Source organism: Schistocerca piceifrons, chromosome 3 (assembly GCF_021461385.2).
Source record: "Schistocerca piceifrons isolate TAMUIC-IGC-003096 chromosome 3, iqSchPice1.1, whole genome shotgun sequence".
NCBI classification, from domain to species: Eukaryota; Metazoa; Arthropoda; class Insecta; order Orthoptera; family Acrididae; genus Schistocerca; species Schistocerca piceifrons.
The window spans coordinates 908,415,105-908,703,462 of NC_060140.1; positions in this window are offsets into that span (position 1 = coordinate 908,415,105).

Here is a 288,358-nt window from a genome sequence, read left to right on the forward strand (position 1 = left end):
CTGGAGTTTAACACCTCGACGATACTGGTTTCACTAAAACGTAGTTGTGGCTCAGCTGGAGAAGCACAGGGAAAACTAGACTTTGGTGATGTTTAGGAAACAACATGGGGAATTGCACAAAGTGGTTTAGGGCAAAGGTCTGGATCGCTGGATGGAAATACGAAACGCGCTCCTTCTCATCAGGTACCAAGACTTAACTTGATAGTGCGTCGCTTCACCTAGGTTTCAGTCTCTCTCTCTCTCTCTCTCTCTCTCTCTCGCTCTCTCTCTCTCTCTCTCTCTCTCTCTCTCTCTCTCTCTGTGTGTGTGTGTGTGTGTGTGTGTGTGTGTGTGTGTGTCTATGTAGGTATGTGTGTTTTTTATCTAAACGTATTTGCACTACATACCTTCAGAAGTTTAGCAGTTTCATTTAGGGTTAAGTACTTGAGTATGTAATTTGTCTAAAAGTGCCGGTCGGTGTGGCCGAGAGGTTCTAGGCGCTACAGTCTGGAACCGCGCCACCACTACGGTCGCAGTTTCGAATCCTGCCTCGGGCATGGATGTTTGTGATGTCCTTAGGTTAGTTAGGTTTAAGTAGTTCTAAGTCCTAGGGGACTGATGGCCTCAGACGTTAAGTCCCATATTGCTCAGAATCATTTGACCCATTTTCTTGTCTAAACGTGTTTGCACCACTTAACTTCAGAAGTATAGCAGTTTTATTTCCCTGTTTTCATTTTTATTTATTTTAATTGTGTACAGTTCATACCAGAAGAGATCAGAAGTTTTTCAAGTGTGGTGCTAAATAAGAACGTTGAAGAGTAGGTAGAAGTTTGGAATAACTAATCGGGAGGTAATCAGCTGGGGAGATGAGCAGCTGATGACACAATTCTGTAAGCCTGTCTCCTCCGATGAGTGTATGTTTTCTTTTGGTGATCTGCTCTGGGAATGGACAACGATTTGGTCAAGTTGATGAAATACGGATTTAAAACAAACAATATTTATTAATGAGGAATGCATTCCATTATTAAACATTTAAAAATGCATCCTAAGTATTCGTGTGTGGTTTAGTCACACTCTGAAATTACTAAAATAAAGAGAAGCTGCATTTCCCTCCTAACAAGGTCGTGGTACATGCAGACGTGGCACATTTGGCCTTTTCACTGTGGTTTCTGAAAGGCTCTACTTAATCTAACTTAAACTAACTTACGCTAAGGACAACACACACATCCTTGGCCAAGGGAGGACTCGAACCGCGGCAAGGAGCCCCGACCGCACGGCTATCCGTGCGGCTTTTGTACCATAGGATATTTTCCATATCCTGTACAATGATCAGTTCATGTATGGGACTGTGCTCTGACTACCACAATAAGCAAAAGGGCCGGTTGATAGGGATCGTCCACCTGCTAGTGGAAGGAAATGTGTAAGGTGCCAGAATACATGAAGGTGGTAATGAGCAGATTTGCCTATAAGTATGTAATGCAAAAGGGATGACACTCAACTGACGGTATTAATACACCTCTCCGATACAATGCATGTCAATGAGCAGAAGGTGAAACAAGCAGCGAGAGGAAACGTTTTGTGTGGAAGCAGGTGTGGGCAGAAGCAGAGGCCGCTCCATGGAAGGCACCACGAAAACCTCTTAGGGGGCATCCCAGTCAGCGACCAGACAGGTGACGCATACTGGAGAGCAAGTACCAGGCTACCAGAAGTAGCACAGAAAGAAGCTTTAGAATACTGTGTTTTTGGATTCCAAATGGATACAAACAAAACCGGTGACACTGTTGATCACGTGAAGAGCGAATGGTACACGTGTGATGTACACATGTAACTTTTAGGCGCCTGGAGCAGGCACAAAACGTCCGACTGGCGGAAACGAACTATGAAGGAGTAAAGTGCCGAGACTTCAATGCAGTTTAATGGTAGGGCCCTTGCGATTGGCAGAGAGAGTTTCCACAAAATAAGAGGAACGCTCCTATTGGTCGAAAAAGCCGTGACATGGAGAACAAAAGAACCCAGGTGGGGAGACAGTTCAACTACGAGAAAGACAAGACCGAAATTTTCGGGGACTCTTCTCTGAACTGGCGTCAAGTGCAGAACAGACTGCCTCGTGATGACTGGGTGTTGTGTGATGTCCTTAGGTTTGTTAGGTTTAAGTAGTTCTAAGTTCTAGGGGACTGATGACCATAGATGTTAGGTCCCATAGTGCTCAGAGCCATTTGCTTTTTTTTTTGCAGAACAGGGCGCATAATGTTCTGTACGATGCAGAGGAGAAATTTGTGTGAACACTGCATTCACTGTGCCTGACATTTAGCTAGATATTAGCTGTAGCGTCGTTAAGCTCCAACAACAAGAAACAAACCAGCCAGTTAGTTAATAGTTCTTGTGAGAACTGAGAGGGCATTTAAATGTGCACGCTGCTCCAGCCATGTGCGTGCATATGGCCATATTCCAAGACTAGGGATGAGTACATGTTTTCTCGCATAACGAGAAACATGGGGAGAGTTTCCGCTGGAAAAATCAGCAAAGGCTTAATTAGTTTTTATAGGACTTTTGAGAGGACGAGAGCAGCCATGCAGATGACAGCTCATTGCAGCTAAAATAAATACCGTGAGCAGATGCATAAACTTGTTGGTTCACCAGATTGCATCCACTGTAAACTTGGTAATCTTTTGCTCAACTTGTCACAAAACTAACCATCCTCCGTAGACTTGATTGTCATCCTAAATAGTACCGAACTTTGAACCGGTATTGGATGATTTATCGTAGTACAGGCCAATATCATGACGTAGTTGTAAGAATAATTTTGCAAAGTAACTGAGACACACCCACATGCCTTGCTCATACTGTGGCATCATGCAGTCAGGCCTGCAAGATGAGTGGTCTGCCAAGCAAGTGGATTCATTCTTATTTATCGAGTAACATAAACTCTCGTACTCACAATTAAGTCACTAATCAACCTCCTGTATGAATAATACGCAACGGAAACGCACATCTGACTATCAGTAATTTACAGAACTCTGATTGTTCACTACGCACTGGCAATACCACATTTTCTTTTTTTTTTTATTTAACGGCTTTTATCAATACGTGGCCATCGCACTGAATATGAATGGCGCACACATTATAAATTCTGGATATCATGACAACATACAATTTGAAGGAAAAGGCCACCAATCTTTTTCTTTTCACTATCTTATTTATTCCGATAAATTCTATAACATGATGTTAGAAATGTGACGAAGCCCAGACGATTGTTTTCCCTTGATCGTCTCAATTGTGACAATGATTGTCCTGTCGTGAACGCAATGACTGCCTATCCTCTCTTCGCCCATCATTTTGATTTTCCCTTCTTCTTCCATCTCTGTCCCATCTTCTATTTTCCCGGTTTGACGGTCGATATTCCCATGAATTCTGCCCCCTATTTCCTCACCATCTTCCATTCCCGTCATTCCTCTGATTCCATGCTCTCATGCCATTCTGATAGTTTCTGCCGTTCCTATCCTCGACTCTGTCTGACCTATGACTCGTGTCTCCGTTCACAATGTTCCTCTCATTACCCAGTTCCTGTAACAAGTGCTGAAATGACGCAGAATCGTCTAAGCCTCTGCCTGCTATCGCTATATCTCTGCGCAATCTCACTAGCAACTTCGTTATACAGATCCTAATGAGCTCCCCAGCTTGGTATGGCACATCCAAATATCTATTTCGTCTCAGCATATCCTGATAGCACGCCACTGGATCTCTTATACTACCTTCGTTACAATTTGGCATCATCAATGCGCTTTGCTTAACCTGGTCCTACTTACTTTTCGGCCAGAAGTCATTTAAAAACTTGTCACAAAATATCTTGTAGCTACTACAGTCTTTAATAACTTCCTGCATTTTTGCTCTAGCCTCGTCCCTCAAATGGTTACACACAAACTTCATTTTGAGGAGCGGTCCCCACGATGCAGGTAATGAATCTTGAAATGGAGACAGCCACAGACATGGATGTTGGTAGTTATCAGGATCCGGAAAACAAGTGAACTTTTGTACCGACACGAAGTGCCTCCTACATTCTTCTTCCGCATTTATGTTTTCCAACCTTGGGCTATACCCAGTTGGGTTTGCCACCTGTTTTATCTGACACAACCGTTCTTCTAACTCTCTGAGTTCGTCTTCCTCTTTCTGCCTATTTTCTTTTTTTTGAATTTATCTCACTCTCCCTCTGCAATCTACCTGGTGGTGTGTCACCTCCGCTACTGCATGCTAATTGCAACTATGCTAGTTCTTCCCTATGTTTCCTATTTATTTCTAATTGCGCCTCTTTAAACTGTAATAGTGATTGTATCTCTTCCAGCTCGGCATAAACCTCTCGCTGCGTACTGTCAGAGCCTGTCTCGCCACTTATACTGACCTTTTCTACATCTGCACTAATTGTATTCGTTCTGACCACTACCTCCGCAACTTCATCCCTGTATTTATTTAGCGCCACTTCCTGCCGGATGACTTGAGCTTCCACGCTGTCTAATGCCCCTTGTTTATCTGCAAGTAAGTCCTCCACTACCTCTTTGATTCGCTCATCTGGCAACACGTCCCTACGTTCTGTGATATCCCTCTCTATTGCAATTATTCGTACCTCCAAATTATTGGCTTTTCTTTCACAGCGTCACATACTTGCTTCAACGCACCCAGATTCTTCTCCCCCTCGTCTAACTAATTATTAACTGCGGACAGACGCTCATCGATAACTGAGAGTAACATCCTCATTGCCTCTTTATTTCCCTTATCCATTGCCTCCAATCTTTTCTTACTATCTTTATCCATCGCCGCCAACCTTTCCTTATTATCTTTATCCATCGCTTCCAATCTTTCATTATTATCCCTACCCATCACTTCCAATCTTTCCTTATTCTCCCTATCAAAATGGTTCAAATGGCTCTGAGCACTATGGGACTTAATTGCTAAGGTCATCAGTCCCCTAGAACTTAGAACTACTTAAACCTAACTAACCTAAGGACATCACACACATCCATGCCCGAGGCAGGATTCGAACCTGCGACCGTAGCGGCAGCGCGGTTCCAGACTGTAGCGCCTTTAACCGCTTGGTCACCACGGCCGGCTTCTCCCTATCTCTCTCCTTATTATCTCTATCCATCTACTGTAAAAACTGCAGTAGCACATTGTCATTTGCTACTCTCGGTGCGCTCACCTCGTTCGCCTGAGAAACCGTAGCTTCGCCAAGGGTAGCTTCACTTTCACTGCATACCAGACCTAGTCCCAGCTCGCCCGTGTCGTCGGGAAAAGCCCCCATTTGTGGACAAAGCCTGCCGCATAAAGCATCACCTAGCCGCGGTCCACTGAACAATTCAGCCCCTTCCGAGTGTTTGCTGTTCTCGCTCATTAACCCAAGGTCGACACCTACTTCCTGCTGCACTGTTACGTTCACCCCAGAATCACTATTCTCCATGGTGACTACACTTTTCGACTGCGACCTAGTTACTACGAACATGCAACGATCATCCAGCCTTGGACGATATAGCAATTAGTAACATAAAAAAAATAAAAGATCCTCACCAATCCAGAAAGAAATTGCAAACAAAAAAAATTTTACTTCTTAGCGCTATCACAATATATTCCATCAAATAAAGAAAATCTTAACAGCAAACCCTAACAGCAAAAAATATCCTGGCAAAATATCCTGGCAGGGTCGAAATTATGAGAGGCACCCACATGCCTTGCTCATACTGTGGCATCAAGCAGTCAGGCCTGCAAGATGAGTGGTCTGCCAAGCGGATGGATTCATTCTTATTTATCGAGTAACATGAACTCTCGTACTCACAATTAAGTCACTAATCAACCTCCTGTATGAATAATACGCAACGGAAACGCACTTCTGACTATCAGTAATTTACAGAAATCTGACTGTTCACTACGCACTGGCAATACCACATTTTCTTTTTTTTTTATTTAACGTCTTTTATCAATATGTGGCCATCGCACTGAATATGAATGGCGCACACATTATAAATTCTGGATATCATGACAACATACAATTTGAAGGAAAAGGCCACCAATCTTTTTCTTTTCACTATCTTATTTATTCCGATAAATTCTATAACCTAAACACACAAATTCTATAACCTACAACAATAACACATGAGAAATTCCGCCCAGTGGGCATGGCTTTACATTGGTGATTCTCTATCTTATGGTCTCATAATTATTTAACGCTACAGTGCACTTTCTGGATAGGATGGTGGATCTTTTGCTATATCTCACACTTCGACTCTCACAACCATCATCACGAAACTTTCCTCCAGACAGAGCGGTACAAAAGGAACATGCATACCCACTACCTCTGAAACTACCTTGCTACTCTCCCATGCAAACCACACATACTTAAATTACGTGACATACACCACACTGCAACATGAAATACAAGACAGGGAATAGTCACAACATTATTACTTTCAGCTTTCCCACTTCAATTAATATTTATCCCAGTTTCACACGACACTGCCCCACTTCGTAATTCTACTTTCCTACTATGAACTCTAGAGCTATATGCATGTCTTCCTGTGCAATGCAAGCCAAGTGGCGTTGCTGGATAGACGGCTGACTCACCTTGTTTCTCTCTCAGAGTGTTATAGTTTGAATCAAGCGTCACACGGAAACATATCTCGCAAAGTAATATTAAGAACATATTCATCACACATACGAGTCCTCAACTGATACCATGGACGAGTACTTCTCTTTATCCTTTGTCTCATACACAGATTGAAACTCACACAGTACTCACCACGTGGAAGTACTCGCCTCTAATTTCAAGTCCTGCACACGCTATTTCTTAAATATTTCAACTTATAGTACACACGCTAGTAATTCAGCTTAACTTAAGCACACGGAAGTATTTCAACTTATTGCTACACGTGGTTTCATTGTGACCATTGGTCACTTCCGAAGATTACTACGATCCCATTAATATTATCTGCCTGACATTTGATTCTCCCCACAAAAGTTCCTGAAATAGAGAAATTATTATTTCAAACTCCTCTTAAATATTCCACATGCATACCATGTCTCCACTCTTTTGTCTTTATGGAGCACACCCAAGACAGGTCTTAACAGCACAAGATCCAGCGGCAGAGTGCTGAAACATGGCCATTCTTCAGGTCATCTCGCACCTCTGTCGAAGTGCGGGAGCACCTAGCTACCGTATTGGTCAGCCACATTTCAGGCGCTCAAAGCTCAGGTAAATTTCATCTCTTTGGTCCCACCAAAGGTGGCCAAAGGATTGTCTCAAAGATGATCATATATTCACATTCACTATCTGCGGTTGGCAGACGACTATACATTCATTCATTTCACAGATCTCACCAAACTGGATGTAGGGATTTATTTTGTGGGAGTGCACATGTGATCAATTAAATGAATAAATTGCCATTCTTTCCCACACTGGTATCCGGCTTCGCTGTATTAATTGAAATTGAGTTATTTTACAAAAAGTGTGTTGTTCTGACAAAAATAATGAAGTATGTTGTACCTATTTTCAATGTCGGGCGGTACTGTACCCTTTCAAAGCTTCAAGTTAAAATTACCATTGTTGTGTTCAGGATTATTTCACTCTCTGAGGACGAGATGGTTCAAAAATGGTTCAAATGGCTCTGAGCACTATGGGACTTAACGTCTGAGGTCATCAGTCCCCTAGAACTTAGAACTACTTAAACCTAACTAACCTAATGACATCACACACATCCATACCCGAGGCAGGATTCCAACCTGCGACCGTAGCGTTCGCGCGGTTCCAGACTGAAGCGCCTAGAACCGCTAGGCCACTTCGGCCGGCTAGGACGAGATGAGTTCGTGTGACAACTGGCGTAACGTTGTCACATTGTAAACTGTGTAAATGCGTGTATTTCTGTGATAAGATTGCAACATTAAACCAAAAATATTTACAGCTTACACAGTTGCTGTTCTGTCACCAAAACCTTACAAATGTAGGCCGCAAAAGTTGTAGAGGGAAACCAAGGCTTGGCTAGAGTAAGCAGGATCAAATGGATGTAGGTTGCAATAGTTATGGCGAATCAGAGAGGTTTGCTCAGGATAGACTAGCGTGGCGAGCTGTCTCAGACCAAGACCGCAACAAAAATACTTCAGTTTAAGTGGTGACATCAGCAGGTTGTTCCTTCAGTGTCTGACAGCCAGCCACTTTGTGAAGTATGATGAATTGTACGGATGACTGGAAAGAGAAACAACGAGGAACTTGTTGAACTGAAGGATTGTCAGTGTCTGTATGGTCGGCCCCAGGTAGCTGAGTGGTTGCCGGCACGGTAACTCAGAGTGTTCGGTCAGAGGGTTAGCTGCCCTCTGTAATAAAAAAAGCTGAGTTAATGGAGCAACGACGAACTGAAACGGGTGTCTTACGACGTCCGCCCCGAGCAGATACAACGAATGAAATAAATTGTTCGGTCAGAGAGCTGGCTGGCCTCCGTAATAAAAAAACTTAGTGAAAGGATCAACAACGAACTTAAACGGATGTCACATGACGCCCGCAAAGACCAAACACAACGATAAAAAAAAGAGTGGTCAGCGTGACGGACTGTCAATCCTAAGGACCCGGGTTCGATTCCCGGCTGGGTCGGAAATTTTCTCCGGTCAGGAACTGGTTGTTGTGTTGCCCTAATCATCATCATTTCATCCCCATCGACGCGCAAGTCGCCGAAGTGGCGTCAGATCGAAAGACTTGCACCAGGCGAGCGGTCTACCCGACGGGAGGCCCTCGTCACACGCCATTGTTATTATTAGTGTCTGTCCAGCAATATCCATCAGTTTTCACTGCATGCAAGTCTACTGCGTGATAAGGCTGTCGTGGATGTGCATGTACAGTATGGAGCTATGGACAGCAACATTTATGTAGTTTTCTAGAAAAGTTAAGTGGTGCAAACACTTTTAGACAAATGGCAAAGTGCAATACACATCCACATCCCTGTTATAAGTGACAGTCTAATGAAAATTACACAGACTGAAAAAAATAAGTAAGTTGTTATTACTCCAAAAGAATCGCCATAACTGTTAATACAGTTATCGAACTGAGAGGCAACATGGTCAGTGCCAGCATGGAAAACTTTTTGCGGTTCCCTACGGGAACCTGATTGTTTCCAGACGTACACATCTTCGTCCAAAGCAAATCGACGCCTACAACTATCTTTTTTCAGGGCTCTAAAAATGTGGAAATCGTATGAGGAGAGATGGGGACTGCACCAGGCGAATAACAATGGGGAATGTGTAAAGGCTTCCCAGCGAAACCTCTGCAGCCTTGCAACACGTTCTTCGTAAAATACCTATCCATTCTCATGTGAGATTTCCAAATTTTTGGTTCCCTGAAGAAAGACATTTGTGGCCGTTGATTCGCTTCAGACGCAGAGGTAGATGCCTGCGTACAATCATGGTTCCGTGGACAACCGCAAAAATTTTTCCATGAAGGCATTGACTGTCTTTTCTCACAGCGACTTAGATGTATTAACAGTTACTCACGAAATATTAAAAAATTTATTTGCTTTTTCCATATTTCCAAATATCTCGATTGCATTTCCCTGTTCCTTAAACTTTGAGAAATATCTTCGGACGGCCATTCTTTGTGTTACAATTCACGTACCCCGCACCACAGAGTTTCGTAAGCGTCATACCCACAGACCAATACCTAGAAATTCTCTACAACCGTCGTACTGGGTGTTACTGACTTACCTTATGACGGAAATAAGAGTGAATTCATATTTATTAGCATTTTAAAGTCACATACACGAGGTGACAAAAGCCATGGGCTAGAAATACGCGCACGTACAGACTGCGTTAGTACCGCACACGCAAGGTATAAGGAACAGTGCTGTGGCTGAGTTGTTATTCGTAGTCAGGTGATTCAGGCGAAACGGCGCCTGACATGATTGTGGCCGCAGCACGGGAATTAACAGATTATGAACGCGGAATGGTAGTTGGAGGTAGACGCAAAGAATATTCCAATTCGGTGATCAAAAGGAATTCACTATTCCGAGATCCACAGTGTCAAGAATACTAAATTTCAGGCATTACCTCTCACAACGGACAGCACAGTTACCGATGTCCTTCACTTAACGACAGTGGAAATTTTGGAAATTTGTGACCAAACTGCTGATGTCGTTGTTCCCTGGGCTAAAACACTACTTAATCTAACGTAAACTAACTTACACTAAGGACAGCACACATGTAATGAGTCACTAGGATAATCAATTGGTAATATTGATATTTGATGGCGGCCGTTGTGGCCGAGCGGTTCTAGGCCCTACAGTCTGGAACCGCGCGACCTCTACGGCCGCAGGTTCGAATCCTGCCTCGGGCATGGATGTGTGTGATGTCCTTAGGTTAGTTAGGTTTAAGTAGTTCCAAGTTCTAGGGGACTGATGACCTCAGAAGTTCAGTCCCATAGTGCTCAGAGCCATTTGAACCAATTTTTTTTTTTTTGCTTTTAATTTCACCGAAGGTTACTTTGACTTTTCTATGTACTGAATCGACCCTACCAATAACCATATATTTTTCAGTTTTTTACATTTTTCATGCATCCATTTCGCCTCTGTTTATTTCATCCCTAAGTGACTTGTATTTATGTATCCCGCACTTTCCCCGAACACTTTCGCTGATCAATATAGTCTGTTACCCACGGTTTCTTTGCGTTACCTTCTTTGTTCCTACGTCTTTCTTTCTAACTTCTGTGATTGCCCTTTTCGCGATGCCCATTCCTCTTCACTTGAGCTGCCTACTTAGCTGTTCATTAATGCTGCATGTGTCGCCTCAGATAACTTCAAGCGTGTCTCTTCATTTCTTAGTGCTTCCGCATGAATTGTACTTCACTTGTCTCTCAAACTTCAACCTGCTCTTCATCAGTGATAAATTGTGATCTGAGTCTATATCTCCTCTTACGCATACCCTACAATCGATTATATCAATTCGGAATCTCTGCCTGACTATGACATGATCAAACTGCAATCTTCCCGTATCTCCCGGCTTCTTCCAACTATACCTCATCCTTTTGTGATTTTGAACAAGGTATTCTCTATTATGGGCTGAAATTTACTGCAGAACACAAATAGTCTTTCTCCTCTCTCATTCCTGCTGCAATCCCAAATTCTCCCATAGCTCTTACTCCTTTCCCCTACAACGATATTCTAGTACTACTACATTTTCATCTCCATTTACGTACTGAAATACCACTCAACATCCCTGTATACTTTCTTTATTTCTTTCTCTTCTGCTTGCAACGTCTCATTGTTTATCTGTACTATAGTTGGCGTTGTTGTTTTAATGTCGACTGTGCTTAGAACGATCCCAACACTGAATTGTTCACAATAACTGCCTCTCTACTCTACCTTCCTATTCATAACGAATCCTATTCTTGTTATATCATTTTCTGCTGCTGTTGACAGTACTCTGCACTCGTCTGATCAGAAATCTTTGTCCTCTTTCCATTTCACGTCACTGATCTGCACTATATCTAGACTGAGCTTCCCTTTTCAGATTTTCTAGTTTCCGTACCGCGTTCAAATTTCTGACGTTCCAGGCCACGACTCGTAGAACTTTACCCTTTTGTTGATTATTCAATCTTTTCTCATGCTCGCCTCCCTCTTGGTAATCCCCTCTCGGAGATCCGAATACGGGGGATCGTCGGGGATTTTTGTCACTGGAGAGATCATCACAACACTTTTTAAATTACAAGCCACATGTCCAGGGGATATACATTATGTGCCTTTAAGGCAGTAGCTTCCACTGCCTTCTGTATTCTCATGCCGCTGATCATTGCTGATTCTTCCGCCTTTTTAGGGGTGTTTCCCACAACAAGAGCAAGAGAGTGCCCTGAACCACTATCCACTCCTCCGTCCTCTTTCACAAGGCTGTTTGCAGAACGAAAGTGACTTCTTATGCCGGAAGTCTTCGGGAGCCGTTGCCGATGACTATTCAGAATTTAAGCAGTGGCGAGCTTCTAACCCGGGCGCAGGGCGTTTTGATTAGTTGTCAGAGACGCTACCCTTAACTGGAATTAATCAGCAGAGAAGACAGTGGGATTCACTTAACAGTATGTTATTCGATTGAAGTTACGATCAAAAAAATGTAACGTTACTCCTAGATACGTCAAATACTGCCGGGAAATGGTTAAAGAGCTAAACTCACGAAGTGCAGAAATTAAGCTCCATGTTCGGTGACGTTCTGGACTTTCTGTCACAGTCGCTGCTCCCGACATCGTGAATAGCGCTGGTAACGTTATTCATGCAGTCGACGCATTACAACTAGACAGTTGCCTCTATACCTATCGTTGAGTACTGGATGTGCGTACATAATTGACTCTGAGACTGTCGGATAATTCCACGAATGATCGCAAGGGACAGCAAGATTTTGAAGGATCACCATTTCCTCTTTTAGGGCAGGGCTTCGCAACATACGTGCTCGCGGAGCAAGCTGTGAGCAGCAAGGCGCGAGCACGGAGCAGCGAGAGCACGCTACCCCTACTACCGGAGCAGAGCGGGGAGTGGGGAGAGTCACGTGGGGCACACAACAGCTGCCGCCAGTCAATGTAAATCCGCGGCCACCTGCAGGGATATCACTAACGAATTATTACTGCGACAAATGAAACAAATGAAGGAGAATGTACACATGCCACATAATTTTATTAGCTTAGTGTATGCCTCTACATTCGCATTAATTTGTGAACTGTTACACAATAAAAGGTGTCACTGAAGTGCGGGATTCTCGGTTGTCTTGTACTTTTTGCCCTTTACAATTGCGTCTATGTTCGGAGTAGTTGTTCTTGTGCATTTTAGGCGCAGCGTGCAGTTTAAATTTCGATCAGACAATGCGTTTCTCAGGCGCGTCTTGTTGCATTTCATTGCAGGGAACAGTTGTTCACAAACATACGTAGAACCCAACATTGATATTATTGTAGCCGCCAGTTTGTGCAAACGAGGAACTCTATGCTGAGGGAAGCTCAGGACGAATCTCTTAAATATTCGCTGAATATGGAGATAACAGATCAAAATCACTGTCTAGTGCTGTCAGATCTTGAAAGCGCTGATCACCTAAACTACGTGAAAAACGTTCACAGTCTTTGTGAACATCTTGCATGGATGATAATTTAGGAAAATGAGCTAGGTTTCCTGTTTCCAGCTGACTCGCCCAAAGTGTCAATTTCATTTTAAAAGCTCGTATTCGATCTATGAAATGAGTAATTAGCAGATCTTTACCTTGTAGTAAAATGTTCAAAGCATTCAGATGGCTAGTTAAATCTGCTAAGAACGCGAGATCACATTCGAACGTGCGCGCGCATTTCCCCTCCCTCCCCTCCCTCCCTACTCAGCGACCTTGCACCTGCTCGCGAGCACGTGCCTGAGCAGACGCGAGTACTTGCGCTCAAAACCGGCCAGTTGTTAAGCCCTGTTTTAGGGCAATGGAGAGTGAGCCGTGGCGACTGGCGCTAGTTACGCTTCACTTGCGTCGCTGATATCGACACTCGTCTGCTGTTGTATCTCTGACTGTTCCGCTTTGCTTTTCCGGCTTGGAGTGTAGCCGGGGTCTCTCTCCGGTCGCCGTTCATCGAGGCAACGTGTTTTGAAGGCAGGCCCTCGCCTGTATCCTAGGTGCGTGGGCCTCACCGACCTGGACGTAATTGCCGTTTTGCCGCGCGCCATGTGTACGGTGCTGATTAGTCGAGACGTTTGCGTGCGAAACGGTGGCGGGTTGTCATCTCATGCTGGACATCTTCTCATCGCGTAACTGGAAGCATTAAGTTACGTATGATTCATATTCTGCTGTTAACCTGTGAAGATTTGTGAAACTTATGGTGGCATGTTGTATCTGCCGGAGATCAGTTGTTATACTGAACTTCCGAAGTCTAGAGTTTTACTGCTTGTTTTAAAGGTTCCTTACAGTGTTAATTTGATATAGTATGTTTTGGTTTTAGACCTTCTTTTAATATGTAGGCCAGAGCTTTTGTCAAGTCAGCGTAATTTTAATTGTTCTTTTATTCGGTAAATGTCTCAGTTTGGTTTTCAGTCATGTTACAGGTAGTCACGTAGTAAGTAAACCTTGCATGGTCTTGAAAAAGGTGAATCCCGAGTTTCATTTGTCTGCCGCGTGAATTATTTGCTGTTACAGAAACGGTCTGATATGTGGGGCAGCTGGGGTTTGTCGCCTTGGCGGGCAGGCTGAGATCGTGTGTGTGTTCGGCGTGTTTTCTGCCGTGGTTTGCAGCCTGATCAACTTCGAAATTGCTTGACGGTTGCTTAGTACTCGTTTGTTCCGAGTACCTCCGTGCATAAGCCGCGCTTCCCTCCTTTAGTTAAGTGTCCGTCCTGTCCGTCGGGACGGACGAAATCTTTTCTTAAGTAGCTCAAGCTGAATCAGTAGTGTTGTGTAAATTTTGGTTACGAAAGCAATGAACCTAATAGTCTGCTTATGGTGGTGACAGTCTGTGATACTTTCGCAATAAGATCTTATTATTACTTTTAAAATACTGTTTGTTATGTTAATTCATGATCCAATCACATAGTTTTTCTGGTTAATGTCAGCTGTATATTTTCTTAAGAGGACAAAGGTCCGAATTACAATTTTCATATTGTTATTCTGATTTGTAATTTTGTAATAATCAAATTTGTCCTGTAGTTGAAATTAAAATTGTGTATCAACCACGAGTTTATCCATCAGCAAAGATCCCTAGCTTCCTATCTCCTTTGAGTAGCTGCGGGTAAATTGCAATTTGGTTTCTATAGCACGTATTTTGAGCAGTAACACAGCTCCGAGAGGACTTGATTCTTCTCTTATAGATCATTGTAGGGGACGATACCTGGAAGCATCACTTTGAATCAGGAACACAAAGGCAGTCACTGGAGTGACACGTCCCGCAATCACAAGGAAAAAGAAAATTAGGTCTGCTCTCTCTGCTGGCGATGTCATAATTACCGTCTTTTGGGGTAGTGATGATGTCATTCTCGTGGTTGCGTTGCCGATGGCGACAACCATTATTTCAAAAGCATGTGTAAAGATTCTGAAGAAATTCAAGAATCGTTTCCGGCGTGCTCTCTTTGACAAGAATCGAAAAGGTATATGACTCCAAGAAGACAATGACGCCCACTTACAATTCTCAGAACCCGGGAACTTATCGTCCAGTGTACTTCGTATACACTATAAACCAGACGTGGCTTCCTCTCTTTGAGAGGGTTAAAGATTACGTGGGACCCACTTTGAAGATGATGAGAGCGTAATTTGCGCAGTGAAAACTTCGATGCGAGAACAAGACAAGAGCGTTTACCAACGAGGATTACGTGCTCTTACGCAATGATGGCGTAAGGTCAAAGAAGTGATGGACACAATGTACAAATGTAACTCATGGAAAAAAATGTTGACTGGCATATTGTCACCTAGGAAAAAATTTGTTGGGGCAATATTTACTGAACAACTTCCGTAGTTTATGCAAGTCGGGTGGGCAGCAAGGTAGGTGACCGAAAGTTTAAAGAAATTAGAAAGGAGGGGTAATATTTAGGAGTCGCAGGATGAAACCAGAGAGAGGGGCAAACTCAAGTTATAAGGGAGACAGAGGCAGGTTAAGAGCTGAGTAACAAGAGAGCCTGGGACATACGACCCAAGCCCCCTGCCCTGAAGTAGAACTAAACACAAGAGAAAGTGGTAGGAAGCTTAACAAAGCCGTGCGCCCTCGAGCAGAAATAATACACGAGAGAGTGTAACTCAGAAACGTCTCACTGCAGGCAGATGGGAGAGGCAGCCACATGGCCTCTCTCGCACACCTCCTATTCCGTTGTTAAAAGAATGATGAGTTTCCTTTAATTTATGTCTATGGTCACAAACTTTTTGTTAACAGATTACCGGTTTCGGTCTATACGCGGCCCTACACTGGGCTAAAGAAACGCATAACAAGTAGCAGGCATACCCACACCCAGACACAAAATAGAACCGGTAAAGATAGAATGAAAACCATTCGTATGAAATTTAACGGCAAAATGCCCCTGCAGATAGAAAAATGTTTTAAAAAGTCTGATGTCAAATGTGGCTTTCAGGTTAACAACACACTAAAACTGCGAATAAAACATTAACTGAAAGGGAAGTATGACAAATTTGATGGTTCTGGAGTATACAGGATTGACTGCAGTAAGTGTGACCAATATTATATCTGTCAAAAAGGCCGCTCTTTTAAATTAAGTTTTAAAGAACACTCACAGCAAAGGAACAAAACTGCTTTATCTGAAACTGGTCATTGCATATGGGTCATTGACAATTGTATGCACTGATTAAGTGCAGCAATATGTTTTCTTTCGTTGTGGCTTCTTCAGCGATTTGTTTTATAGTTTTTTAATATCATTCTGTGCACTATCAAAGGTGTTTATTATTTATGTCATTGTCTATAATATTGGCACGTGAGCATATGTCAACTACTGTCTCTTAAGTCTTCCTCTTCTTAACAATCTGATTTTTGTCGTGTTCAGTTTCACCGCTTTTTATTACTATAATGCCTTTTATACGTTATAAGCTCATTACAGACTTCTACTATTGTATCCCCCTTACGCTGTTCAGTTAATCATTGAAAACTAGTGTATGCCTACATTAGCGACATCTGGTGAACTTACAACACAAATATCTTGTGGCTACTGTACGACGGCTTGTTTTGAACCGTACAGCTACTGACAGCATAATTTGTGCATATGATGTTATTTATATAGTCTATATTTGACGCCGACCGGTTCTAGGCGCTACAGACTGGAACCGCACGACTGCTACGGTCGCAGGTTCGAATCATGCCTCGGGCATGGATATGTGTCATGTCCTTAGGTTAGTTAGGTTCAAGTAGTTCGAAGTTCTGGGGGACTGATGACCTCAGAAGTTAAGTCCCATAGTGCTCAGAGCCATTTGAACCATTTTAGATTTGACGATGCTGGAGCTGATTTTGCATTTAACATTTGACGATGACACTATGACTGCAGTACATTAGGACTCTGTTTATATAAAACAGGTATGCCTCTTATACTTAAAGTGCATATATGCATATATATGTCAGCATATTGTTTTTTAAGTTGTAGACAACCTGCGAGTGCATTTGCATTTTTCCCAATTTTTGCTGCATATCTGACGATGGTCATTATAGACCGAAACCGGTGATCTGTTAACAAGAAGTTTGTGACCATAGACGTAAATTAAAGGAAACTTATTGTATATACGGGTCACTGTTTTATTTGCGACAATGTCGCAATTTGTGAAAATAATGATGAGCTATGCCCTGTACGTCGGCCTTGGTCCAACAGTGCAGCATGTATGTAGTGTTATGTGTAGCACGCTAGAACATATGGATAGTAAACTAAGATTTTCAGATGAAACAAAAAGATAATGAAATACAGAGCTTCTATAAATGACTGATTCATTTTCAAAGTTCTGTATTTTCCAAAGTAGTATACGTACAAATATGACTGATGCATCAATAGAGCCATAAAGTCATCGAGTTTGTATCGTGTATGTTACATGTGCAAAGTCTTGACAAAATAGCTGCAAAGTGGGAAAGAGCTTTTGTGTCTTGCAATAGATGATAATTTCTATGTACCTGGAAAGATTAATAATCGCAGTGTGACTGTGGGCAAAGAAAATCTTCATGAAATTATAGAGCATGAACAAGGTTCGCCGAAGGTTAATGTTTTCTGTGCAGTGTCACAGACGAAGTTGTTTGGGCCTGTTTTCTTCGGTGAGCAAACAGTAACTGGTAAGGCTTACTTCAATATGATGCAGTTGCGGGTTTTTCCACAACTGACTTCTGATTTCAAGAATTTCATCTTCCAAAAGTATTGCTACATCCATGTTTGTCGCTACCTAAACAACGAACTTCGTTGTCGCCGGACTGGACTGGGGATACTGGTGAAGATGATATGCCCCCCCCCCCCCCCCCACCCCTTGCACCCGCACCCCATAACCTGATAACCACTGACAAGATGTTGCTACATGAGGACTGGATCGTACTTGACCAACGCTGTGACATGTATCGTGAGACCAGAGGGACATTCATATTCGTGTATGTAATATTTTGGAAAATATAGAACTCTGAAAACGAATGAACTATTTATAGTATCCCTTATATTATGCTATTTACAATTTGTACATAAACCAGATGGCAGTTATAAGAGTCGAGGGGCATGAAAGGGAAGCAGTGGTTGGGAAGGGAGTGAGACAGGATTGTAGCCTCTCCCCGAGGTTATTCAATCTGTATACTGAGCAAACAGTAAAGGAAACAAAAGAAAATTTCGGATGTAGAATAAATAAAAACTTTGAGGTTCGCCGATGACACTGTAATTCTCTCAGAGACAGCAAAGGATTTGGAAGAGCAATTGAAGGGAATGAACAGTGTCTTGAAAGGAGGATATAAGATGAACATCAACAAAAGCAAAACGAGGATAATGGATTGTAGTCGAATTAAGTCGGGTGGTGCTGAGGGAATTAGATTAGGAAATGAGACAAAGTAGTAAAGGAGTTTTGCTATTTAGGGAGCAAAATAACTGATGATGGTCGAAGTAGAGAAGATATAAAATGTAGACTGGCAATGGCAAATAAAGTGTTTCTGAAGAAGAGGAATTTGTCAACATCGAGTATAGATTTAAATGTCAGGAAGTCGTTTCTGAAAGTATTTGTATGGAGTGTAGCCATGTATGGAAGTGAAACATGGACGATAACTAGTTTGGACAAGAAGAGAATAGAAGCTTAAGAAACGTGGTGCTACAGAAGAATGCTGAAGATTAGATGGGTAGATCACATAACTAATGAGGAGGTATTGAATAGAATTGGGGAGAAGAGAGCTTTGTGTCACAACTTGGCTAGAAGAAGGGATTGGTTGGTAGGACATATTCTGAGGTATATAGGGATCACAAATTTAGCATTGGAGGGCAGCGTGGACGGTAAAAATCGTAGAGGGAGACCAAGAGATGAATACACTAAGCAGATTCAGAAGGATGTAGGTTGCAGTAAGTACTGGGAGATGAAGATGCTTGCACAGGATAGGGTAGCATGGAGAGCTGCATCAAACCAGTCTGAGGACTGAAGATCACAACAACAACAATTATATTATGGCCTACGTCACAACTGATAAATGGAATTGAGGAACGTCCAGTCCACCGTTGCATTGTTGTAGTCTTGATGAATATCAGTAGCAACTACATTGCATCTGCTGAAAATCAGAACGCAAAACGCCTTCTATTCCCGTGTCGTCGCCATATACACTCGACTGTTATTGGGTAATGACGAAGCGAGTGAGTTATCTAACTGCAGTAGAGGGACCCCACCGGCAACCATAGAACCGGCAGCTTAGAAGCAGGCTCAGATAAGCTTTCAGTTGGGATCCAGAATGAGATTTTTACTCTGTAGCGGAGTGTGCGCTGATATGAAACTTCCTGGCAGATTAAAACTGTGTGCCGGACCGAGACTCGAACTCGGGACCTTTGCCTTTGCGGGCACGTGCTCTACCAGCTGAGCTACCCAAGCACGACTCACGCTCCGTCCGCACAGCTTTACTTCTGCCAGTACATCTCCTACTTTCCAAATTTTACAGAATCTCTCCTGCGAACATTGCAGAACTAGCGCTCCTGAAAGAAAGGATATTGCGGAGACATGGCTTAGTCACAGCCTTGGGGATGTTTTCCAGAATGAGATTTTCACACTGCAGTGGATTGTGCGCTGATATGAAAATTCCTGGAGGGTTCGCAGGAGAGCTGCCGTAAAGTTTGGAAAAGTAGGAGACGAGGTACTGGCAGAAGTAAAGCTGTGAGGACGGGGCGTGAGTCGTGCTTGGGTAGCTCAGTTGGTAGTGCACGTCCGCGCGAAAGGTAAAGGTCCCGAGTTTCAGTCCGGCAAACAGTTTTAATCTGCCAGGAATTTTCAGTTGGGATCCTGAAGTTAAAATTCACCACAAGTTTCTATTTTCTCTCACATAGAGGATATAGTCTTGTGAAGTCTGAAAAAAACCTTTTAGAAACACAAACTCTAGACCTGAAATTACAGACCGTAGGGAAAATAAATCGTAATATTCTGTGTCGTGAAAGAAGAAATAAACATCACAACATCTGGTAGTGATTGCGTGTGAGAGGATGATATCAGTACCGCCGGTTTTATAAAGATGTAAATGCGATAATGAATAATTGTGAAATGCAAATGATGAAGTTTATGGGACCATTACACAGTTATTCCTCCCTTAGCAAATAGGTGTAGAAGCACAGCTCAGAGTGTAGGGTTTACAGAGAGGCCGGGTGCGCTGTTGCCAGAGTGAACCTGGCCGCCTGCAGTGTTGTCAACGCTAGCGCGGCACTGAGCGAGGCGTCGGCGTAATTTTCCGCCATTAAAGCGCGACGCCTAGGGTAAACACGGCGCGCAAGAAGCCCAATTCCTGCCTCTTTAAGTAAACCGCGGGCCATCTTGAGCGGATTAGGCGGCTATCAACTTTAATGGCGCGACGCTGGCGCTGCCTCCGGCGCCGGTGGAGTGGGACGCCGAGAGGAGGGGAGGAGGAGGCGTCATTACGCATGCGCCGAGACGCGGCCACCGGATTGGTCGCCCCAGGGCGGATTCCCTCAGCCGCGGAGGGGCGGAAGCGGGGGCGAGCGCCGCGGTCAATGATGCCGACGACGCCTTACTCGGCCGACGGTCACACTTCAGGGAATGGACAGACTTCACAATGAGGTGCCTTAAGTAGTACACTGTCGACGCTTGCCTTCTGACCGTAACGCTGACGGCGGTTTAATAAATCAAGCACTTCGGATAGGTAATGTCTTTATGTTGTTGTTGTGGTCTTCAGCCCGAAGCCTGGTTTCATACAGTTAACCTAGATGTCCAAGTCTCTTCATCTCCAAACAACCTCAGCAATCTCCATCCTTCAGTCTGCTTCTACAATTTTCAACCCCCTCCCATCCCCTGCCACCACTTTGCTCCATTACCAGACCGACGATTCCTTGATTCCTCAAAACAGATCCCTTCTTTTAATCACATAGTGCCACACGTTTCTGTTTTCCATAAATCGATTCGGTACCCCCTCATTAATTATTCGGTCTGCCCATCTAAAATTGAGCATTCTCCTGTAGCGCCACATTTCAAAAGCTTCTGCTCTCTTCATGGTCCACATTTCACATTAGACATATATCTTCTTAAATGACTTTTCCGAGGACATAAACTGATATCAGATGCTATCAAATTTCTCTTTTTCAGAAATGGTATTCTTGCTATTGCTACTCAGCATTTTACTGTTCCACACTTCAGCCTTCATTTGTCACTTTCCTGTCTATTCACTACTGTTAGTGTCTCATTTCCCAATCTAATCCCCTCACCATTGCCTGTTTCAGTTTGACTACTTTCCCTTACTCTTGCTTTACTTACGTTGATGTTCATTTTTTAATCTGTTTTCTCGACTTTATTGCGTTCAGCTACTCTTGCGTCTCCTTTACCATCTCTGACAGAATTACAACGTCATCGGCAAACTTCAAAGAATTTATTTCTTCTTCCTGAGCTTTAATTCCCTTTCCAGCTTTCCCATTGGTTTCCTTTACTGCTTTCTCTGTGTATAGACTAAATGACAATGTGGAGAACTTAATACTCTATCTTACTCCCTTCTCAACCATCCCTTCCTTTCACGTCTTAGGCCCTTACAAATGCGGTCTGCTGTCTACATAAGTTATACATAGGTTTCTCCTTCCTGTATTTGATCCCGGCTACCACCAGATTTCGCCGCACGGAGTGGCCACGTGGTTTGAGACACCATGTCACGGATTGTTCGGCCCCTCCCGCCGGAGGTTCGAGTCCTCCCTTGGGCATGAGTGTGTGTGTGTGTGTGTGTGTGTGTGTGTGTTGTTGTTAGCATAAGTTAGTTTAAGTAGTGTGTAAGTTTAGGGACCGATGATCTCAGCAGTTTGGTCCCTTAGGAATTCACACACATTTGAACAGATTTTTCACCACCATATTTCAAAGAGAGCAGTGCACAAAACATTGCTAAAAGCTTTCCCTGAATCAGAGAGACCTAAACTGTACTCTCAATTAAAAAACGTAAGTTTCACAAGCAAGGATTTGTTACAAGTAAAAGGCTTTTAATGCGTACAGTTCTTGAACGTCACTGGTGAACTGTAAAATTCACAAGTTTTTTACTGGAACGAAGATGTCCTAGCAAACAGAACTCTACACGCCGTTCTCGGTGCAAAAGAATTTGTCATATGTGGTAGAAGCGCTGAGTCTCGCAAGAAAGCGCCACTACTACCGACTTTGTATACGCAACACCATCGGGAACACTGTATTTCTAACCTCGGCCGTGCTTGCTGAGTACGTGAGACCAACGAGTGCAAATTTTTAGACATAACCACCTATCACACCGATCCACTTTAAAATCGTTTCGAGTGAGTAGGTTCCTTCAAAGAAAAGAGATACTTGAAGACCTGAAAAATGCACACCTATGGCTTCCACAAACGGTTCCGTCGCATCGATTTAGATGTGGAAAATCATGGAAACATGATGGTGCCAAATTTGATGAATAGATCGGATGTCACAATGACATTCTTGAAATCCTTCGGTTTTCGCTCTGCCAAAACTGCTTCCTACGTTGGTGCACGAGCCTATGAAATATCAGTCTTTTCTTTTGTAATAAAGACTTCTTCGTATTAATTTTTCACTCAGCTGTCACAAGAGATTTCCTTAGTATTTATTAGTTATTGTTTCATCGTTAAATGGACACATATATGTTAGCATTCACTCCGATAGATTAGCATAAATACCTCACATACATGATTTTCTAGTTTTTCCAGCGTGATCTATGAAGCTGTGATGAATATAAGGTAATTGAAGTAATTAGCACCATCCCACAAGACCTTCCTTTCCAACAAGGTCACGAGCCTCTTACAAATTAAAAGTGCTAGGTGTTAACCATAGGCTTTTCACGGGCATACACCGCACGTGGCGAAGGCACAATAGCTCTCCTGCCCAGTTTCAAACACAGAGAGAGAGCGAAATAAATTATTTATGTGATTTAAGTGTCATAAAGGTGTTGCTTAGTGAGTTATGGGTTTATTGATACTAAACAGGGACCTCATAGTTAATTAATTAAAAATCTGTCAAATTAAATTAATGATTGCATACGCCAAAACAGATTTTCTATAGCAACTGACCCCAGCAATGGCTTGTCTTCATAGAGTACTATAAATTGGAGGGCACACAGTAATTTTCCTTTCTTCAGTCAATTAATCTAATAAATATCCAAGATGGCGCGAATCTTCAAAGTCCGGAACCATTACAGTCGAACATAAGCAGGGCCACACCGACGCATAGGAACACCGACTGTTCGTGCATTCGGTGAATTAGCGCCAAAGCAGGTCTCCCAAAATGAATTTCCAATAGCAGGACCACCCTGTCAGTACGGGGCAATGGCAACCGCTGCTTCCTACATCCACGGTTATCTTGGTTGTGGGAACCTTCTCGTCACCTGTGGATGCACGCTGCGGAGTGGCGCTGCAGTTTGCAAAAGCATGGAGACGACGCACTCCGGCTCCCCATTCGAGCACGGTCGTTGGCAGATATTAGGTTTAGAGCAGAATCGCGCAAGTTACCGCCATCTTGGAATGCTCTTGTTGCTTTCCATAGTTGGGAATAGCCCTGTGTGAAAACCGGCCAATATAGTAGGGCATGCTTCATGGCACGGAGCAAGCAGAAACTGCAGCGGTTTCTACCGTGCAGCCCAGTCGGTTGTACCGCATGCTTTCAGGATCGCGACTCCGCCGGCAGTAATGTGATAAACTTCCACGTGCCAATACTGCTCTTGTGACAGTTTCAGAACGCATGACTTGTACTTATCCATTGCTGTGGTTCATCTCTTACCATCGATTCTCGTTCTTTCACGGACTGGGCTAAATTATTCTTCGTTTTCAGTGTGCATTTCATCTGATTTTCTTATTTAATGGTTCAAATGGCTCTGAGCACTATGGGACTTAACATCTGCGGTCATTAGTCCCCTAGAACTTAAACTACTTAAACCTAACTAACCCAAGGACGTCACACACATCCACGCTCGAGACAGGATTCGAACCTGCGACCATAGCAGTGGCGCGGTTGCGGACTGAAGTACCTAGAACCGCTCTGCCACCGCGGCCGGCTTCTTATTTAATAACTTATCCTACAGCAGTTCGACAGCTTGCCAATCCACTTAAAATCGTGAGTGGAGTAGAGAAAAGGCCTAACTTTGCTACCTCACATACTTTTTTTTAGTTTCAATACATTCAAGTTAATTGTATTTATCGTTTTTCATTGTAGCTTTCCGCCATCCCTTTATATTCATTATTTCATTAATTCCGCGAGAAATATCTGCACTAAATGGAGAAGACGGGTGCCTTCATGGACCAGGAACAGCAAGATTAGCAAGTGAGTGATCCATTCGGCCTGATAAGGAAATAGTGCTACTGCATTCGCTACATAGGAACTTGGGTTTTGTGCGTTGGGTTCTACGTGCGAGGATTAGAGCTGGGTCCACGACGAAGCAGTAACGCTTACACGACACAGCCACGGAGTATATTCTAGGAATTCGCCTTCAGGAGTCCAGAAAATCGGCGCCGATGAGCAACATCGAGCGGTGAGGGCAGTTAATGGTGATCCCGGAGGTGGTTAGTCTTGAGTGAGTGAGGAAAGTGTCCCAGCAAATCAGATAACGTAGTGTCATACACGAACAACTATAATTAAAATTGATATGAGGGAAAGGATGCTGTATACAGAAAGAAAAAGATGACACACATAGGGAAACAAAATTCTAAAATCAAGCAACTGAAGAATAATGTTGAAAGTAGGGGAAATGGCCGCCTTTTAGCTGGTTGCCGCTTCTAAAGAATTTCTTGCCTGTTAGAATGAGCCACCTGCTCATGGTTCACTCTCAATTCCCGTAGAGACAGTGATGTTGTTTTGTGGCGTTCGCTTCTCTTAGAGACTTGGTAAACCGCAGGTGAGAAATATGTGGTGTGGCAAGCCAACTTAGTAAATTGCGTGGTGTTGGAACTCGTCTTGCCCACAAAGTTTTAAACTCCATTTATGTCTCAGCTACAGCAGTGAGCGTGTTTGTGCATAGAATTATTATGAGATGTTAGTGTTGTTACGTATTAACGATATGAAGTTAATAGTACAGTTCTAATGTTATGCTAAAAGCATTAGTAACGTTTCTGATAAATGAAATTAAACACCTATTTTAAGTCTTCATATTCGTTTCAACGTGATATGCATATTCATCTAATAGACGTATTTTGGGTTGGGTTGTTTTGGGGGAGGAGACCAGAGAGCGAGGTCATCGGTCTCATCGGATTAGGGAAGGATGGGGAAGGAAGTCGGCCGCCCTTTGAAAGGAACCATCCTGGCGTTTGCCTGAAGTTATTTAGGGAAATCACGGAAAACCTAAATCACGATGGCCGGACGCGGGATTGAACCGTCGTCCTCCCGAATGCGAGTCCAATGTGCTAACCACCCCGCCACCTCGCTCGGTGACGTGTTTTGAACCATCTTCTTGTCGTTGCGGTTCGAGTGTCGCGTACAGGGGACAATAGAGATATTCACGTAGATTCTCAGTTGGCAGATTTTTGTATCAGGGTAGTGACATTTTATGCCACAACATGTAAAAGAGCGTAGTATGCATAAAGGTACCAAATTTATGAGCAGAAAGTTCCAGTTCCGCGATAAAAGCAATCGTCAATGTTGATATTCGTACATATCGCACTGTCATTCGAAATAGTTCTTAAAACTTAGGAATATATAGGGAGAAGATTATCCTAGCCCACGGAATGCTGTTGTCGTATTTATTCTTGTAATCAAAGATAATGCTCAGGCTCGTAGACCTCAGCATATAGACAACATGTGTAAGTAGGCTGTTTAGGTTTTCTTATTGGTAACGCCACGTAGCGCTCTGTATGAAAATCACTGGCTGTGCTGTGTGCAATCCGTGGCTAGTTTGCATTGTTGTCTGCCATTGTAGTGTTGGGCAGCTGGATGTGAACAGCGCGAAGCGTTGCGCAGTTGGAGGTGAGCCGCCAGCAGTAGTGGATGTGGGGAGAGAAATGGCGGAATTTTGAAATTTGTAAGACTGGATGTCATGAACTGCTATATATATTATGACTATTAAGGTAAATACATTGTTTGTTCTCTATAAAAATCTTTCATTTGCTAACTATGCCTATCAGTAGTTAGTGCCTTCCGTAGTTTGAATCTTTTATTTAGCTGGCAGTAGTGGCGCTCGCTGTATTGCAGTAGTTCAAGAAACGAAGATTTTTGTGAGGTAAGTGATTTGTGAAAGGTATGGGTTAGTGTTAGTCAGGGCCATTCTTTTGTAGGGATTTTTGAAAGTCAGATTGCGTTGCGCTAAAAATATTGTGTGTCAGTTTAAGCACAGTCGTGTATAATTGTTCTAAGGGGACGTTTCACATGGACCCGGCAATGAATCGTACTCAAGATGCTCAGCATTTTCTTGGAAAGCATATCGCACCTAACCCAGCACTTGACACGTTTGTTTGACATCTGCTAATCGCTCTACCTGAGAAGTCATCCAGTATATTATGATAAGCTGAAATTGCAATTGTGTAGCCATAACTGTGGGTTCTTTGGTTGGTCTTTAAGGTGGCTCGCCGGCCAAAGTGGCCGTGCGGTTAAAGGCGCTGCAGTCTGGAACCGCACGACCGCTACGGTCGCAGGTTCGAATCCTGCCTCGGGCATGGATGTTTGTGATGTCCTTAGGTTAGTTAGGTTTAACTAGTTCTAAGTTCTAGGGGACTAATGACCTCAGCAGTTGCGTCCCATAGTGCTCAGAGCCATTTGAACCATTTTTTTTTTTTAAGGTGGCTCACCTTATGAAACAGTAGTTCACTTTATTACATTTACTTAACTTTACACAATACTTTTCCACAGAAGTGCTTCATAATTTAGAACTGTGATTAACTGTTGAAGCATCACTTGATGCACTAATTAACAAATTGTTTCCTCGAAGTAAAATCTTCAACATTTAAAATAGTACATTTTCATGTGAGACTGGAATAACTCTTTATTTCTACTCGATGACGACTGCTTCAGCTGAGCTCACAATCTGGGAAAGAGCGCTTCCCTGCTCGGCTCTGTATTGACCTCCGAGCGAGCCTACTGCTGTGCTGAGAGAGGGTACATGTCTTGTTCAGCCTCTCCCACTCGGCATCACGGATTCCAGTGAGACATCGTTGGCGACTGTGCTGTGGCACCGTGATCTTTGGACGATACCACACAGTAACTCTGCAGGGTTGATGGCAGGCAGTTACGATTGCGTTGAATGTTAGTGGTGACAAAAAAAATCTGGTATGGAACAGTAATTAATGTTCTTTTGCTTACTACTGAGCTATTTCACAGGTGCAAAATTTGTCTGTGCATTGTGTTGAATCAAGATTGATGGAGTACCTAAATCAGTGAGTTCCAGTATAAGTTGTACATCGGTAAGCGTGTCCTGTGCACGATCGTGTCTTCACAGTGAGAGTGTTACATTCGACTGACCTACAGATATTGTCGCCACTGTAGGGAAATAGGAATTTCAGTGTAGGAAGTTAGTATAATTTTGTGCAGAAAAGGTCACTGCAGCCTGGGTTCTTTGAAATTATTTATGTTGTGCGAAATTTTATTTGCTTCTCAGAAAAACTGAAAGCACAACAATGTTTCTTCACAGTAATTGAAGCATTAAGGAAGGAGCTTAATAACATATATGATACAATTTACTTTCAATATATGTGTTTTATTTATTTAGAACGTGTAATGTGTCTTATTATTCAACTCTTAATTATTTATACATGGAATGATTTTTATTGGCTAATAAATCTTATTTAGCACACTTGTTTCAACTGTATGACTTGAGGAATTTGTTTCAATATTTAACAAAGATTTCAGAGTGCATTCGAACCATTAACTCCCGAATTCCTTCAAGATTCAAACTGCTACATTTAAGTAGAACTCTCCATTGCACCCTTTATACCGTGATCCATAGAGAAGGTAACGGGAAATTTGGAATGTGTCTATTTGACTTGATCCGGTGATTTCATAAAAAGAGCTTGTGCTCAATGATCGATTTGTGACTAGTCGACCACTTATATAAAAATCTTGGCATGTTCAACGAACCCTCTGCCAGGCAGTAAAATGTGATTTGCAGAGTATGCATTTACAGGTACAGACGCTGCAGTTGGCCAAGGAGACTTCGCAGGTGCCCAGCCCAGCAGTACCCCGCCTCGAAAGGACTGACACTCTTCATGACGACATAAGGTACGAGAACAGTACCGGGCATTGCACGATACCCAAAACAACCTCACACTTGCATGACCTGTAGCAGATAGCAAGAAACCGCTAATGTTCTTACTACCCGACCACACTATCACTGAGGTTCTTTTCTTCCCTTGGCGCTTGCCTTGGCACTTTCTATCCTCTGCCCTTGAAACCGCTACCTTCGTTTGCTTTTCGTCCACTATCTGTTTCTCGATGCGACCGTATTTGCGGGTAATCCTACCCAGACGCTCGGATAACATCACGGCCCCACATCCCTTGTAGTCCTCGATTAGTAATTAACAAATACGGAGGTGACAGTAGCAGTTTGGTGATGGTCACCATGTCAGTGTGGGCGTGGATGGGCTCCAACCTTTCGGAAAAACAAAATCTTGAGACTCATATTACAAGTTCATGGATTAGACTTCTGTTATAAGAGCTCTCACATACGATCAACGCAGCGTGTTCTCTGCCAAGAGAAAAACTAATTTGCTTCCATCATTTACATATTTAAGTAATATCTGTTATTAACATAACCCTTGTCCTGAGCTGTACATGCTAATTTTTTGCTACAATTTTCCTGTTACGTATTTCTGAATATTCCAGAAGTCTATTATATTATTGTTAGAAATAGTTGCAACCAGTATATTAAGAAACCATAGTTTTGTTTTCATAACTAGTTTCAACTCATTCCAGGCTCTTCTTCAGAGGGCACAACGACGACGAAGACAGTGTTTACATAATTTTCTTAAATCGTCTTGCTGGCCGTTGGAAATTGCTTCATCGTGATGAAGGGTAGAAAAATATTTAGTATAGCAGTTCAAGTACAAACCACTGAGCGATTACTTACTAATGCGATGTAGGCGACATCACTGCGAAATTTCCATTAACTGCTTCCGTTACCATTGCAATTCAGTGTCAGAATCGTACACTACACACTATAAATGAAATAAATATTTACCTCTCCTCAAACCGAATGTCGGTTTGAGCTCCACAATGCTTTACATGGTACGCCGTTGCCTTCTTCCGACCTTTTACGAGTAACTTAACATATTCAACCACCCCGTCGTAGATGGACCTAGAGTTTAATATGGACTCTGGTGCAACTCGGCATTTTCATACTAACAAATATTGCCACTGGTGAAAGAAGCGATAAGTGAGAGATTAGCCCTAGGAGTACAAACCTCTAGAACTATCACACGAACTGTACATCACGGTTACAGTGACGCTGAATTATATGCTGGAGAAATTGCCTTTATACACAATATTTTATAATGAAATTACATTCTGACATACTAACTCTCTTTATTTGACTTCTGTCACGTACTTTTTCAATCAATATGAATATTAATCCATCCAAAATTTGAGACTATGTAAAAACTGACATGGAAGATTTTCAGAGATGAAACTTGTATGCCCGCATCTCGTGGTCTTGCGGTAGCGTTCTCGCTTCCCACGCCCGGGTTCCCGGGTTCGATTCCCGGCGGGGTCAGGGATTTTCTCTGCCTCCTGATGGCTGGGTGTTGTGTGCTGTCCTTAGGTTAGTTAGGTTTAATTAGTTCTAAGTTCTAGGCGACTGATGACCTCAGCAGTTGAGTCGCATAGTGCTCAGAGCCATTTGAACCATTTGAAACTTGTAACTGACCCGGATTTAAATCTGACTTTATTTGCACTTTGAATGGACGAAGATGTTACTCATTTAATAAATTGAACATATTACTTAAATATTTTGAGGTGTTTTCAATTATTCATTTATTGATTTCATAACTTTCACGACTCAATTTTTCTAATAATCCGTTCCGTATAACATCTTCCGTTAGTAAAATGTTATTCCCACGAGCTGTTTTCACATAAATATAGTTCACACTCGGAGATAGAATAGTTACGCGATGTGTACTACAGGGTCACAGTGACCGTTCAAAAAATATTCCTGTCAAATTAATTAACACAACAATCTCTCACAACTTCGAACGTCTGTCCTCTACTAGACTGAAATTACATTGGTGGTCATGGGCTGTGTGTGTGTGCTGTGGCGCATGCGCACTAACAAACAGAAAACTCCAGAGTCAGAGTGACCCTGGTGTACATTCCTAGGATTAAAATCCTAGCAGTGACCGGGCATCGAACCTCTGACATTTTGCTTTGCACTTTACCACTTCGCCACCTTTTTATTGTTTTCTAAGTTACGGCTTTATCGCATTAGGACATCGTGTAGAACAGATCTGAAGATAGTCATTACTGACTGAAACCGGTCATCGTCGAAGGACTTTATATTGTGATCAAAGACTTTAATTAAAAAAAAATTTGATTTTTTCTAAGTGTTTTGTGGCCCTCTGACCTTCCTTCGCAGCCGATCCTTCGTTCTTCTAACTTTAATTCTGTTGCTGTATTTATAATTCGGTTGTGTGAAGTTCTTCCTTCTTTTCAAATGAAGCAGAAACATTCTTAACGTCATCTTTCAGAGATTTAACATTTCTGAGTAATTGAAACTTTACGATACCTTTGCCATGTTCCCGTTATAGATACTATATGAGACGTTTTTTAATCTTTTATTATAGTGAAAAAACAATGTCCCACACAGTGCTTCAAATAACATTCTGTGAACCAGTTACGTGTTTCCTCTGAAGATATTGTTGTTGGTGCAGAGCGTGTCTGAAAACCGAAATGCCCCAGGATCAAATCCCGTTCGTGCCACGAAATATTTCCGTGTGCCTTTAAGGTAACCTTCGTCCCTTCATCTCTCAAGGTTGTGAAGATTCTCATGTATTTGAATACGAAACTGCGGTTGGTGCCCCGTCACGCTCCGGATTTTTATATTTATACTGCTCCGGGTCTAGCGTTTCCTAGAATATTGACTTCCTGCAGAGAGCACGGCGCCGTGATACAGCCAACTCTTATTTTCTGGTCTTTGTACACGTGTTCGGCTCTGGCAGATTGTCCGCGATAAAAACGCGATATAATTTGTTTCCTGCTGTTTAGGACAATACAGACGGTGCCTCTTTGGCGGAGTTTTGCCTCCACGCAGCATACTGTTCCGAATTTCCACCTGCGCTCCTCTTTTCCCTGGTGGTGTTCGTCCTTTGAATAAGGCTACGGTCGCTTTTAACGACCGGATGTCGGCTGTCTATGCTGCTCAGCTGGCCTTTGGTCAACCTGTGCTACTGCCGACTACAATTAGACAGACGTCCAGAAGAAAAATTTAATATGGAAATACAGTAACTGGATGAGACAATCACTGACTATACTTCCGCCCTCATTTACATCTCGAGGTTAATTTAGATTGGCTGGACTTATTGACTTACCGAACTGTACTTATGTTATGTGATAGTTTTGACAAGAACAGTCACGTAACATTAGGGAGAGGAGAGTCGCTGATGACCTGTAGTTGAAGGACATGCGCCAGGTCGTTGAACCATGTGCAATTATTATTCTCTGAAGATGAGCTCAAAATGTTTCGAATATAGTTACACAAATTATTTTTTAAAATTTTATTTACTGCCATTTACGAACGACCTGCCACGTAGTTTCTAAGACAGGTCGTATTTTCACAATGTTAAATTGTACCTGAGAGAATATGAAACTTATCTGATATTTTTATTTGTAGTAAGGACTAATAACATTAAAGCTGTAAATACTTGTAGTCTTAAAAGTAATGAAGGAATAAAAATCTTAAAATTAACGATTTGTAAGTAGAAGATTGGAATTTAGGGAGACAAAAAAGAGGTTACGACATATTATCAATTCGGAAATTTTTTTATAAAATAAGAAGCGTTTTGTCTTTAAGAAGGAAAAATAAAATATGGTGGGAAAATACAGAGATTTGTGTTAGAGGTGGGACCATCTAACTATCTCTGGTGTGACGACAGCAACTCATCGAGCCTGTCACATTGGAGATAGTTTACAGAATATGTCTTTAATATTCATTTGATAAATTTATTATGTACAGGACTGTATTAATTTTACTGTTATACTTCATTTTTGGGAGGTCATATATGCTTTACACAGGGCTTAATCGCAACATTACTTGTGCATGTTTCTCTTCCTTATTTTTACGTGTTCTACGCTTGGCGTTTCTGCTGTCTGTAGGGTTAAACCTTATCTAAGCTTGACTACCAATTCATAATTTTCATTACAGGAATTGCTTTACCTAAGCTTAATAAACAATTATATCATTTAAGTTACACATAGTACTCAAGACGTTTCTACATGTATTAAAATATTTAATGACAGTTGATACATTTCTGTGTTCCTTAATTTAGTCTTATCTTGCATCTAAGTCTGTATATTAATCTCGCTGTTTGTATCTGCTTCAGCATCTGAGTCTGTTTCTGTTTCTGTGTCTGTGTCACTCTAAGTGTCCTGTACTTCCGTTGTTGCTCTTATGTGTGTATACGATTGTTGTTGTTTGTATAATGCGTCTAAGGTACGTGACACATAATCGGTTATGTGATCGGGTATGCACCAATGGTGCGGCAGTCGTAGAATTCGTCCTATGTTGTCATACACAGTTCGGAGTCGTATATGTGTGAGTCTGTCACAGCGCAACGTGACGTGTTCAGAATCTCTTGGTTCTTGGCTACTGGACATGACTGTTCGGTTGAGACCAAACTGATGGTGTTTACTGGATATGGATCATGGCTCGCCAGTAAATAGACTATGCCACGTGCAGGATCTATATGTTTTAGTCTCATTCGTTCCTCGATGTATGGGAAAAATCTGTAGATGCGACGCCCGTTTTCTGTCGAAACCGATTCTCTCTGCCAGGTACCATTTCGCCAGCGGTTTAGTTGGCGCCCTTCTCTGATGTCCTCTCCTATAATTTCAAATGTCTTTTCGCGTCTGCCTTTCTTCAACCAGTACGCTGCTGCTCTTTGACGGATGGTGATGTCAATGGGGCACACTACCATCACCAAGCATAGTACCTCCGCCGATGTCGTGCCGAAGGCATCCGACATCCTGAGCAGAGCACTTCATTGGCAACGTTTCACAACGATTTTCTGTGATGCAAGCCTCACCGATGTTCCCAGGTTCTACGAAAATAAAAAGCTGCTTATAGTTATAATTGAGTTAATATATTGTATTGCATTGTATGTTAACCGGGGACCTAGAAACGAAGGAGAGGCTTCGTCCCCGCCGCAGCCGCAGTGGTCTACAACCCCACGACGACTACCGCAGTCCACTTCACCCCTCCGATGCCCCCCCCCCCCCCACCCCTCGGAACGTCTCACCACACCAGACGAATGTGCAACCCCTATGTTTGCGTGGCAGAATATTGGTGGTGTACGCGTACGTGGAGAAATTGTTTGCGCAGCAATCGCCGACATAGTGTAACTGAGGCGGAATAAATGGAACCAGCCCGCATCCACCGAGACAGATGGAAAACCGCCTAAAAACCATCCACAGACTGGCCCACCCAACGGACCTCGACACAAGTACGTCGGGCTTGACCTCTAAGCAACAAATAATCTTGAGTTAATAACGAGTAACAAAACCGAATCAGGGATTAGTGAACACAAGGTTGTCGTAGCGGGACTGAATATTGTAATCCCTAAATCCTCGAAAAATATGCCAAAAACATACCTATTCAAAAAGCAGATAAAAATTCACTTGACGCCTTCCTGAGAGACACTCTCCACTCATTCCAAGTTAATAACATAAGTGTAGACCAGGTGTGGCTTGAATTCAGAAATATAATATCGGCAGCAATTGAGAGATTTTCACCAAATAAATTAACAAACGACGGAGCTGATCCTCCTAGGCACACAAAACGAGTTAGAATATGCTGTGGGTTGGCAAGAGAGCCAACCCGGTTTACTAGAGGAAGCCAAAAGGCACGCGTTTTAGCTCACGCAGGCTGGCGTGAGGTCTGGAACAGGTCAAGGAAATTAGACTAGCAAAAAAGGACGTAGCTGTGGAATACTTAACTTTAATCCATAAATGGTGAACGTCGCTCTTGACGGTACATGTTTTACAGCATCAATAGTAACTGGTAATGGCGCCTTGCTAGATCGTAGCAAATGACGTAGCTGAAGGCTATGCTAACTATCGTCTCGGCAAATGAGAGCGTATTTTGTCAGTGAACCATCGCTAGCAAAGTCGGCTGTACAACTGGGGCGAGTGCTAGGAAGTCTCTCTAGACCTGCCGTGTGGCGGCGCTCGGTCTGCAATCACTGATAGCGGCGACACGCGGGTCCGACGTACACTAACGGACCGCGGCCGATTTAAAGGCTACCACCTAGCAAGTGTGGTGTCTGGCGGTGACACCACAGAATACTGTTGCAGAAACAACGAAACAAACATACCAAATTTAAACAAACGCAAAATCCCCAAGATTGGCGATCTTCTACAGCAGCTCAAAATTTAGCGCGGACTTCAATGCGAGATGCTGAAACAGTTTCCACAACGAAACTTTGTCTCGAAACTTGGCAGAAAATCCAAAGAGATTCTGGTCATATGTGAAGTATGTTAGCGACAAGAAACAATCACTGCCTTCTCTGCGTGATAGCAATGGGGGCAGTGCTGCCAAAGCAGAGTTACTAAACACAGCCTTCCGAAATGCCTTCACAAAAGAAGACGAAGTAAATATTCCAGAATTCGAATCGAGAACAGCTGCCAACATGAGTAACGTAGAAGTAAATATCCTCGGAGTAGTGAAGCAACTTGAATCAATTAATACAAGCAAGTCTTCTGGTCCAGACTTTACACCAATCAGGTTCCTTTCAGAGAACGCTGATGCATTAGCTCCATACTTAACAATCACATACAACCGTTCGGTCGACGAAAGAGCCGTACCCAAAGACTGGAAAGTTGCACAGGTCACACCAATATTCAGGAAAGGTAGCAGAAGTAGTCCACTTAATTACAGGCACATACCATTAACGCCGATATGCAGCAGGATTCTGGAACATATATTGTGTTCGAACATTATGAATTACCTCGAAGAAAACTGTCTATTAATACACAGTCAACATGGGTTTAGAAAACATCGATCCTGTGAAACACGACTAGCTCTTTATTCACATGAAGTGTTGAGTGCTATTGACAAGGGATTTCAGATCGATTCCGTATTTAAGGATTTTCGGAAGCCCTTTGACACTGTACCACACAAGCTGCTGGTAGTAAAATTACGTGCTTATGGAATATCGTCTCAGTTATGTGACTATATTTGTGATTTCCTGCAAGAGAGGTCATCGAGTAAAACAAAAGTCATCGAGTAAAACAAAATTGATTTCTGGCGTTCCCCAAGGTATTGTTATAGGCCCTTTGCTGCTCCTTACCTATACAAACGATTTGGGAGACCATCTGAGCAACCGACTTCGGTAGTTTGCTGATGACTCTGTCGTTTATCGACTAATAAAGTCATCAGAAGATCAAAACAAACTGCAAAACGATTTAGAAAAGATATCTGAATGGTCCAAAAAGTGGCAGTTGACCCTAAATAGTGAAAAGTGTGAGATCATCCACTTGAGTGCTAAAAGGAACTCGTTAAACCTGGGTTACATGATAAATTAGTCCAATCTAAAAGCCGTAAATTCAACTAAATACCTAGGAATTACAATTACGAACAACTTAAATGGGAAGGAACACACAGAAAATGTTGTGGGGAAGGCCAACCAAAGACTGCGTTTTATTGGTAGGACACTTAGAAAATGTAACAGACCTACAAAGTAGACTGCCTACACTACGCTTGTCCGTTTTCTTTTAGAATACTGCTGCGCAGTGTGGGATCCTTAACAGAGAGGACTGACGGAGTACATTGAAATAGTTCAGAGAAAGGCAGCACGTTTTGTATTATCGCTAAATATGGGAGAGAGTGTCACGGAAATAATACAGGATTTAGGATGGACATCATTAAAAGAAAGGCGTTTTTCGTTGCGACTGAATCTTCTCACGAAATTCCAATCACCAACTTTCTCCTCCGAATGCGAAAATATTTTGTTGACACCGACCTACATAGGGAGGAACGATTTCCAGGATAAAATAAGTGCAATCAGAGCTCATACGGAAAGATATAGGTGTTCATTCTTTCCGCGAGATATGAGATTTGAATAACAGAGAATTGTGAAGGTGGTTCGACGAACCCACTGCCAGGCACTTAAATGTGATTTGCAGAGTATCCATGTAGATGCAGATGTAGATGTGCCAGGGACCAGGCACTCCTTCCCAGTCAAGAAAGCCGTGCGTCAGACCGCACGGCTAACCGGGCGTGCTGAGTTAATATATGGTCACAATATTGAGGTATATCTGTCATTTAAAAATTAAGGCAATTTTTCGTCCTCCCCCCTCCCCGCACCAATTATCTGTAATGTTATAATTCAGTAATATTTTTTAGCAATAAGTTGCATTGTTCTTAAATAAATGTAGGACCATAAGGAATTTTCTAAAGACTGAAGAGCAAGCGGCCGTCTTTCAGAACACATCTCCGAGTCCCCTGTCCACATCGTGCCGTTGCCAGATCTAACCGTTCCTGGAGCTGCCGCCGACTGTACCTCCCCCTCCGCTCTACGCCCCTCCGCCGGGCCAAGTTAGCCGGATATAGATTTTTCCGGTTCGCAGTGGGAGAGGCATAGAATTGCGCCAGCAGAACACAGACCAATAAATCACGACCTCCGCCAGATCGCCAGCCCTACCGATAATTGGCGTCGAGACTGGCGTGGAACTATCAGTCTAATGCTGGTGCGGGAGGCACCGTGAGTGTATGGTGCCAAAAAGGTGGCGCCAGAAATCACTCATCGTCACACCAGCGTCGTCACTCTGGTGAGGAGTCCGGGCATCGATTTGCGCGCACTCGTATCAGGGTTTGCAAGATGTCCTGTTTGGGGCAGGAATGACCCGCTTTTCGTGCTCAAAGCTTGACCCCCAGTTGTACCTGGCCGGGATACAGAAAACAAATTCCGATTCCACTAACGTGGATAATACTTCACATGAATATTCTGTTCATGTTTAAACTGGGTGACAGCTGTGTAAATATGAATGAAATTTAAAAAATCCGCTTTTATTGTGAAGAGAGCTACGTTGGCAAACCCGCACTTTGAACTCAGTCACATTTAGTAGCAAGTCAGAAGGTGATCAAAACAGCTGCCATTATCGTTTCGTTTTACAGTCTGTAAAAACACCGAAACTAATGAAGTGCGGGTGCCGAAGGTAAATTTGTGGTAAAGGTGAACTACCTATTTACGTGCCTGCAGTTTCATCGTTTTCTCGTCGGGAAAAGGCGAAATTCTATTAAGCAGGTTGAAAAGTGAGCAGAATTTCATATGGTAAAATGCAGCGCTTTGCTTCAATTTAAATTTTGTGATATGCGTGACGCTGTACCTCCTTAAGGACAAATTTGATTCAGGAGGGGGGGGGGGGGGGAGGGGAGGCGCCGAAGATAATTTCAACCAGGACGTTAGCAAAAGATTCCTGTTAACTTAATCTTCTATTGAATGACAAATATAAGTAATGCTTTCACATTTCATTATAAAATAACACTTACAAAATTTAATAGCCAAAAAAGATATATTAATGAAATGAATAACAATTAGAGCCTTCAGCTAGTTGAATTCATTAACAAAATTTACCACAAAAATCAATGAAACTGTTAAAGAAAAGTTGCAACAGAAAGAGAGAGTTTCAAGAGGACTCCAAGGCAGGCTCAAAATGGTCCGAGGAGAGAAAAAGGATACATAGTGAAAAGATGAAAGAATACTAGAGGAAAAAGAAAGAACAACAAAGAAGGAAGCATTGAAATTGGTGCATGGTCCTTAGATGACCCAAACGAAGAAAGAAGAAACTTTAAAGAATAAAAACTATAAAAAGCTTTAAATAGCTGTATTAACTGATTACTATTGTTTCAAAACAATAAATGAAGTATACTTCTGGTTCACAGGCGTTGACATAAGCAGCCGGCAGGAGTCTTGGAATGGCAATAACAAATGGACACGGTAATAAATTGCGGACTACTTTAAGAGACAGATAGCAACAGAATTGAAAAAAAGTATTTAGACCGCTAAGAACTGAAATCAAATTTGGCGACTAAAAGTACGGGATTGTTGTTGTTGTTGTGGTCTTCAGTCCTGAGACTGGTTTGATGCAGCTCTCCATGCTACTCTATCCTGTGCCAGCTTCTTCATCTCCCAGTACCTACTACAACCTACATCCTTCTGAATCTGCTTAGTGTATTCATCCCTTGGTCTCCCTCTACGATTTTTACCCTCCACGCTGCCCTCCAATACTAAATTGGTGATCCCTTGATGCCTCAACACATGTCCTACCAACCGATCCCTTCTTCTAGTCAAGTTGTGCCACAAACTTCTCTTCTCCCCAATCCTATTCAATACTTCCTCATTAGTTATGTGATCTACCCATCTAATCTTCAGCATTCTTCTGTACGGGATATGCACAGCATATTGGTGGAAATTTTAAAACACAGAAAATTAAAGCAGAATACAAACAAAGTTAATTATGGTTGAGAGCTGTTTACAATACTCTTCTAACTCCAGAAGTGAACATAGGATAGTAATATTAAAAAGGAGTCCACAGATGAGGTAATAATTTTTAAAAAATTTGAAAAAGAAAAACAGAAATACAATATTCAACTGTTATCAAGCTACTTAGGGGAATATCAGTATACAGGGTTTCCCATTTATCTTGACCACCCTAAATAACTGTTTGTCCAGAAGCAAATTACAAAATGTTTGTAGTAAATGTTGCCTTCGTCGTAGCTTTGTTTTTTACAAAGATATGAACAGTGGTATGACTTTTTTGAATGGAACCTTGTATATATAATTCGGTACTTCATTTCCTCTTCTAAAGACCTATTCAAGTGTACAATTCACTGAAACACAACGTTATTAATTACATAACACAACAATGACGTTGATGCTCCCAGCGCTTAGTGCAGGTATTCGGGGTAATGGAACACATCGATGTGCTGACGTTGACAGAGTACAAATGTAAACGTAAATAGAACGCTCGCCCGTCATTCCGTCAACCATCGTCAGTTGAAGAATTGTGTGAGTAGAATGTACACCAAAGAATAGAAGGTAGAAATGCTGCTCATTTATGGAGAATGTAAGTTAGCAGAACAATAACTGCAATACTGTTTCCTTATGTACGGGTACATTTAGTACAGTAGTTTAGTCCTTTTAAATACTGTAGTGTAGAGTAGCTGTAAAGGCTGTGCTTCCGACAAACTGCATATACATAACGTTTCTTTTATTGTTGTTGTTGTTGTTGAAGGTAGGCGAAATACTACGCAGGCAGCGGAACTGTACAGAGAGCGATATCCTGACAACAACCCACCTTCCCGACGGATGTTTTCTCGTCTTGTTGCGACGCTTCAGGAAACGGGAAGTTTGAACCCACGACAACGCAATAGTCGTAGCACTAGCACAGACGAAGCTGCCGAAGTTACTGTTCTCGCTTCCGTTGCTATGAATACACATGTGAGCACACGACAGCTTGAACACGAGATTGGCATTCCGTAATTTTTACACTTCACCGGTTCCATCCTTACCATGTACACCTACATCAAGAATTGCATGGAAATGATTTCCAGAATCGTGTACAGTTCTGTCAGTGACCACAGCAGAAAATCCTCGCCAAATCTAACTTCTTCTCCAATGTTCTATTTACCGATGAATGTTCCTTCTCAAACAAAGGACAGGTAAATACAGGGAACATGCATTATTTGTCCAGTGACAACCCAAGATGGCTTAGGCGTGTGGAACGTCAGCGTAAATGGAGAGTTAACGTCTGGTGTGGGATGCTCGGTACTACAATTATTGTCCCTTACTTTATCAATGGCAGCTTAAACGGCACAGCGTATGCCAACTTTCTCAGACGAATTCTTCCTCTTCTTCTGGATGAAGTGCCGCTAAGAACCAGAATGCTTATGTGGTATCAACACGATGGATGCTCGGCACATAGTGCCTTGCGTGCATGTCGCGTTCTGAACCGAAAGTATCCTGCCACATGGATTGGTTGAGGAGGAACAGTTACTTCGCCTGCTAGGTCTCCCGATTTAAATCCTCTGGGCGTTTTTGTTCTGGGATGCATTAAAGACGTTATCTATCGCGATATTCCAAAAACTCCAGAGGGCATGCAGGCACGTATCGTTCTTGCTTGTAATTCTCTTCAGTAGGCAACACTGGAAGCAGTAAATAATTCCTTCATTCAACGAGTGCACCAGTGTATCGGTGTCCAGGGTCACCACTATGAGCACCTTTGAATGTTCTACTCCTGGGCAGTGGTACAGGAGAGTCGAAGTCAATTTTGTGTTATGTTTTTAATTGGTTTTCATTTGTTTTCTGACAACTTCAGCAAGTGGACGAGTTTGTGATCCCGAGCTCAAAGTCAGTGTTGTGTTATGTAATTAACAACGTTGTGTTTCAGTGAATGGTACACTGAGATAGATTTTTGAGTCGGTCTTTAGGAGAGGAAATGAATTACCGAATAAAAAATAAAGGGTACCATTTAAAAAAGTGATACCGCTGTTGATATCTTTGTAAAAAAACAAAGATACAACGAAGGCAGTCATGCTTATTGATGTCCCCCTGACGGCTAAAGAACATTTGCTTGAAACATTTTGTAATTTTCATCTGAACAAACAGTTATTTAGGGTGGTCAAAATAAAAGGGACACCCAGTATACAGGGGTTCCCAAAATAATGTATACACTGTTCGAAACTGGATTTCTCTTTAATTAGAGCAGATAGAAATATCTTTCTGTAGGTAATAATTCAGAAGACGTTGAAAAACTTGGCAATGCTTTCATTTGCTGAAGAACTGGAAATAAATGTGGCGTTATCATTTGAAGAACGGAAGGGAGTACTAAAGTGTTGTTCGAAAACAGAGAATGTCGACGAGATTCGACGACGTTGAAGAGACGAATTAAGAACATCAGCAATTTCACCGTTAACAATTAAAAGACTCCGAAACGTTTTTGTAGTCGAGGCTCTGATGTATGTTGTTGAGAAGAGGCGTAGCGGAAGAAAGCGTCGTTCAACAAAACGATTGATGCAGTGTTCAGGCGTACACACAGTCCCCCAAAAAGTGTGTGAGGCATACTCTCATGAGACTGCGATCACAAAACCACTGGTTCACAGGATTTCGCGGAATCAGAAATGGAAACATTATATTCATCTGCTTCTCCTTGCCCTGACGAAGACGATCCCGATAGGCGAACTGATTTTTGTAATTGGTTAATCAACATGTGTGAAGAAGAGAATGTTTCCTAAATCTAATTCTTTGGTCGGATGAAGCGACTTTTAAATTTAATCAAACAATTAACAGCCATAATTGTGTCTACTGGGCTACTGAAAATCCATACGTAACCGAAGAAACATTTATTAATCTGCCAGAAGTATCTGTCTGGTGTACTCTGTCGTCTTGAGAGCTAATGATGTCGTACTTCTTCGAAGGGACTGTCACAGTTGATTCTTACCACAAATATTGCTCTTGACAACTCGAGGCCTCACAGACATTTTTGACGTGAAGATTGTCACTTTCTCAAGATGGGTAGAATTACACTTTCAGCTTGATGTGAGGGAAGTTTTCAGTCGCATTTTCTCTTCGAGATGGGTAGGACGAAGAGGAAGTGTTATGGAGCATCGATCTTAATCACATCATTTGACTTCTATTTTTGGGATACTGTCAACAACACAGTGCACGCTGCAAAACTACAAACATTGTATGGTAAAAAAGAGCAAATTGTGCAAGCCTGCGATGCTGGTCATTTAGAAACTATACAAGTGGTTTATCGCTGTGTTTCAAGTCATTGTCGACGATACGTTGCGATAGAAGATGGTCACTTTAAGCAGACTCCATAAGTTAATGTAGACAACACCAAAAACTTTTTATTTCTATCTGTTTAAATCAAAGAGGTATTCAGCTCAAGAGAGTGAGTACATTACTATGGCTCGCCCTGTATTACCTCAGAACAAACGACTCTGGTGGACACAACACAAAAGTCCATTTTGCCAGACAGTAATCGTTAAAGTTCAATGCCAATCACCGAAGAGATCCGAAAGAAAAATGTTTAACATAAAGTTCTCACCAAAATAATTTTTTCTCTGTGACCGTCCTGGAACAACAGCTTCATAGCCGTCGGTGTCGTGTGTCATTGTTAATGCACTCGGGCTAACTACGTTCTTAAAGTGCTTCAAAAGTAGCTCTGAGCACTATGGGACTTAACTGCTGTGGTCCTCAGTCCCCTAGAACTTAGAACTACTTAAACCTAACTAACCTAAGGACATCACACACATCAATGTCCGAGGCAGGATTCGAACCTGCGACCGCAGCGGTCGCGCGGTTCCAGGCTGTAGCGCCTAGAACCACTCGGCCACTCCGGCGGGCCTAAGGTGCTTCTCTTAACCCTCTAAATTACTTGTATAATATCAGATGTCAGTACAATACAAAGACAGTGCGAGCTAACATCCCAAAGATCTTCGGGCCCAAATGTGGTTCCTCTTCGTCGAAATGTCTTGGCTCAAACTCGTCTAGGGGTTGAACCGCACGTGTCGCGTTACACGCCCAAAATTAGACACTTGTGACCCTTTGGTTAAATTGTCTGGCTGATGCCAAGTTTGCGAAATGCAAAGTTAATATAACATATAATAACAGTAATAATAATATCGGGAACTGAATTAACAACCCATAAATGATGTAAGCCACACAGTTGCAATTTGGGTAGAATAATGTTTATTCAGAAAGCAAACTAATAGCGAAAGTGGTCGTATTTAGAGTTACTGTTATACTCTAGTGCATATCCATTTGACACAGTTCGATCATTCACAATTTCATCGCGAAACACAAGTTCGATACTCCACACGAAAAGTTAAACTTCACACCAGACGCGCGGCTGCTTACCGCTCAGAGATTGTCCCGCGATACCACTTCCTAGCTGCCTAAAGACCTACCGACCACTTTCGCGTCTCAATCCGAACTGTCCCCTTTGGTGTCTCGACCAGAACTGCCCTCTGGCCGTCTCCAACTTTGTTTACCGCTCACCGAACATCTTCGCTCAGCTGACTAGCGCAGTTCCCTTTCCTGAAGCCGTCCATCTGACTGGCGACAGCGTATTCTACATTACTTTACATTTTAACATATTTAAAAAATCAAAGCTTGACCACTTTCACGTTCTAAACAAAGTAACAATAATATCCATTATATAATAAACGATAAATTCTTTAACATAAAACCAATAAAATTTCCTTCTTGACTTTGAATGTCACGTGCAGTAGACTTGCACCAATGTGCTTTCTGATAAATAAATAAATAAAGAACAAAAGTAACTACTATGCACTAAACTTTACAACAAATATTCTATTACCCAATGATTTACTAAGGTGTCATGCTGTCATCGTTCAATATGTTTTGTGTGGGGGAAATGATGATCTGATGCTTAACTTAAAATACTGGTAATTTAAATTTACTATATCTTTTAAACAAATGAAGTTACGGAGTTGATATTTACAACGTTTGTCATTTTAATACTGTGTACTCATGTGAGACAGTTATCAGCACTTGACAGTGGTTGAATGCGGCGTCATTCTGGGTCTTCCTTTGGCTTGATGGTCGAATCGTGATACCCGGGATGACCATTGTCGGCAAGTGTGGCACCGACCGTGGGACTTGAGCTGTTCTTCCAATGTTTTGTAGACGCACAGTGGCGTTCATCCTGGCGTCCAAGTGTCAGTAGCCACGGGCAAGACTTCAGATCATGGCACGGCGTGGTTCAGGGAATTCAGATGGCACAATGGTACGTTACGGACTACGGACATCTTGGGCCGCCCTACCCCCCCCCCCCTCCCCCCACCCCTGGAGGTTCGAGTCGTCCCTCGGGCAAGGGTGTGTGTGTTGTTCTTAGCACTGGTCAGTTTGAGTTAGTTTAAGTAGTGTGTAGGTCTAGGGACCGGCGACTTAAGCAGTTTGGTCCCTTAGGAATTCGCACACATTTGAACATTTGGACATCTTGCGTCTTCATATGTTACTTCTCACGCGACAGTATCGCGGTGTCCCTTATCAGCTGGACAACGTTCATCCGCGTATTACAGGCTTCTCTGTGAACCGTGTGCTAGACGTTGAGGCATTATTTTGGCCAGTAAGAGCCCCAGTTCTGCACATGACAGAACGTCTGGGAGCAGCTCGGACGTCAACCCTGTCACAGTGCCATTATCCTTGATGTCAAGAACCAGGTACACTAGTTGTGGGGTAGCTTGCCTCAGCAGAGGAAAAAACGTATTCTTTGATAACCTTCCCAACTAAATCACTGCATGCATGAGGGGATAATAGCGGGGTTCCTACTGCAAAGTTCTTGTAAATTTTATCCGCTTTTTTAATCGTCGAAATTACGTCATCCTCTCACCTCTGAAGTTCCATTTCCTTCCTCCTCCTTTCTGGTTGCTTGACTTCTACTGTCAGGAAGTGTATGTGGGTGGCCTACCTTCACTTCACTTTGTACATGAATGTCTTCTAAGTAATGTAAGCTGTATAATCATTCTTTGATGGGGACATGGTTTTGTGTGTTGTAGGATATCTGGAAAAACACTATAAGATTAACAAAAGTATTCATCACGAAGGAGTTATCCGAATGGGACGGAATTCGGTAGATATGATATACATGTACAGACAAAGAAATTATTTCAGATTCAGTATAAAAGGATGATTTAGCCACGAGAAAGAGCTTCACAAACTGAGCAAGTCACTAACGCGTTGGTCCACCTTTCGCCATTATGCGAGCACTCACTCGGCTTGGCACTGACAGAGTTGTTTGATGTCCTTCTGATGGATGTCGTGCCAAATTCTGTCCAATCGGTGGATTAGGTTGTCAAAATGCCATGCCAAGCTGGTTGGAGAGCCCTACCCATAAATCTGCTCAAGTTCTCAAATGAGGAGAGAGCCGGCAACATTTCTGGGAACGGTACGGTTTGGGAAGCACGGAGACAAGCGGCAGAAACTCTCGCCCAGCGCGGGCGGGCGTTATCTCGCTTAAATGTAACCTCAGGATGGCTTGACTTGAAGGTCAACAAAACGGGGCGTAGAATATCGCCGACGTACCGCTGAATTTTAAGGGTGCCGCTGTAGACAACCAAAGCGGTCCTTCTATGAAATGAAATGGTAACCGAGATAAAAATGATTCAAATGGCTCTAATCACTATGAGACTTAACATCTGAGGTCATCAGTCCCCTAGACTTAGAACTACTTAAACCTAACTAACCTAAGGACATCACATACATCCATGCCCGAGGCAAGATTCGAGCCTGCGACCGTAGCAGCACCGCAGTTCGGTACTGAAGGGCCTAGAACCGGTCGGTCATAGCGGACGATCAACCGAGATCATCACTCCTGGTTGCCAAGCCGCATGGCACGCTACAGGGTATCTGCAGACATGTCTTAGACCTGGAAGCTCAATGATTGGAATAGAATTGTCTTTACTGTTGAGTCCCACTTCGAACGGAGCCTCTACGACAAGCAAAGACGTGTCTGGTAGATGCCCCAGACAGCAGTGCGATACCAATCCGACTGTCGCCCACCATATGGCCCGACGACAAGGAACCATGGTCTTGGGGTGACTTCTCATTTCGTTGCAGGAGCCCTTTGGTTGTCATCCATGACACCCTTACAGCACAGGGGTACTTTGTTCCTTCTTCTGCTTCTTCTTCTTCTTCTTCTTTTAGCGTTTACAACCTATGTTCTCAATTATTTGCTTGATACATTTCATTCTCTGTATTCCTCAACAGTTTCCACCGTCTACAGCTCCCTCTAGTACCACTGAAGTGGCTTCCTGATGTGTTAACGGATGTCCTATCATCCTGTCCCTAATTCTAGATAATGTTTTCCATACATCCCTTTCCTCGCCCATTCTGCCGAGAACCTCCTCATACCTAACCTTGATGTCCAACTAGTTTCCAACATTCTTCAGTAGCACCACATCTCAAATACTACAATTCTTTTCTGCTTCAGTTTCCCCCAATAAACGTTGCACTACTGTACAATGCTGTCCTCCAAACGCACATTCTCAGAAATTTTCTTCTTCAGGTTTAGGACTATATTTGGTACTAGCAGATGTCTCTTGGCAAGGAAAACCCTTTTTGCCTGTGCTAGTCTCTTTTTATCCGCTCCTTGCTCCGTCCATCATGAGTTGTTTTGCTGCCTGGGAAGCAGAATTATTTAATTTTATATACACTGAAGAGCCAAAGACACTTGTACAGCTGCCTAATATCTTGTAGGGCCCCCGCGAGGACGCAAAAGTGCCGCAACACGACATGACATGGACTTGACTAATGTCTGAGGTGCTGCAGGGAATTGACGCCCTCAATCCTGCAGGGCTGTATATGAAACCGTAAGAGTACGAGAGGGTGGAGATCTCTTCTGAACAGCACGTTGCAAGGCATCCCATATATGCTCAATAACGCTCGTGTCCGAGGAGTTCGGTGCCCAGAGGAAGTGTTCAATCTCAGAAGAGTGTTTCTGGAGTCACTCTGTAGCAGTTCTGGACGTTCGAAGTGCCGCATTGTCCTGCTGGAATTCCCCAAGTCCGTCGGAATGCCAACGGACATAATTCGAAGCAGGTGATCAGACAGCAAGCGTATGTACGTGTCACCTGTCAGAGTCGTATCTAGACGTATCATGGGTCCTATAATACACCAAACGCACACGCCGCACACCATTACAGCGGTTCCACCAGCTTGAGTAGTCCCCTGCTGACATGCGGCGTCCATGGAGTCATGATGTTGTCTCCATACCTGTACACGTCCATCCGCTCAATACAATATGAAACGAGACTCATTGGACCAGGCAACATGTTCCCTGTCATAAACAGTCCAACGTCGGTGTTGACGGGCCCAGGAGAGGCGCAAAGCCTTGTGTCGTGTAGTCATCGAGAGTACACGACTGGGCCTCCGGCTCCGAAACCCCTTTTCGATGACGTTTCCTTGAATAGTTCGCACGCTGACATGCTGTGGGCGTAGCAATGAAATCTGCAGCAATTTGCGGAAGGGTTGGACTTCTGTCACGTTGAACGATTCTCTTTAGTCGTCGTTGGCCCCTTTCTTGCAGGATCTTTTTCCAGCCGCAGCGATTCCTGATATTCACGGTACACTCGTGAAATGGTTGTAGGGGAAAATTCCCACCTCATCGCTACCTCGGAGACGCTGTGTCCCATTGCTCGTGCACCAACTATAACATCACGTACAAGCTCACTTAAATATTGATAGCCTACCATTGTAGCAGCAGTAACCGATCTAACAACACTTGATGTCTTATATAGGCTATGCCGACGGCAGTGCCGTATTCTGCCTGTTTACATATCTCTGTATTTGAATACGCATGTCTACACCAGTTTCTTTGACGCTTCAGTGGACTTCGTGATCACCAAGTCTGATGTTCAGTTTCCCGCTGTTCTCATTTCCGCTACTTCTCGTTACTTTCGTCTTTCTTCGATTTACTCTCAATCCATCCCCTGTAATCATTAGACTGTTCATTCCATTCAGCATGTACTGTAATCCTTTTTCACTTTCTCTGAAGATAGCAATATCATCACCGACTCTTATCGTTGACATCCTTTCACCCACTATTGAACCTTTCTTTTATTTCCATTTTTGCTTCTTAGAAGTATTGATTGAAAGCAACGGCGAAGGACTACGTCTCTGTCTTACACCCTTTTTAATCAGAGCACTCCCTTCTTTGTGTTCCACTCTTATTGATCCCTCTTGAATCTTGTAAACATTTTATATTGCCCATCTTTCCCTATAGTTTACCACTATTTTACTCAGAATTTCGAATATTTTGCAACATTTGACATTCTAGAGCGCTTTTTCTAGATCTAAAAAACTAATGAACCTGTCTTGATTTTTGAAATTCCATTATCAACCGAAACGTGAGAACTGCCTCTCTCTGGTACCTTTACCGTTCCTAAAGCCAATATGATCGTCATCTAACTGATCCTCACTTTTCTTTTCCATTCTTCTGTATTTTATTCTAGTCAGCAACTTGGGTGCATGAGCTGTTAGGCTGAGTGTCCGATACCTCTCCCACTTGTCGCCTCCTGCAGTCTTCGGAATTGTGTGGATGACGTTTTTTCCGAAAATCTTATAGTGCATCGCCACCTTCATGCATCCTGCACACTTCCGTGAGTTTTCGTTTTGTTGCCACTTTCCCTCAATGATTATAGAAATTCTGGTGGAATCTCATCTGTTCCTTCGGCCTTATTTGATTTTAAGTCTTCCAAGGGTTTTTTAAATTCCAAAACTGGATCCGCAATCGTTTCCATACTGAGTCCTTGTTTCTTCTGCTGTCAAGCTATCAGACAAGTCTTTCCTCTCATAGAGACCTTCAGCGTAATTTTTCCACCTTTGCAGTTCACCCTCTGCATTTAACAGTGGAATTACCACTGTACTCTTTGAATTTCATACAGGTTATGCTATATGCTGAGTCAGTTTCTTCCACAAACATTTCTTTTTACATTTATTTAAATTTTTCATACAGACATTTCGCATTAGCTTCCCTCTATTTCCTCCTTATTTAATTCCTAAGTGACTTGTATTTCTGTATTCCTGAATCTCCCGAACATTTTTGGAGTGTCTTTTTTCGTTGAATAGTTGATACATTTCTTATTTTACCCATGGTTTCCTCGAAATCACCTTCCTTGTGCCTGTGCGTTTCCTCTCCAACTTCTGTGATTGCCCTGCTTAGAGATGTCCATTACTCTTCCACTGAACTGCCTACTGAGCTATAGCCTCAGAAAATTTCAAGAGTGTCTTTGCACTCCTTAGTAGCCCGTATCTCACTTCTTTGAGCATTGATTTTTCCTGGCAAGTCTCTCGAACTTCAGCCTACTCTTCATCATTACTAAACTGTGATCTGAGTTCGTATCTGCTCCTGTTTACACCTTACAATCCAGTACTGATTTCGAAATGGCATGATGTAGTCTATCTGAAATCTTACAGCATTTTCCGGCCTTTTCCAAGTTTACCTACTCCTGTAGTGCTTCATGAACAGAGTTTTCACTACTACCATCTGAAATTAATTGTAGAACTTGATTAGTCTTTCTCCTCTCTTATTCCTACTACCAAGCCCATATTCTCCCATAACCCTTTCTTCAACTCCTTACCCTACAACCTCTTTCCAGTCCCTCATGACTATTATATTTTCATCTCCTTTATGTACTGAGTAATCCGTTCAGTATCCTCATATGCTTTCTCTATCCCATCATCTTCTGCTTGCAACGTCGGCATGAATACCTGAACTACTGTTGTCGGTGTTGGTTTACTATCGTTTCTGATGAGAGCAATACTATCAATGAACTGTTCACAGTTTGCAGTCTCTGCCCTACTTCCCAGTTCACAATGAAACCTTCTCCCGTTGTACTATTTTCTGCTGCTTTTGATATTACTTTATAATCATCTGACCACAAATCCTTGTCCTCTTTACGTCATATCAATGACCCCCAACTGTATCTATGTCTAGATTGAGCCTTCGCCTTTTCAGATTTTCTATCTTTCCTACTACGCTCAAAACTCTGACGCCCCGACTCGTAGAAAGTTAATCTGTTGTTTGTTATTCGATCTTTTTCTCACGGTTACCTTCCCCTCGGCAGTCATCTCCTGGAGATGCGAATGGAGATCTAGTCCGAAATCTTTTGCTAATGGAGAGATCTCAGTTTCAGATCATATGCCGCGTTGATACACATTATACTCGAATGTCTTTAATGCAGTGGTTCCAGTTGCTTTATGCATCATCATGCCGTTGATCATTGCTGATGTTTTCACCTTTTAGGAGCAGTTTCCCACCCAAAGAGCAAGAGAGTGCTCTGGATCACTGCCCACTCCTGCGAACTCCTTGACAAGGCTGTTGGTAGAATGAGGGTAACGTCTTATGCCGGAAGTCTTCTGCCGCCATTACTGATAATTTTTATTTACAATTTAAGCGGTGGCAGCGTTCGAACAAGGGATCGACGAGATTTTGATTACTAGCCAAAAACGCTATCTCTACACCACGTGTACGTCCTGTTTTCTTGCCCTTCATGGTAAGGCATCCCGGGTTTCCACTTCGGCCATGTAATATCCGCCTGCACACGCAAGGTTTTCTGCAGCTTGTCTTCGTGCATGCCAAACCCTGTCTTTGCCAGCAACGTCGCCGGATCTCTTCCCAACTGAGAACATTTGGAGCTTTATGGGCAGTGCCCTCCAACGAGCTAGGCATTTTGACCATTTTACGCACCAGATGGGCAGAATTTGGCTCGATATCTCTCATACAACAACCCCACCGGTTAATGAGAAGCCGAATAACTGCTTGCATAAGGGCCATAGGTGGATCAACGCGTAAGTGACTTGCTAAATTTGTGAAGCTCTTTCTCTAGAATAAATCATCCAATTTTTCTGAAACGGTAATAATTTGTCTGTCTATACATGTACAGTATATCTACTGATTGCATTCCCATTTGAATAATTCCTTGGTGTTGCCTGATTTTTTTATTATTTATTTATTCTTTTTTGTGTTAGACTGCATTTTCACAACATTTTATCGTGGCCTAAAGAATGAAGGTGCTTCTGAATAAAGAAAGATGAAGCTACAGACTGATTAAAAAATCAATGGAGCCTATTATTTGACAAGCAACTCGTAATACTGATATTGGATGCGTAATTGTTCTTATCATAAACTGTCTGCTTTACAGATGATCTCTGTGAGTGACGCTAAATAACGAACACACTCAAATTTGGCTAAAATTAGAACCGAGAAAAATCAGGTTACAAGTAAAATCAAAGTCGTAGGTGAATAAGCCGAACCAAACTTGTCAGAAATGAGAGCCATCGCGTAGCACGAGAACAAAAAGGGAATGGCTTGTGAAGTAACTGAAGTCAAATTCAGACTGTATCGTGCTCCATACAGTCAGCGATTCTTCATGGACAAGGAAGAAACATTACCATTTAAAGTGAAGTGGTCATTGCAATGGGAGCACAAGTTCTGGTTGTGGAAGGATAGGTGTGGAAGTCAGCTGTGCCATTTTAAGGGAATTATCCCATCATTGGCCTTAAACAATGTGTGGGAAACGTTGAATATTTAAATCAGCATGGTGGGTCCGGGAATGCAGCCGAGTTCGTCAGAATGAAAAAAATGTCCAAATAGGGAAGCAGAAGACCAAGATGAAGAAGAATTTGCTAAATTTTTAGGGCGATCAAACACGCGCTTAATGAAGTAGCCGATACATTTATGAATTACAACTCGATAACTGTAGGTGTTCCGTACTAACGTTACATTCTGGGATAAGAGACGGTTGAAATAGCTTTCTCCTCAGATGTACGAAACTAATAAACAGAAACAAGAAACGGAGAACGGACGACATCTTTTGTCTGTAGTTGTACTGCAGGTATGACTTTTTCGGATACTATAACGAAAGAGTACTTAAATCAATTATTATACCGTGAAAAACGTTTTACGGGAAACTGAGGGGAATTAATTTTGTACTAAAGGAATTTTGTCTTTAACTAAACGTGAAAAAAAGATGAATTTTAGATCTCGATGAATTTTATTTAAGTACTGTATTTCCAATCCCGTCTGAAATTTACTTTTCTAACTACAAACGAAAACCTTGAAATTATTGGAATTCATGTCCAAGTATTATGGAAGTTTTTCTTCTTTTATTTTATTTTTAACACCAAGACGTGTTTCAACACGTCTCTGCACCTTTTTTCCGTCATCAGTGGCTTCTTTTATTTATTTCTGTGAAAACCGAAGTAATCTACTTTTACATCCACATAGTAGTACGGTAGCCACGTTACGTTGCCTGGCGTAGCGTGCTCTGTACCCCTGTTAATCCTCCGACCGAAATTAAACCAGTTTGTTGGGGACCATGAAGCGGGACAAATCTGATTTGAGCGAGACCCAACCACAGCTCACACTTCTCGGCATTCTCTAGACGTTCCCAGAGATCTTGTCTCTTCACTAGGAGACATCGCCAGCCGCCAACGTAGTCCGATTCTTTACCTTTTAATTTTTACTTTGGTTACACATAAAGGCTCAAGTGTACGAAGTGTACAAACAAGCTAATGTAAAATTGCATAGTATTTGTTGTTCATAAATAAATAGTTTTCTTTGCATTTTTGTTTGTTAGTTTGTAGGTTCTTTTTGAAATACGGGACGCTGAAAGGTCTGTGTTGGATTCCTTTCATGTTAATTTCTTAAAACTGTTGTCATTTACGGCATGCACTCCACTTCTAAATTTACTGTGGTGTTTCTGATTATCTGGGAGGAGACTGAGCTGTGGAACGTGTTACTTTTACACATAAACAAGAACGATCTGTCGCACTACTACACTTTAAAACACAGTTTATATGTAATTCATGTCACACAGTCTCATACGGAACCTACATCTGCTTTCTTTTATATACTGTATATGATAAGATACTGTCATCCCCCTTCCCTTCTGTGTGAGAGGATGAATGAGCAAATGTATTTCTAGTTGCATGCTTGATGGTAGCATACAAGGCTGTCTGCTAGAGAACAGTAGGACCAATGTCGGAACAGGTAGCTACGCTTTCTAAAAGCAAAGAGCTTTCTATTCTTAGTATGGTCCTGTCCATCCCTTGTCATGTTGGTATAGGAAGCTGCCTCTCTGGCCACTTCCGTTTGTATCTGTGAAGCACCCTCGGTAGGGGCCCACGCCAGTCTGTCCACGGCGAGCGTCTGAAGTGGTAAGATCTCCAGCTAAGCATGTCTCTGCTAAGTGCGTAGGACAATGGATTTCTTAAGTTCAGCCTAACTGAAAATTTAATGACCTTTATTTCAGGTTTAGATCTAAAATATGTTATCTTAAATTGCAACGCAGTGTAATTCGAGTGTGAAGTTCAGAATATCCTCCAGTAATTGCTTTGTCACTACTTTGTGAGCAAAGTGGAACCACGTGTTGATGATTCGTAACTCTAATTAAGATCATCAACCTTAAATGCGAATGTGCATGAGATTATAACGTCTCGTCTTGACAATGTTTTTCAATATAGTAACTTTTCTTTGTGTTCAACCCATGTGGAGTGGTCTTTGTGAGACCAGAACCATGTGCTTATATAATTGTTTGACCCATCAGGTTAATCGTATGATGATAGTACCAGTTTGAGGTTTTTCTTTTGTAAATTGCTTTTCGATGTAATTTATTTTAATTATCAAAATTATTGTGGAGTTACACTCTTTGTGTAAACCAAGTTGACCACGTGAAGCATGTGGTGTAATCATCAAAGTAGCCCTCAGCTATTCTTTTCGGGAAGATTTCACAGAGAGTTAGTATGAATTTAGTATACCAGTGTGTGGTAATGAAATGACAGACAGGATTGCGCTATGACCGTAACTTCTTTGGGGGAAAATTGAATCGGTTGGTTGTGGTTAATTTCCTTTTGCATATGTTTCAACGTTCTTCGTGTGTTATTTTATGAATGCAGTGTTGTATGCAGTCTCCAAATCTTGGCTCCATATTTGATGTGTTCCGTAAGATTACAAACTCACATTTTCACAATCCTAAATAAGGCACCAGTTTAGTTATGAATCAAGTTTAATATACTGAAATTTTAACGTTACAATGATCAATGTTAAAATAAATGTCTAAATATAAACTGATTTATTTCTATTTATTTAAATTCTCCTTTTATATATATATATATATATATATATATATATATATATATATATATATATATATATATATATATATCACCGGTTGTCGTAAGATGACTATTAAAAGATTATAATTAATGTTAGTCTAGTTGAGAATTTGATAAACTAGACTGGATACCTGGTGAAACAGTTGGTCAGTAATGCAAGGATAACTTCCCCAGATAGCTCACAGCTTTTAACTCGTTGTTATTATCTTCAGTATCAGCACCGCTTTTAGAACAACTTAATGCATCAACTTTACAAGGTCTTTTTGCCGGACCCTGTATTAGATAGCCATTAATTTCAATGAAGGAAGGTTTGTTGGGCGGTCTGTCATGACAGTCGCTTCGATTTATGGCGTGTACCAAAACACATAAGATTTCTCCCATTTAACGATTGTTTTCGAGCGCCTTTACAACACGTTCGATTTGTCGAGGTTCGAGTTAGTAAGAGTCTACTGTATATTTGTTCGTCCGAGAAGTTATTTTCGTTTCATGTTACACGAAAAAACAAGTATGAAACTAAGCAGTGTTTTATCTGGACTGTATTATTACTTTCTGTTAACTGGATTTTCCGCTTTAAGCGCTTTGCGTTGTTTTGAACAAAACCGAGCAATTAGTCACTTCTGCTGCAGAGGCAGCGCCTTACACGGAGCGACGCCGGGCAGGTATTGCCGGAGAATCAGGAAACACTTTGCGTCACAGGTAATGCGCCCACGGACACTTTACGCCTGGCGCCCCACGACGCTCATTTGTTCAATCAAGGCCCCAATGTAGATGTTTATGGCGGCGCCGGGCCGCTTATTATGCATTCAACAGGGAGATAAGTTGTTTTCCCGGTTGGCTCGTATACACTTATACAAATACACGCACACGCACACGCACACACACAAACAGACACAGACATGCTCGGCCGTGGTGGCTGAATTTACTGCGCGCCGGAAATGATAAATTAGGCAAAGTATCGGGCGCACGCATCTCGCGATCGCCGCCTCCGCCCATTATCACACTAGCGCCGAGGAATATTTAGGCGAGGCTGCGGGCCCGGCGGACAGCTTGTATTTACATAGCCCTCTCCATAATGGTTACGATAAATAAATAACGCACTTTCTCCGCTGCCTAGCCTCCTTTTGTCCACAGACACCTTTTGTTGTTGCTCGGATTTAAAAAAGGACCAACACGTCCCACGTGCAAAGAACAAATCGTTACATAAAACTGAATGGGACCAGTAAATACCTACGTTTTGTCAGGCGCTTGAATGATTCCGACGGGCCTCTTTCATCACACCGTTTGCGTCCCACGGCTTATACGTATTGATGGCTCAGTCTGTCTCGTCTCCATATGTACACTGTATCAAGTACTTAATCGTAAAAGCTCAAGATGTTGGTAATCACAATGTTCATTTAGTTGGGGTGTCCAAAATGGGGTTTACAATGAGGTTTAACAACTCGAACTAAAATAATTAAGACTATGAATTTTTAAGTCACATAGACGGTCACGACATTACTGATGGTTTTTGACAGTCGAAGATGTTCGAAATGTCCGCCTTTGGCAGCAATACAGCATCTGTAACGCTGTGGAAGAGATCGACACACACGTTTTATGATTGCCGTTGGAATGGATTAACTGGCAGTCACAGTCGCATCTCTGATGTCGTGCAGCATACGTGGATTGGGACATAGACGATGTCAGCGAGATTTCCCCACAGAAAGAAGTCTAGCGGCTGAGTGGAAGCTCAACACTTCATCGCTGGCCTATCCACCTCTCAACAATTGAGTCAACCAGGATTTGCCGCACGTCACGACGGTAAGGTGACGGTGTACCTCTTGTTGAAGAAAGCAGTCTTCATCTCGGAAGAGTTGGTGAACAGCTGACACAGTTCGTTGCTGCAGCATGTTAGGGTGCTTTATAACTGTCACTGTTTTCATGAAAGACCAAAAAAATGACCCTACAAGTCCTCTGAAAAACACGCCACACCATCAACTTTTTTTTGTCCTGTCTTCCTTAGTTGCGTGTAACATTACGGTATATTGATAATTTTTACTTATGGACTGTCTGACAGCAACTGAATAAAACACAATTTTAGTGCCATACGCGTTTCGCCTTTGTTTTCTGCACACACACGTATTGACACACACACACACACACACACACACACACACACACACACACATACACACACATACAGCACAAAAAATTATATCACACCAAAACACACCCACACCCACACACACACACAGCAGAAAAAATTATATCACACCAAAACACACACACACACACACACACACACACACACACATACACAAACGTACACAAAAATGCATACACGAACAGATCACAGATACTTCAATAATTACACTCGAAAGTTTGGCAATAACATTCGATCTTTGGCAAAAACATTTACAGTCGGCAACAAAAACCAAAACATTGCATTGAAACAAGCGTTCAGTTCATAGTGCTGTGGAATGTGGGAAAAAACCGCAAATTGGCATTCATAAGAAGAAGAACAACACCAAAAATGCAACAGGAGCGTAATGTGTAAGAAATTGTCCACGCAACCTGTAAGTACAGTTCAAAACATTACTTCTTAATAGGAAATACCAACCACCAGAACTGTTTATAACCTATAGGCACAGTGACAAAAATGTAAATTAAATAGCTAACATATGTACATATTCCAGGCCACTGACGATGCCTTGCAGAAAATAAAGGCGAAACGCGTATGCCACTAAAATTGTGTTTTATTCAGTTGCTGTCAGACGGTCCATAAGTAAAAATTATCAATATACCGTAATACGCCACACGATGCTTGTAGCATAAGAGGTTACCAGCTCGTTCTTCCGTAACATGAGGATTATCTCTTGCCCAGCACACACAGCTACGATGACTGATGGTGCCATCCATTTTAAGCGTCGCCTCATCAGAGCAAACAATGACATCAGTCAGCTCTTTACTATCGTAAATCTGTTCACAAAACTGGAGGCACCTCATGAGAGAGGGTCCTCGTTGATCGCATTAAGCAACCGAGGAATGACGGCTTTCCACTTTGCACGCTATAAAACGTGGCGAACACTTGATTTCCTTACACATCATTCACGCGCAGATTGCTGTATGGATGTCTTGTACCACTGCATCCACCCATCTTTCGTCCGCTACTGATTTCATCCATGCCATCTCTTCTTCAGATCACGCACACCACCATCCCTCACAAATTTCTTTTCGTTACACATGACGGTGGCGTAGTAGCAAACTCTGCCAGCCATCGTCTCTGCACTTTCTTCGTAATTTCATAATTCCAGTAATACTTTGAATTCCACTTTCTTTGCTCCAAGGACAATATTTCCAGCCATCTTGTCATTTACGTGTAGTTACTGCCAACTAGGCAACAGCCTTGCCGCAGTGGATGCACCGGTTCCCGTGAGATCACCGAAGTTAGGCGCTGTCGGGCGTGGTCGGCACTTCAATGGGTGACCATCCTGGCCGCCATGCGCTGTTGCCATTTTTCGGGGTGCACTCAGCCTTGTGATGCCAATTGAGGAGCTACTTGACCGAATAGTAGCCGCTTCGGTCAAGAATACCATCATTACGACCGGGAGAGAGGTGTGCTGACCCCACGCCCCTCCTATCCGCATCCTCCTCTCAGGATGACTCGGCGGTCGGATGGTCTCGATGGACCACTTGTGGCCTGTAGACGGAGTGTTTTTTTTTTTTTTTTACTGCCAACTGAAAATAAACAAAAGAAAAACAAATGAATGGCTACACACAATAGTCATCAGAGCACTATATAGTCACAACTTGATCAAGTTATCGTTTATACCTCCTCAGTTATTGAAGTTCAGACAGTGAAAACCCCTTTGTCGGTCACCCATATAGCGTCTTCACGAGAACGCTCATCAGGTGAAACTTACCAACTTCTACCAGACTCTTACCTGACAGGAGTTCCACTTCGAGCTATTCTCATTCAGATGTCGTGTGGACTTAATAAACCACTTTAGATTCACAAACGTAGCCGATTGTGTCCTCCTCTCCAGTCCAAAACATACTGACAGTAGTGCAAAGTGTTACACCGTAAAGCAGAAATCAGATATCTATTAAACTTTGTGGAGGCGTTTTCCACGTGACGGGCACTCATGCCTTTCAGAACGAAAGTCCATCATCGTCATTAGTAGGGAGACGAGGTGTGACGCCCAAGGGCAAGAATACACTCTTGTATTCGCTGTGCCATGGAAGCGAACAGCCTCAGAATGCCTTGTTGAGGAATTTCTTCCCATGCTTGAAACACATACTGTCTGTTTATGAAGATTGGCGGTTGGAGTCTGGTATGAAAATATGTCTTCATATCACGCCCTAGACTTACTTTATGTGTGATACTCGGCAAACCAGTTAAAGATCCATAATTCCTCAAGTCGTTTATGGCGTGAACTGCAGGGCATACTGGTCATGAAGGATATGAAAACAAATTTATCAATCTTGCCACATATTGCCGAGTATTCAGCGTCCTTTCCGCAGTTACTACCAAATCACTCATGTTGTTATATCCAATAGCTGCTCTCGTCTAGATTCCTGGAGTGGGGCAGGCATGGGACTCTCCAATGGCTGCTTCCAGCGACCGTTCACCAGGTCGTCTACGGACCGTTGGTGTCCGTCTGTTCGCCACAGACAGAAGTGAGACTCATTGCTAAACGAGACAGAACGCCAGCACAGAACGTTCTAGCTAACTCCGGCTCTACACCACGCAGCTCTGTTGTTTGTATGTGGTATCAGCGACAAAATGGGCATAGTAAGTCGACATCTCAACTCAGTTTTCAGTAATCTATTCCCGACTACTCGTGATAACATTATGCCTGTAACCTCTATAAACACACAAAATTTGGCAGTCTTGGCCATGCTTAACTACTTTTTTCATTTTGGTGACGCGTTTTGGCTCATTTCGGTCAGTGGAGGCCTAAAATGGTGTGGGGTGTCTGCTGTTCGAGTGATATGAGCCCCCTGACACGTCTAGATACGAATCTGACAGGTGCCACGTACGTGAGCGTCCTCTATTATCACCTGCATCCATTCATGTCCATTGTGGATTCCGACGGACTTGGGCAATTTCAGCAGGACAACGCGACACCCCACAAGTCCATAATTAGTACAGAGTGGCTGCAGGAACACTCTTATGAGTTTAAACACTTCCCCTTGCCACCAGACTCCCCATACATGAACATTATTGACCATACGTGGGATGCCTTGCAACGTGCTGTTCAGAAGAGATCTCTACCCCTCGTATTCTTATGGATTTATGGACAGTCATCAAGGATTCGTGGCGTCATTTCCCTCCAGCACTATTTCAGACATTATTCGAGTGCACGTCATGTCGTGTTACGGCACTTCTGCGTGCTCGTGCGGTTCCTACATGATATCAGGCAGGTGTATCAGTTTGTTTGGCTCTTCAGTGTAGGAACACGAAATGTCCGTGGCCTTGCCCATAAGGAATACGGAATACTGAGAGAAGCTAAGAATTCTAAGCTGTATTTGGTTATGTTGTCGCAGCCTAAGAAGAAGCAGAAGGGAACACGTGCTCTGCGAAATTATACATTAATATATTCTAGAAAATGACAAATGAAGGAGCAGGAAATCATCTTACAGCTGGGTAAATGAAAGAATTCCAACATCCAGTTTTAACAAGTCAGATGTTATATGAGAATTATAAATGGGCGACAACAGCACAAAAAAAGAAAACTAAAAGAAATCAGTATGGAAAACCAGCGTATTGGAGGATCTTAGCATCAGAAATTTATTTCGGTCACGTACAAGATTACACGTGCGGCAAGGTAACATATGTGTACAAACATCGAATTATAACCATAGAAACTAATTCAACTGATTGAAAGGGTAGCTTTCGAAGCCCCAGAGTAAAAAGAAGTACAAAGCACAAATGGGCCATATTATTTGGAATGGAGAATTAAAATACTCTCAAAGGGAAAAAAGGAGCAATATTCACAGTGGATCATGACGAAAACTCCTCAGACATTCGAGGTCGAAGAAACCAGAGAAAAAAAATGAAGAAATTATTAAGAGTTTCACATAAAGAGAGCTAGAAAAGATATAAGTCTAATATAGAAAGAGACGTACAGGCCGTCAATATACTACATTCAAAAATAATAGTGATACACCTAAAGCAAGAACAAAACCGTAAGGCAACTTTAGATCTTCTAAGTAGAGAAGAGAGGATGAAATTTCGTAAAAATGAGGAAGAAGAGGAGACTGAGGAAACATTAAATGAAATGAAGTATTGTAGAACTTCATAAAATACAATTTAAGGAACATCAAGAGCCCTTAAAAAATTATAAAAATCAAAAGCTCCTGGAACACACAACCTGAGCAGGGAATGTCTTAAATACTTACCATAAGATATGTCTTTAGATTTCTTAAATCAATGCCGGCAGCAACGGAAATAGCAATGGAATGGAAGAAAGTATTAGTAATACCCATTTCTAAATGAGGATCATGGACACTGTGAAATTAATAGAAGTATAAGTTTCTTAAATACGGCATACAAAATATATGCGAAGATCATAATAAATACAAGGAGAAACGTCGTAGACAACACATTACTCGAAGAACAAACAGGTTTACAGGAAGGAAGGTCCTGAAATTCTAGTTAGTCGTTATAGAATATAGTAAGACTTTTAAATATATGCACAGAGGAAAATATGAAATAATATGGAAAAAATGGAAAACCATTACGCCTGACCAAATCTGTCCGAAGTATATATAGAGGGACACAGGTAACTGTTAAGATTGGAAATATACTAATAAAGGGGTCAGAGAAGGGAGTTGCATTTCACCGATAATTTTTAATCTGTATTTACACGCCCTTGTGAAGGGACGGAAGCAACGGATTATGCGGTTTAATATAGAGGATAACCTCAAAGAAGTAAATTTTGTCAATGGTCTTATGTTTGCTGATTACCAAATTATAGATAGCGAAAATAAGTTGCAGTGGGCGCTATATGAAATACTCGTATATAAATAATAAGGCAACATCCAGAATGAGATTTTCAATCTGCAGTGAAAATCTCATTCTGGAAACATCCCCCAGGCTGTGGCTAAGCCATGTCTCCGCGGTATCCTTTCTTTCAGGAGTGCTAGTTCTGCATGGTTCGCAGGAGAGCTTCTGTAAAGTTTGGAAGGTAGGAGACGAGATACTGGCAGAAGTAAAACTGTGAGGACCGGGCGTGAGTCGTGCTCCGGTAGCTCAGATGGTAGAGCACTTGCCCGCGAAAGGCAAAGGTCCCGAGTTCGAGTCTCGGTCGGGCACACAGTTTTAATCTGCCAGGAAGTTTCAATAGGGCAACATAATTCAAGTATGTCGACAGATAAAACCAAGCCCATGGCATTACAAGGCTCACAAACCTTAAAATGTAAATTCCTGTAGTAGCTGGTATTAGAGCGTCACCTCTTACAGGTTTAAGTCAGCTGATAGGTATCCCTGCTTAAAGGAAGCCCGTCTAACAAAGGAGTCACCTTCAGAGGAGGTCAGGTATCCATGTAGTGAAGGAATTAGCATAGTTCATCAAAATATAAGAAGTATTGGAGATAAAGTTAGTGAACTGCTTATAGGTCTTTACTCTGAAATTATTAGTATATCGAAGCACGTTTACATTATTTGACATTTTAGAAGCTTCCTTTACCAGAATACAGATTAGCTGGCTGTTTTTCAAGGAGTTCTTTGCATAACGGGAGAGTGATCATGTACATAAAAAACAGTATTCCATTTGAGTCCGTAGACACATTACGGCACTACACTGAACAGGTATTTGAATGTTGTGCAGGAGCAGTTGAATTTAGTGAAACTAAACTCCTAATTGTTGTTGTTTACAGGTCCCCTAACTCTGATTTCAGAGCATTTCTGCTCAAGCTAGATATGGTTCCTGGTTCACTTTATAGGTAATACCAAAAATTAGTTATATGTGGTAACTTCGGTATTAATTTTGTAACTGATATGCAAGAATAAGGATGTTGGAAGATCTCCTAAATTCATATGATCTGATGCAGACTGTGTATTTTCCAAAGAGGGTGCAGGGGAACAGTAGCACACCCATATATAATATTTTTATTCATTCCTCATCACTAGATGGGCCTTTCAGACCATGATGCACAAATTTTAACACTAAAAATTTCTTGTACTGAAACAAATGTTATATATAATTGCAAACTATGTAGAAAAGCTAATCCAATAGCAATAGAGTGTTTCTTAAACCTCATTAAGGAACAAGAGTGGCAGGATGTTTATAGTGCTGATAACACAGATGACAAATATAATACTTTCCTTAGCATATTTCTCATACTCTTTAAGAGTTGCACTCCATTAGAACGTTCTAAACAGGGTACTAGCAGTAAAAGGAAGCCTGGGTGGCTGACTAGTGGTATAAGGATATCATGGGAATTAAATCAAAATCTTAGAAGTAATCACAATCAAGCTACAGCAGCCCATTACAAACAGTATTTTAAAGTGTTTAAAATGTTATTAGAAAGGCAAAGAGTATGGGGTACGCAAATACAATAGCTAATTCACAGGTTAAAATTAAAACCATTGGGTCAGTCTTGAAGGAAGTGTCTGGTCAGCAGCACAAGGTTGACGACATAAAGTCAGTTTGTAGTAAAAACATTTCTACTACTTATACATACAGTATTTAAAAGTAACTTTCTAAGCATTACTGGTGAATTAAATAATAACTTAGTTCCCACAGGTACTCATATAACTCTCTTGCAAAATTCCTTTCCGAGACTGATGTCTGAAATGCTCCTCTGTGATACTGACAAGGGGAGATTGAGTCGATAATTAAATTACTGAAAACTAAAGACTCTCATCGGATATAATGGAGAGCCTAGCAGAATATTTAAGTACTGTTCCGCACAGGTTAGCCCTGTTCTGAGCCCTATTTGTAACTGTGTTTCCCTTAAGAATGGTCAATTTCCTGAACGATTGACGTACTCAGTAGTACAGCTACTTTATAAAAAGGGACAAAAGGGATAATGCAAACAATCTTAGACCTATTTCTATGCCATCAGTGTTTGCTAAAGTTATTGAAAAGGCTGTGTATATAAGGTTGATTGAGCATTTTGTTTCATATAATTTGCTATCAAATGTACAGTTCGGTTTTAGAAGTGGTTTATGAACTGAAAACTATATATTCTCTTTTCCCTGTGAGGTTCTGGAAGGATTAAACAAAAGGTTTCGAACACTAGGCATGTTTTTTTTATTTAACTAAGGCGTTTAATTTTGTTGACCACAAAATATTTCTCCAGAAGTTGAACCATTATGGAACACAGGGAGTAGCTCGCAATTGGAGCATCTCTCACTTTAACAATACACAGCAAAAGATCATTACCACAGTGTTGAGAATGGCTATGATGTGGGTTCTGGGTGGGGCAGGTCAAATGGGGTGTCCCAGGGGTCAGTGCATGGGCCACTTCTGCTCCTTATTTATATAAATGATATGACCTCTAGTGATACAGAGGATTCTAAAATGTTTCTGTTCTAGATGACACTAGCTTGGTGGTAAAGGTTGTTGTGTGCAAAATTGACGCTAAATCACAGTAAGATTCGTTCTTACAGTTTCTAGCACACGTTTCAGCAAAACCTGACGTTTTAATTTCACAGAATGGGCATATGGTTAGTGAAACTGAACAGTTAAAATTTCTACGTGTTCAGATAAACGTTAAACTTTCGTGGAAAGCCCACGTTCAGGATCTTGCTGAGAGACCTAATGCTGCAATTTTTGCTGTTCGAACGGTGTCTGAATAAGTGATAGTTCGATGCAAAAAGTAGTCTACCTTGCTTATTTTCATTCGCTTATGACATACGGTTTTATATTTTGGGGTAACTCTTCCCATTCTCAAAGGATTTTTTTGACTCAGAAACCGGCAGTTCGGGTAATAAGTGGTGTCAATTCACGAACCTCTTGCCGACTCCTGTTCATTAGTCTGGATATTCTGACATCGTGACACTGGCTTCTCAGTATATATGTTCTTTACTGTCGTTTATTGTTAACAATGTCACCTTATTCCCAAGAATCAGTAGCTTTAACTCAGTTAATACTAGGCAGAAATCCAATCTGCATTTGTATCTCACTTCCTTAACTCTTGTGCAGAAATGTGTGCAGTATATTGCTGCATCCATTTTCAATAAACTACCACAGAATCCAAAAATCTTAGCAATAATCCACGCGCTTTAAAATCGAAATGGAAGAGTTTCCTCATGGGTCACTCCTCCTATTCTGTCGATGAGTTCCTCAAAAAATTAAGCTGTTTCCTGTGTTATATTGTTGACTGCGTTTAAATATACTTATATCTTGTCTTCTTTTGGGTTCATAGACATTTTATTTTATCTGTTATTGCGTTTATATTGTAATTTCATGTGCTGAAGCGTTCAGTGACCTTGGAGATTTGCTCCTCAATTTGGTGAACTAGACGTGTAAATAAATAAATAAAACACATTTTTCAACAACTGAAGATATCACATTCCTTGGGTGTGACATATCACATCTCAGTGAAGCGGATACTCAAAAAGAAGACTGAGAGATTCAATATTATGTACGATACTATCAAAAGCACTCTCAGGGAAAAAGTCCGAGTAAGCAAAGACATCATGCTAAAATTTTACATAGTTCTATCAGTCCCTTGTGGACAATGTAGAAGTTAAAACTGAACTATGAACTCTAGAATACATGGTAGCCTCCAAAGCAGCCGAGATTAAACGTTTTACAACAGTCCTCGAGTAACAAGAAGAGTCGTATTTACAAATTAAACCATCCGGAATAACGCAGAAATTTACAACTTAAATGAAATGATTAAGAAACAGAGAAAAGAATGGAATGGACGTATAGATAGAATTGAAGCTGAGTATTCCAAAACAACTTCTATAGTACATCTCTAGGGGAAGATGGAGCATTGGGAATCTACGGAAAAATGGATGGCTCAAGAAGTTGCAACGGACTAACCGGTCTAATGACTGAGGATGAAGATGAAGAAAAATCTGGATACCGTAAATTAAAGCGGAACATAGTTCTTGGCCATACTATGCGGTGGACGTTCGAAGCTGATTAAAAAAAGGAAGCAAACCAAACACAACAATTATTACCCAGAATGAAGATGAAAAATTTGTAAACAGGATATTCAATTTTTAAGCATCTTTCTACTTTGTTTTCTTTATTTGTTTTTAAAGCTCAAAATGTCAGGAACCCAGAACATAAAATCTCTGACATGTTCACAAATTCTGTGTTATTATTGTGCGCTTCGTTTCCTAAGCGAACGTCGGAAGAGTTCCTCCCTTTTATGAGAGTGTGAAGTGTCGTTAGGATATAATGAAAGTTTACGATTACGTCTGCGCGGCCATCTACGAAATATGACCTGATGTGCCATCAAATTATAATGGGCAGCACAAATGAAGGGTTATAAAAACAGACAGAGGTGTGATTTATGCTAATTATAAGTCAGAAATACATTTTTGCGCAACAGAGTTCTAAGAATTTGTTTTAGTCGATAGACGTACGTTATTTTGGTCTACATTATGCAAGGATACTTTAAACAGCCTGCGACGGCGTTATAAACACACACACACACACACACACACACACAGAACTCTTGTCATAAATCCGAGTACTAACACTTCCACAGCCAATTTTATTCAGATTATTAGTAATGCGGCCGTCTTGCACTGAATCTCGAACGTCGCTCACGGCCCTTCTCCAGCCATTACCCCGCAGTCGTTACGAGAGGAATGGGACTCCGGGACGACATAAATAACAGCTAATGGCACACCGAATAAAAAAAAGGGGCACAAACATATTAGCATGTGGGTACATATCACGCAGCGCAGCTCGTTTAGGAGCAGTGAAGAAACGTGTCTCGGGGGAGGCGTACCTGTCTGCCCGCTGTCGTGACGAATTGTACCAACACTGTCGTACTAATGGCGACAAACTCGAGGGCTACTGCCTTGCGTAGCCTTGTCTGTTGATGGAAGAGTACAGACTGTCTGCAGACGTTTCAGGGGCGATGCTAGTGGATAGATCACACCTGCGTGTGATGACGAAATCTGAAAACTGAAGAGTTGCTCTAAATTAATGTACATGTCCTTTGTGATTCTTGAAGTGCATCGTTAGCTCTTGGAATAACTCCAGACATATTAAAATACATCATTGTTGTACATCCTTAGAATAAAGCTACAGTACTGGCCATTAAAACTGCTTCACCGCGAAGATGGCGTGCTACAGATGCGAAATTTAACCGACAGGAAAAAGATGCTGTGATACGCAAGTGATTAGCTTTTCAGAGCATTCACACAAGCTTGGCGCTAGTGGCAATACATACAACCTGCTGACATGAGGAAAGTTTCCAAACGGTTTCTCATACACAAACAGCAGTTGACCGGCGTTGCCTGGTGAAACGTTGTTGTGATGCCTCGTGTAAGGAGGAGAAATGCGTACCATCACGTTTCTGTCTTTGATAAAGGTCGGATTGTATCCTGTCGCGACTGCGGTTTATCGTATCGCGACATTGCTGCTCGCGTTGGTCGAGATCCAATGACTGTTAGCAGAATATGGAATCGGTGGGTTCAGGAGGGATTTACGGAACGCCGTGCTGGATCCCAACGGCATCGTATCACTAGCAAAAAAATGGCTCTGAGCACTATGGGACTTAACTTCTAACGTCATAAGTCCCCTAGAACTTAGAACTACTTAAACCTAACTAACCTAAGGACATAAAACACATCCATGCCAAAGGCAGGATTCGAACCTGCGCCCATAGCGGTCGCGCGGTTCGTATCATTACCAGTCGAGATGACAGGCATCTTATCCGCATGGCTGTAATGGATCGTGCAGCCACGTCTCGATCCCTCAGTCAACAGATGGGGACGTTTGCAAGACAACAACCATCTGCACGAACAGTTCGATGACGTTTGCAGCAGCATGGACTATCAGCTCTGAGACCATAACTGCGGTTACCCTTGACGCTGCATCACAGACAGGAGCGCCTGCGATGGTGTACTCAACGACGAACCTGGGTGCACGAGTGGCAAAACGTTATTTTTTCGGATGAATCCAGGTTCTGTTTACAGTATCATGATGGTCGCATCCGTGTTTGGCGACATAGCGGTGAACGCACATTGGAAGCGTGTATACGTCTCGCCATACTGGCGTATCACCCGGCGTGATGGTATGGGGTGCCATTGGTTACACGTTTAGGTCACCTCTTGTTCGCACTGACGGCACTTTGAACAGTGGACGTTACATTTCAGATGTGTTACGACCCGTAGCTCTACTCTTCATTCGATTCCTGCGAAACCCTACATTTCAGTAGGATAATGCACGACCGCATGTTACAGGTCCTGTACGGGCCTTTATGGATACAGAAAATATTCGACTCCTGCCCTGGCCAGCCCATTCTCCAGATCTCTCACCAATTGAAAGTCTGGTCAATGGTGGCCGAGCAACTGGCTCGTCACAATACGCCAGTCACTACTCTTGATGAACTGTGGTATCGTGTTGAAGCTGCATGGGCAGCTGTACCTGTAAAGTTTGGAAGGTAGGAGACGAGATACTGGCAGAAGTAAAGCTGTGAGTACCGGGCTTGAATCGTGCTTCGGTAGCTCAGATGGTAGAGCACTTGCTCGCGAAAGGCGCACACTCCGCTGAGAGTGAAAATCTCGTTCTGGAAACATCCTCCAGGCTGTGGCTAAGCCATGTCTTCGCTATATCCTTTCTTTCAGGAGTACTAGTTCTGCAAGGTTCGCAGGAGAGCTTCTGTAAAGTTAGAAAGGTAGGAGACGAGATACTGGCAGAAGTACAGCTGTGAGTACCGGGCGTGAGTCGTGCTTCGGTAGCTCAGATGGTAGAGCACTTGCCCGCGCGAGGCAAAGGTCCCGAGTTCGAGTCTCGGTCGGGCACACAGTTTTAATCTGCCAGGAAGTTTCATATCAGCGCACACTCCGCTGCAGAGTGAAAATCTCATTCTGAATTGTTGTCCAATTTCTTTATTCACATCTTTCCAGAATATTAAGTTCGCAATTATAATAGCAGACGTAGAGATGTTCTTCATACACAAGAGATTAAGAAGGCCCTGTATAGTAAAGGTATGACTTTAAAACTTAAGCCTGCCGCGGTGGCCGTGCTGTTCTAGGCGCTCCAGTCCGGAGCCGCGCTGCTGCTACGGTCGCAGGTTCGAATCCTGCCTCGGGCATGGATGTGTGTGTTGTCCTTAGGTTAGTTAGGTTTAAGTAGTTCTAAGTTCTAGGGGACTAATGACCACAGCAGTTGAGTCCCATAGTGCTCAGAGCCATTTGAACCTTTTTTTTAACTTAAAATAATATTTAGTTCATTGTCTGCATAAACATCGAATATAAAAACTTCTGGTGTGTTTAAGAAATAGTTGGAAAAGATGCTAATTACTATAGCATTGGCAGATAAATAAATAATGCAAACTGAGACAATGTCTGCCATTTTGTTCACTACGCTCTTAATAGAAACAATATTTCTGGTGCAGCTCTGATTGTTTTCATTGTTACAAGCAACTGGGTACCTAGAATGTCGTTGAAGTGAGTTGACGAAAAGTGACAACAACTGCATGAGTGACATTACTTGTATGAAGTGATTTGAATTTGGTGGTGGCAGAGATCAGAGTGTGTATGCGTGCATCCGTGCGTGTGTGTGTATTTTGAATTACAACGTAATATACTCATTGTTTTTCTACATAATTAAGACAATAACATTTCACGCCGAACATGCACGACCACGCGCTTTGAAACTGAACAATTTATTCGCGAAGAGCAACGTCTAAACCCCAGGAAGCGACAGGTATTCATTTCTCTATCACTGGCAGTATAGTCTATATTCAAATGACGACGGAGGAAGCATGTGGCCAGTGTGGCCGTGCGGTTCTGAGCGCTTCAGTTTGGAACCGCGAGACCGCTACGATCGAAGGTTCGAATCCTGCCTCGGGCATGGATGTGTGTGCTGTCCTTAGGTTAGTTAGGTTTAAGTAGTTCTAAGTTCTAGGGAGGGAAAACATAGGTACAAAGAAGGTAGCTGCGAAGAAACCATGGGTAACAGAAGAAATACTTCAGTTGATTGAAGAAAGGAGGAAGTACAAACATGTTCCGGGAAAATCAGGAATACAGAAATACAAGTCGCTGAGGAATGAAATAAATAGGAAGTGCAGGGAAGCTTAGACGAAATGGCTGCAGGAAAAATGTGAAGGCATCGAAAAAGATATGATTGTCGGAAGGACAGATTCAGCATACAGGAAAGTCAAAACAACCTTTGGTGACATTAAAAGCAACGGTGGTAACATTAAGAGTGCAACGGGAATTCCACTGTTAAATGTAGAGGAGAGAGCAGATAGGTGGAAAGAATACATTGAAAACCTCTATGAAGGCGAAGATTTGTCTGATGTGATAGAAGAAGAAACAGGAGTCGATTTAGAAGGGATAGGGGGTCCAGTATTAGAATCGGAATTTAAAAGCGCTTCGGAGGACTTACGGTCAAATAAGGCAGAAGGGATAGATAACATTCCATCAGAATTTCTAAAATCATTGGGGGAAGTGGCAACAAAACGACTATTCACGTTGGTGTGTAGAATATATGAGTCTGGCGATATACCATCTGACTTTCGGAAAAGCATCATCCACACAATTCCGAAGACGGCAAGAGCTGACAAGTGCGAGAATTATCGCACAATCAGCTTAACAGCTCATGCATCGAAGCTACTTACAAGAATAATATACAGAAGAATGGAAAAGAAAATTGAGAATACGCTAGGTGACGATCAGTTTGGCTTTAGGAAAAGTAAAGGGACGAGAGAGGCAATTCTGACGTTACGGCTAATAATGGAAGCAAGGCTCAAGAAAAATCAAGACACTTTCATAGGATTTGTTGACCTGGAACAAGCGTTCGACAATATAAAATGGTGCAAGCTGTTCGAGATTCTGAAAAAAAGTAGGGGTAAGCTATAGGGAGAGACGGGTCATATACAATATGTACAACAACCAAGAGGGAAGAATAAGAGTGGACGATCAAGAACGAAGTGCTCGTATTAAGAAGGGTGTAAGACAAGGCTGTAGCCTTTCGCCCCTACTCTTCAATCTGTACATCGAGGAAGCAATGATGGAAATAAAAGAAAGGTTCAGGAGTGGAATTAAAATACAATGATACGATTCGCTGATGACATTGCTATCCTGAGTGAAAGTGAAGAAGAATTAAATGATCTGCTGAACGGAATGAACAGTCTGATGAGTACACAGTATGGTTTGAGAGTAAATCGGAGAAAGGCGAAGGTAATGAGAAGTAGTAGAAATGAGAACAGCGAGAAACTTAACGTCAGGATTGATGGTCACGAAGTCAATGAAGTTAAGGAATTCCGCTACCTAGGCAGTAAAATAACCAATGACGGACGGAACAAGGAGGACATCAAAAGCAGACTCGCTATGGCAAAAAAGGCATTTCTGGCCAAGAGAAGTCTACTAATATCAAATACCGGCCTTAATTTGAGGAAGAAACTTCTGAGGATGTACGTCTGGAGTACAGCATTGTATGGTAGTGAAACATGGACTGTGGGAAAACCGGAACAGAAGAGAATTGAAGCATTTGAGATGTGGTGCTATAGACGGATGTTGGCTATCCCACGCGAAACCAGCTCCACGCAGGGCACTGATGGGAAAGACTTCAAAACTTGGAAAGCGAGCACCATTGACTTTTGTAACACGGTTTTTTGTGATAGCACTTCGATGGCATTCGCTCCTGTTCGTCAGACGATAATACATTGTACTAAAGTGCAGATCACTCATGCAACGATGCTTGGAAGAGGCCCTTATCAAATCCTGCACCCATGACCATATGCCTCAGGAAATGCCATCGATGTACCACCTCCTCACAGAACGCCGATTTCGTCATCGAGCTCTCATCCACGACCTCATCGATGCGGAAGGACGATGATACACTATGCGATGCGCCATTGGTCATGCTTTCTATTCTCATTTCCGCCGGCTGTATGCTGCCGTCCCACATCCCCTGACCCTAACAGAGGAGTTAGCAGCACAACTGTGAACACCATGCCAGAAGATGTTGCTCAAGAACTTCAGGAACAAGTAACCTCCGATGAAATCCTAGACGCTGTCAAGGTGGGAGCTGCCAAGTCCTCTGGACCTGACCGCCTCCCCCTGGAATTTAAAAGTGTTATAGCTATATTTTGATACCTACTTGGACGTCCATCTGTCTCGAAATGATGTCACCTACAACGACGATCCCAGCCACCTTCCATGATGGGGTCATCATCTTGATCCCTAAGCCACAAGGGCGATCACTGATCCGCGATTACCCTCCCATCACTCTGCTCAACAGTGACATGAAAATTTTTACCCGTTCGTTGGCCTCACGACTCAAGAAGGCAGCAAGATACGTCACCTCCCTTGATCAGACTTCGCTGGGCGGTGACAGCAACATCCATACAGCCCTTTGCCATTACAGGTACATGATCACGCTCGCGTGGTCTCAACATTTACCTGGCGCATTAGCATCGCTTGACTTTAGTCAGACATTCGACTGTGTCGACCATACCTTTCTGTAATCGTTTCTCCAACACCTGGGTTTTCCGGCTCGTATAGTAACAGTGGTAATGTGGCTCTTGAACTGCACCACTTCAAGAATACTCTGTAATGGTCGCCTCACCGCGCCTCTAGCGATCGAGCGCTCTCCCGACAGGGTTGCCCACTTTCCACGATACTGTTTGCTTTGGCATTAGTGCCCCTACTCCGGGAGTTTCGCCAACGCCTGGTGGGCCTGACATTGCATGGGAACCGCGTCTGTTGTACAGCCTATGCTGATGATGTAGATCTCTAACTCTGAATGAAGACGATGTTTTCATGGCTCTGACTTGGGTGGTCACATTTGGGGAGGTATCGGGCAGTTCTCTTAACATTTCCAAATCAAAGTTTCTGCTCGTGGGTGAGGGTCTACCTGAGCATTATGTCGCTCCTCTGTGACCACCAAAGTCCCCTGTTTGGGCATTGATTTTATGAATGACCTCTGTAGTTCAGCAGCAACCACCAGTAGACATCTCCTCCAAACTATCAGGGCTGGCCTTGTGGACCACTGGCCTAGATTCCTTGACACTGTACAGCGTACGCAATACGTGAATGTTTACTACACCTCACGCACAAGTGTTCCTGGTTCCGATTACCCTCGCACATCATATGCTGATGGTGAAGGGATCCTTTGTCTGTACCGGGATGTTATTTAAAGTCCAATATTCCTCCCTTGCCCTCCCACGGGAGCGAGGTGTAGTGGGTTTATTCCATGTGACAGACAGAGTTACGGTGCATTTTGTTCACTCCCAACTGAAAGTCTGGTGTCGCTGCCCAACGAGCCTGACCAGACTGCTTTTGCATGAATACACACCAGTCTCCAAGTCAGCCGCAGTCATGTCATCAGACATTCTACATCTACATCTACATACATACTCCGCAATCCACCATACGGTGCGTAGTGGAGGGTACCTCGTACCACAACTAGCATCTTCTCTCCCTGTTCCACTCCCAAACAGAAAGAGGGAAGAATGACTGCCTATATGCCTCTCTACGAGCCCTCATCTCTCTTATCTTTGTGGTCTTTCTGCGAAATATAAGTTGGCGGCAGTAAAATTGTACTGCAGTCAGCCTCAAATGCTGGTTCTCTAAATTTCCTCAGTAGCGATTCACGAAAAGAACGCCTCCTTTCCTCCAGAGGCTTCCACCCGAGTTCCTGAAGCGTTTCCGTAACACTCGCGTGGTGATCAAACCTACCAGTAACAAATCAGCCCGCCTCTGAATTGCTTCTATGTCCTCTCTCAATCCGACCTGATAGGGATCCCAAACGCTCGAGCAGTACTCAAGAATAGGTCGTATTAGTGTTTTATAAGCGGTCTCCTTTACAGATGAACCACATCTTCCTAAAATTCTACCAATGAACCAAAGACGACTATCCGCCTTCCGCACAACTGCTATTACATGCTTGTCCCACTTCATGTCGCTGTGCAATGTTACGCCCAAATATTTAATCGACGTGACAGTGTCAAGCGCTACACTACTAATGGAGTATTCAAACATTACAGGATTCTTTATCCTATTCATCTGCATTAATTTACATTTATCTACATTTAGAGTTAGCTGCCATTCTTTACACCAATCACAAATCCTGTCCAAGTTATCTTGTATGCTCCTACAGTCACTCAACGACGACACCTCCCTGTACACCACAGCATCATCACCAAACAGCAGCACATTGCTATCCACCCTATCCAAAAGATCATTTATGTAGACAGAAAACAACAGCGGACCTACCACACTCCCCTGGAGCACTCCAGATGATACCCTCACCTCCAATGAACACTCACCATCTAGGACAACGTACTGGGTTCTATTACTTAAGAAGTCTTCGACCCACTCACATATTTGGGAACCAATCCCATATGCTCGTACCTTAGTTAGGAGTCTGCAGTGGGGCACCGAGTCAAACGCTTTCCGGAAGTCAAGGAATATGGCATCTATCTGATACCCTTCATCCATGGTTCGCAAGATATCATATGAAAAAAGGGCGACTCGCGTTTCGCAGGAGCGATGCTTTCTAAAGCCGTGCTGATGCATGGACAGCAACTTCCCTGTCTCAAGGAAATTCATTATGTTCGAACTGAGAATATGTTCGAGAATCCTACAACAAACTGATGTTAAGGATATTGGTCTGTAATTTCGAGGATCCGTCCTTCTACCTTTCTTATATACAGGCGTAACCTGCGCTTTTTTTCCAGTCGCTCGGGACTTTACGTTGGGCAAGAGATTCGCGATAAACGCAAGCTAAGTAACGAGCCAGTGCAGCAGAGTACTCTCTGTAAAACCGAATTGTAATCCTAGGACCTGGCGATTTATTTATTTTCCCCCCATTCAGCTGCTTCACAACCCCAGGGATGTCTATCACTATGTCCTCCATACGGGAATCTGTACGAGACTCAAAGGGCGTTATGTTTGTACGATCCTTCTGCGTGAAAGATTTCTCAAATGCTAAATTTAAAATTTCAGCTTTCATTTTGCTGTCTTCCGCTGCCAGACCAGACTGATCAGTGAGTGACCGGATGGAAGCCTTCGACCCGCCTACCGATTTTACGTAAGACCAGAATTTCCTCGGGTTTTCAGCAAGATCTCTTGCTAAGGTATGACGGTGGCAGTGGTTGTATGTTTCGCGCATTGCTCTTTTTACAGCAGCACGAATCTCTACTAACTTTTGCCTGCCCTCATTCTCCCGATCTTTCTTGTGAGCATTCTCCGAATTGGGCTTTTAAACCACGGTGGGTCTTTTTCGTCCGTAACCCACTTTTTCGGCACATACTTCTCCAATGCGTGATTTACAATGTGTTTACAATTTGTCCATAATTCTTCCACGTCCATCGTACCGGAAGTAAATGTGGTCGATTCATTTACTAAGTGGGATGCTAACAACTGCTTAGCTGCTCTTTCTAGTAAGAATACTCTCCTAGCCTTCTTGACCGACTTTTTAACTTTCATAACCATAGTCGTAATGACAACATCCCTGTCTCAACACTGACACCGTCGATGAGGTCTGGTCTGTTCGTGGCTATTCCCGGGTTCGATTGCCGGCGGGGTCAGGGATTTTCTCTGCCTCGTGATGACTGGGTGTTGTGTGATGTCCTTAGGTTAGTTAGGTTTAAGTAGTTCTAAGTTCTAGGGGACTGATGACCATAGATGTTAAGTCCCATAGTGCTCAGAACCCGTTCGTGGCTACCAGATTTAAAATATTTCCATTATGCGTTGACTGTCGATTTAGCTGCTCAAGACAGTTTTCGGATAGTGTGTTCAAAAGTAATTCACACGACGGCTTGTCTGTACCACCTGTAATGAATCCATAGACATCCCAGTCTATACTAGGTAGGTTGAAGTCGCCTCCGGCTAATATAGCATGATCCGGGTACTTCTGCGGTACAGAGTGTAGACGCCCTTTGAATGATTCTACAACTGTCACGGTGGAACCTGGTGGCCGGTAATAACACCCAACAATTAACTTTATTCCTCCTAGACCTGTTAACCGTGTCCAGATAACTTCACAATCACACTCTACTTCGACCTCAGTAGACACAATATATTCGTCAACTGCAATGAAGACACCACCTCCTACGGTGTCTAATCTGTCTTTCCGATACACGTTCCAACCCTCACTAAATATTTCAGAACTTCCTATCTCAGGGTTCATCCAGGTCCCAGTCCCGAGAATAATTTGCGCACGACACGCTTCCTGGCGGGCAGTAAATTCTGGAACTTTATTCCGAACACTCTGAAAATTTACTGCTGATATCTTGATAGCTGAAGTGTCTTCACACTGAGCGCGTCGTGATTTCCCTGCCTGCACGTCGCTGGTGAGTGTTCATCAGGACACCTCGCACTACTGCCTAGTCTAAAAAAAAACCCATGTGCACGCCACAAGTACTCTGCTACCCAAGTAGCCACTTCCTTTGTGTAGTTCACCCCTGACCTATCTAGGGACGTCCTACAATTCCCCACCCAATAGCGCAAGTCTAGAAATCTGCAGCCAAGACCGTCACAGAGTCGACGAAGCCTCTGGTTGAGACCCTCCACTCGGCTCCAAACCAAAGTACCCCGATCCACTCTGGGAACGATGCTGCAAATAGAGAGCTCTGCTTGCCCCCGTTGAGCGAGGCCAGCGGTCTTCACCAAATCCGCCAGCCGCCGCCACTCCACTTTTATCACTTTCGGCACTTCTTTCTTCAATTAAGTTACATCCTGCACTCCTTCCCCTTTCACGTATATTCCAGACAAAGACTGTACACGACACATTACAAATGTGCCGAACCCCAAACCCCATCGAACACAAATTCCCCAGATCATATGACGTTGTATGTGGAAAGCGGTTATCTCGACACCAGCTTTCAGTCCACCTGACATATCATCGTCTATGGCAAGCAGGTCAACCAGTTTCGTATGTACCATATCCGCTTCGCTGACACACCCCTCTGTGTTCACTGTGGTGTAGAGGACACGGACGCTCATTGATTCTCATGTGGTCCGTTGCCTGACCCCTGGAGGCTCGCGCAGCGTATCTTGGCTTTCTTTACCCGACAGATACTTGCTCAGATCACTTCCCTGACGCTTTTATTTCCAGATGTGATACATTACCCCGCAACAAAAACTAATGCTGTGAACTGAATACGCGGTTATACGGTCCGCTACCTTTTTGGCCCCGACGAGAAATCAGAACTGGGTTATTGGGCGTACCTTAACGATCGACACTGTACTTGTTCGCAACCCGAGTTACAAGCAGTTCTTTTCCAATTTTCTACAGAGCGCCTTTCATGACCCACCTTACAGCTGGAACGTCCAAGCCAGGAAATGATAATACTTTTTTGCCGACTTAATGTTCTGAACGCACTACAAACGGAATCTCCATTAAATTTTCGAGACGACACGTTTGGATGTTCTGCGAATCGGAAAGCGCTAGTGACCCCTCGAGTTCTGGTATATACACTAATTTAATTAAAACAAATTTAATAAAATTAAACAATTAAAAAAGAAATTCGCTGCTTCCTAGACTCGGGTAGGCGCGCCGGCTCCAGATCGAATCCGTCCGGCGGATTAACGACGAAGGTCGGTGTGCTGGCCAGCCTGAATGTGGTTTTTATGCGGTTTTCCACATCCCACTAGGTGAATGCAAGACTGGCCCCCACGTCCCGCTTCAGTTACACGACTCGCAGATATATGAAAATCTTCACACTATTTCATGAGTTACACTAGACACAGGCTTCCTTGAAATGGCAGTGGGATGGTCACGTCGCAAGAAGAAAAGACAACAGATGGACGAAGCTAGTACTGGAGTGGAGTTCAAGAGAGCACCGGAGGCCTAGAGGAAGACCACCAGACAGATGGGACAAAGACATCAAAAAGATCGCTGGTAACACCTGGCAGGGAACTGCCCAAGACCGTCCCACATGGAGAAGACTGCTGAAAGCCTACCTGAATCCACATCATTTAATGATTGAATTGGCTAATGATGAATGATGAACTAGACACAGGCAGCTGGGGTACGCTAATTTCCGACACAGGGGGGGGGGGGGGGGGGGATGGGATGGCGACAGGAAGGGCATCCGGCCACCCTCTGACACTAACATTGCCAAATACATAGTAACAGGCCGACCCTGCGTTAAAGTGGGACAAAGGCCCTAAGAAAATGATGATGATGATGAAAATGGAAACGAGAACTTGGCATAACACTTGGATCTACACCATTAACCAGTTCCGCCAAGAAAACCATAGAGATCAGAAACAATTTACTTAATAGGTCGCAGTTCGTACTGCAGAAGGCTTGTTGTTGTTGTTGTTGTTGTTGTTGTTGTAGTCTTCAGTCCTGAGACTGGTTTGATGCAGCTCTCTGTGCTACTCTATCCTGTGCAAGCTTCTTCATCTCCCAGTACTTACTGCAACCTACATCCTTCTGAATGTGCTTAGTGTATTCCTCTCTTGGTCTCCCTCTACGAATTTTACCCTCCACGCTGCCCTCCAATGCTAAATTTGTGATCCCTTGATGCCTCAGAACATGTCCTACCAACCGGTCCCTTCTTCTTGTCAAGTTGTGCCACAAACTCCTCTTCTCCCCAATTCTATTCAATACCGCCTCATAAGTTATGTGATCTACCCATCTAATATTCAGCATTCTTCTGTAGCACCACATTCCGAAAGCTTCTATTCTCTTCTTGTCCACACTATTTATCGTCCATGTTTCACTTCCATACATGGCTACACTTCATACAAATACTTTCAGAAACGACTTCCTGACACTTAAATCTATACTCGATGTTAACAAATTTCTCTTCTTCAGAAACGCTTTCCTTGCCATTGCCACTCTACATTTTATATCCTCTCTACTTCGACCATCATCAGTTATTTTGCTTCCCATATAGCAAAACTTCTTTACTACTTTAAGTATCTCATTTCCTAATCTAATTCCCTCAGCATCACCCGTCTTAATTCGACTACATTCCATTATCCTCGTTTTGCTTTTGTTGATGTTGATCTTATATCCTCCTTTCAAGACACTGTCCATTCCGTTCAACTGCTCTTCCAAGTCCTTTGCTGTCCTTTTTCTTTTATTTCCTTTACTGCTTGCTCAATATACAGATTGAATAATATTGGGGAGAGGCTACAACCCTGCCTCACTTCCTTCCCAACCGCTGCTTCCCTTTCATGCCCCTCGACTCTTATAACTGCCATCTGGTTTCTGTACAAATTGTAAATAGCCTTTCGCTCCCTGTATTTTACCCCTGTCTCCTTTATAATTTGAAAGAGAATATTCCAGTTAACACTGTCAAGAGCTTTCTCTAAGTCTACAAATGCTAGAAACGTAGGTTTGCCTTTTCTTAATCTATTTTCTATGATAAGTCGTAGGGTCAGTATTGCCTCACGTGTTCCAACATTTCTGCGGAATCTAAACTGATCTTCCCCGAGGTCGGCTTCTACCAGTTTTTCCATTCAGAACGCTTACTCTACTGAAAATGTCATTTATACATATATCAACCCGAGGCCAAATCTATTGTTGTACATATCAATAAAAATTTGAATTGAAAGGAGCATATTACCGAACTGAAGTACTGAATAAACTACGTTCATCAACTTTTAATCTTTGTGTAATTGCTGGTTCCAGAAACAAATCAACGGTTTAACGTATTTTCCGTTACTCCGCTCGTTAATGTTTTATGGAATAGTTTTATGTCGTAGCTTATTACGGAGAAAGAAGCAGTTGACTGCGCAAAAGCGGCCAATGAGAGCAATTTGTACTGCTCACCCACGGTCGTTTGTTGACGCCAACGGAACGAGTTTGACGTTTTAATCGCTTGGTCACAATAAGTACACTACTTTGTCAAAAGTACACGGGCACTCCCAGACAATGCAGAAATGACCTTTTGATGTCACGAGGGGCAGACCCACCAGTATAAAAGGAATCACGGAGTGTCGTGTTGTGTCACCTACCTACATATGGAGAAATGATCATCACGATAAAATAAGAGAAATCAGGGCTTGCACAGAAAAATTTAAGTGCTGGTTTTTTTCTCGCGCGCCGTTCGAGAGTGGAACGGTGTAGACAGATGGAACCGTCCTGACACTTCATTTTGAACAGCAGACTAATCACTTAGATGTAGATGTAGAGCAGCAGAGTGAGTCGGTCAGAAGACCTCAGTGACTTCGAACATGAACTAGTCACTGGATATCATCTGACAAGGGAACCCTCCATACTGTAAAGCATGGATTTTGATGCGCTTCAAATATGTTGTGGAGGCACTTGCCCTGAGTACCTAGCTATCCAGTTTTATAGCGATGGGCCTTGGTTTTTGAGAAAATGGATTTTTAAATTCATTGCGTGCTTTGTATATCCGTAACATTATATATCTGTCGAGCAAGTCAGCGTAGCGCAGCGGTAAAGATTCACAGGTACCGCTGTGGAGGTACCGTGTTCGAATCCTGTTTGTTTACTTTTTTTCAAAATCGACGAAATTTTTCAATTTTATATCAAATAATAACAAGAGACAGTGTAAGATGTGCTAAATTATAAAGATATATTCAGTTATTTCTGTTATTTATTTCTTTTGTGGTTGCAGTTGCAGTTCCAAATGTTCGTACAAGGGTCGCCTCTTGTATTAACTGAAAGCGATCTCCGCCCATTATCGTCCCCTCTCCCGTGAATACCGTTAGCCGTAACGGGAACCCCAGCTCCTAAGCCAATGGGGATGCGAGTTGCATTCCTTTACATTCGCATATAACTACAGCGTCAGTTGCTCACAAAGCGTCTCTAGTGCCGTGTATTAGAAAAATTCTGTAAAGTGGAAGAACCAAGTCTTTCTGCAGTAGTGCAGCCAGAAGAAGATCCGCAAGAATCAAAAGGCGAAATCACAAACGCCATTAAACACGCCGAAAATCCACTCCGCGATTTGAATCTCGTAACGAATACAGCGCCTAACGTGATCTCTGGCAGTTCCGTTGCAATTTGCGATGGGATACGTACCGCAATACACGATCTCTTGGACGAAAGACATCATTATTGATGATGAATTGATAGATTTCAACGAAGAAGATGAATTGGGAGAATATGATGCGAACCACAAGCGGAACGAATATTTAAAAAAAATAATAACTGAATATATCTTTATAATTTCGCACACCTTACACTGTTTGTTGATATTCTTTGAAATAAAATTCGTCGATTTTGAAAAAAAAGGACACGGTACCTCCAACTCGGTAGCCGCGAACCTTTACCGCTTTTTTTTTTTTTTTTTTTTTGTTCTATATAGTTCGTCGTTGCGTTTGGTCGGGGCGGCCGTCACAAGACATTCGTTCAAGTTGATCGTTGATGCCTTGATTCAGTTTATTTGTTACAGAGAGCACTTGGCCTTCTGACCGAACACGCTGAGCTACCGTGCTGGCAAAATGTTCAAACGTGTGTGAAATCTTATGGTACTTAACTGCTAAGGTCAGCAGTCCCTAGGCTTACACACTACTTAACCTAAATTATCCTAAGGACAAACACACACACCAATGCCCGAGGGAGGACTCGAACCTCCGCCGGGACCAGCCGCACAGTCCATGACTACAGCGCCTTAGACCGCTCGTCAAATATCTGTCCGCTGAGCTATGCTGAGGTGCTCGTAATAAATGTAATGTTACGGGTATACAAAGAGGGCGATGAACTTCAAAATCGATTTTCTCAAGAACCAAGGCCCGTCTCTAAAGAACCTGATAGCCAGGGACTCAGGGTGAGTGCCTCTACAACATATTTGAAGTGCATCAAAATCAATGCTTTACCGTATGGAGGGTCCCCTTGTGAGTAACTCAAATCGACTGTTGCTTATGTGAGTGTGGTGTGGAAACCCGAAGGAACAACCACAAACAAACCCAGACTAGGCCGACTTCATGTAAGGGCAGACAGTGAAGGGTAGTTGTAAAAAATTCGCATTAAATAAATGGAAGGAATCACTTGTGAGTTCCAAAGTACTTCCAGGAGTCCAGCTAGAACAACGACTGTGCGTGTGGAGTTAGAAGGAATGGGGTACAGTGTCCGAGCAGCTTCCCATAGGCCACGCATTTCTAAGGTCAGTGCTAAGCGAAGCTCGAGGTGGCGCGACTGGCCAGTGGATGACTGGAAACGAGAGATGTGGAGTGACGAATAGAGCTGTACCTCGAGGAAAGCCGACGGAAGGTTTTGGGTTTGGTGGATGTCTGGAGAACGTCACCTGTCATCATGTGTAGTGAAGTACGTAGGAAATGATGTTACGGCATGGGGGTGTCTTCCATAGGTAGGATGTGGTCCAGTTATTGCGAACAAGAAAAGGCTAAATGCGGAACGCGAAATGTTAAATGGATATGAACGACTTTTATAACACTGTGTTCTGTGTTCAGTAGAGGAGAAGTTAGGAGACAGTGATTGCAGCAGCATGACGATCCCATACTGTCATAAAACAGCGTCTGTGAGGCAGTGGTGTGTGCACAAAAACATTTCTGAAAGGCACTGGCCCGCACATAGTCCCCACCTGAACATAAAGGTAGAGTTAGGACGTCGACTTCTCTCCATACCTTAGCGTGCGAAATCGCTACCTTCCCTGATTCGGCTCTTGAGGAAGAATGGGCGACTATTCCTCCAAACCGCCGAAGCTGAGGCCGTCATAAAGGTGAAGAGTGGAAACACTCATCAAAAGGTGTCCGGATACTTTTGATCAGCTGGTGTATATCTGCCACTGAAATGTTAGAAAATTACTGACGTTCACAGCTAGGAAACTGGAAGAGAAAAACGTCCTTTTGTATTAAAGTTACCACTACCATGGAAGGCATAGTCAAAAAATTGATCATTTGGCCACTAATATAAAATGCCTGAGAAAAAGTAATTTTAAATCTAGCGTGAAATTCTTTGTTATGAACAATTACATCTATTGTATTGCAACGTGTAACGGGCCACCTTTTAAATCTTGATGAGCAAATCATGTATACGCAGCAGTAAAATGACCCACTTCACACGATTTTCACAGAAATCCTGTAACTGATCTATGGAACATGCGACTACCTAACTATGTCTGAGATTCCCCGTTGTTCCGATACACAATATATGCTGACGAATGAGAAATGTATTTCACAAGGGTTGAATCGGTCTATGTCACAGGCGTCCGAAAATTGATGATTGGTTCCGATACTTTACTGTTCTACCTGTGAAATGTATAATATATGTGTCTACAGACATGGAAATCTTACACTATTCAGCAAGAGTGATACGCAACAATAGGAAAAAGAGAAACATCGACTGGAAATTAGTGGATACAAAATGGTGAGGTGATCTCTGAAAGCGAATATTACGGAAAGAGCTGTATGAAAAATAAGTAAACATCAAAAGAATTTGAACTGTAAACGGAACGCATTAATGGCCGTTTGATCACGATTGGTGCGGGTATAAGTGTGTGAGAAACGGCTACTAGGACGAGAGGACAGACAGAAGCGAATGAGATAAATAAATTGAGGAAGGACTGGCCTCCGGATGATAAAAGAATGACAACTGGAGAAATAAGTTCACTGTAACCAGTATTCTGCATATCACGATTAAAAAAGACTAGAGGAAAGTGACAACCAACGAGGGAGATAAGAAGAAAGAAAGTGAGATGATGTGGGGGAGGGAAGAGACAGCAGAAGTTCTGGAGAGAGAAGGAGAAAATTGTGAAATGACCATCTGTCACCCTGTGGAAATCACAAGGAAAGAAGAAGAATTTCACTATGATGATAATTAAAACAAGTTAATGCAAATGAAACTGACAATCATTAGGTTACCTTCAATAACGTACAGGTACGAGACGGTTAGTCTTTCGCTGCAGAGGGCATTTATAGATATTTTTAGCTTCATTCAGAGAATTATAACTGAATATAGCGGTTATTTGAAACGTTGATGAATCACACGATCCGGAAAACCACTTTTCTGTGGTTCATATACGCATCAAAAGACATCGTTCACAATAGGTAAAAACTTGCATTTCGCAAATTATACGTTTTCTTTTGTGACTCATGTATCTCAAATATTATAATATTTCTTCCATGTTGTTTCATTAACCAAACATCCGAAAATTTAATTTGCTTGGTTAGTGAACTGAAAACTTAGAGAAAAGAATACCCTATTTGTACAAACCCATCGTCTTCACTACAACATCTACAAGTACAAAACTACTAATAACGTAAATTTGAAACCTGCTGTTATTTAGAAATCATAAGAGAAGCGAGAGAAACCTAGGAAACTAATGACCAGTTTAAATTGGTTCAAATGGCTCTGAGCACTATGGGACTTAACATCTATGGTCATCAGTCCCCTAGAACTTAGAACTACTTAAACCTAACTAAACTAAGGACATCACACAACACCCAGCCATCACGAGGCAGAGAAAATCCCTGACCCCGCCGGGAATCGAACCCGGGAACGGGAAGCGAGAACGCTACCGCACGACCACGGGATGCGGGCGTTTAAATTGGTTTAGATGATCAGGCGTATGCGTGCTCGATTGCCACGTATGTGTATGTATGTGTGTGTGTGTGTGTGTGTGTGTGTGTGTGTGCGCGCGCGCGTGAGTGTGTGTCTTCGTGGAAGAGGACACGCCTGAAACTACTGACTTTTACGATCTCAGCACCTTCCCATTCTACCAGTTTTATCATAACGCTCATAACTAGTATACTATACTGACACTAATAACCCAGCTCTCTCACGCACTTAAAAAAGAAATGTTTTTACTATCGCGTAGTGGTATTTTATGTATTTGTTACCCGTTACCTTCTCAAGTGCTCGCACCAAATATATACTGTATTTGCAAACTAAACGTATTCACTGACTATTCTATCGAACAGTTTTTTTCTTAGAAAAAGAAGCCTGGAGTCACTTGCGACAACCTGTCAATACATTAGTACTCTTACGTACTTTATTGTGAAGAGCCAGTCACTATTTGAAAATAATAATACCATTCACAAATGTTAACGGATACTGAACGGATACAAAGGAGTGTAGCACGAATGGTCACAAGTTTGTTCGACCAGTGGAAGATGTTAAAAGAACTGAAGTGGCAGAGGCTTGAAGAAGGACGCTAACCACCGTATTCCGTGAAAGCCTACTTTGAAAGTAACTAGAAACAACTTGAAGTGATGAATCTAGGAATTTACAAGGTGCAATCAAACAGTTTTCGTTTGAAGGCCGTACACTCCGGAATCGGCATGCCAATTAAGCAAACTCGCCGTGAGAAGTGAGGCAATCATCCCATCGACGCACCAGGATGAAAATACCCGTTTGGTAAAACACCGTTTCCTGCTGCGTGAAGACGTCCGTCGCTGCCTGTCCGTCGGACAGGAATCTTAGAGCACTGGAGGCCTCATTTAAGGAACCGAAGGCGTGAAACTGGCATGGGAAGAGACCAGGACTATACGGCGGCTGCTTCAGTGTTTCCCTCGTTTGTTGGCGTAACCTCTGCGTTCGTGAAGCAGCACGGAACTTACAGCAATTCATTCTCCGATTGATGTCTACAGGTGTTTGTCCTTTGGCAGCCAAGGAAAGAATAACAACATGTTGGTCCTCTCTGAAAGCATTTGGAAAGAACGTCCCTTAGCTCACGTTGGCGTATTTAACGGAAAATTTTTGATCGCTCCTCATATTGCAACCACCTACGTATCCCTCACATAGGAATCGCCAAGACAATTTTACATACAGCGACCAAAGAGCTATATAGCAATCATTCTTCTCAGACTCCATGGGTGAATGGAACTGGGAAAAGCCCTGATAACTGGTACAAAGGGACGCACCGTCTGCAGTGCGCTTCATAGCGGTTTGAAAAGTACAGATATACATCTACATCTACATGGATACTCTGCAAATCACATATAAGTGTCTGGCAGAGGGTTCATCGAACCACCTTTACAATTCTCTGTTATTCCAATCTCGTATAGCGCGCGGAAAGAACGAATACCTATATCTTTCCGTACGAGTTCTGATTTCCGTTATTTTATCTTGGTGATCGTTTCCCCATATGTAGGTCGGCGTCAACAAAATATTTACGTATTTGGGGGAAAAAAATGGGATTTCATGAGAAGATTGCTCCGCAACGAAAAACGCCTTTGTTTTAATGATGTCCATTCCAAATCCTGTATCATTTCAGTGACACTGTCTCCCTATTTCGTGATAATACAAAACATGTTGCCCTAGTTTAAACTTTTTCGATATATTACGTCAATCCTATCTGGTAACGATCCCACACTGCGCAGCAGTATTCTAAAAGAGGGCGGCCAAATGTAATGTAGGTAGCCTCCTTAGTAGATTTGTTACATCCTGCCAATAAAACGCAGTCTTTGGTTAGTCTTCCCCACAACATTTTCTATGTGTTCTTTCCAATTTAAGTGTTCGTAATTGTAATTCCCAGGTATTTGGTGGAATTTACGACCTTCAGATTTGACTGAATTATTGTGTAACTGAAGTTTAACGGATTCATTTTAGCAGTCATGTGGATGACCTCACATTTCTCGTTATTTAGGATCAATTGTACTTTTTCGCACCATGCAGATATCTTTTCTAAATCTTTTAGTAATTTGTTTTGATCTTATGATGACTTTATTAGTCGATAAACGACAGTGTCATCTGCAAACAACCTAAGACGGCTGCTTAGATTGTCTCCCAAATCGCTTATATAGATAAGGAACAGCAAGTCACTTCTGTCTTTGGCGACGACGTTCCGTCAGTTACTACGAACTGTGACCTCACTGCCAGGAAATCACGAATTCACTCACATAACTGAGACGATATTCCATAAGCAGGCATTTCAATACAAGCCGCTTGTGTAGTATAGTGTCAAAAGCCTTCCGGAAATCCAGAAGTACGTAATCACTTTGAAATCCCTTGTCAATAGCACTCAACACTTCATCCGAGTAAAGAGCTATAATAGTTGTGTTTCAAAAGAACGATGTTCTCTAAATCCGTCTTGGCTGTGTGTCAATAGACCGTTTCCTTCGAGGTAATTCATGATGTTGGAGCACAATGTACGTTCCAAAATTCTGCTGCATATCGACGTTAATGATATGGACCTGTAATTTAGTGGACTGCTCCAACTACTTTTCTTTAATACTGGTGTGACCTGTGCAGCTTTCCTATCTTTGGGTACGGATCTTTCGTAGAGCGAACGCTTGTATATGATTGTTAAGTATGGAGCTATTGCATCAGCATACACTGAAAGGATCCTAATTGGGATAGCAGTCTGTACATCTATAAGTAGGTAAGGAAAACCACAAGGAACACAAATGGGCTTCATCATCTGCTGCCTACGTTTATTCTTCCATAGAATATGCAATACGAATGTTTGACACACTCTTTTGTGAATTAAGGCTCGTGGTACACAACGAAAACAGCTTTTTTTTAATTTAAATATTTTCCACTTGATGACTTCCGTTATTTCGTTGATACATTACTAAATATACTATCGTGCAGCAGAATAATTTTGTTGCACACGTTTACTAGTTTCAAAAGTTCTACCAGGCGGAGAACAGAAAAGGCTGGCTCTGGACGAGTGTGCGAATCGTAATGTCAGCAAGACGTACCGCCAATATGACGGATGACAGGGCTGAAGCTATCACTGCCACACAATAGCTTAGCGAGGAAGGCGGCAACACAGCCGTGGCAGTGCTACATAACAAGGTAGTGCCAAGTAGTACTTCGTAACTTCACCGCCAGAGCGCCACTGTAAAAAATGTAGGCAGAAAGACTCGAGCCCGGCGGTCTAGAAGAAAAAATGTTCAAATGTGTGTGAATTAGCAAGGGACCAAACTGCTGCGGTCACCGGTCCCTAGACTTACTTACACACAACTTAAACTAAATTATGCTAAGAACAGCACACTTACCCAGCCCGAGGGAGGACTTGAACCTCTGGCCGGAGGGGCCGCGCAATCTGTGACATGGCGCCCCAAACCGCGCGGCCACTCCGCGTGGCAACCCAGAACAATTACCGAATTACCATTCGAGGCAAGGAGCGCTGACGGGACCGATAAACGAGGGCAAATGCGTTCACACATCCAAAGCGTCCGCGTCATAGGGCTTTCCAATCCTAAAGACACGTTCAGTCTTGCTGCCGTTGTCTGTACCACTAGAACCATACAGAATGAGGGTCTACTGAGTTTCAGTGAAACCACGACAAGCTGACTGATTATGGTCTGCCTGCCAGCTGCTTGCTGACTTCAACACTAAGACGCAGCCGGCCTGCTGCATAACACAGCCGCGGTCTGCCGTCGCTACCAACTGGGACATCGTGAATGAGAAGACTGTACTGCTTGTCATCGCGGATAAGCGATAACCAGGCTGCCATGTTCGCGCTGCTCCATGGCTGACTCGTGAACGTCTGCTTCACTTTTTATCAAAATATTTGGGAAGGTGGTACCTTTTTGTTCCCTGCCGAACTCCCCCCCCCCCCCCCCCTATGGGCGGGTGATACCTTCTCGCCCCTCCCCCTGCACTGCTGCCAGCACAGCATGCTGCCTTGTCTCACATACCTTCGGGGCGACATCAGGTCTTCCTGATGATGCGTCAGCACTTCTTCCCAGCACATGCCCCATCACCGACTGCCGACAGAAGACACTTTACAAATGTATAAACTCAACAGAAGGAATGAATATTGTTACAAATACTACGAGTACTATGTTACTAACGCCTCTCGGCATCAACTAGAGTAGACCACTGTCCCTCACATAGCGAAACTACGCCCAGCATCCTGCTCACAACGCGACCCCAACTGCCGAGATAATAAGAGTATACTACCTGTGAGTGATTGGGTTATATGTATTAAATTTTAGTGAGGATTATGATGTAATAAGAATTGATGCATCCAATTTTTCGGAGAGAAAATGAATTATCTTTGTAAATATGGTAATATCTTGCACACCATACTGAGGTGTTGTATGTATGACTCAGGAAAGATGCAAATGAATAAGGAACTCATCTGATAAATGATTTATACTAGTGGTGGAAGAGTGAACTAACGACACGTGCTGCAATGAGTAGCACATGTAACTTGTAAATACTTTACGGCACACGAGAAACACTGTATTGTAACATAGAATTTCAGACTCTATATTGTTCTGGTAAATAAAGAGTTGGTGTTAGTCACGTACCAACTTACAGTGACTCACAAAAGTATTCGGCCACCAGTGTTATGTTTCATTTTTTCTTCATTATATACAGGCATCACATATTACAGGAGTAGTCTCGGCACAGAATGGTAGAAGACTATGTAACAGCATTTTCTTCAAAAACTGGTTCAAATGGCTCTGAGCACTATGGGACTTAACTTCTGAGGTCATCAGTCCCCTAGAACTTAGAACTACTTAAACCTAACTAACCTAAGGACATCACACACATCCATACCCGAGGCAGGATTCGAACCTGCGACCGCAGCGGTCGCGCGGTTCCTGACTGTAGCGCCTAGAAGCGCTCGTCCACCCCGTCCGGCAGCATTTTCTTATTTGCAAACTTAACTCATGCAACATAAACAATGACACATAAAGAAACATGCCCACTATCACAGTCACAAAAGTTTTCGGCCGGCAAGTATAATAATCACAACGTTGTACACTTTAATACGTTGTATGCAGTCCTTTTTTGCTTAATCACTTCTTCCAATCGTTTAGACATGCGGTGAACGAGCCATTCTTCCAGTATTCGTTCCTTTAAAGCTTGTTTTGATGTCACTGGCATTTGCAGTACTTTTCGCTTTAATTCAGTCCAAAGATTTTCTATTGGGTTCAAGTCTGGACTCTTAGGAAGGGTATGCAAAACCTTAGGTCAATCATACAGTGGCCATAGTCTCAAAATATCCGCTTTATGCTTCAGACCATTGTCCTCATACTATTTGAACGTCCTTGAAAGGCCGAAACTTGTAGCACTTCGCGGTAAGTTCTCTTTTGCGTTGTTCAGATACTTATGCTTGTCCATTGCACTTTCAATGAAGGGTAATTCGCCTACCCCAGATGACGACATGGAACCCCAAATCATGACATCTCCTCCACCGTGCTTAACTGTGGGTTGCAGATGCTTCCATTGAAATTCTTCAGGTGGTCTTGCCTTTGAGGAGAGCATCTGCACTTGACACTCATCGACAAAAATTACTTTGTTCCACCAACTGACACATTTATTTACGTGCTACTTCGCGAAGTCCAGCCGCTGCTTCCTATTCTTCTCTTTTATCATAGGCTTCTTCCTGCTTACTTGGCCATTGTACCCCTCTCGTCTGATAATTCGTCGTACCGTTTCAGGCTGTACGTTCTTCCCATATTCCTGCTGCACTGCGGCAGCAATTTTCGTTGCCGACAACCTTGAATTTTTTTAAATTTTCTTATTACTCTGGTTTACTCTCTTCTACTCAGCTTCTTTCGTCGCCCTGTTTTTGGTTTACCCTCAGTTCTATCTTCTCTGTTGAATCTTCGTATAATGTCACTTACAGTACTCTTACTTATTTGTAACAATGCGGCAATCTGTCTTTCGGAACGTCCTTTAGCGTGATGGAAAATAAGTTGTCTCGTTTCAAATGGCGTATTATTCCGCCTCATCGTACTGTGCACCATGCGTGTTAACAACATGGAAACGCAGCACAGAATGAGCCTGCTCGGTCTACAGCTAGCACCTACCGCCTGTACGACATGTGCCCGAATAATAAAGTGACTGCATGTTCTGGTGTCTTTTAATGAAAATATGCTTTGCACGTAGTTAATTATTTTATACAGCGACCTGCTTGGGGTACATTGCTTGACAATATTCACACTGCAGAATGGACCGGCAATTGCTTCTTGTGGACCTCAAATGTTCGAAGAAAATTTTACATTTCAAGAACAGTGAGGCTGGTCGAATACTTTTGTCGTACCTTGTATAATCTGAACTACGATATCTCATTCTGTGTGAACATACACGTGTTTTTGAAAACTAATAGGCAATCAATTCCCATCCCTAAACATTAGAACCATTTGCCCGTCATCTGCGTAAAGTTTGTAACACTATAGCTCTAATGCTGTACGGATTTATTTTGCCTTTTGCTTTGGTTTAATGTTATAACATTGAGTATCTGTAAATGTGTTTGAATCGATAACATAAAATTGTATACTCCTTTCTTTGTTAAAACTTTGATATGGTTTGATTCTATGCAATGTAGTATGTCTGTCATTTAAATTCTTTGTCCCATTTGGAGGGAACAAAACTTACTATATATAATTGTAATTTCTGTGTGAATAAGTTTTTGTGGAAACGTCAATATGTGCAAATGTTATGTTTTATTTAATGTGTTTGATTGCTGTTATGTAAAGTGCTGATCCTCAGTTAGGGTTCTTAGTTCTTTAGTATATGTATAAAAGGTGTAGTGGTTCCCCTCGGGAACGGAACTGTGTGGCGCGCGCAAATTGTGGTTGGCCTAGGTAGAAAAGGTGTAACCAAGAGTTCAGTCGGGGACGAGCTACCAAACTGTGCACTGCCATGTAAAAGTTGTTATTGTGCTGGTTCCGAGAAAGGCTTTTTCTGCCACTTTCCAATGCCTCGGATGGATGGATAAATAGCTGGAACGATTCTGGAATTGGTATCCATCATCGCCACCAAGAAGGGACAGAGTCCAGCAATTCTGCCTGCAAATCCACCTACCAACATGCAGTTGCCACCACATTGCGCAATCACTGTAACGGATAATGTACAGTGAAGGATCAGCTTATTGGATGTGTTAGTGTGCTCAAATATAAGGTAACTTATAATTGAATTCATGTACCTTGATTTTTGCCTATCACAACACCTTTCAGGTTCCTCTCCATTTAAACAGTGATTACCGAGTGTCCTAGTTTGTGGAAAAAATGAAAGCCTCAGAACATTAAATAATGTTGTTAGATCTTTGGTAAGAAGAGAGTGTTCAGTTTTACTGTGGATTTAGTGAAATTGTAGGAGGTAGTAAATGTAGTCTTGTGAAAGCCTCCCAGGGATGGAAACAGTCTAATTTAAAGTTTTGTGGAGTTTCAAAGCCTCCTATTTAATCATTTACTTGAAAGTAGAAGACTGTAGTAATAAAGACAATTTGCAGTTTCTTTTAAACATTAAAAGCTCTTAAAACTAAGTCTTCTAAAGTGTTGCTTAGTTAATGATCATAGTGCTGCCTGTAGTATATTTTAAAAGGTGAGTCAGTTCTTGTAAATTTGTCAACATTATGTTTCACTGCAATAAAAGTGGAAAACTGCAATAGTGGACAGTTATATATTCATGTTTGCTAAGTGTTTGTATCTCTTGTGTATTGGAAGTGCATATTAATAGTATAACAGGATCCACAGTTTGCCTATGGTGCTAATGTTAGGTAACAAGTAACTGGAAGACTACTATTTATGAAAACACTAATTTCTTTATTCAAAGATAGTGAGAAACAACCTGTTAGTGGATTCCAATTAAGTTTCATTTTAAATAGTAAAGTATTTAGCTGAGAGAGACTTAACCTAGGTCCAATTTATGATTCTGCAGTGAATGTTAATAGTAACGTTATAAATCTTATTCGGCGCTGTGGTTAGACGCTGGACTCGCATTCGCGAGGACGATGGTTCAATCCCGCGTCCGGCCATCCTGATTTAGGTTTTCCGAGATTTCCCTAAATCGCTCCAGGCAAATGCCGGGAAGGTTCCTTTCAAAGTGCACGGCCGACTTCCTTCCCCGTCCTTCCATAATCATATGAGACCGATGACCTCGCTGTCTGGTCTCCTTCCCCAAAAACAACAACAATAAGCCTTGAAAGTAATAGTGTGTTCCATTATCTGTTATATTTATGCAAATAGTCTGTCCTGCTCTGTCAGCTTCCAATCTTAACGGTGAACATATGCAGGTGTCAGAGTTCATTGCACTCGCGTCTGTTTGTCTGTTGAAGTTACTCATACCTATTTTCTTAAACAAGAATGTTAACCATTCTCTTGCATAATTAGGCTGGCGACCGTTTTCATTATTCTTTAAACGGTGTAACTAGGTTACTGTTACAATAATTACGTAATTCTGATTTTACTTCCGGTAAGCCACCTTTCCGCTATGTACAACGCGGTCAATATAACAAAATTTCTCTCGGAGGATAACACTGCTCTGCTTCTTCAAACTATAATTAATAGAATAAGAATAATTTCTTTATAAGAATTGCCTTAGGCTTTGAGGTTATGGTATAGTAGTAGCATACAGTAGTGTTATACGTGGCTTTTCCGTGACAGGACTATTTTTTCTGTTCGGGCATAGTACTTAATAAACCAAATTTGGTATTTGAGTGCATAAGCTACGTATATCCAGTTGCAGTGTTATACGTTGGCTTACTCACTGATTAGCAGTAAGGATCTTTCAGATAATACTATTGAGGGAATACTCAAACACTCCGCTCTTCTAGAGTAAGACTTGTTCCATGCACTGCTCCATCATGTCTAGCGTTTTGCATCTGGCAGCATTACAATACAGACGGATTTACCTATCCTTGGCTTGCCATTACTCACCTGTACCACGTTTCCACTGGGTGGAAGAGTGAGAGGTCCATGTTGGGGAGAGCGGCGACCATAAACTCAGCGTATGACATCCGTGGTTTTACGGAGCTGTACTTGGGAGACAATAATAACCTAATTCTTTCCTGCTTCGATGAATGATGCAGGCCAAAAGCGGTGTGTCAGAAGAAGGCTTCCCTTAGGAGGTACCATATAGAATGAGGCGACCGTAGAAATTGCACACATGTGATCTATCAGGATAAATTGTGCTTGTGATGTTTGGATGTATCGTGAAATGATATGACATGATATTCTATGTGACGTCACAAGACACCACTCAGTCATGGCAGTTTCAAAAGCCGCGCGAACAGAGTTGCGGCTGCAGCAGGGCGTCTCCATGAAGAGCACCGCGGCGCCAGTGCTGGCGCGAGTCGGCGTGCGAGGCCAGCTGGACAAACTGGGCAGGACTGGGACCACGACCAAGCGAGTAACATAAAAGGCAGCCCGCGCGGTTGGTCGTGCGGTCTTCACACACGGCTTTCCGGTCGGTAAGGAGCGCCGGTCGCCGGCACGAATCCGCCCGGCGGATTAGTGTCGAGGTCCGGTGAGCCGGCCAGTCTGTGGATGGTTTTTAGGCGGTTTTCTATCTGCCGCGGCAAGTGCGGGCTGGTTCCCTTTATTCCGCCTCAGCTACACTATGTCGACAATTGCTGCGCAAACAAGTTCTCCACGTACACGTGCACCACCATTACTGTACCACGCAAACATAGGGGCTACACTCGTCTGGTGTCAGACGTTCCCTGGGGGGTCCACCGAGGGCCGAACCGCACAGTAACTCTGGGTTCGGTGTGAGGCGGCAGAGGGTTGAAGTGGACTGCGATAGTCGTCGTGGGGTTGCGGACCACTGCGGCTGTGGCGGGGACGGAGCCTCTCCGTCGTCTCTAGGTCTCCGGTAAACATAACATAACATAACATAATACGAATGGCAGCCCATGAGTACCACAGAACAGAACGGACACAACTGGATGACTGGATACCCGTGGGCTAGTCGGTGGGTGATACGATCAGTATGCTGTCTGAAGAGTGGAAGCACGGCACTTCTGGTGCAATTTACTATCGAGCAGCTATCTGTTTCTGGCAGTTTCTGGAAAACTCGAATTGTGCATGATATACAACAGGCTCTAGATACCGGCTCCCAGGTTGATGCCATATTTCTCGACTTTTGAAAGGCGTTCGACTCAGTTCCGCACTGTCGCTTGCTGCAAAAAGTGCGCGCTTACGGTCTATCCGATGACATATGCGTTGGTTAGAAAGTTTTCTAACAGACAGAGAGCAGTATGTCGTCCTGAATGGGGAGACTTTAACAGAAACAAGCGTAACATCAGGTGTGCCCCAGGGCAGTCTAATAGGTCAGCTGTTTTTTACGATTTACATAAATGATCTGGTTGATGGTACTGACAGCGGCGTTATACTGTTTGCCGATGATGCTGTAGTCTACAGGAAAGTAGTATCACACGAAAGTTGTGAACAAATCAATGAGGATTTGCAGAAAATAAATGCGTGGTGTCATGACTGGCAGTTATCTCTCAATATTAGTAAGTGTAACCTACTGCATATAACAAGACGAAAAACCCCAGTACAAAATAAAGGCCCAGTCTTTGGAAGCGGTAACATCCGTCAAGTATCTGGATGTGACTATTCGAAATGATCTCAAATGGAACGATCACATTACAGAAGTAACGTGTAAGGCGAACTCTAGATTGCGGTTTATTGGTAGAATCCTGAAGCGATGTAGACCTTCAAAAAAGGAAATTGCTTACATCACTTGACTTCGTCCAGTCTCAAAGTATTGTTGGTCTGTATGGGACCCTTACCAGTTGGATCTGATTCAAGAGATTGAGAAGGTCCAAAGAAGAGAAGCAATATTCGTGACTGGTACAAAATGGTTCAAATGGCTCTGTGCACTATGGGACTTAACATCTGAGGTCATCAGTCCCCTAGAACTTAGAACTACTTAAACCTAACTAACCTAAGGACATCACACACATCCATGCCCGAGGCAGGATTCGAACCTGCGACCGTAGCGGTCGCTCGGTTCCAGACTGTAGCGCCTAGAACCGCACGGCCACTCCGGCCGGCCGTGACTGGTACATTTAGCCATCGCGAGAGCGTTACAGATCTCATAGAAAGTTGGAAATCGGACACACTTGCAGACAGACGATGCGCTAAATGGAAGCCGCTGCTCACTAAACTCCAAAATCCGATCTTGGCCGAGGATGTAGAGCATATATTATTTCCACCAAGTTTCATATCGTGCAATGATCACGATTCAAAGTTAAGGGAAATTAGAGCTCGTACTGAGACGTTCAGACAGTCGTTTTTCCCTCGCCCGATCTGCGAGTAGAACAGAGGAGGAGGGGGGGGGGGAATGTGACTTTGGCGCGAATAGTGCCCTCCGCCACACACCGCTTGGTGGCTAGCGGATAATATATATGTAGATGATGTAGAATCTTAAAGTGTGTGTGTGTCTTTTCTGGTGTAATTTATTGTTAATTCTCTCCCTTACACGAGTGGTATTGTGCATACAGGAAAGACCAATGAGTCTTACTGGTGTGTACATAGGTTTTTAGTCTGGTGAAGGGTGACTATTTATTACTGTGTGGCTCGTAAGCATTTTTGTAGCAGATTGTCACTAATTCTGACTACCTGTACTCTAATCATTTCGGCCGGTAGTGCAGTAACACTCAGTGAATGGCTGGGTCACGTTGTTGTACCTTTTGGCAGGTGACGCAAGCACGTCTAAGTAACACAAACCCTTGGTATATTTTGGTGTCTTTGATCTAATGTTATTGAATTTTCGCACTGGTTCCCTTTCGCAATCAATCAGTTGTTATCCTTGTATTTGCTAGCTATGTTGTTTCCTACAACGCTAGTTCTGAGTACTAAGTCTAAAACCATTTTGGGAAGTTTTTTGGAAACATTCTTTCACGCTATTGTAAATCTGAATTGTAAAGAAAATCACTGTGCTTCATTATACGATTTCTTGTCGCTTTGTTATTTGGCATAGACTGTGGGCACGATTATCCAGAGAAAAGTTTCCTACAAATATTCTCGCTGTTATAGTAATATCATATTTCGTGCTGTGGCTGTGTGCAGTCAGTTCATTTTTGATTCTGCTATGCTTTTTTAAATTGTTCAAATTCGGTGGGTTTTCGGGTGTAATTTTATTGTGTTTGCTTTTGCTCTCATTGTTAATATCTTCGGGGCCTGTTGGCTGGTTTCGGATATTAATTAATTGTAATGTTTCTTTCACTTTCCCCTGATTGAGAGGGCTTTAGTCGATTTCTGCATATTTTTTGCTATCCAGCCACTTGTTGGTGGATTTTAACGCACTGATCTTATAAGTTTTATTTTATTTGATTGTAATACAAAATTTCTTAGATGTTTTAAAGTAACAGTTTTAAAAAGTTTTGTTCACTCAATACTCAACCCAGCCCGACCAGTTACTTTTATGTCGCACTCCAGCAGCGAAGTGTGGTTTCGGCCGTAATGGGCTGTGAGTGATAGAGTTAATTTAGACAATAATTTTGGTGTAACTGTTTGGATCTTGATCATTGCAAATACTCCTCTGCTTGCTACTCTGTTTCATTATGGTCAGAAGGGAAGTGACGTGGGTGGTGGACCTACTCAAGGACGAGCTGAAGTATGACGGCGAGCTCGGGAACGTGGATACCGCGAGAAGCGCAACTGAAGTGGCCGAACATCTTCAGGAGGTGCTTGGCATCTCAGGGGAACCACGGTACCTGCAGCTCGTGGAGGTGAGTGCGGCGACCTCCCATATTCAGCTCCCATTGGCCGAGCTAGCTCCAGTAATAGACGTGTTAGAAGTCAATGAACCTTCACATTCTTAGATTGCTATAATTCTGTCTTGAGTGTCGGATTATATAAGCAGACTCACGGATTTGTGTAGCGTCAAGGAAGAGTGTTGGATTATATAAAGATACTCAGGGATTCGAGTAGGGTCAAGGAAGAAGAAAAATTGGAGAAATCTATCACACTGCTGCAGAATCAAGTGAAATGTTTGCAAGATCCCGTGTAAGCGCCGTTGAGTAAGATTCCGGAATGTTTGGAGAAGGATAGCCAATCTCCGATTAGGGAATATAACAAGAATAAAATAGGCTGTTATGACCGTATCCCTCTGCGTTACTTGGCCAGGAATTGTACTGACAAGGATAAGGGTACGAATGGATGACGCCCGAGGAATCAGGAGCCACAGTCAGCGTCAGTATATAGAAGGGTCCTTGAGGTACCCACTGCTCAGGTTCCTTTTGTGTGCAGGAATTAATGGAGAACTTGTATGCGCATTGCTCGATACGGATAGTTCCTTAATATTGATTAGTCAGGAATTTTATTATCCACATAAGGACACCTGTAAATCTGTATTCCGTCTAGGAAAAGGGAATCGTGTATGGTAGCTAAATTAAGTGAAATATCTTTATTGGAATATCTGTGGGTTTTCCTTTGACTTTGAGCGTCACACCGTTACTGGCATTTGTAAGCATTGTTCACAGGTTGGTGTGCTCACAGTGGTTAGTAATAGAGATTTTAGAACCGTATCTGATGAGTTATTACGAAATGAGTCATTTGAATCCTGAATAACAAGAACAGTTGGAGAAGTTGTGTGAAGAATTTAAGGATGTTTTCACTAACCATTCAGGGCTGGTAAGTGTGAGAAGTATAAAGTACTGTTCCGGTTAGACACCCTCCGTGTCGTCTTCCCCATCGCGCATCAAGCAATTAAAATTCGCTGTGGATGAAATTCTGAGGGAAGGAGTAATTAGACCGCCGAAGTTTCTATACTTGACTCCCATTTTTCAGGTTCTGAGACCTCAAGTTGCTGTTCAACTTGTGTTTGATACTTCGCACTCAATAACGAAACAGTTTTGAAGTTTATTCCATTACCAGATTTTAATTCCTGCTTTCGTCGTTTAAAAGTTGTAAGGGGTTCACAACTTCTGGACGTAACCGGACTTATATCCAACTGCCATTAGTAGAATCGAACAGAAGCGATTTACACCTGGGCACCACAGTTGCCTTCTTCATAGAGATGACGAATTTATTCTGAGATTTTGTCCCCAATTTTGCTCAGATAGCAGCACCACTTAATGGGCTAAGGAGAAAAGGAACAAAAAGTAAGTGTGATCCCCACCAGCAGGGGATGTTTGAAGGTCTGAAAGCGGCTCTGGCAAGGACGCCCATGCTGGCGGTGCCCGACTTCGAAAAGGAGTTTGTTCTCCAGGCGAACATTTCGACATCTGTAGTGACAGCAGTTTTGCTTCAGGAATATCCTAATGGGAGGATGCTGGTGATTTATGGTTCTCGGAGTCTTTCTCCATTGCAGGCTAAGTATTCGGTGTAAGAATTTGAGGATTTGACCATTTTACTAGCCTCAGAGTTGTTTAAAATGTACTTCGAGCACCAAGCCATTCAGCTGGACACTGGTAACCAAGCCCTTTAGTCGGATGCTCAGGTGCTCGAGGTGCACAAGGCCTATATCCAGGTGGGTGGTGAGGATAACTGCATATTTTGAGATTAAACGTATTCGAGAGATGAGGAACATTGTTGCGGATGGCCTGGGCGGCGTGTAGAGCGAAGACAGCAAAGGAGATATGCAGGAGAACGAACAGATGCAGGTGATTGACTTCGAACCGAGAGACGTGCGTGCCCAATTTGGCAGGAATTGCTCTTCTTTTTAAGAACGTTGCCCTGGAACAAGATACGGAGCCTCAGTTGTCTCCCCTTAAAGAACGTCTGAGAAAGGGGCAGACAGCCATGTTATGAGAGGGAACGTCCTGTGTTGTCTAGTTTGGAAACGCCATTGAAATAATATTCTTTTACCTTCGGAACTGGTACCGTGTTTGTTTAAGTGTTATTATCTGTAGGAATGCATTTAGGCAATCGTAAGACCGGAATAAAGATCCTCAACAGTTATGTTCTGGAGACGGAGAAGCAGATCCAGAAGTCTTATTGACTTATTGCCTTAGTAAACCGGCGTTGGACACGCGACGTGGTTGACTGTCCTCCAACACTGTTCAGACTACGGTGCACAAGATTTATATTGATTGTGTAGAACCGTATCCACTGTCAAAAGAAGGGAACCGCTTCGCATTTGTGTGCGTAGAAGCGGGTATGCGGGTAGCTGGTTACTCTGCACGAGGAGCAGTAACGCACCGACGACTAGCAAATGTTTGAAGGTATTTTGTTTTTCCGTATAGGATAATACTACCACTTTTCGTCAGCAGCGTTTAGAAACTTTTGCTTCTAGATGAGAATAGTGCATACTACTACAATAGCTTATTCCCCAAATCCCTCATTTGCGGAGCACGTTATTCGAAATATACGTGCTGCCCTCTTCGATTTCCATCACGATACCACACTAAGTGGTTTCGTATTAGTTGAACTATACCTTTAATGCAGTAAATGAAGCAGGCAAAAAGGAATACAAACGTCTCAAAAATGAGATCGACAGGAAGTGCAAAATGGATAAGCAGGGATGGCTAGAGAACAAATGTAAGGCTGTAGAGGCTTAGCTCACTAGGGGTAGGACAGATACTGCCTACAGGAAAATTAAAGGGACCTTTGGAGAAAAGAGAACCACTTGCATGAATATCAAGAGCTCTAATGGAAACCCAGTTCTAAGCAAAGAAGGGAAACCAGAAAGGTGGAAGGAGTATATAGAGGGTCTATGCAAGGGCGATGTACTTGAGGACAAAATTATGGAAATTGAAGAGGATGTAGATGAAGATGAAATGGGAGATACGATACTGCGTGAAGAGTTTGACAGAGCACTGAAAGATCGGAGTCGAAACAAGGCTCCGCGAGTAGACAACATTCCATTAGAACTACTGACGGCCTTGGGAGAGCCAGTCCTGACAAAACTCAGACTTCAAGAAGAATATAATAATTCCAATCCCAAAGAAAGCAGGTGTTGACAAATGTGAAAATTACCGAACTATCAGTTTAATAAGTCACAGCTGCAAAATACTAACGCGAATTCTTTACAGACGAATGGAAAAACTGGTAGAAGCCGACCTCGGGAAAGATCAGTTTGGATTCCGTAGAAATGTTGGAACACGTGAGGCAATACTGACCCTACGACTTACCTTAGAGGAACGATTAAGGAAAGGCAAACCTACGTTTCTAGCATTTGTAGACTTAGAGAAAGCTTCTGACAATGTTGACTGGAACACTCTCTTTCAAATTCTGAAGGTGGCAGGGGGAAAACACAAGAAGCGAAAGGCTATTTACAAATTGTACAGAAACCAGATTGCAATTATAAGAGTCGAGGGGCATGAAAGGGAAGCAGCGGTTGGGAAGGGAGTGAGGCTGGGTTGTAGCTTCTCCCCGATGTTATTCACTCTGTATATTGAGCAAGCAGTAAAGGAAACAAAAGAAAAATTCGGAGTTGGTATTAAAATCCATGGAGAAGAAATAAAATTTTTGAGGTTCGCCAATGACATTGTAATTCTGTCCGAGACAGCAAAGGACTTGGAAGAGCAGTTGAACGGAATGGACAGTGTCTTAAAAGGAGGATATAAATGAACATCAACAAAAGCAAAACGAGGATAATGGAATGTAGTCGAATTAAGTCGGGTGATGCTGAGGGAATTAGATTAGGAAATGAGACACTTAAAGTAGTAAAGGAGTTTTACTGTTTGGGGAGCAAAATAACTGATGATGGTCGAAGTAGAGAGGATATAAAATGTAGACTAGCAGTGGCAAGGAAAGCGTTTTTGAAGAAGAGAAATTTGTTAACATGAAGTAGATTTAAGTGTCAGGAAGTCGTTTCTGAAAGTATTTGTATGGTGTGTAGCCATGTATGGAAGTGAAACGTGGACGATAGAGGATCACCAATTTAGTGTTGGAGGGCAGCGTGGAGGGTAAAAATCGTAGAGGGAGACCAAGAGATGAATACACTAAACAGATTCAAAAGGATGTAGGTTGCAGTAGGTACTGGGAGATGAAGAAACTTGCACAGGATGGAGTAGCATGGAGAGCTGCATCAAACCAGTCTCAGGACTGAAGACCACAACAACAAGATGCGTTTAACACAGCTATCCATTATGTGCTCAATGAGATCTAACCTGTCTCTTGTTTACATTCAAGCCTAATTCACTCCACTACTATTTATGGTCCTTAAATGATTTTTTGCCAGAGAAAGTTGGTGTTGCAGAAACTTGAGACACGTGCAAACTGGATAGGGAAAGTTTAAGAATGGGTCACGAAAGAATTGCTAAGCACTATAACATGGGGAGACGCCCCATATCATTGAAGCAACAGAATCAAATTTGTGTTAAATGTATTGGTGCAGTGAGTAAAGACACGACAGATAAAATCGTGGGCAAGTATTTGCCACATTTCGAGGTTCCAGTCCAAATTATATGGTCCATCAGTACATTAGTGTTATTTGGACCGTTATTAGGCACGTTAGGGCACAGGCGTATAAGGGACATGAACAGTGTCACATGTTGAGCTATCATTGTGAAGGACACAGACACGCCATGTACAGGCGAGACAAAGCGTTATCAGCACCGGACAGGATTTGAAACGGAGTCTCATTGTGGGCCATCATTCGGCCGGCTGGTCGAATGGAGCCGTATCGAGATTGGTTTAGCATTCGGCCCGATGTTTGACTGCAAGTTGACTTGAGAGCAGGTATATGTGTGTCAGGCTTTCGAACGACTACGTCTGACTCCCACAATGGAGAATCGCTGTACTGTCTACCAAGCAGATCTAACCATTTCACATCTGCGCCTGCCATCCGTGAACACAGACTCCCTACAACATCCTGTGTTATGCCGCACCACTGTTCGGAGACTAACAGCAGGCGGACTAGGGAACTACTCTCCCATGCATAGGCTGCGCCGCGCAGGATAGCCACGCGGTCTAGGGTGTCTTGTCACGGTCCGCGAGGCTCCCCCCGTCGGAGGTTCGAGTCCTCCCTCGGGCATGGGTGTGTGTGACTGTCCTTAGGATAATTTAGGTTAAGTAGTGTGTAAGCTTAGGGACTGATGATCCTAGCAGTTAAGTCCCATAAGATTTCACACACATTTGAACATTTTTTGATTTTCAGACAGTATGTTGACACAGCTACGGGGCGTGTTTCATCAGCCAGTTTAGGTTGAAAAAAAAAAAAAAAAAGAAAATTCAAAATTTGTTGTGGAACATTGTGGAAATTTACGCTTGAACCCTTATATTTCCATGAAGTTCCGAGGGGCTGCCGGCCACTGTGGCCGAGCGGTTCTTGACGCTTATGTCCGGAACCGCGCTGCTGCTACGGCCGCAGGTTCGAATCCTGCTTCGGTCATGAATGTGTGTGATGTCCTTAGGTTAGTTAGGTTTAAGTAGTTCTAAGTTTAGGGTACTGATGACCTCAGATGTTTAGTCCCATAGTGCTCAGAACCATTTGAACCTTCCGATGGGGGGCGGCACTGTACGTAGTCTTCGAAATGGCGTCTGCAACGGAGGAGTGTTCCAAGTAGAGATCTGTCACTCAACCAGAGCGTCGCAGATAGTCATAGGAGATTGTAGAATGCCTGCGGCGGATATGGCAGTGACCAAAAGCACGGTGAGACGTTGGGCCAGTAGATATTCATCTTCGCAACAAGGTCCTGCAAATCTCTCCGTTTCCCGCATACCAGCCGGCCTCCTGCAATTTTGGAACGTGCTGACACTCTCGTTCGAGGTGATCGCCAGGTCACAGACATCTTACTGCTCAGTTGGACGTATCTGTTGGTATTGCTAACATTGTATTGTATGGAACTGGGGACCTAGAAAAGACTGAGAGGCTTCGTCCCCGCCGTAGCCCTCAGTGGTTCACAACCCCACAACAGACTACAGCAATCCACTCACCCCACCGTCGCCCCACACCGAACCCAGGGATATTGTGCGGTTCGGCCCCCAGTGGACACCCCCCCCCCCCCCCCCCCCCCTCGGGAACGTCTCACACGAGACGTGTGTAACCCCACTGTTTGCGTAGTAGAGTAGTTATGGTGTACACGTACGTGGAGATCCGACATACAGTAACTGAGGTGGAATAAGGGCAACCAGCCCGCATTCTCCGAGGCAGATGGAAAACCGTCTTAAAACGGTCCACAGACTGGCCGGCACATCTGACCTAACACTAATCCACCGGGCGGATTCGTGCCGGGGACCAACACGCCTTCCCGCTCGGAAAGCAGTGCTTTAGACCCCACAGCTTGCGAGGTGCCGGGGCTAGCAGTGTATTTAACACTAAGTTCTTCTAGAATCTCCATATGAAAATTATGCTCTAAGCCCCCCCCCCCCCCCCCCCCCCCATTTTCTAACTCCGACTTATAATGTAATTGAATAGAAATTAATTAGATAAAGGAAAGTTACATTAATGTAGTGAGAAATGAAAGGGTTGCTTTACCGATTCACAGAATGAAAGTTCTGTACAAAATAACAATTTGATTTATTATGACTAAACTCAAAATAGTAAACAAAACACATGAAACATTTACAATACATCAAATTGGATACTCAAATAAATGCTGTGAAGGTGAGGTTGTCCATAAACTAGATTGCGACATTTATGACCAAGTGGTATGTGGAGCCAATTCCTTGCAAGTCAGATCTTAAGAGAAACACACAGCCAACCCAACATTAATTGCTGCTACAGAGGAGAGAACTCAGGCAATGAACATCCAAGACAGAACCACGTAAGAAAAGACGCGAACAGGCGCGTTCTGCTGAGCTCTGATTATCACAGAGCAAATTCCCTAATCTGCCGGTGCTGCGGACATATATTACCAAGCTGTCTTCTTAACTGGAAGGACACGATCTGGCGTACCGGAAGCGATGGCTGGTTGCTTCGACGTCCCGTCGTGGTGATGATAATGTCGCGAGTATAGCCCGAAACAAATTGTCCTGGTCTGGTTGTTCCAGACTAAAGACTTCCTATCAATACAAATGCGCCTCTGAGGGAGACGAAGAAGGCTCGCCACACAATCACTGACGGTACAGTGATTGATTTTAAAAAGCGAAGTCACACAGTAACTCCGATACAGTCAACTTTAGCCAAAACTGCTCAAGACGGACAACATAGGCCGCTTGTACGCAGAACGCTCAATTGCCAACTGTACTCGGAAAGTTACGCTAAAGTCGAAACTTCAGCAACTTCGTCAAACAGTTACAATTAAATGAAAGTATATTAGACAGCCAACGGAAGGCAGACTGTCCAGAGCAGCGAGAGCTCAGTCTTGTAACCTACCCCAACTGAAAGGCGGCAGCCGACTACCTCAAGAGCACCCGTACAAACTGAACACAGAACATTCCCGCCCCCACGACAGTGGCCGTGGTTAAACGTCCCAATCAGCAACTCGAAAACCGGCGGAAAATTCCACTCTATTGCCGAATCGCTACCATTCCACCAATGGAGATTCTTGGCACCAATTTCTGCGCCGATTTTGCTGCGTCACGGAGCTATCCCCTGAGCAAGCCACTCACAGTTACGATTTTGCAGAAAATGCGGTAATTTGACCGCCATGACTGCCTGGGAACACAGTCATTCCCACGCCTTGCTGGTAGCCCAACAGAAAGTGTTTTCACTAAGTTTCTGCGAAGTAACGGAATCTCTCGCCCAGCCGCCCCTTCTGGCCCCTCTGGGCGTGTCGCTCCCGCTCTTATGACAATGTAGGCATCTGGAAAGCATCCTCTCGATCCCTCACACCCGTCGGCTTAACCCTTTCGAGCTCAGCAGAACCCGCCTGTCACCGGACCACCCGGGTGATGAGAGACGCTGCGTGGGAAGTCCGCGTGTGAAGGAATAGCAACTTTTCACCACATGCAATTAGAGAGGAAAATCGAATTACTCAGAGTAAGATAGAAATATGAGAGGGGGCTCATGCCACCTCTCAAGCTAACTGGGTGGTTAGTGCTGACATACTCGTCCACCAGCTGTGTTACTGAAAGCTCTGTGCCCGCTGGGTTACTCGCCTCCCGAATTCCATCTTTTGGGTCCAATTAAGGATTCACTCTGCAGGAAGCAGTGTGTTGGTGATCGGGCTGTTATTTATGCAGCAGGGTGTTGGCTCCAAAATCTACCTTTAGAGTGGTGCCTTGGGGGATACGGTCCCTCCCAGTAAAGTGGCGTAAGGCCGACGCATTGAACGGGGACTATGTTGAAAAATATGGTTTGTAGCCAGAAGAGTGGGAAATAATATGGTACGTTGGAATTTTGAATAAAACCAACCTGCTTTTAGAGAAAAATGTATAGCGTCTCCGACGTGTCGTGTAATCAGGAACCGTTAAAACATTTCGAAATGGTTTCTAAATCAATGAGACATGCGATTCGAGGGAAATTATTGCACTGTTAGGAAATTTATTTGCTTGTTTATGTTCAGTGTACCCGAAAACAAACAATGCTTTTAGCCGCCCTCTGGTAACACGTCACATGAGAAGTTACTGGATTCTTTGAAGGCTGTCCGGTGGAATCATCTAGAAGATTTCCAGTCGTAACAGTAGACGTTGTTCTTTGCAGCGTTGATAAACAACGGTAACTTAACAGATACGGCACTTTGTGACGTTACCTGTGCTTGGGGTTGATTAAATAAAGTCGGATCCCTCATCCAGTATGGTATAAGTATTCCGGAAATCCAACTTGTGGAACTCGTCAGTGTAGTGTAGTGTATTTGATGGCTGCAGTCAATTCCAAGTCTCTGGTCTCTGAATTCATTTGTGCTGTGAGCTTTAGTACCTATGTGTCGTGTGTAGCATGAAAGAATGAAGCTGTTGCGTAATATGCAGCTGAATTAAAGAGCTATTTTGAAATGTTACATATATTCATCAGACGCTAGAGGACAAAGAATCACTGGGAACCAAGTGCATCAGTTGACTACTACTGTTAATTAAAATATGTCTCCATAGCTCAATATTTATTTTGTAAAGAAATCATAGAAGTCGCTCGAGCATGACATCCCACAGGTTTATACGCTGTCGCCAACCAACTTTTGGTTGGCATCCACAAAAATAAAGAATTCTTGTGATCTACTACAACATCAACTCACTCTAAAGTGACGACCGGCGGCCACTCAAAATGTATTTAAAGAAATGTCACAAAACGAAATACATAAACGTTTTTAATACCTGAACAAAGCTGCCTGAAAAAAATATTTGAAATTTTTCTGAAATTTAAAATTATTGAGAATTTATGTACAAAATATCTCTTCGTAACGGCATTTTTCTGCTGATTCCTAAACCTTATGTCAATACTTCCAAAGCTGTGTATAATTTAATATTCTGTCTTATATTTAGGTAATATTAAGTCAACTGATGCAATTGGTTCACAGTTGTATGTGTAAATCATGATTCTTTGTCCTCTAGCGTCTGCTGAATACATGTTACTTTTCAAAATAGCTGTTTAATTCAGTCTCAATATTACACAACAGCTTCATTTTTTCGTATGTGACAAAATTTTAGAATTAGCCAAATGAGTTGGTCCCCGTAAAACCAGTTATCATACTATGGTTTTTAGTCACTATTGAGTCTCAGTTCATGGTAATAAAACAACGGATGATGGATGAAACTGACTTCAACATTCAACATACGCTTTTCTTACAGGTGTCCCGAAATACAGTAACTTATCACAGGAGTAGTATGGTATTCATGGAATCAGCAAAATTGCACTGTTGCCATTAACACGTCTTCTGTATAAAATAAATGTAATCGCTTGATATAAACTTTGGTTAGGTCCAAAGTTTGTTGATACGTGTGGTGATAGACTTTTCTTCGATAATCGATTATGAACTTTATGTTACTAAAAAATATATTATTTCTCCTAATATTTCGCTGACAGCAAGCGTCTCTCTGTTACTATTTCTAAAAACTTCAGTCGATACGGGAACTCGTTGGTGCTCGCCTAGATTGTGTGGGCTGGCACTGAGTGCCACGTCACGAGTAGCTTCTGTGCGGCAGACGCGTAGGGCATAGGGCGTAGGGCGGCCGCGCGCCAAGATGGCGGAACTCGTATTGATCCGCGCGCCGGCAGCTCTGCAAATACCCTCTCATCTGCAGTTGCCATGGCAACTAACTCTACGTCACAGCCTGTCACACTCCCTCAGCTCAGCAGCCGCCGTCAAAGAGCGCGCCCAGCGCTACGGCGGACAGTCTTGCATAAACTCGGCGGTTCTCTTACAACATGGAGTCTGCTCTCGCGGTTCTCCCATGTGACGTCCCTGTTAATGCAGAAGTCTTCACTGGAGCCCCACACTGTATTTAAACACACTATGCGTCTATATAGGAGCAGCAGTGCTATCAGATTATTTTCTAACATTGCTACACTCTACAGGAAAATATCATCGTTGGACCGTCGAACAAAAATGAAGAAAGACTTGGACAACATTTCTCCTTGGTGTAATGAATGGCAACTCTTATTCAATCTGAATAATTCCTTCTGCAAAGGTAAAGTACCAGAAAGTATTCGATTGCAAAAGTACTGACGAACATCTTCAACAGTTCATACGGGATACATATTTCAGAGTAACAGTGAATAAGAAATGAACATTTTTAGTGTTATTCCTGCATGTTTAGTTCTAACCACGTGGGCTTGAGTACAGGTATAGAAGTATGGATAAACACGCTGCTAGGATCGTAGAAAATCTATGTAGCATTTATAACATTGTAACAGAGATGCTCTAAGAACGTGAATGGAAATACTTGAAATAAAAGAGATGTAGTTTTGGGAAAACACTCTTGAGTAAATTTAGAGAACCTGTAATTCAAAAACACTGTGCAACCATTCTGGTACATACAGGGCTTATCACTCACAGGTGTCATAGGAATAAGGTATGAGAGATTAGGACCCGTATAGGTGCCTAAAAACAGACATGTTGCCCTCGCTCAATATGTGAATGAAACATTTCAAGTTAACACGCAGAATAAATAGGCTACTTTTTACACAGGCAAAAATTGTGAGAGGTGGAATAGAGATGCATCGGTAACCTGCTCTCATTCCGTTTCAGAGCATGTAAAACAACGCACAGGTAACTTCATAGGATTATCGAATACTCCATTGTTGAACTAAGTTTATAATTTCCAGAACGAATTCACTCTATAGCAATATGTTTGATGATATGAAACGGACCTTTGCCTTTGCTGGCTGTACCGACGAAGCTATAGAAGCGCGATTCACCATCTGCCCTCACAACTTTGTTCCCGACAGTACCTCGTCTCCCCCCTTCCACACTTCGCAGACGTTCTCCTCTAACCTTGCGGGGCTAACATTCCTGAAAATACTTTACTGCTACAGGATATACTCCTTTCTGTTAAATTTCATCTGTTCAGTATTCTTTTCTTCTTTTTAAATGCTCATTTTTCTTTAGTTTTACCCAGCACGAGCACAAATGTTTGTCTCATTTGATATTACTGCTAATGTATAACATTTTTACTATTATTTCATCATCGTTATTACTTTTTTGCGATTAATATTATTGATAACGCAGTGACGGAACTTAGCTTTGTCTTTGATAACATCACGTATTAAGTTATAATAATCTTGTAAAGACATCCTATTGTATAAACAAACAATATAGCGATAAATAAATAAATAGAAAAATAAATTTCCAAATATCACTTAAGGCAAATCATTCTTGAACAATACAAGGATGATATCTTACCTTGTCCTCGTCGAATCGTTTGTGCTCTGCCTCCAATGACTTCGTCATGGTATAATAAACTCCTAATCCTTATTTTCTTTTCTTGAATAATCTGCAACTTCATCGGCACACGATAATCGTATGTTACTTGTTCATACTTCCGACTGAGCACAGAAGTAGGAGCAGAAGTTTCAGTTTCTGGATTTGCCCAGGATCACACACATCATAGCCACAACTATAGCGTCATTCCTCCAAGCAGCATTTGCACCTAGTAATCGTTGTTGTCTAGCTACTGAGTGTTGGCTACCTGGCGTATCGTGGCTCTGTGCTCTTAGTTCTTGTGGGCAACTTATGAGTCTCTTAATATCTACTGTTTGAAATCTTACTGTTTGAAATCTTTTGTGGTGGGTCGCTATCGTCGGTGGGTTACTATTGAGAGATGTTGTTCTCCAGTAGAAGCTCTTATGTGGTGTGAGATGTGGGCCGGTGATGAGATGCTTGTGCGTTTTATGAGCCAAGAGTTCCGTCTTTCTACTGCTTCCAGTAAAATATTTGTGACCTTTTAAGTGACAACTCTAGCAGGTGTTGAAGCAAAACTTACATGTTTCGTTGTTTTTAGGCAGCTGAAAAATCTCCATCCACCACCAAGAGATATATAAAACAAACTTCAAAAAGCGGGTGCTAGAATTGTAAGTAGTTGATATGATCAAATTACTGCTGGCCAATGTCTTTTCGCGCCTTGGAATACCGACAATCGACGGAGAATTTTCGACTGTGCAAATAACACGTTCTCCCGATAAGTTAGGAAAACAATTTATCGGTCATTAATCGAGGATGTCTAGAAGAACGCTTGCTGGTAGAACATCCGGAAGAATTTAGCAGACCTCATTGACTACGTAAATAATAATAAACATGTTGGAAAAGTAGTCAGCGGGTTGAGGGAGTTGTAAGTTACTAGAGCCAGATGGTATAAAGAACTTTAAACAAACAAACTTATTCGCAGCACGAGTCAGTAAGTGGTAAGAAATACAAATTCAGTACAGGTAACGAGTAGGACCTTTGATTATAGGTCGGTTGAGCTAATAATAATTACTTAAAATCAAGCACTGAGAGGAAAACAAGTTAGCAAACTCTTAATCCTTGTATTGACCTGAGTGACAATTCAGAAAATGACAATGCAGTTCAACAAACTTATTAACCTTCAAATGCATTAGTTGAACAAGTAAGATGAAGTACCCAACGTTTAACATCTATATACCCGAAATGACAAAAATGATTACAATTTTTCTGTTTTATAGTTTTAACTCCAACTTGAAAGTACAAAACATCAGAAAAAATCGTGCAAAACGAAAATAAAATGAATAGCTTCCAAAGTAGATTATTTGGATGTACATGTCAACCATAATCCTCAGGTTACGCATTTGCATAATATAAAATGAAATCACTATTAGAAAATCAGTTAAAGTTATCACAGCTACCCATGACGAAATCGAAATACAAAATCTTAATGTCAATAGGGGGCAATCTGAAAGCAAAATTTTAAAAACGCAATGCTATAGAATTTTTAAAAAAGGAAAAAGACACCCATAATAACAAAATTCGTGAAACACTGGTAACAGACTTACACTCCTGGAAATGGAAAAAAGAACACATTGACACCGGTGTGTCAGACCCACCATACTTGCTCCGGACATTGCGAGAGGGCTGTACAAGCAATGATCACACGCACGGCACAGCGGACACACCAGGAACCGCGGTGTTGGCCGTCGAATGGCGCTAGCTGCGCAGCATTTGTGCACCGCCGCCGTCAGTGTCAGCCAGTTTGCCGTGGCATACGGAGCTCCATCGCAGTCTTTAACACTGGTAGCATGCCGCGACAGCGTGGACGTGAACCGTATGTGCAGTTGACGGACTTTGAGCGAGGGCGTATAGTGGGCATGAGGGAGGCCGGGTGGACGTACCGCCGAATTGCTCAACACTTGGGGCGTGAGGTCTCCACAGTACATCGATGTTGTCGCCAGTGGTCGGCGGAAGGTGCACGTGCCCGTCGACCTGGGACCGGACCGCAGCGACGCACGGATGCACGCCAAGACCGTAGGATCCTACGCAGTGCCGTAGGGGACCGCACCGCCACTTCCCAGCAAATTAGGGACACTGTTGCTCCTGGGGTATCGGCGAGGACCATTCGCAACCGTCTCCATGAAGCTGGGCTACGGTCCCGCACACCGTTAGGCCGTCTTCCGCTCACGCCCCAACATCGTGCAGCCCGCCTCCAGTGGTGTCGCGACAGGCGTGAATGGAGGGACGAATGGAGGCGTGTCGTCTTCAGCGATGAGAGTCGCTTCTGCCTTGGTGCCAATGATGGTCGTATGCGTGTTTGGCGCCGTGCAGGTGAGCGCCACAATCAGGACTGCATACGACCGAGGCACACAGGGCCAACACCCGGCATCATGGTGTGGGGAGCGATCTCCTACACTGGCCGTACACCACTGGTGATCGTCGAGGGGACACTGAATAGTGCACGGTACATCCAAACCGTCATCGAACCCATCGTTCTACCATTCCTAGACCGGCAAGGGAACTTGCTGTTCCAACAGGACAATGCACGTCCGCATGTATCCCGTGCCACCCAACGTGCTCTAGAAGGTGTAAGTCAACTACCGTGGCCAGCAAGATCTCCGGATCTGTCCCCCATTGAGCATGTTTGGGACTGGATGAAGCGTCGTCTCACGCGGTCTGCACGTCCAGCACGAACGCTGGTCCAACTGAGGCGCCAGGTGGAAATGGCATGGCAAGCCGTTCCACAGGACTACATCCAGCATCTCTACGATCGTCTCCATGGGAGAATAGCAGCCTGCATTGCTGCGAAAGGTGGATATACACTGTACTAGTGCCGACATTGCGCATGCTCTGTTGCCTGTGTCTATGTGCCTGTGGTTCTGTCAGTGTGATCATGTGATGTATCTGACCCCAGGAATGTGTCAATAAAGTTTCCCCTTCCTGGGACAATGAATTCACGGTGTTCGTATTTCAATTTCCAGGAGTGTAGAAATGATGAAGGTGAAATATTTCATAATAATTTAATAAACGAATTACACGATATTTTCCCACAAGAGCTTCTCGTCAATCGACAAGCAGAACTTAAAAGCTACAGTTTTAACAGCCACAAATGGGAATGTCTAAAAGGTTACACCAAAAACAAACAGAACAGAAAAACATGGCCTATCAACAGCATAAGTAGCAGCTTAATCAAAATGGATAATATGAAATGAGCACTCACGAAATTACAATAAGACATCATTCTTCTCTGCTGGCCATCTACACAAATGAATGAACAAATATATCTAATGATCCAGTGCTTTCACGCACATCAGAATGGCTCGTGAACATGAACAGGCCTAACTGGTCACAGACAGGATGCTTTATCATACGTTTACAAACCACTCATGATAATGACTCTAAGTATTACCCGCATCAAAATAAACTTCTTTAATACAGTTGCGCTCACACAAGCTTCCATATCATGTACGTTAAAGAGCCTAGGGAAAGGATGAAAACCTAATGAAACAAGTTTTACAAGCGAAATGTTAATAAACAAGCACCAGCGATCGACATACCCGACACAGGTCGTAATAAGCTCTGTGGAAGCATTAACCGGAATAGGAGAATATAAACGCATAGCAGGAAGGGAAAATCTAGTGCCTACGTGCAAACGCACGAGTACCAACTTGGCGACGCGCCTACAGGGAAATAACAGCCGCACGCTAGGTAATACTAACAGACAATAAAACCTAAACACGTCATACACGCAAACAGCACAAGCACCAGGCTGGCGGGGTCCCTAGAATGCGAAATGATAGCCGCGCAGTAGGGTTTTACTCGAGGACAATATTATTGCACCTGGGAGTGAGTATACTTGGGTCGTCGTATCCTGAGTTTTTATCGTGCTATTTCACGGGGACACAGTTAACTATCTAGTAGTATATGAGCAACTGTCGTGAAAACTTTCAGAGTGTGATGTGGTTTCCTTAGACATCGCTGTACGTGTTTACTGCAACGTCCCCGCGTGTTTCCGATAATTGCAACGGGAGTCCCAGTGCAGTAATATAGTGGTCGTGTAATACTGGCAAAGGACATTATGATATAAGCACGTACTACGCGCAAATTCTGTAAGTAACAGCTTGGCGGCGACCCTGAAATAGGAAATGACAGCTGCCCACTAGGGTACTGCTGACAGACATTCAACAACAGAACAACGCACTAAGAGAATGAAAGACACGTGCTACACACCAAACAAGACTTACCATAGGATATAACGATCGCGAGCATACTGTACTTGGTGCGAAAAGTGGCAATTGGCACTAAACAAAGAAAAGTGCGAGGTCATCCACAAGGATACTAAAAGAAATCCGAAAAATTTTGGGTATACGATGAATCACACAAATCTATGGACTGTCAATTCGACTAAATAGCCAGGAACTACAATTACGAGCAACTTAAACTGGAAAGATCTCATAGATAATATTGTGGGGAGGGCGAAACAAAGACTGCGCTTTGTTGGCAGAACACTTAGAAGATACGACAAACCCACTAAAGAGACAGCCTACATTACACTTGTCCGTCCTCTGCTGGAATATTGCTGCACGGCATGGGACCCTTACCAGGTAAGATTGACGAAGGACATCGAAAAAGTGCAAAGAAGGGCAGCTCGTTTCGTGTTATCGTGCAATAGGGGTGAGAGTGTCACTGATATGATACGCGAGTTGGGGTGGCAGTCACTGAAACAAAGTCGGTTTTCTTTGCGGCGAGATCTATTTATGAAATTTCAATCACCAACTTTCTCTTCCGAATGTGAAAATATTTTGTTGACACTGACCTACGTGGGGAGAAATGATCATCATAATAAAATAAGAGAAATCAGAGTGCACACACTGACCTCTCGATTGTGTCTCATAAATGTTTGATGGGATTCATGTCTGGTGATATGGAATTGTCCAGAATATTCTTCAAACCAATTGCGAACAATTGTCTCCCAGTGACATGCCCAATTATCATCCATAAAAATTCCATCGATTTTTGGGAACTTGAAGTCCGTGAACGGCTGCAAATGATCTCCAAGTAGATAATATTCTTCTCGGGTATGCAGCCGGATCATAACGTCATCTTGACACGATATTTCAGCGGTCCAACTGGCCACCATCTTCAGGTGAGAGTGCTGGTACACGATCTCGCCGGAACTGACTTCTCAGCGCAATCTTTTTGGCTCTGTTAAGGATGACTTGGGTTTGAGGAAGCCCGGTGTGTACCAGATCCCTTGCCGCTGTGGGAAGGCTTATGTTGGTCAGACAATTCGGACCATTCAGGACCGATGTGTTGAGCACCAGCGGCACACACTGTCGCTTCAGCCTGAGAAATCTGCAGTGGCGGAGCACTGTCTCACCGAGGGACGTAGAATGCTGTATGACGAGACACAAATGATTGCCCCTGCATCTCGCTGTTGGGACAGTGTTTTAAAAGAATCCATAGAGATTCGTTTATCTGATAATCTTATTAATAGAGACAAGGGTTACCTTTAAAGTAAGACTTGACACCCGGTGTTATCAGACACGATATCTCTATTTTGTCTGTTTTCACCAGTGACGGCACAGTATGTTTACTTGCGCTAGAGGCAGTTACGGCACCTTCTCGCGCAAGCGGCCTATGTAGGGGCCGCCGCTTGCGCTGAGAAGTCAGTTACGGCGAAATCGTGTACCAGCACATTCACCTGAAGATGGCGGCCAGTTGGAACGCTGAAATACTGTGTCAAGATGACGTTATGATCCGGCTGCATACCCGAGAAAAATATTATCAATTATTACGCCGGGAAAGCCTTCGTAATCAGATCTCCAAGTAACTAAACATAACAAAAATTTCCAGTCAATCGTCGGTTCAGTTGGATCAGAGGACCCAATCCATTCAAAGAAGACACAGCCCACACCATTACAGAGTCACTACCAGCTTGCACAGTGCCTTGTTGATGGGTCCATGGCTTCGTGGGGCCAGCGCCACACTCGAAGCCTACCATCAGCTCTACTCAACTGAAATTCGGACTCACCTGACCACGCCACGGTTTACCAGTCGTCAAGGGTCAAACTGATATGGTCACGAGCCCAGGAGAGGCGCTGCAGGCGATGCTGTGGTGTCAGCAAAGGCACTATCGTCCGTCGTCTGCTACCATAGCCCATTAGCGCCAAATTTCTCCACACTGTCATAACGGATACATTCGTCGTGCTTCCCACACTGATTTCTTCGGTCACTTCACTCAGTATCGGTTGTCCACTCCATTCCGCGTTCAGAGCCTGTTAATTCACGTCGTACGGCCGTAATCACACCGGAAACCTTATCACTTGAATCACCTAAGTACAAAGACAGCTCCACCAATGCACTGCCTTTTGATATCCTGCCAACTGTATATGTACATATCGCAATCTCATGACTTCTGTCACCTCATTGTATGTTACTCTCCAGGTATGCTGATGAAGAACGTACATTTTTAGCAGTCATATACGGGTACAGCTGCCTGATGGACAAAAGATCTTTACGTTAAAGACTGGAAGTTACATGGACCGCACCATTACACAAAAAAGGAAATAGAAATAATCCGCAGAATTGTAGAACCATATCAGAGACATCGATTTACAATGTGTTGTTGTTGTGGTCCTCAGTCCAGAGACTGGTTTGATGCAGGTCTCCGTGCTACTCTATCCTGTGCAAGCTTCTTCATCGCCCAGTACCTGCTGCAACCTACATCCTTCTGAATCTGCTTTACAATAGGATTTTGAAAAATATACACTGTGTTCAGACATTTTGAAATACCCCGAAGAAAATAATCTATTAGCATATTACCAGCAGGGGAACCATTCTTCTGCAACACAACTGGCTCTGTATTCACACGAAATATAAGAGCTGTCAACCGAGGATCTCAAATTGATTAGATATTTGTAGATTCCAGGAGGCTTCTGACACCATTACTCACAAACGATTGCTAATCAATCCGCATGCCTGTGGAGAATCATCACATTTGTGCTGCCGGATTCGTAATTCCGTACCAGAAAGGTTACAGTTAATAATAACTAACGGTAAGTCATCGAGTCAACCAAAGGAGATACATGGAGTTCCTCAAGGATGTGTTGTAGGCCCTCCGATGTTCCTAATCTACATAAACGATTTAGGAGACACCGTGAGCTGCCCTATTGGATTGTTGCGTTGTCGTTTATCGCCTAGGAAAATCGCCTGAAAATAAACAGGAATTGCAGAATGGTTTAGACAAGATACCTGCATGGTGCGAAAATTGGCAACTGACTCCAACAGTAAGCATTAACAGGTGGAGGTCTTCGACATAAATACTAAAAATCCGTTAAATTTCGGTTATCCATTAAATTACACCAATGTAGATGTTACTAAAACTAATTACCAAGGGATTACAATTACAATCGGCTTGAAATGGATCCATGACACAGTAAATGTTGTGGTGAAAACGAACTGAAGACTACGTTTTATTGTCGAAAGACTTGGAATGTCTGTTAATTCTACTAAAGAGCCAACCTACCTAAGCTTGTTCGTCATCTTCTGGAGTACGCCTACGCAGCAGAGGATCCTTGCCAGACAGAATTGACGGAGGGCCTTGAAAAAGTTCGGTGAAGGGTAGCTCGTTTTGTATCCTCGCGAAATAAGGGAGAGAGTATCACGAATATGATATGCGATTTGGGAGACCAACTATTAAAACAATGGTGATTTTCCTTCCTGCGAGATTTTTACGCAAAATTTAATCACCAGCTTCCTCCTCCGCATGCGACAACGTTTTGTTGACTCCCACCTACAAGATGAGAAATGACTATCAGAATATAATAAGAGAACCCAAGCTGCTCGCATGGAACGGTCGAGAAATAGTCTGAAAGTGGTTCTGCGAACCCTCTGCCAATTACTTACTTTTGAAGTGCAGAGCCGTCACGTAGATGTAGACGTAGATGTGGAAACGATGTCAATACAGTTAATTCAGTAATTCGGGGTAATTGGGACCGAGTAGAGTTAGAATTTGGGAAAACTCGAATTACACAAAGAGTAACAATTTTAGAGATCTTTCGTTTAAAAACAGATTTGGACTTGACGATCCCACTATCATTAGAGTAAACAAAGTTATTTCATCGGTTAATACATTACTTAGAAACCTTTTAACCGCAAAATCCGCAATCCCCCAAAAAAGGCGTATTTCCTAAAAGTAATAAGGTATGGTGGAGAACGCTCTCATAAAACTGAACGTCAGCTTGAACACCCACTATCACGTAGTATCTAGGTGAAAGTCGACTGGATAAAACCTTTTGCCACCATAGTAGCAATATGTCAAGGAAACTGGAAAATGGAACAGTACTTGCGTGTCCTAGTGTACACTTCCACATCGGTCTTTGATAGTAATGGTAACGTGACAGTCGGTGCTCACTTCTACATGCTGACATTCTGTTTTACCGGAGAGTTTTCCACCATGTCTTATTATTTTTAGGACATCGCCGCTTTTGCCGATAAATTATTGCTTGGGACTGACTTTCAACGCCGAGTCTTCTCGTAATATGTTATGTATATAATGACCTGACGCCAATTTGCACATGAAGACGCAGCTGTTAAGTGCTGTGAAACCGTTAATGGCTAGGATTAAAAGGATTTCACAGCTGAAGCGGTTTAATTTCTCAACATGATTGATCGTGGCTGTAGTTTCCCAAACAATAATTTTTTTTTTAATATTACATAGAGTATCATCTGTAAATAATTTTCTAGTAAAACCTGAAACATGGTAGTATAAACGCATACTTATTACATAATTACTGTACAACTGCTACTCCTGTGCATATTTCATTATCAGAAAAAAAGAATAAATAGCGGTAAACGTCTGTTCTTTGAAGTATTGTCCTGCCATCTTCATAGAAGCATGTCGTTAGCCAATTTCGCCACATTCTGTTGCCCCACATTCAATCTTTTTAGTGGTACAACTTTCGTCTCGAAAGAAACAAAGTACGTCTTCCGTTTGAAGGGACAGCGCTCATATGGGCGAAAAATGGTTGCAACGTTATAAATAGGTATCACGACTGCACTGTAGTTCTTTCTCTAGATTGTCGCACAGATGAAAAAATGGTAGATATCGAAACAGATGACAGAGGGATATAAAAACAATTAAAATCCCTCAAAAGAGGAAACGCCGCTGGACCTGATGGGATGCCAGTTTGATTTTACACAGAGTATGCGAAGGAACTTCCAAAAGTTGGAAAAGGGCACAGGTCATCCCCGTTTTCAAGAAGGGACGTCGAACAGATGTGCCGAACAATAGACCTATATCTCTAACGTCATTCAGTTGTAGAATTTTGGAACACATAGTATGTTCGAGTATAATGACGTTTCTGGAAACTAGAAATCTACTCTGTAGGAATCAGCATGGGTTTTGAAAAAGACGATCGTGTGAAACCCAGCTCGCGCTATTCGTCCACGAGGCTCAGAGGGCCATTGACACGGGTTCCCAGGTAGACATCGTGTTTCTTGACTTCCACAAGGCGTTCGATACCGTTCCCCACAATCGTTTAATGATCAAAGTAAGAGCATATGGGCAATCATACAAAATGCGTGATTGGATTGAAGAGTTCCTAGATAACAGAACGCAGCATGTCATTCTCAATGGAGAGAAGTCTTCCGAAGTAAGAGTGATTTCAGGTGTGCCGCAGGGGAGTGTCGTAGGACCGTTGCTATTCACAATATACATAAATGACCTTGTGGATGACATCGGAAGTTCACTGAGGCTGTCTGCGGATGATGCTGTAGTATACCGAGAGGTTGTAACAATGGAAAATTGTACTGAAATGCAGGAGAATCTGCAACGAATTGACGCATGGTGCAGGGAATGATAATTGAATCTCAATGTAGACAAGTGTAATGTGCTGCGAGTACATAGAAAGAAGGTCATCTTTTAGCTACAATATAGCTGGTCAGCAACTAGAAGCAGTTAATTCCACAAATTATCTGGGAGTAGGCATTAGGGGTGATTTAAAATGGAATGACTACATAAAATAAATCGTCGGTAAAGCCGGTGCCAGACTGACATTAATTGGAAGAATCCTGAGGAAATGCAGTCCTAAAACAAAGGAAGTAGGTTACAGTACACTTGTTCGCCCACCGCTTGAATACTGCTCACCGGTGTGGGATCCGTACCAGATAGGGTTGATAGAAGAGATAGAAAAGATCCAACGAAGAGCAGCGCTGTTCGTTACAGGATCATTTAGTAATCGCGAAAGCGTTACGGAAATGATTGATAAACTCCAGTGGAATACTCTACAATAGAGACGCTCAGTAGCTCGTTACGGGCTTTTGTTGAAGCTTCGAGAACATACCTTCACCGAGGAGTCAAGCAGTATATTGCTCCCTCCTACGTATATTCCGCGGAGATGGTTCAAAAAAATGGTTCAAATGGCTCTGAGCACTATGGGACTTAACATCTGAGGTCATCAGTCCCCTAGAACTTAGAACTACTTAAACCTAACTAACCTAAAGACATCACACACATCCATGCCCGAGTCAGGATTCGAACCTGCGACCGTAGCAGTCGCGCGGGTCCAGACTGACGCACCTAGAACCGCTCGGCCACACCGGCCGGCTCCCGCGGAGAGACCATGAGGATAAAATCAGAGAGATTAGAGCCCACACAGAGGCATACAGACAATCGTTCTTTCCACGAACAATACGAGACTGGAATAGAAGGGAGAACCGATAGAGCTAGTCAAGGTACCCTCCGTCACACACCGTCATGCGGCTTGCGGAGTATGGATGTAGATGTAGATGTAGACTCGACAACACACAAACACCGTTCTGAGCCTGAGCAGCCACTGGCTGACTGACGGCGGGTGAAAAACAACAATAGCAGGTAAAGCGGGAAAGACTAAACAACGTATGCGCACGCTTCTCGGTCGCTGAACACACTCATTCGCTGCATATTTTCCGTTTTACCCGTTTTATTCTATTGATTTGTTTACCTTGCAGTTATCCGTCATCCACTTAGGATTAAACGGAGCCGACCGCTGTGACCGAGCGGTTCTAGCGCTTCAGTCCGGAACCGCGCTGCTGCTACGGTCGCAGGTTCGAATCCTGCCTCGGGCATGGATGTGTGTGATATCCTTAGGTTAGTTAGGTTTAACTAGTTCTAACAAGGGAACCTCCCCATCGCACCCCCCTCAGATTTAGTTATGAGTTGGCACAGTGGATAGGCCTTGAAAAACTGAACACAGATCAAACTAGAAAACAGGAAGAAGTTGTGTGGAACTATGAAAAAATAAGCAAAATATACAAACTGAGTAATATATGCGCAAGATAGGCAGCATCAAGGAGAATGTGAGCTCAGTAGTGCCGTGGTCCCGTGGTTAGCGTGAGCAGCTGCCGAACGAGAGGTCCTCCGTTCTAGTCTTCCCTCGAGTGAATAGTTTATTTTCGCAAAGTTATGATCTGTCCGTTCGTTCATTGACGTCTCTGATCACTGTAATAAGTTAAGTGCCTGTGTTTTGCGACCGCACCACAAAACCGTGTGATTAGTAGACGAAAGGACGTGCCTCTCCAATGGGAACCGAAAACATTTGATCGCAAGGTCATACGTCTACCGGTTCCTCCACAGGAAATCACGTCTGATATATTCTATACGACACTGGTGACGGCATGTGCGTCACATGACAGGAATATGTTGTCGACCCACCTAACTTGTACACTTGGCGAATGGGTAAAAAGATTCTTCTACGTTGCCCGATTTAGGTTTTCTTGTGGATATGATAATCACTCCCAAAAAGGTGATGAAAACATAAGAGTTTGTCACATAAACTGAAAATAAAAAAAATAATTTTGTCACTCGAGGGAATACTTGAACCAAGGACCTTTCATTCAGCAGCTGCTCACGCTAACCACGGGACCACGGCACTCCTGAGTTCACATGCTCCTTGATGTTGCATATCTTGCACATGGACTACTCAGTTCGTATATTTTGCTTATTTTTTCGTAGTTCCACACAACTTCTTCCTGTTTTCTCGATTGATCTGTGTTCAGTTTTTCAAGGCCTGTCCACTGTGCCATTTTATAACTAAGTCTGAGGGGGGTGCGATGGGGAGGTTCCCTTGTAAGTCTAGGGAACTGATGACCTCAGATGTTAGGTCCCATAGCGCTTATAGCCATTTGAACCATTTTTGATTAAACGGAGGCTGGGATTGCCGGGGCTTTACCGAGGTTTTACTCTGTACCGCTTGATATCTGGCAACGTTTGAGTATAAAACATTAGCACGGAATTATAGCATACAAGTTTGGAATAATTCTCCTTAAAAGTTGCTGTCTACAGAAATATGCACTAGTGTAAGGAGGACAAGTACCTTTCCTAAATTGTAACAACTTGCAACGCTGATATGTCATTCAAGTCTCACCCTAGGCAGTTGAGTCGATGGCACAATGGTGTAACAAGCAGACGACAGCGACTAGTAAATCAGGAAGCTGCGTGTGTAATAGCGTTCGTCCTTCGCACAGGAAACACGCACCCTGGGCACGCACACAGGAAGCAATGAGGCTCCAGGCGCCGTAGAAAATTCCAAACGCTGCCTCCAGTCGACTTGGCGTCAGACCGTTGTGTGACTGCTTCAGAGTAGAATTCCAGTGGACGCCGGATTATGTCTTACGTTCCTTCCCACGCCTACCGTGTGATTTCGAACGGCTTCTCGACGACGAAGGTTGCTCCGAGATTACCGACGTGTCACCAGTTTTACGATTTCGGGATTTAATTAATCTCACTCTGTGTGCGCTTCCCGACTGGATGGCTGTTCCTTATTCTTCAGCAGCATTGTGGGTCTCAACTTTTAACACTTCTGCCGGTATGTGACGTGATTCTCTATAAGGGCATGCGACCCATACTGAACTCCGTGGTATCGCTACTACACAATCCTCACGGGCACCCAAGCATCGAATTGCGTGACTGGAATCCTCGCCTTGGGGTGTCGAATATCTCATTCCATTTGGCAGCGGCACATTCTTTATTTATTGAGATTTTAGGGCGCAAAACAGCTCAAGTCACAAGAGCCCACATTATAGCTTAAAATGGGCCGTTTTCCAGGGGAAACACTCCGTGTTTCCTTAAGTTAATCGACACATAGATCCCTAACCGGAATACATAGGTGGGTAAAACTATAATGAATAATGATTATGAATATGGGACGTTCGTCAAAAAGCAACAAACTCAGTGGAAAAGTAAAATGAACAATTACAGTTCTAAGGTGGCTATAATTTCGGACCTTACAAGCTCTCATCCACATAAAACTTCCTGGCAGATTAAAACTGTGTGTTGCGAGGACGGGGTTTGAGTCGTGTTTGGGTAGCACAGTTGGTAGAACACTTGCCCGCGAAAGTCAAAGCTCCCGAGTTCGAGTCTTCGTTCGGCACGCAGTTTTAATCTGCCAGAAGTTTCATATCAGCGCACATTCCGCTGCAGAGTGAAAATCTCATTCTGGACTCATCCACATACTTTGCCGTAAACTGTAACCACAATTAGGTATCGTTTGATAGGTTGTACATCGTATATATGAATATATAAAGGAGACTGACATTGTCATGTACGCCTTGTAAATAACTGTTAACGCTTGTTGCATGAAATGAAATGTGACAGAGTGTCTTTATTATCAGAATGGCGTAATGAATGATTGCCTATACTAGTAGAGGTTGGAACACCAGTGGAGGTGAAATGGCAGGCAGAACTCAAGCCCTGTGTGGAAGGGCCACACAGGTGTGGTTGTCCAGCTCCACACAGGAAGTGCCAAGACGGAGAGTCTGGACACCTGAGCGCGAAGACACAATAGTGGGGCGGCCAGCCGCTATTGTAGCAGGGCAGGAAGGATAACCGGATAATACTTCCGAACTCTGGAAAGCTTGGACGCAGCTGAGAGAAACGAAGAAGTGTCACCTCAGAAACCACGCAGGCTGTGTTATTTCCAAGGATTTTTACTCAGAATCCTACCATTGTACGAGTATAGGTTTTTCCTCGCCAACTTTCCGCTGGACGAGAAGAGAATAAAATATGGTTGGTCGGCGTTCGAAAGTATCTGTAGAGAGGGAGAATATTCCGTGGTTTCGGGAGTATGATTCGTTTTCGAAATTACGAGGGTAGGGTGCCGAGCCTTGCTGGGAAGCCAGTGGTGGAGAGACGAGGTCTTCCGTTGTGAGCGCCCGTATGTGACAGTCGCTCGGTATCAGCTTTGTTGGCACAGACGGACTTACTGTCTTTGCTCTCAGGAGAGTTTATAGGCAGAACAGTTAGGCACTGTACTGTTGCGAACCTATGCGATTCTGGGCGTCACCTCCAGGTTGGAAGTCGTCGTTGAGTACGCAGCGTTCAGTAATTGAGAGCACTTCTTCTACCTATACTTACATTGACGCGTTATCTGTAGCCGCGCGGGATTAGCTGAGCGGTCTCATGCGCTGCAGTCATGGACTGTGCAGCTGGTCCCGGAGGATATTCGAGTCCTCCCTCGGGCATGGATGTATGTGTTTGACCTTAGGATCATTTAGGTTAAGTAGTGTGTAAGCTTAGGGTCTGATGACCTTAGCAGTTAAGTCCCATAAGATTTCACACACTTTTGAACATTTGCGTTATCTGAACTCCGTCCTAGTGGCTGGGAGTTCGCATTTCCCGTCTGTAGAACACAGAGAGGACAAGACAGTATTAGAGTATATTAGTCAGAAGACCGTCTTCTGCCGTCCTAGTGTTTGAAAGAGTTTATTTGTGGCTGGAGTTCTTCCATCGTCGCAGACGAGTACGAGAACCATCACTTCGACGCACCGGACGCTGTACATACGGTGATATCGCGAATTGCTTCGGCTTGTTAGGGCTATAAAGCTAAACAGCTGTGATCAGGTTAGTTTGTTTCCACTGAGGTTCCGCACCACCGTAGATCATATTTGAAAGTAGCGTCTTCTAGTGTTTGGTACGTAGATGATGTCAGTCATTTCGCGTTATTTATGTTAGATCGCGTGGCCATAAAAAGGGGCAGAGTGAGCAATTTATCTGCAATTTTAGTCAGGAAATATAGACAATTGCACGTAAAGGGTAGATTTTAATCTATAATAAATAGATATTGAGCAACAACGTTTATCATTTAGTAGTATTAGTTGCCTTCATCATTCATTTATGTTTAGATTGTAATTTATATGTTAGAATGAATGAAGACATCCTAAGATCTGCTTCAGAGGGTAGTCAGAGAGGGCCAAATCATCAGTTTAGTGTTTATTATTTTCAGTTCCGCACATTCATTTACACCCGCCTGCAGTAGCATCTTGAACAATGATGCTCCTTTTTTTTTAAGAGTCCGTTCACTAAAAGTTTATAGAAGAACCGATGTCCACCGTGGGGAGTTAAAATCCTGATTCGCCATGATGTTACGGGGCGTAAAGAGTAGGATGCGTTCTACAGGGTTTCCATTATCTGCCGAAACATTGCATAGCTCAGAAGACAAACACACAATAAGGCGCAAGGGTTAAAAAACTGACAAATCTCTTGAGTGCGAGGTTGCAAAAGGTCAATGATGTTTTCGGCATCCGACGTCCCACATATTGTCTACCACGCAACCACGATATTGGCTGCTAATGGCAATAAGGAGCGGGAAGGGAGGCATACATTGGTCAGCATGAGATGGGGATACGGAGCGTAGTTGAACCACTTAGTCGACGAGTAACGTACAACATTGCTACAGCGCTAGTGGTGTTGACGCAAAGCAGACCAATGGCAATGATAAACAAAGCAAACAATGCATCATGTCTACAACAACAGTTGACGAGGTTGACATTTCGTCAGAAAGCAACCCATGAAATTTCTCAGGGTGAGAAAGAAGCGGCAGATGAAGCATTATCGTTTCTGCAAAATGAGTCAGTGGAGTGTTTTTTTGTTTCGTTTATTTACTTGCAATATGCTCCATTACAATATTTGTAATACTACAAGTATGTGTTTTGTGTGTGTATGGTGTAATGTTTGTGTTGTATTATGATCACGAGAGAAGGGAGTCCGCTCCCAGTAGCTGAGTGCTCAGATTTACTCCGCTCAGGGACTGGATGTTGTGTTGTCCAGTTCGTCATCATTTCATCCCCATCGACGCGCAAGTCGCCGAAGTGGTGTCAAATCGAAAGACTTGCACGCGGTGAACGGTTCATCCGACGGGAGGCTGTAGTCACACGACATTTATTTTTTATGAGAGAAGGGAGAGGGTGAAACTCAGTGTCGGCACATAGCCCACTACTCGCGAATAATATCAAGGGGCCGCCAAGATTGAAGTCCCTATCCGGCGGACGGATCACCATGAACGGTGAGACACTGTGGAGAGGTTTGGTATCCAAACCAGACATTGGCGCAAAGTATGGAGATCAGGAAATTTACCCCACCACGTTACCGCCACTGCAGCGTTCTACGACCCGTGGCGGGAAATGTCAGAAGTCTGGAAGTGATAAAGAAGCTACAAAATGTGGAAAGGGAAATCCTAAGTTTCAATATAGATATAATTAGGGTCAGTTAAGTGAATGTGAAAAAACACAAGGATATCTGGTCAGATGAGCAAATGGTATAACGGGAGTAGGACTCATTATGAATTGGAAAGTAGGTCAGAGAGTGAGTTACTGTGAATAATTGTTAATAGGGTTGTTCTCGTCATAATCAGCAGCACACCAGCACCGATAACAACATTGCATCTACACATGCCGACGTTGCGAGCAAAATATGAAGACATGTAGAAAGTGCATGTGGGTATTCAAGGGATAGTTCAGTAGATATAGATAGATGAATATTTGATACTCATGAAGGATTGGAATGCAGTTGTAGGGGGAGCGGTAGAAGACAGGGTTACTGGAGAATATAAACACGATAGTACGAATGAGACAGGAGAAAGACTGATTGAGTTCTGCAATAAATTTCATCCAGTAAAGGCGAAATCTCTGTCGAAGAATCACGAGAGTAGATGGTATACTCTGAAAAGCTCAGGAGATATGGGAAGATTCCAGTTGGATTATATAATGCTCAGGCAGAGATTCCGAAACCAGATATTGGATTGTAAGGTGTATCCAGGACCAGACATAGACTCAGATTACCATTCAGTAATGGTGAAGATTAGGCTGAAGTTTAACACACTAGTTAAGAACAATCAAACAGCAAAGAAAGCACACAGAAGTACTCAGAATGAAGAGATACGCTTGAAGTTCTCTGAGGCTGTAGATACTGTGACAATGAATAGCTCAGTAAACCGTCCAGTTGAAGAAGAATGGACATCTCTAAAAGGAACAGTCAGGGAAGCTGAAAAGGAAAAACATAGGTACAAGGAAGGTAAGTGCACAGATACCATGGGTAATAGAAGAAATACTTCAGCTGCTCTACTAGAGAAGAAAGTACAAACGTGTTCAGGGAAATTTAGAAATACGCAAACACAAGTCACTTACGAATGAAATAAATCGGAAGTGCATGGAAGCCAAGAGGAAATTGAAAAATGTGAAGAAAACGAAAGAGAAATGATTGTCGGAAGGACTGTCTCACCGTGTAGAGAAATCAAAACAGTCTTAGACTAAATTAAAACAAGGGCAGTGACATTAAGCGTGCAACAGGAAATTCGTTATTAAGTGCAGACGAGAGATGGTTCAAATGGCTCTGAGCACTATGGGACTTAACATCTATGGTCATCAGTCCCCTAGAACTTAGAACTACTTAAACCTAACTAACCTAAGGACAGAACACAACACCCAGCCATCACGAGGCAGAGAAAATCCCTGACCCCGCCGGGAATCGAACCCGGGAACCCGGGCGAGGGAAGCGAGAACGCTACCGCACGACCACGAGATGCGGGCGCAAACGAGAGAGCGAATAGCTGGAAAGAGTACATTTAAGGTCTCTCTGGGCGGCAGGATTCGTCTGGTGCTGTGATAGAGGAGTAAACTGGAGTCGATGGGGAAGAGACAGGGATCCAGCATTAGAATTTAAAAGTGCTTTGGACGGACTAAGTTCAAATTAGGGTATAGACAACATTTCATCAGAACTGCTAAAATCATTGTGTGAGCTGGAAAATAAACAGCTATTCACGTTGGTGTGTAGAACGTATGACACTGGCTATTGTTTTTGTTGTGGTCTTCAGTCCTGAGACTGGTTTGATGCAGCTCTCCATGCTACTCTAGCCTGTGCAAGCTTCTTCGTCTCCCAGTGCCTACTGCAACCAACATCCTTCTGAATCGCTTTAGTGTATTCATCTCTTGCTCTCCCTCTACGACTTTTACCCTCCACGCTGCCCTCCAATACTAAATTGGTGATCCCTTTGATGCCTCAGAACATGTCCTACCAACCGATCACTTCTTCCTGTCGTGCCACAAATGTCTCTGCTCTCCAATTCTATTCAATACCTCCACATTAGTTATGTGATCTACCCATCTAATTTCATCATTCTTCTGTAGCACCACATTTCGAAAGCTTCTATTCTCTTCTTGTCTGAACTATTTATCGTCCACGTTTCACTTCCATACATGGCTACACTCCACACAAATACTTTCAGAAATGACTTCCTGACACTTAAATCTATACTCGATGTTAACAAATTTCTCTTCTTCAGAAATGCTTTCCTTGCCATTGCCAGTCTACATTTTATATCCTCTCTACTTCGACCATCATCAGATATTTTGCTCCCCAAACACCAAAAATCATTTACAACTTTAAGCGTCTAGTTTCCTAATCTAACACCTGCAGCATCACCCGATTTTATTCGGCTGCATTCCATTATCCCCGTTTTACTTTTGTTGATGTTCATCTTATATCCTCCTATCAAGACACTGTCCATTCCGTTCAACTGCTCTTCCAGGTCCTTTGCTGTCTCTGACAGAATTACAATGTCATCGGCGAACCTCAAAGTTTTAATTTCTACTCCAGCGATTTTAATTCCTACTCCGAATTTTTCTTTTGTTTCCTTTACTGCTTGCTCAATATACAGATTGAATAACATAGGGGAGAGGTTACAACCCTGTCTCACTCCCTTCCCAACCACTGCTTCCCTTCCATGCCCCTCGACTCTTATAACTGCCATATGGTTTCTGTACAAATTGTAAATAGCCTTTCGCTCCATGTATTTGACCCCCTGCCACCTCCAGAATCTGAAAGAGAGCATTCCAGTCAACATTGTCAAAAGCTTTATCTAAGTCTACAAATGATAGAAACGTAGGTTTGCCTATCCTCAATTTATCTTCTAAGATAAGTCGTAGGGTCAGTATTGCCTCACGTGATCCAACATTTCTACGGAATCCAAACTGATCTGCCGGCTTCTACCAGTTTTTCCATACGTCTGTGTAGAATTCGCGTTAGTATTTTGCAGCCGCGACTTATGAAAGTAATAGTTCGGTGATTTTCACATCCGTCAACACCTACTTTCTTTGTTCAAATGGTTCAAATGGCTCTGAGCACTATGGGACTCAACTGCTGTGGTCATCAGTCCCCTAGAACTTAGAACTACTTAAACCTAACTAACCTAAGGACATCACACACATCCATGCCCGGGGCAGGATTCGAACCTGCGACCGTAGCAGTCGCACAGTTCCGGACCGCGCGCCTAGAACCACGAGACCACCGCAGCCGGCTACTTTCTTTGTGATTGGAATTATTATATTCTTCTTGAAGTCTGAGGGTATTACTTCTTTGTCATACATCTTGCTCACTAGACGGTAGAGGTTTGTCAGGGCTGGCTCTTAAAAGGCTGTCAGTAGTTCTAATGGAATGTTGTCTACTCCCTGGGCCTTGGTTTGACTTAGGTCTTTCAGTGCTCGGTCAAACTCTTCACGCAGTATCATATCTCCCATTTCATCTTCATCTACATCCTCTATCATTTCCATAATACTGCCCTCAAGTAAATCGCCCTTGTATAGACCGACTATATACTCCTTCCACCTTTCTTTTTTCGCTTCTTTGGTTAGAACTGGGTTTCCATCTCAGCTCTTGATATTCATACAAGTGGTTCTCTTTTCTCCAAAGGTCTCTTTAATTTTCCTGTAGGCAGTATCTATCTTACCCGTACATTCTTACACCTTTAGCCATTCCTGCTTAGCCATTTTACACTTCCTGTCGACCTCATTTTTGAGACGTTTGTATTCCTTTTTGCCTGCTTCATTTACTGCATATTTATATTTTCTCCTTTCATCAATTAAATTCAATAGTTGTTCTGTTATGTAAGGATTTCTACTAGATCCTGTCTTTTTACCTACTTTATCCTCTGCTGCCTTCTCTATTTAATCCCTCAGAGTTACCCATTCTTCTTCTACTGTATTTCTTGCCCCCATTCCTCTCAATCGTTCCCTTATGCTCTCCCTGAAACTCTCTACCACCTCTGGTTTTGTCAGTATTTAGGTCCTATCTCCTTAAATTCCGACCTTATTACAGTTTCTTCAGTTTTAATCTATAGTTCATAACCAGAAGATTCTGGTCAGAGTCCACATCTGCACCTAGAAATGTCTTACAATTTAAAACCTGGTACCTAAATCTGTCTTGCCACTATATATTCTATCTGAAACCTTCCAGTATCTCCAGGCCTCTTCTATGTATACAACCTTCTTTCAAGATTATTGAAACAAGTGTTAGCTGTGATTAAGATATGCTCTGTGCAAAATTCTACCAGGTGGCTCCCTCTTTCATTTCTTACCCCCATTCCATATTCACCTACTACATGTCCTTCTCTTCCTTTTCCTACTATCGAATTCCAATCACCCATTTCTTTCAAATTTTCGTCTCCCTTCACTATCTGAATAATTTCTTTTATCTCATCATACTTTTACAGGCGACGGCCTTGCCGCAATGGATACACTGGTTCCCGTCAGATCACCAAAGTTAAGCGCTGTCGGATGTGGCCGGTACTTGGATGGGCGACCATCCGCACCGCCATGCGTTGTTGCCATTTTTCGGGGTGCACTCAGCCTTATGATGATAATTGAGGAGCTACTCGACTGAATAGTAGCGGCTCCGGTCAAAGAAAACCATCATAACGACCTGGAGAGCGGTGTGCTAACCACACGCCCTTCTATCCGCATCCTCAGCTGAGGATGACACGGCGGTCGGATGGTCCAGGTGGGCCACATGTGGCTTGATGACGGAGTTCCATCATACATTTCATCAGTCTCTGCATCATCTGCAGATCTAGTTGGCATATAAACTTGTACTACTGTGGTAGGTGTGGGCGTCGTTTCTATCTTGGCCACAATAATGCGCTTACTATGTTGTTTGTAGTAGCTTACTTGCACTCCTATTCTTTTATTCATTATTAAACCTACATCAGCGTTACTCCTATTTGATTTTGTATTTATAACCCTGTATTCACCTGATCAGAAGTCTTGTTCCTCCTGCCACCGAACTTCACTAATTCCCACTATATCTAACTTTAAGCTATCCATTTCCCTTTTTAAATTTTCTAACCTACCTACCCTATTAAGGGATCTGACATTCCACGCTGCGATCCGTAGAACGCCAGTTTTCTTTCTCAAGATAACAACGTCCTCCTGAGTAGTCCCCGCATGGAGATCCGAATGGGGAACTATTTTACCTCCGGAATATTTTACCCAAGAGGACGCCATCATCATTTAATCATACAGTAAAGCTGCATGCCCTCGGGAAACACTACGGCTGTTGTTTCCCCTTGCTTTCTGCCGTTTGCAGTACCAGCACAGCAAGGCCGTTTTGATTAGCGTTACAAGGCTAGATCAGTCAATCATTTTGTTTGTCTGGCTTCTCAACAGATACCCCTCCGTTGTGGTGGCACCTACGGTAATGGCTACATGTATCGCTGAGGCACGAAATTAATGTTCGATACCCCCTGTCCATTAGGTAATCACATGGTCAAATATAAAAATGCTCCCAGAGGGTAACACTAGTCTGTGAGTATAGCGTTGTACTTGGCGCAAACTCGCGGGCAAGTCTTATAAGCAGACTTGAAGGGATGGTGCACATAACCAGAGGTGTAGTTATCAATTTCCAGACTGAGGGCACTGCAAAGCTAAGACTTACATAAGATGAAATGTACCCAATACTCTTTACACCAATGGGGATTTGAGAATAAAGTTACCTAATCTTACAACACTTAAAAACTTTCAGCAGAGCGTGAAATAATTTACATAAACTCACAGTAACAGGCAACTGATCCTAACTATGCACGTCCAGTAACATTTAAATCAGTCTAAAGAATATTTTAAGAAAAGATGGATACAACAACTGTAATAAGAAGTTTGAAGCTGAAACTTTTACAAAATTCTCTGAGCAGTCCCTCGCCATTCTGAGCAAAAAGAACACCCCCAAAAATCCCATGTGGTCATTTCAAAACTTTAAGCTCTTCACAACGGCAAAATTTGCTGAATATAAAGTCGTATGTTCTTATTCATTTCTACCACCAAAGAACCAACGCAATAAACAGCAAGCTGAATCTTGTCAAACTAATCAAGTGATTTAAATAGCAAGGTGATAATTAATGTAACGTATCGTATTCGTAGTTAGGACAGCGCTGTCTGAAGGAATTGTGCTTCCTAGGCGCAGAATAATGCATGATGGACGGAGCAAGCAAGATATAAAAAGCATAGTAGCACTCGCGAAAGTGGGATTCCTAGCCGTTAAAAGTCTAATAGTATCAAACGCAGCCCTTAGTTTGAGGAAGAAATTTCTAAGAATCTACGTCTGGACCACAGCATTGTATGTTAGTGAAACATGGACCGTGGGAAAATCAGAACAGAAAATCGAAAGATTTAAGATGTGGTGCTAGAGAAGAATGTTGAAAATTATGTGGACTGCCAAAATAAGAAATGAGGAATTTCTCGGAAGAATCGGCGAGGAAATAAACATAAGAAAAAGAAGAAGGGACAGGACGATATGAAATCTGTTATGACATCAGGGAATAATTTCCACGTTGCTAGAAGGAGCACTATTGGATAAAACTTAAGAGAAAGACAGAGGACACAGATTGGAGTACATCCAGCAAATAATTAAGAAAGTAAGTTGCAGTTGCTGCTCTGAGATGAAAAGGTTGGTTGGTACAAGAGAGGAATTCGTGCAGCATCAAACCAGTCAGAAACCAGAAACGGATGACATATATACACTCCTGGAAATGGAAAAAAGAACACATTGACACCGGTGTGTCAGACCCACCATACTTGCTCCGGACACTGCGAGAGGGCTGTACAAGCAATGATCACACGCACGGCACAGCGGACACACCAGGAACCGCGGTGATGGCCGTCGAATGGCGCTAGCTGCGCAGCATTTGTGCACCGCCGCCGTCAGTGTCAGCCAGTTTGCCGTGGCATACGGTGCTCCATCGCAGTCTTTAACACTGGTAGCAAGCCGCGACAGCGTGGACGTGAACTGTATGTGCAGTTCACGAACTTTGAGCGAGGGCGTATAGTGGGCATGCGGGAGGCCGGGTGGACGTACCGCCGAATTGCTCAACACGTGGGGCGTGAGGTCTCCACAGTACATCGATGTTGTCGCCAGTGGTCGGCGGAAGGTGCACGTGCCCGTCGACCTGGGACCGGACCGCAGCGACGCACGGATGCACGCCAAGACCGTAGGATCCTACGCAGTGCCGTAGGGGACCGCACCGCCACTTCCCAGCAAATTAGGGACACTGTTGCTCCTGGGGTACCGGCGAGGACCATTCGCAACCGTCTCCATGAAGCTGGGCTACGGTCCCGCACACCGTTAGGCCGTCTTCCGCTCACGCCCCAACATCGTGCAGCCCGCCTCCAGTGGTGTCGCGACAGGCGTGAATGGAGGGACGAATGGAGACGTGTCGTCTTCAGCGATGAGAGTCGCTTCTGCCTTGGTGCCAATGATGGTCGTATGCGTGTTTGGCGCCGTGCAGGTGAGCGCCACAATCAGGACTGCATACGACCGAGGCACACAGGGCCAACACCCGGCATCATGGTGTGGGGAGCGATCTCCTACACTGGCCGTACACCACTGGTGATCGTCGAGGGGACACTGAATAGTGCACGGTACATTCAAACCGTCATCGAACCCATCGTTCTACCATTCCTAGACCGGCAAGGGAACTTGCTGTTCCAACAGGACAATGCACGTCCGCATGTATCCCGTGCCACCCAACGTGCTCTAGAAGGTGTAAGTCAACTACCGTGGCCAGCAAGATATCCGGATCTGTCCCCCATTGAGCATGTTTGGGACTGGATGAAGCGTCGTCTCACGCGGTCTGCACGTCCAGCACGAACGCTGGTCCAACTGAGGCGCCAGGTGGAAATGGCATGGCAAGCCGTTCCACAGGACTACATCCAGCATCTCTACGATCGTCTCCACGGGAGAATAGCAGCCTGCATTGCTGCGAAAGGTGGATATACACTGTACTAGTGCCGACATTGTGCATGCTCTGTTGCCTGTGTCTATGTGCCTGTGGTTCTGTCAGTGTGATCATGTGATGTATCTGACCCCAGGAATGTGTCAATAAAGTTTCCCCTTCCTGGGACAATGAATTCACGGTGTTCTTATTTCAATTTCCAGGAGTATATATATATATGACATCATCCTCAAGTCCTGAATGATATTTCAGAACGAGGCAATAAGATTAATATCAATTACCCTAGGGCTGACAGTTTTGACAGTGCCTGTACTGTCAGTCTTGACAAAAAGGGGGATCCTTACCAGGTGGGATTGACGGACATCGAAAGTGTGCAAAAAAGGGCATCTCGTTTTGTATTATCACGCAACAGGGGAGAGAGTGTGGCAGATATGATACGCGAGTTGGGATGGAAGTCATTAAAGCAAAGACGTTTTTCGTCGCGGTGAGATCTATTTACGAAATTTCAGTCACCAACTTTCTCTTCCGAATGCGAAAATATTTTGTTGAGCCCAACCTACATAGGTAGGAACGATCAACAAAATAAAATAAGAGAAATCAGAGCTCGAACAGAAAGGTTTAGGTATTCGTTTTTCCCGCGCGCTGTTCGGGAGTGGAATGGTAGAGAGATAGTATGATTGTGGTTCGATGAACCCTCTGCGAAGCACTTAAATGTGAATTGCAGAGTAATCATGTAGATGGAGAAGTTATTCAATCTGTGGTGGTATACTGAAGAATATTTATGCAGGAAGATCGTACGGAAATACCATCGTTTGATCGTCGAACGATCTCTATTTGGAAAACAGAAATTGGCACCCCTGCCATTGAGAACAAGTCAAACAGATGAAAAGAAATAAGTCGCCAGGGCTGCACGGAATAACTGTTCGGTTTCACTAGAGCACTGGCCTCTTACTTGAATCTCTCGCCCGGCGCAAAGTCCCAAGTGACCGAGAAAAAAGCGTGGGCGACGTGCATGTATAAGATGAACAATATTAAGGGCACGCGCAATTACAAACCAATATCATTTGAAGTCGTTTACCGCAAAATTCTTGAGCACAAGATACAATTCATTTCTTTGAGAGAGAAAAGCTTCCATCAGCAGACTACCTCGAATTTAGCAAACATCGCTCTTGTGAAAATCAGCCTGCCCTTTTTCTCGCACAACATCCTGCGAATCCTCTATGGACGGCAACAGGCAGTAAACACATACCTAAATTTCTGGAACTCTTTTGACACAGTGCCACACTGCAAATTGTTGGCGAAGATCCGAGCTTACGGAATGGGTTCTCAGGAATCTGAGCGGATCCAAGGCTTCTTAAGTAATAGAAACCAGCACAATCACCTGGACCGAAAATGTTTATGACAGTCAAAAGTATCGCTACGAGTGACCCAGTCGTTTTCCCTTAGCTCCAATTGCGAGTGGAACAGAAACCGGAAAGGATAGCAATGGTATTAGGTACATTGCGCCAACCTTGCGGAACATATATGAAGACCTCTTCAGGAGACTGGGAAGTTCGGAGTAGATAACGGGATGCCATATCGTCCAAACTATTTTCAGCGGCACTACGGGAAGCTGTCAGATACCTCAACTGGTGAAAAAAAGGAGCACGTGGGAGGGGCAAGTACCTGAACAACCTACGTTTCACAGGTGACATTCTGCTGCCTGTCTCTCGGGCAGATAAACGTCAGCAGCAAATTGAACAACTCAGCAAATCTGGAAGTAGGAATGGTGGCCTTTTACCTTAAGATAAAATTACGGTATAATCATTACTGTGAAAGGAAAATTGCAATCAATGGTGAATTGAAAGGAACGTTGATGAGTTCTTGTTAGTTAACTGGTGTTTAGTGATTTAGGGCGTGAAACTGCGACGTCAGTAGCTCCCTTGCATGAAATAAATACAGAAGAAGATGGTTAAAATCTATTAGCACCATAACAAACTCTGATACAAAGGTTTGTAAACAAACAAGATTTAAAAATACACCATTAACGTAGGGAGAGTCTTCAACGACAATCCATGGTTCAATTGGCTCTAAGCACTATGTGAATTAACGTCTGAAGTCATCAGTCCCCTAGACTTAGAACTGCTTAATCCTAACAAAGCTAAGGACATCACATACATCCATGCCCGAGGCAGGATTCGAACCTGCGACCGCAAAAGCAGCGCGCTTCCGGACTGAAGCGCCTTGAAACGCTCGGCCACAGCGGCCGGCAGATAATCCATAAAATGGAGTTCCACAACTTGGACACGCTAGTGCTATAAGAGAAAGCCATGTGTTATGGGGCAATGTCCCACACTTACAAGGGGACCGCGATTCCATCCAAACGTATAGTTGATGTTGGACCTGGTCAGAAATTAAAGTGACAGAAGCGAATCTGAGGTCGTGAATTCAAGTCCCTGTGCATAAATTTTTCTTTTATTTTTAATTTTTATGTTACGTATACTGCAGATAAACTGAAATAATGCTCAGTATATTGTATATATTAATATTTTAATAGAGGCGGAAAAAGGGAAGGCAAAGGAAATTTGTGATTGGAAATAAGTTTCCTGGAAGGATTTTTAAGGCGTAGACGAGAACTTCGCTTATAACATTACATACTTTTATTATTTTACAGTTGATGATTTACTCGCTCTGGGATGATATTCATTGTAAAAAGAGGGGAAGCAGTAATTTTCGCGGCGTCTTGCACGCCACATTTTTACAATTACGACGTTGCCCTAAATTTTCCACTCAAAAACAAACTTGGTTCACATTCATAAAAGATTCCACCGCATTCCACAGTTTGACACTAAACAACCAAATATTGGCGAGCATAGCCTGTGACGTGCAGTAGAATGTACGACGGTCATCCAGAAATTAAAGAACGTTTTGGTGTAACTAAATAAAAGCATAGGGTAACAACACAAGACTTAAGTTGCAAAGTTACAGTGCCTTACGTTTACAGTACGCTTGAAGCGACGAACACGCTAAATTCGTTTCTTTAGTTTGCTGCGGGTAGCGCAATACACTTCAGAGTTGATCGGTGCAACATGAGGGACGACTATCAAACAAAATAACTCCTTCAGAGTCCTAGAGGACAGTTACCATGACTGTACCTTTTCCTTCATAGGAGAGGCGGTACGGCGCCACTGAAAGGATTATTTTGTTTCCAGTTCAAAGCGATGAATCCATATTTCATCGCCTGTGACGATGTTCGCCAAGGAATTGTCACAATTAGCCTCGTAGTGCGCAAGCAATTCCGCTCACATGGTCTTTCGTTGCTCTTTATGGTCTGCTGTTAGGCTGTGAGGAACCCAGCAGCACAAACCTTTGAGTACCCCAACAGGCGGACGAGTGTGTCTGCACGAGCAATAGAGCCGTCCAGTTGAGCAGCGAGGTGTTTGGTTGTGATCCGTGGATCGAACGACAGTGTCCGCGCGTCCGGACAATGCAGGAGTCGCAGCTACAGTATGTGCGGCCGGCCGACACACGGGGGCTCGGACAGATATGAGCGACCTTGTTGCGATGATGACAGACTGTTCACTGCAGGTCTCCGTAGACTGTCTGCAAGGCCGTATGAATGCCTTCGGTGATCTGGTTTTCTACAAAAGAAACTGGATACGAGATATCTCCTAATTCTGTTTTTTAACTTTCCTATAGGCTGCAGAGCAGCGTATTGTGCTGCTGCCACCCCTCCCCCTCCCCTCTCTGCGAGGGAATCGATATCCAATAAAGAACAAAAGAAGGTCGTGGTTCCAAAATACTGGCATGAATTACTTAATTACTTGCAGAACAATGGAAAAATAGAAGGAAATGAGTTTCGGTAAATGTAGAAACAAGTAAGGCCATAATGACCCTATAACTTCTCTTAGAAGACAATCTGAGTAAAAGGAAACTTACCTTTATAGCATTTGTAGATTTGAGAATATACAGGGAGTGAAAAGTTTTCTACAACCTGTAGAAAAATCAGTCTCAAGAGTCGAAGGGCACCGAAAAAAAAGCAGTAGTTGGAAACGGTGTGAAACAGGGTTGCAGCCTATCCCAGATGTTATTTAATCTGTACAGTGTGCAGGCTGTTATCGAAACCAAGTATTAATTTGGAAAATGAATTGCATGTCAAGGGAAAAAATAAAAACTTTACAGTTTGTCTATGGCATTGTATTTCCATCAAAAACGACAAAAAACTTGGAATAACAGTTCAAAGGGATTGGTGATGTCCAGCGAAGTCAGATGATGATGATAAAATCAGATTTATGTACGATACACTAGAAATATCCGGCGAATTTTGCTATTTGGAATGTGAAATAACTGATGATGAGTAGACAGAATATAAAACGCAGTTGGCAATGGCAAGAAAACATTTCTGAAAAAAATAAATTTGCTAAGATCTGAGATAAATCTAAGCATTAGGAGGTCTTTTCTGGAGGTAAGTACTTGCCTAAAGTAAAGATTTGTACGGAATTGAGGCGTGGACGACAAAAAGTTCCGTCAAAAAGAGAATGGAACCTTTTGAAATGTGACGCCGCAGAAGGTAGTTGAAATTAAGGTGTGTAAGTCTAATAAGTAATATTGATTTAATGAATCGAATTGGGGGAAAAATAAATTTGTTGTAGAATTTGACAAAAGGGATCTATTAACGGAGCACATCCTCAGGCATCAAGGAATCGTTAATGTGGTAACGAAAGCAATATGAAGGGTAAAAATCGTAGACGCCAAGGACTGAATACGATAAGCAGACACAAATGGATGTAGGCTGCAGTGGCTATGCAGAGATACAGAGGCTTCCACGCGACAGAGTAGCGTCGAGAGCAGCATAAAACTAATCTTATTACTGCGGAATATTCTTCCTGGATGTTCCTCGTGCCAGACATACCACTGTGTGTTATTCTTCCCTGGTGTTTCGTGTATGATTTAGCAACTGTTGTCTCCAACAGCAAAATAAGACAAAAGTCATCGAGTACAACAGAAGTGATTTCTGGCGTTGCCCAAGGTAGTGTTATAGGCCCTTTGCTGTTCCTTATCCATATAAACGATTTAGGAAACAATCTGAGCAGCCGTCTTCGGTTGTTAGCAGGTGACGCTGTCGATTATCGACTAATAAAGTAATCAGAAGATCAAAACAAACTGCAAAACGACTTAGAAAAAATATCTGAATAGTGCGAAAAGTGGCAGTTGACTCTAAATAACGAAAAGTGTGAGGTCATCCACATGAGTGCTAAAAGGAACTCGATAAACTTCGGTTACACGATAAATCAGTCTAATCTAAAAGCTGTAAATTCAACTAAATACCTAGGTATTACTATTACGAACAACTTAAATTGGAAAGAACACATAGAAAATGTTGTGGGGAAGGCTAACCAAAGGCTGCGTTCTATTGGCAGAACACTTAGAAAATGTAACAGAGCTACTAAGGAGAGTGCTTACACGACCCTTGTCCGTCCGCTTTTAGAATACTGCTGCGCGGTGTGGGATCCTTACCAGATAGGACTGACGGAGTACATCGAAAAAGTTCAAAGAAAAGGCAGCACGTTTTGTATTATCGCTAAATATGGGAGAGAGTGTCACAGAAATGATACAGGATTTGGGCTGGAAATCATTAAAAGAAAGGCGTTTTTCGTTGAGACGGAATCATCTCACGAAATTCCAATCACCAACTTTCTCCTCCAAAGGCGAAAATATTTTGTTGACACCGACCTACATAGGGAGGAACGATCACCACGATAAAATATGGGAAAATTATTTATTTCATGTTTCTGCTACCAGTCACTTTTTATTTTATTGTTAATATAACATAATGCAACGCGTTTCGAACATGTTTTGTTCATCTTCAGGCGTTTATACATACATACATACATACATAATGTTACTTAAAAATAAACAGTCTTAAACTAGATCAATCTAGAACACTTTGTCCCTTGTTTTTTACTGTAGGTGCTGGTGTGCCATTTGGGTGGAAGGAGGGGGGCAGTGTATGGCTAGAAATAGAAATATGTGATGTCTCCTGCTGGTTTTCTTCTTTGTGGTTGACTACGTACACTACTGGCCATTAAAATTGCTACACCAAGAAGAAATGCTGATGATGAACAGGTATTCATTGGGCAAATGTATTATAGTAGAACTGACATGTGACTAAATTTTCACGCAATTTGGGTGGATCGATCCTGAGAAATCAGTACCCAGAACAACCACCTCTGGCCGTAATAACGGCCTTGATACGCCTGGGCATTGAGTCAGAGCTTGGATGGCGTGTACAGGTGCAGCTGCCCAGGCAGCTTCAACACGATACCACAGTTCATCAAGAGTAGTGACTGGCGTATTGTGACGAGCCAGTTGCTCGGCCACCATTGACCAAACGTTTTCAGTTGGTGAGAGATCTGGAGAATGTGCTGGCCAGGGCAGCAGTCGAACATTTTCTGTATCCCGAAAGGCCCGTACAGCACCTGCAACATGTGGTCGTGCATTATCGTGCTGAAATATAGGGTTTTGCAGGGATCGAATGAAGGGTAGAGCCACGGGTCGTAACACATCGGAAATGTAACGTCCACTGTTCAAAGTGCAGTCAATGCGGAGAAGAGGTGACCGAGACGTGTAACCAATGGCACCCCATACCGTCACGCCGGGTGATACGCCAGTATGGTGATGACGAATAAACGCTTCCAATGTGCGTTCACCGCGATGTCGCCAAACACGCATGCGACCATCATGAAGCTGTAAACAGAACCTGGATTCATCCGAAAAAATGACGTTTTGCCATTCGTGCACCCAGGTTCGTCGTTGAGTAGACCATCGCAGGCGCTCCTGTCTGTGATTCAGCGTCAAGGGTAACCGCAGCCATGGTCTCCGGGCTGATAATCCATGCTGCTGCAAACTTCGTCGAACTGTTCGTGCATATTGTTATTGTCTTGCAAACGTCCCCATCTGTTTTCTCAGGGATCGAGACATGGCTGCACGATCCGTTACAGCCATGCGGATAAGATGCCTGTCATCTCGACTGCTAATGATACGAGGCCGTTGGGATCCAGCACGGCGATCCGTATTACGCTCCTGAACCCACCGATTCCATATTCTGCTACCAGTCATTGGATCTCGACCAACGCGAGCATCATTGTCGCGATACGATAAACCACAACCGCGATAGGCTACAATCCGACTTTTAGCAAAGTCGGAAACCCGATGGTACGCATTTCTCCTCCTTACACGAGGCATCACAACAACGTTTCACCAGGCAACGCTGTTCAGCTGCCTTTTGTGTATGAGAAATCGGTTGGAGACTTTCCTCATGTCAGCACGTTGTAGGTGTCGCCACCGGCGCCAACCTTGTGTGAATGGTCTGAAAAGCTAATCATTTGCATATCACAGCATCTTCTTCCTGTCGGTTAAATTTCGCGTCTGTAGCACGTCATCGTCGTGGCGTAGCAGTTTTAATGGCCAGTAGTGTATATCACAGCAATTTCATATTCTTGCTGCTTCACTCGCATATCTGGTGTAGTGGCGGAGCTGTTGATTGACATTACACAATTGCACATTATAATTATGTCACTGATTGCCAACGTAGTTCACTGCATGGAACATGCTGTTGCCTCCTTGAGCCCCCGGTTCGTGGTGTACCCTTGTCCGGTTCTCAGCTACGCTACAGATCACTTTATTTATGAAAACACAATGTACAGTCTCCAACAAATTTTACATATTCACATACACCTTTGCCTTTAATCCAGATGAATACAGACTCATTTACAGATATTTTACGTCTACTACGGGTGTAGAGGGATAGTGGGGAAGGTGACATATACACAGATTTACCAAAGTCTTTATTTCTTTGCTTCGATGTTATACGCACAACACAAGATGGCGGACTGTAGGGAAATCAGAGCTCGTACGGAAAGATATAGGTGTTTATTCATTGCGCGCGCTATACTTGATTGGAATAATAGAGAATTGTGAAGGTGGTTCGATGAACCCTCTGCCAGGAACTTAAATGTGATTTGCAGATTGTACATGTAGATGTAGATGTAGACTACCGGTCTTGCAGGGAGGTCTCGTGCTGTGATGCACCACAGCTCGTCGTGAGCGAGCACTGCCTGCGTGCGAAGTCCCGCAGCGCCGAGGTGCGCGCCGGGTGGTTGGAGGTGGTTGGGACGGTTGCGGGGCGGGCCATAAATCGGCGCCGTCCTTCCGTAAACTGCTGTAATTACGGCGGCCGCGCCCCTCGTCTCTCGCCTGGCCGGACACGCCCAGCCGTCAGCCGGCGGCCCCTGCCACTCCCACAACCTGCTCCGAGCATAGCTGTATAAATACACGCCGGCCGGACAAAAAGACGCCTCTCCACGGCTGCTTTTAAAACAAACAGGTGTGTCCGAGCGATCGTTTATTGTCTCAGATTGGTACAGCACTACCGGCGTGGCGTGCACCTCGTTGCGCTCGCTGTTGCTGCTGCTGGTGGTTACCCGGGGCCCCTTCCGGCTGCCACAGCCTCCCTATACATAGCTCTCTCAACGTAACTTGTATTACGTGAAGCTACACTATTGGCCATTAAAATTGCTACACCACGAAGATGACGTGCTACAGACGCGAAATTTATCCGACAGGAAGAAGATGCTGTGATAATCAAATGATTAGCTTTTCAGACCGTTCACACAAGTCTGGCACCGATGGCGACACCTACAACGTGCTGACATGAGGAAAGTTTCCAACCGATTTCTCATACACAAACAGCAGTTGACCGGCGTTGCCTGGTGAAACGTTGTTGTGGTGACTCGTGTAAGGAGGAGAAATGCGTACCATCACGTTTCCGACTTTGATAGAGGTCGGATTGTAGCCTGCCCCGATTGCGGTTTACCGTATCGCGACATTGCTGCTCGCGTTGGTCGATATCCAATGACTGTTAACATAATATGGAATCGGTGGGTTCAGGAGGGTAATACGGAACGCCGTGCTCGATCCCAACGGCCTCGTATCACTAGCAGTCGACATGACAGGCATCTTATCCGCATGGTTGTAACGGATCGTGGAGCCACGTTTCTATCCCTGAGTCAACAGACGGGGACGTTTGCAAGACAACAACCATCTGCACGAACAGTTCGACGACGTTTACAGCAGCGTGGACTATCAGCTCTGAGACCACGGCTGCGGTTACCCTTGACGCTGCATCACAGACAGGAGCGCCTGCGATGGTGTACTCAACGACGAACCTGGGTGCACGAATGACCAAACGTCGTTTTTTCAGATGAATCCAGGTTATGTTTACAGCTTCATGATGGTCGCATACGTGTTTGGCGACATCGCGGTGAACGCACATTGGAAGCGTTTATTCGTCATCGCCATACTGGCGTATCACCCGGCGTGATGGTACGGGATGCCATTGGTTACACGTCTCGGTCAACTCTGCTTCGCATTGACGGCACTTTGAACAGTGGACGTTACATTTCAGATGTGTTACTACCCATGGCTCTACTCTTCATTCGATCCCTGCGAAACCCTACATTTCAGCAGGATAATGCACGACTGCATGTTGCAGGTCCTGTACGGGCCTATCTGGGTACAGAAAATGTTCGACTGCTGCCCTGTCCAGCACATTCTCCAGATCTCTCTCCAATTGAAAACGTCTGCTCAATGGTGGCCGAGCAACTGGCTCGTCACAATACGCCAGTCACTACTCTTGATGAACTGTGGTAGCGTGTTGAAGCTGCATGGGCAGCTGTACCTGTACGCGCCATCCAAGCTCTGTTTGACTCAATGCCCAGGCGTATCAAGGCCGTTATTACTGCCAGAGGTGGTTGTTCTGGGTACTGATTTCTCAGTATCTATGTACCCAATTTGTGTGAAAATGTAATCACGTGTCAGTGGTACTATAATATATTTGTCCAATGAATACCCGTTTATCATCTGCATTTCTTCTTGGTGTAGCAATTTTAATGGCCAGTAGTGTACTATTCTCTTCACGTCGCTACTGCTTGTCGCCATGTCTCACTTCCGCAGAAGCCTAACCTACTTATCATCCACGTTTTACTTAGCATCAACATCTATACCTACCTACATACTCCGCAATTCATCGTATGGTATGTGGTATAGGATAACCCGCACGACTGTTATTCATTTCCTTTCGTGTTCCACAGACAGAGCGAGGCAAAAACGACTGTCTTATTCCGCCACATGAATCCTGTTTTCTCGTATCTTATCTCCGTGTTCCTACATCTACATCTACATTTATACTCCGCAAGCCATCCAACGGTGTGTGGTGGAGGGCACTTTACATGCCACTGTCATTACCTCGCTTTCCTGTTCCAGTCGCGTATAGTTCGCGGGAAGAACGACTGCCGGAAAGCCTCCGTGCGCGCCCGAATCTCTCTAATTTTACATTCGTGATGTCCTCGGGAGGTATAAGTAGGGGGAAGCAATATATTCGATACCTCATCCAGAAACGCACCCTCTCGCACCTGGACAGCAAGCTACACCGCGATGCACAGCGCCTCTCTTGTAGAGTCTGCCACTTGGGTTTGCTAAACATCTCCGTAACGCTATCACGCTTACCAAATAACCTGTGACGAAGCGCGCAGCTCTTCTTTGGATCTTCTCTATCTCCTCTGTCAACCCGACACGGTACGGATCCCACACTGATGAGCAATACTCAAGTATAGGCCGAACGAGTGTTTTGTAAGCCACCTCCTTTGTTGATGGACTACATTTTCTAAGGACTCTCCCAATGAATCTCAACCTGGCACCCGCCTTACCAACAATTAATTTTATATGATCATTCCACTTCAAATCGTTCCGTACACATACTCCCAGATATTTTACATTAGTAACTGCTACCACTGTTTGTTCCGCTATCATATAATCATATATTAAAGGGTCCTTCTTTCTATGTATTCTCAAAATATTACATTTGTCTATGATAAGGGTCAGTTGCCACCCACTGCACCAAGTGCTTATCCGCTGCAGATCTTCCTGCATTTCGCTGCAATTGTCTAATGCTGCAACTTCTGTGTATACTACAGCATCATCCGCTAAAAGCCGCATGGAACTTCCGACACTATCCACTAGGTCATTTATATACACTCCTGGAAATTGAAATAAGAACACTGTGAATTCATTGTCCCAGGAAGGGGAAACTTTATTGACACATTCCTGGGGTCAGATACATCACATGATCACACTGACAGAACCACAGGCACATAGACACAGGCAACAGAGCATGCACAATGTCGGCACTAGTACAGTGTATATCCACCTTTCGCAGCAATGCAGGCTGCTATTCTCCAATGGAGACGATCGTAGAGATGCTGGATGTAGTCCTGTGGAACGGCTTGCCATGCCATTTCCACCTGGCGCCTCAGTTGGACCAGCGTTCGTGCTGGACGTGCAGACCGCGTGAGACGACGCTTCATCCAGTCCCAAACATGCTCAATGGGGGACAGATCCGGAGATCTTGCTGGCCACGGTAGTTGACTTACACCTTTTAGAGCACGTTTGGTGGCACGGGATACATGCGGACGTGCATTGTCCTGTTGGAACAGCATTTCCCTTGCCGGTCTAGGAATGGTAGAACGATGGGTTCTATGACGGTTTGGATGTAACGTGCACTATTCAGTGTCCCCTCGACGATCACCAGTGGTGTACGGCGAGTGTACGCTCCCCACACCATGATGCCGGGTGTTGGCCCTGTGTGCCTCGGTCGTATGCAGTCCTGATTGTGGCGCTCACCTGCACGGCGCCAAACACGCATACGACCATCATTGGCACCAAGGCAGAAGCGACTCTCATCGCTGAAGACGACACGTCTCCATTCGTCCCTCCATTCACGCCTGTCGCGACACCACTGGAGGCGGGCTGCACGATGTTGGGGCGTGAGCGGAAGACGGCCTAACGGTGTGCGGGACCGTAGCCCAGCTTCATGGAGACGGTTGCGAATGGTCCTCGCCGATACCCCAGGAGCAACAGTGTCCCTAATTTGCTGGGAAGTGGCGGTGCGGTCCCCTACGGCACTGCGTAGGATCCTACGGTCTTGGCGTGCATCCGTGCGTCGCTGCGGTCCGGTCCCAGGTCGACGGGCACGTGCACCTTCCGCCGACCACTGGCGACAACATCGATGTACTGTGGAGACCTCACGCCCCACGTGTTGAGCAATTCGGCGGTACGTCCACCCGGCCTCCCGCATGCCCACTATACGCCCTCGCTCAAAGTCCGTCAACTGCACATACGGTTCACGTCCACGCTGTCGCGGCTGCTACCAGTGTTAAAGACTGCGATGGAGCTCCGTATGCCACGGCAAACTGGCTGACATTGACGGCGGCGGTGCACAAATGCTGCGCAGCTAGCGCCATTCGACGGCCAACACCGCTGTTCCTGGTGTGTCCGCTGTGCCGTGCGTGTGATCATTGCTTGTACAGCCCTCTCGCAGTGTCCGGAGCAAGTATGGTGGGTCTGACACACCGGTGTCAATGTGTTCTTTTTTCCATTTTCAGGAGTGTATATTGTGAAAAGCAGTGGTCCCATAACACTTCCCTGTGGCACGCCAGAGGTTACTTTAACGTCTGTAGACCTCTGTCCATTGAGATCAACATGCTGTGTTCTGTTTGCTAAAAACTCTTCAATCCAGCCACACAGCTGGTTTGATATTCCGTGGGCTCTTACTTTGTTTACCAGGCGACAGTGCGGAACTGTATCGAACGCCTTCCGGAAGTCAAGGAAAATGGCATCTACCTGGGAGCCTGTATCTAATATTTTCTGGGTCTCATGAACAAATAAACCGATTTCCTTAGTTGAAATGTGTATTGGTGGCAGTAGAACCGTTCTGCGATCAGCTTCAGAGTTCCGGTACTCTAAACTTTCCCATTACTGTTCCTTTTACAGAACATCGCTTACCCTCGAGGGATTACCATTTGAGTTCCCGAAGCATCTTCATAACACTTGCGTGTTGTTCGAACCTATCGGTAACAAATCCACTGCCCGCCTCTGAATTTTTTCGATGTCTTCCTTTAATCCAAATTGGTATGGATCTGAAACACTCGAGGAGCACTCAAGAATAGATGGCACTAGCAACCAACGTCCGGTCTCCTTTACAGAAGAACAACGCTTTCCCAAAATTCTCCCGGTAAACTCCGAGTCAACCATTCACCTTCCCTACCACAAACCTGACCTGGTCGCTATATTTCATATCGCTTTGCAACGTTACATCCAGATATTTAAATGACATGACTAAACAGGGCACTACTAATGCTGTATCCGAACATTACATGTTTGTTTTTCCTACTCATCCTCACTAAATTGCATCTTTTTACATTTACATCTGTTATTCATCACATCCACAAGAAATTTCGTCTAAGTCATCTTTTGTCTTCCTACAGTACTTAACTTCGACACCTTCCCATACACCATAGCATCATCAGCAAACAACCGCAGATTGCTCCACACTCTCTCAACCCGATCACTTATGTAAATAGAAAATAATCCTATCACACTTCTCAAGGGGGAAACCTGACGACATCCTTGTCTCTGATGAACACTCACCGTTGAGCACAATGTGTTGGATTCTGTTACTTAAGAAGCCTTCACGGCACTCGCATATCTGGGATGCTGTTCCATATGCTCGTACTTCTGTTAACAGCCTTCCAAAGACCTCTGAACGACTTATCATCCACTTTTCACTTCTGTAGAACTCTGAATTACTTATCGGCAGCATTTCAGTTCCATAGGAGGCTACACGCCTTACAAATTACTTCAGACAGTACTTTATTATTAACTAAATTTATAATAATAAATGAAAAGCACCAGTTTGCTTTTTTTCTACAATACTGTAGAACAAAAGCAAACTGGTGCTTTTCATTTATTATTATAATGTTGTTCTACCAAGAACCGACGGAAGAATCTGTTAATATAACTAAATTTATCTTAGACGATTTTTTTTTCTGAAGTAATTTTCTTGCCATTGCCATTCTCCGTTTTGTATCCTCTCTACTTCGGCCATTGAGAGTTATATTTCTGCCCAAAATAGCAAAAGTCCTCTAAATTTTTGTTCCTCATTTCTTCAGCATCGCTTGATTTAATTAGACTGCATTACATCATCTCTTTTTACTTTTCTTCATGCTCGTCTTATAAAAACATCATCCATTCTGTTAAACTGATCTACCAGACGGAATTTCAATGGCATCGGCGTTCCTCAGAGCCTTACTATTTCTCCCGGAACTTTAGTTCCTTTTCCACGTTTCTCCTAAATTTATTTTACTACTTTCTCGATGTACAAACGCTGTGGATCTTATCCTGTAAACTCCTCCGCTATTACCCTCTGACTGGGTATTATTTTGGTCTTTGTTCTGACGTACAGTCTGCAAAGAGAGTGAGCTGATAAAGTTTGTGTGTGTGAACCTGTCCTTCCATGTTCGGCGAAGGTCTGTGTCGATCGCACGGTTTGTGCCCTTTCCCCTTTATTCTCTATTATCTCACGCACTTTTATCTATGTCAGGTTTCGCTACTAATTGTGATACAAACTGTACAGAAACCTGGCACTGGGGTGTCCCTCTCAGGTTGGCCAACCAAGCGGCGGCTACTTACTGGGATACGTCCTTTACAATCTCAGCTTGGTGTCCTAAACGGCAACTTGTGTCTCTTGGCCCTTAAACCGGCCCTGCACATAATTCGTCAAATACAGAACAAGGTGTACGTTTATTTTATCGGTTTGACAAAACATCCATCAAGGCAGTCATTGATTTCTCTAATGCCCATTGCAATGTAACGGACTACTGAAACTGCCGATACCACCGGCTGGCGAGGTGTGCGTAGCCGTCAATCAACTTGAAGGAGCAAGTGAACTTTAACTAAGTAAACATAAACTGAAATACTATTATTTTGTTACAAAACGGTTAAAATGAGGACAATCATGACGTATATTGCCACAGAACTACACTCCTGGAAATTGAAATAAGAACACCGTGAATTCATTGTCCCAGGAAGGGGAAACTTTATTGACACATTCCTGGGTTCAGATACATCACATGATCACACTGACAGAACCACAGGCACATAGACACAGGCAACAGAGCATGCACAAAGTCGGCACTAGTACAGTGTATATCCACCTTTCGCAGCAATGCAGGCTGCTATTCTCCCATGGAGACGATCGTAGAGATGCTGGATGTAGTCCTGTGGAACGGCTTGCCATTCCATTTCCACCTGGCGCCTCAGTTGGACCAGCGTTCGTGCTGGACGTGCAGACCGCGTGAGACGACGCTTCATCCAGTCCCAAACATGCTCAATGGGGGACAGATCCGGAGATCTTGCTGGCCAGGGTAGTTGACTTACACCTTCTAGAGCACGTTGGGTGGCACGGGATACATGCGGACGTGCATTGTCCTGTTGGAACAGCAAGTTCCCTTGCCGGTCTAGGAATGGTAAAACGATGGGTTCGATGACGGTTTGGATGTACCGTGCTCTATTCAGTGTCCCCTCGACGATCACCAGTGGTGTACGGCCAGTGTAGGAGATCGCTCCCCACACCATGATGCCGGGTGTTGGCCCTGTGTGCCTCGGTCGAATGCAGTCCTGATTGTGGCGCTCACCTGCACGGCGCCAAACACGCATACGACCATCATTGGCACCAAGGCAGAAGCGACTCTCATCGCTGAAGACGACACGTCTCCATTCGTCCCTCCATTCACGCCTGTCGCGACACCACTGGAGGCGGGCTGCACGATGTTGGGGCGTGAGCGGAAGACGGCCTAACGGTGTGCGGGACCGTAGCCCAGCTTCATGGAGACGGTTGCGAATGGTCCTCGCCGATACCCCAGGAGCAACAGTGTCCCTAATTTGCTGGGAAGTGGCGGTGCGGTCCCCTACGGCACTGCGTAGGATCCTACGGTCTTGGCGTGCATCCGTGCGTCGCTGTGGTCCGGTCCCAGGTCGACGGGCACGTGCACCTTCCGCCGACCACTGGCGACAACATCGATGTACTGTGGAGACCTCACGCCCCACGTGTTGAGCAATTCGGCGGTACGTCCACCCGGCCTCCCGAATGCCCACTATACGCCCTCGCTCAAAGTCCGTCAACTGCACATACGGTTCACGTCCACGCTGTCGCGGCATGCTACCAGTGTTAAAGACTGCGATGGAGCTCCGTATGCCACGGCAAACTGGCTGACACTGACGGCGGCGGTGCACAAATGCTGCGCAGCTAGCGCCATTCGACGGCCAACACCGCGGTTCCTGGTGTGTCCGCTGTGCCGTGCGTGTGATCATTGCTTGTACAGCCCTCTCGCAGTGTCCGGAGCAAGTATGGTGGGTCTGACACACGGGTGTCAATGTGTTCTTTTTTCCATTTCCAGGGGTGTATATTATAAACACTTTTCATTTTTCGTACTATGGTTTTCATATATGTATACGTGCGATGTGTACAATATCGATATACAACCAAGGTTGGCAGTACTACACAGTTTGTAAGATCTGTGAACAGGGGCCGGTTGTTGGCGGGTGTAGAGACAATGGGCAGTTGGTGTTGAGACGTCTTGCAATACGCTTGCTTTGAGAAGGTCAAGAGGGAACGAAATGATGCATAGGAAAAGCTGTTACATTGAAAATTATTGAATATCGTCACGATCAGCATTTATAAAATAAGAGGTGGAAGTTTAAATATGTGTCAGTTCTGACGCAGCAGAATACACACCCTGGAGCTCAAATTGATTTAACAAACAGCGGATGGCGAGATTCATCACTGGACCACGAGCGTGCAACAACGACCGTAAAGGTAAGGAAGTTATATTATTCTAAATTCAAATTGTGATGATAGCTTTCTTTCTCCATGTCTTCAACCCTGTATGTACTCTGTTGTTAGAGTGAACAGCGTGACGTGGACTTGTGGTCGACTAGGCACACCAGGGAGACCAGACAGGTTTAAAATGATAATTTGTAGCTTAATATACTACTACTGATGATAATTAATATTTGCCCCCTGGAGAAAGTGGTGCATTACACCATGTACCACTACAATATAATCGGCCCTACGTGTAATTCTGATACATTTCACTCAGTGATGGCGAGAGACCAGCGCGGGTTGCTGGACTCACTTCCACACAGTGACTCCATCCTACGGAAACTTCCTCACAACACTCGCTGCACACTGGCGCTCGCCCAACCAGGTCCATTGTTGAGAAGAGAAACATACAGCCGTGGACTCCCAGATTCACACAACAGTATGTAAATCGAAGGTCCACTTCCGTTCCAATACTGTCAGCGACTTTCTTCTCCTGGTGTGAGGACTGGAACAGGGTGTACGCAGCGTCGGAGATTCCAGCTGCGGAGCCACCTGACCGATTAGTAGCAGCTGCTACGAAAACTGCCAACGGCCGGGAGAGCGGTGTGCCCACCGCACACCCTCTTTACTGCAGCCAATGACAGCTTTGGCAGAGGGTGAGACGACGGCCGGCCGGTACCGAGGGGGCCGCCAAGGTTCGTGGGCGGAATTTAAGTTACGATACACATAATTCAGAAAACTGACCAAAAACCCACAATCAGTGAACACCAGTCAATCAACTGACACAAAACTGTAACACCTGATGGGAACGTGTCTCATGAACTGCTATCTAGTCTCTGTGTAAGTTGTAAATACGATTTCGCTTCCCGCATTTGATCCCTGATACCTTCATAATTCCAAACGATATACTCAAGTGAACATTATCTGACACTTTCACTGGATCTACGAACTCCATAAGCGTAGGTGTGATATTCTTTAATCTGTTTCCTAAGTCTTAGGCTTAGTATTTCCTCAAGGGTTCCTCATTTTTCCTGAGGTCGCATTCTAGCAGTTTTTCCATTCCTACCTGTAACTCTTATCCCGAAGTTAATCTGCTTCACATTTGCGTATTCTTTCGTAAGTACTACTCCTCTCCGGCCGCTGTGGCCGAGCGGCTCTAGACGCTTCAGTCTGACACCGCGCGACCGCTACGGCCGCAGGTTCGAATCCTGCCTCGGGCATGGATGTGTGTGGTGTCCTTAGGTTAGTTAGGTTTAAGTACTTCTAAGTTCTAGTTAGGTTTAAGAACTTCTAAGTTCTAGCGAGGATAGGACCCGTGGTCTAGGGGTAGCGTCTTTGATTCATAATCAAAACGTCTTCGGTCCCGGGTTCGATCCCCTCCACTGCCTAAATTTTGATAAATAATCAGCATTGGCGGCCGAAGACTTCCGGCAAGTCAGCCTCATTCTGCCAACGGCCTTGTCAAAGAGGGCGGAGGAGCGGATAGAGGTTCAGGGCACTCTCTTGTCCTAGGGGTGGGAAATTGCCCCTAAAGGCGGAGGAATCAGCAATGATCAACGACATGAGGATGCAGAAGGCAATGGAAACCACTGCATTAAAGACACATAACGTATATCCACTGGACATCTGGCCCGTAATTGAAGAAGTGTCATGATGATCTCTCCATTGGCAAAAGATTCCGGAATAGTCCCCCATTCGGATCTCCGGAAGGGGACTGCCAAGGGGGAGGTTACCATGAGAAAAAGACTGAATAATCAACGAAAGGATAACGTTCTACGAGCCGGGGTGTGGAATGTCAGAAGCTTGAACGTGGTTGAGAAACCAGAAAATCTGAAAAGGGAAACGCAAAGGCTCAATCTAGATATAGTAGGGGTCAGTGAAGTAAAGTGGAAGGAAGACAAGGATTTCTGGTCAGATGAGTATCGGGTAATATCAACAGCAGCAGAAAATGGTATAACAGGTGTAGGATTCGTTATGAATAAGAAAGTCGGGCAGAGGGTGTGTTACTGTGAACAGTTCACTGACCGGGTTGTTCTAATCACAATCGACAGCAGACCAACACCGACAACGATAGTTCAGGTATACATGCCGACGTCGCAAGCTGAAGATGAACAGATAGAGAAAGTGTATGAGGATATTGAAAGGGTAATGCAGTATGTAAAGGGGGACGAAAATCTAATAGTCATGGGCGAATGGAATGCAGTTGTAGGGGAAGGAGTAGAAGAAAAGGTTACAGGAGAATATGGGCTTGGGACAAGGAATGAAAGAGGAGAAAGACTAATTGAGTTCTGTAACAAGTTTCAGCTAGTAATAGCGAATACCCTGTTCAAAAATCACAAGAGGAGGAGGTATACTTGGAAAAGGCCGGGAGATACGGGAAGATTTCAATAAGACTACATCATGGTCAGATTCCGAAATCAGATACTGGACTGTAAGGCGTACCCAGGAGCAGATATAGATTCAGATCACAATATAGTAGTGATGAAGAGTAGGCTGAAGCTCAAGACATTAGTCAGGAAGAATCAATACGCAAAGAAGTGGGATCCGGAAGTACTAAGGAATGACGAGATACGTTTGAAGTTCTCTAACGCTATAGATACAGCAATAAGGAATAGCGCAGTAGGCAGTACAGTTGAAGAGGAATGGACATCTCTAAAAAGGGCCATCACAGAAGTTGGGAAGGAAAACATGGGTACAAAGAAGGTAGCTACGAAGAAACCATGGGTAACAGAAGAAATACTGTTGATTGATGAAAGGAGGAAGTACAAACATGTTCCGGGAAAATCAGGAATACAGAAATACAAGTCGCTGAGGAATGAAATAAATAGGAAGTGCAGGGAAGCTAAGACGAAATGGCTGCAGGAAAAATGCGAAGACATCGAAAAAGATATGATTGTCGGAAGGACAGACTCAGTATACAGGAAAGTCAAAACAACCTTTGGTGACATTAAAAGCAACGGTGGTAACATTAAGAGTGCAACGGGAATTCCACTGTTAAATGCAGAGGAGAGAGCAGATAGGTGGAAAGAATACATTTAAAGCCTCTATGAGGTTGAAGATTTGTCTGATGTGATAGAAGAAGAAACAGGAGTCGGTTTAAAAGAGATAGGGGATCCAGTATTAGAACCGGAATTTAAAAGAGCTTTGGAGGACTTACGGTCAAATAAGGCAGAAGGGATAGATAACATTCCATCAGAATTTCTAAAATCATTGGGGGAAGTGGCAACAAAACGACTATTCACGTTGGTGTGTAGAATATGTGAGTCTGGTGACATACCATCTGACTTTCGGAAAAGCATCATCCACACAATTCCGAAGACGGCAAGAGCTGACAAGTGCGAGAATTATCGCACAATCAGCTTAACAGCTCATGCATCGAAGCTGCTTACAAGAGTAATATACAGAAGAATGGAAAAGAAAATTGAGAATGCGCTAGGTGACGACCAGTTTGGCTTTAGAAAAAGTAAAGGGACGAGAGAGGCAATTCTGACGGTACGGCTAATAATTGAAGCAAGACACTTTCATAGGATTTGTCGACCTGGAAAAAGCTGTTCGAGATTCTGAAAAAAAGTAGGGGTAAGCTATAGGGAGAGACGGGTCATATACAATATGTACAACAACCAAGAGGGAATAATATTAGTAGACCATGCAGAACGAAGTGCTCGTATTAAGAAGGGTGTAAGAAAAGGCTGTAGCCTTTCGCCACTACTCTCCAATCTGTACATCGAGGAAGCAATGATGGAAATAAAATAAAGGTTCAGGAGTGGAATTAAAATACAAGGTGAAAGGATATCAATGATACGATTCGCTGATGACATTGCTATCCTGAGTGAAAGTGAAGAAGAATTAAATGATCTGCTGAACGGAATGAACAGTCTAATGAGTACACAGTATGGTTTGAGAGTAAATCGGAGAAAGACGAAGGTAATGAGAAGTAGTAGAAATGAGAACAGCGAGAAACTTAGCATCAGGATTGATGGCCACGAAGTCAATGAAGTTAAGGAATTCTGCTACCTAGGCAGTAAAATAACCAATGACGGACGGAGCAAGGAGGACATCAAAAGCAGACTCGCTATGGCAAAAAAGGCATTTCTGGCCAAGAGAAGTCTACTAATATCAAATACCGGCCTTAATTTGAGGAAGAAATTTCTGAGGATGTACGTCTGGAGTACAGCATTGTATGGTAGTGAAACATGGACTGTGGGAAAACCGGAACAGAAGAGAATCGAAGCATTTGAGATGTGGTGCTATAGACGAATGTTGAAAATTAGGTGGACTGATAAGGTAAGGAATGAGGCGGTTCTACGCAGAATCGGAGAGGAAAGGAATATGTGGAAAACACTGATAAGGAGAAGGGACAGGATGATAGGACATCTGCTAAGACATGAGGGAATGACTTCCATGGTATTAGAGGGAGCTGTAGAGGGCAAAAACTGTAGAGGAAGACAGAGATTGGAATACGTCAAGCAAATAATTGAGGACGTAGGTTGCAAGTGCTACTCTGAGATGAAGAGGTTAACACAGGAAAGGAATTCATGGCGGGCCGAATCAAACCAGTCAGTAGACTGATGACAAAAAAAAAAAAATAGAGTTCTAGGGAACTGATGACCTCAGATGTTAAGTCCCATAGTGCTCAGATCCATTTGAACCTCTTAATTGGGGAGAAATCAGTTCCACGGAAAGACAATTGAGGTGATAGTAAGACACTGGACGCGCATTATACAGGAAGGCGGTTCAGGTTCCCTTCTGGTCATCCAGCTGTAAGCCTTCCGCGATTTTCCAAAGTGGCGTAGTTCAAATGCCGGGATGGTTCATCTCCGATTTCGTTCCCCGCCCTGAACTAGCGGCCCCCCTCTAACAACCTCGTCATCAGGGTCTTTGCGTCCTAATCTCCCTGTTTCCTTTCTATGAAGACGTCAAATATTTCAGAAATTTAAACGTGTATTTTTCATCTTTGTTTAGTAACTTAGTATACTACTTCTCTACGTCTACATCTACACATTAAATCATATATTTAGGTTTCGGTTCATTCCGTTCATGGATGAAGCTTGGTTCCATAAACAACACTTAAATTACTTTCCATGTAGCGTGTCAGTCGAGACTCGCTGTTCACGTAAACATTCTTTAACAAATTCAGTGTACGCAACTATGGTAGGAAATGCATATGAGAGCCATATTTTTAAGAAATTTCATTCCTCATAGTTTGACACGACGTCAGTTGTTCCAGAATAACTTAATGAGTAGCAGTGTATAGTCCAACTCGTCGCAAAGAGAACTACTCAGCAAAAAACTCTGTGCCCATAATGGGTCTTATCATCTTCGATATTACAAGTCCAAGACTATTCGCAACAACACAAACCGAAGATACAGTAGTTGAGAAATCATTCTAGTCGTTCACAGCAAATCCGTACGTATGTAACACATTACACATATATTGGATATAGTGGATTTAAACACACATCCATTGGCACAAGTTTGACGAAGTAGCACTGGGAATTTGACTCAAGGAAGGATGGTGTTTGACAAGAAATTGCCGAGTTATTGATTATCAGCTGTACACAGAAAAATTCAGCCAAATAGGTCCACAGAAAAGAATTAAGTCTAAGTCTTCGAGCTTGTATGAGGGCCTACGTCTTAGTATTAAAATGGCGAATTTTTTTTTTTTACTTTAAATTTTTGTGGTGCTATCACCTGGGAGCAGCCCAGTAGACTGCACCAAAATCTGTGTCATCTCATACAGTGTAAAATAGTACGAGAAAAGGACCTGATCAGAATTAATGTGATCCTCAAATGATCAAAACAGAATGAAAAAGAAGCAATACAACGTTATCGTCGTCTTATATACATGGGTTAAGCAGATACCTTTTTCGTCTTCACAAAGTTTATGTCCATCATTTCTTTGGTGGAACGGCGTGTACATCTACATCTACGTGATTACTCTGCTATTCACAACAAAGTGCCTGGCAGAGAGTTCAATGAACCACCTTCAAGCTGTCTCTCTACCGCTGCACTCTCGAACGGCACGCGGGAAAAATGACCACTTTAATTTCTCTGTCCGAGCCCTGATTTGTCTTATTTTATCGTGATGATCATATCTCCCTATGTACGTGGGTACCAACAGAATATTTTCGCAATCGGAGCAGAAAATTGGCTATTGAAATTTCATGAGAAGATGCCGTCGGAACGAAAAACGCCTTTGTTTTAATGATTGCCACTCCAATTCACGTATCATGTCTGTGACACGATCTCCCCTATTACGTGATAATACAAAACGAGCTGCCCTTCTTTGTGCTTTTTCGATGTCATCCATCAGTCCCACCTGATGTGGATCCCACACCGCACAGCAATACTCCAGAATAGGGCGGACAAGCGTGGTGTAAGCAGTCTCTCTCTTTTCTTTCGTGATGAGGTTTAGCGTTTCTTTCCGCAGTCTTTCATCTTTCATTCTATTCAGTTACTGTTTCCATCTCTCTCTCTGTATCCAGTTATTTTCTCAGTAACAGCATTTACATTTAACCCATTTAATTCAAATCTCTTCTTGTGCGGTCCTGAATCTCCTCAAGAATGCCATCTCCGCTGCTTGTATTTTGCTGTCATCAACTTCCGCTTTCGTACGATAGTAATAGTAATCGTGTTGCCATGTTTTTATAAAACTTGATTTTTGTATCTTTACTGGTTTAGTATACAAGTGTTCTGTCTACTGTCCCAAAAATTGCTTGAAATTCGTGTAGCTGTTCATCTTTATCATAACCGTAACTCTACATCTACATATATACTCCGCTATCCACCAAGCGGTGTGTGGCGGAGGGTACAATTCGCGCCAAAGTGATATTTCCCCCCTCTGTTCCACTCGCGGATCGCACGAGGGAAAAACGACTGTCTGAACGCCTCAGTACGAGCTCTTATTTACCTTATCTTTGAATGACGATCATTACACGATCTGAAAGTTGGTGGTAATAATATATGCTCTACATCCTCGGTGAAGATTGGATTTCGGAATTTGGTGAGCAGCCCCTTCTGTTTAGCGCGTCGCTTATCTGCAAGTGTGTCCCACTTCAAACTTTCTATGAGATTTGTAAAGCTGTCGCAATGGCTAAATGTACCAGTCACGAATCTTGCCACTTTTCTTTGGACCTTCTCAAGCTCCTGAATCAGACTCGTGTCGCACCCCAAATATTTAAAGCGTGTCATTTGTTCAATTACTTTGTTGTTAATTAGTTTACTATTTTAGACCGTATAGGTCATTTATCTTTACCATTCGCCAACTTAGAGTGCTAATGTAAATCTGAAAATGACAGAGTACTGCAAAAAACGACTAGCTACACTCCTGGAAATTGAAATAAGAACACCGTGAATTCATTGTCCCAGGAAGGGGAAACTTTATTGACACATGCCTGGGTCAGATACATCACATGATCACACTGACAGAACCACAGGCACATAGACACAGGCAACAGAGCATGCACAATGTCGGCACTAGTACAGTGTATATCCACCTTTCGCAGCAATGCAGGCTGCTATTCTCCCATGGAGACGATCGTAGAGATGCTGGATGTAGTCCTGTGGAACGGCTTGCCATGCCATTTCCACCTGGCGCCTCAGTTGGACCAGCGTTCGTGCTGGACGTGCAGACCGCGTGAGACGACGCTTCATCCAGTCCCAAACATGCTCAATGGGAGACAGATCCGGAGATCTTGCTGGCCAGGGTAGTTGACTTACACCTTCTAGAGCACGTTGGGTGGCACGGGATACATGCGGACGTGCATTGTCCTGTTGGAACAGCAAGTTCCCTTGCCGGTCTAGGAATGGTAGAACGATGGGTTCGATGACGGTTTGGATGTACCGTGCACTATTCAGTGTCCCCTCGACGATCACCAGTGGTGTACGGCCAGTGTAGGAGATCGCTCCCCACACCATGATGCCGGGTGTTGGCCCTGTGTGCCTCGGTCGTATGCAGTCCTGATTGTGGCGCTCACCTGCACGGCGCCAAACACGCATACGACCATCATTGGCACCAAGGCAGAAGCGACTCTCATCGCTGAAGACGACACGTCTCCATTCGTCCCTCCATTCACGCCTGTCGCGACACCACTGGAGGCGGGCTGCACGATGTTGGGGCGTGAGCGGAAGACGGCCTAACGGTGTGCGGGACCGTAGCCCAGCTTCATGGAGACGGTTGCGAATGGTCCTCGCCGATACCCCAGGAGCAACAGTGTCCCTAATTTGCTGGGAAGTGGCGGTGCGGTCCCCTACGGCACTGCGTAGGATCCTACGGTCTTGGCTTGCATCCGTGCGTCGCTGCGGTCCGGTCCCAGGTCGACGGGCACGTGCACCTTCCGCCGACCACTGGCGACAACATCGATGTACTGTGGAGACCTCACGCCCCACGTGTTGAGCAATTCGGCGGTACGTCCACCCGGCCTCCCGCATGCCCACTATATGCCCTCGCTCAAAGTCCGTCAACTGCACATACGGTTCACGTCCACGCTGTCGCGGCATGCTACCAGTGTTAAAGACCGCGATGGAGCTCCGTATGCCACGGCAAACTGGCTGACACTGACGGCGGCGGTGCACAAATGCTGCGCAGCTAGCGCCATTCGACGGCCAACACCGCGGTTCCTGGTGTGTCCGCTGTGCCGTGCGTGTGATCATTGCTTGCACAGCCCTCTCGCAGTGTCCGGAGCAAGTATGGTGGGTCTGACACACCGGTGTCAATGTGTTCTTTTTTCCATTTCCAGGAGAGTAATTTTAGTTGGCAACAAAAAAGTGTGCGGTCCAGGAACGTTTGTGCTGATTTTTTGGAATTCTCAGTAGGGTGGTCTGCTACAGGTGCTGCACAGCACAGCGCAGAAAGAGAGCCAGAGAGAGAGGGAGAGAGAGAGAGAGAGAGAGAGAGAGACAGCACGCAGCGTTGCAAGTGCGCTGCGCGGCGCTGTACATCCGCTCGGCCGGGCGCTATCGCCCATTATCTTAATGCCTCATCTACAGAATACTGAATATAATATACACGCTGCCGCCCGCGACCCCGTATTAACCGGGGTAAATAACTCTTTAACGCGCGCAGCCGCGCAGCGCGCCTCTCAACAATGGAGCCGGGCCACGCCGCCGCTAATTATGTCTCGCGGCCCACCGGGTCGGGCCGGGCCTGGCCGCCCACTCGCATAGCGGGCGCTCCTCCGCGCGGGCGTGGACGCCACTCGTCATGCCGCTCAAGCACCCTCCGCCACAAGTGCCCAACTTGGAGAGCGAGGAGGCACGGCAGTTTCTCCTGCTCTCGAACTGGTCGGGTTCATCACATAGGTTTGTTCCTTTGTCAGACTCTTCATTCGATTTCGTTGCGTTCTACACTGATGTGACAAAAGTCATGAGTGAGCCGTGAAAAAAAATTGCTGTTTTGAAGAGCGCGCCACAGCGCGTAGTGTGAAGCAGTCGCCCTCCGTTTCTGGCGGTGGCGCCGCTGTGGCAATGGCAGCTTTGGTGTCTCCCTCTGGTGGGAAAGGGGAAAGGTTGCCTGCTCACGTGCATCTAACAAGGGGAGGCCGCCAATTGTGAAATTCAGATTCGATTCATACTGCGCATAATAAAAGCTCATGGCCAGAGGTGTAATGTGGCAAAGCACCAAGATTCACTTCTCAGCCGTTGTCAAGAAAATCGACAGTTAAAAGAAACCATTCCGGTGAAATACTCTCTACGGTTAATAACTTTCTACAGCGTCGTGGCGCAGCGGTAAGCGCTCGGGTTCGTAATCCGAAGATAGCCGTATCGAATCCCGCAGCATGCAACTTTTTTTTTATTATTAGTTTTTTGTAATTCAAATATATATATATATATATATATATATATATATTCAAATAAACTAATAATAATAAAAAGTTGCATGCCGCGAATTAATGAATTGCTTATGCATGTTGGTGAAGGCGGATCGCTCTCCAATTGTACCGCCTCCATTTTTCCGTTTGTTTAACAGGGTGTACCCAAGCTCTCACGCCCGCACTGATTTTCGACGATGTTATAAGTTGCGCTAGGGACCGCATCTACCTTCTTTCGAAGTTAGCAGGCAACTACGCTGTTATGGGCCGGCTCGTTTCGGCCCATTCAACATCTGTCCATCAAGTGTAACGAGCGAGTAACGGAGTTTATATTTCGTACCTGCCACAGCAAATTTGTGTTCGTGGGGTTTCTATTCTAATTGGAACGTTTGACTTACGCTATACGTATTCGTTTCGGAATATCGTTTCTACGTCTTCCGTTAACTATACGTGGTAAACATTATGAAGACAATTAATAACATTTGTGAAATACAACTTTGTTTGCGGAAAACATAATGATGTTCGAAGTCGCCAGTTTTTCCACGACAAACGACTTTCAACAACTTATTATATGTATAGTTGTTGCAACTGATTGCCGGGAATTATATATATGTGTGTGTGTATATATATACACATTTGAATTACAAAAAACAAATACTAAAAAAAAAGTTGCATGGCGCGAGATTCGATCCGACGACTTTTGGATTACAAACCCGAGCGTTTACCGCTGCGCCACAGCGCTGTAGAAAATTGTAAATCGTAGAGAGTATTTCACCGCAACGGTTTTTTTTAACTGTCGGTTTTCTCGACAACGGCTGAGAAGTGCATCTTAGTGCTTTGCCACATTACACCTTATACGCAGTATGAATCGAATCTGAATTTCACAACTGGCGGCCTCCCCTTGTAAGGGGCGCTATGAGCTCGCTAGGCGGCGAGTCTGGTCAGTTGGTCAGCCGGGTCGGTGCGGGGCAGCCAGTGCCTGTCTGTCGTCCGGAGTGCTAGTATGTGTTAGGTCGCCAGTCTGCTCGAGTTTGTTCAGGCAATGGTCATTGACATTGGCGGTTGCATTGATCGGTTGCTCGGTCGCGCACTGAGACACAAGATGAGTTGTCCGTCTTGAGCGTCGGCGCATGTGAGGTCGCCCCTTGAGTCCAGTGGGCCGCGCCGTATATCGAGGGGTAGTGGCTTCGCGGCCCACACGAAAGCAACAGGAGCCAGCCCACGACATCGGTCTGGCCGGTGCGAGCTGCGACGCCGTGAGACGGGAGATCGGCGCGCCTTCATGCGTCCGTTGAAGCGGCTGGCAGCGGACGGTTCGGAGAGAGTTTTGGGGGGTGCTGCGCCAGGTATTCGCTAGACATCGCTGTTTATTAAAAGATAAGTGATTCGTGATATGTTGTTTCGTTTACTTGTTAAATTCTACTTGTTTTTGTGGCCAGTCTCTAATCCCCAGCTTTCTCGTCTGTCTCTCGTCCGCATTTGTTAGGCAGTTAGAGTCTGTCGGTCTGCCGTACGTTTGTCGGATTCAGTGTTAACGAATTTATTGCTTGAAGTGTAACGGCCGAATTCCTGAAATACGTTTCTATCTTGCCTATCATCTTGGAGGCGGTATATGTGTAATGTAGGGCATGTTTGGCCAACCTTGTATATTTTATGTAAGACTGCAATTCATGAGTTTTTATTTAAATGGCCATTTTAGTATATAAAGTTGGCAACCTTCCACCGTAAGACCTTTTTTTTAAAAAAATCAAGTTGCACCTTTGGTGGCATGTTAATCTTTTAATGTTAGTGTTTTGTACCATTTCCATTCCTCCTACGGGGTGCATCGTTTATGTGCTTGTGTGAGTGGTTAAAATTTATAGTTTAAAGTAATCTGGTGTGTAGCAGATTTGCACCATTGTAGTGTTTCAGAGGTTGGTGTGAGCGGTCGTTACTACTGCCGCGTCAAAAGGGAGCAGCAAGGTTCTCAGCCTGAAAGCTCATACAGTCAAAAATTGTTCTTTCTGCCTCTGAATAAATTGTAACTTGATATTTACAGGGTGCTTTTTTATTACAATTTTAAATCTGTTTGGAAAAAAAGGCTTTTAGGAATAAAACTTCCATTTGTTGAAAGAAATTTGATTTGTTTTCTCAGTTACCCACTGGCAACTACTTCCGCGCTCACATAGTGTGATTAAATGTGTAATGTTCTTGATGAATCGCTAGTAAATAAAGGAATGCTCTTAAGAAAAGGTTTTGAAAGTAAATTCATGGTTCAATGAGATATCTCCTACTATCGAGTCGTCCCTCCTTCTTCCCGGTGCAGTGCAGCAACTCGACGTGACTGGACTCAACAAGTCGTTGGAAGTCCCCAGCAGGATTACTGAACCACTCTGCCTCTACTGCCGTCTGTAATAGCGAAAGTGTCGCCAGTGCGGGAGTTCCTGCATGAACTGACCTCCCGATTATATCACACAAACGTTTGATGGGTGACCAAATCATTCGCTCGTCCTGTTCAGAATATTCTTCAAACCAACTACTTCGTGACACGGCGCATTGTCATCCACTAAAATTCCATCCTTAGTTGGTAATCTGAAGTCGACGAATACCGGCAGGTGGTTTCAGAGTAGCTGAACATAACTATTTCCAGTCAATGATAGGTTCAGTTGGACAAGAGGACCCAGTCCATTCCATGTAAACATAGCCCACACCATTATGGAGTCACCACCAGCTTTCTCACTGCCTACTTGACAACTTGGGTCCAAGATTCAGTGGGGGTCTGCAACACACTCGAAACCTACCATCAGCTCATACTACACTCATGCTCATAAATTAAGGATAATGCTGATACATGGTGAAACAACGCTCCGGTGGACGGTTTGCGGGTTTAAATCACCTCGGGGTATGACCATGCGGTCCTCGCACAGTGGCGCTGGCAGCAGTCAACACTCGCAGAGCTGTGTTGATGCATGTCACAGTACGGTACATCGAGTAAGTGTGCAGACGTTTTCAGACGTACTAGTGGTGACTCAGTGTTGAAAATGGCTCAAAGAACACATACTGATGTTATGAGAGGTAGAGTACTAGGGCGACTGGAGGCTGGTCAAACACAGCAGGTCGTAACAAGGGCCCTCCGTGTGCCACAAACTGTGATCTCATGATTATGGCAACGATTCCAGCAGACAGGAATCGTGTCCAGGTGCTACAGTACGGGACGTTCACACTGTACAATACCACAAGAAGACCAATATCTAACCATCAGTGCCCGCAGACAGCCACGGAGTACTGCAGGTAGCCTAGCTCGGGACCTTACCAAAGCCACTGGGACAGTTGTCTCCAGACACACAGTCTACAGACGACTGAACAGACATGGTTTATTCACCAGGAGACCTGCAAGGTGCGTTCTACTGACCCTGGTCAAAGGAGAACCTATAAAGTTTGATCTAAGCAACACAGTACATGGTCATTGACACAATGGTCCCAGATTAAGTTCACGGACGAACCTACGTATAGTCTAAACAGTGATTCTCGTCGGGTTTTCATTTGGCGTCTACCAGGAACCAGATACCAAACCTTTACTGTCCTTGAAACGGACCTGTATGGAGGCCGTGGTCGATAGTGTGGGGTGGGATTATGATAGGTGCGCTGTCCCTACATGTCTTTGACAGAGAAACGGTAACAGGTCAGGTGTATCGGGACATCATTTTGCACCAGTATGTCGGCCTTTTCAGGGTGCAGTGGGTCCCACCTTCCTCTTGATGGATGATAACGACGGCCCCACAGATCTGCCATCGTGGAGGAGTACCTTGAAACAGAAGATATCAGGCGAATGAAGTGGCCTGCCTATTCTCCAGACCTAAACCCCATCGAGCACATCTGGGATGCTCTCGGTCGTATCGCTGCACGTCTTAAAATCCCTACGACGCTTCAGGAGCTCCGACAGGCACTGCTGCAATAATGGGAGACAATACTGGTACTCCAGCAGCTGCTCGACCACCTGGTCCAGAGCATGCCAACCCGTTGTGCGGCCTGTGTACGTGTGCATGGGGATCATATGCCATATTGATGTCGTGGTACATGCGCAGGAAACAGTGGCGTTTTGTAGCACATGTGTTTCGGGACGGTTTTCGCAACTTATCACCAATACCGTGGACTTACAGATCTGTGTCATGTGTGTTCTCTATGTGCCTATGCTATTAGCGCCAGTTTTGTGTGGTGCCACGTTGTGTGGCACCACATTCTGCAATCATCCTTTATTTATGAGCGTGAGTGTATTTGCAATTAGGCCTCGCCTGAACAATCCACGGTTTTCCAGTTCTCTAGCATCCAACCGATATGATCATAAGCCCAGCAGAGGCGCTGCGAGCGATGTCTCCCTGTTAGCAAAGGAAATCGCGTCGGTCATCTGTGGCCATAACTCATTAGCGTCAAATTTCGCCGCACTGTCCTAGTGCATACGTTCGCCGTACATCCCACATTGATTTTTGCGGTTATTTCACGCAGTGTTACTTGTCTGTTAGCACGGACAACTATAAGAAAACGTCTCTGCTCTCGGTCATTAAGTGAGGGCCATCGGCCACTCCGTTGTCCGTCGTGCCTGAAGTTTGGTATTATCAGCACACACTTCACACTGTGGATCTCGGAATCTTGACCTCTCTAGCGATTTCCGCATTGGAGTGTCCCATATATGTGCCATTACGCTTTCAAAGTGAAAGGGTACAGTACCGTCCGACATTGAAAATAGATACAACATACTTCATTATTTTTGTCAGAACAATACATTTTTTTTTGTAAAATAACTCAATTTCAATTAATACAGCGAAGCCGGATACCAGTGTGGGAAAGAATGACAATTTATTTATTTAATTGATCACATGTGCACTCCCACAAAGTAAATACCTACATCCAGTTTGGTGAGATCTGTGAAATGAATGAATGTATGGTCGTCTGCTAACTGCAGATAGTGAATGTGGATATATGATCATCTTTGAGTCGATCCTTTGGCCACCTTTGGTGGGACCAAAGAGATGAAATTTACCAGAGCTTTGAGCGCCTGAAATGTGGCTGACCAATACTATAGCAAGGTGCTTCCCCCACCTCGACAGAGATGGGAGAGGGCCTAGAGAACGGCCATGTTTCAGCACTCTGCCGCTGGATCTTGTGCTGTTAAGACCTGTTTTAGTTGTGCTCCGTAATGATGAAAGAGTGGAGACATGGTATGCATGTGGAATATTTAAGAGTAGTTTGAAATAATAATTTCTCTATTTCAGGAACTTTTGTGGGGAGAATTAAATGTCAGGCAGGTAATATTAAAGGGATTGTAGTAATCTTCGGAAGTGACCAACGGTCACAATGAAACCAGGTGTAGCAATAAGTTGAAATACTTCCGTGTGCTTAAGTTAAGCTGAATTACTAGCGTGTGTACAATAAGTTGAAATATTTAAGAAATAGCGTGTGTACCATAAGTTGAAATATTTAAGAAATGGCGTGTGCAGGACTTGAAATTAGAGACGAGTACTTCCACGTGGTGAGTACTGTGTGAGTCTCAATCTGTGTATGAGACAAAGGATAAAGAGAAGTACTCGTCCATGGTATCAGTTGAGGACTCGCGTGTGTGGTGAATACGTTCTTAATATTACCTTGCGTGATATAATTCCGTGTGACGCTAGATTCAAACTCTGAGAGAGAAGCAAGGTGAGTCGGCCGTCTATCCAGCAACGCCACTTGGCTTGCATTGCACAGGAAGACGTGCATATATCTCCAGAGTTCATAGTAGGAAAGTAGAATTACGAAGTGGGGCAGTGTCGTGTGAAACTGGGATAAATATTAATTGAAGTGGGAAAGCTGAAAGTGATGGTGTTGTGACTATTTAGTGTTTTATATTTCTTATTGCAGTGTGATGTATGTCATGTAATTTGGGTATGTGTGGTTTGCATGGGAGAGTAGCAAGGTAGTTTCAAAAGATTAGTGGGTTATGCTTGTTCCTTCGGTACCGCTCGGTCTGGAGGAAAGTTTCGTGATGATGATTGTGAGAGTCGAAGTGTGAGGTATAATAAAAGATCCACCATCCTATCCAGAAAGTGCACTGTAGCGTTAAATAATTACGAGACCATGATATAGAGATACACCAATGTAAAGCCATGCCCACTGGGCGGAATTTCTCATGTGATATTGTTGTAGGTTATAGAATTTGTGTGTTTAGGTTAGAGAATTTATCGGAATAAATAGGATAGTGAAAAGAAAAAGATTGGTGGACCTTTCCTTCGAATTGTATGTTGTCATAATGTCCCAAATTTATAATGTGTGCGCCACTCATATTCAGTGCGGTGGCCACGTGTTGACAAAAGCCGTTAAATGAAAAAAAGAAAGAAAATGTGGTATTGCCGGTGCGTAGTGTACAGTCAGAGTTCTGTAAATTACTGATAGTCAGATGCGTGTTTCCCTTGCGTATTAATCATATAGGAGGGTAACTTGTAACTTAAGTGTGAGTACTAGAGTTCATGTTACTCGATAAATAAGAATGAATCCACTCGCTTGGCAGACCACTCATCTTGCAGGCCTGACTGCTTGATGCCACAGTATGAGCAAGGCATGTGGGTGCCTCTCAAAAGTCACCCATTATTTTAATCCCTCATCTGCAGGATGCTGGATACAATATACAACTCTGGCGCGTCCATAATTACGTCGGACACCTTTTTACATGAATACCTGAGTACAAATGACAGTTCTATCAAAGCGTTGCCCTTTTACACCTCGTGTATGCGATACTACGCAATCTGTGTATGTGCTTATCACTATCCGATGACTTTTGTCACCTCAGTGTATCTTCTAAATGAGGAAATCTGCAGTGAATTTCAGCTTATGCAAGGGTCTACAGAGTTTCTATTTTATAAAAGAAGATTCGAGTTTTATGAGTGTATACACCTATGAGTCAAGAAGCTATGATCTTTGCTTTAAAGAGTGTCGGCGCACCTCTCGAACACAGTGTAGTGCGACTCAGCACATTACGGATCCTTCAACTCCGTGATAGGTTTTCAGAGGTGTTTGGCTAGAGATGTCTACCCACAAATCATGCAGTTCCCGTAAATTACAGGCTTATGGTTTGTTTGCACGGAGCTGGCACCTGGTTGAGTCCCCGATATGTTCCACAGTGTTCGGATGATACGATTCTGGTGGGCACGTCATCAACGTGATGAGTTCACTGTCACGCTCTTCAAACCACTTTAGCATGATTGTGGCCTTTTGACACGGAGAGAAACCCTACTGAAAAATGCCATTGCTGCATGGAGGGATTCAGGAGGTCCGCAGTAGATCACAGCTATCACGGTGCCTTCGATTACTGCCACAGGTCCCTTAGAAGACGAAATGAATAACCCTTACAGCACAGTAATGCTCCAACCAGCCAGGGTGCTGCCTGGCGTACTGCATATTTCGAGCAGCGATTGGCCAGAATGACGCCGTATCTGGACACAACCATCCAACCGTTGTAAGAGCGAATGTGATTCGTCCGAGCAAGTAACACTTTTTATTGGTCCAACGTCCAGTCTCGGTGATTCTGTGCCCATAGCAATCGTGACTGAGGATGTCGCTGGGTCAACGTGGGAACACTTCGTGGTCGTCCGCTACAGGGCTCCATGTTCAACAACGTGTGCTGAAGAGTATGCTTCGAAACAATCTCAAGCTTGACAACAATAAATTATTTATTTGAAATGAGAAACTGAAGCAGTATAGGCTTCAGGTTGTCAATGCGTATTGTGTTAAGTTCCCACAACATAAGAGACAGACTTCATCAAAGAATAAGGAATTTTAAAAGGAAAATTTGATTTTTCTATCAGATTTTCCTCACAAACATTGAACGTAGAATTATTATACAAAAATCTCAAGCTGCTACTTGCTCTTACTTCTGAAGGTTTGTGTGGTCTCTCCAATGTTTCTTTCAATGTCCATTCCACTTCTGTTGTCATTTGCTATTGCAATTCCCAATCAGAAAATTTCATCTACTTGCATTTGTATATTACTTTTTCTATTAAAAAAAAAGGTTTAAATGGTTCTGAGCACTAGGGGACTTAACATCTGAGGTCATCAGTCCCCTAGAACGTAGAACTACTTAAACCTAACTAACCTAAGGACATCACACACATCCATGCCCGAGGCAGGATTCGAACCTGCGACCGTAGCGGTCGCGCAGTTCCAGACTGAATCGCCTAGAACCGCTCGGCCACACAGGACGGTATTTTCTATTTCAATGTTTGCCTTATTTATCTGTTTTGATTATCATTTTCGTTTTTAACTTGTTCCTATTTATTTTAAGTTTCTGGTTGTTCAAGGCACCAGACAAATCTTGACGCAGCGAGGGTTAGCCGCGCGGTCTGGGACGCCTGGCCACGGTTCGCGCAGCTTCCCCCCGTCAGGAGGTTCGAGTCCTCCCGACGGCATGGATGTATGTGTTGTCCTTACGTAATTTAGTTGAAGTTAGATTAAGTAGTGTGTAAGCCTATGGACCGATAACCTCAGCAGTTTGGTCCCATAGGAGCTTACCACAAAATTAAAAAAAAAGCCTTGTCGCATAATGTTCAAGTCCTTTTCCAGAACATGCTAAGGCTACCCTCTCATAAGCAAATCGAACACAATGTATTTGTTTAACACTGATTTTGACCATTTTGACGTCGATTTTTTTTGTTTGCATTTAACTTCCTATTATGAATAAAGTAAATAAATGTAGTGAGAGAGAGAGAAGAAAGCGTAATCGGACACCTGTTGTTATTCTATCCTCTTTCTTAATGTCATTGAAAATATTTCTGAACTCTACTATTTGTAGAGATTAAAAAATTTCGTCTCTTCAGCTCTTTCCAGTTTTATTCACTTCTCAGATCAGCCTCTTTCAAAAGGCTCCAGCAAAATCCTTCTGTAGGCCACAGAATGTGGCATACGTCTCCCGTTCATTTTAACTTCTCTTTTTAAATCTTACATAGTGGTATTATAGCTGCCCTGATTATCTACGGTGTCTCTTTCTAAACTGAGCTGCGTAGAAAAACTGGGAAGGAAATACAGCGCCGCAAAAAATGGTTTAAATGGCTCTAAGCACTATGGGACTTAACATCTGAGGTCATCAGTCCCCTAGACTTAGAACTACTTAAACCTAACCTAAGGACATCACACTCATCCACGCCCGAGGCAGGATTCGAGCCTGCGACCGTAACAGCAGCGCGGTTCCGGACTGAAGCGTCTAGAACCGCTCGGCCACCGTGGCCGGCTACGGTTCCGCACTCTAGCTGCTTCTAACCGAAACTTACCGTCTCTTCGATACACACAGGAAACTGACCAAGCTCAGTTCCTTTTCCTAAAATCATTCCATCATGCCATTACGGCTTCTGTGATTATAATGGACCAAGTTCTGAAGACAAACGGGTGAGTAAGAACAGGAAGGAAGTATGGTGTTGTATTCTAGTCATTTTAAACCGAAGATTAGTTTCTTCGTTACTGAGAAGTAAGTTGACCGATGATACAAATGTGTGCTGTGCTGTTATCTTCGTTTTTCTTTTAAGGAGCCATAATATACACTCCTGGAAATGGAAAAAAGAACACATTGACACCGGTGTGTCAGACCCACCATACTTGCTCCGGACACTGCGAGAGTGCTGTACAAGCAATGATCACACGCACGGCACAGCGGACACACCAGGAACCGCGGTGTTGGCCGTCGAATGGCGCTAGCTGCGCAGCATTTGTGCACCGCCGCCGTCAGTGTCAGCCAGTTTGCCGTGGCATACGGAGCTCCATCGCAGTCTTTAACACTGGTAGCATGCCGCGACAGCGTGGACGTGAACCGTATGTGCAGTTGACGGACTTTGAGCGAGGGCGTATAGTGGGCATGCGGGAGGCCAGGTGGACGTACCGCCGAATTGCTCAACACGTGGGGCGTGAGGTCTCCACAGTACATCGATGTTGTCGCCAGTGGTCGGCGGAAGGTGCACGTGCCCGTCGACTTGGGACCGGACCGCAGCGACGCACGGATGCACGCCAAGACCGTAGGATCCTACGCAGTGCCGTAGGGGACCGCACCGCCACTTCCCAGCAAATTAGGGACACTGTTGCTCCTGGGGTATCGGCGAGGACCATTCGCAACCGTCTCCATGAAGCTGGGCTACGGTCCCGCACACCGTTACGCCGTCTTCCGCTCACGCCCCAACATCGTGCAGCCCGCCTCCAGTGGTGTCGCGACAGGCGTGAATGGAGGGACGAATGGAGACGTGTCGTCTTCAGCGATGAGAGTCGCTTCTGCCTTGGTGCCAATGATGGTCGTATGCGTGTTTGGCGCCGTGCAGGTGAGCGCCACAATCAGGACTGCATTCGACCGAGGCACACAGGGCCAACACCCGGCATCATGGTGTGGGGAGCGATCTCCTACACTGGCCGTACACCACTGGTGATCGTCGAGGGGACACTGAATAGTGCACGGTACATCCAAACCGTCATCGAACCCATCGTTCTACCATTCCTAGACCAGCAAGGCAACTTGCTGTTCCAACAGGACAATGCACGTCCGCATGTATCCCGTGCCACCCAACGTGCTCTAGAAGGTGTAAGTCAACTACCCTGGCCAGCAAGATCTCCGGATCTGTCCCCCATTGAGCATGTTTGGGACTGGATGAAGCGTCGTCTCACGCGGTCTGCACGTCCAGCACGAACGCTGGTCCAACTGAGGCGCCAGGTGGAAATGGCATGGCAAGCCGTTCCACAGGACTACATCCAGCATCTCTACGATCGTCTCCATGGGAGAATAGCAGCCTGCATTGCTGCGAAAGGTGGATATACACTGTACTAGTGCCGACATTGTGCATGCTCTGTTGCCTGTGTCTATGTGCCTGTGGTTCTGTCAGTGTAATCATGTGATGTATCTGACCCCAGGAATGTGTCAATAAAGTTTCCCCTTCCTGGGACAATGAATTCACGGTGTTCTTATTTCAATTTCCAGGAGTGTATATAATTTGATGTCCTACATCTGGGCCAACATAGAGAGTATTGTTCAAAGTGTGAAAGCTGTACCATACATTTTCTACAGAAGATTTAACAGTAAAAACGATAACGTATGCGAAACTCCCTGGCGGATTAAAACTGTGTATCGGACCGGCATTCGAACCTGGGACTTTTTGTGGACAACTCTACCACATGAACTATACAAGCACGACTCTCGACTCACTCTCACAGATTCATTTCAGCCAGTATCTCGTCTCCCAGCTTAGAAACTTCACATTCTCCTGCATACCTTGCAGCACTAGCTCTCCAGAAAGAAAGGTTATTGTGGATACGTGAGCTGCTCATGCCCACGTAGTTATTTGTCTGGATGTGGCTGGAATAAAAATCAGGCACATTTACAAACATTCGAGTGGTCCAGTTGAGTCCATTCAGGCATTTTCAGAGAAGTGAAGTGTTCGGTGACTTATGGGCGAGCTGCAGACGTAGACATTAACATGAATCGGTTCAGGAGGACTCGAATTTTGTCTGTGAACAGGAATGTTTTCAGTGACAGAAACTTTTGCAGCAGCAGGTGCAGCGGAAGTTGTAGCTTTGTCTCTATACCTTGTTGAAGGAAAGTTTACCGGTACTGAAAGTTTCACTCTTCATAAAAATAAGAGCTCTTCGACTGATGAGGACTACGAAATGGCACAAGAAATATCCCCAGTTCGTAAAAATAAAAAAAAAATGAGAAAGAGGAAGACAGGAGACTGTACAGTTTTGACTTTGTCGCTGTATAAAACGTTGGAATGACGTCAAGATAAAGTCGAAGATTGAAACAGTTACCTGCTTTTGTAAAATATTGAAACTTCGCCTTTGAATGTAAAGAATGACTATGCTGGTAAACTTCTACGTTATTTGATACAGGAACAGCTGAGTAAAACTCAACGTACTCAGTTTTCTCTTTACTTATTCTAATCATTTCTAAACTGACATACAATATTTTAGCACAACGCAAGCTGACTTTTAATAAGCCCTACAAAAGAATAGCCCTGTCTAGCAATAACCTATACCCTTCATGAATCGCCGGCCGCGGTGGTCTAGCGGTTAAGGCGCTGAGTCCGGAACCGCGCGACTGCTACGGTCGCAGTTTCGAATCCTGCCTCGGGCATGGATGTATGTGATGTACTTAGGTTAGTTAGGTTTAAGTGGTTCTAAGTTCTAGGGGACTGATGACCACAGATGTTAAGTCCCATAGTGCTCAGAGCCATTTGAACCATTTGAACCCTTCATGAATCACTTACCTCACAAAAATCTTCGTTACTCAAACTACAGCAATACAGCAAGCGCCAATACTGCCAGCTAAATAAAAGATTCTAACTACGGAAGGCACTAACTACTGATAGGCATACAGTCAGCAATTTAAAGATTTTGACAGAGAACAAACAATGTATGTACCGGTACCTTAACAGTGTTCAACAGTCATTTTATACATCTGTTTTGATAAATTTCCTGTCTCTGACGGACATACGTCCAGATCATCAGCTCATATTAACATCTCACAACTCTGTAATCTCTCCCCCCACATCCACCACTGCTGGCGGCTCACCTCCAACTGTACAACGCTACGCGCTGTTACGTCCAACTGCCCAACACTACGCTAGCGAATAATCCAAGAATGAGTCTGACCAGCCACAGACTGCACACACTGCAGTCAGCGATTTTAATACAGAGCGCTACATGGCGTCAACAACATAAAAACCTAAACAGCCGACTTACAATACGCTAGAAAGGTGAAAAGAGGGTATGACATGTAGGAAGAGGATACATCAATATTGTGCTCGACCGGGCAAATGAAGACAAAATACTGTTGGGTTGTGACTGGTGAAGGAGGTTTGTGAGGATGTATGAAGAATGATTGAATAATTAATTTGGCTCTCCATTTTTCTTGTTGCCCTAAAAACTGGCGTTATTAAATCTGACCTGCGATTCTTTTGTTGTCCCGACCGCTGCCGGCATCACGCTCCATCACGTCTAGCAAGGTTTCAGTAATTCCGCGATAAAGAAAGAGACAACATGGGGAATCCACAGACCAAGAAAACAAACAGATGTACCTGGTATGACGTTGCACATGTTGTATCAAGGCAGCACGTTGAATGAGAGGCAGCCTTCTGTACGAACAGGTTACTGTCCTTCAGTGAAGTTAGGAAACCGACTAGACTTGTCTTTCTGCAGGTCAAGGCATCATAATAATCAAACAGTACATATTTCGGACGAAATATTGAATGATCCAGTCCCTGAGTGCGCTGAGAGGTAGTTAAAATACTAATAGTCATGAAAATTGACGAAACCAGCTTTCACGGAAGCATGATAAAAGTCCGCACCAAGCGTCCGGTGTAACACCCCATGCGTCGGAATTACTACCGATTAGCAACCGAAAACTGATTACTGACAAGGGAACCTCCCCATCGCACCCCCTTCAGATTTAGTTATAAGTAGGCACAGTGGATAGGCCTTGAAAAACTGAACACAGATCAATCGAGAAAACAGGAAGAAGTTGTGTGGAACTATGAAAAAAATAAGCAAAATATATAAACTGAGTAGTCCATGCGCAGGATACGCAACATCAAGGACAGTATGAGCTCAGGAGCGCTCTGGTCCCGTGGTTAGCGTGAACACCTGTGGAACGAGAGGTCCTTGGTTCAAGTCTACCCTCGAGTGAAAAGTTTAAGTTTTTGTTTTCAGACAATTATCAAAGTTCAGACACTCACACATAATCAACTTCGCTCTCCAAAATTCCAGGACATGTTCAGATTTGCTTGGACATATGCAGGATTTGACGGTCTACACACGGAAAAATTTTAAAACGTTAAAAACATATGTTTTGATAGAGCACAGGCAAAACTGTGCGACTGTGAAACTGTTCCATTCATTTGTTGCAGTTTATGTCACAAACTCTTATGTTTTCAGCACTTTTTTGGAGTGATTATCACATCCACAAGAAAACCTAAGTCGGGCAAGGTAGAAGAATCTTTTTACCCATTCGCAAAGTGTACAAGTTAGGTGGGTCGACAACATATTCCTGTCATGTGAAGCATATGCCGACACCAGTATCGTATAGAATATATCAGACGTGTTTTCCTGTGGAGGAATCGGTTGACCCACGACCTTGCGATCAAATGTTTTCTGTTCGCATTGGAGAGGCACGTCCGTTCGTCTACTAATCGCACTGTTTTGCGGAGCTGTCGCAAAACACAGACACTAAACTTATTACAGTGAACAGAGATGTCAATGAACGAACGGGCAGATCATAACTTTGCGAAAATAAAGAAATTAAAATTTTCACTCGAGGGAAGACTTGAACCAAGTATCTCTCGTTCCGCAGGTGCTCACGCTAACCACGGGACCACGGCGCCACTGAGCTCATGTTATCCTTCATGTGCCTATCTTGCACATGGAATACTCAATTTGTATATTTTGCTTTTTTTTTTTTTCATAGTCCCACACAACTTCTTCCTGTTTTCTCGATTGATCTGTGTTCAGTTTTTCAAGGCCTATCCACTGTGCCAACTCATAACTAAATCTGAGGGGGGTGCGATGGGGAGGTTCCCTTGTGAGTATGCTGTATTGTGTCGCGCGGTCGACGGCCCCTAGCGATGTAACCAGTATCCACATCTGTGCACAATGGCGGCAACTCACGCTCGGACGATGGTCACGAACTTGCACCCACTTGGAACTGGCTTCAACTGGGGCGTCGACACCGTCTGCCACCATTTTTGTGTGCCAAGACGCAACGACGCTGTCTGCCTCCGCCGACAAGAAGAGGATCTCCGTGACCATTCTAACAGATGAACCTCTCGCGCATTGATTCCGGCCCGTGAAGTCAGTGTCGGCTCCCTCACAGTTGCGACACCTGCAATAAAGGATCTTCCTCAAAAACGGGGCGAAGAAGAACTGACATTCTAACTAACGGCTACCTTTGCCTTCCAGTAATACGTCAAATTGTACCAGTTCTATATTAATTAAACCAGGCATCTGAAAATCATAATGCTATAGTTTAATTGGCAATTAATGAACTCGACTTGTGAACTGCTGCCCGGGTCGACAGGCGCGCGCCACATTGGGTCTACCTGATTGCTGCTGCAGATGTCATCATGTCTATACAAGCGAGAAACCGTAGCAGCCCCGGCAGTCAGTGAAATCCTGACGACGGTGGCGGAGAAGGTCATCGAAAGCTCGAGGATTTTATTCGAATTGACGCGGCTGGAAAACCGAGAACGTTTTATTCATGTATGTCGTCACGAAAGACTCCGAGGACACATAGCATTCCTCTACGGTGAGGACATAATGCGCAGTGTGAGACTGTTAGAAAAACTGCGGTAAACGAGATTACATCTGCTGAGTTCTTTGGCATTTTTAGAACGCTGCCGGGACAAGGAGAAAATTCCACGCTTTGCAGCAGTCAAGCACCATATTCGACCTGCTGCAGTGGACAGAATTTTGAAGGGGATCAGTCTCGCCTTAGTGAGACAGCGGATACGACAGACAAGGTACGAGCTTGATCATAATGCCAGGAAGCTATTTGAGTGTCTTCAGTCTTTGTCATCAACATTGTCACCATTCGATTGGGAGTTGGAGGATGTAGCCACGGCAGCGCAACAACATGCAAGATTATCCAAGGCAACATCGAAACAATGGGCCAAGTTCGACCGACTGAATCACAATCCGATAAGGCCCGTAGAACGGTTGTTAATCTCTCCATCCAAGAACTGGACGACGGCTTTATATCAGCGCTGAGTAAAGGCCTCAATTTTTCTCCAACTCCATTACGTCTGCCAATTTTTTTTTTTTTGGTCATCAGTCTACTGACTGGTTTGATGCACCCCGCCATGAATTCCTTTCCTGTGCTAATCTCTTCATCTCAGAGTAGCACTTGCAACCTACGTCCTCAATTATTTGCTTGACGTATTCCAATCTCTGTCTTCCTCTACAGTTTTTGCCCTCTACAGCTCCCTCTAGTACCATGGAAGTCATTCCCTCATATCTTAGCAAATGTCCTATCGTCCTGTCCCTTCTCCTTATCAGTGTTTTCCACATATTCCTTTCCTCTCCGATTCTGCGTAGAACCTCCTCATTCCTTACCTTATCAGCCCACCTAATTTTCAACATTCGTCTATAGCACCACATCTCAAATGCTTCGATTCTCTTCTGTTCCGATTTTCCCACAGTCCATGTATCACTACCACACAATGCTGTACTCCAGACGTACAACCTCAGAAGTTTCTTCCTCAAATTAAGGCCGGTATTTGATATTAGTAGACTTCTCTTGGCCAGAAATGCCTTTTTTGCCATAGCGAGTCTGCTTTTGATGTCATCCTTTCTCCGTCCGTTATTGGTTATTTTACTGCCTAGGTAGCAGAAGTCCCTATCTTCATTGACTTCGTGACCATCAATCCTGATGTTAAGTTTCTCGCTGTCCTCATTTCTACTACTTCTCATTACCTTCGTCTTTCTCCGATTTACTCTCAAACCATACTGTGTACTCATTAGACTGTTCATTCCGTTCAGCAGATCATTTAATTCTTCTGCACTTTCACTAAGGATCGCAATGTCATCAGCGAATCGTATCATTGATATCCTTTCACCTTGTATTTTAATTCCACTCCTGAACCTTTCTTTTATTTCCATCATTGCTTCCTCGATGTACAGGTTGAAGAGTAGGGGCGAAATGCTACAGCCTTGTCTTACACCCTTCTTAATACGAGCACTTCGTTCTTGATCGTCCACTCTTATTATTCCCTCTTGGTTGTTGTACATATTGTATATGACCCGTCTCTCCCTATAGCTTACCCCTACTTTTTTCAGAATCTTGAACAGCTTGCACCATTTTATATTGTCGAACGCTTTTTCCAGGTCGACAAATCCTATAAAAGTGTCTTGGCCTTGCTTCTATTATTAGCCGTAACGTCAGAATTGCCTCTCTCGTCCCTTTACTTTTCCTAAAGCCAAACTGATCTTCACCTAGCGTATTCTCAATTTTCTTTTCCATTCTTCTGTATATTATTCTTGTAAGCAGCTTCGATGCATGAGCTGTTAAGCTTATTGTGCGATAATTTTCGCACTTATCAGCTCTTGCCGTCTTCGGAATTGTGTGGATGATGCTTTTCCGAAAGTCAGATGGTATATCGCCAGACTCATATATTCTACACACCAACGTGAATAGTCGTTTTGTTGCCACTTCCCCCAATGATTTTAGAAATTCTGATGGAATGTTATCTATCCCTTCTGCCTTATTTGACCGTAAGTCCTCCAAAGCTCTTTTAAATTCCGATTCTAATACTGGGTCCCCTATCTCTTCTAAATCGACTCCTGTTTCTTCTTCTATCACATCAGACAAGTCTTCACCCTCATAGAGGCTTTCAATCTATTCTTTCCACCTATCTGCTCTCTCCTCTGCATTTAACAGTGGAATTACCGTTGCACTCTTAATGTTACCACAGTTGCTTTTAATGTCACCAAAGATTGTTTTGGCTTTCCTGTATGCTGAGTCTGTCCATCCGACAATCATATCTTTTTCGATGTCTTCACATTTTTCCTGCAGCCATTTCGTCTTAGCTTCCCTGCACTTCCTATTTATTTCATTCCTCAGCGACTTGAATTTCTGTATTCCTGATTTTCCCGGAACATGTTTGTACTTCCTCCTTTCATCAATCAACTGATGTATTTCTTCTGTTACCCATGGTTTCTTCGCAGCTACCTTCTTTGTACCTATGTTTTCCTTCCCAACTTCTGTGATGGCCCTTTTTAGAGATGTCCATTCCTCTTCAACTGTACTGCCTACTGCGCTATTCCTTATTGCTGTATCTATAGCGTTAGAGAACTTCAAACGTATCTCGTCATTCCTTAGTACTTCCGGATCCCACTTCTTTGCGTATTGATTCTTCCTGACTAATGTCTTGAGCTTCAGCCTACTCTTCATCACTACTATATTGTGATCTGAATCTATATCTGCTCCTGGGTACGCCTTACAGTCCAGTATCTGATTTCGGAATCTGACCATGATGTAGTCTTATTGAAATCTTCCCGTATCTCCCGGCCTATTCCAAGTATACCTCCTCCTCTTGTGATTTTTGAACAGGGTATTCGCTATTACTAGCTGAAACTTGTTACAGAACTCAATTAGTCTTTCTCCTCTTTCATTCCTTGTCCCAAGCCCATATTCTCCTGTAACCATTTCTTCTACTCCTTCCCCTACAACTGCATTCCAGTCGCCCATTAGATTTTCGTCCCCCTTTACATACTGCATTACCCTTTCAATATCCTCATACACTTTCTCTATCTGTTCATCTTCAGCTTGCGACGTCGGCATGTATACCTGAACTATCGTTGTCGGTGTTGGTCTGCTGTCGATTCTGATTAGAACAACCCGGTCACTGAACTGTTCACAGTAACACACCCTCTGCCCTACCTTCCTATTCATAACGAATCCTACACCTGTTATACCATTTTCTGCTGCTGTTGATATTACCCGATACTCATCTGACCAGAAATCCTTGTCTTCCTTCCACTTCACTTCACTGACCCCTACTATATCTAGATTGAGCCTTTGCATTTCTCTTTTCAGATTTTCTAGTTTCCCTACCACGTTCAAGCTTCTGACATTCCACGCCCCGACTCGTAGAACGTTATGCTTTCGTTGATTATTGAATCTTTTTCTCATGGTAACCTCCCCCTTGGCAGTCCCCTCCCGGAGATCCGAATGGGGGACTATTCCGGAATCTTTTGCCAATGGAGAGATCATCATGACACTTCTTCAATTACAGGCCACATGTCCTGTGGATACACGTTACGTGTCTTTAATGCAGTGGTTTCCATTGCCTTCTGCATCCTCATGTCGTTGATCATTGCTGATTCTTCTGCCTTTAGCGGCAATTTCCCACCCCTAGGACAAGAGAGTGCCCCGAACCTCTATCGGCTCTTCTTTGACAAGGCCGTTGGCAGAGTGAGGCTGACTTCTTATGTCGGAAGTCTTCGGCCGCCAATGGTGATTATTTATCAAAATTTAGGCAGTGGCGGGAATCGAACCCGGGACCGAAGACGTTTTGATTATGAATCAAAGACGCTACCTCTAGACCACGGGTTGTCTGCCATAGAGGATATAATTAGTAGAATAGAGCAGTGCATTAGGAATCTCTCGCATGATGCAGCTGAGGACGTCAGGCTAACTAGCAGCCATACCCTGGCGAAACGTATGCTACCAATATCTAATATTAGCCAGAAGGAACGACGTTGCTTACGGTTATTACGTGAGAATGATGACTTGGTTGTCTTGCCAGCTGACAAAGGGAATGCCACCGTGGTTCTGAACTCTGCAGACTACCACCTGAAGATGCTACATTTATTAGAAGACGCCACGTACCGCAAGCTTAGTCGTGATCCCACACAGGCCATTGCCAGGAAGACAGGGAAATTATTAAAGGACTCTGGTTTACCAGATGAAATGGTGAAGAAATTAACGCCTCGTGCCACCAGACCTCCCAGGCTCTATGGATTACCAAAGATACACAAGGAAAGTGTTCCTCAGAGGCCCATTGTTAGTGGAATCAGCTCGCCCACCTACAGACTTGCTAAAAATCTGGCAGGACTATTAGCACCAAACTGGGTCATTGTGAACACCATGCTGTCAACTCGCAGAAATTTGTTGAGACACTCAAGAGAATGAAGATAGGCCCAAACGACCTAATGGATAGGCTGGACGTTGTGTCACTTTTTACGAGGGTGCCAATACAAGATACGCTCGATCGTTTGTCGCAACATTTCCATCTGGAATCATTAAGTTGTTCCGTCACTTCCTAACGACAACGTACTTTTTGTACTGCGATGAATATTATGAGATGACGGACGGCACAGCCATGGGATCACCACTGTCTCTAGCAGTCGCAAATTTCTTCATGGAGCACTTTGATGAGCATGCTCTGCAAACTGCGACATTACGGCCCTCTTGCTTTCTACGATACGTTGATGACACCTTCCTGATATGTCCTCATGGTGAAGATACACTGCAGCATTTCGTCGATCACATGAATGGTGTCCATCCCAAATTAAATATACTGTCGAGATAGAGAAGCACCGCAAGCTACCATTCTTTGATGTTTGGTTGAGCGAAGGCAGGAGGCCAGCTTGGTCATTCAGTGCACCAGAAACCAGAAAACACTGATCAGTACTTGAACGCCAATAGTTTCCACCACCCTGTGCGCAAGAAAGCGCTTCTGAACATTTTGATTCATAGAGCCAAGATTATCTCTGACGACGACCACCTACAGTTTGAATTGTAGAACTTAAAACGTGTTTTCGGGGAAAATGGATACAGCAAAAGACATCGCAAACGCTTTCAAGGGCCGCTGAAGAAAGACACCTTGTGAATCAGTAGAAGAGGCCAAACGGATTGCATTCCTGCCATAATGTGGAGCACCTAGCAGCAAGTTAGGACGTCTGCTGCAGAAACATGACCAGATTTCCTGACCGCCCCCAAGATACGAGATATGTTGCGCCCTGTTAAAGACGACATTGCTCTTCGAGTGTCCGGCGTGTAAGGTGTACCCTATGAATGTAGCAGCATGTATATCGGACAAGCAATTCGCACGGTTGCGGAGCATTGTACTGAGCACAAGCGCCATATAAAAGAAAGGGAGCTTGACAAGTCGGCCATGGCGGAGCATTGCCTAGAAAACGGACATAAAATACAGTTCTAAAATACAAAAGTGTTGGCCCATGCATCGACATATTGGGACGCCGTTACAAAGGAAGCGGTCGAGATTCGTTTAAACAACAACAATTTCAACAGGGACCAGGGGTACACACTCAGCAGGGCATGGTGGCGGGAGTTGGATACCGAAAGAAAGCAAAGACAGGTGCGCGACGCGGGGGCGGCAGCTTCAAACGTGGCGCCCGCCCCCTGGCGCCACCTGACGTCACCCGTGCTGCCACGGGCAACAGCTCCGCTAGCTGCCGGAGTCGACTTAGGCGCGCGCGCCACTTTAGATCGATCTGATTGGCTGCTGCTGATGTCATCATGCCTATATAAGCGAGAAACCGTAGCAGCCCCCGCTGTCAGTGAACTTCTGACGACGATGGCGGTGATGGTCATCGAAAGCTCGAAGATTTTATTCGAATTGACGCCGCTGAAACACGGAGAACGTTTAATTCATGTATGCCGTCGCGAAAGACTCCGAGGAAACTGGTGACATATCAGTCCACTTGTAATCTAAAGATGAAGCTAAATCTGTTATCAAAAGTGTTGATTATACACTCCTGGAAATTGAAATAAGAACACTGTGAATTCATTGTCCCAGGAAGGGGAAACTTTATTGACACATTCCTGGGGTCAGATACATCACATGATCACACTGACAGAACCACAGGCACATAGACACAGGCAACAGAGCATGCACATTGTCGGCACTAGTACAGTGTATATCCACCTTTCGCAGCAATGCAGGCTGCTATTCTCCCATGGAGACGATCGTAGAGATGCTGGATGTAGTCCTGTGGAACGGCTTGCCATGCCATTTCCACCTGGCGCCTCAGTTGGACCAGCGTTCGTGCTGGACGTGCAGACCGCGTGAGACGACGCTTCATCCAGTCCCAAACATGCTCAATTGGGGACAGATCCGGAGATCTTGCTGGCCAGGGTAGTTGACTTACACCTTCTAGAGCACGTTGGGTGGCACGGGATACATGCGGACGTGCATTGTCCTGTTGGAACAGCAAGTTCCCTTGCCGGTCTAGGAATGGTAGAACGATGGGTTCGATGACGGTTTGGATGTACCGTGCACTATTCAGTGTCCCCTCGACGATCACCAGTGGTGTACGGCCAGTGTAGGAGATCGCTCCCCACACCATGATGCCGGGTGTTGGCCCTGTGTGCCTCGGTCGTATGCAGTCCTGATTGTGGCGCTCACCTGCACGGCGCCAAACACGCATACGACCATCATTGGCACCAAGGCAGAAGCGACTCTCACCGCTGAAGACGACACGTCTCCATTCGTCCCTCCATTCACGCCTGTCGCGACACCACTGGAGGCGGGCTGCACGATGTTGGGGCGTGAGCGGAAGACGGCCTAACGGTGTGCGGGACCGTAGCCCAGCTTCATGGAGACGGTTGCGAATGGTCCTCGCCGATACCCCAGGAGCAACAGTGTCCCTAATTTGCTGGGAAGTGGCGGTGCGGTCCCCTACGGCACAGCGTAGGATCCTACGGTCTTGGCGTGCATCCGTGCGTCGCTGCGGTCCGGTCCCAGGTCGACGGGCACGTGCACCTTCCGCCGACCACTGGCGACAACATCGATGTACTGTGGAGACCTCACGCCCCACGTGTTGAGCAATTCGGCGGTACGTCCACCCGGCCTCCCGCATGCCCACTATACGCCCTCGCTCAAAGTCCGTCAACTGCACATACGGTTCACGTCCACGCTGTCGCGGCATGCTACCAGTGTTAAAAGACTGCGATGGAGCTCCGTATGCCACGGCAAACTGGCTGACACTGACGGCGGCGGTGCACAAATGCTGCGCAGCTAGCGCCATTCGACGGCCAACACCGCGGTTCCTGGTGTGTCCGCTGTGCCGTGCGTGTGATCATTGCTTGTACAGCCCTCTCGCAGTGTCCGGAGCAAGTATGGTGGGTCTGACACATCGGTGTCAATGTGTTCTTTTTTCCATTTCCAGGAGTGTATATTACTAGGGCGCCATCCCTTTGTCAAAGAGATGGACTGGTTGCTACTTTGCTGCCACGTGTTCTGTGTCTGGACAGCACAATATATACTTACCACCAGAATATTATGACCACCTACCTAATAGCCAGTATATGTCCACCTTTGGCACGGATCACAGCGTCGTGGCATGGAAGCGATGAGGCTTTGGTAGGTCGCTGGGTGGAGTTTGCACCGCATCTGTTCCCATAAGTCGCCTAATTTGCTTAAGTTCCGAGGAGATGGGCGATAAGCTGTGGCGCCACGTTCTATCACATCACAGATGTGTTCGATCAGGCTCAGATCTGGCGTGTTGGGGGGGCCAGCACATCAACTGGAAGTCACCACTGTATTCCTCAAACCGCTCCATCACACTCCCGGCCTTGTGACATGACACATTATCTAGGTGAAAAATACCACTGTCGTCTGGAGAAATGATGGTCATGGTACGTGGTGGTTGTAAAGTGGTCATGGTTGCTTGCACGAGCCCCACTGGGCCTGTGGACGCCCATGTAACATGTTCCCCAGAGTATGATTGAGCCACCGCCAGCTTGGTTCCATGCCTCAGTACAAGTGCCAAGGAGCTGTCCCTCTGTAAGACGACGGATTCGCACCCTCCCATCGGCATCATGAAGAAGGTACAGGGATTCATAATATCACGCACCACTCTGCCACTGGTACGAGAACGGGGCTCACAACCCGAACCACACGCCACTGTTAGGCACTAATGAAGGACTGGGTCCCTTACTTCGATTACACATAATTCATTAAGGTCAATCCAGCACATTTATTTCAAATAATATAAATGAAGTTACATTTGAATCTGTCTGACATTAAACAGCAATGAAAAAACAATTTCAATATCAGCTGATTTAGTGCGTGAAGCGCGAGTTAAGCGAATAACCAGGTAAACTAAACAATTCCCCGTAATTCAAAAGAAAGAGAAAAACAAAACTGAATCAATACACGCCACTGACAAATACACAAAAAACCTTACAATACTACTCAACAGAACACAATGAAGTGGGGAGCAGTCATTCACCCGACAGAACACTTCAAAATGAGTTCAATAACACAGCTGCGTGCCCCACAAAACAGCAAGTCATTAAATACACTTTATTTGACGATTAACAAATACCCATTAACATTACGCCACTCCTGTTTGAACTGCAGTGTCGCAAAGAAACAGGCACTTATTCTGAAAGAACAATTTTCTTTATATTTAAATTACAGCATTAAGTAATTCCAAGTCTTTCCCCTTTCTAGGCGGAGGCTGAGCCAGAAACACAGAATGCCACAAAAACACAGTTTTGCTGTGAAATCTTACAGGACACCCGGAAACAGTAACAGAAAAGGGGTCGGCACCCACAAATAACACAGGCTAAGAGTCAGGCTGGGAGCACATCCTACGAGAACTTGTTCACCCTATGCTCACCCCAAACTGTAGACATTCCGGCCGAACATCCGCTTGCGGTGGCTGCCAGAAGGACGAAGCAACCAACAGGCCCACGCTGTGCTTCTAACACAGGCACCTCAGTTTGTACGAACATCTAGGCCAACACGAACTCCAGACTCCCCTTGCACTGCGAGGCTTGGCACAGTTTATGTGAAATGCCTTCCAGGCAACCAGTAACCGCCGCAGGAGTTTCACGATTAGCTAACAGCCCCAGCGTAACAGACATCACACATGTGCTTACGCGCGAGCCACAACTCCGCCAGTCTCACCGGCCGACCTAAACCGACTGCCTCTCGCCGTCCCGCGCACCCCAGCCGAAAACGCAAAGATGCTCATGCCCGGGCACGCGCCAACGGTAACAAGCCGATCGCTGATGATCGACCAGCGATCTGGCTCACTCATTTCAGTCGTAGTTGGCGATGTCGTGGTGTTAACTTTGGCACATGCATGGCTAGTCGGCTGTGGAGGCCCGCCGTTAGGAGTTTTCGGTGCACAGGGTGCTCAGACACACTTGTATTCTGCCCAGCATTAAAGTCTGATGTTAGTTTCGTCACAGTTCGCCGCCTGTCCTGTTTTACCAGTCTACGACGCCCGACATCTGTAATGAGCCGCCCACCCCACCGTCTGGACGCGGTTTCACCTTGGCGAGTGTTGAAGACACGCACCACAGCACTCTTCGAACGCCCGACATGTGGTGCTGTTTCCTAAATGCTAGTGTCGAGCCTCCGGTCTATCACAATCTGTCCTTGGTCAAACTCAGTTTGCGTGCCTCCCCCATTCTACACACGGACAACTCGCTCACTGATACTACAAGCACCGTGCGTGTGTCTTACTAGTAGTCATTCCTGGCCAGGTGCCGCTGTTACCGCCTGGGCGGGTTTATATGGACTACACGTCGGTGATCACAATGCTCTGGCTAATCAGTGCACCAGTGCCACACGTAGAATTTTTTTCAAACAGATTTTCATCTTTATTTAATCATAGCTTAGTTTACGAAATTAAAGGTTCAGTTTAATGCAAGGCGTTCTTGCATTGTACCAACGGTCATTCAAATGAAAAATATTTTTTTAAGAAATTTTACTCATTTTCAAGTTATTTAATATATTCATATTTTGACTCAAAAGAAATGTGTTTCCAAGGACGTAGTTTTCCCTAATTTGTCAGTTTTAAAAATTCTTACTATAGTCATAATATTTTTGAGTGGCCAGACTTATACAATTGAGATAGGCTTTTCCAAAACTGCCCAATAACCTGATTAATGTCCGCCCCCGGTATGTGAGTGGCCAGCGCGATGGAATATAAATCCTAAGGGGTCGGGTTCGATTCCCGACTGGGTCGGAGATTTTCTCCGCTCAGGGCCTGGGTGATGTGTTGTCCTAATCATCATGATTTTTCATCATCACCGAAGTGGCGTCAAATTGAAATACTTGCATCCGGCGAACTGTCTGCCCGGCGGGAGACCCTAGTCACACGACATTTACATTTATTTTACCTGATTAATAACCCACTATTCAAATTAGATTACCAAATCAATTCGATTTACTTGTGACACGTATATCTCGCGAAGAGACCATGAGGATAAAATCAGAGAGATTAGAGCCCAGACAAAGGCCTACCGACAATCCTTCTTTCCACGAACAATACGAGACTGGAATAGAAGGGAGGACCGATAGAGGTACTCAAGGTACCCTCCGCCACACGCCATCGGGTGGCTTGCGGAGTATGGATGTAGATGTAGATGTACAGAGATAACTGAAACAAACAGCAATGATTGCGAATTTATCAACTACTTCTTCCTTTCATTTCTGTTCGGTAAGAGATATACGTAATCTTATTCTGTACACTGGGTCCATTGGTTGACTGTGGGAGCGAGAGGGCCACAGGAGAACGACAGCAAGAGAGTCATAAAACTGTTCCTCGCACAAAGGCAGAGTCTCGACCAGGTACACACGGAATGGAAGGGCGCTGTCAGTTGTGGTGTCCCATGTTTAGATAAGAGTTTCGCAAAGGAGGAGACATTTAGCAGGCTGTAAACTTGCAGGCTGTAAACTTCCATTGCCAGAACCAGCTTTCCAGAATGATAGAGATGTACCTGGGGAAGGGAACCTGTCTGTGGACACTGCCTCGTAGAAGCATTGCCCTTGCGCGTTCACAAGAACCTGAGGGCTGTTACTGGCGATAGCACAGCTACTAGCAGGATCATGTGGGTCCCTACTGAACATGTCTCAATGAATTTACCAGGCGAAGTGTGTCCCACAAAGCCTCTCTCCTTTCCACTCCCATAGTCCTTCCCCACTTACCTAGATACTCACCCTAAAGGTATGAAATGATTCGTGCCAAGGTGCGCATGGCACATGGGGAGGTGTATCATTAATAGAGCCTCGGGGATACTGGGAGACATTCCTGAGTAGTTAGCCTTGCATCTCGTGGGTTTCTGTGGTATCGACCAAGTAGATCCCCAATTCTTATGGGACCAAAATGGAAAACACAGAAAATAAAAAAAAAAACTGAGAGACTTTATGATACCTTGAACACTCAGACATTGGGACTGGAAGTGATAGAAGCTGTTTCCAGAATTGCATCGGACGACAGAGGAGTCCAAGAAGGGGAAACTGTTACTGAGAAGATGGACCAGGTCAAGATCAAATCCTTGTTTGAGGCTCAGAGGAGGAAACTCCTCAAAGAACAAAAAGAAAAGGAAGGTTAAGAATAGCTTCCTAACAATAAACTAAGGGAACTAAAAGACCTCCAGAAAAATACTATCTCAGCGTGAAGGGAGTTATCAGATCCCCATTATACCTCTAAGAAAGAGAAAAAGAGAAGGAGTCAAATACCTCACTTTTTGGGATAAACAGATCGGGGAAAATCTGAGTCAGGAAATAGGGAAACAGACCTATAGTACGGCAGTTTCGGTTTTCAGGATGGCAGTTATGCAGCAGGGGCATCCACTGGCCAACACCACCTCACACCAAGGGGAGCTGTTCAGATGGCTCTCTTTGAGAAGATTGGAGGGGGAGGGAGGGGTCACAAGTACGGGATTCAAATTCAGGAGGATCTACCTTGACAAATGTTCTCTTATCTTTGTCTGTGATAGGATGGGAACAATGGAATGATTTAAGGAAATGATTCCCAAGATATCTCTGAGGGAGGATGGTAAGCTGCTGGTCAAGAAAGATAGCTGAGCTGTTCAAGACCGCGAACATATCAATCTGGATAACAAAACTTCTTAAGGATACTCCCCCCAAAGAGTCTGTCTGGGTAAGTTAATGGGCAGAACCAGAAAGTCTCGACGGAGGATTGGAGGGTAACCAACCAAAAAGTTATACTGGACAGCCAAAGCCTTGTAATGAAACTACGTGAAAAATACTTGACGGCAATACATGAACAGGACCTAAAATTGGACTTTGGGTTCTCACATGTTGCCATCAGGACAAGTAAAAACTTCAGAAGTGACCATGGTGGCAAGCTGGAGACTGCAAATGTTGCAGGTAAGCCTGCAACACATTAAAGCAGCAACTGTCACCCTGAGTCTCCTGGGAAGACAGGAGTTAGACGTGGCCCCGATCCAGGAATCACCTCTATACCATAAAGAGGGCTTTCTGGCCTCAGAAGAATTGGGGATAAGTTTATTTATGTTAGAAATGTAAAGGACTACACCAACAGCAGAGGTTGTGACAGCGAAAATGCAGTTAAAATACCTTCTGCACCATCCAAAATGTTCGCCGTTTAATATCCATTGATAACTTGTACTGTACTTTTGATTCAGAAGCCGTAAGCTGTATTATACAGTAGAAACTGTATGTATACGTAATAGATGTACTAGTCTTTTTATTTTTGACTGTATATAATTGATTGTAATTATAATGAAAATATTGTACATTTATGGCTAATAGCCAAGAGAATTTTATTGAAATGTATCGATAGCAACGACGACATGGTAGCAGCTGTGCCGTTGTTTATCTTTGCGTATGCAGAATCTCTGTCGTGTTGCGACCAGAGAGGAGGCAGAGCAGCTTGAGTCATGAAAAAGTGTGGAAGTGTTTGTTGGGCGCTCCCGCCGACGCGGTGTGCAGCTATGCTCGCGTCAATGTAGACGCGCCTGATTTGTTAACCCGCGAATATTGAAAGCACAGTATAAGTGAACAGGCGGAGGAAGCTGTAATTCCGAATATTGCTTGTCCCACAATTATCCGGGGCTCTGGAGACGACGAGGGGTTCTTCTCATCGAATAGCAGCAGCAACAAGGGCCGCTCAGCATTGTCGTCGGCTACATTCTTCGTCGTCCGCACAGGCACAGCATTGTAAAACTGTTGACTGACAAATTTAGTAATTTAGAGGCTTTGCCCAGCAACATTTCTTTCACAAAGTATGAATAACTTATATAATAACTTGCAATAATTAAAATTTGTAGAGCACCTGTGTTCTCATTGTACTCAGACATTATTACCAAACAGGGACCCTTTCCCTTCCATGCAATCACCGAGTGTCGTAAGAATATGAAAAGTTATTAACTATTTACTGCCACAGTAACTGTTCACTCTTGTATTGCATAACAGAGGCTACTTACAGTAAAGTAAAATTTCACTTGCAAAACTAATAACTAAAGACACTGGACAAATAAAAAGTGTGCAATTTAATTTATTCTGTATTTAGCTTAGCGAACGACTTCTGCTGGCTTGGTATGTATTTTATTGTTGTTATTTCAAAAGTAAAACCAACTGCTCATTTGCTTAGCGTAAATTCAGTTCAATCTATCAATAATTAAAAGTAAATTGCCTGCCTTTTTCTAAGTTTTGCATTACGTTACACTGAGATTACTGTAAGTTATTTTTTATTTTTTTTTTACATAACCAAGTTTAAGTTAAGTCAGTCATTTACTTAACCAGTAATTTCATTTAAAGTTACTTTCAAAATTTAGTATTTCAGAATAAGGTACTGCAAACTCAGTGCATTCTGATTCATTTACTTTCTCGTGAACTGTTGTGCTGTGGAAAACCTTTTGTTGCCACGCCAGTGATTATTTGCTTAAATTTCTTTGCCATTACTGTTCACAAAATCCTGGAGATTCATTGCCCTAGTGGGCTGGCGACCGTATAATTATCCCTTTTTATCTAATCAGTGTTTTCGTTTTGTCATCAGTGATTTTTGTAGTAAATATAACGTGGTACTCTGTTTCCTCCCTGTGCAATTCGTGAGCGATTGCACTAAATTCCACCCATTTCAAAATTATCATCAGTATTTAGCTAAAGTTTAGAATAGATTCTTCCTTCAGAAGAGTATGTTGAACACTTTCCTCCAACTAAACGGTGTTATTTTCCTTCGGTAACGATAGCCTTACTCACTGTGAATTTTCATTTGGCATATGGGATTACGGTCAGTTATATTGCAATCCAGTAGGCCTATTGGGAACGGGGAGGTTCCAAGGTGAGCGCTTACTCGAATTTCTACTGAAAAATAGCCTGGAACTCTTGGGTAGGATTAGGGACCCTACCATCAGGAACAGAAGAGATGAAGTAACTGACATAACTTTTTAACTTTTGGATCCACTCTAATGGGTAGTTGTGTTAAACAATGGCATGTGGTGATGGAGCCATCCTCAATTGACCTCATGTATATGAGGTGTTAAACAATGGCATGTGGTGATGGAGCCATCCTCAATTGACCTCATGTACACTCCTGGAAATTGAAATAAGAACACCGTGAATTCATTGTCCCAGGAAGGGGAAACTTTATTGACACAGTCCTGGGGTCAGATACATCACATGATCATACTGACAGAACCACAGGCACATAGACACAGGCAACAGAGCATGCACAATGTCGGCACTAGTACAGTGTATATCCACCTTTCGCAGCAATGCAGGCTGCTATTCTCCCATGGAGACGATCGTAGAGATGCTGGATGTAGTCCTGTGGAACGGCTTGCCATGCCATTTCCACCTGGCGCTTCAGATGGACCAGCGTTCGTGCTGGACGTGCAGACCGCGTGAGACGACGCTTCATCCAGTCCCAAACATGCTCAATGGGGGACAGATCCGGAGATCTTGCTGGCCAGGGTAGTTGACTTACACCTTCTAGAGCACGTTGGGTGGCACGGGATACATGCGGACGTGCATTGTCCTCTTGGAACAGCAAGTTCCCTTGCCGGTCTAGGAATGGTAGAACGATGGGTTCGATGACGGTTTGGATGTACCGTGCACTATTCAGTGTCCCCTCGACGATCACCAGTGGTGTACGGCCAGTGTAGGAGATCGCTCCCCACACCATGATGCCGGGTGTTGGCCCTGTGTGCCTCGGTCGTATGCAGTCCTGATTGTGGCGCTCACCTGCACGGCGCCAAACACGCATACGACCATCATTGGCACCAAGGCAGAAGCGACTCTCATCGCTGAAGACGACACGTCTCCATTCGTCCCTCCATTCACGCCTGTCGCGACACCACTGGAGGCGGGCTGCACGATGTTGGGGCGTGAGCGGAAGACGGCCTAACGGTGTGCGGGACCGTAGCCCAGCTTCATGGAGACGGTTGCGAATGGTCCTCGCCGATACCCCAGGAGCAACAGTGTCCCTAATTTGCTGGGAAGTGGCGGTGCGGTCCCCTACGGCTCTGTGTAGGATCCTACGGTCTTGGCGTGCATCCGTGCGTCGCTGCGGTCCGGTCCCAGGTCGACGGGCACGTGCACCTTCCGCCGACCACTGGCGACAACATCGATGTACTGTGGAGACCTCACGCCCCACGTGTTGAGCAATTCGGCGGTACGTCCACCCGGCCTCCCGCATGCCCACTATACGCCCTCGCTCAAAGTCCGTCAGCTGCACATACGGTTCACGTCCACGCTGTCGCGGCATGCTACCAGTGTTAAAGACTGCGATGGAGCTCCGTATGCCACGGCAAACTGGCTGACACTGACGGCGGCGGTGCACAAATGCTGCGCAGCTAGCGCCATTCGACGCCCAACACCGCGGTTCCTGGTGTGTCCGCTGTGCCGTGCGTGTGATCATTGCTTGTACAGCCCTCTCGCAGTGTCCGGAGCAAGTATGGTGGGTCTGACACACCGGTGTCAATGTGTTCTTTTTTCCATTTCCAGGAGTGTATATGAGGTTGAAACGGATGTTAAGCAAATCGTGGGCTATAGGAATCCTAGGGAAACAGACTGGGACACATATAGGAAAGATCTGTCTCACGCTTATCGGAAGTCAAAACCGTGATAAGACAACCCGTAGATTTTGAGGAAATGGAAGACAGAGTGGCATTTGCCATTATGACCTCATATGTAGAAAACTACCCAGTCACCAAAAAGTGCACAAAAAGAAATGTACCTTGGTATAACAACAATCTGGAATGCAAAGGAAACATGTAAGAAGACTGTTCAATCTTGGAAGGATGAAGGGACAATGGGGCACACTTTGGGAGTTTCTTTTCAAATACAACCTTATGATCAAGGAAGCAAAGCTATCTTCCTGGAAGTATTTTGTGAGGCAGTGGAGGGTACAGTCACTAGACTTCATAAAGTGATCACTGGAATACCAACTAATCCAGCAAGTACTGTAAGGAAGATGGATGATGAGCATATAAGGATAGCGAATGAGACTCTTGAAGTGCTACTCAAAACTCACTTCCCTAAATGCATCCTGGCAGACAACACAAAGCAGGAGTCAGTCCTTGAGAGGCATGCTTTACTGGTAATCAAACGGAAAACTAGTAATCTGCCAGAGAATATGTAGCTTTAAAAACAATCGAGTGGACGGTGGGAACCTTTCAACGACTCTACTCACCAGCCCCGTACGGTATCTTTCCAGCTCTACTGCAACGAGCAGGAGAAGATTTAACTAGATTCAAATGTAGACTGTTTAGGGTTAGCCTAGCAGCAGGAATCATTGCTAATGCTTGGAGGACAGCGTGGGTTGCTCCATTTGGAAGCCAGGGAGATCTGATCATATTAGGGCCAAAGATATGAGATCGATCAGTCTGTCGTCCTTCCTTCTACAAACATTAGAAAAATTGATCAGTGTGCATCCAAGAATTAGAGGTGAACAGAGGTTTTTCTGAATGTAAACTAATACACATATAAACCACGTAAACGATGTGAAACAGCATTTCACCAGCTTGTTGGGAAGGTGGAAAAAGCTCTACACTTTCAGGAAATAGGTATCTGTAGACTCCTGGGGATCAAGGGGGCTTTTAGAAGTAAGACATTCGAATCCGTGGTTACAGCTGCAGATGAGCGTGGCACTAAGACCACCATATGCAGGTGGATTAAAACCACGGTAGGTAGAAGTCATCTTGATGAATGAGAAAATGTTGATTAATTTCGCCAGAGGGTGTCCACAAGGAGGAGTATTGTTTCCACTACTGTAAAACCTAATGGTGAATGAACTCATCGAAGGGTTAAATACTAGAAGCTACTTCTGCCAAAGATATACAGAAGGCTTGGTCTTAATAATACTCGGGAAATTTGCTACTACTGTTAGAATAATGTCACAGTGTACACTAGACATTGTGGAAAACTGCCGCAGAAAACATGATCTAGGGGTTAGCCCCAAAAAACTGTTGCAGTGCCATTTATGAGGAAGCAAATACAGCACACATACTGGAATCTCACGCTACTAGATGAAACTCCACCGACAAAGGGAGTAGTGACGTATTTAGGAATAGCCCTTGATGCAAAACTATCATGAAACCCACATACAACGAATATGTGTTCCAAAGCAAAAAGTGTCGTCTAAACCCTAGGAGCGCGTACTGTATGTGAACCACTGTAATAAGACCTATGATAATTTATGGGGATACATTATGGTGAAATAAAGTAGAAAAGAGAGTGATTGCTAAGGAGTCTGACAACGTGCAGAGATTGGCCTGCTTAGACATCACAGGAAGGGTTAGCAACACACACGCGACAGGGACAGGGACTGTGCTGTCGATGTCCCCATTACAGCCTTGAGTTACAATGAAGACAGCGGCTGGGGCATACAGGTTAAAAATGGAAAATAACTGCATTACTTTAAGATATCGAGAATATTACAACAATATAGGGATTGTGGTAAACATAGGAATGGTTGGAGAAATGCCGGGTGACCATACAATAATTTCCAGTTAATTCAATAAACCGTCCAATGTAACAATTTGAAGAAGGGAAAATGAACCACGAATCGCTCAGAAGACACAGTTTAATTTACAGACAGGTCGAGAACAGATGTATGCACGGACATGCTGAGGCCGACATACATGGGGTACAGCATAGACTACAGAGTGCAGCCCCTCCAGGGAAGCTGACTGCAATATTCCAGGCTCAAACATCAGTTACCAGAGTGTGTGCGGGGGAGGATTTGCATAGGTGCTGCAAAGATCATAACATATAAATTCGAGGTGTAGGAGTGGAGAAGAGTCTGTGCCTCTTTAATTCTGACGAATTTTGCATGAGAACGAGACATGCACTCGACCCCCTTCTTACCTACCACCTAATTAATTATGAACACAACGGTAACGAAAGGAAATGATGGTGGACCCTGCTAGCTGGTAAAATAAGGAGTGCACATTCACAATAATTTAATAAAAATTGTAATCTACTCAGAAAAAAAGAGAACTATACCATGATTAACAAAAGGAAATGGAATTCTGCATATATCTACGAAATGATACGCGGATTAAGTATTGCAATGAGATCTATTATTCATCAGAAGATAAAGGCACATGATTATCGACACAGTAGGTTAAAGGATAGGGTATACTGAACTGTTATGAGAATAAGGGTTGGCTCGAGAACAAGGGGCTCCTACTCTCTGTGATGCAATAGAGTGACGATAATGACTGGAGGTGCTAATGAATCAAAAATTACTCTCCCGACTATATTGCAGTATCGCGATTAGAAGTGAGAGCTCAAATGAGATCACATAAAGAAACAAGCAAGGTGGACTTGTAGCAAAGCGAGCGCATGTGCTGTTAAGAACTTCAGTAGAGATTGATGGGTCCTACAATGCTGGATTTGCAAAATACTTTAGCAATCCTGAAATCTGTAGCAGGCCGTCGATAGACAGCATCCCGATAATGTAGGCGCCGACTTATGCCGTACAGCAACTCTGTTTCAACCCCTGGCCTCGAAGGCTGTTCGAGAATTCTAGGCTCTGCGGAAAACGTGCAAGACCGTCCGACTTCGAGGAAGATCAGATCCCGAATGCGCTGCGCCCACACAACACAAGAGCGAAGCCAACATTGCTAAACTCCCTATTACCCTCAAAAACTGCGAATCAGCATTCAGTGCTGATTCCAAAATTCCCCCACACTGTCTCAGAACATCATTCGAGCCAACAGCGACCGTTCCCTCCAATTTAGAGCATGGCTTTATGACGTCAACTAGCCTCAGTTTAAGTTGACCAATCCTGCCTCTGCTATTCGGCTGAGGACACTGAACTTGCCGTTTCACCGGCTACGAAAACAACATGCCTAGATCACCGGCCATCCGATACCAGACAGTCGCATCCAGCAGGGCACGGTCCGTAAGTGTTCTCAAAATCATGAGGACAATACAGTCAGTCGTCGCCAGCAGTCTTCGTTCCAGACACGCCGGAACGGTAAACACACAAACTGTGGCGACACTCTCAAGGCGAGGCCGCCAATTGTGAAATTCAGGTTCGATTCATACTGCGCATAATAAATGCTCTTGGCCAGAGGTGTAATCTGACAAAGCACCAAGATGCATTTCTCAGCCGTTGTTGAGAAAATGGACAGTTAAAAGAAACCGTTGCGATGAAATACTCTCTACGATTAATGATTTTGCACAGCGTCGTGGCGCAGCGGTAAGCGCTCTCGTTTGTAATGCGAAGGTTGCCGGATCGAATCTCGCGCCATGCAACGTTTTTTTTTAGTATTTGTTTTTGTAATTCAAATATATATATATATATATATATATATATATATATATATATATATATAATTCCCGGCAATCAGTAGCAACAATTATGCATATAATAAGTTGTTGAAAGTCGTTTGTCGTTGAAAAACTGGCGACTTCGAACATCATAATGTATTCCGCAAACGAAGTTGTATTTCACAAATGTTATTAATTGTCTTCATAATGTTTACCACGTATAGTTAACGGAAGACGTAGAAACGATATTCCGAAGCGAATTCGTGTAGTGTAAGTCAAACGTTCGAATTAGAATAGAGACCCCAAGAACACAAATTTGCTGTGGCAGGTTTGAAATATAAACTCCGTTACTCGCTCGTTACACTTGAAGGACAGATGTTGAATGGGCCGAAACGAGCCACCGCATAACAGCGTAGTGGCCTGCTAACTTCGAAAGAAGGTAGATGCGGTCCCTAGCGCAACTTATAACACCGTCGAAAATCAGTGCGTACGTGAGAGCTTTGGTACACCCTGTTCAACAAACGGAAAAATGGAGGCGGTACAATTCAAGAGCGATCCGGGCCCTTCACATGAAAGTGATGTGATCGAAGAGGATTCTATACACAGTGAAGTGGCGAAACAACAATTGACAGATACGTTGGTGTATCGTTTATCAGATGCGCTCGATGTCGTGCTGTTTTGTGCTTTCCATGTTTCTATGATAACTGTCACTCTGGTTCGTGCGATACTACAGCTACTTCTGGTCACTAATTGCTAATTATGTGCGAGTGTATACCGAACTTTTGAATAAATTGTATCCACTTGAATATTATTTGTGATATCGTGTATTATTTCAAGTATTATTTTTCCACGACAAACGATTTTCAACAAAGTTGCATAACGCGGGATTCGATCCGGCGACCTTTGGATTACGAACCCGAGCTCTTACCGCTGCGCCACGACACTGTAGAGAATTGTTAATCGTAGAGAGTATTTCACCGCAACCGTTTCTTTTAACTGTCGATTTTCTCAACAACGTTTGAGAAGTGCATCTTGGTGCTTTGCCACATTACACCTCTGGCCATGAGCTTTTATCATGCGCAGTATGAATCGAACCTGAATTTCACAATTGGCGGCCTCCCCTTGTCAGACGTCTTGCAGGTCGTTTCGCCCTGCATACAACAGACGAAACTCGACCGACGTCAGTCGTCCCGCTGGCGCTGAAGCCCATTGATGTACGACCCTCTCAGTATTCGCAGAATTGCAGCCCCCAACCGCAAACGCAGTATGCCGCGTCCTCCAGTGCTCGCCTTGCACATGCCATCCAGGGAAGTAACCCAAGTAAAAAGTATTTCGAGCTCTCAGTACAAATAGTCTCATTACAATAACCTTATTCACCCTCTTACCACCGTGCAATGACATATTACATTAATAAAATTGATGAAAATAAGTGGCGACGTGCAGAAGAGGACATGGAACCAATCATACATTTACATCTACATTTATTCAGGCAGACAAGCAGCTCCGAAATGCCTGTCAACCCCTGAAATGAGATCAAAGTTCGTTGCAGAATGCCTTGAAGTGCTTGGGAAACTAGGGAAAAGCAACAGGGTAAACCTGTTGTGGGAGTTAGCACGTAGAATATTAGAGTATGGTTCAAAAATAAAAATATGGCAAGCTCACGATGCAGAAGCCATGTTTCAAGAGAAGTTCTGTGATCCTAAAATTGTACAGGAAACAGATTATACTCATCATAGGACTCATGACTGTCCATGGGAACACGATAGATATAGAGAGAGAAGCCCCTACGTGTAGACTATGTAGTGAGGAGGTTGAAGCTGCACCGCATCTAATCTTCCAACCCGAATCTCTGGAAGATAAAAGACACAGAATATTAGGGTTGGAAGAGACTAAAAAAAATCGTATCTAATAAGGAACTAGTAAAAGGTCTCCTACTACTTCTTAAGGGTACAGGTTGGCTTCACTAGATTCACAATAAAGTCAGTTTCTGGATGGGCAACCGGGAGGTAAGACCATTACTGTTTTTGTCTCCCACATAAACTAAATTTAATCAAATAAAACCAAGGGATTGGGAAAACACGTGACACTCAGAGCGAGAAGAATCTGTTGGATCCGAAGGAGGCCAGCAGTAAATGATACTTAATTTTGTAAGGGAGCCCTGGATTAGTTCACTAAAATTATTTTTGTAGCAGGCATGGAGACTCGCCTATGACCGAAATGTGATACTCTCCTCGTAGTGGGAGAGAATTCTGCTTTATACCCCTTTTTAAGAGAGAAATATGTATTACTTGTTAATCAACATCTACATCTACATCCATACTCCGTAAGTCACCTGACGGTGTGTGGCGGAGGGTACCTTCAGTATCTCTATCGTTTCTCCCTTCTATTCCAGTCTCGTATTGTTCGTAGAAGAAGGATTGTCGGCATGCTTCTGTGTGGGCTCTAATCTCTCTGATTTTATCCTCATGGTCTCTTCGCGAGATATACGTAGGAGGGAGCAATATACTGCTTGACTCTTCGGTGAAGGTATGTTCTCGAAACTTTAACAAAAGCCCGTACCGAGCTATTGAGCGTCTCTCCTGCAGAGTCTTCCACTGGAGTTTATCTATCATCTCCGTAACGCTTTCGCGATTACTAAATGATCCTGTAACGAAGCTCGCTGCTCTCCGTTGGATCTTCTCTATCTCTTCTATCAACCCTATCTGGTACGGATCCCACACTGCTGAGCAGTATTCAAGCAGTGGGCGAACAAGCGTACTGTAACATACATCCTTTGTTTTCGGATTGCATTTCCTTACGATTCTTCCAATGAATCTCAGTCTGGAATCTGCTTTACCAACGACCAACTTTATATGATCATTCCATTTTAAATCACTCCTAATGCGTACTCCCAAATAATTTATGGAATTAACTGCTTCCAGTTGCTGACCTGCTATTTTGTAGCTAAATGATAAGGGATCTATCTTTCTATGTATATTTGCAGCACATTACACTTGTCTACATTGAGATTCAATTGCCATTCCCTGCACCATGCGTCAATTCGCTGCAGATCCTCCTGCATTTCAGTACAATTTTCCATTGTTACAACCTCTCCATACACCACAGCATCATTTGCAAAAAGCCTCAGTGAACTTCCGATGTCATCCACAAGGTCATTTATGTATATTGTGAATAGCAACGGTCCTATGACATTCCCCTGCGGCACACCTGAAATCACTCTTACTTCGGAAGACTTCTCTCCATTGAGAATGACATGCTGCGTTCCGTTATCTAGGAACTCTTCAATCCAATCACACAATTGGTCTGATAGTTCATATGCTCTTACTTTGTTCATTAAACGACTGTGGGGACCTGTATCGAACGCCTTGCGGAAGTCAAGAAACACAGCATCTACCTCTGAGTCTCGTGGACGAATAGCGCGAGCTGGGTTTCACACAACCGTCTTTTTCGAAACCAACGCCGATTCCTACAGAGTAGATTTCTAGTCTCCAGAAAAGTCATTATACTCGAACATAATACGTGTTCCAAAATTCTACAACTGATCGACGTTAGAGATATAGGTCTATAGTTATGCACATCTGTTTGACGTCCCTTCTTGAAAACGGGGATGACCTGTGCCCTTTTCCAATCCTTTGGAACGCAACGCTCTTCTAGAGACCTACGGTACACCGCTGCAAGAAGGGGGGCAATTTCCTTCGCGTACTCTGTGTAAAATCGAACTGGTATCCCATCAGGTCCAGCGGCCTTTCCTCTTTTGAGCGATTTTAATTATTTCTCTATCCCTCTGTCGTCTATTTCGATATCTACCATATTGTCATCTATGCGACAATCTAGAGAAGGAACTACAGTGCAGTCTTCCTCTGTGAAACAGCTTTGGAAAAAGACATTTAGTATTTCGGCCTTTAGTCTGTCATCCTCTGTTTCAGTACCATTTTGGTCACAGAGTGTCTGGACATTTTGTTTTGATCCACCTACCGCTTTGACATACGACCAGAATTTCTTAGGATTATCTGCCAAGTCAGTACATAGAACTTTACTTTCGAATTCATTGAACGCCTCTCGCATAGCCCTTCTCACACTACATTTCACTTCGCGTAATTTTTGTTTGTCTGCAAGGCTTTGGCTATGTTTATGTTTGCTGTGAAGTCCCCTATGCTTCCGCAGCAATTTTCTAACTCGGTTGTTGTACCACAGTGGCGCTTTTCCATCTCTTACGATCTTGCTTGGCACATACTCATCTAACGCATATTGTACGATGGTTTTGAACTTTGTCCACTGATCCTCAGCACATTATTTTGGAGAGGGAAGATGATTACAATTTTATAAAGTTTTCATTGAACAGTTTTGTACTTAAACAGTTTTGCGCGTGGGTCTGCTCCTGGAAACTGAAAGGTTGGCCGAATGAAAGAAGCGAGTAGGAGTAGGTGAGGTAAAACACGTCGGTACTGCGTTTAAAATTATAGATGTTTACTATAGGCAAAAACAAGTTAATAAATGGTTACATAACTTTGCAATCAGGTGCGAAGTGTCCCGGCCTTCTGCTCTTGACCAAATGGGCAGTACCTGCAGCGGAGCTCGTAGATCTCAACAGCGGCTGCTAGAGGGCTCTGTCGTCGGTGTCTCGTAGTGCCAACTTATGAACTTGTATTTACGCCGTGGCATCGTTGCTATCGATACCACAGACAGTACTTGGAACCTCTACAGCTGTGGGCTAACAAGAGCGCGGTGCTGGCAGAGCCAGCAAGATTTTGAGGAGAAGAGCGGACAGGCACATCGTCTTGAATCATGAGAGTGAGAGACGTCCTCAGAATTGGAGAGAGGGAGTCCTAGAACTGATCATAGATGCCGGGGCTGACCTTATAGGTCGCAGTGATCACTGCAGCCGTCCTTTGTACCCGAGTTTCAGAACGGTGGTAAGGATGAGCCGCATTTATGTACGTCGTGACGAGGGGACCCCTCTGATGTCATTTGTTTCGAGTAAGAATTTTGCTTTCGTGGATTAATTCACACAGCCAGCTACTTGAACTCAACATGTCATTAGGTAAGAGAACTGGTGTTTATATGAACTTTTTTGGTTCTTTTCTCTAAATATGTTAACTAATTTCAGCAGTCATTGGTGGTTTACGTAGATATAGCTAATTGTATCATTTCATTTCCAGTTCCACCCATCTGTGCCACAGTATTATTTAGCAATTTATTTGAACCTTTGTACACTTCATTATTATTTGTACTGACTATTCAATAAGTGGAACAAGTGACCTTTAGTTTCATTACATAGTATGATCAAACCCTTTCTCATCGTTTCACCAACTGCGACATAGTCGCGTATACAAACAGTGATCCAGTACTGTCAAATGTTTTTTATTCCGGTCTTTGATCACAATATAAATTCTTTAGACGATGACCGGTTTCAGTCCGTAATGACCATTCTCAGATCTTTTTTGCAACATGTCCTAAAGCCAGTTACAATAATCACTCTATGGACGATGTGGCCTATTCTACACCTTATTTTAGATCTATATGATGATGCTGTGCTGACTATATTCATATGTTTTGACGATGCCATTATGGCCTTATCACTTTAGGACATGGTGTAAAAAAGATCTGAGGGTGGTCTTTACGGACGGAAATCTGTCATCGTCTAAGGAGGTGATATTGTGATCAAAGACTGGAATAAAAAACATTTCACTTTCTCATCGCAATTATGTGAGCTGTGACACTCGTATTTAATGTTTACTAGGACCATCCCCGTTAAAATTCAGGTTTTCAATAGTTTCCGTTGCGCGATATTGTCTTAACATTCCACATGATCTTGTGTGGAGTGATCTGTTCACTGTATAACTCACCGGGTTCAGGCCTTGTAAGCATCAAAGGGGTATACTGTTTGTTCGACCCTACGCTCACACACTTACAGACTTTTGTTTAGGATGATAGTTATCACTGACCTTTGACGAACGTTCAGTGCACCCTCCATCGCACGCCTGACTAACATGCAGGTGATACTCGTCCCACAATATTGCGAGCATGTCTAGAGTTTCTGTGTTGACTATTGTCGCTATACGGCATCGCAGTTCACTCAAAGTTTTTGGAAGGAGAGGCACATATGAGTCGCTCAGAAACCGACACAATAAAAACAGAATTACATACTTTGAGATTAGGCGACCCCGAAAACCAATTGTGCAATGTAAGATACACGCGCCTCTTAATCTGCAGCATTGAAGTGCCGTACTCTATACGGAAATGACACCGCACAGTCGTGTTTCAATTGCTCCTGTTGAGACTGAGAATGCAAAACGCCTTTTGCTCCTGAGTTATCGTCACCTCGAATCTATACACACAGGGTAATGAACGAACAAGCGTACTTGTTAGCTGCAACGTGGAGACCCCTACCGGCAACCACATAAACCGCCCAACTTACGACTAGCATAGAGCTAAACTTTTATTTTGCATCAGTAACTTAAAATTCACCCCAAGCTGCTTTGCTCAGTCATGTGCAACACATACTGAATCCTTATGAAACAACGTACAGTTCTTGCAGTCATGTTCACAGCTATGATTGGACCTCTAACTGTTGCGACATCTGCAGTGATGATTAAATCTTTCTGTGTGGGTGTCTGATAAATATAATAATCCACTGAGGCCATGCCACGTTCTCCAGAAGACTACACTATTCTTGTACCTCAATATTTCTTATTTAAGAGAATAGTAGGTAAGCCCATACGTAGTTTTAAGGTCCCGTGGTTGTTGACGTCAGTGGAGACCAGACGGAAGCTTGTATTGGACCAGAACTTGCCATCTAATCGTCAATGGCTTCTTCAAAGGAAACGTTCCGTGTTATTGGTATCACATTTAATGAGCTCCTCATCCAGACAGTAAAGGACCAAGGAGTGTCCACCGGCCGCCGTGTCATTCACTGTCTTGCAGCGTCTTGCAGATGTGGTATGGAGCGGCATGTGGTAGACGCACCACTCTACAGCCGTTCTGCAGACTTTCCAGACCATAAGTTCGCAACCACTCTATTTAGTAGCTTCTAAGTTGCCATCAGGAGGCTGACAGTACCCTCTACCAGTCCTGTCATTGCGTTTCTTTTGGTGGAAAACCAGAGCATCGCAGATATTCGTAGGATCTTGCTAAATGTCTACGGAGACTTCTCTGTGAACAAAAGCACGGTGAGTCGTTGGGCCAGGCTACTGCCAACATTGCAACAACGAAGCACAAACCCGTCCGATCCCCCACATGCCGGCCGCTCCCACACAGCTGTGACTACTGCAATGTCGGAACGCACGGACACTCTCATTCGAAGCGATCGACAGATCACAATCACATACCTTCCTGAACAACTGGACGTCTGTTGCTAGTGTTGACACACTCGTCCACCTGCTGGGGTACTCAAAGGTATGTGCTGCTGGGTTTCTCACCGCCCAACATTAGACCATAAAGAGAAACGTAGGACCATCTGTGCGGAATTGCTTGCCTTTTAGGAGGCTAATTGCGGCGATTTTTTGTCGAATATCGTAACAGGCGATGAAATATGGGTTCATCACTTTGAACCGGAAACAAAACGACAATCCATGGAGTGGCGCCATACCAACTATCCTGCAAAGAAAATTTCAAAGCCACACCCCCAGCCGGCGACTGTCTTCTGGGACTCTGAAGATGTTAGTCTGTTTGATGTCTTCCCCCTTGGTCCAGTGGTCAAGTGTATTGCGGTACTCTCAGGAAATTGAAGAAACGACTTCAGCTTGTTCATCGCCACAAAAATGCAAACGAATTTCTTCTCCAAGGTAACGCAAGGCTTCACACAAGTCCGCTCGCACGAGAGGGGCACACAAAACTTCACTGGACTGTTCTTCCTCATACGCCCTACTGCCCTGAACCCGCACCTTCCGACTTCCATCTGTTTGGCCCAATGAAGGGGGCACTCCGCGATACGCAGTACGTGGGTGAATGGGAGGTAATTGAGGCAGCATTGAGTTGGGTCTGATGTTGACCAGTAGTGTGCTACCATGCCGGCATACAAGCACCTCAGGTCATCGCATTGGACGGGGGTTATGTTGAAAAATAGGCTTTTATAGCCAAAAGAGTGCGAAATAATATGTTGTATTGGAATCTTCAATAAAACCAAGCAAGTTTCAGAAAAAAAAATGTTGCGTTACTCATTGAACGCCGCTTGAAGTAAGACACTGAATCAATTTACAAAAACATCGTGATTTATGGCGTCAAAAAATCCATAAATGAAAAAAAGTGAAGGGAGCTCTTTGAAGAAGAGGAAGGAAAACCAAGAGTGAGTGTGCCTTTCGGATGAGCTGCAAAACCGTTCTACTTTTAACAGGTTCATTGCATCCTTTCACGGACGGTGATTTAATAAAAGAATGGTTGGTATTTGCAGCTGAACAATTATGTCCACTTCAAGTAGAAGGGTTCCGCAAGCTGCCGTTATCAAACATGACAATCCATGTGACCCACACAGATAATGGCAGACGATATTCAGATCTAACGTGAAACATCTTTGTAAATAATTTGGTGCATATTGTTTAGAGCTCTATGAAAATATAGTTATCACAGGCAAACAACTGGATGTCAAGTTGTTGGCAGCATTGAAGAAAGTGTAGAAAACATTGGTTTCACATGGAATTTATTAGATTATATATCTACAGAATGGAAAAACTGGTAGAAGCCCACTTCGGTGAAAATCAGGTTGGATTCCTGAAAAATGTAGGAACAAGTGAGGGAATACTGACCCTACGACTTATCTCAAAAGATAGGCTAAGGAAAGGCAACCGTGCGTTTATAGCATTTACAGACAATAAGAAAGCTTTTGACAATGTTGACTGTAATACTCTGTATGAAATTCTCAAGGTAGTAGAGGTAAATTGCAGGGAGCAAAAAGCTATTTACAACTTCTGCAGTAACCGGGCGTCAGTTATAAGAGTCGATGACCATGAAAGTGAAGCAGTGGTTGAGAAGGGAGTGAGACGGGGCTGTAGCCCATCGACAGTGTTATTCAGTCTGTACATAGAGCAAGTAGTAAAAGAAACAACAAAAAAGGGGAAAAAAGGAATTGTAGTAGGAATGAAAGTTCAGTGAGAAGAAATAGAAACCTTGAAGTTCGACGATGACATTGTTATTCTGTCTTGCATACGTAGAGACTTAAAAACATAAGCGAGTACATATTTGATTCAGTAATCTCTTGGCTGCATTAGGTAAAAAATGTTTTCTATTTGCCTCTCAAAACATTCCCCTAGTGTCTGAGCCTCTAATTCCCTTTGGCTAACGTTTTACTTTGATAAAGGAAGTTGCTCATGACTACCACTATTATATACATATGTTATCAACATTACTTAAGGCCAAATTTGGGCAGATGGTTGGTTATGCTGTGGTCATTTACCGTCTCCTCTTATTTATTATATTAGTATTACTGGAATATTAGCCTTCTAATTAAGCTCTATAGCTAAATTTTATTTTAATATGATGTTTTCCTCTACATGTAGTCGATATTTTACAGTAATGGTACACTACTGGAACTTAGATGCGTATGAATGCTATTTCTGAATACTATATTTTAGCTTGTTTTTATGTTATGGCTCCTATTTTCCTTACGTTTATGATATAATTGACGTTTGTTTATAAACATTTCATCGAGTTTATGCAATGATTATGCTACAGTTTAACATTAGGATTTTATAACGATTTCTACCTTGTATTGTAAGATCGAAGTTATTCTATGTTTGGGGACACCAACTTCGTTTTTCTGTTTACATGTGAAACTATAGCAAAGATGTTCACCAAAGATAGTCTAGTCGTCTGAATTTAGCAAGAAACTTATCGAGATATTTTTGTACCACATGACCAACTCCTCAATATTTTGTAAAATTTATCACTTACGCCGCTGACCTTCTCTTCAGTACTGCTCTGTTTACGCCAGCTATGAGTATGTTCGCCTTTAAAATTCCTGCGTGGTATACTGGTATTTGTGGAATGCTCTACATATGAGACGTGGGCAGCATTTACGTAATGAAAGATGTGATGTGGCTTAATCTGTATTAAACCCGTAAGTATTCATGCATATTTTGCACTTCCTTGGAAAAAAATGTACATTTCCTGTATACTACGTGGCTTTTCTATTTTTTTTTTATATTTGGATAGAATCTGTGAAAATGGTCTGTGACTGAAACCGGTCAATATATGGCTTTTGAATAAAAAAGCAGTTGATGATCAAAGATGCATTTTATACATACGTAAATCAATAGATGAGTTTTGCTATTTGGGCAGCAAAATAACTGATGATGGGTGAAGTAGAGGAGACATAAAATGTAGACTGGCAACTGCAAGAAAAGCATTTCTGAAGAAGAGAAGTTTGTTAACATTGAATAAAGATTTGAGTGTTAGGAAACCTTTTCTGAAAGTATTTGTCTAGAGCGTAGCCATGTATGGCAACATAGACGATAAATACACTGATGTGCAAAATTAAAGCAAAAAACTGCAATTTCCCTTTGCTGTGTCTAATTCACGATATAATTATACTAACTATCAACCAGATGTCCGTACAGTCGTGTTCTGCATGGAAGATGGCATTCCGGTCAACGGACAACCATGCCAACGATGACGCCTGCGTACACAGCCACAGACGGTGCAGTATGGCACAGAGAAATGTCTACGACTCTCTGCGGTCACTTCAGAAGACAGGGCCGTTCTTTGGCTGTAAGGGCACGATATTAATGCCATATTACGGCACGATAACTGGCATGTGAGCTCGCAGCATCCACTAGACGTGTTGTATCGAGGCAAAAAGTGTACACAAGTGTTCGGCGGAGTGGCCTTTATTGTCGGAGACGTGCTGTATGTCTACCTCTGGCGTGTCTTCTCAGAAGGGAACGTTTGGAGTGGAGTCATCAACACGCCACCTGGACGGTCGAAAAGTGGGCCAATCTTGTTTTCACAGATGAATCCCGATTCTCGATGGATTCGTATCTGGAGAGAACGGGGAACACGATTTCGGGTCCCAAACATCGTGGAAGGAGACAGCTATCAAGGAGGGTCACTAACGGTATGGCCAGGGATTACGTTTACCACCTCTTCATGAAATTGTACAGGTGGATCGCCAAGATTTAACTGCTGTCAGGCATCATGACGATGTCTTGGGACCTCCTTCGCAGTTGTTGCGATCTCATGGAGAACGAGTGTTTGATGTTTTCCTGGAAACGGAAAATATTGCACGCATGGTGTCGTCTGCTCGCTCTCCCGATTTGAATCCCATAGTGCACGTCTGGGACGGCTTGCATCACGTCAGCATCCACCAACCTCTTCCCAAGACTGCGGCCAGATTTGCAGGCAGAATGGGTGCTATTGTCTCAACATGAGACTGATGACATCATTCACGGCATTCCCTGTCGTTGTCAGGCACGCAATTGTGCCAGAGCTGGTTGCACCCCATACTGAGTACATTAACCAGTTGTCGGAATGTGCGTGCAAATCCATTAAGTTGGAGAAAACGAAGAACATTTTTGTCTACCGTTATTCATGTTGCACTTATTTGCGTTCTGTAATTTTTTAGCTTGTTTCTATTTTACTGTCACCTGTTTATAATGTTTTGTTGCAAAATAAACACAAACTTGTCAAATTTCCTTTTGCTGCTTTCGTTTTGGACATCAGTATAGTTTATACAAAAAGAGAATAGAATCTTTCGAAATATGGTGCTGCAGAATAATTTTTAAAACTAGGTGGGTACATCATGTAACTAATGAGAAGGTACGGAACAGAATTGGGAAGATAAGAAATTTATGGCATAAGCTGACCAAAAAAATGGTTCAAATGAATCTGAGCACTATGGGACTTAACAACTGAGGTCATCAGTCCCCTAGAACTTAGAACTACATACAACTAACTAACCTAAGGACATCACACACATCCATACCCTAGGCAAGACTCGAACTTGCGACCGTAGCAGTCACGCAGTTCCGTACCGAAGCGCCTAGAACTGCTTGGACACCGCGGACGGCTAGCTGACCAAAAGAAGGGATCAGTTCATAGGACTCATTGTGAGACATCAAGGGATCTCCAGTTTAGTATTGGAGGGAAGTGGGGAGGGGAGACAGGGGGAGGATAAAAATCGTAGGTGGAGACCATGAGATGAATACAATAAGGAATTCAGAAGGAAGTAGGTCGCAGTAGTTATTTGGAGATGAAAAGGCTTGGACAGGAGGGAGTACAATGGAGAGCCGCATCAAAGCAGGCTTAGGACTGAAGACCACAACAAAATCTACAACTCTATACGTTGTGCTGCACTGTCTGATCCATAGCCTTGACATATCCTCGACTGTTATGTTCAATTTGTGACAAGTCGGTTTGGCCCCTTTTACATTTTGTACTTTGGTTTAGCCATTTTATATGTTGCACTGTGGTTTTATTAATTTTATTTCTTGACAATCTCATCATACCTTTTCATTATTTTTATTTCGTGACAGTTGCATTATAGATCGCATATCTTGCTTTTGTTGTTTGCTCTCTGTACCAGGCCTAAGTTTCACTCGTAAAGCCATGTATAAGTAAGGCGGCCTTAACGCTACTAGCAGTGAGTGACGTTTGGGGGGAATTGAGGGGGTGCAGACTTACTGTTAGCTTCTATTTCTTCGGTGGTCCCTCCAGCTCTCGGTGTTAGTTCCGGATTCGGCGACTCTCTGACATAATGTCTCCACAGGAGTCTCAATGCGGTTCGTGCGGCAGTCTGCTGACCGGTCGTGCTAGACATTCACGACGTGCGGGTGGCTGGTCACTTACATGGAAAGTTACTTTAGAGGTTCGCAAATGGTCATTTTAGGGCATCCATACATTAATGTTCATTTGTTAAGCCCATGACACATGTCCAGTCGTTCACAGTTGGTTCATGGGTTACATTACGCTGGGAGTGAGTGTCTATTTGCTGTTAAGCTGATGGTTCTTTCAGTTAGGCCCCATTTACGCAGTGTGTTACCAGTTGACCCAGAGGACCATTTCATGCTTCACCCACACGGGATGCCGCGTCCTACTTGATAAGTTTGCCGCTCACGGTGGCCGAGCGGTTCTAGGCGCTTCAGTCTGGAACCGCGCTACTGCTACGGTCGCAGGTTCGAACCCTGCATCGGGCATGGATGTGTGTGACGTTCTAGGTTAGTTAGGTTTAAGTAGTTCTAAGTTCTAGGGGACAGATGACCTCAGATGTTAAGCCCCATAATGATCAGAGCCAGCCACTTGATAAGTTTGCTGGACTGGTACGATTTTCTTGTGGCTATCAGGGTATGACCTGATGTTCACGATCGTATAGACACTTTTAATATTTAATTTTCCTTGTTTTCTGAAGCGCCTGAAGATGGGATTTACATCCTGAAACCCGGGTCGTGTGTACAAATTGTTCAAATGGCTCTGAGCACTATGGGACTTAACTTCTGAGGTCATCAGTCCCCTAGAACTTAGAACTACTTAAACCTAACTAACCTAAGGACATCACACACATCCATGCCCGAGGCAGGATTCGAATCTGCGACCATAGCGGTCGCGCGGTTCCAGACTGAAGCGCCTAGGACTGCTCCTCCACTTAGGCCGGCTCGTGTCTACAATTTTGTGCAAATAAAGGATTAGTCAAATACAACTGGAGCGGCTTTATTCATCATGGAAAAAAAATTAGCAGCAGTTGTGGATTCACCCCAAAGAGTATAAAATTAATTACTTGCTGCTGATTTAATGTAGAGGCTGACGAAAAAGTAATGCTATAGTTGTAAAATGTGCTTCAGAACGCGATAAAAGTTAGTCATTAGTAGTAACAAGGATGTAAATAAGTGGTCACGGCCTGTGAGACATTAATTTCAGGGCGGAAACTTACCTTACGTGAGGTAATGCATCGCCGTTCGCGTACGTGACCTCCCTTAAGAGTTCCATGTCGAGGGAAGTAAATTAATCCCCTCGCCGTGCTCACACTGCCGGCCAGAGATGTGCGATAACGACGGTGAGCTGTTGCGTTTCGGCGAGCATGGCTGTGTAGCCGGACAGGTGGTGTTCGTTTCGGTGCTTACCTCGGCCCGTCAGAGCATGATGCTTTAATTCCAGCACTACCCTGTACCCCCCCCCTTCCCTTGTGTGTGTGTGTGTGTGTGTGTGTGTGTGTGTGTGTGTGTGTGTGCGAGAGAGAGAGAGAGAGAGAGAGAGAGAGAGAGAGAAGATGGGGAGGAAAGGACCGGCATCAGCTCGGTTATTCCCAAGTCGCAGCCCTTCAACCCATCTGTTCATCGGGATTGCGAGGAAGTGTAAGCACTGAGTAAGCATCATCACCCCCTCTCCCTTCCCCTACCCTCCCCCCTTACCCTCCCGGACAGCGCAGCCCTACCGAGCTGGTGTTAGTGGTCAGGCTCGTTATAACTGGGCATAAATCTTCCCGCAGTCTGGCCCTCACAATAAGAGAACCACAGTTGCACAGCACGCCACAGCCCTGCGGCGCTGTTTATTTTCATTCCCATCTACTTGCGGAATAAACCCCAATACATCTCAGTAAATGACAGAGGGCAGAAGTGCAGCAGAGGGGAAAAAAAAGGTTGCTGGTGAAGAAATAAGAGTTAGGAGAAAAAGAGAAGCTGAAAATATTTCGCTAGCGAGGGAGGTGCGACCTAGCCCGCGGGGCAGGAGCTGCACGGACCGTAGTTAGCCCGGCGCTAATTCTGCCCGCCTGTTTACGTATTAATTAATTAGCCCGCGCGGCGCGCGACGCCTAATTACGTAAGCGGGCGGCGCGCGTCGGACGACATTTGTCTTGCGGTAATGAGCGGCAGTAATGGACGGCGCCGCCCGCTAATTGCATCGTACTCGTTTGTAGCTCGGCGGGAGAACAATGACTGCGATAATGGCGGCGTTGTTTCCCAGCGGCCGTCACACGCCGCGCTGTCCGCGTACACTAGCTCCGCACTTGAAACCCGGCCATTACGACGCCGCTTATTTACATGTGAATTAAGCGAGTGCCTATTTTCTGGATTAAAGAGCGTTTCCTCGACAGCGCCGCACGTTAATAAACATCAGCTGCGTCTAGAACATATTGTCGCCGGCCAGTCGCCGGCCCATCGTTCGCAACAGGCTACGTAACACTGGAACCAACACTGAGGATTCTTTTCGAGTCAGTACGTCAAGATTTCAGTTCGATTACATCATGGTCGGTCAGAGTCTCCAAAATCAGATATTGGATGGTAATGCTTACCCAGGGGCAGACATACACTCACATCAAAATGTAGAGACGACGAGGGGTAAGGTGAAGTTTAAGAGACTATTCAGGAAGAATCAATGCGCAAAGAAGTGGGATACAAAAAGAGGGAAGGGACACGCTTGAAGTTCTCCGAGGCAAGAGATACTGTAATGTAATAAAATATAAATTTTTTATTTGTTTTGTGACTATTAGTGTTGTGGTGTCACCGCCAGACACCACACTTGCTAGGTGGTAGCCTTTAAATCGGCCGCGGTCCGTTAGTATAGGTCGGACCCGCGTGCCGCCACTATCAGTGATTGCAGACCGAGCGCCGCCACACGGCAGGTCTAGAGAGACTCCCTAGCACTCGCCCCAGTTGTACAGCCGACTTCGCTAGCGACGGTTCACTGACAAAATACGCCCTCATTTGCCGAGACGATAGTTAGCATAGCCTTCAGCTACGTCATTTGTTACGACCTAGCAAGGCGCCATTACCAGTTACTATTGATGCTGTAAAACATGTACCGTCAAGAGCGATGTTCACCAATCATGGATTAAAGTTAAGTATTCCAGCAGCTACGTACGTTTTTTGTTAGTCTCATTTCCTTGACCTGTTCCAGACCTCACGCCAGCCTGCGTGAGCTAAAACGCGTGCCTTAAGGCTTCCTCTCATAGTGGGTTGGCTGTCTTGTCAATCCACAACAAGTGTAATGTACTAAAATAATATATGAGCCGTGACTTATACAAAAAAAGAGCCGGCCGGAGTGGCCGAATGGTTCTAGGCGCTACAGTCTGGAACCGCGCGGCCGCTGCGATCGCAGGTTCGAATCCTGCCTCGGGCATCGGCGTTTGTGATGCCCTTAGGTTAGTTAGGTTTAAGTAGTTCTAAGTTCTAGGGGACTGATGGCCACAGTAGTTAAGTCCCATAGTGCTCAGAGCCATTTTCTTTATACAAAAAAGAAACACACATTAATGCAATGGCTTAGCATAAAACAGAAATAACTAATGTAAGAGTATTATTAACAGTGTAATACGTTGTTTAATTTAGCCCGGCGTGTATAAGCACTCAGTAAACTAGCTCAGTTCTCAGGGTAGTTACGTTATCGTAGATACATCGTGGTTTCGTCTTGATTCCCCCAATACAAGATAACAAGATTAGTATCTACAAATGAAATCCTGTAATGGAACTGGAATCCTGTGACCAGACCTTTTCTGCCTGGGATGTTATCTCGTGATATATAGAAAATCTGTAAGTAAAATTGTTAAATTATTAGTAACTGCATCCAGTCTCGTGGCATCTGAAATAAAGTTAATTGTCCTAACCGACGGCACGTCTCGTAAATGAGCTAAAAGAAAAATGTTAAAGATTTTCTAAGATGGCGCCTAACAATGAAAATTCTTTGTTAAGGCCCATATCTACTTAAGACAATAAACGTATCGGATTTACAATAGATTGGCCACATACACAAATTCTTTTGACAAAATAACCATTATATTTTTCGGGTTTTAAGTACGACTTACATTGTCAGCTGCTACAGCAAGATGAGCTTTACGCAAGAACGTCCTCTTAGGTCCGCATCCAAGCAGAGAAGATAAGCGAATGACAAAGGAAAGATACTTCATGCATAGAAGCGCAACAGTTCATGGAATAATATGTCCATTGCAGTTCTATCTCTTCTTCTTGGCGTACTTGTCGATTATTTATAAAATTTGTCGTAAGATTTAGTTTCCTTTTTTTTTTTTAAACCCAAGTCCACCCAGGAGAAACAGCACAATACTCCGAAAAGGAATAGCTCAGTGGGCAGATCAGTTGAAGAGGGATGGACATCTCTAAAAACGGAAATCACGGAAGCTGGAAAGGAAAACATAGGTACAAAGAAGATAGCGAGGAAAACCATGGACAACAGAAAAAATACTACGGTTAGTCGTTAAAAGAAGGCAGTACAAAAATGTTCAGAAAATTCAGGAATACAGAAATACAAGTCACTTAGCAATGAAATAAATGTGTAATGCATGGAAGCTAACGCGAAATAACTGCGCGAAAAATATGAGAAAATCGAAATCTAAATTATTGCCGGAAGATTGACTCAGCATATAGGAAAGTCAGAACAACCTCCGGTGACACTATAAGCAAGGGTGCAACGGGAATTCCACTGTTAAATTCAGAGGAGAGTGCAAATAGGTGGAAAGAATACATTAAAAGACTCTATGAGGGGGACGATTTGTCTGATGTGATAGAAGAAGAAACAGGAGTCGATTTAGAAGAGTCAGGGTATCTAGTTAAAAAAAAAAGTGGCTCTGAGAACTATGGGACTTAACATCTGTGGTCATCAGTCCCCTAGAACTTAGAACTACTTAAACCTAACTAACCTAAGGACATCACACACATCCATGCCCGAGGCAGGATTCGAACCTGCGACCGTAGCAGTCGCGCGGTTCCGGACCGAGCGCTTAGAACAGCTAGACCAAAAAAATGGTTCAAATGGCTCTGAGCATTATGGGACTTAACATCTATGGTCATCAGTCCCCTAGAACTTAGAACTACTTAAACCTAACTAACCTAACACCCAGCCATCACGAGGCAGAGAAAATCCGTGACCCCGCCGGGAATCGAACCCGGGAACCCGGGCGTGGGAAGCGAGAACGCTACCGCACGACCACGAGATGCGGGCCGCTAGACCACCGCGGCCGGCTATCTAGTATTAGAATCAGAATTTAAAAGAGCTTTGGAAGACCTGTTGTCAAATAAGGCAGAAAGTATAGACAACATTTCATCAGAATTTCTAAAATGATTGTGGGAAGGGGCAACAAAACGACTGTTTACGTTGGTATGTAGACTATATGAGTCTGGCGATACGCCATCTGACTTTCGGAAAAACGTCATTCACACAATCTCGCAGACTGAAAGAGCTGACAAGTGCGAGAATTATCGTACCATTAGCTTAACAATTCATGCATCCAAGTTGCTGACAAGAATAGTGTACAGAAGATTGGAAAAGAAAATATTAGTATGTGTTCCATTACGATCAGTTTGGCTTTAGGAAAAGTAAAAGCATCAAGAGGGGCGGTTGTGACATCGCTGTTGATAATGTCAGCAAGACTAAAGGGAATCAAGACACGTTCGTAGGATTTGTCGACCTGGAAAACGCATTCGACGATGTCAAAAGTTGCTAGATATTCGACATTCTGAGAAATGTAGGGGTAAGCTATAGGGAAAGACGGGTGATATACAACGTGTACAAGAGCCAGGAGGGAGTAATGAGATTGGAAAACAAAGAAAGAAGTACACCGAGGGTGTAACACAGGGATGTAGTCTTTCGTTCCTACTGTTCAGTCTACACATCGACGATGCAATCACGCAAATAAAAGAAAGAATCGCTGATGGTATTGCTATCCTCAGTGAAAGAAAAAAAAAGTTACAGGGTCTGTTGAATGAAATGAGCTGTCTAATGGTCTAATGAGTACAGAATTTGGACTGAGAGTAAATCGAAGAATGACGAAAGTAATGAGATGTGGCAGAAAAGACAACAGCGAGAAACCTTACATCAGAATTGATCATCACAAAGTACATGAAGTTAAGGAATTGCGCTCCCTACGCAGCACAATAACCTATGACGGACGGAACATAGACATAAAAAGCAAACTAGCACTGGAAAAAAGGGTATTCCTGGACAAGAGACTGCTACTAGAAGAATGTACAGAGTGGTCCATTGATAGTGACCAGGCCAAATATCTCACGAAATAAGCATCAAACGAAAAAACTACAAAGAACGAAACTCGTCTAGCTTGAAGGGGGAAACCAGATGGCGCTATGGTTGGCCCGCTAGATGCCGCTGCCATAGGTCAAATGGATATCAACTGCGTTTTTTATAAATAGGAACCCCATGTTTTATTAGATATTCGTGTAGTACGTAAAGAAATATGAATGTTTTAGTTAGACCACTTTTTTCGCTTTGTGATAGATGGCGCTGTAATAGCCACAAATGTATAAGTACGTGGTATCATGTAACATTCCGCCAGTGCGGACGGTATTTGCTTCGTGATACACTACCCGTGTTAAAATGGACCGTTTTCCAATTGCGGAAAAGGTCGATATCGTGTTGATGTATAGCTATTGTGATCAAAATGCCCAACGGGCGTGTGCTATGTGTGCTGCTCTGTATCCTGGACGACATCATCCAAGTGTCCGGACCGTTTGCCGGATAGTTACGTTATTTAAGGAAACAGGAAGTGTTCAGCCACATGTGAAACGTCAACCACGACCTGCAACAAATGATGATGCCCAAGTAGGTGTTTCAGCTGCTGTCGCGGCTAATTCGCACATCACTAACAGTCAAATTGCGCGAGAATCGGGAATCTCAAAAACGTCGGTGTTGAGAATGCTACATAAACATCGACTGCACCCGTACCATATTTCTATGCACTAGGAATTCCATGCTGACGACTTTGAAGGTCGTGTACACTTCTGCCACTGGGCACAAGAGAAATTACGGGACGATGACAGATATTTTGCACGCGTTCTATATAGCGGCGAAGCGTCATTCACCAAAAGCGGTAACGTGAACCGGCATAATATGCACTATTGGGCAACGGAAAATCCACAATGGCCGCGGAAAATCCACGATGGCCGGGACAAGTCGAACATAGCGACCTTGGCGGGTTAATGTATGGTGCGGCATTATGGGAGGAAGGATAATTGGTCCCCATTTTATCGATGGCAATCTAAATGGTGCAATGCACGCTGATTTCCTACGTAATGTTCTACCGATGTTACTATAAGATGTTTCACTGCATGACGGAATGGCGATGCACTTCCAACATGATGGATGTTCGGCACATAGCTCGCGTGCGGTTGAAGCGGCATTGAGTAGCATATTTCCTGACAGGTGGATTGGTCGTCGAAGCACCATACCATAGCCCGCACGTTCACCGTATTTGACGTCCCCGGATTTCTTTCTGTGGGGAAAGTTGAAGGATATTTGCTATCGTGATCCACCGACAACGCCTGACAACATGCGTCAGCGCATTTTCAATGCATGTGCGAACATTATGGAAGGCGAACTACTCGCTGTTGAGAGGAATGTCGTTACCCGTACTGCCAAATGCATTGAGGTTGACGGACATAATTTTAAGCATGTATTGCATTAACGTGGTATTTACAAGTTATCACGCTGTAACAACATGCGTTCTCAGAAATGATAAGTTCGCCAAGGTTCAAATGGTTCAAATGGCTCTGAGCACTGTGGGATTTAACTTCTGAGGCCATCAGTCCACCTAGGACTTAGAAGTACTTTAACTAACCTAAGGACATCACACACATCCAGGGCCGAGGCAGGATTCGAACCTGCGGCCGTAGCGGTCACGCGGTTCCAAACTGAAGCGCCTAGAACCGCTCGGCCACACCGGGCGGCCCGGTCACGATCAATGGCCCGCGCTGTATATTTGGAGCACAACATTATTGGTAGTGAAACATGGACTGTGGGAAAAGCGAACAGAAAAGAATCGGAGCATTTGAGACCTGGTGCTGCAGACGAATGTTGAAAGTTATGTGGACTGATAAGATAAGGGATTAGGAGATTCTTGGCAGAATCTGTGAGGATAGGAATATATGGAAAATACTGACAAGAAGAAGAGACGAGGTAAAAAAAAGAAGCGGCAGTGTATGCGTGGTCTCAGTGGAACCTACCTTAGCGTCCGAAGGTTGATGTGTGTTCCTGATCGACATAACCATCAGATATCGGGCTGCATGCTACTGGTTTAACAGGGAAGACATAATAAGAACAGGAAATAACATGAGAAGACATCGAACATAAAGGACAACTCAACAGACATAACGACCAGATGTCGGGCCGCATGCTGCTGGCTTAATAGGGAAGAGATGATAAGATCATGGAAATAACAAGAGAAGACATGGAACAGAAAGGACAGCTCGAACGCTTGACGGTTGAATGTTTGGCGACGATAGTGGAACCAAAGTGACCAAAGTCGTAGGGTGCACAAGTTTTCACCGAACATCTTATGTGCTTCGTGTGTGTTGCAGTATTCTGTTATACGGCCGTGTCCGTCTGTATTCGTCATGTAACGTCCTTGAGACATCATCGGCGATTTTGTTTACTATTTCCCACTCGTCTTTATCTCTTATTGCTCGTATCATCACATTGTTGTACTGCATTGGCGTCTCGTGTGCTGCTCTGCATCGGTGACAGAGAAAAATTATGTTTTCTGGGAATCCATGTTCCCCTCATGTACAATCAGCACTCTGGCTGCGGCCTACACGGTATAAGTGCGCAGGGTTAAGAGGCGTGACCTGCCAGCATTAGAAAATTGCACCGAAATGCAGGAAGATCTGCAGCAGATAGGCACTTGGTTCAGGGAGTGGCAACTGACCCTTAACATAGACAAATGTAATGTACTGCGAACACACAGAAACAAGGATCCTTTATTGTATGATTATATGACAGCGGAACAAACAGTGGTAGCAGTTACATCTGTAAAATATCTGGGAGTATGCGTACGGAGCGATTTGAAGTGGAATGATCATATAAAATTAATTGTTGGTAAGGCGGGTCCGGGTTGAGATTCATTGGGAGAGTCCTTAGAAAATCAAGTCTATTAACAACGGAGGTGGCTTACAAAACGCTCGTTCGACCTATACTTGAGTATTGTTCACCAGTGTGGGATCCGTACCAGGTCGGGTTGACGGAGGAGATAGAGAAGACCCAAAGAAGAGCGGCGCGTTTCCTCACAGGGTTATTTGGAAAGTGTGATAGCGTTACGGAGATGTTTAGCAAACTCAAGTGGCAGATGTAGATGTAGAAAGTGAACCACACCCGGGCTGCGATTGATATGGCTCAGTCTCGGACGTTCCCTGATGTCGGGGAACAACTGATATACTCTACGGCTCTTACCGCTTGATTCCCATTCCCTTTGCCAGGTATCCACTCGCCATTTAACGAGTTGACGCTTCTCGGTGATATGATGTCTTGTAATCTCGATTACATTCTCCCGTCTCCCTCTCCTCAGCCAGTACATTACAGCCCAAAACCGAATCGTTATATCGATAGGAAAGGTTCCAAGCACCACGCAGGGTGATTCCACTGACGTGGTGTAAGCTCTTGACAGCCTTACGGGGACACTTCTGTGGCCTCACTGCACGGTGTTCCGATTCATCACTAGACGTACTGTGTGGGCCATGCACTGGCTGCAAAACAGACCACAGACTCAAAGAGCTCACTATGGTAAGTTCTCAGAGTGTGTGTAATGGTAGCTTGAGGTGTGTTATTTTGAGTCTTGCCAACTTGTGCATGATCTTGGGAGCCCTGTCAGTCGTTGTTCTGATGTGTTCGTCCAATGACAGTCGTTCGTCGAGTTGCACACCAAGATGGCATGTTTCCCGTTGTCTGTGTAAGTTAATATCGTAGTTTTATGGTAGGATTACTTTGTAGTGTTCCTTTGAGTAGTATATAAACTGTTTTGTTTAGAGCCATCCGGCTGGTGCTTGTGAGTAGCTGTGTTGGCCGGTGTTCAAGTATCGCTCTCGAGTCCGCGGAGAGCACCACCAGAAGTTCACCTGCGTATGCTATCGCCTCGTTCGCACGGTAAGTAGACTAACATATCAACGTATCTTAGTAAGTAACCTTGGGAGGCACTGCACTGGGATGTCAGGCTCGAGGTCACATTCCCAGATCTCCCCCCAGGGCAGCGCACCATCTACCCTATCCTCTTCTATCGCTCTTCTTAAATAAATTCCAGTATGATGTATAATAGTTTTACAACACACCTGTCAGTTACGCAAAGAAAGAGGACCGGAGATCTCCACGAGGCCCACTAAGCCACATCTCCACGTGGTGCTGCATGGTCAACGGAGCCCGTGACCTAATCTCAGCTGCGTAGCATGAGATGACAAGCCCTAGTTGTCCAATAGCAGCATGATATAAAAATGTCACGAGATGTCAGAATTAAAATCTGTCTCGGTTGGTCCAGGCGACTTTCCCACACGCAAAACATCGATTCTAACAGACTTACAACTTTAGTACAAGAAAGAAGTAGTCCGTGAGATCCTAAGGATGAGGAATATCATAACAATACATTTCGGAATCTATGGGATGAAATCGCTTCTTTACTAGAAACCATAAATTCTTCTGCATTATGATGCCATTTATAAAGTGTAATTCGATGGCTTTGTAACTAAATTGTTTTCAATAAATTGTCATTTCAAATCAGTATTATTTCCTTATTAACTATGAAATGTGTGTTAACCGCAGATAAATGAAAATCATTCGGTTAAAAATAACTCATTACATAAACTGAAGCCGGCCGGTGTGACCGAGCGGTTCTAGGCGCATCAGTCCGGAACCACGCGGCTGCTACGGTCGCAGGTTCGAATCCTGCCTCGGGCAAGGATATGTGTGATGTCCTTAGGTTAGTTAGGTTTACGTAGTTGTAAGTCTAGGGGACTGATGACCTCAGATGTTAAGTCCCATAATGCTTAGTGCCATTTCAACCATAAACTGAAGGATGCATATTGTTTGAGAGCAAATGTAACTAAACATTTTATCCTGTTCCTTATGCAGGGTGTCCTAAAATTATCTTTAGAACTTATGACTTTAGTACCTTTAAAGCTATACAAGATATATAACAAATGGTTTTCAGCGTGTGATAAGATAACTCATAAAGTTTTGTTTGCTCATTTATACACATCAATGGGAGCACCCATGGCAATGATAATGTCTACTCGGAATTCCATTTCTCCCCACGTACGATCCAAGATATACAGAGTGACATTTCAAATGCACTTTGAATACGTACCATCAAGTCCTGTAGGTCTCTAAGTTTTCTTTGGTACACCGTATCCTTAACAAAACCACTCAGGAAGAATTCTAGTGATGCGAGGTCAAGCGATAGTGGTGGGCATCGAATTCACCATCTCGTCCAATCCACATATTTGAAAACTTTTCATCCAGAAATTGACGGACAATTAGGGAACAGTGGGGTGGTGACCCATCCTGTTGGAATATGACATCAGATTGCAGGTAATCCAGTTGGGGCACAGAAAACTCTTGTAATGTGTGCAGGTAAGCGATGAAACAGATTGAACCAATGATGGAATAGTACATCACTCCTCACCAAACATTGACCTTTGGACTGTCCCTTTCCATTTCATATGAAACATGTGGATGCTGTGAACTCCACATACGAACATTATGACGATTCAGTTTTCTAGATGCATGAAACTTTGGCTCATCTGAGAAACAAATCATTTCCAAAAGGCTACTGCTTGCTTCAGTCTCGCTTAGAATATCCACTGCAGACTATGCGCTCTGCGTTTCCTCCGTTGGCTTTAATATCTGAAACAGTTACACGTCGTAGGCATATATCCGTAACTATTTATGCAAAACGCTGCTCAGTATTGATGATTTCATTTCCAACGCTCTGGTCGCCGTACACACCCATTTTATCGAATTTCTTGCAAACGCATGCCGTGCCTTTTTCACATTGACGCCGAAAACAGATGGGCGACTCATGATGTGTTAATTAAAAAAGTTGTGTATTCTAAACTATGTGCATTAGCTGATCAGTTATTGTTTTACTAGTTTTATTATAAATGCATTAAACATTTCTGTTAGAGAACTAGAATGGTTTTAATACTTTAATGTTTTAGACTATTGGTTTAAGCGCTTGTGGTTAGTAACATACTGATGGGAGGACTGTTTTTAACTGATTAATTTAGTGTGAAGATTATTTCGTTCATTGTTCGCTTGCATATCTTACGACTATTTTATAATGCAAGCTTCTCTGTGTTCTAGTTGTATTATCGAACTGTACTTAATCATGTGTACAGTTGTGCCCAAAGTGGAAGCTCAGCTTGCTTTCGAACAGCTGTGAGGAAAGTGCTTTATAAACGTCAAATTAAACACTGCGCAAGAATTCAAATTAAAGTGTTTCCCGTTATGCTTACTGATTTTAAGTTCTCAAGTGGTCAAGTTAATTCAGCGTGTGTAAATGATTGAAGTTTAACAATGTTCTCTACTACTTGTGGAGCTTGCAAAATTACAAATTTAAACAAATGTTTGTAATTTTTTTAAACTAAACTTTTCCATGGCGTGGTTCCTTCCGCTCAACCAAATCCTCGTCAGCAGTTTTACGATGTCCTTCCCCGTGTCACCCGTGAATAGTTTCAGTTCATTGAGTGACACTGCACATTTCAAAACTTATTCACATCGAAGCAGAGTCCTCGTAATATTCAAATTACATATCATTCACACATACAATTTCACCAGCGACCCACCGATCTGCGTCCATTGCGGAAACTCACCATCGACGATGTAAAACATTAGAACGCAAGACTCTTTGGCAGTAAGTTTCGCTCCCCGCACGTAGAATATCGATGACTCGCTCAGTTCGTTGTGGACATTTGTATTCAGTACACGCATTCTTTGTATGTCTGTGCTTAATAATAAAGTGTGTATTCATTTGTATTAACGGGCGTTCTGCTACTTCATACGGGCATAACCGTCTGTAACTCCCACGTTGGTGTCCCCGCTGTGAAAAGCAGAAGCTACTTCAACACAGTAAGAGTATTTCGTCTGTATTCAACTTCAACAGTGGAGACATTGCACCATCGCCTATAGCCACCTTATCATGGACAATAAGGTAGTTCGCATAATGTTTTATACCACCCGGCTCAGTCAACGTTACGTGTGAAGCACGAAAACAACGTTTTAATATATCGTACAGTCGACTACAACAATGACGAACGTGAGCCTCAACAGTGTGTAACGATTTATGACGTCCCTGGCGATTTTGGTGATGAATTCAGTCTTTCCTCACACCAACAAAATTTTCCGCTGTCTATTGCATGTCTACATAGAATTACCTCCTGCCATTTTGCCAGTCCATCTGAATCAAGAACTATCCTGCTGAATCCTTTCATAACCTCCAGCAGGGCACAGACTACTGGACCACGAGAGCCGATTCTCGGGTTGCCATCCATGTCGGGCGCTGTACAAGGGATCTCTTCCGCCTTCGCCCTCAGACCACACGACCCAGCACGTTAACGACATTTCTCCGGAATATATACACGATCAGGACGCTCTCTAAACTACCGCAGTTCCAACCGGAACACCAGAGATATGGTTCATGAACATCGACTTCATACTACATAGGAATGGCACTTTCAACGATACAGTGATACTTGGGGGTTGTTGGTCCTATTTAAGAAACATAGGGAAGCACGGCCACGTCACGAACGACGTCATGCAAGCACCTCCGGCCAACAGCAAGGTCGACGCCCTGAAGGCAGTGTTGCTCCACCAACTCACCAAGACCCAGAGCAATAGTTGCAACAAGTAATTTACGAGGAAAGAGCAGGCAACAGGAAATCATCTCAGCTTTGGGAATACCCCCGTACGTCAATCAACTAGGCTCTCATGACAGACAGCGCATTATCAGTTGGCAATGATCTCACCCGAAAACGAAACGATAGAATGCAATTTATTCCTGGCTGACAGACTTTTTCTACCCTAGAGCAACGACAATACTAGAATGTGGCAGACAACAAGGACTACCGCTAGTACCTTAACTGTTGGGACTTGCTCCCAGCGGACGACAGGACCCAAGCGATTACGTACACTCATGAGTGTGAAGTCACTACCCTCCATCATGATGGTGGCGACCCACGGCCTGCCGCGACAGCCACGCCCACAGGTGACAGTAAAATTCCTCAAACAGGCCAGCCTCCGTGACCAGAGCTGTGTTGGTTTCACACTCCTCTCGTCTACAGGGCTCAGAACTGCCCCACACCATGCAGCCACCAAAACACAAACATTCTCCTATGTCGCCTACAGCTAAAACATGTGCTGTTGTTTTACTTTGTTTCTGAGTAGCAAACAGTACGTGGTTTACAACACAACAAAGCAATACTTCTCTATCGACACCAGCGAGAACCATTCCCAGAGAGAAACCACCAATGGAATTTACGACACTTGTCATCCAACTAAGCGTCGCAAATGATACTCATATTAAACTTTTTGAAACTGTCATGCCCACCATGGACCTCGGTCTGCACAAAACATTTTCATGACAGTTTCTGGTCGCAGATGTTAAAGAACTTGCTTTGGGTGCAGATTTGCTTCGTCGATTTATCCTTTTCTGAACCTAATATGACGTATCCTCAGGCAAATCAGTAGTGGAGGGTCGGTATCTGTAACACCAGCCTTTTGCCACGTCATCCACAAGGAGCCTACATCGAGAACACCTTCCCGAGTCTTTGCGCATGACTTCTGTCCACAGATGATTAATGACCATGAGGCTTTAGAAGCAGAAATACAAAAGGATACTATGAGTTATAAAGAAGTGACAAAAGAGAAACTCAGCCTACACAAGGAGACTCTCGAATTGCACAGCAAAATGCTTTTGTTGGGAAGTGAACTGGATGCCTGAAGTCTTAAGTTGGCACTTACAGCAGGAAGCGCATCACTGTCTCCAAATACCCACTGCAAATGAGACAGCATGCACCTACAATTGGAACATTCCCCACTACATGGCTCACAACAAATACCATTACTGTAAACTTTTCTAACACTTGGCATGCCTCTCCCATGTGTGCCCGCCATGAACTTAACATTTAAACAAAGAGGTGTCAGACACAATATTGTGCGCAAAATTAATGCTGCGCCAAGTCCACTGGTCGTGGCATAGTCAGGCAATCAGAAAGCCCCTGGGTTTTACCCACACACTTAGTTCACAAGAAAGACGGATTATTTGATGATTTCCAGGCTCTCAACACTCGCACAGTATCTGATAGTTACCAGACACCTAAAATCGAAGATTTTACTCATACATTAGCAGGTGATACCGTATTTGGTGTTCTAGAATGTAAAAAATCTTATCTGCAAATTCCAATGGCTACTGCATACATATCCAAAAAAGCAATAATAACACCGTTTGGCGTCTACAAATTGTTGTTCATGGCCCAATTTTGAGAAATGCAGCACAAACGTGGAAACACTTCATTGGTGATATTCTCTTCAAATCTGCAATCTACTACGTAAACCTGGACGATATTTTAGTATTTTTGGTATCTCCGCAAGAACATGAGGCACATCTCACACTCATTTTCGAGGCCATTGAACGTTTTGGTGTAGACATTTCTGAGACATTTTGTTGGCAGAAATGGGATTAGATCGACGTCTCAATGCATGGAACTTATTCGTGAGCTTCCAAGGCCCAGAAGTTACAGTGATTTCTTGGAATCATTAATTTTTACAGACATGACTTTCCACAAGAGGCAGCCATGCAGGCACCGTTGACAGACGCACTGGCTGCCAGAAACACATGTCACAAGCAGGCCCTCTTTTGGGCGTCTCACATGCATCAAGCATTCGACCGAATTAAGCTCATCTTCTTACACATTACAGCGTTAGCCCATCTAATAGCGACATCTCTCCTGTCAATTACCTCTTACGTGTGTGACATTGGAATTGGAGCTGTGCTTCATCAGACAGTTGCAGGCAAGCAACAGTCATTGGGCTTCTTCTCACAGAAGCTAACCGCATCTCAACGTATGTGGTCAGCTTATGGTAGAAAAATGTTCGCTTTATAACAGGCAGTAAGGTACTTCAAGATAGACATCGAGGGTAGACCATCCACATCCACTATTTACAAGGACCACAGACCTCTGACAGTTTCTATATAAAATCCAGCAAAAGACTGTTCCGCCACCTTTTATTATATTGCACAGTTTACGACTGACGTTCAGGATCTCAAAGGCACAGATAGCGCTATAGTTGACTAGTGATAACCTACCTCGAGTAAAAGCAGCATCAGTCGACATACGACGAACTCGACAAGGCCCAACAACAGGTTACACAAATCTGCAATCTCCTACTAGGTACTATGACTGATTTGAAGCTTGAGCTGCACACTACATCTGATTCATCCATGTATGTTTGGTCTGATGTGTCACAAAACTGCCTCCCAGTAGTGCCTCTCACTATTTGGAATTCTGTTTTCGACAGCTTGCTTGGACTGTCGCATCCAGTACATCCAACTACCTAAGGTATTCCCGAGTAACTTGCCTGGCCGGATGTGAAGCTAGTCTACAAACTGTGGACCCAAACATGTACAGCTTGCTAGCGATGCAAGACTGGACAACACACACATCCGAAATACGTACCGTATCCAATACCCGAAGGCCAATTACAAGGCCCATGCAGTGCTCTGTTCACCACTGAAATCGAAAGGTTTCCTGGATATTCTTTCCATGATCGATCGCATCACCTGCTGCTTTGAGGCAAAACTCTTGCCGAACATAACAGCGGAAACGACGACGAGACATTTGTACAACTGTGGACACTAGCTGCCCAGCACTCATCACTATCGACCAAGGACGCCAGTTTGAGTCCGTACTATCTCGGGCATCGAACACTCAAAGCACCACTTACGTGTCTAGGTACCAGTGGACAGATTCCTTGTCCTGGGCTCGTTTAAGTGTGCATTCTGTGTTCAAAGAAGACATTCTCCCCTCTGTGGCAGAGATTTTATACAACGAGCTGCTCAAGCTACCAGCAGATATCGTCTCCGTTGTGCAACCGCCGACGACTATGGAGCTACCAGCTCTTATCCAGGGCTTGCAACAACATACCATGTAACTCAGAAAACCGCCTCCCCGACCCCGTAGCTCATCAAAAGTTTTCGTGCACATGGGTTTAGCGAACTACGGGTGTATCTTCTTGGAGAACGATATGATAAATCCAGCACTCCATATTCTGGCGTACTTTGTGTGCTTAAACGGAGAGACAACACATTCAGTATCTTACTGCACGGGAAACCAGTCACCGTCTTAGCGCATCGCCTCAAACCCAACTGGAGGTGTAACTAGCACAGCCGACACAAGGACTGTTCGGAATGACGACATCACTCACGTCATTACAGAGCACAATAGACAATCATGCAACAAGAATGCTGATGACGAGTGGAGGCGAGACTTGTTGTGCAACAGTTCCAGCTAAATAAAAAAGACGTGCAACTGGTAGACGATTTCGTAGTGTTTGAAGGGCAGCATGAGAAATGACAGGTCGAGAACGGTTTTATTTCCAGAGAGATCACTGGCCACTAGGACATACGGGACAGCGTTGATCCTGCAACGATAACATTAGATTCATTCCAACTGATCCGTAGAGAGTAGGGCCTCCTGGATGTACATGTCAGAAAAACAGTAATACATGAAAAATATTTACAACTAAAACAAATAAGCTAATGTGCCTTCCACACGTCCCAAGTGGAATGATCGTCAATTTTTAATGAACATTTTATGAAAGGATCATTTTACAGCACTCATTTACTAAGATCTCATTAATTCACTGAATTTAAAATTTAAAAAGAATGCTTTTTGTTTATAACAGGACTACTACAATACTTATTTACAATGAACACATTACTGCACTGAAATGGTGCAGAAGTTCGATTGTACTATATAATCAGTTGGTTCTACTGAGAAATTCATCAATGGAGTAGAAGGAGTTGGCCACCAATAAATCCTTTAGGCTTCTCTTAAACTGAATTTCATTGGTTCTTAAGCATCTTATAGCTGCTGGCAAGTTATTGAAAATATGTGTTTCTGAAAAATGCACACCTTTTTGTACAAGACTAAGAGACTTTAAATCCTTGTGAAGATTATGACTATTTCTAGTATTGATTCCATGAACTGAGCTGTTGGTTTTAAAAAGTGATATATTTTTAATGACAAATTTCATTAAGGAATAAATACATTGAGAAGCAATAGTTAGTACCCCTAGTTCCCTAAGCAGGCCTTGGCAGGGTGTTCTTGAGTTCACACCACATGTAACTCTTATTGCACGAATTTGTGCCTGGAAAACTTTATCTTGGCTTGGTGAATTACCCCCCAAAAAATTTCATATGACATTATGCAATGAAAGTAAGCATAGTATGCCAGCTTTTTCATTTTTATATCCCGTATATCTGACACAATTCTCATTGCATATGGAGATTTGTTTAGACGCTTCAGCAGACTGTGGTGTGCTCCTCCCAGTTGAATTTATTATCAAGCTGTAATTCCAAGAATTTAACACTGTCCACCTCTTCTATCTGCTTGTCATCATATATTACGCCTATACTCATGGGACACCCCTTACAAGTTCTGAACTGCATGTAATGTGTTTTTTTCAAAGTTTAGTGACAAAGAATTGGCTAGGAACCAGTGATTAATGTCGACAAATATTTTATTAGCTGACCTTTCTAAGACTATACTTGATTTGCTATTTATTGCAAACTTTGTATTAACGACAAACAAAACAAACTTGGCATCTGGTAATGTTACTGAAGAAAGGTCGTTGATATACACAAAAAAGGTAAGGGCCCTAAGATGGAACGTTGTGGGACCCCACATGTAATTAGTTCCCAGTGACAGCTTAATACATGTCTCTTTCCTAATAACACCATTTGTTTCTTTCCAAAGATATAAGATTTGAACCATTCTGCAGCATTCCCTGTTACACCAAAAAATTCTAATTTACTTAAGAGGCTATTGTGATTTACACAATCAAATGCCTTTGACGCAACACAAAATGTACCAATTGCCTGTAATCTTTTGTCTAATTAATTAAGTACATTTTCACTGTAAGTGTAGATAATCTTCTCAGTATCAGAATCCTTTAAAAAACCGAACCGCGACTTTGACAGTATATTATTTGCGATAAGATGGTTACAAAGCCGATTGCACAGTAGCTGTTCTAAACTTTTTGAGAATGCTGGCGAAAGTGAAATTGGACGGAACTTTGACGATATTTCTTATCTCCCTTCTTAAACAGTGGCTTAACTTCAGCATATTTCAACCGTTTAGAAAATATTCCACTGATAAACGACTGGTCCCACAGATAACTTAATATGTTGCATAACTCACAGTCAAATTCTTTAATTAACTTTGTTATTATTTCATCCTTTACCCATGAACCATGGACCTTGCCGTTGGTGGGGAGGCTTGAGTGCCTCAGCCATACAGATGGCCGTACCGTAGGTGCAACCACAACGGAGGGGTATCTGTTGAGAGGCCAGACAAACGTGTGGTTCCTGAAGAGGGGCAGCAGCCTTTTCAGTAGTTGCAGCGGCAACAGTTTGTATGATTTACTGATCTGGCCTTGTAGCACTAACCAAAACGGCCTTGCTGTGCTGGTACTGCGAACGGCTGAAAGCAAGGGGAAACTACAGCCGTAATTTTTCCCGAGGGCATGCAGCTTTACTGTATGATTAAATGATGATGGTGTCCTCTTGGGTAAAATATTCCGGAGGTAAAATAGTCCCCCATTCGGACCTCCGGGCGGGGACTACTCAGGAGGACGTTGTTATGAGGAGAAAGAAAACTGGCGTTCTAATGATCGGAGCGTGGAATTTCAGATCCCTTAATCGGGCAGGTAGGTTAGAAAATTTAAAAAGGGAAATGGATAGGTTAAAGTTAGATATAGTGGGAATTAGTGAAGTTCGGTGGCAGGAGGAACAAGACTTCTGGTCAGGTGACTACAGGGTTATAAACACAAAGTCAAATAGGGGTAATGCAGGAGTTGGTTTAATAATGAATAGGAAAATAGGAATGCGGGTAAGCTGCTACAAACAGCATAGTGAACGCATTATTGTGGCCAAGATAGATACGAAGCCCACACCTACTACAGTAGTACAAGTTTATATGCCAACTAGCTCTGCAGATGACGAAGAAATTGAAGAAATTATTCAGATAGTGAAGGGAGACGAAAATTTAATAGTCATGGGTGACTGGAATTCGAGTATAGGAAAAGGGAGAGAAGGAAACGTAGTAGGTGAATATGGATTGGGGCTAAGAAATGAAAGAGGAAGCCGCCTGGAAGAATTTTGCACAGAGCATAACTTAATTATAGCTAACACTTGGTTTAAGAATCATGATAGAAGGTTGTATACATGGAAGAACCCTGGAGATACTAAAAGGTATCAGATAGATTATATAATGGTAAGACAGAGATTTAGGAACCAGGTTTTAAATTGTAAGACATTTCCAGAGGCAGATGTGGACTCTGATCACAATCTATTGGTTATGACCTGTAGATTAAAACTGAAGAAACTGTAAAAATGTGGGAAATTGAGGAGATGGGACTTGGATAAACTGAAAGAACCGGAGGTTGTAGAGAGCTTCAGGGAGAGCATTAGGGAGCAATTGACAAGAATGGGCGAAAGAAATACAGTAGAAGAAGAATGGGTAGCTTTGAGAGACGAAATAGTGAAGGTAGCAGAGGATCAAGTAGTTAAAAAGACGAGGGCTAATAGAAATCCTTGGATAACAGAAGAGATATTGAATTTAATTGATGAAAGGAGAAAGTACAAAAATGCTGTAGTCAATAAAGCAAGCAAAAAAGAATACAAACGTCTCAAAAATGAGGTCGACAGGAAGGGCAAAATGGCTAAGCAGGGATGGCTAGTGGACAAATGTAAGGATGTAGAGGCGCATAATACTAGGGGTAAGATAGATATCACCTACAGGAAAATTAAAGAGATCTTTGGAGAAAATAGAACCACTTGTATGAATATCAAGAGCACAGATGGAAATCCAGTAATAAGCAAAGAAGGGAAAGCAGAAATGTGGAAGGAGTATATAGAGGGTCTATACAAGCGCGATGTTCTTGAGGACAATATTATAGAAATGGTAGAGAATGTAGATGAAGATGAAATAGGAGATATGATACTGCGTGAAGAGTTTGACAGAGCACTGAAAGACCTAAGTCGAAACAAGTCCCCGGGAGTAGACAACATCCCATTAGAACTAATGACAACCTTGGGAGAGCCAGGCCTAACAAAACTCTACTATCTAGTGAGCAAGATGTATGAGTCAAGCGGAATACCCTAAGACTTCAAGAAGAATATAATAATTCCAATCACAAAGAAAGCAGGTGTTGACAGATGTGAAAATTACCGAACTATCAGTTTAATAAGCCACGGCTGCAAAATACTAACACGATTTCTTTACAGACGTATGGAAAAACTGGTAAAAGCCGACCTCGGGGAAGATCAGTTTGGATTCCGTAGAAATGTTGGAACACGGAGGCAGTACTGACATTACGACTTATCTTAGATGAAAGATTAAGCAAAGGCAAACCTACGTTTCTAGCATTTGTAGACTTAGAGAAAGCTTTTCACAATGTGGACCGGAATACTCTCTTTCAAATTATAAAGCTGTCAGGGGTAAAATACAGGGAGCGAAAGGCTATTTACAATTTGTACAGAAACCAGATGGCAGTTATAAGAGTCGAGGGACAAGAAAGGGAAGCAGTGGTTGGGAAGGGAGTCAGACAGGGTTGTAGCCTATCCCCGATGTTATTCAATCTGTGTATTGAGCAAGTAGGAAAGGAAACAAAAGAAAAATCGAAGTAGGAATTAAAATCCATGGAGAGGAAATAAAAACTTTGAGGTTCGCCTATGACATTGTAGTTCTGTCAGAGACAGCAAAGGACCTGGAACAACAGCTGAGCGGAATGGACAGTGTCTTGAAAGGAGGATATGAGATGAACATTAACGAAAGAAAAACGAGGATAATGGAATGTAGTCGAATTAAATCGGGTGATGCTGAGGGTATTAGATTAGGAAATGAGACACTTAAAGTAGTAAATGAGTTTTGCTATTTGGGGAGCAAAATAATTGATGATGGTCGAAATAGAGAGGATATAAAATATAAACTGGCTACGGCAAGGAAAGCGTTTCTGAAGGAGAGAAGTTTGTTAACATCGAGTATAGAATTAAGTGTCAGGAAGTCGTTTCTGAAGGTATTTGTATGGAGTGTAGCCATGTATGGAAGTGAAACGTGGATGATATATAGTTTGGACAAGAAGAGAATAGAAGCTTTCGAAATGTGGTGCTACAGAAGAATGCTGAAGATTAGGTAGGTAGATCACAAAACTAATGAGGAGGTAGTGAATAGAATTGGGTAGAAGAGGAGTTTGTGGCACAACTTGACTAGAAGAAGGGGTCGGTTGGTAGGGCATATTCTGAGGCATCAAGGGATCACCAATTTGCTATTGGAGGGCAGCGTGGAGGGTAAAAATCTTAGAGGGAGACCAAGAGATGAATACACTAAACAGATTCACAAGGATGTAGGTTGCAGTAGGTACTGGGAGATAAAGAAGCTTGCACAGGATAGAGTAGCATGGAGAGCTGCATCAAACCAGTCTCTGGACTGAAGACCACAACAACAACAACGATATTTCATCATACCCACTAGATGTTTTGATTTTAAAGACTTTATGATGGACATTACTCCTGCTGGGGTAGTGATGGCCATATTCATATAATGGAAGTTACTTGAAATGTCTGGTCTGAGGTATCCCATGGCAGCATCTACAGAACCTGACAACCCCATATTTTCAGTGATCAACATCATCATCATCAGTTAACAGTTCCAGTTTCCCAGGTACTGGTAATGATCCTCCTCCACTTTGTCCTGTCCAAATACACCTGTTTGGGGAGAACATAATCCACTGTCCATCCTCTGGTCACTAGATCAGCCTTAATCAATTCCATCCATCGGGTTTGAGGTCTTCCTTGACGTCTTTTCCCATCCACCTGTCTGTCCAAATCTATTTTGGCAGTTCTAATTGGCTCCATACCCATCACACGCCCGTACCATCGAAGTCTAGATGCTCCAATTCGATCTCATAGAGATGTCGTTAATCCGGCTTCTTTCCTCGCCTCCTCATTCCTTGACTTGTCCATCTTGGCCTTCTGGATGGTGGATCTAAGAAATTTCATCTCTGATGCTTGCAGTTTTGATGATTCTCATTTTGTGAGGGGACATATTTCAAAACCGTAGGCCAATATTGGTATGAAATCGCTATTAAACATCTTGTTTGGCCCATAAAAATGGTCTTACTTGTTGGTAGAATTCAGATCCTTTTTGCACTCTGTTGGTGATTTCATTTCTGATCAAATTATCACTGGAGATTACATTTCCAAGATAAGGAAAACTGTCCACACACTGTAATTGGTGGTCTCCTAGTTTTACACTTATTGGTTGTCCATCTCTGTTGACTGCCATCACCACTGTCTTGGTCTTGCTGATGATGAGGCTATATTTCTGGAACTGAGATTTCCATTCATGGAGTCTGATCCGTAATTCCTCTTCAGATTCACCCCATATTATGATGTCATCAGCAAAGGCAAATGCATTCAGTTCACCTGACTTCTCCCTGACGTTCTTCATTATAGTATCCATAACAGTGATGAACAGTAGTGGGGACAGTGCACTTCCTTGCTGAACTCCACTCTTGGTCTCAAACCATGGTGATCGTCCTTCACCAATTTGTACACAGCTAGTATAGTCTTTGTACAACATCTGAATTTTTCTTATTAGTCCGTCAGGTACATTCCTTGACCTGAGGCATTCCCAGATCTTATCTCTTATAACACTATCATAGGCTTTTTGTATATCCAGGAATTCAATAACCAAGTTCTTGCCTTTCTCCCATTACTTTTCCATCATCATGCGAGTGCTAAAAATTAGATCTGTTGTTGATCTGTTACTTCCGAAACCACATTGTTCCTCCTCCAGCTGTGGTTGTACGACAGTTCTCAGTCTCTTTTTTATGATCTTCTCAAGTATTTTCGGCCAAGAGACAATAGTTGATGGGTTTCCCCGTGCTACCTTTCTTAAACAGGGGAATTATTACACCCTTACTCCAATCCGCAGGTATTTTGCTATCTGCCCATATGGTATTGAGTACTCGGTGCAGTCATTGTATGCCTTGGATACCTGCGGCTCCCCAAGGTGGCGGATAGGGGAATTCACACCAGATGTGGTAGGTACCGGGGGAATAAAATACCCGGGGTGGACCAAAACCAGCAGCTGCTGCCTCGTATTATGATATTGGCTTATCAAAGGCTGAGGGAATAAACCCTGAAAGAATATCCTCAATTACGTTAGGCCTAGCAAGCCAGTAAAAGAACTTATTTGTATTTGCTTTCAAGACACATAAGAGCCTCGGAACGCGTTGTTTTCACTAACAGTTACAAAATGTTTGTTAAAAAGGTCTGCAACACTATACACATCTGTCAACAATGTATCATTTGCTCTTAATGCTATTTGCCCCTCTTCATGTCTGGTTCTACCGGCCTCCTCCTTCACTATATCCCATATTGTTTTTTTTTGCTATCTGATGTGACTATCTTTTCGCGGCTATCAGCCGCCTGTTTCCTTGCGGTCATGGCTCGTTCAAAATGGTTCAAATGGCTCTGAGCACTATGGGACTTAACAGCTGTGGTCATCAGTCCCCTAGAACTTAGAACTACTTAAATCTAACTAACCTAAGGACATCACACACATCCATGGCCGAGGCAGGATTCGAACCTAGCAGTCCCACGGTTCCGGACTGCGCGCCTAGAACCGCGAGACCACCGCGGCCGGCCATGGCTCGTAGAAAATGACTACTGACAGCAGGCATGCAGGTGCAGACGAATACTGCCGTACCTATTATTTCGTCACCTCCACAACTTGATATCAATGCCAACCAGCAATCCTACTAACGTATTCCCTGACGAACGAATTTTAGAAAATAAGACTCTTTGGTAGCGAGCTTAGCCTCCTGTAAGGATATCTTTGACTCCCTTAGTTCCTCACTTGTGTTTCTTTATACGTCCATGTTTAGTAATAAAGCTTCTGTTAATTGCATTACGTGTGCTCTGCTTCTTCCTGCGAGCATTCTCGGCTATGAGTCACACACGACTGTTCCAACGCTGATCACAAAGTAAATATGGCTTTAGCGTAACTATCCGTTAACTGTTGCCAGTTCCCTAAAGGATACACTTCTTCTCATGCTGCACATCTTCATCCCAACGGTAGTTTGCTATTTGTCAGTAGACAAAGAAAACACGTTTTTCACGGCAGAGACATTGTGGCAGAGACGGAGAAATATGGCTGTGCTATATTATAGATGTGTTCAACTTCATTTATGCATCCAAAAGCAGCAGTTGCAAATAAGAAATACCATTTTCTACACCCAAAAGACGGGAAAAATAAATTTTGAAGATTGGAGGTATGTGGTCTCCAGAAACTGTGACCTTCCCAAGCTGCACAAGATTCAGGATTGTGGTAAGGAAGTCTGTATTTCAGTTGGCATGGCTGCGCAGTAACGTTTCAAAATTGGGAGATAAGAACTTTTTGAAACTTTCCTGGCAGATTAAAACGGTGTGCCCGACCGAGACTCGAACTCAGGACCTTTGCTTTTTGTGAGCAAGTGCTCTACGACCTGAGCTACCGAAGCACGACTCACGCCAGGTCCTCACAGCTTTACTTCTGCCAGTATCTCGTCTCCTACCTTCCAAACTTTACAGAAGCTCTCCTGCGAACCTTGCAGAACTAGCACTGCTGAAAGAAAGGATACTGCGGAGACATGGCTTAGCCAGAACCTGGGGGATGTTTCCAGAATGAGATTTTCACTCTGCAGCGGAGTGTGCGCTGATATGAAACTTTCCTGGCAAATTAAAACTGTGTGCCCGACCGAGACTCGAACTCGGGATATTTGCCTTTCACAGGCAAGTGCTCTACCAACTGAGGCAAAGGTGCCGAGTTCGAGTCTCGGCCAGGCACACAGTTTTAATCTGCCAGGAAAGTTCCATATCAGCGCACACTCCGCTGCAGAGTGAAAATCTCATTCTAAGAACTTTTTGATTCAGTCCTACACTGTTAAGGGACGAGGCCACTGTCCAATATGAGGACTGTTTTGTGTGTTTCTAACACTCTGCCCAGACAAAAATACAGATTTCAGACCACATTTTGTTCAGTTTTAGCAAAAATAAAACCAGTCAAAATTTAAGTACATAAAGCACAAAGATAATGGAATAAATCCAGTAACAGAAGAAGTTACGTAAGCGAAAAAAAAACCTTTTTTTTAATTTTAATAATGTTTATAGACTTTGAGGTGAATTACTCAGTGGTAAATTTTGCTAATTATTTTTGTCAATACTCAATAGCAATTCTTCAAAGGATCTGATTTCTTTTCCTATTTCAGACGTAACCGAACATTAATGGTACTTGAATGAAAGAATTTGGGGAACATTTTACAACTGCATTTTCTAGCTCGTTGAATTCTACGACGCTGTTCTTCAACTAGACCTTATGTTCATGGCTGACTAGGGATACCACAGAGCAGATGCTCGCTTCGGCTTTACGTCCACCGAAACATAATAAATTTATCAAATCTCGGACAGTGATAAAGTCTCCTATCAAAATACTGTGATAGACATATTCTTCGAATGAAATAATTTACGAAAATTCGTTGAGTTTGTTGAAGCATGACTCACAATATCACATGGCGAGTCCCATGTAGTTTCCTGTCGTATTCCCTCTTTATTTGAAATACTCAAAGAGCGATTTTCTTTGGTTTATTCCGAAGTTCGAAGTTGCCTACAAAAATCATTCTCACAATGTCGAATGACTCTAAATCCAATGAATACTGGAAATCTTTCAAAGTCCAATAACTGTAGGAAATATTTGAAAGTCTATCGACTGTCAAAAATATTTCAAAATCCAACACCAAACAGAATATTTCTAAGTCGGAGAAATTAGCAAAAAAAGCATTCTCCAAGTGCAACGATGAGACAGTTTAACCGCTCATGTAACAACACTTCTTATTACACAAATCGTATCACAACACTCGCTAGCACAATTGTCGTCGACCGTGGCTAGAAAAAAGAAAAAAACTGCCTCGTGAACACCTATTTATAACAGGGGTGGCCGTTTTTCAGTGACATCGAATCTACATTTCGGTTCGCCATTTAAAGTTTTTCAGTCTACATAAATGTTATGCATGTCAGTTGGTGCCTCTTTAAAAGGTACATGTCTCTTTTACTATTATTTCTCCCTTAATCTTTAAAATATTGAAATCAATATTTTCATAATAAAATGTTACAAAAATCAAGTGTTTGAAAATAGTGTATAGTAATTACAGTCTCACATGTTGAGGAAGGCTTAATCACCAGCGTTTATGTAGGGACTGATATTGGATGCCGGTACTGCAGTCTGAAGACTGGTTTGATGTATTCAAATAACTTACAGAAATGCAGCCAGGTGATGTCTTTGACAAACACCGGCAATTCGACAGGTGTCTTTTACAAGGCACAAATGCTACGAGAGACTGATGTGCAAGGAAACGTAGAACCTCGAAATGCAGAACATATGAGGGTGATAAAACGCACCCACACACACACATACACACACACACACACACACACACACACACACACACACACACACATACACACACACTGTTAACACTAGCAGCAGCAAGTAACCAAATATGACCCACGTCAGATGCTATCAGTGGCTATTATGAACCAATGGGTTAGGCTGAATCAACTCCTCACTGTGTTGTTTGAGAAGGAGGAAAGCTGGATTCTATGGAAAGTTTAAGAAATAACCTCCATTTCTATTTGTAAGGTCACTTGCTAATTTAATTTCAACTACTTTCCTAACAACGCTTACCCAGCAGCTCGAAGGGTATGACTGACTCTCCGTGTTGCTATTTTCCGATACCTTGCTGAGTCTGGATGTGTCCTATCAACGAATGTGTCTAGCTGTACCATAAATTTTTTTCTTTCTCCAATTCTATTAGCTATCACCTCATTTGTTACTCCATCTATTCACCCAATCTAGAGGATTCTTCAGTAGCAGCACATTTCAAAAGATCTTCTCTCTTCGTGTTCAAACTGCTTATCGTCCTCCGCTCACTTCCGTACTCGGCTACATACCTTACATACACCTTCATAAACAACTTCCTACCACTTAAATTTATTTGCGTTGCTAACAAACTTCTGTTCTTCAGAAACGCTTTTTTTACCATTACCAATCTACATTCTACTTTGCCTCTATTACGGCCATCATGTTATTTTGCTGCCCAAATAACAAAACTCATTTACTGCTTTAAGCGTTTCTGTTTTTAATCTAATTTCCTCAGTATCACCTGATTTAATTACACTACATTCCACTATCCTTGTTTTGATTTGTTAATGTTCATCTTACATACTTTCAAGACACTGTCCATTCCGTTCAGTTACACTACCAAATCCGTTGCTGCCCCCGGACAGAATTACAATGTCTTGGTCAAACCTCAAAGTTTTTATTTCCTCTCTTTGAAATTTAATTTATGTTCCAGATATTTCTTTGATTTCCTTTACAGCTTGCTCAAAGTACAGATTGAATAACATAGGGGTAGGCTACAGCCACGTTTCACGACCTCCTCAGCCAATGGTTCCCTATCATGCCCCTTAACTCTTATTCCGTCTGGTTTCCCGTACAAGTTGTATATTACCTTTCGTTCCCTGTATTTTAATCCTGCTACCTTCACAATTTCAAAGAGTATATTAAGTCAACATTAACAAAAGCTTTCTCCATGTTTACAAGGCCCATACGAACGTTGTACTTTCTTTAACATACCTTCAGAGATAAATCGTAGGATCAGTATTGCCTCACGAGTTCCAATATTTCTCTGGAACCTAAGCCGATCTTCCTCGAGGTCAGCTTGCATGGGGGCTTAATTTAATTTATTGATTGAAAATGATTTTTAATTTTAGTAACTGTCTGTCCGATTACGTAAGTCTCGTAAACGGTTGGCCCTGACTAGAATTATTACGCTATCTGACTGCAAGGTACAATGTAAGAAAATTTTCGTAAACACAGTTAATTAATTAAGACCCCAGCAACTATAAAAATCTACGAAACCAATGAGCACAAGAGTAACTGTTCTGTATGTGGGAGTGTGACTCAACGCCCACATCTGGCACGGTTCTTTTCCAACAAGACAAGAATTTTTAAATACCAACTATACTGACGTGACAAAGAAATTTAGAAAAACTACAATTACGCAAAAAAATCACAATTACACTCTAATCCAAGAACACAAGCCAGATGCTTTGTTGACTGAACCTGTAGTGACACATTATTTCAGATACACAACTAATAAAGGAACATTATAAATTTTACCTTCATATATATTGACGAAATGCACTCATTACAATAACATCTGCTATCTCTCCCATCAAATAACTGCATAAGACATGGAACAACACTCTTTACTACAACATATCCCTCCGATTTCACGACAAGCAGTGCCCACTAGCACATCTCGGTACGAACTCTTAACACACACTGTCCTCTCCGATGTCACAACAAGCACTGTCCTCTACGAGCTCTCTACTACCACTGACTTCTACGAGCTCTCTACTAGCACTGACTGCTACGAACTTTCAACAAGCACTGTGGAGGCGGCTTAATAGTACTCTTTGGCGCAATCTCTGGCGCAGTGGCACAGTGTAGCCACCTTTCATATGCCCCTCCTCCACAGGCCAGAATTTGATGGTATTTTTGCCAGCATTGGTGGTGAAAATACCACCAAATTCGTCCAGAAAAATACAGACAAAAATAAAAGATAATATTAATACCTAAATATCACATAATTAGTTAAAAATTTTGGCTTTGCACTGACCTTTTACTAACCTAATATATAAAATACAGTAGGCAATACAAATTCTTTTCATACATGTGGCTTTACATAATAGTTTACACAATATACAAAAAATCAGTTTATACAAATGTTCACATAAAATGCTTTCAATGATTAGTTTATACAAAAAAAAGATACTAACAGGTGACATCTTTTCAGTACAAGCAGTCCATCAGTTGCACCCAGTAATGTTGAGAGCAGGTGCAGACACCAACAAGTGACACCATTTCAGTAGAAGCAGTCCATCAGTTGCACCCAGCAATGTTGAGAGCAGGTGCAGACACCAACAAGTGATATCATTTCAGTAGAAGCAGTCCATCAGTTGCACCCAGTAGAGTTTAGCAGGTACACCCAGCAACAAGTCACATTAGTTCAGTAGAGGCAATCCATCAGAGGTACCCAGCAATGTTGAGTAGGTGCAGACAGCAACAAGTGACTTCATTTCAGTAGAAACAGTTCATTAGATGCACCCAGCAATGTTAAGCAGGTGCAGACACCAACAAGTGACTTCATTTCAGTAAAAACAGTTCATCAGTTGCACCCAGCAATGTTGAGCAGGTGCAAACAGCAACAAGTGACTTATTTCAGTAGAAGCAGTTCCATCTGTGGCACCCAGTAAAGTTCAAGAGGTACACACAGCAACAAGTCACATTAGTTCAGTAGAAGCAATCCATCAGAGGTACCCAGCAATGTTAAGCAGGTGCAGACACCAATAAGTGACACCATTTCAGTAGAAGCAGTTCCATCTGTGGCACCCAGTAAAGTTGAGTTGGTGCAGACAGCAACAAGTGACTTCATTTCTGTAGAAACAGTTCATCAGTTGCACCCAGCAATGTTGAGCAGGTGCAGACACCAACAAGTGACACCATTTCAGTAGAAGCAGTCCATCAGTTGCACCCAGCAAAGTTTAGCAGGTACACCCAGCAACAAGTGACATTATTTCAGTAGAAGCAGTTCATCAGTTGCACCCAGCAATGTTGAGCAGGTGCAGACAGCAACAAGTGACATTATTTCAGTAGAAACAGTTCATCAGTTGCACCCAGCAATGTTGAGTGCAGGTGCAGACACCAAAAAGTCACATTTCTCAGCAGAAGCAGTTCCACAAAATTCACTAACACTGATCACACTGTTCATCAGAGTTTATGAGCAGAAATTAAACATGTCCTAGTGGCACCAATCATGAAGAAAAGGTACAAGTAACAGTCCATAATTTTTTTTTACAATCACTGATCACACAGTTCATCAGCAGAAATTAAACACGACCAAATGTCACACATCATGTTGAAAAAGTGCAGGTAACAGATCAGAATATTTATCTTCACTAATCAGACAGTTCAGGCATGAACAATAGTTTGAATGCACATACAAATGCTTTTACAGTAACATACAAATCATAACAAACACACAAATGATATCAGATAATTGTCCTATTAACTATTACAAATACTCAAATACCAGTAAACCTATAATATTTATGGGTGTCAGTGCAAGCCACTACAAATAAATAAAATAATATTTAGGAGATAGGTGGGTAGGATTAGGAAAGGAAAACACACAGAACACACTCATTCATCTTTCATTCACATTAGTGCTACTGTGTAATTGAATAGTGTTAACTGTGTAAATGCAATTCTGTCAAAATTTAATGTTCATCATGTGTATTAAGTAGTAGTGGCAGCAATGTATAACAGTCAATAATAGTTAGTCAACGTCATAGTCATCATGTCAAGACCAATGTTTGCCAAGCCAGATCAAAATGTACTGTTGTTGAACAACTGTCAGTGAGCCAAGATATGCAATTACTTCCTCTCTCCAAAAAAAAGTATATACTGCTTAGTTATTTAACAAAGTGTGTGTATAGACTATCTTCCTTCTATTTTAATGTTCTAGTCTGCTATCTTCATCCTCCTTGTTCCATAAGACCAACAAAAAAATATGCTCCTCACTTACTTTACCTCTTATACACCAAAACTCCAATAATCATCAGCTTCACACAATCTCAATAATACCTCAATAATACCTCTTCAATACGTCTTATCTTCAATATCATTTACCTTACCTCTTGTCCATAAAAACTCCAATAATCATCAACTTCATATAATCTCTATACCTCAATAATACGTCGATAAATATAAACCTCAGCACCAATATCATTTCACTTCCATAACAACTCTTTCCTCTAGTCAGTCTCCTTGAACAAGTACAGATAAAATCCTAATGCAACTTCAATTCAGCATCCCATACAATCCGAAGACACATTGTCAACACACAACCTCTGTGTAATCCATCTGAGCCCAATCTTCTACTCATTATAAATTATAAGATACATTTTGGTTCCTTGTCCATCATTAAATAAAAGAAATGCATACCTGACCTCTAACAGACTTAGTTCGAATAACTCTCAGTACTTAAGTACGATTACGGAGTGTGAATGATCATAATATTTCACAGTGTGTACACCACTTCAAGAATTATGGCAGAAGCAAACATGTGGAGTATTTTTTGTGTCAAGTGTCACTTCCTATTTCAATTGCTCACGAAAATGCAGTGTAATAACTGTTAATGGTCTAAACCTAGTATTAGTATGTCATGTCGTTAGCTTCCTTCCTATTAGCATAAATTTATACAGCTTCCATAAAACCTCAGCTCATGTGACTTCTATGACTTTCTTGTACTAAGGTCGTTCGTCGTATTATAGCAGTTCATTTTCTTATCTTAAAATATAAGGCACTGAGCGTAAGCAAAACTTGCAATAGCGAGTAAATATACCAGTAGAGAACAGAATGTCAACAAGTGGATGCAGCACAATTCCTACAACGAGGCTCTGCCAAGCGAATAATCTATAATTAATACAATAGTGTGACCTAAACTCTATGTTTATACACAGTATATCAGCATTTCTATACTCTAAATTGAAGAGTAGTTATGGCAACAAAACAGAAATGTGTAAATATGCAATCCATAGAAAAAGCAGCAAACATATATCTTACGTAATAAACAGGTCATTATCATCATATCAGCATACGCAAATAAATGTTCATATGTCATCTTAGCAAGTAAACATGGATGCGCAAGCAGATAAATCCAAAAAGTATAACTTACATACATAATCACAGTCAGCACAATTAATCAGGTTACAATTATAATCCATACGTAAAGCAGTAAACATGTCATTAGCATCATATCAGCAAAAGCAAATAAATGTTCATATGTCATCTTAATAAGTAAACATGAAGGCGCAAGCAGATAAATCACAAAGTATAACCTACATACATAACCACAGTCAGCACAATTAATCAGATGACAATTATAATTTAAATAAATAAGCACAGCAGGCACATAATTAAAAAAAAAGAATATGACTTCAGTGAAAAAGCATAGCAGCCAAGCGATGCATAATACACACAAGTTACAACCCAGTTCATTAATCAATAATTGTCAAAATCAGTAAATGTATACAAGCACGTCGCTTCACAAGTAAATCCATAGAACATGAAATTAGCACAAAGTATGAATCACGTAATCGTGAGCAGCAAATTACGTCCAAAGTACGTACCTAAGTGAATTTATGTTACCTGAAAAATAAACTCAATTAACAGTTACCTTTTTTTAGTTTATTACTTTCTTCTTCGAAATTACATTCTTCCTGAAATTTTCTCGATAGCAAGTCGTCTTAACGTCGGACACGCACAGAATTTACCTGAAGGTCTTAAATACTTTATACACCGTATCCTGCAAAATACTGAATGTTAATAACACAATTCAACAAGTCCTTATAGCTTTATACTGAATTTAGTCGGAGAAATTAGACTGTGTATTTGTTTACGGCTGTCAGTGCATTCGCACTGAGCGCTCGATCAGCTGTAGGCGCGTGACGTAGGAAGCAATTGTTTGCGGTCAACGACTGCCTTGTGCGGCGCGCAGACTTCACTGTTGCTTTGAGTATGTGCCGCCGCCAAAACACAGCGCGGTATCCTTGTACTCTCCGCATGTTTACATCTAGCTGTTGGTTTCTCAGAAGTATGTCATTCCACAAAAATTTTTACGTTCGATATGTGATGTATTCCCTTAGAGCGTCGAGATTTAAGAGTTTCTACTTCAACAGTGTTATCATGTATAATTTTGCGAATTCTATATGGACCGTTATAAAGCAGAAAAAATTTGCGACACAAGCCTTTTCCTTTATGAGACAAACGATGAGACTTAATTAACACCTTCTGACCAACTGACAAGATTTTTAAACGGCCAGGACGCTTAGCTGATTTCTCTCTTCTAGCAGCCGCAGATGCAATATTTTGCAGAGCCAGGTTGACAACTTCAGAATGTCGCAGTTTCCGTGAAGGCGGAAAAGGAACGATTTCAGAAATGCGATTTGTTGGTACTTTATTTTTTAATATCAATAGAGGCGGTAAAGAAGTTGAGTCATTAGGAAGTTCATTCAGAATGTTTTGAAAAATATGAAGATACTGATCCCAAGTTCTGTGATTCTGATGACAATAAAGACGACACAATTTATTGATTTCCTTCATCCATCTCTCTAAAGCGTTAGATTGAGGGTGAAAAAGTGAAATGAAGATTGGTTTAATTTTACGACGCTGTAGAGTACGAAGCCAAATTTTAGAACGAAACTGTGATCCATTATCTGATATAACCTTATCAACATGACCAACTTCTTTAAGAAAATGTTTGATAAAAGCGTTGGATACTGAACGAGCTGTTGCTTTGCGTAAAGGTGTAAAACATACATATTTTGACGTCAACTCCACTGCTACGAAAATGTACGCAAAACCATTAGTAGAACGAACCACTGGACCGAACAAATCGACCGCAGCCATCTCCTTTAATTTCGCTGGAATGATGGGAAACAACGGTGCTCTGTGAGAAATCGTTGGAGGCTTAGCCATTTGACATAATTTACATTTGGCAAGAACAGATCGAATACGTTTTTCCATATTACTGAAGTAACAATTTTCTCGTAATTTATGAAAGCATTTTCGGGGACCAAAGTGTGCATAACTGAAATGCGTATACCAAATCAATTTATTGACCCACTCATCAGGAATACAAACTAACCAAACAAAGTTGTCGACCGATTTTCGTTTAAAAAGAATGTCATTGCGAACTGAATAGCATCTAATTTCTCTGGATCAGGAAGAATACCTTCTGTAGAAATAACGTGACCGAGAAATTCCACTTGAGAACGACAAATTTCAGATTTTTCCAAGTTCACTGTCATGCCAACTCGTGCAAAAATACGTAATAATGAATCCAAAATTTTGTTGTGCTCACTCCAAGAACGTTTAACAATAAGAATGTCGTCAACATATGAAATAATATTGTCACGAAGATAAACAGGTAACATTTCGTTTAAACTACGAATAAATGCTGCAATAGGTACAGTAAGTCCAATCGGTAATTTCCAAAGTCACTTTTGGGTAAAACAGTCATATCAGGTTATTGTTTACTTACTCACTAGATAGATTGATAGTCGAAGAGTTGTTTTGACAGATGCAAAGAATAGTAAAAGAGTAGGCAGCGGTACAGAAAACTAAAAGAGAAATAGCACCACTACAGCTCGGGGCCCTATGCTCGCTACCGCACATATTCACTTAGTGTAGTGAATCCCCTGAGGACTTTAATAACTGCACATAATTTCTAGTTTGTGACTTTGTGGCAAATTTGGCGGAAGTGCGTACATAAATTGATCTAACCATGCACATGGATGTATGTCATTCCTAGAGTTGCGGAAGATCTTAAATTTCCGGACAGTCAAAAAGTGTTTATAGTCAAAGTTTTCGCCTCGTGGCGACAAAGACCTACCGCGTCTGTCCCAGTCCGAATGTCGATTATTGTTAAATTCACGCGCCTCGCGCTCTCTTACTGCATCCCGTAAATGAAATAAATTGTTTTCTTCATACCCCTCTGCTATCTGTGATTCTAAGTTCCTTCTACTGTCCTTTCCTACTATTTCGCCTTCAATTTGTTTGACTTGCTTCCGTAATGCCTCAAATTCCCTTTTCACACGTTCATTAAATTTTCCCTGATTTTCAACATGCTTATTTATGTTCTGATACTCTTCAGTTTCTGCAAATGGTAATGGAACTGTATCATCTGAATCTCTGTCCCCATGTAAACTAAGATTTGTCAGTTTATCTGAAATTTCCTCCACTCTTTCCGATAAGTCACCAAATTGTTCTTTCTGTTTATTTACGTCTTCCGTAAGTGTCGCGACTCGGGTTTCAGTATTGTCACATTTGGTAGCTAGCTGTTCATATTGTTGTGTTAGGTTATTTAATCTGTCATTTGGTACGGATCCTTCGATTCTCTCAAATATTTCTTCCTTATTCTTTGCACGTTGTAAATTTAACTCTGAAAAATTCTGTACTATCACGCGATCTCTTTCTTCCTGTTCTCTATCCTGTTCCCTTTGTCTGATTTCTACTGCAATTAATCTATTATTGTGAGAATTCAGAATCGGTTGTACTTCTTCCCTGATTTCTTTCTTTAATTCATCTTTCATATTTTTGAAACATGTCCCTATTCTTGAATCTAACCGTGTTTCCAAAGTTCCCATCTCTGTTTTAAATTCAGATCCTAACCGAGTTTCCATTGTTCCCATATCAGTTTTTAATTCAGTCCGTAAAATTCCCATCTCTGTTTTAAATTCAGATCCAAACCGTGTTTCCATTGTTCCCATCCGTGTTTCCATTGTTCCTATCTGTGTTTTTAATTCAGATTGAAAATTTAATATTACACTCATCAACTGCTCCATATTAAATTGTTCAGAATTCTTTTCGCCCCTAACATCTCCCGCAAAACTAACTTCCTTCGTCACAGCTGTAAGGCTATCTGTGTTCGATACTATTTCAGAATCTTCTGTCGTTAATCTCCGATTCTGTCAATTTTCCGATTGAGAAAAATTTTGAAATGGTTCCGGACTGTCTTCCCGACTTATTACATTGTTTTCCACTTCATTATCCATTATACAGTTTTCCTCTGTTGGCGAGTTCGCCATGTTAACAATTTCGTCATTCTCACTATCCATCATTTTTGCCTTTTTCATTGATCGCGTAATCATTTGCAAAACATAAAAAAAAATTCGTCACTGTTCGAAAATCACACACAATGACTCCTTATCTCCAACAATACTATTCACATGCAATGTCTCCCTCAAACACGATCAATCGAACAATTGAAATAATTGCACTAATTTGTCAAACGCGTATACAAGGCAATAGAAATTAAATTTTGAAAAATACGATTAGAAGAATGCCAATTACCAAATCTACACATTCAATACAGACTACAATTACTGAACTACAAATTACTACAACAATACTACAGTCTACAATTTTCACAATCAGAAGAATCCAAGGGACGATCCGAAGCAGCGGTCGCCACGTGCATGGGGGCTTAATTTAATTTATTGATTGAAAATGATTTTTAATTTTAGTAACTGTCTGTCCGATTACGTAAGTCTCGTAAACGGTTGGCCCTGACTAGAATTATTACGCTATCTGACTGCAAGGAACAATGTAAGAAAATTTTCGTAAACACAGTTAATTAATTAAGACCCCAGCAACTATAAAAATCTACGAAACCAATGAGCACAAGAGTAACTGTTCTGTATGTGGGAGTGTGACTCAACGCCCACATCTGGCACGGTTCTTTTCCAACAAGACAAGAATTTTTAAATACCAACTATACTGACGTGACAAAGAAATTTAGAAAAACTACAATTACGCAAAAAAATCACAATTACACTCTAATCCAAGAACACAAGCCAGATGCTTTGTTGACTGAACCTGTAGTGACACATTATTTCAGATACACAACTAATAAAGGAACATTATAAATTTTACCTTCATATATATTGACGAAATGCACTCATTACAATAACATCTGCTATCTCTCCCATCAAATAACTGCATAAGACATGGAACAACACTCTTTACTACAACATATCCCTCCGATTTCACGACAAGCAGTGCCCACTAGCACATCTCGGTACGAACTCTTAACACACACTGTCCTCTCCGATGTCACAACAAGCACTGTCCTCTACGAGCTCTCTACTACCACTGACTTCTACGAGCTCTCTACTAGCACTGACTGCTACGAACTTTCAACAAGCACTGTGGAGGCGGCTTAATAGTACTCTTTGGCGCAATCTCTGGCGCAGTGGCACAGTGTAGCCACCTTTCAAGCTTCTACCGGTTTTTTCATTCTTCTGTAAATAATTCGTGCCACTATTTTGCAGCCAGAGATTTGAAAAATACTTTTAAAAAAGGATTTAAATGCAAAATCCAAGTACTTCAAATTTTTGCATTTGAAATACAAAGTACAAAGTACGTTTTTGATTTGCTGTTTAGATACAAATTACGAAATAGAAATTTTTCAAATACTTTTATTAAAATAGTATTTTTGAATTACAATGCCATAATCATTTTTTGATTTCAAACTAACTGGTTTCTCAAATAATTCATCATTAATTTTCCTTCTACGAGGCTTCACGATCATTTCCCCAAACGAAAAAAAGACGTTCTACTGGAGCCGAGCTTGGAAAACGAGTATTATATATTACCAAAATTTTCTTTGCTGATGGGTATTTATTTAGTGAATCCAAATTACTATGACTATCTTTCAGGCAGTGCACTGTTTAATTCAGTTGAAATGTTTGTTTTGTCACATGTTACTGAGGAATCCGTGTCTTCCACAAGTATATAAACTCAATTTTCTCCGTATTATTTTCAGTGATACTTTGTGACTGTTGTTCTGCTTTTTTATCATCCCTGATTTTTTACTCTTAGGACTTCGTCAGCTAACATTTCTTTAAAATAACGAACCCATTTTAGCTTGAAAAATGGGTGTGATACAGCTGTCAAAACAGTATCCTTTGCACTAATCTCTTATAAATTTAACCGATGGAAGTTGCTTGGGTTAGACTTTCTTCCAACACAGCAATCAAGGAATGCAGTATTTTTGATTGTCGGTCTTTAGTGTGCTGAACATTAGTCGCATCCTCATTAATTCAGGCAGCAGACATCTATAGAATGTTTCTTTGTTTCCTTCTAAGCTTCTTGTAGCTTCTATAATCGGTTTCAAACAGTTTACGTACTCTGTAAGATAGTCTATATCATTTTCTTAATGCTTCATTTACATTTTCTTGTACCATTAAAAAATCTTGGAGACAGTTATAGTACGAATTCCGTCTTTTTGTAGAAGGAAAAGTAATAAATTTTCCAGTAGAGTCAAGGGATGTCTCAAATACTTATGGAGACCTAGAACACAAATTCCATCTGCTTGGCATTTAGCGATTGCTGCATCATGCAGCTTTTTGCGAGTGTTATTTTGTCTTGCAACTCGATCCATATCTTTTGCAGCTATCAAATCTGGTGTGTGAGTTGCACTTCTATCTTGACAAGGAAGAAGATTCTCGTCGAGATCATCAGATGCCTCTGAAAAAACTGCTGAAAGTAAGTCGCCATTATCATCAATATCACCTTCATTCTATACAGAGCTATCTGAACTCTGTTCACTTTTCTCATATTCAGTAAATGTCTTAACCACATTTGATGTATTATCAGTAAAAGCTTTCACGGTTTTAGACAGTTTAAGAATATAAACCTGCCAGGAAGTTTAATGTCAGCTCACATTCCGCTGCAGAGATAAAACCTCATTCTAGTTTAAGAACGTATTCTGAATGTATGTCAGAAATAAGCTCAGCTACTTCGTCATGAGTGTGAGAGCTTTTAAGCCTTCTGCAAGCTAGTGCAGCACTTTATTTTGTAAGCGTATTGTTATCAATCCAGTGAACTGTAACACCTAAAAAGCTTCTTCTGGATGATTTCCAAATGTCAGCGGTAATACAGACCAAATCAGCTGTCTTCAAAGCTGCTTAGTAATTTCCTTTGATTTCTTAAATTTTTCGGTAATTTTATTTCCGCGAGTTCGACGACATATAGTTTTTAGAGGGCTTGATAACTGTTGAACGCTTTCAATCAGAGCTTTAAATGACTTGTTTTCAGTTATTGATATTGGGATCGTGGTTTTAATTGCAAAGTCAACTACGCATTGGTGGAAATTAGCTAACATCTGCATATCATTTGTAATTGTGGTTTGTTTCTCTTATTTTGAATAAGTACGCAACTAAGTAGTATCATCACTTTCACGTCTTCTTTTCTTCATATTAACAGGCTTCAGCTTTTCGCGCTCAGTCAATAGCTAGCACTTCCTTTTGTCTGAAAACAATTCAATGATGGTATGCTGGTCCATGAAAGAAAGGATAAACAATCCATAAAACTAACTTTTTAATTATAATCAAAGCTATATTTGGCATTGTACAGTTATTTATTTATTTATTTAATCGTATGGTGATTTTATACAATATACAGTTGATATAAGGCAGATGATTTTATACAATATACATTTGATATTAGACAAGATTAAACCTTAAGGTCCGTAGTTTCCAACCACTTCATTAAGCTGGGTGTAAGAGTGAACAAGTCATCAGGAATTCCAGGGTATGAATGAAGTGGACAGCGTTGGACTAAATGTTCAATTGTCTGCTCTTCTTGATTGCAGTCACACAATGGTGGACTGATCTAGCCCCATTTGTACCTGAAGTACCTACAACAACCGAGTCCAGTCTTTAACCTGTTGAGGGGGCGCCAAAGGTTCCTTGGTAGGTCAAAACCTTTTGGCTTCTTTGTGGGATGAAGGTGATGGGCTCTTGTTTCCAGTGTTTTTGTTGACCATTCATGCTTCCAGCTTTCATTTAAATGAAAACCATCCGCGAAGAGTTGTCCTGCAGTAACACTTGCTGGTGTTCTTGATGGCAATCGTTGCTGTGGCGGATGACAGAATTCCTGGTGCAGTGGTAGAGAAGGTGATGAAGAGGTTTTGTAGGCCTCCCTCAGTAGAGCTTGTTTCCGCATCAAGTGAGGTGGAGGGATGTGACTCAGTACAGGTAACCAGTGGCATGGGGTTGATATGATGGAACCAGCAATGCAGCGCATTGTGTCGTTAACTTTTGTGTCTACCGTCTTCATATGTACACTTTCCAACCAGACTGGTGCACAGTACTCGTGACCCCTAGGTGGTACTAAACGAGCAACAGTGTCATAGGTTATATACACTATGCCCGGAAACATAACTAATAACCGTCCTTTTCAGGATCATCCAACTAGAGACGAGAAACACCTAGTTCGCATTATGCAGCTTAATAATGAAGGCATAAGCTCTGCCAAATGTGAGTATCTACAGAAACAAATGCATGAACTTAACATTAATGTTGTCAACATTCAAGAAATACATACCAAAGATGAGCAAGATCTTCAGCATAGAGGACGAATACCTGGTTATACATTGGTCGAAGCTATCCACCATCCACAATATGGAATAGCCACTTATGTGAAGTCAAGCCTAAGCGGAGTGAATGTAATTGATTCTACAGACGTTAACCACATCTACACAATAGTAACCCAGATAAACGACTTAAAAATTGTCACCCTGTACAAGCCTCCAAGTGTGAATTGTACAGTAATATGTATTTACCTTAAGACGTTTTAAAAAGTTTGTGGTGGCATGAAAACTGCCTTTTAGTGTTTGTGAGCATTTTATGCCAAAGGCAGACACATTTATCTCACTTGCAGCCTCCTTTTTAATATTTATAAAACAATGGTTCAGTGTTAATGGAATATTTGTGTCCACCCTGTAATAAATGTATGTTTTTAAATGTTTCATTCAATCAGGGCCACGAAAGGCAGTTCATCCTGACACATTAATTATGACAAGCTACAATGATCTGTGTCATTACTGCTGCTTCGTGTAAATGTAACCAATATTAAGATTAAACATACCAGTTTTGTGAAGCTGTAATATTGTTTAATCTAGTTTTATCATTCTATTTCTAGCTAGGAAAAAAATTTTGTGCACTGATTATTGTAGCAGACCTTGAGCAATATGCAATAGTCAAAACGTCAAATACACGTTTTCAGTCAAAGTTGCACTCCTTGAAATGAAACTTAGTTGTAAACAGTCCTCCGTTTACCGTGAACAAAATGCAATTAGAAATTTAAAAATATGATACATAATTTATCAGTTATTAAACAGGACAATGTCAACTACGCGTGTCACAGTGTTTAAAATGTTCAAAAAAATGGCTCTGAGCACTATGGCACTTAACATCTGTGGTCATCAGTCCGCTAGAACTTAGAACTACTTAAACCTAACTAACCTAAGGACATCACACACGTCCATGCCCGAGGCAGGAGTCGAACCTGCGACCGTAGCAGTCGCGCGGTTCCGGACTGAGCGCCTGAACCGCTAGACCACCGCGGCCGGCTTAAAATGTTCAAATGTGTGTGAAATCTTATGGGACAACTGCTATGGTCATCAGTCCCTAAACTTACGCACTACTTAACCTAAATTATCCTAAGGACAGACACACACACCCATGCCCGAGGGAGGACTCGAACCTCCGCCGGGATCAACCACACAGTCCATGACTGCAGCGCCTTAGACCGCTCAGCTAATCCCACGCGGCGCAGTGTTTGAACAATTTAGTCCTAGACATTCGGTGATCTTCTCGTAACTAAACTTTTAATTTCACCATTTCATTAAACACTGGAAAAAAAATCACCTTGTAATAGACTCGAACTCATAACCTTACATTTACCAGTCCGTTACTATGACACTACACCACGAAGACTGCTGTCTAAAGTGTGTTACTTTTTGTTTTTACAATTGACTGAGAGAAAGAATTACTAGCATTTCGTGTTTAAAGCAGAATATCTACGTTAATGCATTAACATCCAGCTAATTTTCTTCCTGTTTTGGTGAAAAATAGATAAATCTCGATCCAGACGTGTAATGAGTGTTACGACACAGATGCGGAAAAATCTCGACGTCGGTGGAACTACTGTAAACTTAGGCTTCATCACATTCCTAGCTACATATGTATACTCGTAATCGCTTCGTGGCTTAGTATCTGTTATCCTCTTAGTCATTTTATCCCCCCGCATTCATGTACAAGATTGCTCAGCTAGATCATTCTGTCAAAACAAATCTCCCCTGAAGCGAGAGCAAAGAACCGCAGTAGAAATATAGTCCCATTTTCGACGACTGAAATGCATTAGCCTGTAGGCTGTAACGTCTAGTGTATTCAGACATATTGTCGATACTATCGGATATTGAAACATTCGATGTTTAAGAAATACTAACAGTTGGGGTGATAAGAAGCTGAGAGGGTATAACGTTTTTCACTCTCTTGATGCCTCAGCATAGCTGCCAGCCTGCCAACACAGGCGCCCTGTGACAATCTGCCAATCAGGTACTGTGGTGGACATGAAACACCGAATTAATGCACTACCGTGAAAGAGCTTTTTAGAGATGAAGACGATCATTTTCAGCTTAGTACGATACACAAAATTAAATTAGACCTATTTTAGTACTTAAAATAACCGATAGATGATTGCAGTTGAGAACATAACTGGAATATAAAGCGACTCCCCAACGGCCGCGAGGTTTCCAGTAGTCCTAAATAAAAGACAGTCAACACGAATAGATCTGAATTTTTGCAAGTGCCAGCCAATCGTAACCAACAAATCCTTTTCCATCTCTTTGGTTAATACCGCCATTGTTTTAACAGCTATGACTGCGACACTCTAATCACTTCACACAAAAAATTAATTACGTAATATAAATTAAGTAACAATATAAATGCAGAGGTGACAGATTCTTATAAGAATACGTAATTTACGTGCTAATTCAAGTCTGTAGAAATCTTAGTGGCCACACCTTGGGGGTGGGGGGGGGAGGGGGGGGAAGCAGTTGTAGCAATGATGAGTGCCGGCAGCCTATTACGTTTCGTTACGATCATCTGCTTTGAAGAAATGTTACATAGAAGTACACTCCTGGAAATTGAAATAAGAACACCGTGAATTCATTGTCCCAGGAAGGGGAAACTTTATTGACACATTCCTGGGGTCAGATACATCACATGATCACACTGACAGAACCACAGGCACAAAGACACAGGCAACAGAGCATGCACAATGTCGGCACTAGTACAGTGTATATCCACCTTTCGCAGCAATGCAGGCTGCTATTCTCCGATGGAGACGATCGTAGAGATGCTGGATGTAGTCCTGTGGAACGGCTTGCCATGCCATTTCCACCTGGCGCCTCAGTTGGACCAGCGTTCGTGCTGGACGTGCAGACCGCGTGAGACGACGCTTCATCCAGTCCCAAACATGCTCAATGGGGGACAGATCCGGAGATCTTGCTGGCCAGGGTAGTTGACTTACACCTTCTAGAGCACGTTGGGTGGCACGGGATACATGCGGACGTGCATTGTCCTGTTGGAACAGCAAGTTCCCTTGCCGGTCTAGGAATGGTAGAACGATGGGTTCGATGACGGTTTGGATGTACCGTGCACTATTCAGTGTCCCCTCGACGATCACCAGTGGTGTACGGCCAGTGTAGGAGATCGCTCCCCACACCATGATGCCGGGTGTTGGCCCTGTGTGCCTCGGTCGTATGCAGTCCTGATTGTGGCGCTCACCTGCACGGCGCCAAACACGCATACGACCATCCTTGGCACCAAGGCAGAAGCGACTCTCATCGCTGAAGACGACACGTCTCCATTCGTCCCTCCATTCACGCCTGTCGCGACACCACTGGAGGCGGGCTGCACGATGTTGGGGCGTGAGCGGAAGACGGCCTAACGGTGTGCGGGACCGTAGCCCAGCTTCATGGAGACGGTTGCGAATGGTCCTCGCCGATACCCCAGGAGCAACAGTGTCCCTAATTTGCTGGGAAGTGGCGGTGCGGTCCCCTACGGCACTGCGTAGGATCCTACGGTCTTGGCGTGCATCCGTGCGTCGCTGCGGTCCGGTCCCAGGTCGACGGGCACGTGCACCTTCCGCCGACCACTGGCGACAACATCGATGTACTGTGGAGACCTCACACCCCACATGTTGAGCAATTCGGCGATACGTCCACCCGGCCTCCCGCATGCCCACTATACGCCCTCGCTCAAAGTCCAGGAGTGTAATAAGATCTCGTAAAAGCGCATTATGAAGACGCCAATGTTCAAATGTCGTACTGTTTGTAGTGCTGCACATGACATTAAATTTAGCCTGGTGAACACTTGCATTTACAGTTAGATCGTTAACAATGACAGTAGTGAGAAGTGTCACGATGTCTAACAACAGCTGCCAAGCAGAACTAGGGCAGGTAAGGCCACTCACATTTTTACAGGCTTCAAATTTGTTATAGACTTCAAATTTGTTTGCTCCTTCAAGCAAGAAAAGTATATGTGTATAATTGAAGCCGTTTGAAAAATTACTTTGTCACGTGTACAACAATCTGCTTGTCAGTTGCAAGCAAAATCGGAATAAGGACGTTGTGCAGGCAGTTGCTGTTAGTTTTATTGTAACAGTTACGAGAGATGATAAAAAGCAAGATATTCTTCATACATTTCCCCCAAAATATATAAATTACAATTACAGTGCTAAGGGAACGAACGAGACAATCGAATCTCTGATACAAAATGAGTAACTGTGAGAGTTGTGAGTTGAAGGAGGTTGCATTCTACAACCAGTTATGTTGTTGTTGTTGCTGTTGTGGTCTTCTGTCCAGAGACTGGTCTGATGCAGCTCTCCATGCTGCTCTATCCTGTGAAAGCTTCTTCATCTCCGGGTAACTACTGCAACTTACGTCTCTTGGTCTCCCACTACGAGTTTTACCCTCCATGCTTCCCTCCAATACCAAATTGGTGATCCCTTGATACCTCATAATGTGCCTTACCAATCGATCCCTTCTTTTAGTCAGGCTGTTCCACATATTCCTCTTCTACCCAGTTCTGTTCAGTACCTCCTCATTAGTTATGTGCACTACCCATCTAATCTTCAGTATTCTTCTGTAGCACCACATTTCAAAACCTTCTATTCTTTTCTTCTCTAAACTGTTTATCGTCCACGTATCACTTCCATACATGGTTAGATTCAATACAAATACTTTCAGAAAAGATTTCCTGACACTAAAATCTATACAAGATGTTAACAAATTTCTCTTCTTCAGAAACGCTTTCCTTCCTGTATACGGTCTACTTTTTATATCCTCTCTACCTCGACCATCATCAGTTATTTTGCTACCCAAATAGCAAAACTCATCTACTACTATGTCTAATTTCCTAATCTAATTCCCTCACTATCACCTGATTTAATTCGACTACATTCCATTATTATCGTTTTGCTTTTGTTGATGTTCATCTCATATCCTTCTTTCAAGACACTGTCAATTCCGTTCAACTGCTTTTCCAGGTCCTTTGGTGTCTCTGACAGAATTACAATGTCATCGCCAAACCTCAAGGTTTCTATTTCTTCTCTACGGATCTTAATTCCAGCTCCAAATTTTTCTTTTGTTTTATTTTACTGCTTGTTCAGTATACAGATTGAACAACATCGGGGATAGGCTACAAACCAGTGCTACATCCCTTCTCAACAATTGCTTCCCTTTCGTGACCCTCGACTCTTATAACTGCCATCTGGTTTCTGTACAAATTGTAAATAGTCTTTCGCCCCCTGTATTTTACTCCTGCCACCTTCAGAATTTGAAACAGAGTATTCCAATCAAAATTGTCAAAAACTTTCTATAAGTCTACAAATGCTAGAAACGTAGGTTTGCCTTTCCTTTATCTTCTAAGATAAGTCGTAGGATCAGTACTGCCTCGCAAGTTCCAACATTTCTACGGAATCCAAACTGATCTTCCACGAGGTGAGCTTCTACCAGTTTTTCCATTCGTCGGCAAAGAACTCGTGTTAGTATTTCGCAACTGTGACTTATTAAGCTGACCGTTCGATAATTTTCACACCTGTCAACACGTGCTTTCTTTGGGATTGGAAATATTACATTCTTCTTGAAGTCGGAGATATTTCACCTGTCTCATGCATCTTGCTCACCAATGGAAGAGTTTTGTCACGGATGGCTCTCCCAAGGCTATCGGAAGTTCTAATGGAATATTGTCTGCTCCCAGGGCCTTGTTTCGACACAGGTCTTTCAGTGCTCTGTTAAACTCGTCACGCAGTATCATATCTCCCAATTCATCTTCATCTACCTACTCTTCCATCTCTATGACATTGCCGTCAAAAACATCGCCCTTGTATAGACCCTCTATATACTCCTTCAACCTTTCTGCATTTCCATCTTTGCTTAGGACTGGTTTTCCATCCGAGCTCTTGATATTCATACAAGTGGTTCTCTTTTCTTCAAAGGCGTCTTTAAGTTTTCTGTAGGCAATATCTATGTTACCCCCAGTGATATACGCCTCTGCATCCTTACATTTGTCCTCTAGCCATTCTTCCATAGCCATTTTGCACTCCCTGTCGATCTTATTTTTGAGACGTTTGTGTTCCTTTTCACCTGCTTCATTACTTTCATTTTTATATTTTCTCCTTTCATCAATTAAATTTAATATCTAAGCTGTTACCCAAGTATTTCTACTAGCCCTCGTCTTTTTACCTACTTGATCCTCTGCTGCCTTCACTATTTCAGCTCTCAAAGCTACTCATTTTTCTTCCACTGTACTTTTTTCCCCTGTCTCTCTGAAACTCTCTACAACCTCCGGTTCTTTCAGTTTATCCATGTCCCATCTCCTTGAATTCCCACCCTTTTGCAGTTTCTTCAGTTTTAATCTGCAATTCATAACGAATAAATTGTGGTCAGAGTCCACATCTGCCGCTGGAAATGTCTTACAATTTAAAACCTGATTCCTAACCCTCTACCTTACCATTATATAATCTATCTTAAATCTTCCAGTGTCTCGAGTACTCTTTCACGTATACAACCTGATTTCATGGTTCTTAAACCAAGTGCTAGCTATGATTAAGTTATGATCTTTGCAAAATTCTACCAGCCGGCTTCCTCTTCCATTCCTTACTCCCAGTCGGTATTCACCTACTAATTTTCCTTCTCTTCCTTTCCCTACTATCGAATTCGAGTCCCCCATGACTATTAACTTTTCGTCTCCCTTAACTATCTGAATAATTTCTTTTATCGCATTATACATTTCTTCAATCACTTTATCATCTGCGGAGCTAATTGTATTACTGTGGTAGGCGTGGGCTTCGTGTCTATCTTGGCTAGAATAATGCGTTCAACTATGCTGTTCGTAGTAGCTTACCCGCGCTAAATTTTGTTGTCCATTATTAAACCTATTCCCTATTTGATTTTGTATTTATAACCCTGTATTCACCTGACCAGAAGTCTTGGTCCTCCTGCCACCGATTTTTCAGTAATTCTCACTACATCTAACTTCTAACTTGTCCATTTCCCTTTTTAAAATTTTCTAATCTACCTGCCCGATTAAGGGATCTGACATCCCACGCTCCCATCCGTAGACGCCAGTTTTCTTTCCCCTGATATACAGTATCACAAGTAATACAGTATGTAAGTAACAAATAATATTTTTTGTACCTACATATTGAAGTTTTATGTAGAAGGAGTAAATAGCATATAACCAATTCCACAAGGAAAAACGCCAATGAAACGATACAGTGAGTACGACGATACTCGTATGGTCACTGCTTTCAGCCGTCTGAAGTGAGCGGAGAAGCAGCAGCATATTGACACATATTAACAACAGCAGACACCCCGCGAGGGGCTTGCCAGTATTCCCAGTAGCAGTTGGTCAGGGCAGCTGGTCGCCGGAAGAACAGTTCCTCGTACAGGGGAACCCCCGGCGCATCTCGTGAAATGCTTTTGGCATGAAATTTCATTCTTCACTCCTCAGTCCCATTTGTTGTCATGTAGTGCAAATCGCACGTTGGAAGTTGATTATTTACTAACAATAAATATACGATTTGTTCAAGTAATTTAATATAACTAATTTTAAGGGTAAAAATATCATTGAGCGTGTAACGACAATTTGCTAAACGCAGTAGAAATGATGGCGGTTTTTATTTACGTATCCAGGAACATATCCCCAGAACTGGATCGAAATCTGGTTCAGGTCGTAAATGTATGGTTCACTATTTAAGAGACAATAGTTAAAGCGAAATTTACTGATTTAGTCAGCAAAACGATAAAAAGTTGCATTTTGAAAACAGCTACAGAATTATCATATTTTTCATATTACTATACTTCTACACTAAATGCAAGCCATAAGGAACAAATAAAAGCATTGCTTTGACATACTTGCTAAAAAAGGACAGTAACAGTCAGTAAAAGAATTTCAGCTGCTGTTTTGAACTGTTTTCCAGATTGAAGGCACACTTACTGACACAGGAGTTATTTAAGGACACATCGGAGAGACCTTCAACGCCACGCGGGATTAGCCGAGTGGTCTTAGGCGCTGCAGTCATGGACTGTGCAGCTGGTCCCGGCGGAGTTTCGAGTCCTCCCTCGGGCATGAGTGTGTGTGTTTGTCCTTAGGATAATTTAGGTTAAGTAGTTTGTAAGCTTAGGTTCAAAAACGGCTCTGAACACCATGGGACTTAACTTCTGTGGTCATCAGTCCCCTAGAACTTAGAACTACTTAAACCTAACCAACCTAAGGACATCGCACACATCCATGGCCGAGGCAGGACTCGAACCTGCGACCACAGAGGCCGCGTGGTTCCAGACTGCAGCGCCTAGAACCTCTCGGCCACTCCGGCCGGCATTTCTGCTAGGTCTCGTCCTTTTTTTATCTGTTTCATTCTCTGCTGCCTCACTGTTGCATCCCTCGAAGCTACCTGTTCGTCTTTTACCTTATTCTTTTCCTCTGTTTCAGTCTATCATTGTCTAGCGCTAACTTTAAAACTCTCAACAACTTGTGGTTCTTTCAACTTATCCAGGTCCCATCTCCTTAATTTTATACCTTTTTGGAAATTCTTCACTTTTAATCTACAGTTCATAACCAGTAAAATAGTGATCAGGGCACACATGTGCCCCACATGTATTCCAAAATCTCTGTCTTATCATTATACAATCAAGCTGAAACCTTCTAGAGTCTCCAGATGGATTCCATGCATAAAATCTTCTTTCACGATTGTTAAACGAAGTGTTAGCGATGATTATATTACGCTTTGTGAAAAATTCTGCCAGGCAGTTTCCTCTTTCATTTCTTTTCCCCAATTTTACCTTCTCTTCCTCTTCCTACTACCAAATTTCAGTCACCCACCTCTTATCTGAATAATTGCTTTCTTGTCATCGTATATTCTTTCAGTCCCATCAGCGCCCCCGGTGTAGTTGGCAAATATACCTGTACTACAGTGACGATTATTACGACAATATTTTCATTACGGCTCTCACAATAGCTTACCCACATTATTATTTTCTCATTCATTTTGAGACCTACCTCTGTGTTACCTCGATTTGATTTTGTATTTATAACACTATAGTCTCTCGACCCGGTGTCCTGTTCATCCTGCCCCTGAATCTCACTAGTGTCCAGTACAGCCGGCCGGGGTGGCCGCCCGCAGGTTCGAATCCTGCCTCGGGCATGGATGTGTGTGATGTCCTTAGGTTAGTTAGGGGACTGATGACCTCAGAAGTTAAGTCCCATAGTGCTCAGAACCATTTTTTTGTCCAGTATATCTAACTTTAACTTATCCAGTTCCCTTTTTAATTTTTTAAGCTACCTATCTACCCAAATACACCATCTAGCTGCTAACAATATCTGACAGCATCCATCAAGCACAGGCAAGCAACTTTATAATTTTACATTGCCATAAAGCTCTCTCTTAATTAAGACTCTAAAACCAGCTCAAAATATTTCTAATGTAATTTCATCCTAATTGAAGTAATCAAATATATGTTTCCATAAATGTAATCATATAGTAACCAGATTTAAATATCCATACTCTTACTGTTGCTGTGCGGCTGGTCCCGGCGATGGTTCAAGTCCTCCCTTGGGCATGGGCGTGTGTGTTTGTCCTTAGGATAATTTAGGTTAAGTAGTGTGTAAGCTTAGGGACTGATGACCTTAGCAGTTAAGTCCCATAAGATTTCACACACATAAGAACATTTTTTTCTTACTGCTACCGCTACTGTTCGCTGACATTGTGTTTGTTTCCTTATTGTTTGCCATTATGAGCATTTGGTAGGTAATTTAGGTATTTAATATTCTATCTGGTAAAATGAGACCGCACGCCATGGGGTCTGGCATTAGGTTTCTGTCCCCTACCAATCAGAATGGAGCAGGTTGAGTCTCACTGGTAAAAAGAATGAAATGATCGTGTGCCATTGATGCCCGGGAAGCCCCCATCCGGGGAAGTTCGATCGACGGATGCAAGTCTTATTTCGGGTGATAACAGATTGGGTGACTTGCGCGTCGGTGATGATGAGAGGATGATGAGAACAACACAACACTGAGTCCACGAGCGGAGAAAATCTCCAACGTGGCCGAGAATCGAACCCGGACCCGCCACATAGTAGGTAACCACGTTACCACACAGCTAAGCAGGCAGACCTTCATTGGTAAGCATTATAATATGGCTCTGAGCAGTATGGCACTTAACTTCTGAGGTCATCAGTCCCGTTGAGCTTAGAACTACTTAAACGTAAGGACATCATACACATCCATGCCCGAGGCTGGATTCGAACCTGCGACCGCAGCGGTCGCGCGGTTCCAGACTGTAGCGCCTAGAACCGCTCGGCCACACCGAAACATTATAATAAAGAGGTAATTGAAAATCTGACAGTTGTACAATGACCGAAACTTGTCTTTACGTTCTGGTTCTCGTCATATCACAACATTCCCAGAGTCATGAACGAGTGAGCGCAGAGCACCAAAACAACCCTAAAAAATAATGTAAAACCGGAGAGCGAGACGAAATTTGAGCCCCAGTATTACCGTGTGAGGGTCCAGTGAGCAAACCAGCGCTCACGGTACTTCGCAGCTTCATACAGAGAATCCCATTCATTTCGTGTCAAGCCTACATACTGATGTGCAATTCCTAAATCGACTTCTGATCTGGTCCCTGTCACTCTATATCCAGACGTCCCTCTGCGGAGTTCCAGTCTCGCGAAGGTCGATTTCTTATGCGGCGTCACCATATTTATTCCCTTCACCGTGGGGGACAAGCAACGTGAAAAGTGGCCCTGGACAGATGGCAGGAGAATGAGAAACGGTGACTGAGGTCGCAGGGAGACGTCCAGACCGCCAACCTCATCTCATTCTGACCTGTCTCTGGGGATACGCCGAGGTAAGAAAAATTCTGTGTTTTCTGTTGCAGACACACGGCACCTAGGGCGAAAAGAGCGTTCTATGTAAACATTTCCACTAGTGATGCCTTGCCGATCAAGAATGAAATCTCTCCTATTCCTGTGAGTACACGAACCCCAGACTTTCATAGATCTACATCTACATCTATATCTACATGGTTACTCTACAATTCACACTTAAATGCCGGGCAGAGGGTTCATCGAACTATTTTCATACTACTTCTCTACCATTCCACTCTCGAATGGCACGTGGGAAAAAGGAAAACCTAAATCTTTCCGTTCTAGCTCTGATTTCTCTTATTTTATTATGATGATCATTTCTCCCTTCGTAGGTTGGTGTCAACAAAATATTTTCGAATTCGTAAATAGATCTCGCCGCAAAGAAAACAGCCTTTTTTTTTTAGTGACTGTCACCCCAACTCGTGTATCATATCAGTGACACTCTCACCTCTATTGCGCGGTAACACCAAACGAGCTGCCATTCTTTGCACTTTTTCGGTGTCCTCCGTCAATCCTACCTGGTAAGGATCCCACACCGCACAGCAATATTCCAGCAGAGGACAGACAAGTGTAATGTAGGCTGTCCCTTTAGTGGGTTTGTCGCATCTTCTAAGTGTTCTGCCAACAAAGCGCACTCTTTGTTTCGCCTTCCCACAATATTGTCTATGTGGTCTTTCCACTTTAAGTTGCTCGTAATTGTAAATCCTAGGTATTTAGTGGAATTGACAGCCCTTAGATTTGTGCGATTTATGGTATACCCAAAAATTGTCGGATTTCCTTAAGTACCCATGTGAATGACCTCGCACGTTTCTTTGTTTAGTGCTAATTGCCACTTTTCGCACCATACAGAAATTCTCTCAAGATCATTTTGTAATTGGAATTGCTCGTCTGATGACTTTACTAGTCGGTAAATTACAGTGTCATCCGCAGACAATCTAAGGGGGCTGCTCAGATTATCACCTAGATTGTTTATGTAAATCAGGAACAGCAGAGGACCTATGACACTATCTTGCGGAACGCCAGATATCACTTCTGTTCTACTCGATGATTTACCGTCTGTCACTACGAACTGTGACCTCTCTGAGAGGAAATCACGAATCCAGTCACACAACTGAGACTTTAATCCATATGCACGCAATTTGATTAATAGTCGCTTGTGAGGAACGGTATCAAAAGCCTTCTGGAAATCTAGGAATATGGAATCGATCTGAGATCACTTGTCGACAGCACTCATTACTTCATGGAAATAAAGAGCTAGCTGTGTTGCACAAGAACGATATTTTCTGAATCCGTATTGGTTGTGTATCAATAAGTCATTTTCTTCAACGTGATTCATAATGTTCGTGTACAGTTCATACTCCAAAATCCTGCTGCAAAATGAGGTCAGTGACATGGGTGTGTAATTCAGTGGGTTACTCCTATTTCCTTTCTTGAATATTGTTGTGACCTGTGCTACTTTCGAATCTTTAGGAACAGACCTTTCGTCAAGTGAGCCGTTGTATATGATTGCTAAGAAAGGCGATGTTGTGTCTGCATACTCCGAAAGGAACCTGATTGGTATACCATCTGGACTGGAAGACTAGCCTGTCTTAAGTGATTTGAGTTGTTTCACAACACCTAAGATACCTGCTTTTATGTCTCTCATGCTAACATCTGTTCTGGTTTCGAATTCTGGAATATTTACTACGTCTTCTTTCGTGAAGGAATAACGGAAAACTGTATTTAGTAGATCCGCTTTAGTGGCACCATCATCGGTAACATTTGCATCGTTATAGCGCAGTGACGGTATTGACTGTGTAAGGTTGTTGCTGTAATTTGTTCTGAAAGCGGTGCTGATATTCAAGACCATAAAAGTGGGTTAAAATCTGTGAGCTATCTGAGGAAGTTAACCTTGCATTACTGGGCAACTGTTTCACCAGGTATCCAGTCTAGCTTACCAAATTCCCAACCAGACTAACATTAATTATAATCTTTTAGTATTCACCTTACGATAACCGGTGATTTTATATATATATATATATATATATATATATATATATATATATATATATATATATATAAAGACAATTTAAATAAAAAGAAATAAATCAGTTTATATTTGGAAATTTATTTTAACATTGACCATTGAAATTTCAACATATTAAACTTGATTCATAACTAAACTGGTGCCTTATTTAGGATTGTGAAAATGTGAGTTTGTAATCTTATGGAACACATAAAATAGGGAGCCAAGATTGGGAGACTGCATACAACACTGCATTCATAAAATAACACACGAAGAACGTTGAAACATGAGCAAGAGGAAATTAACCACAACCAACTGATTCAATTTTGACCCAAATAAGTTACGTTCGTAGCGCAATCCTGTCCGTCATGTAATTACCACACACTGGTATACTAAATTCATACTAACTCTCTGTGAAATCTTCCCGAAAAGAATAGCTGAGGGCTACTTCGATGCTTACACCACATACTTCACGTGGTCAACTTGGTTTACACAAAGAGTGTAACTCCACAATAATTTTGATAATTAAAATAAATTAGATCGAAAAGCAATTTACAAAAGAAAAACCTCGAACTGGTTACTATCGTCTTACTAATAACCTGATGGGTCGAACAATTGTATAAGTACGTGGTACTGGTCTCACAAAGTACACCCCACGTGGGTTGAACATAAAGAAAAGTTGCTATATTGAAAAATATTGTCAAGACGAGACGTTTTAATCTCACGCACATTCGCATTTAAGAGTGATGATCTTAGTTAGAGTTACTGATCAACACGTGGTTCCACTTTACTCATACAGTAGTGACAAAGCAACTACCGGAAGATATTCTGAATTGTGACTCGAATTACACTGCGTTGCAATTTAAGATAACATTAGATATTTTAGAGCTAAACCTGAAATAAAGGTGATTAAATTTTCAGTTAGGCTGAACTTAAGAAATCCATTGTCCTACGGACTTAGCAGACACGTGCTTAGCCGGAGATATTACCACTTCAGACGCTCGCCGCGGACCGACTGACCTGGGCTCCTACCGAGTGTGCTAACAGATACAAACGCAAGTGACCAGAGAGGCAGCTTCCTATACCAACATGACAAGGGACGGACAGGACCTTACTAAGAATAGAAACCTCTCTGCTTTTAGAAAGCGTAGCTACCTGTTCCGACGTTGGTCCTACTGTTCTCTAGCAGGCAGGCTTGTCTGCTATCCTCAAGAATGCAACTAGAAATACATTTGCTCATTCATCCACTCACACAGAAGGGAAGGGGGATGACAGTATCTTATCATATACAGTATATAAAAGAAAGCGGATGTAGGTTCCGTATGAGACTGTGTGACATGAATTACATATAAACTGTGTTTTAAAATGTAGTAGAGTGACAGATCGTTCTTGTTTACGTGTAAAAGTAACACGTTCCACTACTCAGTCTCCTCCCAGATAGTCAGAAACGCCACAGTAAATTTAGAAGAGGAATTTATGCCGTAAATGACAACAGATTTAAGAAATTAACATGAAAGGAATCCAACAGAGACCTTTCAACTGTTTTTTGCCACTGGTGTACTTTATATGCGACCAGAATCTCTTTGCGTTTATTTTTAGTGGTTTTGGTTGATATGGTTTTGAGTGTCGCTACAATGACCTTGTGTTCACTAATCCCTGTATACGTCATGACGCTCTCTATTAGATCAGGGTTATTTCTGGCTAAGTACGTCCGAAAAAAATTTCTCCAGTATTCAGTCGTGTCTTGAAAAGGTTTCAAAGTGGTGTAAAGAACTTGCTTCAAATGTCTAGAAATAGAAAATTGGTCACTTCGTGAAACGAAAACACTTAGTATCCTATGACTACAATAACAACGATTCACAGCTGGAATCGGTCAACTCGTACAAACCTGGGTGCAACAACTTATGAAAATATGAAATCGAACGGTCACATAGAGACTGAAGAAATTTCTTCGAGCCGACCGCGGTGGCCACGCGGTGCTAGGCGCTGCAGTCCGGAACCGCGCGACTGCTACGGTCGCAGGTTCGAATCCTGCCTCGGGCATGGATGTGTGTGATGTCCTTAGGTTAGTTAGGTTTAAGTAGTTCTAAGTTCTAGGGGACTGATGACCTTAGATGTTAAGTCCCATAGTGCTCAGAGCCATTTTTGAAATTTCTTCGCTTTCATTGCACATGCTGCAACAGTGCGATATAGTAAAAACATCTAGGGTCGTTGAAACTTTTGCATCGACTTCTTCTTTGAGTTTACACCAGAGAAAAAGGTCGAGAGGCCTCAAATCAGCCTATCGTGCAGGCCAGTTGATAACCCCTACATGTCTTACTCAACGACGAGAAATTTAGCAGAGGTGAGACTTTATTTTATATAATTCTTAGATAATTCTGCTGTTGACAAGGTAGCACCCGCCATCTTGCCCTGTTCTTGGTAATCGTCGAACAACTGCAACACAACGATACCAGAGATTGTCAGCAACAGTGACGACACCCAGGTCAGCTAAGAAAACATCCCAGGGATTCATCTCTGGTGCTGAACATTGTTCTGCACCTCCGTAAACAGGTATCATGTAGCAGACTTTTGTGTGAACATTAGCGAAAGTTAATGGCCAATGACTATCAAAACAGTTAATCGATGTTCGTAATGAATTTGTCACATTACTGCTTTCTTGACCGTTAACTTTAAATATTCCGTGTTTATTAACAGTTTCACATCAGTGACTGTTCTCAAGAAGCCATATACGAGGGCTGCTTGGAAAGTAAGTTCTGGTTGGTTGCGCAATGGAAACCACTGTGGAAATCAAAAATGTATTGTTTGCAATAGTAAGCTACACCTTACAGCCTCTTTGTTCGAAGCTTTTCGAGCTCATCTTGAGGTAGATTTCCAAACGTTATGTAGATGTTTCAAGCACAATGCTGGGTGCTGACTCACTGACAAGAGGATGGGACTAGCTTTAATGCATCGTCATGAGTGTAATTTATCCGTTGGTATGGATCCAAAATGTAGTTTTGTATTTCTAGTCGTATTATGTGTGACTTTTGGTGTTATAATCCATCTGTCTGCTTACAGCACACAGCAGACAGATGGATACTAAAAACAAGAGCCGCCCATCTGTCGCAGTAAGTACAAAACTAAATACTGGATCCAAATCGACAGATAAACAACACTCACTGCGACACTATGGGCGACTTTTATTGTCAGAATCCATCTACAACTAAAAAACTAAATTTTGGATCAAAATCGACAAATAAACAATACCATACTGATACATTAAAGCATGATCCATCCTCTTGTCACAGAGCCAGCACCCACCATTATGCTTGAAATAGCTAAGTAGCCTCTGGAAAAACATCTGAAGATGAGTGTGAAAATGTTCGAAAACCGGTTCATGGAATAAATAAATAACTACTTCAAAAAAGTAACAGGTTACAGTTTTATGTATTTACATTGATTGAACAGTCATCGTTCTTAAACAACCGTAATGGATAAGCTTGATCAATTACAGCTACTTCTCTACATAGTCGCCAGTTCGACTTAGACATTTGTCGTAGCGTTGTACCAACTTTCCAATACCCTCATCGTAGAAGGTAGCTGTCTGGGTTTTCCTCCAATTCTCTACGCTCATCTACGGGTCGTTGTCTGTGCCAAAATGTTGTCTGTGCTAAAATGTTGTCTCCATAAGCAGCGGTTCACGTGAGCTGAGATGAAGCTAAGGACAAGACAATTACATGCTATGTTGTGGGTGATCATACACTTCCCATCGAAAAAGCTGCAGGAGCATCTGCATTGATCCTGCAGATTGCGGCCGAGAATTATCGTGTAGAACTAAACGCTTGACAGTTATGTCATGTGGGCTGCACGACATCAGGCGAAATCTCTCACCAGGCCCTCGTACTTGGCGGGGGCCTGTTGTTCTGACCATGTTTACTTGCTCACTGTGCGCTCAGAATTGGAAGAGCAACGTGCCGCGATCGACGGGCGTACTAGAAACACTATCCTACACATCTGCATAAAACTTCATCGGATTTTCACAGTGGTTTCCATTTCGTTAGCGATCGGAACTTACTTTCCGAATATCCCTCGTACGCACAAAGAAAAAAAAACAAGAAACGCTCTACTGACTTCTCAATTTGTAAAGCTCATCCTCTTGAATAAATCCTCATTTTTTCTGCAACTGAAATCATTTATTTATCTGTACTTGAATACCACAACGACCGATTTTCGTCCCATTCGCATTATTACTTCGCTGTGCATAGTTTTTTTAGTAACCCATACCCAATCGGTAAAAATGGAACCATTGTATGATCGCATTGTTGTTCGTAGCTCTCTCTCTCTCTCTAAGTTATAAATATAGTAGTGTGTCCGAAACTACCAATCGGAGTTTGAAGATTGAAACGCCGTTGAATTCGTCCATTTTAGAAGTACGATACTAGCAGCAATAAATACTGTAGCTCCATTTGAAAAAGGTAAGTTGATAACTTTATCTCTTAATTAATATAGCTGTAAAAAGAAAGGATTCATAGTTTATTGAGGACTTCCTCACAATTCATCTGGATGTAAACAGAATTATGATGATTTAAACGGTTCCGGAAATACAAGTATTTGAGATTAACCGATGACCTAACTCACCCTATATAATTTGGTATTATTTGTGTGAATGTGTTACGGAGAGGGGGTTGACACGTCTGTAGTTTTTTATATCTTGTCTGTCTCATTTCCTTTAATGGAGAACAATTACAGCGTACCTGCAGCCTTGAGAATTGCCTTCTTTGGAAGACATATCGTAAACAACTTTACAAGTACGTTACGTGTAACATCCCTTACTTCATACCTCGAATTGATCTAGGTACCTCGTTTGGCAATACAATACTGAAAGTGGTAGTGCTTATATCTGGCGCAATAATATCAAATCTCTGTTGGCTCCACTTAACCTTCTCAGACCTGAATTTTTGTGGAGGAAGAAAATCTTTTTTAATACTGTAATGCCCTTAGGTGACTTTTTAATTATTTTAGAAGCAACATTCATTAAATATATGAGCCCGTTTCCAAAATACACTTTGTACACAATTGCAATTCCTAGTTTCAATCAGCACTAATCGTTCTAGACAAAAAAAAACTTTATTTGCATTGTGCAGCTAACTGTGAACTCTTTTACACACGAAAGAGATATAAAATTCTCCATGTTTCTAGTTAACAATAGAATGTATTAGAAATTTTGTTCCTAATGTTTTACAATCTCTGATAGATTAATGGTAACATATTTTCATTCTATCTCCTGTACCGGTATTCAGCTTTGACAGGTTCTTCTTTCCTAATAAAATTTGGAAATATAACAAATGTTTCTTTGTCAAAGTAGTTTATCAGTGTTATACCATATCTGATCCTAATTTCTTCTGAAAATCCTCTTTCCTTTTTCAGCGCTTCCTTGTTCGGTATTAGTAGGATTACCAATATGGTCGACTCTGACAGTTCTCGCAGCACCAATTTTTCATTTTTCAGTGCTGGAAGAACTTGTATAAAGGAAAAATGATCATTTTTTTTAATTCTCTAGGCTAACCGTAAAACTAATGTTTACTCTAGCCTAAATGACTTCAAAAAAGATTCCTCACATTCAGTTGATGCTTTATGTTAAAGAATAACACTTAAAGCCAGTCAACTACTACCACGTTACATGTACATTTTGATGCCGCATGGGGTTATCTTCCCAGTTACATACTGTTCTACAGTGGGCTGCCCCGTAAATAGAATTATTTCTCCACAGTCTGATAATTCTTCATCTACAAGTAACTGTCGACATCTGTTACGCAGGGTTGTGTATACAGATTAGAATTTTTATTGTCAGCTGGTATAGCCATTTTGTTATCAAGGTGCTAATTTGTTCTCAGTTGGAAGTACCTGTCTCTGGACATACAATCTAAGAAAACTTGCATTTTCAACATCGTGATTCGGTACACTCGAATTCTTTGAACTTCTAGACTTCCCATAATTATATGAAGTCCAAACAGTGTTGTGAGTTCTGATTGTGTAGTGTGTTTGAAATTGCTAATCTTTCCTCTAATATATAGACGTCTGTAATAGCAGCCACAGTGCTGAAGAGATCATTGGAAACATACTTAGTGAAGGAGAAAGTAACTCCTGGTCTTGAGTACGTCTTACCCATTCAAAATATGGGTGCAGTACAGAAAGTAGCTGATGACGCTTCTTGATGTCCTTTCTTTCTGATGAAATGTTGGTAGTTACATCACTTCCTTGAACATCGTTATCATGGACATTACAAACACCACTTTCATTATTTGATGTTATCTGGTCATTGGTTTCTCCCCAGTTTATTTTCTCAGCCCTCACACTCCCTTTTTTCTCCCGAAGAACAGAACGATAGATCAGGAAGTAATCTAAATCTGATAACTCTCCATTCATCAACATCTCTATAATAGTATCTTTATGTTGTTCATTGTTGCAATCTTGTTATTCTGACTTCATGAACAGAACTGAAAAATTAAATAAATCACAACAATAAACTTAGTAGTATTAGTAGTGGATATTAATGGGGAACGTTCTCCTGCTCTTGCATGGGGCCTGTGGTAGTAATCGAAAACACGCTGAGAGCTGGGAACCAAATGCGTCCCTTCATGATTTATGTCTTCCCCGTTCGGCAGTATAATTGTCTGTGTCTCGGAGCCAGAACTGTGCTATTGCGGTTTGAGGAGCATTATGGCGAACTCACGTTGATGACTCAGCTACCAAATTCGCCTGATGTAAGTCCTATGGAACCCATCTGAGTCGCTATCGGGTGCCATCACCGAGTACGCAGATCAGTGGCCCGTTATTTACGCGAATTACATGACCTGTGCGTAGGCATCTAACGCCACATACCTCAGAAACCTACCAACAAAATGTCGGATACCTGATATGCAGAATCAGTGATGTATTTCGCTCCGAAGACGGACAAACAAGTTATTAAGCAGGTGGTCATAATGATTTGGCTCATTAATGTATGTACACTTTGTCGCTTAGTGACTTGTGACAGACGTGTGTCATGATGACTTGCATGATTCCTGTCATGCGACACAGATTGTCAGATTTTTATAACATGCCACAGGCTTCTGAAAAGACATCAAACATGAAGGGATGCAGGAGATGCTGAAAAATGTTCATGTAGGCCACAGCTGGCATGGTGTCTTCGATTACTGTATAGGTCCCATAGAAGCCCATGTTATAGTACTGCCCTAATTGCCAGCGTTCGTTGTGCGATACCTGTTTCCAGCATTTATTCGCCTGGATGACGGTGAATCCGCGCACGAACATGGACCTGGTGTAACAAACAATGTCACTTATTCGACGAGGCGACAAGTGTCCGTGGGTCCACAGTCCACTGAAATCGTAACTGACGATGTCGTGTCAACGTGGGAAGACGAAGGGGTCGTCTTCTGCGGGCCCCCCATATTTGCACGCTGAACGGTGTGCTGCGAAACACTTTTCTGCACCAGCACTGTGCTCTGTCGTCAGATCTACCACAGACCGCCGTCTGTCCTACTTCATAGAGCCTCCGATCTTTGCGTTCTGTGATGACACGTCTCGGCGCTAAGATACAGATCAGTGTGCATAGCAAAGACGTCCATCCGACTTCCGTTGTAGCAAAACATCCATCTTAGCGCCCAAAGTTTTCATCATCCAGACCAGAAGAGAGGCACTTCAAATACATTGGTACACAGAGCAAAGTCCCTTTCCGATCTGAATTCCCAAATTAATCACCAGATGTAGGTGTTCCGAAAGAACGGCTACGGTTCACGTGACATGAAGTCAGCGCTCCCCACAAATAGGAAGTTTGAAAATGTTGAACTTGTACGTGATGAACCACTGATTTTATTCCTTCCTTTCTGCGGTGCTAAATCCAGCAAAATAGGCACAATTCTGCGAAGACGAGGTATACGACCTATTGTCCGACTCCCCGGAAAATAAAGGAGAAGCTCCAACCCACTAAGGACATTCTCGGCCTCAGGATCGCTGGGATTTATAACATCCTTTGTCAGAGAAGGAGCAGTTACATTGGTGAGTCCATCACTACCGTTTCCGACCGCTGTGCAGAACATCAACGGCATACTAAAAATCGAGAACCGGAGTAATCTGCCGCTTGTTGAGCACAGCCTTACAAACACACAGAAAATATTCTACATCTACATCCATACTCCGCAAGCCACCCGATGGTGTGTGGCGGAGGGTACCTTGAGTACCTCTATCGGTTCTCCCTTCTATTGTTCGTGGGTAGAAAGACTGTCGATATGCCTCTGTGTGGGCTCTAATCTCTCTGATTTTATCCTCATGGTCTCTTCGCGAGATATACGTAGGAGGGAGCAATATACTGCTTGACTCCTCGGTGAAGGTATGTTCTCGAAATATCAACCGTACCGAGCTACTGAGCGCCTCTCTTGCAAAGTCTTCCATTGGAGTTTATCTATCATCTCCGTAAAGCTTTCGCGATTACTAAATGATCCTGTAACGAGGCGCGCTGCTCTCCGTTGGATCTTCTCTATCTCTTCTATCAACCCTATCTGGTACGGATTCCACACCGGTGAGCAGTATTCAAGCAGTGGGCGAACAAGCGTACTGTAACCTGCTTCCTTCGTTTTCGGATTGCATTTCCTTAGGATTCTTCCAATGAATCTCAGTCTGGCATCTGCTTTACCGACGATCAAATTTATATGATCATTCCATTTTAAATCACTCCTAATGCGTACTCCTAGATAATTTATGGAATTAACTGCTTCCAGTTGCTGACCTGCTATTTTGTGGCTAAATGATAAGGGATCTTTCTATCTATGTATTCGCAGCACATTACACTTGTCTACATTGAGATTCAATTGCCATTCCCTGCACCATGCGTCATTCGCTGCGGATCCTCCCGCATTTCAGTACAGTCTTTCATTGTTACAACCTCTCGATATGCCACAGCATCATCCGCAAAAAGCCTCAGTGAACTTCCGATGTCATCCACAAGATCATTTATGTATATTGTGAATAGCAACGGTCCTACGACACTCCCCTGCGGCACACCTGAAATCACTCTTACTGCGGAAGACTTCTCTCCATTGAGAATGACATGCTGCGTTCCGTTATCTAGGAACTCTTCAATCCAATCACACAATTGGTCTGATAGACCATATGCTCTTACCTTGTTCATTAAACGACTGTGGGGAACTGTATCAAACGCCTTGTGGAAGTCAAGAAACACGGCATCTACCTGGGAACCTGTGTCTATGGGCCTCTGAGTCTCGTGGACGAATAGCGTGAGCTGGGCTTCACACGACCGTCTTTTTCGAAACCCATGCTGATTCCTACAGAGTAGGTTTCTAGTCTCCAGAAATGTCATTATACTCGAACATAGTACGTGTTCCAGGATTCTACAACTGATCGACGTTAAGGATAGTTCTGCATATCTGTTCGACGTCCCTTCTTGAAAACGGGGATGACTTGTGCTCTTTTCCAATCTTTTGGAACGCTACGTTCTTATAGAGACCTAGATTCTTTGACGAAACAAAAGTTTTGTCCAGACTTCTGCGTACTGGGATTATGTAATGAAAGAGGCTGTAAAAATAATAATGTGACAGCGCATATAATCTTAGCGGTGTATGGAAGCGAGCTGTAGATGCAGAAAAGGGGCAGAGATGCAGCGATGAGCCAAAACATTATGACTACCCGTTTAACAGCGTGTTGGTGCACTATGCAAACACAATACAGCAGCGATTCTGTTTGGTATGGATTCTGCAAGTCCTTCATAGGATTCCAGGAGTGTGTGGCACCAGAGAAGCAATTCCCGAAAATTACGAGATGGTGGTTTATAGGCACGCAGCTTACACCCGATTTGTGTTCCAACTGGTACGGATCAAGCACGTTTGCTGACCGAGACATCAACATGCGTTCACTCTAATGCCTTTCAAAGCACTATAGCACGATTCTGTCCTTACAACACAGTTATCCTGTAGGAAGAAGTCACCGCCGTAGGGGGAGAGTTCAAGCATGAAGATGCAGGTGGTCACTAACAACGGTCACGTGGTTCACTGCCGTCATCAATCCTTCGATTAGCCCCACAGATCGCATCGAAGCTCAACTCCGTATAGCCCATAGCATAGTTCTGCTCTCACCGGCCTTCATCTGTGACTTAGCGTATGTTTCGTGTAGCCATTCGCCTGAATGACGGCCTGTAACGACCCAACCACCGACCTGGTGTAATAAGAAATGTGATTCATTCGACAGGCGACGCGTTTCTGTCAATCAACTTTTGTGAAAAGTCAGCGATGTAGAGCCCACTTCAATCATAACTGATGGCGTTCTTGGGTCAGTACAGGAAGGCGTGGCGTTCGTGTGATGTGCAGCTCCATGTTCAACAATGGCCTTTGAACCATGTGCTCCGATACACTTGTGTCTCCACCAGCGTTGTACTCTGTCTTCAGATCTGCCACAAATCGCTGCCTATCCTTGGCTACACAATGGGGGATCCCGCGAGTTCTTTTTTTTTTTTTTAAAAAAAAAAAAAAGCTCTAAACACTATGGGACTTAACATATGAGGTCATCAGTCCGCTAGACTTAGCACTACTTAAACCTAACTAACCTAAGGACATCACACACAACCACGTTCGAGGCACGATTCGAACCTGCGACTGTAGAAGCAGCGTGGTTCCGGACTGAAGCGCCTAGAGCCGCTCGGCCACAGCGGCCGACCCGACCTCTACGTTTTGTGACGAGACATGGCCGTGCAGTGCCATACGGCCTACTTGTTATTTCACCAGCCTTCAACCACTTTCCATAGGTGCTCGCGACAGTACTACGCCAACAGACGACCATCTTCGTCGTTTCAGAGCTTCTCGTTTCCAGCTGCAGCTTCACAACAATGTGCCCTTTGTCAGAACCGCTTACATCACTGTATTTCCGCATTGGTGGCCCGTATCTTCGCCATAACGACTGTCAGTTCGTCTCTTTCCCGCTAAAATTCTTTCCTTACAGCGTATCGTGTCCGCAACAACAACGGAAGGCATTCAACTTCGCGTTGGGTAGTGGTCATTTATTTTGGCTCATCAGTCTAAAAAATGGTTCAAATGGCTCTGAGCACTATGGGACTTAACTTCTAAGGTCATCAGTCCCCTAGAACTTAGAACTACTTAAACCTAACTAACCTAAGGACATCACACACAACCATGCCCGAGGCAGGATTCGAAACTGCGACCGTAGCGGTCGCGCGGTTCCAGACTGTAGCGCCTAGAACCTCTCAGCCACCCTGGCCGGCAACTCATCAGTCTATTCGTTGCAGTGTTTACGCTACTGCGGGAGTGATGGTGCCATCTGAATTGGCATTATGTAATTACCGACCAATCACAAGCCGTATTTGGCCACCACAGCAGCAGTTTAGACAGTCAATTGCTCCTGACGAAGATGGTGGAGGTAATCGTCGAAAGCTTGACGTTTTACGGTGAACTGAGGCAGAAGGAAGTCCGAGAATGTTGGATACATTTTTCAGTTGACATTACAATTATACAGGGTGGTCCATCGATAGTGACCGGGCCAAATATCTCACGAAATAAGCATCAAACGAAACTCGTCTAGCTTGAAGGGGAAAACCAGATGGCGCTACGATTGGCCCGTTAGATGGCGCTACCATAGGTCAAACTGATATCAGCTGCGTGTTTTTAAAAAATAAGAACCCCCATTTTTATTACCTATTCGTGTAGTACGTAAAGAAATATGAAAGTTTTAGTTGGACCACTGTTTTCGCTTTGTGATAGATGACGCTGTAATAGTCACAAACGTATAAGTACGTGGTATCACCTAACATTCCGCCAGTGTGGACGGTATTTGCTTCGTGATACATTACCCGTGTTAAAATGGACCGTTTACCAATTGCGGAAAAGGTCGGTATCGTGCTGATGTATGGCTATTGTAATTAAAATGCCCAACGGGCGTGTGCTGTCTATTTGCTCGGTATCCTGGACGACATCATCCAAGTGTCCGGACCTTTCGCCGGATAGTTACGATATTTAAGGAAACAGAAAGTGTTCAGCCACATATGAAACGTCAAAAATGATGATGGCCAAGTATGTGTTTTACCTGCTGTCGCGGCTAATCCACACATCAGTAGCAGACAAATTGCGCGAGAATGGGGAATCTCAAAAACGTCGGTTTTGAGAATGCTACATCAACATCGATTGCATCCGTACCATATTTCTATGCACCAGGAATTGCATGGCGACTACTTTGAACGTCGTGTACAGTTCTGCCACTAGGCACAAGAGAAATGACGGGACGATGACCGATTTTTTGCACGCGTTCTATTTAGCGACGAAGCGTCATTCACCAACAGCGGTAACGTAAACCGGCGTAATATGCGCTATTGGGCAACGGAAAATCCACGATGGGTGCGACAAGTCGAACATCAGCGACCTTGGCGGGTTAATGTATGGTGCGGCAGTATGGGAGGAAGAATAATTGGCCCCCATTGTATCGATGGCAATCTAAATGGTGCAATCTATGCTGATTTCCTACGTGATGTTCTACCGATGTTACTACAAGATGTTTCACTGCATGGCAGAATGGCGATGTACTTCCAACATGATGGATGTCCGGCACATAGCTCCCGTGCGATTGAAGCTGTATTGAATAGCATATTTCATGACAGGTGGATTGGTCGTCGAAGCACCATACCATGGTCCGCACGTTCACCGGATCTGACGTCGGCGGATTTCTTACAGTGGGGAAAGTTGAAGGATTTTGCTATCGTGATCCACCGACAACGCCTGACAACATGCGTCAGCGCATTGTGAATGCATGTGCGAACATTACGGAAGACGAACTCCTCGCTGTTGCGAGGAATGTCGTTACACGTATTGCCAAATGGATTGAGGTTGACGGACATCATTTTGAGCATTTTTTGCATTAATAAGGTAGTTGCAGGTAATCAAGCTGTAACAGCATGCGTTCTCAGAAATGATAAGTTCGCAAAGGTATGTGTATCACAATGAAACAACCGAAATAAAATGTTCAGACGTACCTACGTTATGTATTTTAATTTAAAAAACCTACCTGTTACCAACTGTTCGTCTAAAATTGTGAGCCATATGTTTGTGACTATTACAGCGCAATCTATCACAAAGCGAAAAAAGTGGTCCAAGTAAAACATTCATATTTCTTTACGTAGTACACGATCATGTAATAAAAAATGGGGGTTCCTATTTAAAAAAACGCAGTTGATATCCGTTTGATCTATGGCAGCGCCATCTAGCGGGCCAACCATAGCGCCATCTGGTTTCCCCCTTCAAGCTAGACAAGTTTCGTTCTTTGTAGTTTTTTCGTTTGACGCTTATTTCGTGAGATTTTTGGCCCTGTCACAATCAATGTACCACCCTGTAGAAGTTGCCCTTGTTCACTAGAAATTAATAAAAGAACGTAAATATTAACGATGTATACAGAAACTACTGTTAAAATATTATTTATAAGCACCTGAAAATTGCGAATGACAAGGAATGTTTGTTTCACGCCTTGAATGCGCCATTGCTCGATAAGATGAAAGAGCTGTGGCAGATGAAGACGGTACACTGTAACCGTCTTTACGTACGAAGCTCATTTCCGAAAATACAAAAATGTCCAGCTGTAACTGGCTATGACTAAGCCGTTCCTCAGGGGACATTCACGGACTGTGTACTCCTGTAAGGGACGGGAGTCCTCCCCGATATCTGAGCGCGTAAAACGCGTATCGCCCTGAGCGCAGCGGTAAAGCGCGGGACGTACGGCCGTCTCCTGGTCGGGATGTGGGATATCGGTGACGCAGGGTCCCGCAGGGCGGCTCTGCGCCATCGGCCGCGCCTCGTTACGCTGACCCGGCCTGCGCGGCTCGGGTTTCACGACGCAGCCGGGCGCCGAGCTGAGGCGGTGAGAGTGGGGGCCCGCCTCTGCCGTAAAGCCATAGCGGGCGTCGCTTTACGGCCGCCGGGCGTCGCGACGCTCACAGACGCGCGCGCGCCCACCCCTTCAGGGCCCGGCGCCAATTTTTAAAACTTGCTCTCCCCGTGCCTCGAGTCCGGCTGTATGGCCCTCCTTGCCCGGCCGCTGAGGATCCGTCTTTTGGAGGCGTCGGCGTCCCTCGGAGGGCCCGAGGCTCCTCCGCGGGCGCGCACGAGCGGCCAGTTGTTTATAACCGGCGCGTTCCGCCGGACGGCCCTTAAAGCGGGCGCCATTTCGTTTTCGATTTTGAATTTGGCCGGCGTGGCCGGCGATTGAATCGATTCCCTGGCGGGCGCTTGTTTGCCGGAAAACAATTTGGAAGCGGGCGAGCGATGGCCCTCCGGAGCGCCGTTACGGCGACCGGAAACGACGTCGCAGCCTCCGCGGCGGGCACCCCGCGGCCGACGCGCCGCGTCCACCGCCCGGCTCCTTAGCGCGCTGTCCGAAACACGATTTAGTTCGAATGGCGGGCAGTCTTTCCCGCGGTGACCCGAAGTATTGCACTTCTTACAAGGACGCCTTACAATTTGGTTCTGTTCGATATCCTTCATACTCGGAGTAGTGAAGCAACTCAAATCACTTAATACAAGCAAGTCTTCTGGTCCAGACTGTATACCAATTACGTTCCTTTCGGAGTATGCTGATCCATAACTCCATACTTAACAATCGTATACTGTAACACTCCACCCGTCACTTAGCTGGTTTTGCCGTGTGTTCACCCCAACTATTTGGCTAACAGATCAACAGAGAAAGCAAAACTGCCGCAATATCGTATAACGCAAAAAAGTAATATGGCCCTGTGACTCCTGATTGAACTGTGGTGGCAGTGTTGACATTAATTTATTCAGAACTGATCATTTTTAATTAAAAAGGGGTGCACATTGATGTTATATTCAACTATTGAACACCAGATGCAAATGTCGATCATAAAATTAATTAAGAAAGTGACTTGGGATTTCAACTACTTGATTGAAAACAGATGCAGTCGATTAGCAGAGATTTATTTTAACTCACGACCTTCAATCAACACGTTACATGACTCTCCTACCAGGCAGTGATAATAAATTGCGTTTGCGTGGAGTAAAGCTCCATAACTCAAAAGTATTTCCTATCGACTGGCCCAGGCGTAATGCGAAGTGCGAGAAGAATTCTGAAGTACACGGCCTATGAAACCCTCGTGGAAACTTTGCCGACGTGAGCCAACAAATTAATCAGTGGCCGGAGAGGGCGCAATATCACTGAATACAGCGTGGCAGAGTGGCGTCGTTGTGTGGACGTCAGCCGACCTCGTGCTGCAAGGCTGCGCTCGTCTATTGACTCCTAGCTATCTTGCTCAGTACATAGCTGAACCAAAACTTCCTATCTCCAAGCTCAATCGTTCCATTTGCTAAGTCCTAAACTGCAGAGATACTCACTCTTTCTCAGGCAAGCTGAGTAAAGAACGCCACGTCCACACTCTAGGCAAGCTGGGAACGGAAGACTTCTACGGAGACTTCTCACAGTCCCCTCTTCACCTCGGTTTCCCCTCCAGCAAAATCACTTATGCCAATTGCAGCGCAAGTCACATTAATTATGCATCGCTTCCCAGCACCGACCAATGCCTGCTCTGGGAAGTGAACAAATTCCCACAAAATTTCCCTTCCTCTCCACTTCTGCTATTTCGCTCCTCCCAGGCCACCCATCAAGGTTAGCGTCTGAACAAACACCAATTTTTCCAGAATTCTGACTCCCAGGAGAGTACTTCAAATTCCTTGGTCCTACATTCCCATCAGAGGCCAGCATATTTCATTCTTCACCTGATTTACTTCAGGCTCTGCGGACCGTGAATTCAGCGTGAACTTGCTATAGTCACGAACACGCATATTTTGACCTCTGTTGACCACTCCACTGTAGCTTTGCGCGGCTTTCTCGCATGTTTCACTGAAAACGGGACGACGGACATTTATCAACAGGCGTACAAGTTCTCCGCCTGCTTCCCGGTACACCAGCATGGGATCAAACACCGACTCACTGTCACTCATCATAAGGCAGCTGGAGGCCGCGCCCCGTTACCGCTTTCTCTGAGCTTGAGCCGCCCTAAGCTGCCTATTGTCACTTCCCTTCGCCGCTCCCCTGCCGGCTGGCCATGGTCACTCTGTATACTTCCCTGGGATAAACTAGCCTCCAGTAAATCGATGCGTTTCCACAAAGTTTTTCATGTCATGTGAATTACTTTAAAACCATCACCCGACATTAATTATTCCAATACGTCCATACTATACCCTCTACAAGATGCATTGTGCCTTGTCAGTCATTTTGTTCAGCCCTACTGTTCGCTCAATGTGAGTTAGGCGATCTTTAATGACTTCATGTGGGGGGCATAGTTCCTGCCATCTTACAGTACAACCGTTCGCTCGACGAAGGACTGGAAAGTTGCACAGGTCACACCAATATTCAAGAAACGTACTAGGAGTAATCCACTAAATTACAGGCCCATATCGTTAACAGTTGCATACCGATGCTGTATGCTGCACTAGCCAACGCCAATGGGAGGGATCAGCGACTGACCCCACAACCATCACACATTCTCTATCAAGGATAGATTACTTATGTATTTCCATAATTTTGGCAGATTATAAGATTAAAATATTGATTATTATTACTGGTAAAGGTTTCTGGGACATTTTTAGTAAAAAATAAAGTTTTTTTACTTTTATTTGTATTAATTTCACAATTACAAGGATTACTCAGATTCACATTCAGAACACTTTACAATTTTCTTGGTGTGTGCAGGGCAAATATACTTCCTGCAAGAAGTGCAAGCCTTCATGTACTTACAGTCTTTACTTCTGGCACATAAGTAATGGCGTCCTTTCCTTCGCAGATTATGCACACCTGCATGTGTTACTTTCCGTCATGGCTCCGTAACGTTCTTTCCTCTGCTCACAGTAACTTGATTTTGATTACACTCATATCCAAAAGTTGATAACGCTATAGTGTATTTTGAGTGTAAGCCTACAGCATTTTGAGCGCGTCTTTTCATGTTAAGGTCACAAAATTCACGAGCAAGATCTTTCAGGTACATCTTTCTTCTAGATCTCTTTGTCAGGTAATACTTTGTCCATTCCTTGTGTGTATCTTGAAATACAACATATAAATTTTATGCTGCAATGTCAATCAAGTTGAAAAACACCGCCATTGGCCATCGATGCGTTGTTCGACGGCAGCTGTAAGTTCTTACACACTTATCGAATGTATCCACTCCTGACTTTGTACAATTGCAGAACAGGATGATGTCTGGCTTCTCTTCTGTGACATTCATATCATGATGTTGGATTGACATTACTGTAACAACCTTTCCTTTCTTAGGCACATAACTGACTAAAGTGGCATCATCACTAAAGGCAAATAGGATTGTTCCCGGTGTAGCTTTCCTTAGAGAAACAGGAAGGAGTTCTGTAGGAACATCGCGTTTGTCACTTCGAATAATACCAACAGTAGTTATTTTCTCTTTCAAAAGATCAGATGCTAGTGGAACGGTAGTGAACTTTCTGTCTTTGCTAACATTTCTTCCAGATTGTTTCAAGTTAGACATTTCAATCAATCTTCTATTTCAGGGCCACTATTATGTTTCTTCTCATTACCGTGCTTTCCAGCGTAGAGATCCGCAGCGAAGCAGTATTTCTTATCTGAATCACATAACAGGTTCACCTCTATTCCATATTTTCCTGGTTTTGTGGAATATATAGCCTGAATGGGCGTCGCCCATGGAAGGTTCAAATGGCTCTGAGCACTATGGGACTTAACATCTGAGGTCATTAGTCCCCTAGAACTTAGAACTACTTAAACCTAACTAACCTAAGGACATCACACACGTCCATGCCCGAGGCAGGATTCGAACCTGCGACCATAGCGGTCGCGCGGTTCAAGACTGAAGCGCCTAGAACCGGCCGGCCCATGGAAGGTCACAAGTTCTTCATCCACTGTGACTGTCTCACTAGGATTATAAAACTCAGGAAATTTACTAACTATCATGTTCCATATATACCTGATAGGAGCCAATTTGTCGCTCTGTTTTCTAGCTGCTCGAGTTAGAGCATCATCGAAAAGTTTTCTTTACTAAATATATTACGTAAACTGTCCTTGTTCTGTCTATGGAATCCACAGTTCAATAGAATTCCAATTGCTGACACAATTTCTTCCCTTTCAAATGCTTTCTAATTTTTTATGAAAATATCTTCAGATGATTCCCTAAGATTTCCAACCTTTTGATTGGTACACATCAAAATGTTATCCAGGATGTTATCATCGAAGTACCTGGAGTATCAGGTTTTATCCCTGGCTTAGCTCCTTTCGGGGTTCTCATTACGTTAGCAACAGACCTCCTCCTTTGATTTACGTAAGGGCTTCTCTTCCATATCATACTTGACGGGGCCACCATGTCTTTTTCAAGTTGATGAATTTGTTCTTTCGGCCTGGGTCGTCTTCTTGTTGGTTGAATACTAGCAAACTAAGCACTCTACCGAGACACACATCCTAATATACTCCAAAATATCTGCAAAAAGTAATAAAAATCAATACTTACCCTGTTCACTTTCATCCAACTCGCTGCTGTCAGAAACTACTTGATCTGGAATTTCCATGACTACATCTTCAGTTTCATTGCTTGAGCTTTCGGATAGTTCACCACTAAATTCATTGTCTGAACTCTCAAGCAAATTTCTAATTCCTTCATCTGTCAATTTCATCTTCTTCTACATTCTGTCAAATGCCACAAAGGTATTACCTTCCACTCACCACACTGTTTACCGGTTGACTGCGAGTGGTGATTGTTGACCTGCTACACCTTCATTTATAACAATGGCTATAACTCAACAATGAGTGTAAACCAAAAGCTGCTCTTATTGTCGATCGTAGCAATTATAATTACGATAAATGTCTTATATTTATTAAATAAACTACTGAACAGGACAGGAGTTTTAGCCTAAAAACTTCGTTGGGGTCAGTTACTGACCCCCCCCCCCTCCCCCTATTGGTATGCAACTGTTAACGTCGATATGCAGCAGGATTTTAGAACATATATTGTGTTCGAACATTATGAATTACCTCGAACGAACCGGTCTGAACACAGTCAACATGGGTTTAGAAAACATCGTTACTGTGAAACACAACTAGCTCTTTATTCACATGAAGTGCTGAGTGCTATTGACAAGGGATTTCAGATCGATTCCGTATTCCTGGATTTCCGGAAGGCTTTTCACACTGTACCACACAAGCGGCTCGCAGTAAAATTGCTTGCTTATGGAATATCGTCTCATTTATGTGACTGGATTTGCGATTTCCTGCCCCAGAGAGGTCACAGTTCGCAGTAACTGACGGATAGTCCTGTGAAACACAACTGGCTCTTTATTCACATGAAGTGCTGAGTGCTATTGACAAGGGATTTCAGATCGATTCCGTATTCCTGGATTTCCGGAACGCTTTTCACATTGTACCACACAAGCGGCTCGCAGTAAAATTGCGTGCTTATGGAATATCGTCTCATTTATGTGACTGGATTTGCGATTTCCTGCCAGAGAGGTCACAGTAATTGACGGAAAGTCATGGAGTAAAACAGAAGTGATTTCTGGCGTTCTCCAAGGTAGTGTTACAGGCCCTTTGCTGTTCCTTATCTATATAAATGATTTCGGAGACAATCTGAGCAGCTGTCTTCGGTTGTTTGCAGATGACGCTGTCGTTTATCGACTAATAAATTCATCAAAAGATCAAAACAAACTGCAAAACGATTTATAAAAAATATCTGAATGCTGCGAAATATGGCAGTTGACCCTAAATAACTAAAAGTGTGAAGTCATCCTCATGAGTGCTAAAAGGAACGCGTTAAACTTCGGTTACGCGATAAATCAGTCTAATCTAAAAGTCGTAAATTCAACTAAATACCTAGGTATTACAATTACGAACAATTTAAATTGGAAGGAACACATAGAAAAAGTTGTGGGGAAGGCTAACCAAAGACTGCGTTTCATTGGCAGGACACTTAGAAAATGTAAGGGACCTACTAAGGAGACTGCCTACACTACGCTTGTCCGTCCTCTTTTAGAATACCATTGCGCGGTGTGGGATCTTTACCAGATGGGACTGGCTGAGTACATCGAAAAAGTTCAAAGAAAGGCAGCAAGTTTTGCATTATCGCGAAATATGGGTGGGAGTGTCACAGAAATGACACGGGATTTGGGCTGGATATCATTAAAAGAAAGGCGTTTCTCGCTGCGACGGAATCTTCTCATGAAATTCCAATCACCATCTTTCTCCTCCGAATGCGAAAATATTTTGCTGACACCGACCTACACATGGCGGAACGATCACCACGATAAAATAATGGAAATCAGAGCTCGTACAGAAAGATTTAGGTGGTCATTCTTTCCGCGCGCTATACGAGATTGGAATAATAGAGAATTGTGAAGGTGGTTCGATGAACCTTCTGCCACGCACTTAAATGTAATTTGCAGAGTATCCATGTAGATGTAGATGTAGAAGGGCTCTCAAGCTCAGTGCCGTAAACATCAGTTTCCTAAACTCGAAATAATCGTCTTTCAACGTTAGAAAGTTTCTGACCGCATTAAAATTCAAAAAGTTTGTGACTATAATCATACACCGCACGAAAAAAAAATCGCGACACAAAAATGAATTAACGTAGAATACCGAAATTCCAGGAATAGATTAGGCTAGGTAACATACTGAAGTGATCAACATTGCAAGACCACAGCTAACGTAAGCACCGGATAAACCACTGCAAATGTGAAATATTTATACATTAATAACACTTAAAGTAGTAAAGGAGTTTTGCTACTTGAGGAGCAAAATAACTGATGATGGTCGAAGTAGAGAGGATATAAAATGTAGACTGGCAATGACAAGGAAAGCGTTTCTGAAGAAGAAAAATTCGTTAACATCGAGTATAGATTTAAGTGTCAGGAAGTCATTTCTGACAGTATTTGTATGGAGTGTAGCCATGTATGGAAGTGAAACATGGACGATAAATATTTTGGACAAGAAGAGAATAGAAGCTTTCGAAATGTGGTGCTACAGAAGAATGCTGAAGATTAGATGGGTAGATCATTGAACTGATGAGGAGGTACTGAGTAGGATTGGGGAGAAGAGGAATTTATGCTACAACTTGACTAGAAGAAGGGATCGGTTGGTAGGACATGTTCTGAGGCATCAAGGGATCACAAATTTAGTATTGGAGGGCAGCGTGGAGGGTAAAAGTGGTAGAGGGAGAACAAGAGATGAATAGACTAAGCAGATTCAGAAGGATGTAGGCTGCAGTAGGTACTGGGAGATGAAGAAGCTTGCACAGGATAGAGTAGCATGGAGAGCTGCATCAAACCAGTCTCAGGACTGAAGACCACAACAACAATAACAACCGGTGTAGCCGTCAGATCGTTTAAGGGAAGCATGAAAAAATGAATGCATTGAGTTGTACAGGTGCCGGATGTCAGTTGGGGGGATGGAGTCCCATGACTGTTGCACTTTGTCAGTCAATAGAAGGACGGTTAATGCTGTTTATTGATGACGCTGGATTTGTCGTCCAATGACGTCCAATATGTGCTCGGTTGGAGACACTCCTGGTGATCAAGCAGGCGAAGGCAACCTGTCGACACTCTGTGGAGCATGTAGGGTTGCAACAGCGGTACGTGTGTGAGGGTTATCCTGTTGGAAAATAGCCCCTGGAATTTTGTTCAGAAATTGAAGCACAAGAGGTCGAATCATCATATTACCGAACAAATCTCCAGCTATCTACATCTACATATACATCCATACTCCGCAAGCCACCTGACGGTGTGTGGCGGAGGGTACCCTGAGTACCTCTATCGGTTCTCCCTTCTATTCCAGTCTCGTATTGTTCATGGAAAGAAGGATTGTCGGTATAGTGCAGTGGTCTAGCTGTCGTACAAAATCGCGCACCAGACCCTAACTCTAGGTGTAAGTCCAGTGTGTCAGCACCCAGACAGGTTGGTTCCAAGCCTTCAACTGGACTCCTTCTGACCAACATACGGGCACCGAGGCAGAACCAACTTTCATCAGAAAACACAACAGACCTACACCCTGCCCTCCTATGATCGCTCGCTTGACACCACTCAAGTCGCAAATGGCGGTGGTTTTGAGTCAGACGTTACAGCGCGCCCGGCTCGGAACTGTCCTTGAAGTAACCGATTTTGAACAAGTCGTTGTGGCACTGCGGTGCCAACTGTTGCTCAGATTACTGCTACAGATTCCCGCGTCCGGCCATCTTGATTTAGGTTTTCCGTGATTTCCCTAAATCGCCCCAGGCAAATGCTGGGATGGTTCCATACACCGAACACGACGGTCATGTCTCTCTCTGGATCCACGTGGCCGTCCGAAGCCCGGTCTTCTTGCGACCGTACATTCGGTGACCACCGCTGCCCGCAACCGTGTATAGTGGATACATTTCTGCCAAGTCTTTCTGCATTATCGCAGAAGGAACAACCAGCTTCTCGTAGCCCTGTTTCACGACCTCGTTCAAACTCAGTGAGGTGCTGGTAATTGCGCCTTCTTTCACTAACATCAACTCACTACGAACAGTATCAAAGGTAACTAACACTCACGGCCGTTACAGCGTGTACTTGAAAGAATCCTGATTTGCATCCTCATAGTGTCGCTATTACCGGTACTGCTATGCCGCTGGTGCGAAATTTTAACAGACATCACCTTTCAGATGTAGAAACGCGCCTCCAATCTTCGTTTATGTCGCACAGCTCCTTCTCGGTGTTGCAACTTTTCTTTGCGTCAGTGTGGTTGACAACAGCCGAGAGTGTAGTATAGAAGTCTGGCAATCGTGCACTCGCTGCTCTGAATCTCGCTAGTAGCATAATTTTCATTTAAATTGTGTATTTAACAAACCGAATTGTTAAATGAGAAATATTCAGAGATACGTTTTAGTAGAAATAACGTACCTTTGTTTTTATTTAATGACTTTATGAAACATGTGAGTTTTCAAAATGAATTAAAATTTCGTAAAAAAATGGGAAATGTAGTGGAATGAAAGACGGAAACTGGTGTATGCAAAATACTTTATTTGCGACCACAGCTGGTTTCGTATCTTAAAGCCACATTATCAGGTGGATATATAAATTGCATCACACGAGACCCAAACGTGGGGTCATTGTCCAAATAATAGTAATACGCCAAGTGAGCGTATTGTCAAATTGCAGATAGGCTAAATGTTTCCATCAACATACAACCTATTTAATTACATGTAATCTGAGAGAGAGAGAGAGACAGAGAGGTGGGAGCCGGAGGGGAGGGGGGGGGGGGGGAGAGGGAGAGAGAAAGAGACATACCTAAAACGACAAAGTGTTTCAGCTTTCTCTCAAGTACAATATGGTACTGGATTTTCTGATGACTGCTGGAGAGACAGTATCAGAAACAGCCAACAGCAATGGAGAAAAGTTATAGAATATTTTGTTGCGTTTTAAGGATGACTACAGCCTTGTGTTTCAAGTGTGGTGAGATAAGAAGTGGGCCCTGCAGGAAGTGCACTCAAAGAAGTGGGTGAATTTAAAACAGCGCGTGGTAGGTCGTGCCCATCGTAGACGGCCATCTGAGGGACTGAAACAATCAGGTAGACAAAAGAACGCAAAAAAGATCACAGCCGGAAGAGGAAAGAAATACGGGCAACCAAAACGGCAACCAAAGTGAAGCCGAAGACACGAAGTCGACAAGAAGCATGGACAGAGGACGGGAAACAGAAACACAGCGAGCGAATGAGGAAAGTTTGGACAGCAAGGAAGGCAGCAAAAGGAATTGGCCATGTAGTTTAGTGCAACTGCGCTCTTTAAGAGCAAAACACCAATATATATATATATATATATATATATATATATATAGAGAGAGAGAGAGAGAGAGAGAGAGAGAGAGAGGGTGTGTGTGTGTGTGTGTGTGTGTATGTCTGACGAGGAGATGCGCTTTCACGAATCCTGTTTAACACAGTCTTACACAAAATTGTGTCAAACAATTGGAAGAACTAGTTAAGGGAATACAGCTAAGTAGGACACGGGAAACAAGAACAATCATAAAAAGTCTGGCATTTGCAGAAGACATAGCCATACTTAGTAATAACACGCAGGAGGCAAAGGAAGCACTGGAACACCTACATGAAATAGCTGTATAAACAGGTCTACAGGTACCGTTTGAGAAAACAATACATGGAACGACAAACCAAAAATGTACACATCATACAAACGATGTATGGATCCCTAAAAAGAGTCGAAAAATTTAAAATATTTAGGGGAATACGTACAAATACGAGGATCAAGCAAGGCATCCAACATAGAACGAACAGAAAGACTCCAGAAAGCATACAAACTCACATGGTCACATTATAATAAGAAAAGTATATATGCGTCATAAACGACCACTATTGGAGCATCAGGCATTTTAGAGACAGAAGAAATACAACGCAGAATTCTCATGAAAATATTCGGACCACTACACAAAGATGGCATATGGAAGAAAAGACCAATGAGTTATACCAACACACTGACAGACTCACAGACATGAACAGAAAACGCAGACTAAATTTCTACGGACACGTACAGAGAATGGACAACACCAGAGTTACAAAGAGAATCTTTGATGTAGTAAAACATTCAAGCCTTAAAACAAATTTGTGTCATGAAATAGAGGAAGACATAATGCAGCTGGGGATCAACAAACAAATGATAAAAGTTAGAAAGGAATTCAGGAACAAAATTAGGAACGCAAAATTTATGGTAAATGAGAAGAGGAAGACGGGAGCATTATGGACGGCACAAAGGAAACGAGAGCATATTCAAAGGATGCAGAGATATTGGGAAGAGAAAAGGAAGAAAGGAAAGAAGTGAAAATTGTGTCATCGTGAGATATTTGAGTTCAAACACTGTCCATAAGCGCAAAAATGATATGATGTGTATGTGTGAGTGTGTGTGTGCGTGAGTGAGTTGTTGTGTGTGTGTGTGTGTGTGTGTGTGTGTGTGTGTGTGTGTGTGTGTGTGTGTGGGGAGATGGGGAGGGGGTGGGGAAGGAGATCGGGGGTAAGGAGGGGTTAGATTGCTGTGTGGGAGATCAGCTGGATGAGTTGTGTGCACGTGCGTGCTACTCTTCCGTGCAACGGTAACTTGCTTGTATTTCAGTAGGCTCCATTCTCTCATATCATGACAGTGTACTCTGAAGTGCGACTCCTTGAGAAGAGTGACCGGTGGGCGAGCCTTGTGAACAACCTACGAACGTTCCCTCGGAGCAATGAGTGACTCTCCCTGGCCCCACAACTTATCGACTGTGACGCTAGGCTCACGTCATCCGCCGGAGGGCGTTGTCCGGCGCGCGTAGCGAGAAAATTGCAGCGCAGTGCCGGTATATACTGGACGGTTTATTAATGACGGTAGAAGAATAGCGCTTTTGTACGGAGAAATTTCATCACACACCAGATATTACATATATTACGCCACACCTTAGAACTAAACCTTTGTAATTCACTGTCTTTTTGTTTACCTCTGCTTCTTGTAATGAATTACTCCTGTACTCCTCTGCAAATACTTGCGCACTTTGTTCATCTGTGTGAGGCGCATGCCTGTTATATCTCCGACTTCATCACATTATTGTAATACGTTAATGTTATTTAATTTAAGTCATCTACGTAAGTAACTTGGCTGAAATTTGTTTTCCATTCATTTAAATTTTACGCCAGCTCTCTCCCGTTATATCTGTCATAGTTTGCTTAGTTCTTATTCGTAACTCGTGATATCGATTGAGCTCTAAGACAGATTGACATTTCCAAGGGCAGATGTGGACCCTGACCACAATTTATGATTATCAACTGTAGTTTAAAATGAAGAAATTGCAAAAAGTTATGAAATTAAGGAGCTTAACATGGACAAGCTAATTGAACCAGAGGTTGTTGAGAATTTCAGAGGTTGCATTAGGAACCAGAGGTTGTTGAGAATTTCAGAGGTTGCATTAGGGAACGATTGACTATAACAGGGGAAATGAATACAGTAGAAGACGAATGGGTAGCTTTGAGAGACAAAATAGTGAAGGCAGCAGAGGATCAAGTAGGTAAAAGAAAAGGGTCTAGTCTTGGATAACACAGAAGATACTAAATTTAATTTATGAAAGGAGAATATATAAAAACGCAGCAAATGAAGCAGGCAAAGGGAGTACAAACGTCTAAAAATGATACTGACAGGAAATGTAAAATGGCTTAGCACTAATGGCTAAAGAGCAAAAGTAAGGATTTAGAAGGATGTTTCACTAGGGGAAAGATAGATACCAACTACAGGGAAGTTAACGAGGCTTTTGGAGAAAAGAGAAGGAACTGTATAAAGATCAAGAGCTCCGATAGAAAACCAGTCCTAAGCAAAGAAGAGAAAGTTGAAAAGTGGAAGGTGTAGATCTAAGTCGGAACAAGGCCCCTGGAGCAGACAACATTCCGTAAGAACTACTGGTAATAATGGAACAGCCAGCCAAGACTAAAATCTTCCATCTGTTGTGTAAATGTGCGACACGGGTGAAAAACCCACAGACTTCAAGAAGAATGTAATAATTCCAATTCCAAAGGAAGCATATGCTGACTTGGACGAATCATACCGAGCTATCAGTTTAATAAGTCATGGTTGCAAAATACTAACACGAACTCTTCACAGAAGAATGGAAAAAACTGGTAGAAGCTGACCTCGGTGAAGATCATTTTGGATTACGTAGAAATGTAGGTACACGCGAGGCAATACTGACCCTATGACATATCTTAGATGATACATTAAGAAAACACAGACCTACGTTTATAGGAGTAGTAGACTTAGAGAAATTTTTGACAATTTTGAGTGGAACACTCTATTTGAAATTCTGTGGGTATCAGAGGTAAAATAGAGGGAGCGGAAGACTCTTCACAACTTGTACAGAAACCATACGAAAGCAAACAGCATGAAAGCGAAGCAGTGATGGAGAAGGGAGTTAGACAGGACTGTAGCCTATCCCTGATGTTATTCAACCTGTACGTTGAGCAAGCAGTAAAGAAAACAAAGAAAAATTTGAGGTAGCAGTTAAAGTTCAGGGAGAAGAAATGAAGCCTTTAAGGTTTGCCGACGACATTATAATTCTCTCAGAGACAGCAAAGACTTGGAAGGCCAGTTGAACGAATGGGCAGTATCCTGGAAGGAGGTTATAAGATGAACATCAACAAAAGGAAAAGAATAATGGAATGCAGTCGAATTAAATCAGGTGACGACGAAGAAAAAGGATTAGGAAATGAGACGCTTAAAGCAGTAGATTGGTTTTGCTACTTGGGCAGCAATATAACTG